Genomic DNA, 223,560 nt, shown 5'->3' with positions numbered 1-223,560 from the left:
TATCAAATGCAACACGTACAACACGCTGGAGGAACTGAGCAGGTCAGGCAGCATCTGTGGAAATAAGCAGTCAACATTTCCATGGATGCTGCCCGACCTGCTGAGTTCCTCCAGTGTGTTGTACACGTTGCTTTGACCCCAACATCTGCAGTGTACTTTGTGTTTACTTGTCAAATGCCTTGCTAAAATCCATATACACTACATCTACTGTTCTACCTTCATCAATGTGTTTAGTCACATCCTCAAAAAATTCAATCAGGCTCGTAAGGCATGTCCTCCCTTTGACAAAGCCATGTTGACTATTCCTAATCATATTATGCCTCTTCAAATGTTCATAAATCCTGCCTCTCAAGATCTTCTCCATCAACTTATTAACCACTGAAGTTAGACTCACTGGCCTATAATTTCCTGGGCTATCTCTACTCCCTTTATTGAATAACGGAACAGCATCCACAATCCTCTGGAGCCCTCCTGTCCTCATTGATAATGCAAAGATCATTGCCAGAGGCTCAGCGATCTCCTCCCTCAGCTCCCACAATAGCTTGGGGTACATCTCATCCGGTCCCAGTGACTTATCGAACTTGATGCTTTCCAAAAGCTCCAGCACATTCTTATTGTACACCTGACTTTACCTTCTCCCTCTCAAACTGCAGGGTGAATTCTATCATATTCTGATCACTGTCTCCTTAAGGATCCTTTATCTTAAGCTGCCGAATCAAATCTGGTTCATTATAAAACACCCAAAACAGAATTGTCTTTCTCCTCATGGGTAAAACCGCAATCTGCTCTAAAAAATCTTCTTGTAGACATCCCACAAATACCTTCTGTAGATCCAGTAGCAACCTGATTATCCCAGTCTACCTGCATATTGAGATCCCACATGAATATCACAACATTGCCCTTTTTAATGTCTTTTTAAAAAATCTCCTGTTGTAATTTGTATTCTACATCCTGGTTATCATTTGGAGATCTGTATAAAAACAATCAGGGTCTTTTTATCCTTGCAGTTTCTTAACTCTACCTGCATGGATTCCACATCTTTTGATCCCATGTTACTTCTTTCTAAAGATTTGATATCATATTTTTACCAACAGAGCCACGCCACCCTCTCTGCCTACCTGCCTCTCCTTTCGATACAATGTGTATCCTTGGATGTTAAGCTCTAAACTATGTTCTTCTTTCAGCCATGACTCAGTGATGCCCACATTGTCATATCTGACGATTTCTAACTGCGCAACAAGATCATCTATCGTATTCTGTATACTGCACACATCTGTTCTACTACTAGCTCTTGCTGCTTTCTATGACATACTTTTTGGTTTATTCCTGAGTTCCTGTGTTAATCATGGGCAATTTGTTTCTCATGGAATCCATTTCTGATGAGTGTTATAGACTACCACTGCTCCAACCTATCTCTCAAATTATTTAACCAGCCACCTTCACACTTTTGCAATTATCTTTACATTGAAGACATTTGTTTTGGACCTAGGATGTTCATCCTCAAACTGGATCTGAAATTCCATTATCTTATGATCATGACTTGCTAAAGCACCCATAACCACAAGATCTTTCTTTTTATCCTTCCTCATTGCATATGATTAAATTTAAAAATGCTTGGCATAGGGTGGGTCTTCCTCTAAGAAGCAATCCCTGATACACTCCAAAAATTCTTCATCAAAAATATGCTTGCTAGTTCAGTTTGTTATATCAGTAATTTAAATTTCTCATGATAATTGCAATTTCCTTTGAAATGTCTCCATTTATACTTCACCCTATTAGCAGTCCTATTAGCAATCTATATTTGGACCTATAGATTATTCCCAGCTGAATTTCTCCATCCTACTGTTGAATATTATCATCTGTAGCTGTTGCAGCCTGCACATTGTGAAGTATTCTGTCTGATTCTGAGAACACACTCTGCTGGCTGGTGAGATATGCTGGGAACCACAGAACAAAAAGGGCACTGGAAATGAAACATCCCATCACTAGAATAAGTTACAGAGACACAGTTAGCTTGTGTTGTACTGTATTGTTTTACTGTCTTCTGGACTTTAGGTCATATTCTGATACTCTGATTATTTTCTACATTAGTCCAAAGATACATAGACTCTTCCCCGCACAAACACTCAAGGATTAAATTGCATAGAAGACAGACTGTAAATACAAGATAAGGAAACTAGAGAAAATTGCTAGGTATGAATTCGTTCCCTGTTTTGTTGTGGCCCAATACAACAAAGGTAATCAGATTGCAGAGAACATCATAATTCTGACTTACCGATGACGGAAGAGCTTCTTTGTGGATTGTCACCTTGTTGTGGTGGAGAAGCTTGTGTGGTCCTGAGATCCTGAGAGCGATGCCGTCTGGAGCTATGCTCCTGGTAGGGGTCACACATGGCGGTAAGGTCAAGGGTGAGGTCCCTGACAAAGAACAATTCAACCAAGACCTCAATGGTGGAACAGGCGGATGAAGTTACTTCAAACTCAACGGCTGTGAAGGCAGATGAAGGCTGCAACAAATCCATCAGCTCCAATCGTCGTGGTTTCCGTGCCATTGGAATCAGTTGGTTGATTTGTGACATATCATGTGCTTCTTGGAGTGCAACATCAAGTACATGTTAAACAAATACACGCACAGGCATCTTCGCTCTGTGATAGATCAACGGAATGAAAACCATCACCCTCAACCTCGAGGGATAGCCACGACGACGATGGAAAAGCAATTCTAAATTTCCAAATGCAAAATGTAAACATTTGTTGGAACAGCTGTTTGTTCCAACAGCTGTTGGAAATTGGAAGTGAACTCAGAAAATAATTGGAATGTTTAGGGAATCATGCAGCATCTGTGGAGAGAAATAATGTTAAAGTTTTCTGTAAGAACTCAGAAAGGCTGTGGATACATTCACTGAGAGAGGAAAGTGGAAGGGAAATAGAAAACTAAAGGATGAGAACAATTGTAGATGAGATAAAATGACAAAAGGTATTAATTGAATGAGATAAAAGGGTAGTGATGAGACAAAATCTCTTACATGGAAATTATAAAAAGAAAGTTCTACAGATTCTAGAAAACAAACAAAAACTTTAAAAAGCTGGAACTCGTAAAGTTGTACTGAATCAGAAGTTGGGATTTATAGGAAAATATAGCAAAGCCAAGAACAGAAAGGTCAGATTGAGAGCTGAACTGGGAATTAAAGTGACAGGAAACCTATAGACTGGGCTTGAATAAAGATGTTCTGCAAAACAACTAATTGATCTTTGGCCTTCCCGTTGTAAAGGAGCCTTCAGATTAAGAAGTGAGTACAGATGACTAAATAGAAGGTACAAGCAAATCTCTCTTTCACCTGGTATTGGATAGTTAGAAGGGAGGGGGCATAACAGTCAGCATGCAGCTGCCTGGGGAAGGGGATATAGGTGGAGATCAAGGAGCTGCCCAGAATATCCTCGAAATTATTCTTTCAGAACACCGAAACTGAGGAACAGCAGATGCTCTTGGTAGCAACATCATATTGGGAGGCTTTCTAAAGAGTAGAGCATTATTTGATCAATGTGGATGGTGTTAAATTGGAAGGCAAGGTCAAGATGCAAAGTGGGAGGAAGTACAATCAAACTTGCTCCTGAAATTAGAGAGAGGAAATGTCAGAGAATGGACACATAAAGATGGGAGGCCCAATTACATCAGTATTTACCAAAGATGTATTATCCTATCCAGTTAAATTCTGCTGTGATATTAAGTGTAGTTAAACTCACCTTATTTCCGTGATTCAGGCCTTATCTAAATTTGGATCAAGCCTCCACTGGCGGACGGAGCAGTGATCCCAACCATATTAAACAAAGGATGAATTACCACACTAATAATCCAACACCTGGTTGTATTGGATGGGCAGATTTTGTTGACTATTGGATAATATTGCTATTGATAATACAAAATTTTTATTAACCTTTTAAAAAGGTGTTGCACAGTATTATAATAAATATTCCAGTAAACCAACTTTAAAGAGGTTACAGAAACTGGGGTCATGTGAATTTCAAGGGAGCTAAATGCCAAAAAAATCAGGATTTCTGTATAGTCCCCCAGCATATCGGACTTTTATTGCTGCTAGACTGTTCTACTTGGATGAAGTGTCATAGGTACATTTCATCTCTTGTTGATAATTTACTATAGATTGATCTACAGCAGTGGTTCCCAAAGTGGGCGATGGGAGTTTCTGATGGAGTGATAAAGGAAGCGATGCTCAGAAGCAAGCTGAGGGCTTAACTAAGAAATAAATTACTTATTATAAGCATTTGATTCTCAGTACCTCATAATTGCTAATCCACTGTTCTCTTAGACTTTGCTGGAAGTAGATAGATAGATAGATACTTTATTCATCCCCATGGGGAAATTCAACTTTTTTCCAATGTCCCATACACTTGTTGTAGCAAAACTAATTACATACAATACTTAACTCAGTAAAAAAAATATGATATGCATCTAAATCACAGTCTCAAAAAGCATTAACAATAGCTTTTAAAAAGTTCTTAAGTCCTGGCGGTAGAATTGTAAAGCCTAATGGCATTGGGGAGTATTGACCTCTTCATCCTGTCTGAGGAGCATTGCATCGATAGTAACCTGTCGCTGAAACTGCTTCTCTGTCTCTGGATGGTGCTATGTAGAGGATGTTCAGAGTTATCCATAATTGACCGTAGCCTACTCAGCGCCCTTCGCTCAGCTACCGATGTTAAACTCTCCAGTACTTTGCCCACGACAGAGCCCGCCTTCCTTACCAGCTTATTAAGACGTGAGGCGTCCCTCTTCTTAATGCTTCCTCCCCAACACGCCACCACAAAGAAGAGGACGCTCTCCACAACTGACCTATAGAACATCTTCAGCATCTCACTACAGACATTATGTATGTTTTTGTTGTTGAAAAGCAAAGTGACACATCTGTATTTAGCATATCATGAAGAAATTGTGTTATTTCCAGGACCACCTGCGTAATATTACTGTGCACCACTGTAGTATAATGATAGCTATCATGATTCCCATAGTCTAATCAGACAGTGACACAATTCCTGTGAATTAGGGTATGGTGTTCAGTAGATTAAAGTTGTGAATCTGCCCTTTCAAATGGTCTTGACCACATTTCTCTAGCCTATGGCCCAACTAAGATAATTGCTGCCCCACTTTACATACCTTCAGTCAGTGAGTCAGGTTTTGCCTGAGCAATGATGATGCCATAACTTCCCTCTTTATGATCAATTTGTTTGTGGTTAGACTTAAACAATAGGTGATTGATAATGGTTGTTAATCCGTAACGAACCAGAAGCAGACCAAATGAAAAAGGAATTTAGATTGTATAGTGTGGAGTATCTGAAATACGGATGGTTACCAGCACCAACCGGTATGCCTATTGTGTGAAAAAAATTTTTTAAATGAAGCAAGGAAACCATCTAGGCCTGAAATTTGAAGAGAATGAACTCTGATAAACCAAGTGAGAACTTGGATTATTTTCACTCATTTCGTGAAAACTTTCAGAAATGGAAAGCACTTCCAAACATATTTGCTTGCACACATTTTGCCAATAGAGATGGTTTGCATGCTTCATACATTTCATTGCTCATTGCTAAATCTGAAATGCTCCATAGAATTGGAAAACTCATTCTGCCAGAAGTGTTACGAACCCCGTAACTGGGTGACTTACCAGCAAAGATGGAGACGTCCGTTGAAGTCTGATGATACAATTTTTAACAGTATTTGTTAGTAAAAATACACAAAAATAATATCAATGCAAATATACAGATAATATACGTCGTCAATACTAAACCTAAAAGTGCAGGTATAATAATAATCAATAAGAAATAAGCTCTATCGTTGTCTAGGGGATAATGAATTGTCCGATGGAAATATAAAGTTCACTGCAGTTCACACAAGCTGCCGTCTTTTGGTTGTCGCTGTGTTGCAATTGTTGGAGAGAGAGAAAGATAGAATGGGAACATTTACTGCTACGGGTTTTGCCAACCTTCCTTTATGATTTCGATCCGTCAGGTGTCTCGTTGTCGTGGCCGTTCAATTGTGACCTCTCCTTTAGCTAAACCGTTTTTCCGTGGTGAGTCCGCCACCCAGGCAAGGGAGGACGCACACGAGCCCCCACTGGCTTTCGCTATAAAACGCTGTCACGAGATTTCTAGCATTTCTCCTGGTGCGTCTAAAGGGGTTGTTCCCCAGACCCCTCTTTTATCTTTACTCACGGGGTCTCAGATGTCAATCAGGTTGGGATGATGCAATCCCTCAACCAGACCACTCTGGTTGTCCCCTGAGGGGTTTCAATGAATAGTACAGTACTCAATACACAATTCCTTCTCCAAGAGACAATAAGCAGTAATCAGTGGTTCTGTTCCGCTTATGTCAGGAGACATTCCAAACCTTGTGTATTCTGCGTCTCTCTCTCTCTCATGATGTGTATCTCTCTCATTTCCTGGGTCTCAGACCTGAAATAATAGCGATCTTGCGATTCTCAAAAAGGAGGGGGCGACTTTGTACCCTTCGGCCCCTCAGAGTTGCTTCACCTTCGTAACAGAAGTAAGGGAGATTCTGAGTACAGTTTTTCACAAGTCACCAGTCCAAACAATTAAAGTGATTCTGCTCAGTGACAACTCTGTTCAAAGATGAATAGATGAAATGTTTGGGAATGAGAAACATTGCATAACATATTTAGGACAACAGAATTTGCTCTGTCGTTGGATAAGTCAACTTTGCCAGGCAATAAATCTTTGCTATGTTCACTTCATAAAATATGAACCATAGTTCAGTAGTTGTTCTTTGCAAGGGGCCTAGAAACAGATTTTGAAGGCCAGTCAATACTTTGGGTTATTGAGTGAATTTTCAAGGACGTTCTGCTCACCAATGTTCTTGCTTGTGCAACAGATGGGGCAGCATCAATGACAGGATACTACTGTGGAGTTATTTTCTTGAGAAAAAAACTACACCTATTACATTTAGACAATAGACAATAGGTGCAGAAGTAGACCATTTGGCCCTTCGAGCCTGCACCGCCATTTTGAGATCATGGCTGATCATCTACTATCAATACCCGGTTCCTGCCTTCTCCCCATATCCCTTGATTCCCCTATCCATAAGATACCTATCTAGCTCCTTCTTGAAAGCATCCAGAGAATTGGCCTCCACTACCTTCCGAGGCAGTGCATTCCAGACCCCCACAACTCTCTGGGAGAAGAAGTTTTTCCTTAACTCTGTCCTAAATGACCTACCCCTTATTCTCAAACCATGCCCTCTGGTACTGGACTCTCCCAGCATCTGGAACATATTTCCTGCCTCTATCTTGTCCAATCCCTTAATAATCTTATATGTTGCAATCAGATCCCCTCTCAATCCCCTTAATTCCAGCGTGTACAAGCCCAGTCTCTCTAACCTCTCTGTGTAAGACAGTCCGAACATCCCAGGAATTAACCTTGTGAATCTACGCTGCACTTCCTCTACAGCCAGGATGTCCTTCCTTAACCCTGGAGACCAAAACTGTACACAATACTCCAGGTGTGGTCTCACCAGGGCCCTGTACAAATGCAAAAGGATTTCCTTGCTCTTGTACTCAATTCCCTTCGTAATAAAGGCCAACATTCCATTAGCCTTCTTCACTGCCTGCTGCACTTGCTCATTCACCTTCAGTAACTGATGAACAAAGACTCCTAGATCTTTGTATTTCTCCCTTACCTAACTCTACACCATTCAGATAATAATCTGCCTTCCTGTTCTTACTCCCAAAGTGGATAACCTCACACTTATTCACATTAAACGTCATCTGCCAAGTATCTGCCCACTCACCCAGCCTATACAAGTCACCCTGAATTCTCCTAACATCCTCATCACATGTCACACTGCCACCCAGCTTAGTATCATCAGCAAATTTGCTAATGTTATTCTCAATCGTTGATGTAAGTTGTAAACAGCTGTGGTCCCAATACCGAGCCCTGTGGCACCCCACTAGTTACCACCTGCCATTCCGAGAAACACCCATTCACTGTTACCCTTTGCTTTCTATCTGCCAACCAGTTTTCTATCCATGTCAATATCTTCCCCCCGATGCCCTGAGCTTTGATTTTACCCACCAATCTCCTATGTGGGACCTTATCAAATGCCTTCTGAAAATTGAGGTACACTACATCCACTGGATCTCCCCCGTCTAACTTCCTGCTTACATCCTCGAAAAACTCCAACAGATTAGTCAAGCATGATTTACCCTTGGTAAATCCATGCTGGCTCGGCCCAATCCTATCACTGCTATCTAGATATGACACTATTTCATCCTCAATAATGGACTCTAGCATCTTCCCCACCACCGATGTCAGGCTGACAGGTTGATAGTTCTCTGTTTTCTCTCTCTCTCCTTTCTTAAAAAGTGGGATAACATTAGCCATTCTCCAATCCTCAGGAACTGATCCTGAATCTAAGGAACATTGGAAAATGATTACCAATGCATCCGCAATTTCCAGGGCCAACTCCTTTAGTACCCTAGGATGCAGACCATCTGGACCTGGGGATTTGTCAGCCTTCAGTCCCATCAGTCTTCTCATCGCCGTTTCCTTCCTAATGTCAATCTGTTTCATTTCCTCTGTTACCCTATGTCCTTGGCCCATCCATACATCTGGGAGATTGCTTGTGTCTTCCTTAGTGAAAACAGATCTAAAGTACTCATTACATTCTTCTGCCATTTCTCTGTTTCCCATAACAATTTCACCCAATTCATTCTTCAAGGGCCCAACATTGTTCTTAACTATCTTCTTTCTCTTCACATACCTAAAAAAGCTTTTGCTATCTTCCTTTATATTCCTGGCTAGCTTGCGTTTGTACCTCATTTTTTCTCCCCGTATTGCCTTTTTAGTTAAGTTCTGTTGTTCCTTAAAAACTTCCCAATCATCTGTCCTCCCACTCATCTTAGCTCTGTCATACTTTTTTTTAATGCTATGCAATCTCTGACTTCCTTTGTCAACCACTGTGGCCCCTTTTCCCCCTTTGAATCCTTCCTTCTCTGGGGGATGAACTGATTTTGCACCTTGTGCATTATTCCCAAGAATACCTGCCATTGCTGTTCCACTGTCTTTTCTGCTAGGCTATCCGTCCAGTCAACTTTGGCCAGCTCCTCCCTCATGGCTCCATAGTTTCCCCTGTTCAACTGCAACACTGACACCTCCAAGCTGCCCTTATCCTTCTCAAATTGCAGATAAAAACTTATATTATGATCACTATCTCCTAATGGCTCCTTTACTGCAAGATCGCTTATCAAATTCTGTTCATTACATAACACTAAATCCAAAATAGTCTTGTCCCTGGTCAGCTCTCGTACAAGCTGTTCCAAGAATGCATCCCGTAGGCACTCTACAAACTCCCTATCCTGTGGACCAGCACCAACCTGATTCTCCCAGTTCACCTGCATGTTGAAATCCCCCATAACTACTGCGACATTACCTTTGCCACATGCCAATGTTAACTCCCTATTCAACTTGCACCCAATATCCATGCTACTGTTTGGTGGCCTGTAGACAACACCCATTTGGGTCCTTTTGCCCTTACTGTTCCTCAGTTCTATCCAGACAGACTCTACTTCTCCTGACCCTATGTCCCCCCTCGCAAAGGACTGAATCTCATTCCTCACCAACAGGGCCACCCCACCCCCTCTGCCCACATTTCTGTCCCTACGATAGCACGTATACCCTTGTACATTCATTTCCCAGGTCTGATCTCCCTGCAGCCATGTCTCCGTTATCCCAACAACATCATAGTTACCCATGCGCACCTGGGCTTCAAGCTCATCCGCCTTATTTCTGACACTTCGTACATTCAGATATAGAATTTTTAGCCCATTTCTCCTCTCTCTGTTTGAATCGCTGCCTATTGTGCTTAACCCAGCTCCCCGAACTCCCATCGGGCTATATGCCCCTAGAAATTTGTTGTCCTTCCTAACTTTACGTATTCTTTCAACACATTTAACTCCATGTTCCGTCAGACCATCCCTCTGTACATGTGTCCTCCTTATCACTTGTTCCGCCTCACCTTTCTCTACTACACACTTAATATTCCGGAACCGTGTAGTCCCCACCTGTCCTTTATTCTTCCTCTCGCTATCCTCTCTCACATTCTGGATCCCCGCCCCCTGCAAATTTAGTTTAAACCCCCCCCCACCCCCCAAGAAGCACTAGCAAACTTCCCTGCAAGAATGTTAGTACCGCTCCAGTTCAGGTGTAAACCGTCCGTTCGGAACAGATCCCACCTTCCCTGGAACAAAGCCCAATTATCTACAGACCTGAAGCCCTCCCTCCTGCACCATCCTCTCAGCCACTTATTAATCTTTATATTCTTTCTGTTCCTTGCCTCACTTGCACGTGGCACAGGTAGCAATCCTGAGATTGTTATCCTGGAGGTCCTGCTCTTCAGCTTCGCACCTAACTCCCTGAACTCCTCACTCATCCTACCCACGTCATTGGTCCCTACATGGACCATAACATCTGGATTCTTGCCCTCCCTCTCGAGAATAACCTGCACCCGATCTGAGATGTCTCGGACCCCGGCACTAGGGAAGCAACATACCATCCGAGACTCCCAATCTTCCCCACTAAATCTCCTATCCGCCCCCCTGACTATAGAATCCCCTATCAATACCGCTCTCTTCTCTTCCCTCCTCCCCTTCCTAGTCGAGGGTCCAACCTCAGTGCCAGAGACAGGACCACTGCAGTTTGTTCCTGGTAGGTCATCCCCACCAACAGTATCCAAAACGGTATACTTATTTTTGATGGGAACGGCCACAGGGGTGCTCTTCTCTCTCTGTCTCCTCCCCCTGCCTCTCTTGACTGTCACCCATTTGCCTACCTCCTGTCTTTTCGGTGTGATTACCTCCCGATAACTCTTATCTATCTCTGCCTCTGCCTCTCGAATGATCCGTAGTTCATCCAGCTCCTGCTCCAATTCCCTAACTCGGTCTGATAGGAGCTGCAGCTGAATGCACCTATTACAGAGGTGTGGTCATCAGGGACAACTGTGTTGACCCTGACCTCCCACATACTGCATACGGAGCACACCAGTGCTCTAACCATCTCCCCCATTACCTGATCCCAGATTAGTCAGAATAAATGAAAAACAGGCTTCTTGCCGAAGTCCTCTTGCGCCGAAGCCCGCTGAGCCAAAGCCCAGCACTCTGCTCCTGCGCACTCCGCTGCCCGCTCCTGAAAGTGGGCCGCTTTTTACCATTCACTTTGTAGTTCACAGACAACAACCTAAGTGATTGGGCTGCACAACTCATTAAATACTGTTATAACAGTGTTAAATTAAAGTAAGTCCCACACCCTCCATTCTCAACTATTTCGAGAGCTTTGTATTGAGAATGATGAACAGTTCGAATGTTTGCTGTTGTACACAGAAGTCAGGTGTCTCTCAAAAGGAAACTGTCTGAGATGCATTCATGCCCTTTTGGGAACTGATAAAAAATCTTTGAAGACTCGAGTGTTTCATTCAGTAATCAACTCAAGAATATTAGGCATGGCATTGCTTATTTGCTTCATTGCATTTCCATTGTCCTACCTTGTTGAAAGAGGCTTCAGTGCACTGAACCACTTATTCACAAAAAAAAACAAAAACTGCTTGGACATTGTTACACAAGAGGCCTTAAATCAGATCAGATAAACTTGATCAGATATTTCAACTCTTGCTAAAAACCACCAAACTTAAGGATCACATTGATATTGAAGCTGCTGGACAGTACACAGGTACTGTGTAAGCTAGGTTTAAAGACAAATAAAAACTTAAAGGAGAATAATTTTTCTCATGTTAGCATATAGTAAACATACATTTTTACAGTTTGGGGCACTGGAAAGTATATTGTGATTAAGAGGAGCATTGGCAAGTATGATGGGCTAAAAAAGGTTGGGAAACTCTGGTCAATAGTAACCTGATTTGCTTTCTTCTGCATTTGGTAGACAAATAGACCAGGACAATTTTCCACTTTGCTGGATATACGTCATTGCCATGCAACAAGCTGGACAAATACTGAAATGCAAGATGCAGGCACCTCAGCTGGAGATCAAGATGGGTTAGATTCTATCTGGCAGAACTGGTCCCAAAGAATTCCCATCCACCACCACCCTCCTGTCTATCAAAACTGGTATTCACCCTTCACATTTTATTTGTGGCTCTTCCTACTTTCACCAAACCAAAAGTGTAGCTATGAGAACTAGCATGCTCCGCAGCTATGCCTTTCTTTTCATTGGATACGGCTACATTTAGAACCCAGACTGGCATCGCAGCCCAACTCTGCCCTCAAGTTCACCAAGTCCACCTTTAACAACTTTCTTGATCTCTCTCCATGGACATCTTTTGCAAACTTACTGACTACTGAAGTTACGGTGACTACACCTCTTCCCACCTTGTCACTTGTAAGGATGCAATTCCCTTCTTTCAGTTCCTCTGGCTCCACTACACCTGCTCTTGTGGTGATACTTCCCACTCCAGGACATCCGAGATGCTCTCTCTCCACCCCCAGAAAGCAGGGCTCCATGCCCAACTACCACCGCTGTTGCTCTCCCCCATATCTTCTCCATCTCTCACAAATCTGCCTTCACCCCATACCCTCAGACGTAACAGGGATAGAGCTCCCCTTATCATCCTGTGACGTCCGCGTCCAACCTATCATTCTCTGCAATATCAAATGGGATCCCACCATCAGGGACAGCTTTCCGCAGAGATCACATGCTACGTGACTCCCTTGTCCACTCATCCCATCCCGATTCCCTGGACCTCCAGGCATTTATCACCTCAATCATGCAAAACGTTACAACTGCCCCTACATCTCATCCCTCACTACCAATCACGGCCCTAAAAGTCCTTCAAAGCTTCACGTGTATCCAACGGTACTATTTATTGAATCCGCTGATCCCAGCGGACTCACAGAGATGGGGGGGGTGGGGGGGGGAGGTGTTAGGGAAATGGCTTTGTTGAACACCTTCATCCGCTGTGTGGAAGCTTTAGAGAGAGTGCCGAGATTTAGCAAGCGATGCTGTCTGGATTAGAGAGAATGTCTTTTGAGGGAAGGTTGAACGAGCCAGGGCTTTTCTCTTTGGAGTGGAAGATGATGAGAGGTGACTTGATAGAGGTGTTTAAGATAATGAGAAGCACAGACAGCCTTTTACTTCAGGACGTCAATGACTAATACAAGAGGGCATAATTTTATGGTGATTGGAGAGAAGTATCGGGATGGGAGGGAGTTATCAGAGGTTTTTTTTAAAACAGTAGAAGTGGTAAGTGCACTGAACACACTGCTGGGGTGAGAGATGCATTCAGGAGATTTAACAGACTTTTAGATACACACATGGGTGAAAAAAATGGATGGCTAAGTGGGTTAGATTGACTTGCAGTACGTTAAAAGGTTGGCACATCACAGTCTGAAGAGTCTATACTATTCTATGTAACAGCCAATGACCAGTGATTTTAATTTCACTATATGTCAGTCCATGGCCTCCTCTACTGCCAAGGTGAGGCTCAATACAGATTAGAAGAACAGTACATCATATTCCATTTGGTAGTCTACAACCTAACTGCTTAAACACCAATTTCTCTGACTTCAGGACACCATTCCTCTCTGCCTAGCCCTTTCTCTCCCACCCCCTTATCCCACATGCCCCATTACCCCTTCTCCTTTTCCCCTGCCCTCTTGATCTGCACATTTCCAATGCATTCCTTCCTCTCGTTCTGCTTCTCACCTTCCCTTTATTCCATAATCCACTGTCCTCTCCTATCAGATTTCATCTTTAGCCATTTGTCACTTCCACCCATCACCTCCCAGCTTCTGACACCATTCCCACGCTCCCTCTCCTGCTAATCATCCCCTGGATTCTCCTATAGCTACCTGCTCTTGTCCCACCCCTTTCCCTCACCTTTTCATACTAGCTCCTCCCCTCTTTTTATCTAGTCCTGATGAAGGGTCCTGACCTGAAACACTGACTGTCCATTTCCCTCCATAAATGCAGCCTGATCCACCGAGTTCCTCCAGCAGTTTGGGTGTTGCTCAGGTTGACAACTTGATCTGAAAGTGGTCACTACGGCTCCAATTTAATTCCTTGTCTTGATATTCTGGGCACCACCAGAACAGAGGATGAGATTTCAGTTCTGTTCACAAGGCCCTGCTGGCTCTGACATGTACATCACACGTGAAACGTTCTAGTTCCTTCACTGGTATCACAAACTAAAATGACAGCAATGAGTTGTCCGTTCAGGTGAAGCTTAGACTTGGCATGCTGAAAAAGATGCAAATGAAAGGTCAGAGTTCTACCAACCAAAAGAGGACTGCACTGATAAAAGAGAGTTCAAAACTTTATTGAGCTATGACCTGATTAGAATACGCCAGATGATAACCAATATTGTACAGAAAGTTGTACATTTTTTTACATAGAAAACTTTACATGTCTGTACCATATATATTTCATCCTTCTCCAAATATTTATTTTCTACATCCACAGTGACGAGGAATGCTTGGAACTCCTGTATCCACTTATTTTTTTTTAATTAAAGCCCCGTTCACAGCCTCTTAATAATTAGATTTCAATATATTTCATCATCCCAAGCCCCAAAACTGACTCATTATTCAATATATTTAATTTAACATCAATTTTATACATAGACAGTAGAACCTACATTAAACATGGACACAGTTTTGTCAGTGCAGATGCACCTCAGATCAACCTGCAATGATTCAAGTTCCAGTTGACAGGATCAATCATTTTGTTTAAATAATAGGCCCCAATCTGTAATATACAGGTAGGGAAAACTCATCTTTATTGACAGGGTAACCATTTCACTAAATGTATTAATGTAATGGCCTTAGTGCCTCCTTTCACTAACAATTAAGCACATAGCTCCCAGGGTCCAATGCATCTGCATGAGCAATATTAAAGAAAATTGTAAAATATTCACAAAAGCCAAAAGCAAAAACAACCCAGTGCATACAGTGAACAACAAAATTGCAGTGACTCCAACAAATTAACAGAAAATAATGAAATAAAAGAAATTCATTCTGGAAGAACTATATAGTGTTAAAATTGTATTTTACAGATTTGTATCTCTGTACAACAGATTTCACAGAAGGATGGTCATTGTAACTAAAGATCTTGAGCTGTGCAAACAAAAAATAGTTACTAAATAATGCTCAAGAGACCTGCTAGTATCTGTAAGAAACTCAAAATTAATTATACTTTCTAACCTGCCTGTAAGATGCAACAAGATTATATTTCCCTTACAGCATATATATTACTCATTGTCAAACCACAGTACTCATTTAAATATTTCTCCATTATAGGACGTTCACTGTATCCTCTTTATGTTCCATCTGAGTCTCAGCGTTCTTCTCGACACAAATAACATTTCAATATGTGACGATTCCATGCTCAGCGCGTGTCAGCATTCAGTCTATATCTTCAGATAATTAATTCAATAAAATAAATCAGTTTGAACTTAGTTCACAGTTCACTTATCCACATCTTTAGGCAGGTTAAATCAACAGATTTAAGCACCATCCTTTACAAAAAGATCAAGGAGGATCGAGGCAGGAGGAGAGAATCAAAGTAGGCAAAATGTCTGGTCCTTTTCAGATTTATAGACAAGAATGCCTCAGCTAAGATCGGTTATCATTCCTTGTTGGTGCATCCATGCTCTTGCTCTGAAGGATGAGATATTTTAAAGACTAAACCAATGCGGAGATAAAACTTCCGTAGAACAGCCCTCAATTCAGGAATCAGATTAAACTGCATAATTTCACACAAAAGGGGGTAGTACCTTGATGCATGGGCCTTGAACTGGAATGGAAACATAGGAAAGATAAATCATTTTAAAATGGACATACAGTATCAACATAAAGTAGCTTGCACATATTTATCCAGGTGTAATCAATATCCCTAATGTTACATTGGTAAATTATCTGTTTTCAAAAGCAACCTATTTCACTAGAAATGAAGCAAAATCAAGAGTTGATTCCATATGTAAATTGTTAACAATCCTTTGACCCCCTTGTGCTCAGTGCTTTATTGGTTCTCAGTCTTAATGCACTGAAAATTTGTACATTCAATCTTCATGACACTGAAAAATATGCTAACTTGGTTGATATAAACACTATTAATGTCACTTGATCTTAATAAAACGGCTTTGCTCAAACGTGTATTCATTTTTATTGGTAAGCAGATGTGTAGGCTATGTTAACAAGGATGACATTGTATATTGCAGGAAAAACAATTAGCACTTGTAATTTAGCGATCAGTTTTACCAGGATATATTAGAAATTTTGGATTAAATGTTCAACAGTGATTATGAACAGTGAACTGCTGCTAGTTGGGATAATTTTCTAAGTGAAAACCACTCAGTCAGCACTTAATTATACGTCTGTAACAATATTGTGAGATGACTGAGACTGGAAAAGGTCACCAACTGTCAGTGCCAAAAGACTATGACACTGAACATTAAATGTTTATCTGCCTGGATGTTGGTGACCTGTGATGATCTGCAGGGATCTGTTCTGGAATCCCTGCTTTTTGTAGGTTTTTTTATTAATGTCTTGGATGAAGAATTGGAATTGGAAGGGTGGGTTAGAAAGATGACACGAAGGTTAGTGTTGTGGAGTGTGTAAAGGTTGTCATAGGTGAGAACAGGACATTGATAGGATACAGATTGAGTTGCTAAGGGGCAGATGGAGTTAATTCCTGAGAAGTATCAATCGATACATTTGGAAGGATGAACTTAAAGCAGAATACAAGGTTAGTGGCAGGATTCTTAGCAGAGTGGAGTAGCTGAAGAATCTTGGGGTCCAACTCCATAAATCCCTCAAAGCTGCCATGCAAAATGATAGAACGACAAATGGTTTGTTGGCTTCATTAAACAGGGAATGAGTTCAAGAGCTGTGAGGTAATGTTGTACTCTATAAAAATCACATTTTGAGTTTTATGTTCAGTTTTTGTCACCTAATTAAAAGAAGAATGTGAAAACATTAGAGAGAGTGCAGAGGAGATTTTCCCTTTGATGCAAAGGAGGATAAGAAGTGATTGATAGAGATGTACAAGATTATGAGGCATTATAAGAGGGATAGGCATAAGGGGTGGCATGGTAGTGTAGCTATTATCACAATTACTTTGCAGCACCATCAATGGATTGATTTCTGCCACTGTCTGCATGGAACTTGTATGTTCTCTCTGTGACCACTAGGTGTCTTCCAGATGCTTCGGTTTCTTCCCACATTCCAAGGACATATGGTTAGGGTTAGGGAGTTGTGGGATGCTATGTTGGTGCCGTAAGTATAGCGACATAGACAGCTCCCTAGATACAGCAACCTGGAGATGATCAGATGATTTGTTGTAATTTGAGGGATAAAATACTGACCAGAACACTGAAATAAGCTAACCCATTTTTAAAAAAACAATGGAATGGAATCTTTTACAGCCATATGCAAGAGAAGACAGGGCCTCATCTGTAAGTCAATACCTTCAACAGTGCACCATTCTTGCACTACTGCAGTGGAGTGCTAGCCTTTAAGCACTTCATTGCTGGAGTGAGACTTAAACCTGTAGTCTTCCAACTCAAAAATATTAATTGCCTAATGAAAGTGCCCAACTTTTCTGCATTAACTAAAGACTCATCATAATTAATAAAATATCTCTATTTTCTAAAATGGTTTGTTTTAATTATGATTCTTACCCTTTCATCATTTATTTTAAGGACTTTAGTTAAAAATAGTAGCAAGAGATTTGTCCAGGCTTCTCGATGACTTTCTGAGGTAAGTGTGAGGAAGTAGCTGAGAGCTTCACTGCAAACACTATTGAAAGATAATAGTTGGAATCAATCAATTAAATACAGTTCACAAACATCACTATATGTGCAGTAGTGTATAAAAATATACAGTATACAGCTTAGTTGCAAACCATCAAATTTTTGAATACAAACAAGAAAATGTGCGAATGCTAGAAATACAAACAACACAAACAAAATGCTGGAGGAACTCAGCAGGCCAAGCAGCATCTATGGAAAAGAGTACGGTCGACGTTTCAGGCCAAAACCCTTCAGCAGGACTGGGGAGAAACAGCCGAGGAATAGATTTAAAATGTGGGCGGAGAGCGAAACACAAGGTGACAGGTGAAACCTGAAGGGGGAGGGATGAAGTAAAGAACTTGGAAGTTGATAGCTGAAAGAGGCAGAAGGCCACGGAAGAAAGAAAAGGGAGGAGCGCTGGGTGGGCCAGGAGACAAGGTGTGAGGGAAAAGGGGATAGGAAATGGTGAAGGAAGGTGGGAGTGGGGGGGGGGTGGTTGGGGGCATTACCAGAATGTTGAGAAATCGATGTTCATGCCATCAGGCTGGAGGCTACCCAAATGGAATATTAGGTATTGTTCCTCTAACCTAAGTGTTACCTCATCACAAAAATGGAGGAGACCATGGTTGGACATACTGGAATGGGAATGGGAAGTGGAATTAAAATGGGTAGCCACCAGGAGATCCCATTTTTTCTGGCGGACGTAGCATAGGTTCTCGGCGAAGCACCATCTCCAACGGGATCCCACCATCAAGCACCTGCCACCTCACCTTTCGCAGGGATCGCTCCCTACGTGACTCCCTTGTCCATTCGTCCCTCCCAGCACTTCTCCTTGCAAGTGGAACAAGTGCAACACCTGCCCCTACACCTTCTCCCTCACTACCATTCAGGGCCCCAAACAGTGCTTCTAGGTGAGACTGTGTCTGTGGGCTCATATACTGTGTCCAGTGCTCCCAATATGGCCTCCTGTATATCGCTGAGACCTGATGTAGACTGGGAGACCACTTCTCCGCAGCGCAACAGCAGGCACATCTCTCAAGTTTGCTTTCGTCTCACTCACTTCTTCAGTGTTCGCGGTGATAGTTTATCACAATTTACTTCAAAAATGTGTTATTAATAATGGTTTCAATTGAATTCCGTTGCTTTCAAACCACAAGTAAGTTGTCGCATGTCTTCAATACGCCATCTTAAGGATCCAATTGATGGCTTTGTTGCAAAGTTTTCAGACATTATGAAGAATACGTGAAGGGGCAGGTAGCTTTGAGGAAGTAAAGATGCCACAGAAGGACAGACGCTTAGGAGAATGGCAAACAAATGGCAAGTGGAATACCTGGAAGTGTTGGGAAGTGTATGGTCATGCACTTTGGCAGAAGAAATGTAAGGGTCGACTATTTTCTAAATGGAGAGAAAATACAAAAAGCTGAGGTGCAAAGGGACTTAGGCAGGATTCCCTAAAGGTCAATTTGCAGGTTGAGACTACAGTGAGGAAGGCAAATATGATGTTAGCATTCGAGGACTAGAATATACAAGCAAGGATGTAATGCTGACACTTGATAAAGCACTGGTGAGGCCGCACTTGGAGTACTGTGAGCAGTTGTCGGCCCTTTATTTTAGAAAGGATATGGTGAAACTAGAGAAGGTTCAAAAGAGGTTCACAAAAATGATCCCAGGATTGAATGGCTTGTCATATAAAGAGCGTCTGATGGTTTTGGGCCTGTATTCACTACAATTCTAATAACTGAGAGGTGACCTCATTGAACTCTATTGAATGGTGAAAAGCCTCGTTAGTGTGGATGTGTCCTATGGTGGGAGAGTCTAAGACCAGAGGACACAGCCTCAGAACAAAGGAGCGTCCTTTTAGAATGGAGATGAAGAAGAATTTCTTTAGCCAGAGAGTGAATCTGTAGAATTCTTTGCCACAGGTGGCTGTATATATTTAAGGCAGAGGTTGATAGATTCTTGATTGGTCAGGGTGTGAAAGGATATGGGGAGAAGGCAGGAGATTGGGGCCAAGAGGAAAATCGGATCAGCCATGATGAAATGGCGGAACAGACTTAATGGTTGAAATGGCCTAATTCTGCTCCTACATCTTATGGTCTTATTCTCTCCTCACCTTAAAGCTATGCTCTCCAGTTTTGAACATTTTCATCCTGTAGATGAAATTGACCACCTAACCTATGCGTCTCATAATTTCATATACCTTAGTAGATTGCTCCTCAGCATCTGAAGCTCCAGAGAAAACAATCCAAGAGCCATATTAGTCATAAAACACTACAGCACAGAAACCAGGTCCTTTGGCCCATCTAATCCATGCTGAATTATTAATATACCCAGTCTGAATTTTGTCCAACCTCGCATTATAGGGAATACATTTTAATCCAAGCAATGTCTGAGTGAACTCCTGCACCGTCGCCAAAGCTTCCACATCCTTTCTGTAATGTGGCAAGCAGAACTGCACACAATATTCCAAATGTGGTTTAACCACAGTTTTAAAGAGTTCTGTCAGAGAGGTAGCTCAAGATGAAGAAATCTTTTGGCTCTATTCTTAACTGTAATGTGGACATGAATGATGGCTCAGAGTAAGTTATAATTCCACAGGAAAGAAATTTGGTTGATCGATGTCACTGGAGTTAATTTAATACATTACTGAGTACTGGGGAGGTGTTGGTGACTCAAGTGTAAATGATATCCTTATATCTTTTAAAATGCAGCAATATAGCACTGTCAATTTGTACAAATTACTGAGTCTGACATCAGTGTGGGAAAGCTATTAGAAGGACCGAATATATGAGTATTTGGGTAAACATTGACTAATCAAGGATAGTCAGCATGGTTTCAGCTTCATGCATGGTAGATCATATCTAACCAATTTTAAGAGTTTTTCGATCAAGTTACCAGGAAAGTGGATGAAGGCAAGGCAGTAGATGGTGTCTACAGGGACTTTAGCAAGGCATTGACAAGGTCTTGCATGGCAGGTTGGTCAAGAAGGTTCAGTTGCTTAGCATTCAAGATGATGTAGTAAACTGGATTAGACATTGGCTTTGGGGGAGAAGCTGGTGAGTTGTAGTAGATGACTGCTTCTCTGATTGGAGGCCTGTGACTAGTGGAGTGCTGCAGGGATCGGTGCTGGGACTGTTGTTTGTCATCTATATCAATCATCTGGATGATAATGTGGTTAAGTGGATCAGCAAATCTGCAGATGACACCAGGATTGGGGGTTTAGTGGACAGCAAGGAAAGCTATCATGGCTTACAGAGGGATCGGCATCAACTGGAAAAATGGACTGAAAAATGACAGTTGGAATTGACAGAAAAATGACAGATGTATTTTGATAGGATCAACCAAGGTAGGACTTACACAGTGAATGGTAGGGCACCGTGAGTGCGGTAGAGCAAAGGGATCTGGGAATACAGGTCATAATTTATTGAAAGTGGCATTACAAGTAGATAGGGTCATAGAGCAAGCTTTTGGCACATTGGCCTTCATAAAGCAAAGTATTGAGTACTGGAGATGGGTGTTATGTTGAAGTTGTGTAAGATGTTGGTGACAACTAATTTAGAGTATTGTGTGCAGTTTTGATCACCTACCTACAGGAAAGATGTAAACAAGGTTGAAAGAGTACAGCGAAAATTTATAAGGATGTTGTTGAGTCCAGAGGATCGGAGTTGTAAGGAAAGATTGAATAAGTCAGGACTTTATTCCTTAGAACATACAAGATTGAGAGGAGATTTGATAGAGGCATACAAAATTATGAGTGGTATAGATAGAGTAAATGCAAGCAGTCTCTTTCCAAAGAGGTTGGCTGGGACTATAAATAGAGGTCAAGTGTTAAGGGTGAAAGGAAAAATGTTTAAGGGGAACATGAGGGTAAACTTCTTCAGTCAGAAGGTCGTGAGAGTGTGGAACAGGCTGCCAGTGCAAGTGGTGAATGCGAGCTCGATTTCAATGTTTAAGCGAAGTTTGGATAGGTACATGAATGGTAGGGGTATGGAGGGCTATGGTCCCAGTGCAGGTAGATGGAAGTAGGCAGTTTAAATGGTTTTGGCACAGATTAGATAGGCCAAAGGGCCTGTCCCTTTTATGACTTTCAGAAATCAAGCACACAGAACAGCTGACATACACTCATGAGCAAAAGCGGCAGGTTTACACAGCAATCCTAAATATTGGCATATACACAAATAAATATCATAATTTTTTTTTTACTAATTATGATGAATGGGTGTGATTTTGTTTCCCCTCTCCCCATTACACAATGTTTGTTAACAAATTGAGAAGCATCAAAAATATTGCTGAGTTTTCCCACTACAGTCAGAAGAATTGTTACTTACTTTAATAATCGATGCTGAACTTCCGCCCATGCATCACTACGATTTTCATCTGTGTACATACGAAACAGGATACGCAAGCCACAAGCAATGCTACTGGTCTCTTGCTTTAAAAGATTGGGCTTTGACTTGCCTTTGAAGCCTATGTCAACAGAAAAGACACAAAATAAAACAAAAATCTGGTCTAGCCAATAAAAGTCTATTTGGTTTTGAACTGGAATTATTTTTCATGTGTACACGTGAAATAACTTGAGCCCCGTAACATTTGCAACAATATACATAGACTGCCTTTCAGCAGAAAAGTTAGGTTCAAAGTTCAAAGTAAACTCATTATCAAAGTACATATGTCACATATACAACCCTAAGATTCATTTTCTTGTGGGCATACTCAATAAATCCATGGTAGAATAATAGCCATTATAGAATCAATGGAAGACCTCACCATTTTAGGTGTTCAATCCGTGTGCACAAGACACAAACTGTGCAAATACGAAAGATACAATAATAATAAATAAGCAATAAATATTGAGAACATAAGATGTAGAGTCCTTGAAAGTGAGTCCATAGATTGTGGGAACATTTTAATGAAGAAGTGAAGTTGAGTGAAATTATCCCTTTTGGTTCAAGAGCCTGATAGTTGAGGAGTAACTATTCCTGAACCTGATGGTGTGAGCCCTGAAACTCCTGTATGTTCTTTCTGATGGCAACAGTGAGAAGAGACCATATCCTGCGTGGCGAATATCCCTGATGAGGATGCTGCTCTCGAGCGACAAAGAGAATGCTTAATGATGAGGAGGGCTTTACCCATGATGGACTGCACCATATCCACTGCTTTTTGTAGGATTTTAGAACTGATCCATTCATATGAGCAATTTAATAACAAAAGTCTAATATGGCACAGCACTACTGTCCCAAGAGAGTGCTGTAATCACTGGAAGTGTACTCTTTCAAATGAGATGTTAAACTGGGGCCCAGTTACTAAGTGTTTTCTGGTCTCTCAATGCCTTCACTTTGAAGAATAATAGGAATATAATTTTCAGTCTATTTTCTGAAGTTCATTCCGCAATAAACTTAATTATTAGACCTTGTCACTATGACAATAATACCTATGGAAGCCTGCTGGGTATACTGTTGTTTAACCTACTTACTTGTGCCACAAAAAAGGGGGGAAAAAATCACCAACATAGGAAACCTGAAATAAAAACTGTAAAGAAAACTGAAAATGCTGGAAATGCTCAGTAATCATGCAGTGTCTTTGGAAATGAAAACACAATTATCTTGTGTCTGAGTGAGTTCTGATGAAAGGACGTTGCAAAGAGACTTTCTTTTTGTAGAAGCTCTGATTTGCTGCAAATCTCTAGCAATTTCTGTTTTTACTTACAACAGCAGCCTCACTTCAAAAATCAAGTCCACTGGCAATAGCAGTTTACTGGCCTGTTCAGTAGTGGACATAAAGAATGCTGCATAAAATATTGTTGGAAAGTACAATAAATATAACTGATTTGGATTATGATTCTAATACGTTTTATTCTGAAATTTACAATTTGTTCAAATAATTTTTAAACCAACTTTGATTACCATATTTATGTCACCTATAAATATAATCCATTGACTAATCACAATGTTCATCAGAAGTACAAAGCAATTGAAAGAATGCAATATGGAGAGAACAAGAGCAACCAAGGAATGGATTTTATATCAGACATCAAAAGTTTAATGATTTTAGAACTCTCAATGATACTTCATCTCAAATATGAGATTTTAAAGGGTAACAATTGGCATTGTGTACTATATGTGGAGCTCAGAATACTGGATGCATGGACTTCCATGAAACACATAATTGGAAAACTGTATTCAACAAGACTGATCGCTACTTTTGAGGGCATATCTAGGTGGGCCAAAAATTGGGTACTAGTGAATGCATGAATGGCACTTCCATAGAAAAGATCCCTATGTTTGGGGATAACACAAACTTGAAAAATGGAATTTGAATGGATCAAAACACAGCAGGAATAAATAGATCTTCAAAATATGTGCTATTATTGTGGCCTTACATGGATTGGTGCTGGGCACTCTGTTCTTTGCAATATATATTAATGACTAGCAAATCAAAATTTATTGTTGATGTAAAGTCAAGAAGGTTTTCAGAAGGATGCAGAATGATATAATGTCATCTGATTCAGAGCCAAAAAGGAAATAATTCACTCCCATCCTTAAAGGTAATTAGGGACAGAGAGTAAATTGTAAACTTTCCAGCAATGCCTGCAACTCAATGTCTGCAATGAATGAAAAAAGTGGCAATGTTTCAAGGACAAGTAGATAGGACAGTGTTTTAGAAAGGGGAACTTGAAGGAAAATACCCCAGTCTTCATCGAGGGATCAAATGAGGAAAGATTGAGCAGTTTCAAGCTCCTGGGTGTCAGCATCTCTGAAGGTCTATCCTTGGCCCAACAGATTGATGCAATCACCAGGAAGGCACAACAGTGGCTATATTTCATCAGGAGTTTGAGGAGACTTGGTACACTATGTCACCAAAGACTCTCGCAAATTTCTACAGATGTACCATGGAGAGCGATCTAACTAGTTGCATTACCTTCTGGTATGGAGTGGCCACTGCACAGGATCGGAAAAACCTGCAGGAAGTTGTAAACTCAGCCAGTTCCATCATGGCACTAGCCCCTCCACCTTGGAGGACACCTTTAAAAGTCAATGCTTCAAAAAGGAGACATCCATCATTAAGGACCCCCTTCATCCAGGACATGCCCTTGTCTCAATGCTCCCATCAGGAAGGTGGTACAGCAGCCTAAAGACACACACTCAATGGTTCACAGTTTCTTCCCCATCTGCCATTAGATGAACCCATGTGTATAATCTCACTATCTTTTTGCTCAGTTTTTGCACGATTTAAATCGATTTTTCTACATTTCTTATTGTAATTTCTAGTTTTAAAATTATGTATTGTATTGCACTCCTGCTGCAAAACAGCAAATTCCATGACATTTGCCCGTTATATTAAAACTGATTCTGAGATTATGTACAATGCATCCCTGCTTTACAACACAAATTATCCTAAGTCATAAAACACTACCAAAAGATTGTTATATGAAATAAACACAAATTGAAAAAGAAACAAAGTATTTTGGAAATTTTTGTTAAGGGTTTGTGTTACATACTGTAAGATTTTGAAATGGACAGTTTTCTAAGAATGCATCTTTTCATAATGACAATGTATTATGTAAGGCAACTTACTTTGGTAGAAAAATAATGAACATGGTGGCAGACAGAGGTTTCTTGGTGATTAGAAGTTGCAATGCACAAGTTAAATATGCAGCTGTAGCAATTTGTTGGGCAAATGTACACAATTTTGTTCAGATCACATGAGGAGTACTGTGTGCAGTATTGGTCACTATATCAAGGAAAAAGTACTTGCCTTGGAAGAACTGCAGTTTAGATCTGTAAGGTAATTTCTTGGGATGAGGATCTTTGATTCAAACTTGGTAAAGTTAGCCTACATGCTTACTGGAGGAGAAGAATATTGGAAGAACTCGATGTGGTATAAAATGAGAGTACTTTTCTCTTTATATTGGAGTTTAAAAGAAGAGGCATAATCACAGCCTTTGACGACTATGAATAGAAATTGTTATACTGAGCAGGTAGTAATGTTTTTCCTTAAATTTTTAAACCTTCTCTGCAGTGGACTTTGGAAACTCAGTCATTAAGTAAATCCAAGACTGAAATTGATCAAGTGCAGAAGAACAAAAATAAAAGGCTTGATCTTTCTGCCTGAAAGGTCCTGCATGGATCAGGATCACAGCATGCAATGACGAAACAAATACAAGTTGAACAAAAACCTTGGGCTTCCTATGTACAGAAATTCTCTTCTAGGAGTGAGCTTTCGAGTGTGGATGTATCATTACTAACATGAGTAAAAATGTTCAGTCATACTATCCATTGTAACTCTTGCTCTGTACAATATGCAACATTTTGACAATGAGGATCAAAATAAGATCAATCTATTGTGGGTCACATCGCTGGCAAAGCTGACCAACGGAACCTGGCTGCAATGGAAGACAACCTTCCTGGATTACATTGAACTCCCATCAGCTTTAACACCAGCCACAAAGCCCACTCACTTAACCTATCTTCACAAGGCTGAACATAGTGGTTTAGGAATGCAAGTACAAAGGTACTGAGCAAATTCAAAGAAGTAATGCCTAACTAAACATCGATTGTTGGAATCTAAGATGGGAGGACTCAGGAAAACCTTCAGTCCGAAAAGTACTGTTTGTCCTGGGACACAGTATACTCCACAGTTCAGCACCAGTAGGCAGTCAAGAGAGGCCCGACACAGATTCAATCACACCCATCACCATTCAGACAGTACTGGAGCAAGAGCCCACTCCCAGTAGACGTTTCCTAGTAGATATCGACTCACAGCCTACAGTCTCCACAGGAATCATAAAAACTTCCACAGAGATGCCATTGCTGTAGTGAAAGCCATGCCCAATGGTCCGAATACAAGCATCAAAAGATAGTCTGCTGGTTCTGTCAGAAGGTAGACCATCTCGAGAAGGTGTGCTTCACTAAGCAATGCGCCATGAGAAAACAGTCAATCACACAAGGAGTCATCCAGAACAAAGAAGTGGAAGAAGAATTTTCCAAACCCATAACATGGGCCACTCAAGCCAACTTCCTCACCTCATTATACTCACAGTGCACAACCAGACATGAAATTTGAGATGGATACTGGGTCAGCCATCACTGGTTAAGCAAATTGTCAGTTTCTGAAATTATGACCGCTGAACTCGGTGTTTTGCAGCTACACTGTAGGTAGTGTGGATATGTGTGGTGTCTTTACGGCAAAAGTGGTTCATCAGGAGGATCTGTTTCACTTACCCATGCACGTGGTCAGGGAAAGCCAACAGCCTAATGTGCTGGGTAAAAATTGTATTAAAAAGATGCATCAGTGTACCTGCATCAACAGAATTGTGGGAAAACCCATACTGAATTCTCTATTGCAAAGAAACCAGTGGATTTTCCAAGCAGATGCTCTGGGTCAGTATCGTAGTCCTGTGGCTGAATTCAAGCTTTAGGAGAACTGTCAGTAAAAGTTTTACAAGGCCAGCCCAGTGCCGTATGCGGTAGGCCCAAAGGTAGAGGAACTTGATCCACTACAGAGAGCAGATGTGATATATCTGGCTGTCAAAAGTGCAGAATTTAACGAGTTTGTCCAGAAGAGTAGTATTAGGCACCTGACAACAACTTGATATCATACCCGATGAAGTGAGCAATGCAAACAGTGAAACGAGGCCTTTGCAAACAAACTCAGGGTGACTTGACAAAACTAACTGTTTCCTTTTCCATTACCCCAGGACATTTACAGCAACAGGTGTGTAAAAAGGGCCTGAAGGATTAATGGGGACCTGAGTCATCCCAACCACAAACCGTTGCAGCTGCTACCATCTGGGAAACTGTACTGCAACATAAAAGCCAGGACCAACAGGCTCTGGAACAGCTTCTTCCACCAGGCCATCAGAATGATCAATTCACGCTGATACAATTGTATTTCTGAGCTATACTGACTGTTCTTTTGTATATTTTACTGTACATACTATTTATTACAAATTACAGATTCTGAATTCAATTCATTTTACCCAAAATGAATTTACAAGAACATCCTCCACCAAATTAGTATTTAAGTGCACCTTACGTACCACATCAGATCACCTACAGCCAGTGGTCCAGGAGCAAATTTGATGCAAGTGAATGCTTGATGCCAGAGGTTAAGTCTACACATGAACCTTGCAGGAAGAAAACTGGCTACCAGCCGACATCTGGCATTGTTGTGATCAAGTAGGAGAGCTTGAGCTGACAGACGTATGAATTGTCAAGCGACATCTGGATCATATAAGCCAGTGAACCGATGGGGGACCTAGGTAAGCTACACAAACGTCCTCTGCTGTTGAAGTCAGCGCCCCAGCAGATGAACCAATTGACACTTCTACAAGAGAAGAGGAGATTCCCAGTGCATTACTCTCGACATCAATTAATCAGGAAGGCAGAGAGAAGCAACCTGGCAGCGGTGGTCCACAAGGGTGTGATGGCCAGTTGACTGCTACCAAGCAGGAAAGACATTTCATAATCTTTCTCAGTTTACCTCACTTATTCATTTCCTCTGTGATTCCCAAGTATATGGGAGTAGGAGAGGGGTGGGTGGGTGGAAGGGATGCACCATATCAGTTCAATTGTGAGGATGTGGCTGATCGTGCGATGGATCGATTGGGCATCCAATGCACAGTGGACTCTCTTTCAGACACGGGGTTTCAGGTATATGCCTTTCATCACAGCAGGTCAGATTCATAGCTTCCACACTATAAATTACTCAGCGTGTACCATTACTAATATGACTCAGTTAAAAACTTTCAATACTACTATATTGTAGTTCTTGCTCCGTGCAATATGTAACACTATCTTCATTTCTACTGACTAGCAGATGGGATTATCACCATCTTCTCTAAGTTTGACACCATCTTGATATGGAAAAAATAGGACTGGGATCAATCCGATTTAACTCAGCTACCCAAACTTGCTGCTCTATACCAACCTTTTCTAAAGATAAGCAGCAGTTTAATTAGTTTCTCATACCAGAGAATTGCTTTGTGAAAAGCAACAGGCTACAATCATGACTAGGCCTTGGGTGTCTGATGTGAGGCTTCCCCCCCACCCCCAGGTCAGCTAAAGGCCTTCAGTAACTCACTATTGTCAGCAGTGGTTTATAGTAAGAGACATTTAAAAATATTTCAAATAGATTAAATATTCTATACCCTACCCCAGTAGTGCACGTCAAGCACATACCACCCTATGTAGAAAAAAATCTAACTCTAACATCTCCCCTAAACTTTCCTCTACTCACCTTAAACACATGTCCTTTGTTATTGGCCACTTCTGCCCTGGGAAAAGGCGGTGGTTGTCCACACTATTTATATCTCTCAAAATCTTATAGACTTCTTTCAATTCATCTTGCACCCTTCATCATTCCAAAAAGCCCTAGCCTTGCTCATTCTTTCCTTGTAAGACACATCCTCTTATTCAGTCAGCACTCAGATAAATCTCCTCTGCACCCCCTCTAAAGCATCCACATCCTTCCTATAATAGGGTGACCAGAACTATACATAATACTCTCAGGTTTTTGTTACCTTCATTAAGCATCAGGTAACTGTTTAATAATAAACACCACATAATTTCTTAAAAACCACAGATCCATCCAAAGACTGCTGGTACAATGTTAGAAAATACAATGGTAGAGATTTATTTTATCCAATGAAATGGACCGAAATCCATCCCATTTCCCATTCATCTTAAATGTGCCAAATATCCACTTCAGTTTGAAATTTTGGTACCAAACCATTTGTAGTCATTGATTCGGAGAGATACAACACGAAAGAATGCCTTCGGCTCGGACCAGCACGCACCATTTTCATGCTAACCATAGCCAATTAATTCTCAGTGAATTTAATATCTTATTTCCTTCTCATCCTTTCATCTTTGATACACTATTTAATGTATTTTATCCTGACAACAGAACGCAACATGTATTCGCTGACATATCATGAATTTTTTTGGTTATCTTCGAATACTGAGATACATTCTATCTTTTCATAAAATTTTCACAACAATTTGGCATATAACATCAACATCAACTCAGATCTACAGTGATTGGAATTAATATTGCAATGAACTACGTACAGAATAAGATGCTTATCACTAACATACTACATCACTAGTAATGAGCATACTATGAAACATTTTGTATTAATGGTCACTTGCAACATAAACTGGTAGTTATAACATGGATGCCAAAGCCATTTCTATCAACAGGGTATGGATAATTTAAACACATTCAAGACTCATCACTAACCTGCTTTCCATAATGCAGTTCTCTGTTCATTATTGGAATTAAAAGACTTGGCAAATCGATGAGATTCCAATAGACAGTCAAGTAGTTTGAAAAGTTGTTTTGAAGTTAAATAATGATACATTCCTTGGTCTTGCTTTTCAACATGCACATCAGCATCTATTGCATCTCTCTGTAAAATGCAAGGAACAGAAACGAATTCATTTACTTTTATTTTTTTTTCACTAGCTCAATGACATAATCATGGCTTTGAACAATGAGACAGTGATATTCCAATGAATGAAGTGCTCATAACTATAATATTCGCTAATAAATCACACCTCAGAACTAAAACTAGAGTCATGCTTTTCAGTGCATTTGTTGAATGAAAACCATTTCAAGCACTCTTCTACTATAATTTGAATTGGATATCAACACACAAGATCCTTGCATAATTCATTTGGCCTTTTGCACACTGTAGGAATTTTAAACAAGATCAAATAACTGGCAGCTTTACCAGCAAGTTTAGCATGCTTTAGGATAATTGTGATAATGGTATAAAAGTTCACTAATCATTAACAATATTGGAAATATTGCTAACCTTGATGCAAAAGTACAGGGGATATACGAAGGTAATAAGCTGTACTGATAAACCATATTTTGTGTCCTCAGGCCATTCCAAAGTACCTCCAATTTTACACACTTGGTGTAGAACACATGCAATTCCTTCTAATTATTTAAATGAACCCACTCCACTGCCTGTTTACATCTCAAATTAACTTCACAAAATGATTTCATTTAAACTGAAATTTAAAGTTGCATTCATGATCTGGCAATCTGCACAAACATCATGCATGATCCATAAATTAGAGCTTTGATATACAATACATTAAGGTAATTTATTTGTTGTTTTGCACAGGCCACATTCAGACAGGTTGTGAAGGATCTACAACTTCTGTGGTTCAGTTCTCTGGCCTGTGATTCCTGTGGGATGGTTTCTTGTTAAATGCACTCATTTATGAAATGGTTGCATTTGCAAAATCTTTTATTTCTATCTCCCTAAAAATTATGTCATAGTAGATCAGGTGTGTAACAAATTAATGATAAATTATAATATAGGAACTGCTTCTCTCATCACAAGTCTGTATTTTTGCATAGTAGGGGCTTTAAGGGTTATGAGGAAAAGGCAGGTAGGTGGAGATGAGTCCATGGCCAGATCAGCCATGATTTTATTGAATGGTGGAGCAGGTTTGACAGGCCAGATGATCTACTCCTGCTCCTATTTCTTATGTTCTTATTTTTGTATGTGTTTTGGCAGCTAGTAGGAAATGAATTGGCTTCTATACCCAACAAGTTAAATTAAGTTAAGCCAGATGATAAGAAAAAGGGGACACAAATTTATAAATGCTATTTTAATTCAGTCTTGTAATTCAAGTTCCTTATCATCAGACACTTGTGGAACCAACCAAAATTAACATCATAATCTAAAATAAGTGGTTTTTCCTAATGTAATACCAAACCCACATCAGTCAGGAATATACATTAAACCACTAGTAAAAACCTATAGGCAGGAATTACTGACATTTCATTTGTGCAGAGCCAGTAAAAGTTTGCCAACAATAACTACTCTTACTGAATGCGGTAAAAAAAAAGTTACAATAATTGAGATATTATTACATTACTTCCCTTTCAGTGATTCCTGTAAGTCCTAATGATTATATATTACCATATAAAAATTTAAATAAAAAATTCATCACTTCTAACTTACCATAGCACTCTTCTATCAGGTGACATCTTTCATTATAATGTTACTGGATAATGTTGAAATACACTGAGTGATTAAGAGCCAGTTATGAAGAGCTTGACAGTTTATAAAATGTGGCATAACCAATCCTTTACAGTTCATGAGCATGCAAGGTTTTCGGTGATCTCATATTGAATGTAAATGATGTGACAATTGAACTAACCTCTTTTTAAAGACAATTTTTCCCTCAACAGTTTAACTTATTTACAGGTTTGTTTTTATGGATTAGTCATAATGTAATTTGCTCTTTCACTCAATTTTTAACCAACAGCAGTTTTTTTCTACCTGAGCTGCTGCCAAGTTCTCAGCATCCTCCTTTTTGCTGGTTGCAGGAAAGAACACAATATTGTCGATTGTCTGAATTAATTCCAGCTGGACGACACATTTGATGAGGAGCGCAGCAAACAATTTTTGCTCTTGTACTTCTATGGGAAGGAAATATTTGATTTAATCCAATCATGATTTGTTATTTTGATCAAATGCAACCAAGAATATAATCAAATATAATTAATTGTTAAATAGTCTATGGATTATTTAACAATCATATATAACAATATACTGTACCACATTTAATTCAGTAACATCTTTGATTCATAAAATTACATAAATGCAGAAAAAACTTTCTCACTTCAATTAATAAATTGGTACAATTATGAAAAATAACTGAAAGCTTGATCTGAATGAAGTAATGTTTTAGGGAAACAACTTGGAGTTTGACTTAACAGCTAAAGTTTCAGTGGTGGGCTGAATAAATTCAACGATAAGCAAGGAATCAAAATTGGAGGGCAGCAAATAACTTTGAAATTTACAAGACTTGACAATATTGCAAAAAATAATGAAGAGCAAGGTTATCTTCAAAAACATAGATGAGAATGTTGAGTGTGAGACGCACATTGACCAAGAGCTGACTATATTTCAACAAGCCCAGCAATGATATTCGAAAGATCCTCTGGCATGAGTGAAACTGTTTAAACTCTGCTATTCAGCACTTTCAGGAGCTGACAAGCCATGTAATCAAGAGTTATATTATCCAATAAATACATTATTTTAAAAAAGCATAATAATGCAAGAACATTAAAATACACAGAAAATAAGTACTGGCAGCTCCACTGAGCTCTTACCAGCAACAACAAGCAGTAACCTTGTCACAGGTTGCAACTACCACATGAGCCAAACAACTCCGGTGCTTGTTCTGACAGCATACCAGATTGCTTAGTGACAGAGAGTCAAACCCTTTCTTGCACGAGTGGCAGGACTTTGAATGACCTTAAATACAAGATAAATTCTGCGATAATGGAACTACCTTTGTTTAAAATAGCTTTCATGCTGATTATCAAGTCGACTTTGGACAAAAAAAGCAGCTCTTACAACTTTATTAACTCTGTACTAATGATTTCATCGTTGCTCCCAAGTTTTCTTTTCAAGACCTTATTCATGCTGTACAGGTCCAAAGGAATCTAGTATTTCTCATTATGCCCAATCCACATGCTGAATTTAAGCAGATGGGTGGAAAGTACAAACAATAAAGTATTACAATAGCCTTAAGATAAAAGTATAAATTGATGGTTGAACAGCATTTGTGAGGAAGAGTTAATATTTCACATTAATCAACTTCCATCACAAACTTGTGGAGCCCTGAATAGTGTGGGCAGGGAAGAGATAATGGGAGAGATGTTGCACCAGAATGGTGAAAACCTCCAACATTCCCTTTGCTCTCTCTGTCCCTTCTCACTTTCTGCAACTTAAAATAAACTTGTTATCTCACTCTTCCACTTTCAATGAAAGGTTATCAATTCATAAACTCTTCTCCCTCCACAGACGTTGCCCAGTACGCTGCCCGTTTTTAGCATTTTTATGTTGACTTTCTTGTAACCACACTGAGGGAAGAGATCCTAGTTACACAAGCCTATAGTATTAATATTTTAAACATCTGTAACATTCAGAGATGGTTTTAGTTATGAGAAGTTGAAATGAGGAAAAAGTTAATTTCAAAATAAAATTACACTAAATTAATTACCCATAGTTTCTGTAACAGAAAACTCTAACACAAATTTGGAAGGTTTCATATTCTAGCAAAGAATTATTAAACTTGGCAGAAAATTCATTACATAAAACTATCATTAGGTAGTAACTTGTAACTGTTTGCCTGTGACTTACTTGATGACGTCTTAGATTTAGCAGCGTCGTCACTGGCATTGGATCCAAGACTAAACTGGCTCTGACGCCAGTCTAAAGGATTCTTCTCTGTGCTGGTCACAGATAGCTGATCTTCACCCTTACTTAGGACATCCACAGACTTTTGAGAAACAGCATCCTAAAAAAAATGGTAAACATAATTGTAGTCAATATTATCTTAAAAGCAGTGTATCAAATAGAAATTTTGTATTTATAATTTATTTAAATTGCTAGATTTATTTAATTTTATACTCAAGTCTCCACACAACTGTTGCTATGTACCTATCAAAATGTACTATTAATCTGGAATATTTGATGATGGTTTTAATGAAAACTGACACTTTAGCATAAGTTATGCACAGATCAATTGTTGAATGCTTCATTTTAATATTATCTATTACATTCAATACATTAGGTGCACATTTCAAAGAAGTCAATGTACTTGAATATGTACATATAGTACCTTATTCCAAGGGCTTAACCCTTTAAAATTTACAGTATTTCAGAACAATAGGAAAGTATCCACTGAATTATGTTAGAGAACTTCAGCTGAAAACCTCAGCTACTCTGAAGTATTGTTTGGGACTGAACTAAAAGTTATGTTTGGATTGCACAGCCTCAGCATCAACAATGAACCCAACTTACTAGAATATCATACTCTCAACCCAACAAAAGACACTTGTCCCCTCAGTTCCTTGATCATTACAATTTGTTTTACAATTGTTTGTTGAAAGGCCAGGACAAGTGTCAAATGTTAACACTAAAAAACCTCATCTTGACGGTAGAGGAGGCCATGGACAGACATGTCGGAGTGGGAGTGTTCATGCCGGCAGGTAGGAGGTATCCGGTAGGCAGGTACTGTATCCGGTGCTCCCGATGTGGCCATTTATACATTGGGGAGACCCACCGCAGACTGGGAGACCGTTTCGCCGAACACCGGCGCTCAGTCCTCCAGCAGTGGCGGGATCTCCCTGTGGCCACATACTTCAATTCCATAGACCACTCCCACTCCAACATGTCTGTCCATGACCTCCTCTACCGTCAAGAAGAGGCCACACGCAGGTCGATGGAGCAATACCTTATCTCCCGCCTTGGTAGCTTCCTACCTGCCGGCATGAACGTCCAACTCACAGACCTCCGTTGATACCCCTGCCCCCTCCTTACCCCCATCCCTATCTATTATTTTAGTCTGGTTCTCTCTCTCTCTCTCTCTTTTTTCCCCCCCTCACTATAATCTCCCCCCAGCCCTACCTTTCTTTCTCTTTTATTACCCATAATTCTCCACCTTCCCCCTAGCCCATTTCCCTCCAGCCTGTCACTTCCTACCTCTCTACTTTATCCCTCCTCCCACTTCTTATCCCCCCTTGACCATTCCATGTTACTTCACTCCTGATAAGGGTTTCGGCCCAAAACGTCGTCACTACCTCCTCCCATAGATGCTGTCTGGCCTGCTGAGTTCTGCCAGCATTTTGTGTTTTTATTTATTTCTTGGTGACCAATCGTTTTAATTTTAATCCACATTTCCATTCTGACATGTCAGTCCATGGCCTCCTCTATTGCCACGATGAGGCCACTCCCCTCTCCTATCAGATTCCTTCCAGTTTCCAGCTTCTTACTTCATTCCCCTCCCCTCCTCCACCCGTCTTGCTTCACCTATCACCTTCTTGTACTCCTTCCCCATCTCCCTTTCCAGTTCTGATTAAGGGTCATAGTCCAAAATGTCGACTGTCTATTCTTTTCCATAGATGTTGCCTTACCAGTGTTTCTCCAACATTTTGTGTATGTTGCTTTAAAATTATCTTGTTTTCAAAAGTGAGGTATTGTTTAACCAGGAGGAATTTAGATTTTAAAAAAAGGGGTGGTAGCTATTGGGAGATAGAAAATTAAGATAGGAATGACCTCAAGTTCATGAAGAATGGAACATGGAAAAACTGGTCAGTCATATTTTGGCCCTAACTGGAAAGGTAACATGAAATCCCCAAGGACACCTGAAGTTCTTGAAGAGGAAGCCAGTGAAGAGGAAGTGGAGGAGTGCCTTTTTAAAAAATATTCAATATGGTTATGAGGAAAAAGAAGGCAACTACCCTGTACAATCTTCATAGGTTAGTTATTTTTGTCAGGTTAACATTGCCATATCTGAAAAATTTGGGAGCAGTAACTGAGGAGAAAGAATTACATATAATACATTAAATATAAAACTAAACTGCCTCAAACTACAAACTGACCTTTTTTTTGACAACTCTGATATCCATGATTCTGTTCAACAGTAAATTCTCATATAAAAATTGAAGCCATTTGTTAATTCAGTAAATAATGTAATTCATACCATTTGCTTTTCGCCAGCTTCATTTTGCATCGGGGAGTCACCTTCAGACTGTGAGGGTCGCCATGTTAATAAACTAAAATATATAAATTACAGCAACATTAATTCAGTCACTTCTGAAGAATTAGTTTTGAAAAATGCTATTTTAAAAACAGATTGACTAAAATAACTCAGTTATTGACTACAGAATGGAAATTTTAACATTCCAATTTAAATTAGTAGCATATAATCTAAAATAAAAATTCAAATGTAGATTAAACTTCAGTTTGAAAGGTGAAATATGTCAGGCTTCTCAATCAAATCATGACACTATTTTTAGCCCCAGATTCAGTAAAAGTCATTTAGTCTTAGTGCCTGTAGATATTATAATTCCTGTCAATTACCATCTTTCAATAAGTTGAAAAGTTTATTTGATATGCCCCCATGTAATGTATCTGCAAATTCAATGAAACCGATCAAAATTGAGACATTATATCTGAAAACTACCGTTGAATGATCTATGATAAATTCTAAAATTAGCAACTCCAAAAATAATCATGAATACATTAACTGTTTAATGAATTGTTAAAAGCAAGAATTGCAGAGTTTAGTTGACCAACCTCTCCTCCTGCATCATACATGCTCCTACTGTATGTCTAAGGAAGTACAATTATCTATTTCGACTAAACCCAGAATTGGCAGCTAACAAGTTTAAAATAAAACTAAGTTGCCACTTTCTTGTACAGTAACACCCAGTAGATGCTCAGTAGGTTTTGGCTGCAATGCCACCCAGATCACTTCAGCAAATATCAACATGACCCAACATGAACTGAATGAACTTGATTGCTTCATACTTTGTGATGCTATTCCTACAACTGACCTTGCTTGCATTATTTCTTCTGCATAATTGGATTAAGTCATTTTCAAACATTGAAAATGTTAATAGAATGATAATATTAACTATAGGACATTTCTAATGGCCACATTGAAAACACAAGCTATCAAGATCAATGAACAAAATTTTTGCCACATTCCAACAAAGCAATCCGTTTCCTACCCACAACAAACTTTTTAAACCTACGTCCATTACTCTACACTACTGGCATGCTTTGAAATAACTCAGCAAACAAAAATCTGGAGGCTGTAACTGCTCTCACAATACCACTTTCACCCCACCGTTGTTTCTGATGTGTCTTCCCTTTTCCTCAGCTGTGGGTTTCCTTCCATAAAAGTTGACTGGGCCCTTAACACTGGCTATTCCACTTCAGCTCTCATCCCCCCTCCACCCACTCAGAACAAGCATAAGGCCCTTTGCTGATTTATTCTTCCATCTGCATGAATAGTTACTGTACACTAGTTCCCATGTACCTCCTCCTGCAGTTACAGGGGATGCAGTATTTGTCCTTTTACCTCAATTGTATTCTCCGTGCTGAATATGATATGCAAGGTATGCTCTCTACACTGGGGAACCAAATGCAGAGAAAAGTACTTTTTCTTGTTTGTGACAGATTTCCAGCATCTGCAAACTTCCACTTGTTTGTGACAGCTACCCGGACTATACCTTGTCTCTCCCTGCTACTTGTGAAACACCATCCCCTTCTCTTAATTACTGTCTCTGCCGCATCTGCTCTCAGGATGAGGTTTTTCATTCCAGAACGAAGATGTCCTCCTTTTTCAAAAGAAGTGGCTTCCCTTCCTCCAACATCAATGCTGTCCTCAACCTCATCTCTTCCATTTCAGGCACGTCTGCTCTTAACCCATCCTTCCGCCATGCTACCAGGGATAAGGTTCCTTTTGTCCTCACCTGCCACTCCACCAGCCTCCGTGTCCAGCACATAGTTCTCCAAAACTTCCGCCACCTCCAACTGGATCACACCACCAAACACATCTTTCCCTCTCCCCCACATTCTGTTTTCCGCAGGGATTGTTCCCTACACGACTTCCTTGTCCATTCGTCCCTCCCCACTGATCTCCATCCTGGCACTTATCCTTGAAAGTGGAACAAGTGCTTCACCTGCCTCTACACCTCCTCCCTTACTACCATTCAGGGCCCTACACAGTCCTTCTAGGAGAGGCGACACTTCACCTGTAAATCTGTTGAGGTCATATACTGTGTTTGGTGCTTCCAGTGTGGCCTCTTGTATATCGGTGAGACCCAACAGAGATTGGGAGACTGCTCCGCTGAGCATCAACGCTCCATCCGCCAAAACAAGCAGGATCTCCTGGTGGCCACCGATTTTAATTCCACTACCCATTCTAATATGTCCATCCATGGCCTCCTCCACTGCCAGGATAAGGCCACACTTAGGAACAACACCTTATATTCCGTTTGGGTAACCTCCAACCTGATGGCATGAACATCGATCTTTCTAACCTCCAGTTATGCCTCCAGCCCCACCCCCTTCACCATTTCCCATTTCCTTGCCCCTCTCTCCTGTTATCTCCTTGCCCGCCCATCACCACCCTCTGGTGCTCCTCTGCAATTTTTTCTTTCTTCCACAGCCTGCTGTCTCTTTCACCAATCAACCTCCTAGCTCTTTGCTTCAGCCCTCCCCCTCCAAGTTTTACCTATCACCTTGTGTATCTCTCTTCCCTCCCCCACCCCCCCCCCCCCCCACCTTTCAAATCTACTCTTCAGTATTTTTTTCTCCGGTTCTGCTGAAGGGTTTCTACCCGAAATGTCGATGGTACTTTTTTGCATTCATGCTGCCTACCCTGCTGAGGTCCTCAAGCATTTTGTGTGTGTTGCTCGGATTTCCAGATCTGCAGACTTTCTCATTTGTGCAGAGAAGGGAATTACTTTGCAGAACACCTTGATTCCATTCATAAGAATGACTCTGAATTTCCAGTTTCCTGTCACTTTACTTCTTTACCCCACTTGGATTTCTGTCTTCAGCCTCCAATACTGTCCAATGAAGCCCAATGCAAAACTGAGAAACTATATTTCATCTTGCTACCAGGAATATTACAATTTAATTTTCAACTGAACATCAGCATCTATTTCAGATTTCCAACATTCAGTTGTTGCCCTTTTCTTCTGGTTATTTTGTATATTTTCAGCTTTCCTTGACATATTAATGTCTAACATTTGCTTTCCACCATTTCTATCACCACTACTGCCATTCACTCTTGCCTTTGCACGCTATCTTTAAATATCTGATGTCTTAACACACTGTTCTAGAGTCTCCAACATAAGAACATATTCTTTTCATATCCACCCTTTCAGCTCCTCTTTTAGGATCTAACTAATTGAAACCTTACTCCTCTAAGCCTCAACAGGTACAAACTTAGTCTGCCTAATCTATCCTCATAAGGCAACCTGCCCATTTTAGATATCGGATTATTCCTAACTGCTTCCAATGCACTTACCTCCTCCTTTAAATGAGGAGACCAAAATTACACAATACTCCAAGATATGGTTTCATTAATACTCTACGTACTTTCCTACATTTGTATTCAATTCTCTTAAAATAAATAAAAATATTCTATTAGCTTTCCTAATTACTTGCTTTACCTGCATAATCTGCCATTATCCCATCAAGGATAACAGCTACTTCAATAATGGACACTTGTGTCCAGGGAAACTCTGCCAACAAGTATATGCATTAAGGAAAGGGGAATAAAACAAATACATACACAAAATAATGCAAAATCAAACATTTGACAGTTTAATTGTACAAGGACCACATCAGTACATTTTCTTTAACAAATATAATGCTGGAAGTTTATAATGTACTGGAATGGCTGAATGGTGGAAATACATTAGATTTTAGTTTAACAAAAAAAAAAGGATCAAGAAAATCCCATTACAACAATAGTATTAGGAAAGTTACAAGTACGTCTTCCATTAAAGAGGTTTCTTACGCATGAGGAATAGTGGTCTTGAAGATGTCCAACATGCAACTGCAAGTTTTGTCCCATGTTTCTGGTAAAAATTTTTCTCCATTCAGAATGACAACATTTTCCAGACAATTAGTTCCAGACCGTGCGAGTTGTTCGTTATCTGAGAAAATCAAGACATTATCAAATTCATCATAAATATTAACTTTTTAAATTATTTTTGTTTGGCTGTATTTGCACCACAGCATGAGGGGAGTTTTACTTTCTCTCAAAGAAAGCACAGCACAATTTGCCAAGAAGTTCAATTTTGTTTCAATTTGGAGTGGGATCAGGTACTTGTTCTAAATTTACAGTATTGATTTTATACTGCAAGTGTAATTTTCAAGAATTAATGTATAGCTTTTACAAACAACGAGTTCCCTAGAAAGGACAAAGACATAACAACAATGTCAAGCTTGGACTAGACTGAAATAACTGGAAGACTAACAGTCGTTCAGTTTTTGCACTTCATTTTTAGAAAGGAGAGCTTTTGTGTTGATCTTTATTGTCAGAACACAGATCAAGTTTGCAGCCGCATTGTCAATTTACTTTCCACTTAAATCTGTTGCACATGTGTATCTGCATGCAAGTGCAATTTATCTTGGAAAACAGGATATAAAGCAAATGAAAGTTAATTTGCACAGGACTCTTTGTAGCAAACTGACATTCACTATTTGGATTTGATACCACATGCTATATAATCAAGACTGATTTAAAAGATGATTAAGTAGCTCATAACACTTAATTTTATGACAATACATATGCTATAATGAATATCTGCATCATATAAAAATAGCTGTTAGTGAAATGCTGCAAGATAGCAAGTTAATGCTAAACTTATAGAAAGTTAACATTCCTGGAAATCTCATCTTTGTGTCAGAGTTGTACAGCACAGGAACTGGCCACTCAGTCAAACTCGACCATGTCAATCACAAAGCCCACAAAGCAAGGTATGGCCCATATATCTTTAAACACCCCCTATCCAGGTACATATTTGAATGTTGTTATTGTACCTGCCTCAATCAGGGAAAGGCCTCTGCAATTTCTTCCCTAGCTCCACACCTGTAGCATCTGTATCTTGGAACATTAAGCTGCCAGCCTGCCCTTCTCTCAGCCATGCTCTCGTGGAACATGACAACATGCCTGTTACTATTTTGGCCATGTAACTGCAATCCAATATATTAAGTATAAATGTACAACACATTTCCTTTATTATTCCATTCTGAAATTGATAAAATACCCATGTATAGTTACAGTAAACCAAATTGATAGCTTTCTTACACAATATGCATAATGAAATTTCAAAATCTTGAAGTTACATATATTGCATATCAAAGTTTATTTTTGTTTAAATAAGACAGCAGCTACTGACCTACTTGCATACTTGTGAATACCTGTATTTGTTTGTTTTACCTTGCTGCACACACCAGTACAACTGTGCAAAAATATCATCCAATAGGACATCATTCAGTACTTCAAAGTACTGAGTAAATACATCACAGATAGCATAAAGTGCATGGTTACAAGTGGTGGTCATCCATTCAGCTTTCTGAAAAATAAAACACGCTTGCATCAATACCACAAAAACTTAATAAGTCTTGCCATCCCACATCTAATATCATGGTCATACAATGAGGAATATGACAATTTCAGCTTATTATAAACCATGGGCAAAAGACAGTGAATATCTTGAAGATTTCCAAGCCAATTAAACATAAAGAATTTAAACTTTGTTTTGAGAAGCTATAGCAAATATATGTAAATGTGTTCCATTGCACATCAAACAGAAATTCTATTAGGAAAAAGGGCTGGGAGTGACCAGAGTTTGCTGCACCATCAAGTGAAGGGTAATATCCCAATGTCACTGGAATAGCCTAAAAGAACAGCAAATTATGCTAACAACAAAATAAACCAAGACCAAAAATTGTTAGTACAGGGAAAAAGCCACAGACGTTCTAGAGAATTGTTATTTCAAGGTGTTAATAGTTCAAGGGAGCTTAATTTTTAAGCATTTGATCATCCCCAAATATGAACGATAAATATCCAGGTGGTACTTCACTGAGAAATAAAACAAAAGAGCTAAAGACTCTTTTGATCTCTCTCTGAGCAGTATTTCTTTTTTTATTTAGATTGTCTGTGCTAAGTAGCTTCATACTGTGCTGTAAACAGTGATTCATACTTATGAATAAAACTGACTGCACTTGAAAAGTAACTATCTACATACCTCAGTCTGTTGTTCTGGAAGTTTCATGTTGTCAAAGATCCTGAAAACAATCCTAAACAGATCTTGCCACCAATGTTTCTCAAAAGTATGACCGTAAGTTTTCATTATTTCAAACATCACAGTTAATCCCCTATATCAGGATTAAAATAAAGGGTTAAGTGATGATGATCATGTGCATTGCTAAATGACACATTTACTTGCATATTGTACAATTGAATTAGAATGACTACTTCACTGAGATAATGGTGAAGGAACTGAATGTTCAGAGAATGGTGAATAAGGGACCAATCAAGCAGGTTGCTTTATACTGGACAGTACTGAGTATCTCAAGTGCTGCTGGAGTTTCATATATCCAGGCAATTTCATAATGCTGTGGACTTATGCCTTGCAAATGGTGTAAAGGCTTTTGAGCTTCCAATCAAAAATAATTCCAGAGGAGGTTAATGGTTAAGAAATTCAAAGATGGTAGTGTCACAAAACAACAAGAAATTAGGCTCTGTTGCACTAGAGATGGCCTTTAGCCAGCACTTATGTGGCATAAATATAACAGTATATGGAGATGTCTATCTGCTAATATTATCCTAATCTAAACTAAATGTGTTTATTATAAATATCTGACTCATTTGAACACAAATGTAAATGTGAAGCCATTATTATTTATTGGCAAACCTTGTACATCACAAGATTTATATCATAAAGCAATATTGAAATAACTTCAGGTGCTATAAATACAAAAGGGACCTTTACACTCAGTAGCCACTTAATTAGATACTTCCTATACCTAATAAAGTGGCCAGTGAGTGCCTGTTTGTGGTCTTCTGTTGCTGTAGCTCATCTACTTCAAAATTCGACATGTTGTGCATTCAAAAATATTCTTCTGTACACCACTGTTGTAACACATGCTTAACTGAATTACTGTTGCCTTCCTGTCAGTTTGAGCCTGTCTGGCAGTTCTCCTCTGACCTCCCTCATTAACAAGGCATTCTTGCCCACAGAACTGCTGCTCACTGGATATTTTTTCTTTTTCCACACCATTGTCTGTAAACTCCTGCGACTGTTGTGCATGAAAATTCAAGATCAGCAGTTTCTGAGATACTCAATCATCCTGCCTGGCAGCAACGATCATTCCACGGTCAAAGTCATTCTGATCACATTTCTTTGCCATTCTGATGTTTGGTCTGAACAACAACTGAACCTCCTCACCATGTCTGCATGTTTTTATGCACTGAGTTGCTGCCACAGGATTGGCACATTAGATATTTGCATTAATGAGGCGGTGTACATGTGTATCTAATAAAGTGGCCAGTGGGTGCATACTAATGTCAGTGGGTGAGAGCAACAATGAAAACAGTTTTGAAAGCCCATTTACTTAAAACAATTCTGTATGGATACTTGTCATTGAAAATTGGGTAGGCTACACAAAATTGACAATAGGAGCATGTATAAACCATTTATTCCAATATCAAAGCAGCTTCCATGACAGCTGCAGACAGGTAAAGTTTCTGTAAACTATAAAAAATATTCTGATAACAATATCCAAGGACATAGAAAAGTAATTTTGACAGGTCATCAAGACTTTGCTGATTGTATTTATGCCTTTTGAAATAAAACATAGTTTTTAGTACAAATCAGTAGAATAGATAATTCTACATCAAATGAAGAATTAAAACAGTTAATACTTTGAATAGCTTAAGCTTACAGCTTACTATAACTGTAAACCAATTACAGTAATACAAGCTTATGAAATATACAGTTACAAGAAAAAGTTTGCGAACCCCCTGAAATTGTATGGTTTCTGCATTAATTACTCATAAAATGTAGTCTGATCTTCATTTAAATCACAATAATAGACAAGCACAATCTGCCTAAACCAATAACACCCAAAGAATTGCACTTATCATATCTTTATTGAACACATTGTTTAATCATTCACAGTCCAAGCTGGAAAGTATGTGAACCCTTGTATTTAATAACTGGTACAACCTCATTTAGCAGCACTGACTCCACCAAACATTTCCTATAGCTATTGATCAGACTTGCACAATGGAGACGAGGAATTTTACACCATTCCTCCATAAAGTTTCAGCTCATCAATATTTTTGGGATACCTTACATTAACAGCCCTCTTCCGGTCATGCCACAGCATCTCAATTGGGTTCAATTCTGGTCTCTGACTTTTCGAAACATAAATTTTCTTGCAGACCAGTTTGTGTGGCTTCAGAGCTGTGCATCAAACATGGCTATAAGCAGCACTGGGATCCCACAGGGGACTGTATTGTCTCCCTTCCTGTTCACTCTGTATACCTTGGATTTCAGACACAACACTAAGTCATGTCATCTGCAGAAATTCTCTGATGAATCAGCAATAGTTGGGTGTATAAAGGGAATGGGAGGATGAATACAGGGCACTGGTGGAGGACTTTGTCAAATGGTGCAAGCTGAATCATGTGCAGCTCAACATCAGTAAGACAATGGAGATGGCGAAGGACTTTAGGGGGAACTAATCCTGCACTGTTCCCTGTTACTACAGATGGTGAGGACGTGGATGTGGTGACAACCTACAAGTACCTGAGGGTGACTGGAGCACCATCACATAGGCTGTGTACAAGGGAGAGAGTCGCCTCTACTCCCTGAGGAGACTGAGGTCCTTTGGAGAATGCAGGCCTCTCCTTCACATTTTCTACCAGTCTGTTATTGCCAGTACAACCATCTGCGTGGTGGTGTGCTGGGGCAATGGCATCAATACGGGTGATGCCAACAGGCTCAATAAACTACTTAGAAAGGCTGGCTCTGTTACAGGAGTAACACTGGGGGCTGTAGTAAAACAAAGGACTCTACAGAAAATCCTGGCAATTCTGGATGATGTTTCTCACCCTCTGCATGCCACCTTAGCTGAACAGAAGATCACATTTAGTTACAGACTAAGACAACTGCGCTGCTCCAAAGAGCACTTTAAGTGGCCGTTCTTACCCTCAGATATGTCAACCTATAGCTGAGAAAGTGATGACCCCACCCCATCCCCGGTTAGACTGTTTGAGGTAACTTATTTTTATTCTTTCTTACTTCTCTTCTAATAACTGTATATCTGTGCACTTGTAATGCTACTGTGACACAGTAATTTGATCTGTTTTCACTTTGACATGAAAAAGACTGTTTATCAGTGCCAGAAAAAGCCAAATTAAATCCACTGTGATTCAATATGTTAAAACAATAAAACATGAAAACTTACAAGAGGGAGAGTGCTTTTTATAGGCACTGTAGCTTTCGTGGAAAACATTATCCCAGAGGTTCACATAATTTTTAGGACCTAGACTGTGATTGTTTAAATGGTGTACTCAGTATTGATGAGAAGAATACAATTGTTTGGGCGTTTTAGTTTAGGCAGATTGTGTTTGTATATTATTGTGACTTAGATGAAGATCAGACCACATTTTATAAGTAATTAATGCAGAAAACCAGGTAACTGCAAAGGGTTCACAAGCTTTTTCTTGTATGTGGTTAAGAAGTCATGAAGCAGCAAACAGAAAAAAATATAGAAAATAATGATGTTTCTTGGTGTTTCTAAAGTAAATCTATTGCCAACATACAAACTTTAAGGATAAAAGTGGTGCCCAGTGATCCTTCAAATAGTAAGGAATATAGAAAAACTACTCCTGTCTGAAATACTATTTTAATTACACAGAGAAATAGAATTCTTACCTAGTTCTTACATCTAATTTGCATCTGTTAATTATGCATGATAACTCGAACAGAATTGGAAACCATCCTCTCACCCATACTCTGTCTTCAGCAGCAACATTCATATCATCACTTGTGTATTCTCTGAATGCCTGTAAATATATTTGATTAGGAATAATTTAAATTTATTCTGCAAATAGTGATCCTGAAGCTGCAGAATACATTTTTTTTCATCCTTTCATCATAGTAGTCCCATCTCTCCTTGTTTGAGAACATCTAAGAACAGGAACAAGCCAATTGCGGTGACTGTTCACCTTGTTCAATATCAAACATTTATCTAAAAGTCACACATTCCATTTCAGAGTCCCAAGGAAGATCAGAAAAATAGAGAGCTATGGGTAACCCTAGGTAATTTCTAAAGTAAGTATGTGTTCGGCACTGCGTTGTGGGCCGAAGGGCCTGCATTGTGCTGTAGATTTTCTATGTTTCTATTACTTTAACATCTATAATAATATGGAGTACTACCAAATTTGCTGTGACCAAATACTCACCTGTGGTCTCTCAGACACATATTTTGCACAGTGACGAATGAGACGAATTGCTTCCATGCTCGTATCTGGAAAAGCAGCATTGCAGGCAAACTCTGACAAACATTTCACTGCATCTTGAAAGGAATCTATTGTTGCTGGAAAGTGCTTTGCAAATACATTCACTGTGAAAATAATTTCAAAATGGTGAATTTTACTTTGCTGCTCTTAAAAGTTCTTTGTTGGTATTTTCAGATTAATAATTGATCTCCTTCATTCAAATGCTTAAATGTTCTAACATATTAAAACAATCAACTTCAACTTAAAACTGGGTTAAGAATTGAACTGAGAAAGATTTTCTAATCCTATATTATCTGTAGTTTTCTTTTTTGCTTTACTTTCACATTGACTTTAATTTTACTTTTTAATCAAATTGAACAATGAAATTAAAAGCCTCAATTACTTGTGCAACAATTAGAGTAAAAATAATTCCACTTCACTATGTCAATTAGATCCTTCAATAGAAGTTACGTTTTTTTAGCCATCACATTTTTAAAGCCCAGTTCAAGATTTTATTTAACAAATATTTGTTATGTAACTAATAAAGTTTCTCACTTCAATACAGACTGCTGCAACCCATGCCTCACAAAATATTAAAAGCTTAGAGTTCAAAGCATTTTAATGGACAAAATCCATCTTAATACACGTAGAAGAATTAGGACTAAACGTAGGTCTGAGATGTAACGTGGGATGTGAAGATGGAATACCAGATTAAATTTTATTTATTCTTCCCTGTATATTTTACATGTTACATGCAGATGCATCGGAGCAAAGTTGGGATTTTATGGCAAGAAAACATAGCAGTATTGGATAATAAATAAGTATTGGCATAGTTATGATTGGTATTGGTTTATTATTATCATATACTCTGAGATTCGGTGAAAGCTATCCATGCAAATCATTTCAAAATGTAAGTACTTTGAGGTAGTTCCTGGGAGAAGCAATAACACAGTGTTACAGTTATAGGGAAAATGCAGTGCAAGTAAAGAGCAAGGGCCATAGCATGATAGTCTATAGGATCAAGAACACATCTTTATCACACAAGAGGCCTGTTCAAGAGTCTTGCAACAGCAAGTTTTCGAGCTCTTATATCTTCTGCCCGAGGGAATAGGGAAGAAAAGTGTATGTCCAAGGTGGGAGGGGTCTCTGATTATGCTGGCTGCTTTTTCAAAACAGTGAGAAGTGAAGACAGAGTTAATGGAGAGCTTTATAATTATACCTCAGCAATTCTGAGGACCTGGAATTTGTGAAGAAATGTAATTTTCCCAAATAGCATAACATTTTTCTAACTAACTATCAGGAACTTTAGAACTTTGATGCACACAAAGGCATGAATTTGGTCATTTCTTTTATTCTTCATTCTTCAAAAATTACTCTCTATCACATAGTGGGAATTCATTGCAACATTCTGTGCCAGATCCAATTTTAATGGATGAGAATAATTACAGAAAACTCAAAAGATACTTTGTTAAATAATGTGGAGTAAATATTTTAAGTTTTAAATTTGAGAAGTGTTTACTTCCATATTAAAGTTTAAAACATATGGAATAGTTCTTAAATAATTTAAACTTTCAGAAACATTTTGCTTTCATAATTTTGACAATTCCAGGAAAACTGGGGATCTAATTCAGATAATCCTGTTACACTGCTAAAGGCTCTATAGATCTACATCCTAAAAGGGATTCAGCTGACTCTTAACTACATTACAGCTATATAGACCATTACAGACAAATTTGTCATTTATTCCAAAGTCATTGGAAAGCACTGGCAGCCAGCTGTTGCCAGAGAACTTTGGCCAGACTTGCCTTATACATAAACATAACAAGCTTTGTATCCAAATAGGAATCTTCATTCAAAAAACATGCCTATATGCCAATGTCAATTATAAGAATATGCTATTAGGACACATTTGCAATGAATAATAATGCCTTCATTGAACAGCAATTATTTAATGTCATGTTACATGAATAGCTTGTGAACAGTACAAATGCTTTAAATATAATAAATGAACTTTATCTTTGCAGACAAATTTTCTTGATAGTAATATCTGTATCACCTCTTTCAAATGTAATGCCACAACTTTAAAGCCTAAACTCTGAAACTATGACAGGTGGCAGCAGTGTTACGAATATCAGTCATGCTAAAATTGTTTATGTTTTAGGAAAATATTAAACTATTAAGATGGACTATAGGTACTAAATCCTCTGAAAGAACTGATATTGTTCATGACAAAATTAACTTTCCATGGTATCAAATTTTCCATAGTTATGATAGGAAAATGGATTATTGAGTGGACAGAACTATGAAGCAGGAACAGTTAACTTGCCAGCAACAATGCCCCATTTTTACGTGTAGTTTAAAATTTACAGTCATAGAGCAATACAAACCTGATGCATGCCTTTTGGCCCATTGAATCCATGCTAATTATGATGCTTTCCTATCTCATCCCAATTTCCTGCATTCCCATATCACTCTAAGACCATCTCATGCATGTACCTATCCAAGCACTTATTGCACCTTTCTCAACCACTTCCATACATTGTATCCACTTCAACCACTTCACAAGCTTATTCCATATATTCATCACCCTCTGTGTGGGAAAAAGTTGCAACCAAGCCCTTTTTAAATAATTCCCCTCTTATCCTAAATCTTTGCCCCCGAGTATTGGACTTCCCTACTCTGGGGAAAAGACTGCTACCATCCACCCTTCATGATTTCACCCCTATTAGGGCACACCTCATTCTCCTATGTTCTAAAAGGATAAAGCCCCAACTTGGCCAATCTGGCCCTCTAACTCAGGCCCTCTAGTCCTGGCACTATCCTCGTAAATCTTTTCTGCACTCCTTCCAGTTTAACCACCTCTTTCCTGTAACTGGCTGACCAAAACTATACACAGTATTCCAAGTGTGGTCTCACCAATTGCTTATACAACTGCAATTTAATATACCAACTCCTATACTTAATGCCCTGACTGAAAAGCCAGCATGCTAATTGCCTTTCTCACCATTCTATCCGTGACACCGCTTTCAACAAAGCTATTCACTTGTACTCCCGAGTCCCCGTTTCATTACGTTCCCTAGTGCCCTACAATTCATTCTAAAGTCATATGTTGGTTTGACATTTCAAAATGCACCAGTTATTTGTATTGAACTTCATTTGCCACTCATTGGCCCACTTCCCTAACTGATGAGATCCCCCTGTAATCTATGATAAACTTATTTATTATCAACAACATCTCAGTTTCATCTCATCCACAAACTTACTGATCAATCCTTCTGTAATCACATTCATATCATTTATATAAATAACAGATAGCAAGGACCGCAACACCAGCAGTCATTAACCTCCATTCCGAGAAATAACCTTAAGCTACCGCCCTCCACTTCCTACCTCTGAGCCAATTTTGAATGCACCGAACTAGCTCTTCCTGGATTCCAATCAGCTAACCTTCCATACAGCCTTTCACATTGCACCCTGCTGAAGGCTCAAATTTAAAGTTTGAACTAAGTGGACCAAAAATTTAATAAAACCTTATTTATTAAAAATATTTTATTCACATCATTGAATATTTTATAAATCTCTAGGTTTTTTTTTCAGGCTAACGTTGATCAGTTTAATTACACAGGAAAAAAGTACTCACTGACAATGTGTCCTGTAGTTTGGAATGCTAGCTCAACTATACTCTCATCTTGATCTGAGGCTGCTAGGTGAAACACAGAGAAAATATTCTTCCATCCAGAACGAATATTACCGGCCTGAGAATTAACCATTTGTGCAATGCAACGGACTACCATATCTCTGATTGTTGGAGATCTTAAAGAAAAAATACAAATTTGTAAAACAAAATGTAATCAAAACAGTTAACAAATGTGACTGGAAAGCAAACAACTGCTATTGTTAGTGCACATGCTTTAAAAATGTACTGTATAAGGTTAAAGATAGGAAAGATAATCCAACCTGACCAGCTAAATTATACAAGCTAATTTTGACATCTTGACTTTCTGCCTGACTCTTGATATCCCAAAATCATTTGCAAAATAACTAGATGGAAAAACACAAATCTACTTTATGCAAAATTTTAAGACAACCACTGCTGTCATCAATTTGTTTTGTCTTTTATTAAAACATTTTTACTAAATATTTTTACCAATCATCTAATACTGCATCCAGTACTTAAATTCATATCATTGTTTTAAAAAGTGATAACTACAACAGCTTCAACAGAACTTTGAAATTTGACCAGAAGAAATAAACAAGTTTTAACTTGCCTGTTCTTTTTCATTATGTGCTCAAAAGGTCTTAAGAAATCTTTCTGAAACCTGAAATTAGCAAGTTCACCTTTCTCCAGGAATTTCATTGATAATTGCCTCAGAGAATCTACAGCAAAAATGGCAACATCTTCATTGGGATTGCAGCCAACCTGGTAATAAATGAGAGTAGTTAAATTGATGAAATTAATACCATTGAAGAATATTCTAAAATCTTAATTTATTGAAATTTCGTTTTATTCCTTGAACTTAACAATTATAAATGAAGTGCAAAATATGCACAATGACTAATTCAGTTTTAATTACAAATTCCTGTAACACAGATATTAAGATTAACTGACATTTCAGGAGAATGAATTGGTCCTGTTTTGAGAGAAGTTTTGCTGGGAAGTACAAGTAGATTTACAGTACTGTACAAAAATCTTAGGCACATATACATTTTACAACTAGGGTGCCGAAGACTTTTGCACAGTACTGTATTTGTCAACATGGAGCAGAGAGCAAGTTTGTAAATCTGGCTGGAGCAAAGAATGTTGAGAATGGTGAGGGTGGAGTGCTGCGGGATGGGTGTGAGACAGGTGGCAAAGGAGTGCCAGGGGCTGTGATTGGTGCGAGTACACACACACCTAGCGCTGAGACACCAGGCAAGGTAATTTGATTCCAAACAATTGGTTTACTGATTATTTCAGAATGTTTCTCTGGTGCTTCGTGCTCTCTCCCCTCTCCTTTTCCCACCATGATTCTCCTCTCCTTGCCCCCTTCCCACACTCAGTTCACAATAGAAACCCATATCAGAATTAGGTTTAGCATTACTCACGTGTCATGAAATGTATTCTTTGTTTTTGCAGCAGTACAGGGCAACACATAAAATTACTACAGTACTGTAGTCATATATGTGCCTTTTGCATGATACTGTAAGACATACTGTATCTAGAGTTGTTGCAGTTAAACAATGTAGAATGAAGTAAATTCACAAGACTATTACATGTGAGATGATAAAATACAACTACAGATAAGAGTAAATCAAGTTAAAAAGTTGAAATTAAACAAAGAACATCACCAGATGGGGGAAGTAACACAGAAGGTGAGGGTTTGGGGCAAATAGAAAACAAAATAACACATTAAAACAAGATGGAAATAGAACTCTATTGGCCAGAGCAAAGCAAGATGGAAGCAGGCAAAGGAACAGCCCATAAGGTGGTAATTAATTAAAAACAAAAATAAAGCATTTTATGTCAGGTTTAAAAAATTATTTTTGTTTTTAAAAAAATTACCACTAAATAAAGATTGGATGAGGTTGTATTAGAAATGGTATGGTATGAACCTCATATACATCATTAACATTCAAGGAGTATAAATTAGGAAGCACTGGGGGGGGGGGGAACAAAGCAGCAGCTGTTTACTGGCTTGAATGATGCCAAGGTAGATCTGGAGATATTGTGGGACATATTGGTTTGTGTTCCTACTGTAGTTCTAACATTTCCCAATGCAGAAAACAGACTTTATTTTTATTTAATGACATAATATTTGAAGCAAAATATTTTTTTAAATCTTTGCCACTGAGAGCAGCAGGCATTAAGGAAACAGAAGAAGAGAACAGAAGCATAGAAGAGTTGCAAAATAGACAATAGTTAAAATAAACTCAAACTTGAGTGACCAAAAGCAAAATTAAGAAATGTATAGAGCACTATTGAAAGACCAAGGAATCCTATACAAAAAAAACACTGATTAAAACATAGTTAAGAAAAACTTCATTTAAAAGTAAACAGTATATTTAAGCATGCAAACATGAGGAAATCTGCAGATGCTGGAAATTCAAGCAACACACACAAAATGCTGGTAGAACACAGCAGGCCAGGCAGCATCTATAGGAAGAAGCGCTGTTGATGTTTCAGGCCGAGACTCTTCGTCAGGATGAAGGGTCTCAGCCCGATACGTCGACAGTACTTCTTCCTATAGATGCTGCCTGGCCTGCTCTGTTCCACCAGCATTTTGTGTGTATTGCCAGCATATTTAAGCATCAGGCACAATTACATCAGATACATAACCAGTCCCTTTAGGAACAAGATTCTGATCGAACAAAATGTATTTAAAATTATCACAACCATTCATAATATGCAAATTGGTACAATAGTAATGGGTGTGAATGATCAACATTACCAAATTATTAAAGCATGAAAAGTAAAAAACAAAAATATTCATTTGCAAAAAAAACCCATTGGTGGACTGCTTTGTCAATCATCTTTGGTCTGTCTACCACTAAAAACAGGATCTCCCAGTGACTACCCATTTCATTTTGACTTCCTATTCACATTCTGACATGTCCCTCCATGCCTTTCTCTACAGCCATGATGAAGAGGAACTCAGATTGCGAGCAACACCTCATATTCTGTCTGCGTAGCTTCCCACCTGATGGCACGAGCATGAATGTCCCTATGTTCTAGTTAGTTTTCCCCCTCCCTCCTCCTCGCACCCCTTTTCCTCTCCTCACGATTCCATCACCTCCCTCAGGTTCCTATTCACTTTCACTTTCATCCATTAGATTCCTTCTTCTTCAGTCCTTTACCTCTTCCATCTATCCCCTTTCAGATTCTTCCTTCATGCCCCTCCCCCACTCAGCTACCCTCCCTCCTCACCCGGTCTAGCTATCATTTGCCAGCTTGTAGTCCTTCCCTTCCCCACCAACTTATTCTGGCTTTGGCTCCTTTCATTTCCAAACCTGATGATGGATCGTGGCCCAAAATGTTGACTATTTATTTCCCTCCATAGATACTGCCTGATTTGTTGAATTCCTCGAGCATTTTATGTGTCTGCTGTTCTACTTATACATGTAAATAAGTGCACTTAAAATGAAATTCAAGTGTATTTTCAATTTCTTTCCTTACCTTATTAAAATGGTCTCCTATAACCTCCCAAATTCTGGACCACTGCAGTCTGATTCGACCCATGTTGTAATATGATATTTCAACTATCTTCTGAAGGCTGAACATTCTTGGATGTGTTGGTGAGGCTAACTCATCCATGGACACAGCACAAAGCCAGCGCACAAAATCAACTGAAAATATTAAATAAATAACTTATTTAATGTGCTAGTAAAAAAATAATTCAATATTATGAGAAATACTCAATAATAACATACCAATAGCATTTCCATCCAATCTTGTTGATCCTGTAAAGATCCTAGAATGCAAAAGAGGCAGGTTTTCCATTTTGAGGATTGTACAGCAAGACAAATGATCTTTTAAAACCAACATCGAATGTCTAAAGACTGGGAAAGAGAACGTGAACATATTTGCAAGCAGATGGTTGATAGATTTATGAATGTTTTGGTACTGATAATAAAATACCTCAATGATTCCTTATATCCTGGGAAAATATAAATGGGCAACATTTTCATGATCAGTGGGCTTGCAATTCATCCTCAATCACATAATATTGTAATGCGTGCCCTCTGCACTTATTTTCTGCAATTATATTCAACTGAACAGCAGTACAACCAAACTATAATTTGTTTAGACCATAAGGACAAACCAAGGTAGAACATACAAGGTAAATGGTAGGACACTGAGGAGTGCAGTAGAACAGAGGGATCTGGACATACAGATACATAATTCCCTAAAAGTGGCGTCACAGATAGATAGGATCGTCGAGAGAGCTTTTGGCACATTGGCCTTTATAAATCAAAGCACTGAGTATAAGAGTTGGAATGTTATGGTGAGGCCAAATTTTGGAGTATTGTGTGCAGTTTTGGTCACCTGAATACAGGAAGGATATTAATAAAGTTGAAAGAGTGCAGAGGAAGTTAACAAGGATGTTGCCAGGACTTGAGAAACTGAGTTACAGAGAAAGGTTGAAAAGGTTAGGAGCAAACACGAAGAAATCTGCAGATACTGGAAATTCAAACAACACACACAAAATGCTGGTGGAACACAGCAGGCCAGGCAGCATCTATAAGGAGAATCACTGTCAATGTTTCGGGCCGAGACCCTTCTCGGCTCGGCCCGAAACGTCGACAGTGCTTCTCCTTATAGATGCTGCCTGGCCTGCTGTGTTCCACCAGCATTTTGTGAAAAGGTTAGGACTTTATTCTCTGGAGCGTAGAAGAATGAGGGGAGATTTGATAGAGGTGTATAGAATTATGATGGGTATAGGTAGAGTGAATGCAAGCAGGGTTTTTCCACTGAGGCTAGGGAAGAAAAAAACCAGAGGACATGGGTTAAGGGTGAAAAGGGAAAAGTTTAAAGGGAACATTTGGGGGAGCTTCTTCACACAGAGAGTAGTGGGAGTGTGGAATGAGCTGCCAGTTGTAGCGGTGAATGCAGGCTCACTTTTAACATTTAAGAAAACCTTTGACAGGTACATGGATGAGAGGGGTATGGAGGGATATGGTCCAGGTGCAGGTCAGTGGGACTAGGCAGAAAAATGGTTCAGCACAGCCAAGAAGAGCCAAAAGGCCTGTTTCTGTGCTGTAATGTTCTATGGTTCTAAGATATAGGAGCAGAATTAGGCCATTTGGCCCAATGAGTGTATTCTGCCATTTCATCATGGGTGATCCAATTTTTTCTCTCAGCCCCAGTCTCCTGTCTTCTTCCCGCATCCCTTCATACCCTGGCCAATTAAGAACCTATCAACCTCTGCCTTAAGCATACATAAAACAGCCTCCATAGCTGTCTGTGGCAAAGAATTCAGCACATTCTTTCTAAGATGAGGGGCCCAAACCTGGCATCACCAGTGCTTTACAAAGTCTCAACATTACAACCTTCTTTTTATATTCTAGCCCTCTTGGAATAGATACTAACATTGTATTTGTCTTCCTCACCACAGACTCAACCTGCTAATTAACCTTCAAGGAATCCTGCACAAGGAATCCCAAGTCCCTTTGCACCTCAGTTTTTTGTATCTCCTCTCCATTTAGAAAATAGTCAACACCTTTCATTTCGACCGAAGTGCATGACCATAGACGTTCTGACACTGTATTCCCATCTGCCACTTATTTGCCCATTTTCCTAATCTAAGTCCTTCTGTAGCCCATCTACTTCCTCAAAACTACCTGCCCCTCCACCTATCTTCATATCATCTGCAAACTTTGCAAAAAAGCCATTAATTCCATCATCCAAATCACTGGCATATAATGTAAAAAGAATCGGTCCCAACACTGACCACTGTGCAACACCACTAGTCAGTCACAGGCAACCCTTTATTCAGAAAAGGCTTTCTTTATTCCCACTCTTTGCCTCCTGCCAATCAGCTAGTGCTTTATCCATGCCAGAATCTTTCCTGTAATACCCTGGGCTTGTTGTTTGTTAAGCAGCCTCATGTTTGGCACCTTGTCAAAGGCCTTCTGATAATCCAAGTATACAACATCAACCAATTCTCCTTTGTCTATCCTGCTTGTTACTACTTCAAAGAATTCCAACAGATTGGTTAGGCAAGATTTTCCTTTGAGGAAAGCATGCTGAATATGGCTTATTTTCTCATGTACCTCCAAGTACCTTGAGACCTCATCCTTAATAATCGACTCCAACATCTTCCCAACCATTGTTGTCAGACTAACTGGTCTTTAGTTTCCTTTATTCTGCCTCTCGTTCCTTCTTGAAGAATCGAATGACTTTTTGCAATTTTCCAGTCTACTGGAACCATTTCAGAATCTAACCACTCTTGAAAGATCATTACTAATGTCTCCACGATCTCTTCATCCACCTCTTTCAGAACTCTATTATGTGGTTTGTTTAGTGCATGAAGCAGAGTATGAATTTCCACCAAAGTGCATTTTCAACCCAATGATAAGCAGAGAAATGCCAACTCTTGCTCTGGGAGCAAATGAACAATGTCTGTGGTAAGACCAGTGATCACAAAGTAATATGGTTTAGAATGGCAATAGAAAGGTACAAAAAAAAATCAAATATGAAAACATTCAGCAGGAGTAGTGAAAAGAATTTTTTGTATGATTGGACTAGTAAAAATATTGACAGATAAATCAAACAAAAGCAACTGAAGGCATTCATAAAGGAGATACTATATGTACAGTCTAGATGTATCATGCAAGTGGATTTGTTTCTGAGCCACAGAGCCATTAAGCATGAGAAATAGTCCCTTAGCCTGCTGAATCCCATTTTCATTCTCCCCACACTCCTTTCAGCTTCTGACTGATTCTATCATCCACCTATACATTTAAAACTTACAGCAGTCAATTAACCTACCAGTCCGCAGGGTGGAAATCAAATCACCCAGAGGAAACCTATGAAATTACAGTGAATATATTTAAACACCATCTAGACAGCAACCAAAGTCAGGACTGAACTGAAATTACTGGAACTGAAGCAGCAACTCTGCCAGCTTTGTCACTGATTTTCCTGGGTGACTGTACAATTTGCTTAGTACATTAACATATTGGACAAGGGTCCTGTAATATCTTGCAAAGGAGCTGAATTATCAGATTTTAAGTGACCGAGAAAGTGAAGCTGAGTAGGTGAAATGTGGCAAATGATCCACAAATCATTTAACTTTCACACTAAAATCAATCTTACCTGTCTACTGCTACAACAACACTCTGAGAGCTTGTCTCACCAATGGATTCCTGGATGCTGGCTATCTGCTTTCGGTCCACAGTCCCACCAACCAATGTGCCTGAGTAGCAAAGAAAGAAACAGCTATGTGCTAATTTTTCACTGCTACCTTTACAAAATAAAACATTTGATACTTGAATACTATTAAACTGCAGGGAACTATAAACATAAGATATGATTAAACATACCTGATATACCTGATATCATGAATAATAACAATGAAAACTGATTTTGTCAGCCTCCACTGAAGCCACTCTGAATTAAAAAATTGGTTGAAATTTGTTAATACTTCAGAAAACAAAGTACTTTGCCACAAGTTGAGAAATTATAGAAACCAAATCACCTGAATGGCAGGTTTCCTCTCTTAATTCAAGATGAAATGTGATATAAAGATTAACTTGAACTCCCTAACTTCTAGCTTGGTTTACTGGTTCTCAGAGACTCCTGTGTGGCAACACAAACTTACCCAATCCAAGGCCCAGAAATTCATCAGCAGCTTGATCTCTGGCTCCAGAAACAGATCCTTCTCTGCCTCGAACTGTTCCAGAAATGTAACGTGCTTTTACTCCTGTACCTATTAACTGAGCCAGTTCCAACTGACTAATACATTTTAAAATCTGTAAAGATGTAAAGATAAAAGAAAACATATAACAATCAAAATGAAAGAAATCATTTAAAATTACAGAAAGTTTGCCAACTATGAAGCACTTCAACCTTAGCCTGTTTTTACTAAAATGTCTTGGAGAGATATAAATGCATATTCGAAGTATAGAATAAGAACTGCGACTTAAGAACATAAATGGAGCTAAAATTTGAAAACATGGCATTGCTTGCAGGTTGTCAAATATCCTTGAACAATTAAACATAGAAACATAGAAAACTTACAGCACAATACAGACCCTTCAGCCCTCAATGCTGTGCTGAACATGTACTTACTTAGAAATTACTTAAGGTTACTGATAGCCCTCTATTTTTCTAAGCTCCACGTACCTATCCAGGAGTCTCTTAAAAGGCCCTATCGTATCTGCCTCCACCACCGTCGCCGGCAGCCCATTCCACGCACTCACCACTCTCTGCATAAGAAAAACTTACCTCTGACATCTCCTGTGTACCTACTTCCAAGCACCTTAAAACTATACCTTCTCATGTTAGTCATTTCAGCCCTGGGAAAAAGCCTCTGACTATCCACATGATCAATGCTTCTCATCATCTTATACACCTCTATCAGGTCACCTCTCATCCTCCGTCGCTCCAAGGAGAAAAGGCCAAGTTCACTCAACCTGTTTTCATAAGGCATGCTCCCCAATCCAGGCAACATCCTTGTAAATCTCCTCTGCACGCTTTCTATGGTTTCCACATCCTTCCTATAGTGAGACAACCAGAACTGAACATACTACTCCAAGTGGGGTCTGACCAGGGTCCTATTTAGCTGCAACATTACATCTCGGCTCCTAAATTCAATTCCACAATTGATAAAGGCCAATACACCATACGCCTTCTTAACCACAGAGTTAACCTGCGCAGCTGCTTTGAGTGTCCTATGGACTCGGGCCTCAAGTTCCCTCAGATCCTCCACACTGACAAGAGTCTTACCATTAATACTATGTTCTGCCATCATATCTGACCTACCAAAACGAATCACCTCACACTTATCTGGGTTAAAGGCAAGTCAATCAATACTTGTCCTATGAAATCATCTTTAATTACCAATCAAGTGAAAAAAACATGACCCCTGTTTCTGAAGATCATGGGTTTGACATGCAATCAACAGCAAAGCACATTTGACATGGCCTCCAAAGAAACCTCCCCCATAGGTCCAGCAATTTTCGTGGCAATAATTTCTTTTTATTTGAAACCTGCTATTATCGAGTTTCTGTTCAACACAACCTTAAATATCTAGCAAATGTAGTATCAGCAAATTGGTTAAATCATGTTTTTTTTATAATATTTTGTTTTAAGATTTACACATGCAATTAAGGTAGAAATTGAAATATCAAGTATACTGCATGAAATTACACTGTATTCCAGTTAATTGGGGCAGCTGCTTATTTGGGACAACTTTTAAAAGAACAAAAATTAATTGAGAAAATTACCGGGGGTCCATTTGTTTATTTGAGCACTATGTCACTTTATTGGGGCAGGAGACAAGGTTGCTGAACAGGTTCTAACAAGTATCAGCTGCTTGCACTTGTGTGGCTGCTAGATGCTACACCATGGTTAGAACAGATGGTTTTAAATAGTATTGGGGGGGTGGTAGTGGGGGGGGGGGTGTGTTTTCGTTTTCAAGAAGTGGTGACTTTTGTCACTGCCAGTTGGATAGAAGTAAGCAGTAGAATTCTGAACTGTTTTTTTCACTGCAAATTCAAGCATTCAGGCTTGGAGGTGCCAGAAACGGCCGGGAGGGAAAATGAAACCATTTCACTACTTCAGTAAGTTAGGAACTGTTATGAACGTACCACAGCTCTGAGGGGCCGAAGGGTGTGGGGGAAGCCCCCTCCTTTGTGAGAATCGCAAGATCACTATTGAGTCAATTCAGGAGACACAGGAAATGAGAGAAAGACATGCAGAATCCACAAAAGGGTTAGAATGTGTCCTGGCCTCCGAAAGGCGGACCCATTGATACCGGCTATTGTCTCTTGGAGACAGATTTGTGTATTGCATCCTGTACGATGCAATCAAAGCCCCAGGCAATGAACCAAGGAGGAGGTTGGTGGAGGGATTGCATCATCCCCAACCTGATTGACACCTGAGACCCTGTGAGTCAGGATAAAAAGAGGGTCTGTGGGAACAGCCCCTCAGACGCACCAGAAGAAACGCTAGCGATCCCGGAATAGCGAAAGCCGGTGGAAGGCCACGTGCGTCCGCTTCCATTTGCCCGGAATTGGTGACCTTTGCCTCGGAAAAACGGTTTTTAGCTACCAACGGGGAACTCAACTCTCAACGACTCTCGAAGGATTGACATCATAAATGGAATGGGCAAGTTTTAACCCGTCTCTCTCTCTCCAACAATTGCCACACAGGGTCCCCAACGGCGGCAGCCTGTATGAACTGAACGAACTATATATTTCCATCGGACAATTCATTATCCCCTAGACAACGACACAGCTTTATTGATTATTATTATTATACCCGCGCTTTTAGGTTTAGTATTGACGATGTATATTATCTGTGTGTTTGCATTGTTATTATTTTTGTGTATTTCTATCAATAAATACTGTTAAAAATAGTACCATCAGACTTCAACGGACCTCTCTATCTTTGCTGCTAAGTGACCCAGTTACGGGGTACGTAACAGAACTAAGAAGAATTTGAAGGTATCAACAATCATTTTGATGTTGCTATGAAAATGAAGATTTGGAGGATGCAATTGTTAATAGCATTTTATGAAGGCAGTCCAATATCTGCACTGATTTAGTTCACAGGTACACCGGATGAATTCTGTCAATAATTATTCATTTTTGTTTTTTTTTGTTTTAGTACTCTTTTAACTATTTCCATGAAATCAGGGCATAATTGGGGAAGCTGCTTAATTGGGCCAAAATGTACAGGTCCCAATGTGTCCCAATTAACCAGAATCCACTGTATATCTGTAGTTCATTGTATTTTAAAATATTTAAATGCGTGACAAGGTCCTGCATGGCTGTCTATTTGAAAGGATGGATTGCATGGAATCCAGGAAGTGATAGCAAATTAAACTCATAATCTACCTTTGTTACCTCAAAGGTAGGAAGCAAAGAGTGATGGCTGAAGGTTGTTTCTAGGAGCAGAGGCCTGTGATTGGTGGCGTGTTACACAAGTCGGTGCCGGGAACGTTGATGTTCATTAATTATATCAATGATTTGCATATACAAGGCATGGTTATTAAGTTTGTGGATGATATTAAAATAAGTGGTATCAGAGGCAAAGATTATCAAAAATTGCAAGGGGATCTTGATCAGCTAGGTAAGTAGGCTGTGAACTGGCAAATAGATTTCAATTTGGAAAAGTGTTGCATTTTGGGAAGTCAAACCAGGATACAACTTGCATACTAAATGGTTGAGCCCTGGGGAATATTGTGGAACAAAGGGACCAAGGAGCAGATGTACAGAGTTCACTGATAGTGGCATCAGAAACAGACAGCATGCATAAGTGTATGACCCACTGGTCATTATCAGTCAGGGCACTGATTACAGGAATTGGTGAGACCACACTTTGTAAAGTCCTATGTAAAGATTTTTTTGCAATACTGTAAGAAAGATATCATTAGACTAGCAAGAGTGCAGTGAAGATTTACAAAGGTACTGTCATGACTTGAGGACCTGAGTTATGGGGAGAGGTTGGTAGGCTAGGATTTAATTCCTAGAACTGTAAGAGACTGAAGGGTGACCATATAGAAGTGTACAGAATTAAAAGGGGCGTAGACAGGGTGAAAGTAATCTTTTTTCCAAAACAGGGAATTGAACTTAAAATTAGAGCGCATAGGCTAATGGTGAAAGATCTAAAAGGGATTTAAAGACCCTCTTCATGCAGAGGGTAGTGCATATACAGAGAAAAAGAAAATATTTAAGGTAGGTACATTAACAACATGGATAAGTACATGGATAGGAAGAGTTCAGAGCGATATGGGCCAAATGCTGACAAATAGGACTAGTTTGGTGAGCACCAAGGTTAGCAAGGATGAGTTGGACAATATGGCTTGTTTCCATAGTATATTACTCAATAAATCTATGACTCAGTGACCAGAACTGAGCACAGTGCTCCAAGTGGAGTCTGACTAGGGTCCTATACAGCTGTAACATTACCTCGCAGCTCTTAAACTCAATCCCACGGTTGATGAAGGCCAATGCACCGTATGCCTTCTTAACCACAGGGTCAACCTGCACAGCAGCTTTGAGTGTCCTATGGGCTCGGACCCCAAGATCCCTCTGATCTTCCACACTGTCTTACCATTAATACTATATTCTGCCATCATAATTGACCTACTAAAATGTACCAGCTCACACTTACCTGGGTTGAATTCCATCTGCCACTGCTCGACCCAGTTTTGCATCCTATCGATGTCCTGCTGTAACCTCTGACAGCCCTCCACACTATCCATAACACCCTCAACTTTGTGTCATCAGCAAACTTACCAACCAATCCCTCCACTTCCTCATCCTGGTCATTTATAAAAATCACGAAGAGAAGGGGTTCCAGAACAGATCCCTGAGGCACACCACTTCCATGCAGAATATGACTTGTCTACAACCACTCTTTGCCTTCTGTGAGCAAGCCAATTCTGGATCCACAAAGCAAGGTCCCCTTGATTCCCATGCCTCCTTACTTTCTCATTTAGCCTTGCATGGGGTACCTTGCTGAAATCCATACACACTACATCTACTGCTCTACCTTCATCAATGTGTTTAGTCACATCCTCAAAAAATTCAATCAGGCTCATAAGGCACAACCTGCCTTTTACAAGGCCATGCTGACTATTCGTAATCATATTATGCCTCTCCAAATGTTCATAAATACTGCCTCTCAGGATCTTTTCCATCAACTTACCAACCACTGAAGTAAGACTCACTTGTCTGTAATTTCTTGGGCAATCTCTACTCCGTTTCTTGAATAAGGGAACAATATCTGCAACCCTCCAATCCTCTGGAACCTCTCCCAACCCCACTGATAATGCAAAGCTCAGCAATCTCCTTCCTCGCCTCCCACAGTAGCCTGGGATACACCTAATCTGGTCCCAGAGACTTATCCAACTTGATGCTTTCCAAAAGCCTCAGCACATCCTCTTTCTTAATGTCTGTATGCTCAAGCTTTTCAATCCGCTGTAAGTCATCTCTACAATCGCCAAGATCCTTTCCATAGGCAATACTGAAGCAAAGTATTCATTAAGTACCTACACAACCTCCTTTGGTTCCATACACGCTTTTCCACTGTCACACTTGACTGGTCCTATTCTCTCACGTCTTACCCTCTTGTCCTTCACGTACCTGTAGAATACCTTGGGGTTTTCCTTAATCCTGCTCGCCAAGGCCTTCTCATGGCCCCTCTGGCTCTCCTAATTTCATTCTTAAGCTCCTTCCTGCCAGTTTTATAATCTTCTAGATCTTTATCACTACCTAGTTGTTTTGAACCTTTCGTAAACTTTTCTTCTTAACTACATTTTCAACAGCCTTTGTACACCATGGTTCGTGTACCCTATCATTCTTTCCCTGTCCCCACACCCATGTACCCATACAAATTTTACTTAAATTTGATATCGAATCTGCATCCACCACTTCCACTGGCAGCTCGTTCCTCACTGTCACCACCTTCTGAGTGAAGAAGTTTCCCCTCATGTTCCCTTAAGCATCTCACCTTTCACCCTTAACCCACGACCTCTTGTAGTCATTTTACCCAGCCTCAGTGGAAAAAGCTGGCATTTACCATATTTATACCCCTCATAATTTTGTATACCTCTACCAAATCTCCCCTCAATCTTCTACATTCCAAGAAATAAAGTCCTAACTTTTCCTTATACCTCAGGTCCTCAAGTCCTGGCAAAATCCTTGTAAATTTCCTCAATACTCCTATTGACAATTTTTCTGTTGATAGGTGACCAAAACTGCACTTAATACTCTGAATTAAGTCTCAGCAATGCCTCGTTCAACTTCAACATAAAATCCCAACTCCTGTGCTCAATACTTCGGTTTCTGAAGGCCAATGTGCCAAAAGCTTTGCATACGAGCTTATCAACCTGCGACGCCACTTTCAAGGAATTAATAGACCTATATTCTATAATTCCTTGTATGAGACAGATCATGCAAGAAAGAATAAAATATAACATGCATTGCACTCAGTGTGCTCTTTAGAAGTTTTAAGCAGCTTAACAAATGAGATGAATCAGAATTTTGGTCTAAGGTACTTGTCATAACTTTAACATAATCAGATAATACACAGTTGGAGGAATGTTAATGGTTAATTACTGGCCCTTAACAATTGAAGGAATACATGATAACAGCTGAATTTATTACTCCTCACAGTAATTAGACAGCAGTAGCACTTCAAGCTTTGGAAACATTGAAGAACCAATTTTTGATACAAAATGTTTTCCATGGTTCATTTAAAATGGCCACATTATTTAGTAAATATGACTAAAGTTTAACAATTCTAAGAAAATTTTACTTCACATCTCAATAAAACTATGCAGTTCTTTGGTTTTTAGGGAAGAACAGTCATTATGCTCATAATGAATAAGATGATCAAAAAGATCCTGTACCTCATGCCAGGAGGTCCCAAGATAGTTGCCATCTGTGTGAGCCACAGTGATGAGAGTTTTGATAGTATCAATGTTTTTTTGTTTCATTTCAGTGATACCAGAACTTGCTGTTAATAAAGTAAATCGTGCAAGGGCCTGCACATAGGCATCTCTTTCAAGCTGTTAACAAAATAATTGTAATCAAAATATTAATTTTAACATAAAATACATAAAACTTGTTTTAAATATTACTATGTGGTGTCAATAACATGACGATGTCTGCAGATTCTAGAAATCCAAAGCAACACACACAAAATGCTGGAGGAGCTCAGCAGGTCAGGCAGCATCTATGGAAAACAGTAAATGGTTGACGTTACGGGCCAAGACCCTTCATCGGTATCAATGCTTATTTTAAGCTAAGGAAGTAAGATCTACATCTAGAGGTAGGTCATTTGGCCCCACATGCCTGCTCCACCTTTCAATAAGACTAAGGCTGATCTCAGTGCTATTTCCTTGCACCAATGCTTAATTTCAGTGTGAATTTTGCTCTGAAATGACAATTTCTTTATGATCTTTCACAATTATATAAGGCCTTGGTGAGACCATATCTGGACTACTAAGTACAATTTTGGTCCCCTTAGCTAAAAAGGGGACCAAAATGATAAAAGGTGTATCAGAAGTTTCTCAGAAGCATAACAGATCTTGTTCTATGAGAAGTGATTGAATAGAGTGGGACAATATTCCTGAGTTTGGAACATGATCTCTTTGAAATTTACAAAATTCTTATGGGATTTAACTGGCTGGATACAGGAAGGATGTTTCCTTGGCTGGGGAATTTAGAGTAACACATGTAAAATTCTGAAGGAATTCAGCAGGTCAGGCAGCATCTATGGAAAGGAATAAACAGTCAATGTTTTGGGCCGAGACCATTCATTACGTTTATTACCCCAGTTACAAAGTTTTTAAGTGTATGGAAATTTTTAAATGTTTAAAAATTCAAAGGATTTTAAAATTAAAAAACATTAAACAAAATCTGTTATAAACACTACTGAAACAGGTAATTTTAAAAAAGCTGCTGCCAACTAGAGGCCTGTGACTAGTGGAGTGCTCCAGGCATCAGAGCTGAGACCTCTGTTATTCATTATTATATAAATGATTTATATAGGGATGTATATGGCATGATCAGCAAGTTTGCTATTTGATACTAAATTAGAGGTCTCACAGATAGTGAAGCAGATTACAATGATTTGCAGAGAGATCTAGATCTGTTGGGGAGATGGGCTGAACAATGGCAAACAGATTTCAACTAAGATAAGTGAGGTACTGCATTTAGACAGTCATGCCATGGTAAAACTTGTACAGAGAATGGCAGTGTATGGAACAGAGTGACCTGAGAGCAAAAGGTCATAGTTTGCTGAAAGCAGCCATGTAAGTAGGTTTCCCCCGCAATCCTAATGCAGAGCATTCCTATGAAACTGTTTGTAATCCGAAATGTCGTAAAACGAAGAAGCAATTACCATTAATTTATATGGTAAAAGTTTTTTGAGCGTTCCCAGACCCAAAAAAATAACCTACCAAATCAAAGCAAATAACACATAAAACCTAAAATAACACTAACATATAGTAAAAGCAGGAATTATATAATAAATTTACACACTATATAAAGTAGAAATATTGTAGGTATGGTGTAGTTTCACTTATCAAACTTGGGAAGGCAGTGAACCAAAATTGATTTGGAGAAAAAAAATCTGCATGTACACGCATACGTACGCACGCGTATACACACATGCGCAAACAACTGCCCGCACAAGGCTTCACGGTCATTGTAGTCTTTCTCGGGGTAAATACACGTCTAAAAGGGCGTCTTTATTTCGTAAAAGCAAAATCCTCTTTGGTTAGTGAAAACAGGTACTAATGTAAGTCTTTCGTAACAGCGAGTTGTCGTAAATCGAATGTTCGAAAAGCGGGGTGCACTTGTATAGTGAAGAATGTTTTTAGCTTCATTTATCAGGGCATCGAGTTTAGGAGTAGGGACATAATGTTGCAATTATGCAAGTCATTCGTGAGGCCACACTTGTTGTATTGTGTATAGTTTTGGGCATCTTGTTATAAGAAAGACAGGGTAGAGCAGAGATTCACGAGGATGCTACCAGAACTAGAGGGCCTGAATTAGAGAGAGGTTGGCCACACTGGATCTTTATTCTCTGGAGTGCAGGTAAATGATGGGTGACTTAATGAAAGTTTACAAAATTATGAGGGCTTTGGATAAGGTGTACAGTCATGGTCTTTTTCCCAGGGTTGGGGAGTCCAAAACTAGAGTGCACAGATACAAGGGATGAGGAGAGAGATTTAAGAGACCCGAGAGATAATTTCTTTATACAGCAGGTGCAGGTGGCGAGTACCCGGAATGAACTGCTAGAGGAAATGATCGAGGTGAGTACGATTCCAACATTTAAGAGGCATTTGGATAGGTACATAGAGGGAATAGGTTTTCAGGGTTATGGGCCAAACCCTTTCGAGGGTCTGTTTCCCTGCTATAATACTCTACAACTCTAAATATGGCCCAATAGCAATATCATAATATATAAAATGCTTTTGCATCCAATTCAATACAAATTCTTCGTGATTTAGAAAGTACCATAAATGTTTTAAAAATATAGACACCACTGGCAAAGCCTATATAATTTGCCCATCCTCACTGCCTTTGTAGCAAGTGGCATGAGGGCCATTTCAGACAGCACTTCAGTAAATGGCAATGCTATGCATTACTATTTCAGGTTTGAAGAGGTTTACCTTCTATAAGACATAAGTGGCTTTCACAGATTTTTGCACAACTCCATTAGTTTTGTGGTCACTTTAATTATTAGCTTCAGTTTTTACTTTTCCAGACTGTTGAGATGGGATTCAATATTGTCTCTACATCATTAGTTCAGGCATCCTGATTACTTGCCCAATGACAAAACTGCCATACTTAAAAATTACATCTAATTTATACAAAGCAGCTTTCATTACCTGAATATTGAAGATACAAGCTGTACGGATGGCACAGCGTATGCCCTCCAGGCAAAGAAAGGCAACCTCGGTATCATCACAGTCTTGTAAACCCACACTGAAAGCTGCCAAAAAGGGTGTCCAAGCCAGCTACAAAACGAAACAAAACCTTTTAAAAATCTTTAACTAAAGAACAGTAGTCTGTAGCCATCAAGCAAATGCACTGAGCTTTTAAGACATAACTATCTCAGCACCCGTTCCATATAATAACAGAATCTTTGAAAAGAGGAACAGTGAACAGTTTCAGATCCAGGATACTTCATCACAATTAGAAAAGGGATAAAATGTTAGCTTTCAGTAGCAGAGAAGGAGATGAATTGAATGATGATCTCAACATGGTGATAATTAGGATGAGATTATGCTTATTTGTCAGTGTAATGCACTAATGGCTGAGTTATACAAATAGAAAATGAAAAGCCAAGACAAAATGATGACAGGCAAAAATGGCCAGTTCTAAAACTCTGGTAAGGAAGGATGGGGGGAAGAAAAAAAATAAGTGAGTGAAAGAGCATTGACTTACAGACAAATGATGGAAGAGAAATAATTTATATAATGTTGAATTTATTACAAATAGCAAAACACATGTGCCAGTAAATAACTTACTTTAAACATTGGCCTAACATGATCCAGATGCGTAGCACTAGTGAAAGGCGCCTGTACATGACTAACAGCCTCCATGAGAGCCTTAGCAGTTTTAGCCATTTGTTCCATCTCCAAATTATATAAAAGTCTTCTTTGCTTTTCACTAGCTACATCTGCAAGCATTAAAAGAAAACATTAATGGAACAAGTACACAACTGGTTTCCTTGAAAAAATACTATTTTTTGTAATGGAAGTATTATTTGAATAATACAAAAAAGAATAAAAACAAAGTATTTTACTCTTTAATAAAACAAAACAAAATAACTTCAATCATAAATACCAACCTGAAGCAGGTTGGAACAGGTAGCTGAATCTTAAGAGCTATTGAACTTTACTAGTCATCATTGTTGTTTTCTAGTTACTTAAATATAGAATATTTGCTTCATCTGTTTGTATTTTAATTCAAAAATAAAAATGTGTGTAACATTCAAATATCTTTCAAATCTATCTTTCAATTTCAGCACTCCAGAAGCAGGAATGTTACCATTTCCATGGCTAAAAATGTTTACTAGAGAAAACACTGAATTAAGGACCTTTCAGTAGAACATTAACTACCTGTCTTTACATAGATGACTCATCTGTTATCATAAAAAAAGTAAAGAAAAATTGAAAACAGGATTATGATGGTATGAAATGTTCCATGCTTGTAGTTTCATGCTTGCTTGTGAAGAATTCCACAAAAAATATAATGCCACGAACATTTAACTGCACGTGTCCATTAAACAGATAACCTAGTGCCTCCAAATTTTACCTTGAACATTAAAAACATTAAATACAGTGTTAAATATCCAGCTTTATTTATGACCCTGCCTACCAGGAATGTCACTTTCAATGAATTATGGGCCTATATTCCCAGATCCCTTTGTTCTTCCACACTCCTCAGTGCCCTACAGCTCTCCGTGTAAGACGGTTGGTTCTGCCAAAGTGTAACATCACACACTTGTCTGCACTAAATACCACCTGCCATTTTGCAGCCCATTTTTCTAGCTGGCCCAGATACTACTGCAAGCTTTGATAATCTTCCTTGCTGTACACTACACCCACAATCTTGCAGCTATCCACAAATATGCTGATTCAGTTTACAACATTATCATCCAGACCGTTGACTATCCTTAAGCAGTCCCTGTCTATCCGAACTCTTATATATTCGGTTGCTTAGAATACCTTCTAATAACTTTCCCATTACTGATATCAGGCTCACCGGCCTACAATTTTCTGGCTTATTCTTAGAGCTTTTCTTGAACATTAGCTATCCTCTGATACCTTACCCATGGTTAAGGATGCTTTAAATATCTCTCCTAGGGCCCCTGCAAGGGAACACCTTGTCAGGCCCTGGGGATTTATACACTGTAATTTGCCTCAAGAGAGCAGACACCTCCTCTGCTGTAATCTGTATAGAGCCCACAAACAAAAATCATCAACAAAATATTTTAACTCACTTGAACTATTGCAAAGCATCAGCAATGTTATGCAAGTAAACACATTACATTCAATAAAAGTTAATTTCTTGTTTCTCCAAATTCCTACATAATACAAGTAGTCTGAAATTATACTTGTGTTCAGCTTCAAGTGGTCTATCTAAAGAAAAACAACATTCTGAAGAAGCAACACTTTGGAAAAAACTGTTATCCAGTGTTACGCTCTGATCTTCCAGAGGACCAGTTTTGTCCCTTGCTATCCTTTTGCTCTTAATATATCTGTAGAAGACCTTAGAATTCTCCTTTACCTTATCTGCTAGAAAAATCTCATGCTTGCTTTTAGCTCTTCTGATTTCCTTAATTGTTCTCCTGCATTTCTTATACTCAAGTATCTCATTTGTTCCTGCCTGCCTCCACCTGCTATGCACCTCCTTCTTTCTCTTAATCAGAGCCTCAATATCTCTTTTAAACCAAGGTTCCCTAGACCAGTTCTCCTTACTTTTTACTCTGATGGGAGCATACAAACTCTGTACTCTCAGAATTTCACTTTTGAAGGCCTCCCACTTATCAAGTACACCATTGCCAGAAAACAAGTCGTCACTTTTTATTGTCATTTCGACCATAACTGCTGGTACAGTACACAGTAAAAACCAGACGACGTTTTTCAGGGCCATGGTGCTACATGAACAATACAGAAACTACACTGAACTACGTAAACCAACACAAGAACTACACTAGACTACAGACCTACCCAGGACTGTATAAAGTACACAGAACAGTGCAGGCATTACAATAAATAATAAACAAGACAATAGGCACAGCAGAGGGCAGTAGGTTGGTAGTCCAATGGCTTAGGGGAAATTCTGTTATGTAAATAAACAGCTGAATGGTGGCATCCAGGATTCTGTCCGTTTCTGTACTCCCTCCGAGTATTTTGTAGTCCAATTTAATGTCCATTGGAGAGCAGAGTGGATGGGAGAGCCGACCAGCTAGGGCTTATTTTTTTCCTGGCACGGACTCCTGCCGGCTCGCCACCCTTCCACTTCCTCGCACACCGCTTACGACGTCCCCAACTCCAGCCACCAGCATCAGGCGACTCCAGAACTGCAGGCCCGATTCCCTCAGCAAGCCGAGGTCGTGCAATCTAACCAGCAGATTTTCATGAAGGTTTGTTTTTGAGCGATCTCTGTACTGTATTGTAGCAGTATCTGGCGATGGTAGATAGTCACTCTGTTATCCATTGCCCTAAACCCTAATCGTGCCTTAAAATTAAATGAAAAAACTAAAGTAGCACCAGATCCGAAAGGCCACTGCTGCCGTGTGCCATGCTGCCTACTGATTACTATCATTCATAACGATGACTATCATTACTAACAACCTGCATCATTCCACATTTGCCTGCTTTCTGATACCATCAAAACTAGCCTTTCTTCAATTTAAAACCTCAATCCATTATCCTTTTCCATAATTACTCTGAAGCTAATGTTATTATGATCACCGGGTGCAAATTGGTTCCCTATATAAAGTTCTGTTACCTGCCCTGTCTCATTCCCTAGGAGTAGATCTAGTATTGTACACATTCTCCCTAGCTGGGGCTTCTATGTATTGATTAAGAAAACTTTCCTCAACACATTTAACAAACTCTTTCTCATCCACCCATTTTACAGTATGGGAATCCCGGTCCATATGTGGAAAGTTAAAATTGCCTACTATCATAACCTTATGCTTCTTGCAACAGACTGTGATCTCTCTACATATTTGCTCCTCTAAATCCCATGAACTGTTGGCTGGTCTATAATAAAATTCCAATAATGTGGTTATACTTTCTTATTCCTCAGTTCTACCCGTAATGCCTCACTCGTCAATTTGTCCCAATTGAGCAGTACCATGACATTTTCCCTGACTAGTAGTGCCACCCACTATCCTACCTTTGATCTCTCCCACTCTATCAATGAAGCCCCAGAACACTGAGCTGCCAGTCCTACCCTGCCTACAACAAAGTCTGACTAATGGACACACTGCCACAATTCCACCCGCTGATCCATGCCCTAAGATCATCTGCCTTTCCTACAATACTCCTTGCATTAAAATATTCACAGCTCAGAACATTAGTCCCACCATACTCAACCTTTAGATTCCTGACTTTATATGTAGGCTTAACAACATTTTCTCCACAACCAATCCACCATCTGTTCTGGCGCTCAGGTTCCCAACCCCCTTCAACCCATTTAACCGCACCCCCCAATTGTGCAACACAAGCAAACCTTCCTGCTAGGATATTAGTCCTCCTCCAATTCAGGTGCAAACTGTCCCTTCTTTCCAGGTCCCACTTTACCTGGAAGGGAGCCCAGTGATCCAAAAATCTTAAGTCCTCCCTCCTGGTCCACCTCCTTAGCTACATGTTAAACTGTATGATCTCTGACCTCACTGGCACATGGCACGGGTAGCAACCCTCAGATCACAACCTGGAGATCCTATCCTTTAACTAAGCATCTAACTCCCTAAATGCACTATGCAGGATCTCGCCACCCCTCCTACCTATGTCACTGGTACTGATGTGGACCATGACCTCTGCTTGCTCATCCTCCCACTTAAGAATGCTGTGGACTTAATCTGAGATGTCCCTGACCCTGACACCCGGGAGGCAATATACCCTCCGGGAATCTCACTCTTGTGCACAGAACCTACTTTCTGTTGCCCTAACCAACATATTGCCTATCACCACAGTTTGCCTCTTCTCCCTCCTCTTTTGAGTCACCGAGCCAGAGATCCTACCACTGTGACTTTCCTCTGCTAGATTATCATTCCCAACAGTATCCAAAGCAGTATACCTTTTGTTAAGGGGAAGGGCCACAGTGGTACTCTGCACCAGCTGCCTTTTTACCTCTTGATGGGTGTTCCCCATAATTTGTAATGACCAGTGGGCGCAAAAATCTTGCGCTGAGCAATTTTTTGCACAGTGACAACAACATGTGCGCACTGGAAGTAAATCTAATTCTAAGGATAATAAATGTTCTTCATTGTTTAAAATAAATAAAATATTACACATCAATGAGTCTTATTTCTCATATGCTATATGACAGCATGTAATAATATCAATCATTTCACATTATTAAAGTAGCTTGAAGTGGTCAAACAAAATTTATAAAATTACAAAGCTTGCTGATAAAATATTCAGATAGGTATTTTATTTGGAAATTGCATACAGTACAGATTTTGTAGCTTAATTACAGAAGGGACATAAAGTTCAAGAAGATAATTAAGTTGCTTAGTCATTTTTTTCTCCTCCTCTCTTTGGCATTTACCCACTCTTTGTAAATTCTGTCAAGACTAATAAATCCTCCTTCCAACAGATAGCTTTGAATTCTCATCAGCACATCCAAATGTCACTCAATGGTTTCTCAGCTTGATTTTGATTTGATTCATTACGCCAAAACCTCCATCACAGGCAGCACTAGATGCAAGAAAGGTTCTGTCAACGTCCATCAACTTTGTAAGGAGACAAAACTCTTCATTTTGAAGTGCAAATGTCACCATTTCAGAAAAACAGTTTGGATTTAAATTTTTCTTGTACAGTAAATTGAATTACTTACATCCTTCATATGCATAAGTAAAAATCTTTACATTACATCTTCATCTAAATCTGCAATGTTCAATTTATAGTAATTTGTAATAAATAGTATGTACAACAGGATAGTCAATATAACATAGAAATACAGTGGTGTCAGCATGAGTTAAGCAGTCTTATAGCCTGGTGGATGAAGCTGTCCCGGAGCCTGTTGGTCCTAGCTTTTTGCTGCGGTACTGTTTCCCGGATGATAGCAGCTGGAACACTTTGTGGTTGGGGTGACTTGGGTCCCCAATGATCCTCTGGGCCCTTTTTACACACCTGTCTTTGTAAATGTCCTAAATAGTGGGAAGTTCACATCTGCAAATGCGCTGGGCTGTCTGCACCACTCTTAGCCGAGTCTTGTGATTGAGGGAAGTACAGTTCCGTTACACCTTGCCTTTTTCACCACACGGCCAGTACGTACAGACCATGTGAGATCCTCAGTGATGTTTATGCCGAGGAACTTAAAGTTGCTCACCCTCTCAACCTCAGATCCACTGATGTCAATAGGGGCTAGCCTGTCTCCATTCTTCCTGGAGTCCACAACCAGCTCCTTTGTTTTTTGCGACGTTGAGGGAGAGGTTGTTTTCTTGACATCACTGTGTCAGGGTCATGACTTCCTCTCTGTAGGCTTCCTCTTTATTATTTGAGATTAGGCCAATGAGTGTAGTGTCGTCAGCAAATTTAATTACCAGATTGGAGCTGTGGGTGATGACACAGTCATGGGTATACAGAGAGTAAAAGAAGAGGCTTAGGGCACATCCCTAAGGGGCACCTGTGTTGAAGGTCAGAGGGGAAGAGGTGAAGGTGTCCACTCTTACCACCTGCTGGCAATCTGACAGGAAGTCCAGGATCCAGCTACACCAGGCAGGGTGAAGGCCAAGATCTCTGAGCTTCTTGTCAAGCCAGGAGGGAATTATGGTGTTGAACGCTGAACTGTAGTCCAAGAACAGCATTCTCACATAAGCATCCTTCTTCTCCAGATGTATAAGGATGGTGTGACTATTGAGTCATCTGCCGATTGGCTGTGTTGGTAGGCGAATTGCAGGGGGTCCAGTGTGGGTGGTAGCATGCTGCAGATGTAGTCCTTGACCAGCCTCTCAAAGTATTTGCTTATTATTGAGGTGAGTGCGACAAGATACCAGTCATTAGGACATGTTACCTTGGTATTTTTGAGTACAGGAACAATGGTGGATGTTTTGAAGCAGGAGGGCACTCTACACTAGGAGAGGGAGAAATTAAAAATGTCTGTAAACACACCTGCCAGATGTGCTGTGCACATCCTGAGTATCCGCCTTGGGATGTCATCTGGTCCCGCAGCCTTGCGACTGTCCACTCGTTGGAAAAACCTGTATACTTCAGCCTCAGAGATGACCAAGCTGCAGGTCGCATCAGCTGTCGGTCTCCCCAGGGGCTCAGTGTAAGCAACATCAAATCGAGTGTAAAAAAGATTTAGCTCAACTGGGAGAGAGGCAGTGAGTGATGTTGGAAACTCCACAAGCTGCTTATGTTGTTGGTGGAGAGTTGTGTATGGATCTTGTCCCTGTATTGTTGTTTCGCAGTCATGATGACTTTGCATAGATCATAGCTGCATTTCTTGAGTTCCTGCTGATTACTGGCAACGTAAGCTCTGCGTCGCACAAAAAGTGCTGCTTGCACAAACTGTTGATCCAGGGTTTCTGGTTTGGACAGTCCCTGACCGATTTCTGGGGGACAACATCTCAAAGCACTTCCAGATAAAACTCGTGACCCAATCTGTGAACCTGAAGACATTCCAGTTGATGTCATCAAAGCAGTCCTGTAGCATGGAAGCCAATTGGTCGACCTACAGTGGACGGTTTCAACTATGGCCGCCTCTTGTTCAGCTTCTGCCTGTACTTTGGCCGCAACAAAATGGAGCAGTGATCTGATTTTCCAAATTGGGGAGGTGGGTGAAGGAGTGCTTTCTAAGCATTGTGGAAGGGATAGTAGCAGTGGTCGAGTATGCTATCTCCCCATGTACTCACCTGGATGTGTTGGCAAAACTTTAGAGAGACTTAGTCAGTGATGCTCTATTAAAGTCACTGGCAATGATGAAGGCAGCCTCTGGGTGTGCAGCTTCCAGAGTGCTGATGGTCTTGTACAGTTCTTTGAGAGCCAGGTCAGTATCAGCCTACAGCAGAATATACACAGCTGTGGTAATAATAGTCGTGAACTCCCTAGGCAGCCAGAAATGTCTACACAGCACCGCATATTAGAGATCCGGGGAACAAACTGATTTGAGGGCAGGCATGTTCTGGGGGGGGGGGAGGTCGCACCAGGCATTATTGACCATGAAGAATATCCCACCTCCTTTACTCTTCCCAGAGAGGTTTTTTGACCTGTCTGCCCAGAACAGGGAGAGCCCAGAGGGCTCGATGGCGTGATCCAGTTATCTCCTTCATTAACCAGGTCTCCACGAAGTTTGAAATGTATGATACATCCCTTTGTTTCCAGCTGGTAGGAAAATCTGGCTCTCAGTTTGCATAACTTATTGTCCAGGGACTGAACGTTAGCCAGGTGTATGCTAGGGAGCGGCGGCCGATTAGCATGCCATCTCAACCTCACCAAGATGTCAGCCCTTCTCCCTCGCCTCTGGCACTGCATCTGCGGTAGCAGCACTGTAGTTGGTGAGCCTTCCATTGTTCGCGAAAGCAGGGGTTCCCAGTGTAGAAAAGGGGGCACGTAGTGGGTAAATGCTGTCTTCTTGATGTTCAGAAGAGTCAGTCTTTCATATCTGATGTGACTATCAGCTACTTGAACAAGAAATGTGAAGGAAATCACAGAAATTAACAGTATACTGTACAGTTGGAACGGAGTTTGCAACATGGCTGCCAGACGTGGCACCATCTCGGTAGCTTACAATGACAGTATTTTCAGCAAGAAAATCTGAATATTTTCCACACAAGACACTGACTTGGTCTTTGCCAAAATCGAAATCAGAATCTGCAAGCAAGGAAAAATCAAAATCATTCTTGTATTTCATCCTTTTCTAAATGAACACAGGGTTTACGAAGGTGTATCTAGAGATACCGGCCACATGACAGACGCACTGCCATCTGGCTGGTCGGAGGATACACTACATGCCAATCAACATTTGGTCCCACCCAACTAATCAATGCACACCTAAATTATTGGTCACCTTAATTGGATTATCTCGCCCAGCCCCATGCTATAAAAGATGAGACATGGGCCTGGCTTGGTCTCTCTTACAGACCACCTCATTGAAGGTAAGTGCATTGATTTATGTTTGGGAAGGTTTATCGTTGTTTCTGGTAAGGGAGCCGCAACTATCCAAGGTCAAGGGGGATAGCTGTCGTAATGTTTTTCCCTTGTTCTTTGTATGTGTAACTGTACCCTGTCCCCACACCTCTTTCTGTGTATTGTACAGCCGACCCGACCTTCCCCACATGTGTTAACCCTAAACATTTCTTTGTTAGAATATTGTAGTTGCTTGTGTTGACCCGACTTCCCCTTGTAAATAAATTCCTTATTATTAAAACTGTGTGTGTCCAGGCCTCTACAGTTGAGACTCAAAGAAGCAGTTATTTTCCATCACAACAGAAGGTCAGCAGCCAATTTGTATCTACTGTCACATTTTTGTCATGACTTTGGTTAGCAAAACTTTTAGATTTCTCACTCCAGGACACACTGTCTCCCAGATCCTGCTTTCTTATCTTGTTAATTTTGCCTTGAGCAAAATTAAGTATATCAACTGACATTAAGACACTCCTTTGCAGAGACTTGCACAGTGCAGCCGGTCCTTCAGACATCATTTAACATCTCTAAAGCTATTCTGTATTCACTGCTTATCAGCTTCTTGTGACAATATTTTGATTATGATTGTGTTCAATCATGAAATATATTTAACATGCCAGTGAGGCAGAGAGTGACAACCTTTTATGTACAGTTCAAATTCCATTTGTGCACTAGTAGCAAAAGATGTGTGCGTGCGCACACCTTAGAGCAGGGATGGCCAATCTATGGCGCATGCGCCCCAGTACTAATAATTAAAAAATTGTCCTGACAAAGGGTCTCGGCCCGAAATGTTGACTGCTCCTTTCAATGGATGCTGCCCGACCTGCTGAGTTCATCCAGCTTGTTTGTACGTGTTGATTTGACCACAGCATCTGCAATGTACTTTGTGTTTAACAATAAAAAAGTAAGCCTACTCATGCAAAAATTACTAACCAAAAACCGATTAGTAGAAAAAAAATCTGTAACAGGAATTCAAGTAGCTTAGAGCTAGAAATGGGTTTTACTGAGAATAAATCTAAAACGTAGCAATTATTTTTAGCAATTTTATTATTTCATGCACGTCTTTCGGCGAATGTTATCTTCTTTCACATTAATCTATTTTCAAGAAAAGTAATGTTCAATGAGTCAAACTAGAGAAGAAGGACTTTTGTTCTGCCATCATTCCATAGCTGTTCAATACACGTTTGATACTTGTTTAATCCAGTGGTGCGTCACAGGTTATTGCCAGTCAATTTACAATTGACACTCATGCGCTACGGAGTTGTGCTTTGTACGTCCTTTGTGATCATTTGCAGTTTTGTACTTTTTCCAAAATTAAGCCTTGTTTTTACATTCACAGTTACCCATCACAGTGCAAAAGAAAATGAGCAGAAGAAAAGCAGAAAGTGATAGTAAGCGTGAATTCAATAAACAGTGGGAATATGAGTTTTTATTTATAGCAGGTCCATCAGGAAAATAGTTGTGCATTGTTTGTAAAAACACTTTCTCTCATCATAGAAGACATGATCTTAATGGACACTATAAAACACAACATCAGACTGAATTAGAAAGAAGACTGAAGCTAGTGCTTGGGTCTGAGTTACAAAAAGAATATGTGATTAAGAAAAAGGAAGAAATCAAAAGAAGGCAAAATATATTTGTTAAAAGTCTCATTAAGGTAAGTAATGTTTATCTTGTTTTTATATTAAATCAATATATCATGTGTTACGAAGGATGAACAGCTCTGATGGGCAGAAGGGTACAGAGTTGCCCATATTCCCCCCCCCCCCACCGGAGAATCACAAACTGTTACTGTTACCATGCTGCTAATGAGAGAGAAAGAGATGGAACAAAAACATACTGGGACTGGAACATCTGCTACTGATAAGAGAGGGGAGAGAGACTTGTTGACCCACCATATTATGACTCCTGAAAGACCTATGGCTCCGGAGAGGGCTGTTTACTTGGTACCATTCTGTTCATTAAAATTCCTCAGTGGACAGCCAGAGTGGGCTGGTTTGATGGACTAAGCCATTCAAAACTGATTGACATCTGAGACCCCGTGAGTAGGGATAAAAGTGAGGTCTGGGGAGACACCCCTCAGACACACCAGGAGACACACTAGTGAGCACTGCTTGAGTGTTGGAACCTACGAGAAGGTGTGGGGCATCGGGGACCGAGCAAAGGATCGGTCAGTTTAACTCAATGTTTATAGCAGGGCCGGTGGGGGCTTGCGTGTGTGTCCGCCCTTGCCTGGGTGACGAGTCCGCGACAGAAGAACGGTCTAGCTGAAGGACAGAGGGGTCATACCTGAATGGCCACAACACATCGACAGATCAAGAACGTAAAGGAAGGTTTGACTGACTGTAGTGTCACTGTTCGCTCGCTCTCTCTCTCTCTCTCTCTCTCCAACGATTAAAACACAAGAACCAACAACTACCTCAGCACGTATGAACTGAACTGAACTTTATATTCACATATGACAATTCATTATCCCCTAGACATCGATAGAGCTTGTTTATTATTGATTATTATTATACCCACACTTTTAGGTTTAGTATTGCTAACGTGTATCATCGATATATTTGCATTGTTGATATTGATTTGTATATTTTACTAATAAACACTGTTTGAAAATAGTACCACCAGACACCTAGTTACGGGGTACGTAACATATGTAAAATGCTAAATATGTCTATATTAACATTTTTTTACAAGAATTGAATGGAGGTATAAGAGTTGTATGGTGCATCTGAACTCGTGCATGAAAAAATTGACACATTAAAAGGTTGACCACCCCACTTTAGAGGGTACATTGGGTGTAAGTACCACCCTGTATGTCCTGTCTATCAACCCCTCAGCCTCCTGAATGTTCATCCAGTTCCAGCTCCAACTCCTAAACATGGCCTGTTAGAAGATGCAGCTTGATGCACTTCTTGCATGTCTAGTCATCAGGGACACCAAAGGTCTCCTCACCTCATATCCTGCAAGACGAGCATTCCACAACCCTGCCTGGCATCCCTACTGTTCTAAATGTGCAATAAGAAAGAAAAAGAAAAAATGAAAAAAAAATTGCCTACGTTCTGCACCTCTCATCGCTGAAGCTTTGATGAGCCAAAGACTGAACTCTGCACTTTAACATTGGCCCACTCACACAATAGTCTCTCTGCTTAAACCTAACTTCTTTTTATTGGATCTTGCCAAGTGTCTAGTTATGCACAATCCAATGTCGTCTTGGGTACGGTGGTGTACAAAATGTGCTGATTGCCACCTCTCTCTTTTAAAATCTCACCCCTCTCCTACGTAATCCAATGTCTCCTTCAAAGCTGTGGGATGCAAAATGTTGAAAATGTTCCAATCAAAGATTTGATTGTTTCCCTCACTTCTGTACTTAAGGAAATACTTTATCAATGCAGTAACACGTCCAAACATCTTGTTGTGCGTAGTCACAACTTCAAAACTAGCAATGTCCATGAGTGAAATTTCAACTTTCTGTACACAATCAAAAGACAAATTCCTGAAATAGACCCCCAATTTATAAATTTTCCTTCCAGACCCTGTTGTGACTACATAGTGGGAATTAGGGCTGAGGTATACCCAGCCTGTACAAAGGTAACTTTTAGATATAAGGCTTAGTGACTTGATCTGTTTTCAAAATTGAGATTAACAACTGCATTCGAATAAATATATATAACAGATGTCGAAACTCATGTGTCCAATAAACAAAAGAGAACATCAAATTTTCAAGAGTTGTCAAGAGTTTTCAAAAGCTGTCTGCCAGGGAAAATCAGTTATGGAAACAAAATAAATGATAATCTTCTTATGGAATATTAGAAAGTGACAAATCAGCCATAAGATTTCCTTTGAAAAATGAATATTTCTGGTAATGCTTGCAGATCTGAGAGCACAATAGATCCATTTACTTTTGACCCCATTAAATGTATAGCTACAAAACCTTTTATGTTGAAATTTGATGTTTTTTAAAATGTGTAAATTTGATTTAAATATGTTTACTTTGGATCAAAAGTTTCTAACATTAACATGCAACTGGACGGCATCTTAGTGTAGTGGTTAGCACAAGGTTACAGTGCCAGCAAATTATCAATTAGGGTTCAATTCAATTTATACTGCTGTCTGTAAGGAGCCTGTGCGTTTAGTCTGTATCCACATGAGTTTTCTCTGGGTCCTCCAGTTCTGCTCACCTTCCGAGGGTTAGGGTTAGTGAATTGTGGTATCTATGTTTGTGCCAGAAGAAAAATCCTTGGACTGTGTTCGTCATTGATGCAAATGATGTATTTTACTGGATGTTTTGATGCACATATAACAAGATAATTTTCTTTTATAAAAAATTGAAATCCAAGTGAAAGTCAACTTCCCAATTGAAAGATTTTGGCTGAGGCATCTAGATTCACAGGATAGCACTTATTTTGTTTATTTTTAAAAATAATTCTCACTATATTCAGCATGTTAAGCTTAACAGTGAGAATAGTACGGTATTCTTTTGAACAAATTGATAATAAGCCATTTTGCCATATTTTTGGTGCAGTTTTGTCTTATCCTGCACCCAGAAGGCTGTAATATCTTATGCTGTTGTCAAAATTAACCGAGATTGTTGACAATTCCCTCAGCAACAGAGCTCACACTTGTTTAATAGCTAGCTCAAAGGCAAATTCATTAAATAGTACATTGAAATATCTGACTGAAAGCATGTTGATTGGCCCTACACCCAGAGTTAATGGACCAAATACACTTATTGCTGCAGGCCTGGACACCTTTTGGAATGGTGAAGACCTAATGAGATTTTTTTTCTTGCTTTTTATAATTCTCTCAAGATTGCAGAGCCTTGACTGTTTGCATTTCCCTGAGACAGACAAACTAAGTGAGAAGTGACTCCATCTAATGTTATAGATGGAGACAGTCTCTGTAACATATAAGAATCTGTTTTACATTTTCACAGTACCCTGATACTGGAAACCAGGTGAGTCTGAGATCTTAGTAAGTAAAACACATTGTCAAACCAACCAAAGATTATTGGAGTATAAAAGTTGCATTGTTTGCTGTGTAACCAAAACTATGTAGTCAGCTTTGAGCTTGCTATTTGCTATGCATGTATCCAATTTAGTAGGAGAATTAAATCTTAAGAATGTAGAAGATAATGGGGTGTTAATGAGAGGTAGCTAAGAGATGTAGATTAGAACATGATTAAGTCAATGGGTAGAAACAATAGTGGCGGATGTACTTGTGATAGGCAACTGAAGACCGATTGGATATGCTAATGCTACTAAACCAGGAGATTGCTATAAAAAATGCTATGTACAAAGATTGGTGGGCAATCAGCGACTAGCTCAATGACTGTCTCAGCTTTGATTTGCAAATTAAAGTTTAACACTTCTTGAAGAATCTTCTGCCTCATTTGCCTCATTTGTGGGGCACGAGAAACCACGACAAAATCTACCTAGGGGCAACTTGATCTATTTATAGGGAACATGAAAATTAGAAAAATATTTACCGGTAGCATAATGAACTAAAAAAAACAATTATTTGGAAAGAAACTTCCTTGAGAAAGCCACATTTATAATAGTTACAGTATATAATTTATAGGAAAATTCATCATTTAACTTACTCTGTTTGGAGGATTTGATTGTTAGCTCCTTCGTTTCTTTCATTGAAATTTTCTTTCCTGCTATTTCATCATAGATGGCTGACAAATATTCTTCTGGCAGATCTTTGCTGTCATTAATTCCTCTATTCATCTTAATATATTGATCTTTTGTCATTTTATTCTTCACCTTTTACAAATCAAATAAATAAAATTACATCTAAGCAGTTGTAGAACTCCTTATCTCTGATATGAAATTTATTAATATACTGCTTCAGTTGCCTTAATTCTGGGCACAGTTCTTGATAGATCAAATGTATAGCATTACGTTATCGTGGACAGGAGTATCCATGGCTTAAGTGTTGTTATCAACTGACCTTACAAGAACATTGCAAAAATATTCAGGGATAGACTATGTGGTGCCCTGATCCTTCTTCCACTGTACTATTAAGGCAGATCTGACTATGATCTCAGTTCCAATTTTCTCCTCGTTCCCAGTAACCCTCAATTCTCTACTGTCCAGAATCTACTTATCCCTACCTTGAAAATATTTGATGATTCAGTCTATGGGGAGAGAATTCAATAATGTCTTCCACATCTCCTTATTTGGAGGCTCTATCTCCAATTCTAGATTTCTTCCATAAGGGAAAGAATGCAAATGATTACCAACCTTTCTTTTAAATTTCATTCATAATAAAGGAGTGGTGAACTTCTTCCAAGTTGGAATGATGTGTGACTTGGAGAGGATTTTAGTGAAGTTGTTTCTTCTACATACCTGCTACCCTCGACTTTTCTCTGGGTATATATTATAGCTTAGCAGATACTGCTTCAGAATACTAGGCAAGTAACAGCCATGTATTTCATCAATGTTACACACTGCAACAACTATGTGCCAATGATGGTGTTAAAGAGGAGTTAAGGTAGTTGATGGTGGGCTGCTTTGTTCTGGACTATGCCTAATTTTTGAGCATTGCTGAGACTGCCTTCACCCATCCAAATGATGAGCATCCCATCCTGCTCCTGAGTTGAACCCTGGGCTGTCAGGAATTGACATCCAGTATAGGCAAGTTCTGCTGCTGCCATACCTGTTCAAATGCTAAGGGGAGTCACTCTCATCTCACCTGATCAATTTACCTCATTGATTTATTTTTTATCCTGAATCTCTCAAAGCTTCCATTAACTGCCCCAGTGCACAAGTTCTCTCCTTAAATATGAGAACTGAGATCCTACAGCTGTAAGACCCAAGGGTTTCTCCATACATAGGACAGACCAGACTACTGATTTGGAGAAGGTAAAAGTTGGGGGTCCGTGTTCCATGATAAACTCTTTGTGGTACTTGGATGCAGTGGTTTTGTAACATTCTTGTTCTCCTGACCTGGAACACTGAATGATTAAGTGTTGACTGTCTACCTACCACAGTTTACATACTGCTAAATGCTGACGTTAAGCAGGCACTCGATGTTTTGAGTGCCACAATCAGCAAACAATAAACACCCTATTTCAAAGCCTCTTAAATGATTGACCGGGACTTCAATCAGGCAGGCTTGTTTGAAGACACTTCTGACCATTTATTATCAACATATCACCTGCAGCACCAGGGGCCTCAACACACTCAATGATTAGGAATGCCTACCGTTCCATGCCTAGACATTATTTCGGTAAATCTGTCCTCCTCTTCCTACCTGCATACAGGCTAAAGAGCAGGGCTCCAGAAATCCATCTCGTGTGAAGTGGCAATTCTGGACCAAACTTGAATCACTGAAGGATGCTTGTCAGCTCTGGCACCGTCACTTCCTACAAGCGGCATAGGTGAGACAACAAGGCTTGGCACCCAGATGAGCTCAATGCACTTTGTGCTCGCTTTGACCATCAAAACATGGAGGTACCTTCACAAACTCTCACAGCCCTGATGACCCTGTGATTTCAGTCTCTAAGGCCAATGTGAGAGCATCTTCAGGAGGGTGAGCTCATGGAAAGCATCCAGCCCAGACTGGGTACCTGCCCAAGTACTAAAGATCTGTGCTGATCAACTGACTGGAGTGTTCACCAATATCTTTAACCTCTCGCCTCAGCTGTCCAAGGTATCCACCTACTCCAAACAGGCTTCAATTACACTGGCACCTAGGAAGAATGTATTAATCTGCCTCAATGATTATCATCCAGTAGCACTTACAACCACTGTGATGAAGTGCTTTGAGAGGTTGGTGATGAAATATATCAATGTCTGCCTGAGAAGTAACTTGGATCCACTCCAATCTGCCCGTTGTTAAAACACATCAACAGCAGATGTAATTTCACAGGCTCTCCAGTGATTACTGGAACATCTAGATAGCAAAGATGCATATGTCAGGATGCTCTTCACTGACTACAGCTCAGCATTCAATACTTCATTCCCATGAAGCTAATCAATGAGCTTCAAGTCTGAGGCTCAATAATTGGATCCTCGGTTTCCTCACTTGCAGATCCCCATCAGTTCAGATTGGCAACATCTCCTCCACAATCTCTATCAGCACAGGTGCACAACAAGGCTGTGTGCTTAGCGCACCCCCCCCCCCCCACTCTACTTATGACTGAGACCAAGCACAATTCCAATGCCATATTTAAGTTTGCTGATGACTCCACTGTCACTGCCCAGATCCAAGGTGGTGATGAATCAGCATATAGAGAGAGATTGAAAATCTGGCCAAGTGATGCCACAACAACTTCAATGTCAGCAAAATTAAGGAGCTGATTATTGACTTCAGGAGGAGGAAACTGGAGGTCCATGAACTAGTCCTCATCAGGGGAATCAGATGGAGTGAGTCAGCAACTTTAAATTCTTTGATTTTTGCATTGTAAGCAAACTTGGTTAACGTACATGCAATTTGCCTAAACTATTAAAACAGTTTGTAAATCGTTGAGGCCCCAGCAGTGACACCAATGGCATTCCACAATATGCAGCTTGTGAATATGAAAATTATCCATTCACCCCGTTTTCTGTGAGTTAGTCAGTCTTCTATCCATGCTAATATACAATCTTCAATACTATGAGGTCAAACTTTATGCAGATATACAGTACATATCTACTGGTTGTCCTAATCTTGCCTTTTCATTATCTGTTTAATAGATTTGTCAAATAAGATTTTTCTTTTATTAAACCACTGTATGCGGATTCTGCCCAACTGCATTTCTTTAAACGTTCTTCCAGCGGCTTTTAAATAATGAACCAGCATTTTTCCAGTTAAGCTGCCAGACTAACTGAGCTAAAGTTTCTTTGGTCATTCTCCTTTCTTGAATAGGGGCTTACACCTGCAATTTTACAATCAATTGAGATCTTCCAGATTAAGGGAATTTTGAAATGCCACAACTAATGCAACCATCTCTGCAGCTACTTCTTTTAAAATCCTAGGATAGCCATCAGATACAAGTGATATGACAGCCTTTAGTCCCCTTAGTTTGTCTAGTATTCTTTCCCTATTGATAACTGTTTTAGTTTTCTCCCCTTACCTTTCATTTTCTGTCGACTTTTAGTATCAACCAATGTGAAAGTAACCCAAATATGTATTCAGTCTTTTCCTGCTTCCCTTTACTAATATCTCAGTTTCATGTTCTAAAAGGGAACAATAATTTTTTGGCTTTAATTATATAATTTTAGTAGTCCTGTAATCCTTACTGTGCTTTTATATACTTGCAAGAAAATAAATAGAACATTTTGTTTTCTTTTTCTCTCCAGATAAGTCATCCCTGGCCAATTGTTTATCTTTTTCTTAACTGCCTGGCCATCACCTTTTAATCTTTATCATTCAATTGGGTAGCATCCTTAAATTCCTCAGATACAGACGGGTTTTCCCCCCTCTGAATTCATATTTCTTAATAGCATGTATTGTTATTAAGAATTCTGGATTATCTCCATGAATGTCAGCCTTTGTTTATTTGCTTTCATTTCTTTTAATCCATTTTCACAGTCCACTTTAAATGACTCTGCAGTCATACCTTTATTTAAACTTGGGATTTTATTTCTGTGTATACATACTTGCACATGTTTTGTTGTGGCACTGAACAATTTATAGAACATAGAATAGTACAGCACATTACAGGCCCTTCGGCCCACAATGTTGTGCCGACCCTCAAACCCTGCCTCCCAAATAACCCCCCACCTTAAATTCCTCCAAATACCTGTCTAGTAGTCTCTTAAACTTCACTAGTGTATCTGCCTCCACCACTGACTCAGGCAGTGCATTCCACGCACCAACCACTCTCTGAGTGAAAAACCTTCCTCTAATATCCCCCTTGAACTTCCCTCCCCTTAACTTAAAGCCATGTCCTCTTGTACTGAGCAGTGGTGCCCCGGGAAAGAGGCGCTGGCTGTCCACTCTGTCTATTCCTCTTAATATCTTGTACACCTCTATCATGTCTCCTCTCATCCTCTCCAAAGAGTAAAGCACTAGCTCCCTTAATCTCTGATCATAATCCATACTCTCTAAACCAGGCAGCATCCTGGTAAATCTCCTCTGTACCCTTTCCAATGCTTCCACATCCTCCTTATACTGAGGCAACCAGAACTGGATGCAGTACTCCAAGTGTGGCCTAACTAGAGTTTTATAGATCTGCATCATTACATCGTGTCTCTTAAACTCTATCCCTCGACTTATGAAAGCTAACACCCCATAAGCTTTCTTAACTACCCTATCTACCTGTGAGGCAACTTTCAGGGATCTGCAGACATGTACCCCCAGATCCCTCTGCTCCTCCACACTACCAAGTATCCTGCCATTTACTTTGTACTCTGCCTTGGAGTTTGTCCTTCCAAAGTGTACCACCTCACACTTCTCTGGGTTGAACTCCATCTGTCACTTCTCAGCCCACTTCTGCATCCTATCAATGTCTCTCTGCAATCTTCGACAATCCTCTACACTATCTACAACAGCACCAACCTTTGTGTCATTTGCAAATTTGCCAACCCACCCTTCTACCCCCACATCCAGGTCATTAATATAAATCACAAAAAAAAGTAGAGGTCCCAGAACGGATCCTTGTGGGACACCACTAGTCACAACCCTCCAATCTGAATGTACTCCCTCCACTACGACCCTCTGCCTTCTGCAGGCAAGCCAATTCTGAATCCACCTGGCCAAACTTCCCTGGATCCCATGCCTTCTGACTTTCTGAATAAGCCTGCCATGTGGAACCTTGTCAAACGCCTTACTAAAATCCATGTAGATCACATCCACTGCACTACCCTCATCTATATGCCTGGTTACCTCCTCAAAGAACTCTTATCAGGCTTGTTAGGCATGATCCGCCCATCACAAAGCCATGCTGACTGTCCCTGATCAGACCATGATTCTCTAAATGCCCATAGATCCTATCTCTAAGAATCTTTTCCAACATCTTTCCCACCACAGACGCAAGGCTCACTGGTCTATAATTACCTGGACTATCCCGACTACCTTTTTTGAACAAGGAGCAAATACTGTTTAAATTCAAGGTGGCCAATTTGGTTGAGGAACCTAAACAGCTGTAAGTGAATTTGGAATAATTGTCACATTAATCTGTGTTGTAAAAAGAGCGGTAGAATAAAGGAAAACACATTAAAACAGCATGATGATCTTGTCAAACATTCTTGAGGTTGCAATACTTAGTTTCATGCTCAATTGCAAATAATTCAATTAAATATATTTTAATTACATGTGATACATGTAATATAGTTATGACTAGGTTGTTAATTTCTTAACAGCCTAGTGATAACCTAGTGATAACCAATGGCCTTTAGCAAGAATGCAACCACTTTTTCTTTGCACTTCATGATATAACCTATAATGTCTTCCACTTTTCAATATCCCTGTACTGAAATGGTACCCATTTGCTTCCAGGCTTTCTTTCTAAACATGGATTACTGTTTTGGTTACAGACATTCTTTGAATGATTTGAAATAATGAATTTCTTAAGCTTGTGATAGTTTTATTGATCATTATTTTCAATTTATATTCTTCTTGCAATTCAGACTAAATTCTATCCAAAACTTCCAGTGAAAACAAGAGTATAAACACAGCATAAAATTCATGAACAAGAATTAAAAGCATCCTAAATATCTGCACTATATATCCACATCTATTTCACAGCCTGAAAAAAGACCATATCTACTAAAAATATTTTAATATACCATATTTTTGAATGATTTCAAAAATGTATTTTCTTCACTTTACCTGTGAGCTGTGAAGATCTGTTGTCAGCATAATGATAGAATATGCTAAGACATATGCAGTGTCTGCACTTGCAAAAAGCGTTTGTCTGAAAGAACAAAGTATTAATTTAAACAAAGTTTTACAACTTCAAGTGCATTACTGCTCAATGCAACCACCATATTACTTGTCAGATTTACAACAGATTACGTCATTCTTACTTCAGAGTTGTAATTTACCCTTGGTTGCACTCCAGATATCTGGCTGCAAATTTTTCCATTAATCGGTCAATTTTCTGAGCTTCTCCCGGCAGACGGAAACCCTCCAAAAACATACGGAGAGCTGACACAAAATCTTTCGAAGAAAAGTCCAACTGATCCACGTATGCGTACATGACTTCTTTATTAAACTTGTCATTATCTCCTACAAATTCACCCACTTGTGTCTAAGTAGAAAAAAGAAAAGAAGAGTTCTGTAGAGACATCCATATTTGCAATAAAATAATTTGCAATTTAAATGACAGTATTTTTTTTAGGAGTATTGCATTTCCTTAATAGATCTTGTTCCCTACATCCCACAAAGATCTGCAAGACAATAGTTATATCATATTGGTGAAAATGTAGATTTAACAATGAGAACTACGTGTTTCTTTAAGGGTTGGGTATTTATGGCCAGCTTCATGTACCATCCATTAACAGAAATGGAAATGAATTATTTCAGGAAAGCATCTAATAGTCAAGTTATGTGGTACTGAGTACAGATTGGCTGGATTGGACAAGAAAAACATGCTTTCATCCTACCAGTAAAACTGATCAGAGAATGCTAGAACAAGCCACCACCCTTAATGCTTACTTATTACTTACAGTAGTTTTTGTTAAAATTGTATTTATCTTACATATACAGAAGAAAGACATGAATCATGAGATGATAACTATAGAGTGTTCACTCCCATGCTGGTGCTTTGAAGAGCTATTCAATTAAACCCTATATCCACACAAAGTTAAAGACACATTCCCATTGTGTCAATTGTACTTTGCAAGCATCTTTTGAAAGTCTGTGTTCACAACATCAGCAGCATTACTCTCATCAACACTCATTAACTCCAAGGATTAAATGTTTTCACTTTTGGACTGGGTTCAATGAAAAGTCCAATGGTGGAAGACAAGTGTCCAAAGTTCAAAATTAATGTATTACCAAAGTATGTTACCATATACTACCTTAAGATTCATTTCCTTACAGACAATACTCAAAATTTTCTTTTTCATTTTCTTGCAAATACACTAATCAATTGCAGGAAAATTAGAGAAATACAACAGAATTTAACAAAAATTACACCTAAACAAGAGGCAAATTGTAAATAAAAAATAATACTGAGTGGTAGAGAGTCATTGAAAGTGAGTCTGTAGATCGTAGATTCAACTTAAAGTTATGGTGAGTGAATTTATGTATGCTTATTCAGCACCTTAATGGTTGTGTATTGTAAGAACTGTTCCTGAATCTGGTGATATCGAACCTAAGGCTTCTGTACCTCCTATCAATGGTAGTAACAAGAAGAGAGCGTGATCTGGATGATGGAGGTCTTTGATGATGGATACATTACAAAGAAGGCATAAGAGTGCCTCTACTTTCTTAGAAGTTTGCGCAGAGTTGATATGTCATCTAAAACTCTGATGAACTTCTGACTGGTTGCATCATGCCTGGCATGGAAATACCAATTCCCCAGAACTGAAAAGCCTACAAAAAGCAGTGGATAAAGCCCTCCCCTTCACTGAGCACATTTGCAAGGAACATTGTCACAAGGAAACAATATCCATCATCAAGGACCCTCACCACCTAGGCCATACTCTATTCTCACTGCTGCCATTAAGGTGGTGGTACAGGAGCCTTGGGTCGCACACAAGGTTCAGGAACAGTTATTACTCCTGAACCATCAGGCTCCTGAAACTGAGTGGATACCTTCACTCACCCCAACACTGACCTGATTTCACAATCTATGGACTCACTTTCAAGGACTCTACCACCCCTGTTCTCAAAATGATTTAGTGCTTATTTTTCTTTTTTTTTTTACTTTTGTACTTGCACATTGGTTGTTTGTAGTTTTTCATTGATTCTATTGTGTTTCTTTGTACTTAATATGATTACCCACAAGAAATGAACTTCAGGGAAGTTATGGTGACATACATGTGCTTTGATAATAAATTTACTTTGAACCATCAGGCTTCTGAACCAGTGTGGATAATTTCATTCACCTCAACAACCTATGAACTCACTTTCAAGGACTCTACAACTCATGTTCTCAGTTATTTACCCATCTATTTAATAATTATTTACTTAGTGTTTGCAGCTTGCCTTCTTTTGCACATTGGTTCGTGTGCAGTTTTTCATTGATTCTACCATATTTCTTTGTTCTACTGTGAATGCCCGCAAGAAATGTACATTAAGAGTACTATATGACATCCAGTAATGTACTTTCATAATAAATTTATTTCAAACTTTTCTTGTCGCAGCACTCTATGTCTGCCATCCAGACCCTTAACAACTTTATTTCTAAAAAAAATATTGTAGCTTAAAATATAAAGAGTTTATTCACTCATTAACTGAAGTTTTAAAAAAATCTATACACATCTCAAATAGCAATTGAAAAGCAAAAGACTGGAGATATTGCAAATCTGAACTAATAACAAAAAATAGAGGTGGAGGAGCCAAACTGTCAAAGCTGAATACAACAGTATTGAATAACTATCAGTTCCAATCCATACCCAATGTTAGACCCTAAGTCAAAAAAATACATGAGCAGAATTAGTCCATTTGACCATTTGAGTCTCCTCCACCATTTCATCATGGCTAATCCAATTTTCCTCTCAGCCCAAATGTCCTGGCTTCTCCCCGTATTCCTTTATGCCCTGACCAATCAAGAATCTATCAACCTCTGCCTTAAATACACACATAAAATTGGCCTCTAAACCTGCCTGTGGCAGATTCCACAGATTTACCACTCTCTGGCTAAAGAAATTCCTCCTCATTTGTGTTCTAAAAGGACACCCCTCTGTTCTGAGGCTGTTTCCTCTGGTCTTGGACTCTCCCACCACAGGAAACACCCTCTCTACATCCACTCTATCAGGCCTTTCACCATTCAATGGGTTTCAATGTCACCCCTCATTTTTCTGAATTCCAGTGAATATAGGCCCAGAGCCATCAAATGGTATTCATACGACAAGCCATTCAATCTTACTATCCTTTTCATGAACCTCCTTGAGCCCTCTCCAGTTTCAGCACATTTTTTCTAAGATAAAGGGCACAAACCTTTGTATAATATTTATACGACATCTGTCATGCTTCAAATTTGGGCACAATACTGTAAAAAGGATGTCAAGGGCTTGAAAAAGATGCAACAATACTAAAATTGTACTCATTAAAAACTTCAACAACACAACAGCAGGAGGTACAAGGGTTATTCCTATTAGAGCAAAAATGATTGGGGAAATATTTGGTAGCAATTCTCAAAATCACTGAGGCTATGGTACTGTAAATAAGAACAGTTTCAATAGATGGAAACAAAACATGGGATGCACATTTAAGGTGACTGCTACTAGATTCCGTTAATTGGGCAATCAGTTAATCAGCGCAACCACTTATTTGGGACAACATGTAATGAAAAAAAAACTAATCAAGAAAACAGCCAGAATTCCCTTCATTTATTTGGGACACTATGCCACTTACCTGGGACATGAGACTGTTGCCAAACAGTTTCTAACTAGTGTCAGTTATCTGCACTTGAGTGGCCTTTTGACACTACATCATGCTTAGAACTTAAGATTTCAAATAGCATCAGTTGCATGAGTTTATGTTCAAAAAGCAGTGATTATTGTCACTAACAGTTGACAAGAAATAAGCAACAAGAGAATTCAGAATTGTTTTCCTCACTGCGGTTTTAAGCATTCAGGCTTCGAGATGCCAGAAGTGGCTGTGAGTGAAAATGAAATGATTTCAACTACTTCAATAATCTATAAACTACAAAGAATTTGAAGGTATCAGTAATCATCTTGAATGTCACAATGAACATGGAAGTTTGGAGGACACAATCATCGAGAGAATTGAATGAAGGCAGTCCGGTATCTGCACTCTGCCTGCGCTGATTTTGTTCATTGTGTGTACTGGAGGAATTCCTCCGTCAATAACTATTAGGAACTAATACACAGTTTTCCTGTAGTAGTACTGGTGATGCTCTAATTTGTTCTATATTTCATTTAAAACATAATTTTTTTACAGTCTGTCTTTTTTTTATATAACTTAACTATTTCCATTAAACTTCAGCTAATTGGGTCAGCAGCTTAATTGGGCCACAGTATACTGGTACAGTAATCGATGGCATTTGCAAACACAGAAAAAACACTGTCTGAAAGGAGAGCAGAAGCAGGTCCAATAACAACTTTTAAAAAAGGACTAAGGATCACAGATGCTGTAATCTGAAGCAAAAAAAAACAAACTGCTGGAGGAACTCAGAGGGTCAATTAACATCTATGGCGGGATGGGGTTAGGAGAGTTTCAGGTCAAGATTAGTAGTTTGAACAGAACTACTAAAAGGAACTGGATAAATAACTGGAAATGAAAAATTTTGACATCTCTACAGAAATCACAAGAGAGTGAGACCAACAAGAAAGCCTTTCCAAAGAACCAAGACAGGCAATTTAGTCTACTGCCTATGATGTATCATTCAATATTTCTACATCATTTTATTAAGTTTCCATATATATTCTCAGCTTTTGACAACAAAAATAGGATTCTTTATTCTACAACCTTTCACATCATGAGAAATATTTCTTATATAAAAATTATTTTATAAATCAACAAATCCACTGAAAAAATAGAAATTTACTGTAAGACCATTGAGGATAAGCACTCCATCGAAAGATGATTCAAGATTTCTTTTTCTGAATTTTTCTTGGGGTTATTTTAGCTGCTTACCGTATCTAATCGTTCTTCTTGATGTAGAAATTGGGCAATATCATCAGGTGTCGTGCCAAGCATTCCTTGCTCTTGGAGATACTGTATTCCTCTTTTTGGTTTCTTATTAAATCTGAATAAATAATAAACAACTATATCAAAACTTATGCCTATATTTGGCTGACACCATGATTACTAAAATGTATTTCAAACTTATGAATTAATCAATTTTTAAAGCATTATCCGAATATGAAATGAAACACAAGAATTTTCTTTGATGAGGAAGCATAATGTCATGTATTAGCAATAGAATACATTCCAAGTAGATGACATGCTGTACAAGTGAGACTGATGTATACCATACAACTTGAAAATATTTGAATAAATCTACAAGAATGAGAATCAAGCTTAATATCACTGTCATAAGTCATGAAATTTGTTGTTTTGTGGCAGCAGAACAGTGCAATACATAAATTAAAAAACTATAACACTATATATACATATACACATACATAATTAATTAGTGCAAAAAGAAAGCAAAAAAATAGTGAGGCACTGTACATGGGTAGAGTGGTGGGGGGGGGGAGGAAGGTTGTGTCCATTCAGAAATCTAATTACGGAGGGGGAAGAAGCTGTTCTTAAAATGTTGAGTGTGTGCTTTCAGGCTTCTGTACCTCCTCCCTGATGGTAGCAATGAAAAAACAGCATGCCCTGGGTGATAAGGTCCTTAATAATGGATGCCACTCTTTGAGGCATCACCTTTTGAAGGTGTCCTGGCTGCTGGGGAGACTAATGTTCATGATGGAGCTGGCAGAGCTTACAGCTTTCCCCATCCATAGCAAACAGTGATGCCACCAGTTAGAATGCTCTCCACAGTGAATCTATTGAAATTTGCAAGTGTCTTTGGTGACATACCAACTCTCCTCACACTCTTAATGAAATATAGCTGCTGTCATGCCTTCTTTGTAATTGTATCAATATGATGGGCCCAGGATAGATCCTCAGAAATGTTGACATGCAATAATTTGAAATTGCTAACACTTTCCATTTCTGATCCAATGAGGACCGGTGTGTGCTCCCTTGACTTCCCCTTCTTGAAGACCACAATCAATTCCTTGGTCTTCCTAATGTTGAGTGCAAGGTTGTCGTTGCAACACCACCCTGAACAACGTGAAGATAGGGACAATGGGAGGCTTCAAAGTGGAAGTTATTCGAGCTCCAATGGTCAGCATCCTGAGAGGCAGCCTAAATGCTATAAATGTATACATCATTCATGACATGGTTGGGAACATTTGGCTGTAATGACAATGCCCACTCTTGTGCCTAGGACCTGTGGCAGTTGAGCTTGCTTCAGTTTACCAGGAGTTGTTATCCTCACTGCTTTTTAGGCTGTTTCTACCCAGTCTGACCTTTTACAAGTCAGTTGCAAAGCATGGTCAACAATTTCCTGTGGCATCAGCACAAGAACAGAGCAAGAACAGTACTTCTGGCCATTCCTGATATTCATCTACATCCCAGAGGCATAGATGATGTCGAACCAAATGACCATTCAAATGGTGCTTTGGTCAAATGAGACCTGACTGTGTGTGGAATCAGGGTCAGATGACCATCTTTTCCCCAGACCAGCCTTCTTGGCATGAGTTTCAGATCCTTATCTATATTCACCTCTGGGATACAACGGCAAGACACTGGAAAACTGAATTCACGGATACAAGCCTATCTAACTACAACACATGGGACAGGTTGATGACAAAATCAACTTTGCAATTTATTTTAAAATTCCTTATTCATTTGGCATTTACTTCCAACTTTATCGGTAACCTTTAAAATTTTATTTTGACCAGACATGAACTGTGAAAATGTCATTCTTCATAGCAAAGCTATTTCAGCTTTTGGATATACCAATTTTAAATCCATTCATAACATCTTTCAAATGTCTCATGTTTTTGTACCTAATTGTGCAAACTGCATAAAATAAAACAGCTCTCACAAGGAATCAACAATGTATTCTGATTTGTAACAGACTTACAGGTCAATCCCTTGTTCTATGATTTCCTTCTGCTGTTTCAAAACTTCATACTGTTCTGGGTTGTCTGCACCAGAAGTCTGGGTACTATAGCTGCCAATGCCTGATGATGCTGTGGAATCCAACGAATTGATACTCCCATATCGATTTATCGTGTCAGGATACTTGCTTTCATTGCTGTCTTGCTCTGAAGATTTTTCTTGGCCTATAGCCAAAAAGGATTGAGAAAAAGGTTGCAAAAGACCCTTAGAATATACGCCCTCCTTAAAATATACATGCATAGTAAAAACACTTTTGATTTATTCCACAAACTAGGCAGATTATTATAGGTGGCTTGATTTTTTTTTTCTGACTTTATCACAATTACCACCTTACTGCAAAGGACACTGCAAAATGGTGCCTTTAAGTAAATCATTCAATTTGGGAAGTGTCTAGATATCTTGAAATTTATAACAGAAAAAAAATTCATCTTTAAAATCAAGCAAGGTTGTTTGTGTTAGTGCTGGAACTTTTAAGTTTTTAGCTAGCAGTCTAACATGAAGAATCTGAGTTTTATGCAACTCAAATTGGCTCCTAACAAGGTTCTTTCACAAGAACAATACAAACTAAGTGATTAGTGTATTAATAGAAAAATAAACCTAACTATTTCACAGTGTGCATCAATCTTTAAAGTAGAAACATGTGGCAATATCTAATAGTAATGTTTATTTCTGTCAGAGTAGGCATGTGAAGAGCAATGAAGAGAAAACTAAGTTCAATATTTAAGTACTGTATTGTAAAAAAAATACTGATATGGTGAAAAATCTATAAATTAGCTTCTTTCTATTTAGTACAATGCATTGGGTTGGTCCTTGAAAACTTCAAGTGCTAGAATACAAAAAAAAAGAGAAAACACTGCAATATATACCCGTGGTTTATCATTTGAATTTCACAAGATGAGCTAATATAAAGCTAGAATCAATAATTGCACAAACTAAAAACCAACTAAAATCTACACCTGAATCTATCATCTTGTAAAATACTAATCCTATTAAAGAAATTTGAACTAATAAATTGCTACAATATTACATACCTGCCCTTCCTGATTAAGATAGCCATTAAGAAATAGCAGAAAGTTTTAACTAAGCATGAATTTGTCTTAACGGCAAATTTTTATTGCAGTTAATTGAAATTGCACAAATTGATTTAGATCTAGAAGAGTCCATAATGAAACCTTAAATATGGGACAAAATACAGAACAAACTATATTGTGAGAAACTATCTTTTGTTTCCATAATGTGTGAGATTAAGCATTCAGGACACTATAGGTTTTACAATCTTAGTGATTAGATTTCCTAAATTTGCTTTTGTTTCCTTCTATGTTGAAATTCATAGTTCTCTATTTCTCTTTTTTCTATCTGGTTAATTTTATTACACTCTGTTGCGCCTTCCATACACAAGATTCCAGATACCATAGGACATGTCATTTGCAATTCCAGGAAAGAGAATATGGAATAAAACCCAACTATTGTAAATCTTACAAGTACTTTGCTTCAGCAAAATCTGGCCTGGTTGCATTGGTCTTCCCAGGTAGGGATGTGATGCAGATGTTCAGGATGCCAAGTAATGTTACTGAGATAAATTGTTGGGATATCAATTGACTGATTAAAGGCAAGCAAGCAGCCTAATGAATTGCATAAAAGAGCAGAAAACTTAGAGGAGCAACACAGAAATAAATGCTGGAGGAATTCAGCAGGACAGGCAGCATCTATGGAAATGAATAAATAGTTGATGTGTCCAGCAGAAACCCTTCTTCAGAACTGGAAAGGAAGGAAGAAAATGCCAGAATAAAAAGGTGGGGGGGGGGGGTGTGGGAAGGGAAGGAGGACCAGCTAGAAGGTGATAGGTGAAGCCAGGTGGGTGGGAAGGTAAAGGGCTGGAGGGAAGGAGAGTAGGCCAATAGAGAAAGGGAAGGAAGAGGGACACCAAGGGTAGGTGATAGGCAGTTGAGAAGTGTAAGAGGCCAGAGTGGGGAATAGTGGAAGAGGTAACGGGGAGGGAACAAAAAAATTACCAGGAGAATATGAGGGTTGTATATGGTGACATATATGTACATTGATATAAATTTACTTCTAACTTTGAAATCATTGTTCAGGCCATCAGGTTGGAGGCTACCTAGACAGAATATGAGGTGTTGCTCCTCCACTCTGAGAGTGGCTTCCAGTCATGGACCAACATGTCAGAACAGGAATGGGGATTGGAATTAGAATGGTTGGCCATTAGGAAATACCACTTTTGGTGGATGGAACAGAGGTTCTTAACAAAGTATTCCCTCAACTTACGTTGGGTTTCACCAATGTAGAGAAGTCTGGATACAGATTACTCCAACAGATTCTGAGTGAAGTGCTGCATCACCTGGAAGAACTGTTTGAGGTGAGGGAGGAGGTGAATGGGCAGGTGTAGAATTTCTATCACTTGCAGGGATATGTACCAGGAGGGAAATTAATGGGGAGGGATGAATGGACAAGGGGATCAGAGGAGCGATCCCTGTGGAAAGCAGAGAGTGGAGGGTAATGACGTGTTTGATGGTAGGATCCCAAAAAAGATGGCAAAAGTTGCAGAGAATGATGTGTTAGATGTGGAGGATCATGGGGTCATAGGAACTCCACCCTTGCTAAGAGTGGCAGGAAATAGAGGAGATGTGAGTATAGGCAGCATCAATAGTGGAGGAAGGGAAACCCTGTTTTTTTTTTGAAGAAGGATACTTCACACTTATCTGGGTTGAACACCATCTGCCACTTTTCAGGCCAGTTCTGCATCCTATAGATGTCCTGCTGCAACCTTTGACAACCCTCCAGACTATGCACAACACCCAAACTTTTGCGTCCTTTTTTTTTGTAACATTGAATTTGTGCTGCAAGTTCATTTAGATTTTAAAATATAATAAATGTTATCTGACAAAAGAGAAATGCAATAAAAATATTTACCAAGACTGGTCTGCGAGTTTGGATTCACATATAGATCTTTACTCCATTCCACCATACACTTCAAAATTGAAACCAAACACTCCAAGCCCTTCTTCCGAAGACTGAGTTCCTTTAAAAGAAATTTGATGGTAATCAGATTTGAATAGCAAGTAAACCACAATTCTACACTTTAAATCTATTTAAATCTATCAGAGTCGACTGTACTTCCTTAGAAGGTTGGCGTCATTCAATGTCTGTAGTGAGATGCTGAAGATGTTCTATAGGTCAGTTGTGGAGAGCGCCCTCTTCTTTGTGGTGGCGTGTTGGGGAGGAAGCATTAAGAAGAGGGACGCCTCACGTCTTAATAAGCTGGTAAGGAAGGCGGGCTCTGTCGTGGGCAAAGTACTGGAGAGTTTAACATCGGTAGCTGAGCGAAGGGCACTGAGTAGGCTACGGTCAATTATGGATAACTCTGAACATCCTCTACATAGCACCATCCAGAGACAGAGAAGCAGTTTCAGCGACAGGTTACTATCGATGCAATGCTCCTCAGACAGGATGAAGAGGTCAATACTCCCCAATGCCATTAGGCTTTACAATTCTACCACCAGGACTTAAGAACTTTTTAAAAGCTATTATTAATGCTTTTTGAGATAGTGATTTAGATGCATATCATATTTTTTACTGAGTTAAGTATTGTATGTAATTAGTTTTGCTACAACAAGTGTATGGGACATTGGAAAAAAGTTGAATTTCCCCATGGGAATGAATAAAGTATCTATCTATCTATCTATCATCTATCTATTATTAGTTTATGAGAAAAGGAAATACCGTGATGTCCCATGCATCTCACTTACAGGGAACATAATTAAAATCACGACATCTATGCCTTTTGCCCATGCCTCAGGGACATAGGATACAGCAAGATAGAGGCCTATTGGCCCACGATGCTGTGTCAACTTTTTAACCTTGTCCAAGATCAATCTATCCCTTCCCTTCTATTTGGCCCTCCATTTTTCCATCATCAATGTGCCTATCTAAGAGTTTCTAGTTCAGGCAGCATCATGGTAAATCTCCTCTGAACTATTTCTAAAGCTTCCACACTATTCCTATATTGAACACAACATTCCAAGTGTGGTGTAACCAGGGTTTTATGGAGCTGCACCATTATCTAGCAGCTCATGAACTCAATCCTCCAACTAATGAAGGCCAACACACCATAAGCATTCTTAATAACCTTATCAACTTTGTGCAGCAACTTTAAATGATCTATGGAGAGTGGACCCAAAGATCCCTGTTCCTCTACACTGCAAAGAATCCTGCCTTTAACCTGTATTCTGCCTTCAAATTTGACCTTCCAAAATGAATCACTTCATTATGAACAACTTTTTCTCAGTCCAGCTCTGTATCCTGTGAATATCCCACTTCAACCTACAACATCCACAACTCCACCAACCTTTGTGTCATCTGCAAACTTATGAACTCACTCTTCCACTTCCTTATCCTAGACATTTATAAAAATAACAAAGGGCAGGGGTCCCAGAACAGATCCCTGCAGAACACCACTGGTCACTGATCTCCAGGCAGAATACGATCTATCTGCTACCATCCTTTGCCTTCTATAGGCAAGTCTGTTCTGAATCCACACACCCATGTTTCCCTGATCCCATGCCTCCTAACTTTCTGAATGAGCCTACCATATCAATCACATTACTAAAATCCTTATACACCACATCCACTGCTCTACCTTCATTAATGTGCTATGCAACATCCAGAAAGAATTCAATCAGGCTCTCACAAAGCCATGTGACTATATCTAATCAGAACTATTCTTCTCCAAATACTTTTAAATACTGCCCTCTTTTTTACCCCACACATCTCAAAGAATTCATTACTTGCAATGATGCCTTGCAATGCCATTTTTACAGTGGGGGGGAAAGAAGATCATTTGTTTGCAAGTGGCATTTAGCTCCAATTCTACAACAGGATGTCACTGATACTATTGCTCGCTCAGCATGAAACAAAGCTTCATTCAACATTTCATTAAAACCATATACCTCATCTGTAACTTCTGCTAAATATCTGCACCCAAGCTTAATTGCATTCACTTTTTCAGTTATCATTAAGGGGTGAACTAAACACAGTGCAATCACAGTAGATAATTAAAGATTAGCTTCATTTGTTTTTACTTCTAAACGCAGTGTCTGGAAGTGTTATCATGCTTCCAGAACCAAGATAACATACCCACAACTTACTACTAACTGTAACCGATACGTCTTTTTTGAATGTTTGAAGAAACCAGACCACCCAGATGAAACCCATGCTGTCACGGAGAAAATGCATAAACTTCCATAAAATGCAGCGGCGTGAATATCTCAACAGTTGGCACTATAAAAGCATTACACTAACCACTATGCTATCATGTCAACCTCAATACTCTACCATGCTACCCTGACCTTAATGTGTACCTCACCTGATCTTGAGATATACATAATTTATACCATCCTTTACATTCTGTACAAATCTCCAACATGCTGAAATCCTCCAAAATTATCAAACTCAGGCTTAACTTTTTAAACATCTCTTTGCTAATCTAGAGCTCCAGCTCAAACTAACTCAACAGTTGCCAAAAATCTCCTAAGCCAATTTATCATGCAAATTTTTGCTTTTTGCTCAAAGTTTTTATATGGTGTCAGTCTTGGTTTATTGGTAGCGTGTTTACCTTTGAAACAGAAGTTCAAGTCTACTTTATACACATAAAAGAGGATGAAGTTTTTCTATGGTAAGGTTTACACAGATCTTAGAGACTGTTAAAAAGCTGGCACAACATCGTGGGTTGAGCAGCATATACTGTACTATAATGTTCTGTGTTCTATGAAAGCGTAGGTGGGATGTCAGACTTGGAATAAAGTGAAAATGACCATAATAATTCTCAGCATTGCTGATTTATGAGATAAGTATTTCCAATAAAGTAAATGATATTATCTCCCACTTTTTTTCTGAATAAACTGCCAAACAATTAAACTGATGGGATCTCACCTCAAAAAATAAAATAAATCGACATCCAAAATATGCTTAGTCTTGAACTGAATGCAAAGTCCAAGATTTCCGAGTCTTTGGAGCAGACATTGAACCCACAACCTTCTGACTTGTTGAAAATTCTATCAACCACTTGATCTAGGAATAATGGTGCATAGTTCCCTGAAGGTGGAACCTCATGTGAATAGGGTGGTGAAGAAAGCTTTTGGTATGCTGGCCTTTATAAATCAGAGCACTGAGTATAGGAGTTGGGATGTAATGTTAAAATTGTACAAGGCATTGGTAAGGCCAAATTTGGAGTATTGTGTACAGTTCCAGTCACCGAAAAGATGTCAACAAAATAGAGAGAGTACAGTGGACATTTACTAGAATGTTACCTGGGTTTCAACACCTAAGTTACAGAGAAAGGTTGAACAAGTTAGGTCTTTATTCTTTGGAGCGAAGAAGGTTGAGGGGGGACTTGATAGAGGTATTTAAAATTATGAGGGGGATAGATAGAGTTGACATGGATAGGCATTTTCCATTGAGAAGTAGGGGAGATTCAAACAAGAGGACATGGGTTGAGAGTTAGGGGGCAAAAGTTTAGGGGTAACACAAGGGGGAATTTCTTTACCCAGACAGTGGTAGCTATGTGGAACGAGCTTCCAGTAGAAGTGGTAGAGGCAGGCTCAATATTGTCATTTAAAGTAAAATTGGATAGGTATATGGACAGGAAGGAAATGGAGGGTTATGGGCTGAGTACAGGTAGGTGGGACTAGGTGAGAGTAAGCGTTCAGCACAGACTAGAAGGGCCGAGATGGCCTGCTTCCGTGCTGTAATTGTTATATGGTTATATTATATGGTTAACCATGTCACAGATGATACTTCCTTCAAAGCAGCAAAAACATCCATTTATATTTCTTATATTACAACACTAACGGTACTTCAAAGTAACTAAACGGTTTTAAAGTTCTCAATGATATTCAAAGGTGCTGAAGGCAGGTATAAATGCCAAGTTTCTCTCTTTTCCTTCAATAATGTTGGAGAGATTAGCAATACAGGTCCAAGCCAGATACATGCTAACTAGAATTATGAAAAAAATCCTTTTACTTGACAGAAAGAACCACATCTTTCAAAGTGACTGTTAAGTTCAGATATGCTTGCATATACATTAGATACCAACTATCCCAAATGAGATATCACAAGAGTGCAGAGTTGAGCAGAGCCAATTCTTGTATCTTACATATTGCCATGCAATTGTAATCAATTTCTTTGTACACTTCTATTACCTGAACAGGGGTCATTCCCAGTTCATGACCAGCTCGTCCTTGGGCTATTTTAGATAAGTCATTAACCAATCTTTCGAAGATGTTTGCAGCATTTAAGTCACAATCATAATTTACATAAATGTCCACCACACTTTGCGCATCTGCAAATTGAAATGATATAAATTTACAAAATTAGAAAGTTCATGTTAAATTTCTTAATATCAAAGACCTGAAAAGTATAATTAAAAATCTTACCTGCACATATTCTGGTCAGAGTTTGAATTACCATCCATTTATGATCAAATGAACTTGTAGAAGTTTCCAATATATAAAGAAATATTTCTCTGAAGAATACCTAAGTCAAAACATATAATAAAAATGTCAATATGCTGCAATTTTGACATCAAATAAAATGCCAGTTAAAATTTTGATGACTTTCATATACTTAGCAATAGTAATATTTAAGCTAAAAATGTGAAAATAACCTCAAAGTATTTACGTAGTACAATGCAAGCCTGGATCCTCTATACATAAACTAGTCTTCGTTTCAAAAGCAGGGAGGGAGAGGGAGGAGGAAGGAAAATTAGTTGGTCTCGGCCATTCTTATTTACATAATGCAAGCCATTTTTGCTGTCATTTGGTTGAGGTCTCTTATGACCATTAAGACATAGGAGCAGAATTGATCCCCTAGTGGGCTCAACCACAAGCTGCTCCATAAAGCTACCTCGGAGGCTCCACAAATTCTTTCTCTTGGAATCCAGCATCAATTTGATTTTTCCAATCTATCTACATATTGAGATTCCCCATGTCTAATGTAACATTGCCTTTTTGACATGCTTTTTCTATGTCCCGTTGTAATTTGTAGTCCACATCCTGGCTACTGTTTGGAAGCCTGCAAATAACTCCCATCAGAGTCTTTTTAACCCTTGTAGTTTTTTCACTCTACCCAAAAGGATTCTCCATCTTCCAATCCTATTTCATCTCTTCTTAAAGATTTGATTTCAATATTTACCAGCAGAGCCACTCCTCCTCTTGTGCTTACCTACCTGTCCTTTCGATAAATTGTGTATTCTTGGACATGAAACTCACAACCACAATCGTCTTTCAGCCATGACTACGTGATACCCACAATGGTATACCTGCTAATCTCTAAAGGCACAAAATCATCTACCTTATTTTGTAGACTGTCTGTATTCAAATACTGTATAACACCTTCAGTCCTATATTTGTCACCCCTTTTAATTTTGCCTGTTTGACACTGCAACCCATCCCACTGACTGCAATTTTGCTCTATCATCTGCTTGTAAACCAACGTCCCTATCCTCAGCTCTATCACTCCATTCCCCATCCAAATTAGTTTAACCCTCCCCAACAGCTCTAGCAAAACTGCTTGCAAGATATTGGTTTCCCTCAGGTTCAGGTGCTGCCTGTCTCTTTTGTACAGGTCATACCTTCCCCAGAAGTGATCTCAATGATCCAGAAATCTAAAACCTTGTCACCTGCTCTAGCTCCTCAACCATGCATTCATCTGTCAAATTATCCTATTCTTGCCCCCTCTGACGCATGGCACATGCAGCAATCCAGAGACTGTTAGCCTGGAGGTCCTGCTTTTCAGCTTGCTACCTAGCTCTCTAAATTTTCTTTTTAGAATCTCCTCTCATCCTTCCTATATCATTGATACCAATATGTACCAAGACATCTGGCTGCTCCACCTTCCCCTTTGGAATTTCGATCTGGGACATTTCTGACCCTAGCACCTCGGAGGCTACATACCATCTGGGTCTCTCTATCGTATCCACAGACTCTCTTATCTACTCCGCCAGCTATAGAATCTCCTATCATGTTTGCATTCCTCCTCTGTTCCTTTCTCTTCTGAGCCACAGTGTCAGAGACACAGTCACTGCAGCTTGCCTTAGTAGAACCCCCCATCTAAAAGTATCCAAAATGAGGGGGAATTTATTGAGAGGATCAGCTACAGGGGTACTCTGTTCTGGCTGCCTATTTCCCTTCCCTCTCCTGACAGTCACTCATTCACTGGTCTCCTGCAACTTAAGGGTAACTATTTCCCTGTAGCTCCAATCTATCATCACCCCAGTTTCCCTTATGGGCTGTGGGTCATCGAGTTGCAGCTCCAGTTCTTTAACATGTTCTCTGAGGACCCAAGCTTGGTGCACCTGGTGCAGATGTGGTTATCCAGGATGCTGGAGGTCTCCCAGGATTTCCACATCCCACACACAGAACAAAACACAACCCATAGAGTCATTCTTACTGCCTTACTTATACTATAACAAATAAAGAATGAGCAATGAAAAAGAAGCTAATATTTGTATTCAATACCCAGACAAAATTCAATGAATCAAACAATTTCAATCTCTTGGTTGTCAAAATAGACCAAAGATTTAATTACATCATATATTCATTCTTCACGGGTTTGCCTTGGTATTTTTTGTTCATAAAGATATTAAACATTATAGAAATCTAAAATTAATATTTTACCTCAATCTGCATTTTCAGGTGAGTCTTGAAGTTTGACAAGAGAGTGAGGAAGATGGAAAGTGACAATTCAAATACTTCTGGTACAGAAGACACACCATTTTTTGACAAGGCTACACAAAGATATTGCTTAATTGCATTGATGAACATCTCATTTGTTCGAAAGATTGGTCCGGCATTTTGTAAAATTGACAGGAGTAACTGTAGTGAAAGGATCTTTGACCTCAATTCATGAGACCTTGAAGGGAAAAAAGTAACATTGAAATTTAGAAAATCTTCTGAAAAGCAAAGAATGAAAACAAAAATCCCTTCAATTTGTATTAATTGGCATAGTTGGTAAATCAAACTTTTCATTATAACTTATTTTTGAAAAAACAATTTGAATGCCATTCATAAATGAGATGAAAGTTGAGGTTTGGAGATATGTTCCAAAATAAATTAACACTGTAAAGGACTTTCTTGTTTACAGTAAATACAATTCAATCCTTTCTTCATAGAAAATCCTGTGGTTACATGCTCAAACTTATGATTGGTACCACTTAAGATTTTATTTACTTATTTTCACATGCTATTTCTCTCTTCAGTTTCGATGTTGATCATAACAAAAGGTGATTTATACCGATTCATGTTTACTGTATCCAGGTGATATGTTGGCAATTGGAGACTCCCCTGGATCCATCCATATGGGATCTACATGCCACCTAAAAGTTTGACGCGCTAAGTGTTTTCAGCATTTTTATTCCATTTATACGGAAACAGTATCAGAAAGAGGAACAGTTTTCTAGGAAATGGTTATGAAAGGGGTGGGTGGAGCTTAAGAGGACAACGGCAGCTAACGGCGACATCCTTGCTTGCATCTTTGGAAACAGCTCTATTTCTATTTTCTATTTTTAATATCTCTATTTTTCTCTTTCTGGGTTCTTTTGAAGATCCTGACCTGGAGTTACATGCTGACTTCAGTTCTTCCTAGGAATGGGACCTGCTCTCAGGGTCTCTCGAATGGCAGCTACTTGATATGCCAAGTACGCAGCCTAGAAGACTTGAGAGCCTTCAGGGTTCTGGGATTTCGTGGCTCTGGAGGTGGGCAGACTCGAGGTCGATTGTTGTGTCATGAGAGACAGAGGATCAAAAGCAGCTAGCTAGCTGCTGGCTATGTGCCCAGACCTCAGAGTAAGTGATGCAACAGACTTTTAACATTGTAAATCAGCGAATTGTTTGGTATGTCTCCCTTCTCGCTGTGAAATGGGGCCACCTCTTTTTCCCTTATTAGGGAGAAAGAGCCTGTGGTATGTTGGAATACCGGATGAATGAGTAGCATTTGGGGTACTGCAAGTCTGTGTCTTTATTGACGCTTTGCTGCACACTTGAGTGCTCAGTGGGGGGGTGCCAATGCTTTCTGCTGAAGGTGGGGGGAATCATTTGGGGTTCTAACATTTAACTATCCTCCGTTCTTTGGGGCACTCCTCCATTTTCATGGATGGTTGCAAAGAAGAATAATTTCAGGATGTATATTATATACATCTCTTTGACATTTTAAATGTACCTTTGAAACCTTTGAAATGTCCATTTCAGTGACTAAAAGCTCAAAATAATGGCTTGGCCCTGACATTCAGTCCTATATTACCAAGCTGAACAACAGTTATTTTTGCCTAAATTTCAGTGTGCCCAGGAAAATGTAAAACAATGCAGCTAATACCAATTGACCTGTCATATTCAAGCAGTTATTTATTAGACCATCTTAGTCCTGTGTCTAAATTTACTTCAAATATTCAAACTTCCATCAACCTCAACTACACTTCTCAATGTAGTACAACATTCCATACTCTTCTTCCCCCACACCCTCCCAACACACACATTCCTAGCAATTAAATGCTATGGAGCAACAACAGTGAGCAAAATTGTTCAATGATGCCATGGAATCTGCATGCATCTAGAAAACATGGCAGGTAGCAATGGAGATACTCAAACCTGGCAAGCTCAACAAAAACTCACAAAGAAGGTCAAGAGGCTATAATCACTCTTGTCCACAAACTATAATCTGTTGGAATATAACACCTTTGGAAAAACTAAGCTTTTTGTTGAGCCATAAATCCTCAAAGTAACAGGATTTTGGGCAAAAACAATGACAATGAACAGACTTTGGGCATGTACATGATACATCAAGCCTGGTTTCCAGAAGCAAGACTACTACAGATCATCACTAGGGTTAAAACCTAGACTGAAGACATTCTGCAGATGCAAGAACTTTTGTGTTGCTGGGTTAAAACTTGATGCTAACACTCAAAGCTCAGGTCTTGCTCCCAAATCACTACAACTTGTATGGATGACACAAAGCAAAAAGAAGTTGTGTCTACTTCAGGATCTCACTAAGCTCAACCTGTTTCCTCAACACTGACTGCCATGAGACTTATCACCTTTACATGGAGAGGAACTTACCTTGGCCACACAAGTAGCCACCTTGGAGTCCAACTGGAACAAGTACCTAGAGATCATGGAAGAATATTTCAGGAAGTAGAAGCTTAAATCAAATACCCAAAAAACAGCTACTGCTTTTCATCTTGAGAACAAAAGGACCAATAACACCCTAAAGGAAATGGTGACCCACTCTGAATGACACTGAAACAACATCAGCCTTCACAAACCAGCAAGTAAAACATAAATATATTGGTTGACTAAACACTGCTTCACCAGTAAGGGCTTCCATAAGTCAGGCAACAGATGCTGGATGATGCTTTTACTATTCGCTAACAAATACTAGATTCTGTATCTCTATCTTTAGGAAACTTTAAATGGCACTACCAAACATGAATGAGGATTTGCACGTTTCTAATTATAAGAGTATAAACATGAAATCAAATTTAGGAGTTTTGAAAGAATTCCAAGAAGAAATTGCCAAGCATAATGAAGATTTATACTATAACTGGCTGCCTATTATCTTAAGGCAAAGAAGAGTTAGACATTTGATTCTATTGAATCTTCTTGTACAATATGTGCAGGTGACTATTTTCTGATCAAAAAATGAGTAACTGACTGAGAAAGTATACTTATGAAGGTCAAACTGATATAAATTCAACTGTTAAAATTAGTTGAAAACATATTTCAAATTTGCTTTTTGTTACAAACACAAATCATTTCCATGCTCTGCACTTACTTTGGATCAGGGGGACCATCAGAAAGTGGTTTCATGGAGAGCTTACATAATGATCTGAAGACCAAAAAAGCATCTTTCTGTAGAATATGAGAGAACTTAGCACTAGAAGGACCTCCTGGGGTGATTCCGCATTCCTAAAAACAAAGCCAAATCATTATAGTATTATACCATTTATTCAGCAAAGCTTTTTTGCTCCAAAACTTCATAAATATATTAGAATATTTGAGAAATTTGGAAATATTGTAATTAACTTTCAAACATTTTATATTTTATTTAAACAAATTACATGACTGACTGTTAGAAATTATCTATGAAATATATAACAAAACTAAAACATTTTTGTATGGATTTAAGCATCACAAGATTATTTCCTTTCATGTGAAATCAGTAACAAATTAAAGAGAAAACTAATCTTCATTTAATATAGTCAAGCAAAGGATAAACAATTCATCTAGCTATTATGAACATTATGGAGCAGTTGCCACTTGTAACATATTATCTGGAGATTAGCAAAGCAATCACCGTACGTTAACATATTTAAGTTAGCGGTGTTTAATTCACCTCTGCCCATTCCAAAGTAGATAAAATATTAACCATCTCTGAATTCTGCAAATAGCTGCCAAAACAAAATGCATTACAATATACTTCATGAAACAGATATATTGATATTTGTACAATTTTTATATTTTAGAGAAGATAAAACTGAGTAAATAACTAATGCTTGTTCAATTGTTAGATATCCAATGTTAAATAGAATGGTGTCTCCTCATTTACAGACTGATGCTTGCTTTGATAAATTGTATATTTATTTGCCAGTGATGAGGATTCCACATAGATGTGATAGATTCAATTTAGTAATAGGACAATTACATGGGTTCTCTGTTCAATTATTGAATTATTACAGTGTTTATCTAACCATTCACTCACAGAGAATTTAAAGTCTGCTTAAAAAGATGAACCAGATTGTGGTCTAAAAATCAGAAACAATCATGCAGGAAACTTGATGTTGATTGATCTAGTCCTACTCCCTATCTTTTATAAATATCATTATGTTTAAAACAAAACCCAGCGAATATTGAAGGACCTGGATAGAGTGGACGTGGAGAGGATGTTTCCTATAGTGGGAGAGTCTCAGAACAAGAGGACAACCTCAGAATATAGGGACATCCATTTAGAACACAGATAAAGAGGAATTTACTTAGCCAGAGGGTAGTGAATTTGTGGAATTCATTGCCAGAAATGGCTGTGGAGGACAAGTCATTGAGTATATTTAAAGCAAAGGTTGATAGGTTCATGGGGTGTCAAAGGTAACGGGGAGAAGGTAGGAAAATGGGGCAGAGAGGGATAATAAAACAGCCATAATGGAATGAAAGAACAGAATTGATGTTCTGCTCCCATGTCTTAATAGTCTTATTTGAAAGTTCTTTATGAGAATTGATAAGTGCAATTTGAGAAACATATATAATGAATTTTACTAGGGCTGATTGATAAGTTTGTGGCCTAATGTAGAAGGAGATGAATTATACAGCTCTCGTTCTACTAGAAATAATAGTTATCCAGACAGATTTTAACCATCAGCTTATTTAGTACCCAATAACCTCTAAAAGTCAACTGTAAAGGTTAATAGCAACAAAACTGAAATAATTATAAGGGGTAACTCATTTTTTAAAATTTGTTATCACCTGAGTATCACTGGATGAAACTGACAATCTGTCATCAGGCAGAGATGGAGCATATGACATGGAGATTGGTGTCCCTGGAATTCCATTGGAATGAACGCTGTCTGCTTCATTGACTACTGGTGTTTCTTCATCTATGATGCCAGAGTTATTTTCAGAACAACTTGGTTTCTCTTCCAAATCTGGAGGATAATGTCTTAATTAAAAACTTTACAAAATTATGCTTTTCAAAATTGTCTCATGTGCATACCACTTTGAAGAAAAGACATGTCAGTAAAAGCAATCAGTAATAGATGTTAATCTACAAATAATAATAAATTATCAACAATGTATACAACTTCAAAAACAGCTCCAATACTAGAGACTTTAAAACAGCATTTAAAATGCTTCACAGAATTATTACCAAAAAAATTTGACACTGAGCCACATAAAGAGACATGAGAGCAGATAGCTAAAAGCATTCATAAAGTAAGAGGAGGTTTTAAGGAGTGCTTTGAAGGAGCAAAGTAGTAGGGGTTAAAAGTATTGAGGTCTTTATAGCTTTTTGTTGCTAAAGGAATGAACACCAAAAACGGAGCAACAGATTACTGGATGATTAAAAGGCTAAAATTGGAGAACTGAGCCATCTCAAAGGGTTACTGAGAAAAGGAGGAGATAATACAGTTGGGGAAGGGTCAAGGCCATGAAAGGTTTTGAAAACAAATCTAACTATTTCAAATGCTAGGCATTATTTAACTGGAATCCCTGATAGTTTAGCATGCCCATGAGTGAACAAGGTTTGGGGGACATTACAACAACATTGGCAGTGGTGTTTTAAATGACTACCAATTTTTGGAGAACATAGTGAGGCAGCCCATCTAGGATTGTTTTGGAATATATTAATTTAGCAGTAATATGGGTATAAACAAACTGAAACCTATTTAGTGAAGTACAACAATTCCAAGTTCATGGTTTGATGGTACTTCGCCTACCACTCAGATCCATGGACGAGTTTCAGGCTCAGATTATTTTTATTGTATTATTTGAAGGAGGGGTAGGAAAAACTGGCACTGCCTCACCCACCTTCAATTGAACTTTTTACTGGCCAATCACAGCAGCACTGAGGATGGTAGTGGGGAGGTCCAAATCCCACATCGTTCCATCCTCCTAGATGCGTAGTAGGGAGAGGTCCTTTAAAAGGGAAGAAGAAAATAGGGAGTAGGGAGTGGGATTGGGGGTGGAAATCAAAAATAAAGTAAACAAAAATTATTTGGCTAATTATGACTGAAATCCTTTTAACTATAATAGAAGATCTTGAAAGAGACAAATTGAAGAAAATCACATTTATAATATAGCTTATATTAACTTCTAAAACAGGTTATAAGAATATAAAGTTTCTGCTCATGATATCCCAAACCTGTCGATATTCCATTCCAGTTAAAATCGACTATGCTCCAAAAAATTTAACAGGAATGACAGGAATTCACAATTAGCAAATAAAAGAAACTGTAAGACTTTAAAAACATATGCCATTGTCTGCTAGGAGGTTTATATTGGGTTTTGATATCTTCATTCTCCAGAATGTACATGGTCCAAAAAAATAACTGACAATGAATGAAACACAATGGTCAGTGGGTTGCTGCTCCATCTCCTACCAAAGTAAACCTGTTGTAGGGTTTTGACCCAAAACTCTCCCACCTCCCCCAACCACAGACGCTGTTCAATACACTGAGAACCCCCAACATATTGCTTCTTGAAGCACAAGTACAGTTAAGACACATTTGATAGTGGCATCTTTAAAGAAATAATGGAAACTACTAGATATTGGCACAAAATTACCTTGCGCAGCCTAAAATGACTAAAAAGATTTTTCATTTGTTAATAAGATCTGAGGTAAGCGAATATCTTCAAATTCATTCCAACAGGCGTAAGGTACTTTCCTTAAAATTAATCACTGCAAATTATGGAGAGTTGATCTGGGCTTTTTAAATTAATCATGTTTAAGGGTGATTCAGATAAACTTGCATAAAAAGAGTACAGTGCTTTCTTATAACATTATTTGATTTTCCTGAAAGCATCTTGATAGTTTGGTCTTCAGGTTAATTTTATTTTTAAGAAATATTGTAAGCTGCACTGTTGCTTCAGTGATGGGTAAGAGAATAAATGATTTTATGATACACCATTTGACCAAACAGACCAGCTTATGACAGGTTTATAGATTTCTTAAGGGTGTTCAATAGTGTCTTTCAAATTATCATTGCATTCACAATGGAAAGAAATATTGTTTTTAAAATCAATAGAAGTAAAACTAACTTAACATACTTGAGTTGTCATAAGCAATAATTACAGTATATTTTTAAATTTAAACTTATTTTTATCAATTTAATCAATTCTATAGAGAATTCTCTACTCTTCAATAAATAAATAATTTATGTCATTCAGAACGAGCATCAGATACACTGTCTTTATTGTAATGTGCCATTCACAACATTAAATAATGGCAATTTCTGAACTTGCAGAATAATCCTTCCCTCAAACATCACCTGATAGTTTTGCAAAACATCAGATCTTTTGCCTTGGATCTTAATGGGCCTATTTTAAACCATATTACAATTATTAAATTGAGTGTATTTTGCCAATTATTGTCACCTGTGAGCTGACATCAATTTGTCTTACCAGAGATCCTAAACATTCAATTAGAATATTTAAGAATTATATAAATATTTGAATTTAGCTTATATAAAACCAATCATGGCCATTAACTTTTTAGTTTTTAATAGCTGAACTGCCAGAAAGGGGGGGGGAGGGGGAATTAAAAGATGAATCCATTAAAGAAATTTAACGAAAATGTCATGTTCATGTGTTACAAAGCATGAGAATAAACTAAGAGATGAAATGAATACACTACCTCCAACTGTGGTCACCAATTCTTGTAGAATGTTCTGTACAATTTCCTGTACATTATCCTCAAATTCAAGACCCTCCCCATGACTGCTGCCTGCAATCCCTTTTTCAAAACCTTGTACAAGGACAGAATATAAAAGATGCTCAGAACAACATGAAATAAATAAAAAAACAAGCATGAATCAAACTAACTTTACTTCAAATAAAGCAAGATGAAACTTTGAAAATAATCCTTCCAATACAAAACCCTTCTTGTACATGCCTTCGGAAGTGTGCTACTATGTCCTCAAAAGGAAACTGAAATATTGGTTTGATTACATGCAATTACAACCAGTTATCATGGTTTGTCAAAGCGTCTAACACCTAGGCAACTGTGGTACCTGCTCTTCTTCAATTTAAAACCAATTGATTTTCAAATGCATTAAGACGTAAATTTGTTTTTTCGCTAGCCACTAAATTAAACATTAAAACTAATGAACACTATTTTTAATTAGCCAACAAAACATTCTGATTTTTGGGCAGCAGTGAACAAGTGGTATAAGCTCAAATGCTCAGAAATTTTTATTGGCCTACTGTGTGGAGCTTAGGACTAGCAAGAAGCCACTTAGCAGACATTCCTCCATGAAGGCACTGAGAACTATGTGAACAGGGTGAGCAAAATATCACTTCAACCAAATTGAAGAATCTTTACACACTAACTGTCTAAGTTGAGTATTTTATCTAAAATCATATACAAAACAGAAAGTGGGAAAGACAGATGGATTAAAAGGCATAATAATGACAGAAAAAAACTTTTAAAAGCATTAATATTTAAAATATGAAGATGTATATGAAGAAATAATTCAATACACAGTTGTTAATTACAGGTTTCATGGATTGTTTGGAAGTAGTTATCACATCAAAAATATTTACACTTTTATTGGACAAGCTCTGTTTTCCTACTGCATTTGGTGGTAAGTGCCACAGTATTAAATACTTTACAAATTCATAAACACATACTGTATAAGAGGAGGAGACAGGTAGGAAAAAAGCTCAGAGACTTACTTATTTCTTGTTTATCAGATACAAGCAATAGGATTTGCAGCAGGATTTATCCCTCAATAACACCATACCAATATGTTTTTCATTATTCCTACTTCATAACTTACGCTAGTGCTTTAAACCAAACTTCGTGTACTCATATAATTTTAATACAATTTCTAACAACCAATGAAGTTATTGTATGAAAATGATTCAAAAATAATTCCAATAATTAGAAAAATAATTTCTAATCTAAGACTTGCTAATTTCTATAAATGTATGGTGGAGAGCATTTTGACTGGCGGCATCACAGCTGGGTATGTAACCTTCAATGCACTGGATTGTAAGAGACTGCAGAGTGTTATAGACTCTGCTATTTCCATCATGGGCATAAACCCTTCCGATCATCGGGGACATCTTCAAGAGGTAGTACCTCAAGGAGGTGACATCCATCATGAAGGACCCACACAACCTGGGACATGCCATCTTCTCATCAGCAAGGAGTTACAAGAGCCTGAAGACTACTCTCAATGTTTCAGGAACAGTTTCTACCCCTCTGCCATTAGATTTCTGAATGGTCCATGAACACTACCTTGCTATTCCTCTTTTGGAACTATTTATTTAGTTATAACTTATAATCTTTTTTATGTCTTGCACTGAATTGCTGCCACAAAACAAGTCAGAGATAATAAATGTGATTCTGATTCTAATGTCAGTGTTCACTTCTATTAAAAATGGACAAGCAATCATCTATGTTTAAGTCAATAACCAGGCCACTCCCATCAATCTGACAAAAGCTATGTTAGAATGATCAAAAGATTACTGCACAGAGTCAAAAGAATAGCATGGATACAGTCTTGAGTCCCTCCATTAGCCATGTCCACTAATTCTACATTGGTGTAATCCTATTATTTACTTTCCCTATATTCTTTGCAACGCCCCCAAATTTAACATTCACCGACACAATTAACCTATCACTAGCTGGAGCCAGAGCTTCTCTGCATCAAGAGGAAGCATTTTTCAATATTGTACTATATAGAATCATATAGTATAACTATATTGAACTGTATAGAATAACAATGAAAAATGAAAAACACATTTGGACATTTCTCTTAATGTGGGCTGCCAGCAATCTGTTACTGACAACAGAAGGAAAAGAACTGTAGATAAATAAGTAATCACATGTTCAATAAAGCTCAATTCCTGAAAGGGAATATTGGGATAGTCTAATACTAAAGTAAATTAATTTAAAAAAACAATATAGTTTAATCTCACAGTATACAACTAAGGTAAAAATAAAATCAATAACTGCTTGATTTTTAAACAAGTACACTTTTAAGCCTCAAAATCTATAAATGAGATTACATGCAAACATATTTACTTTTTGCTGCAGTGGCTTGGTCAACTTCCGTTTGTTCATTTTCTGCATTACAAATGTCAGTTCCATTTTCTGGCTCTGCATCTTCCTGAATAGGTTTATCAACCTCATTGATATGGTCTGATTCTATTTCAGGTATTTGAGCCAGCTCAAGGACTGGCTGCTCCTCAAGTCGACTCAGTTGTGGGGATTCAGGTTCATACTGGTTCACAGGAGCCTGCTGGAGGTGATGCTGTTGCCGAAGTCTCTCCTTTTCCATTTGTTTCACTTCCTGCAGCTGAATGCACAAAGACAGGCTTTAAGATGAAACTGGAACTTATGGTTAAGGAACTTAATCACAAATTAACTTTTTCGAGGTCAAACGAGAATGGGATATTTGGGGAAAAGTTTTGAAGATTTGAAGGGAAGGGATCATTGAGATTGCAGAAGGAACTGTTGAGCATAACACTTCAAACAGTAACCATGGAGTAAAAGAACAGTACACAAGAAGGTGGAATCACTTTCAACATCAACAAGAGAGATTGTGGAACAGCAGTTTAGTTAGTAAAGGATCAAGGAAACAGAAAGTGATATGGTTGTGTTTGGAAAGTGCATCAGTGAGACAGGACAAAAGCACAGAAAAATGCTGGATCATGACAGATATAGAAAGCCTGAAGTGAGATTGCCAGAGCAGGTATAATGAAGAGATAACACTGGTCATCAATGAAGTGGCCACACCTGTCACAGTACCTAAACAATCCCAAGCAAAGTACCAAATGGGACCACATGCCACTCAGTATTCAAACGTAACTACAGCACCTCCAGCAATGACTCCTTTCCCTGTCCCTCACATGATCTCTGTAGTCCTAACAAAATCCGTCCTCCCACACCCTTCAGCAATACATGCACATGGAGTCAACTACTCAAACACAGCCAAGACCCAATTCTGTCCTTCCACAACCCAATGTCAGTTTCTCCACTACTCAAGTATTGTTTTGAAATATGGATCTTATTTTATTCAAGTCACAAATGCTTCACTCAAGTAGTGGAGGAAAATACTGTAGAGTTGTGGAGTTGGAAGAAGTTAGGAATCATCATGGATGAGGCAATGAATGTCTCTGATTAAGGCAATGAGATTTATAAATCTGGGAAGTTGGGTGACTGGATAGCCAATATAAATCAGCACAGAAAGGGATGTTGGATGAGTAAGATCAGGTAAGAAGTTTTGAATGATGCCAAATTACTGGAAGAACAGGAAACTGATAAGTAGCAGTCTTTGAATGAAAAAGATTATTTATTTTTAAGCAGTAATCCTATCCATTCCTGAAAATGAACTTCAGAGTCTATATCTTTGCCCCTTCTTCCTGGTCCAGTTATCATGTACAGATTTAAAAAGATTTTTGGTTAGAAAAAAAATTAACATGGTAAGCAGATTTCTATAATAATAAACCTTTACAGACCAGATCTCCAAGTTCCTAGTTCAGTTTCAAAACTCCAAGCTAAATTCTACTATACAATTTTGCTCTGTAAACATTCTTTAAAACTTTCTAATTTTTTTCTCTACATCTAAAGTTAATGTTCCTGCACTGATTATTTTGCAGTTACTTTAACTTTTCCAGCCTTATCTTTACATAAAGTGAAGATAATCATATTAATACATTGGGACTACATTGCATTACAAATCAGCAGGAAAAATATGGTGCTCTCTGATATGGACTTAGCACTGCATTTGGAAGACTATCTGAGATGTGCATATTTATCATTAAAGGATTTTAGATGTGCTTCACATATATTTAAGCAGGTAATAATAATTACCACTTGTTAAAAATGTTTTCCAATATTTTTCACTAAACTATAATTGTCACTAAAACAGAAGAAAATTGCCAAAGTCTTTATCAAAGTAAATTTCATGGTGCATTTTAGAAGAGGGACAGGTTAAGGCAGGGGAATTTGAACTTTAGGCATAAGCAGTTGAAAATACAGCTGCGAACAGTGAAGAAGGGATATGCAACTACCAGAATTGAAGCAGTGATCAGTGAAATTTACAGCACAGGAACATTTAGCACACTGCATCCATGCTGAAAGAAAGCTATCCAATTTATTTCAACTTTATAAACCAAATAGGGTGATGAGAATCAAAAGATAGCCCACATACTCTTTAAAGCATGGTAAATACTTCTGCCTCCACACTTTCAGGTTAATGAGTTCCAAATCTCCACAGTATCCAAGATTCTTTTTGATTATTTTACCAATTACCTTAAATTAAAAGCACCTTAAGAAAATGAATCATTCATATCCGATCTATTAATGTATCAATGAATTCAGTATAGTTAAATTTTGTTTAGCTTTGGCTCCAAAGAAAGCAACCATCCTAACAAAACTCACTTCAATGTCTTAATATTTTCTTTCCATTTAATTTATTCAATATTTGTACTCATTAATAATAAACTCTGTCTTTACAGATATGATCAGTCACAGTCCACTGACAAAATTATAGGTTCTACATTTTCTTAACTGCCGTTATATATCAAAAATATCCATGGCTTTCTCTCTACATATCAATAACTTTTTAGGAGCTCTCCAATTTTAACTTTAGGTCGGTATTATATGTCTATACTCTTCTGCATTTTTTGCAGTAATGAACTCTCAGAATCCAAGTTTGACTTTTTTTTTGCCTTATGATATTATACATAGTTCTCAATATGCAGGCTACTCTAGATTAGGAAACTCAAATTTTTTTTTGAGATAATGAATTTGTTCTGAACACTCATAATCTTCCCAACTGCTTTTCATTGTTCTTACAGCAATTTACATTCAATTAGTAGCAATTTTCCTAAATTATGTTCCAACCCAGTAAAATTACCTTTATTCTAACTCCCACGATTTATTTCAAATCTGTTTTCTGCCCAAGTAATTACCTAATGACATCCCTGATGAAAGATCTCAGTCAGAAAAACTGTTTATTCCCTCCCACAGATGCTGCCTGACTTGCTGAGTTCCTCTTGCAATTTGTGTGTTGCTCAAGTAGAATCTCGTTTATCCCTTCTAAATGCCCAATTTCTTACCCTAAAGTCATAATTGCTCCCTCTCTTACAGAGTGGCCCTCGCGTCTGCAAGCAGTACTGATAAGTAACTCCAGTGACCCAGATTTGTTTTTGATCTTCACTGCTGAATCTGAATACTGGCTGCTAAGTAAATGGGTGGTTTTTGGATTCCAGACCTAACCAGTTCCCCTCTACCACCACTCTCCTCCATCTAGCAGAATTAGTTCTTACTCTCAATAATTTCTCCTTTGGCTCCTCCCACTTCCTTCAAACCATGGGCACCCGTATGGGTCCCAGCTATGCCTGCCTTTTTGTTGGCTTTGTGGAACAGTCCCTGTTCCAAGCCTATACGGGTATCCATCCCCCACTTTTCCTTCGCTCCATCGACAACTGCATTGGCGCTGCCTTCTGCATGCGTGCTGAGCTCGTTGACTTCATTAACTTTGCCTCCAACTTCCACCCTGCCCTCAAATTAACCTGGTCCATTTCTGACACCTCCCTCCCCTTTCTTGATCTTTCTGTCTCCATCTCTGGAGACAGCTTATCTACTGATATCTACTATAAGCCTACGGACTCTCACAGCTACCTGGACTATTCCTCTTCCCACCGTCTCTTGCAAAAAGGCCATCCCCTTCTTGCAATTCCTCTGTCTCTGCTGCATCTGCTCTCAGGATGAAGCTTTTCATTTCAGGACGAAGGAGATGTCTTCCTTTTTTTTAAAGAAAGGGGTTTCCCTTGCTCCACCATCAAATCTCCTCTCAATCGTATCTCTCCCATTTCACGCACATCTGCTCTCACCCCATCCTCCCGCCACCCCACTCAGGACAGGGTTCCCCTTGTCCTCACCTACCACTCCACCAGCCTCCAGGTCCAACATACAATTCTCCATAATTTCCGCCACCTCCAACGGGATCCCACCACCAAGCACATCTTTCCCTCCCCCCCTTTCTGATTTCCGCAGGGATCGCTCCCTACGCGACTCCCTTGTCCATTCGTTTCCCCCCCCCCCCCCCCAATCCCTTCCCACCAATCTCCCTCCTGGCACTTATCCTTGTAAGCAGAACAAGTGCTATACCTGTCCTTACAGTTCCTCCCTCACCACCATTCAGGGCCCCAGACAGTCCTTCCAGGTGAGGTAACACTTCACCTGTGAGTCAGCTGGTGAGATATACTGCGTCCAGTGCAGCCTTCTATATATTGGTGAGACCCGACACAGACTGGGAGACTGTTTTGCTGAACACCTACGCTTGGTCTGCCAGAGAAAGCAGGATCTCCCAGTGGCCACACATTTTAATTCCACATCCCATTCCCATTCTGATATGTCTATCCATGGCCTCCTGTACTGTCAAGATGAAGCCACACTCAGGTTGGAAGAACAACACCTTATATTCTGTCTGGGTAGCCTCCAACCTCATGGCATGAACACTGATTTTGCTAACTTCCGGTAATGCCCTTCCTCCCCTTCTTACCTCATCCCTTATTTATTTATTAATCCCCCCTCTCTTTTTTTCTCTCTCTGCCCCTCTCACAATCACTCCTAACCCGTTCTCCATCTCCCTCTGGTGCTCCCCTCCCCCTTTCTTTCTCCCTAGGCCTCCCATCCCATGATCCTTTCCCTTCTCCAGCTGTGTATCCCTTTTGCCAACCAACTTTCCAGCTCTTAGCTTCATCTCTCCCCCTCCTGTCTTCTCCTATCATTTCAGACTTTCCACTTTCAAATCTCTTACTACCTTTTCTTTCAGTTAGTCCTGACGAAGGGTCTTGGCCCGAAACATCGACTGTACTTCTTCCTATAGATGCTGCCTGGCTTGCTGTGTTCCACCAGCATTTTGTGTGTGTTGCTTAGGTGGTTTAATGATTGGAGGGTGGAATTGTTAATGGGCACATGAGAGATGACAGGTTATCAGGAAGGAAGAGTAGAAGTTATGATTATGCTTGATGGGCTGAAAAGCCCTTTTCAATGCCATAAGAAAATAGGAAAAATTATCAACAAAAATATTTCTCAATAGTGAAGTTTTAAAAATATTGCTCCTCTGTTTTTTAGATGTTATTCTTCCTCAGATGTAAGGCTGCACTAATTAAAATGCCCTACTGCCTAATCTTTTATCTACTCAAACCTTCTTACACATTTGCTCTTCCATTCCTTCAAGACTGCTTTTAGTTGTATATTAAAAAAATGTAAAATCAAAGACTGCCTTTTTTTAGTTTCTCAATTCAAACAGATCTTCATTTATTGATCTTTCTATAATATCCCTGCTTCTCAAATGTATTTGTATTCCTAATGATTATGTATTTATCCTGTATGTTCTACAGAGCTGCACAATCACTACCACTATCTTCTTTTCGTACTCATTAGCACTTGGTACTTTTTGAAATCTGGATTTCACAACCCACAAAGTCTTGCTCTGTACTTTTCCCAAAATCATCTTCTTGACCCTCTTTCTACATGAATATCAGTGATATGTACTATGACTTCTGGCAATTATTACTCCCTTGCAATAATATCTTGCTGCTGCTCAGTAGCATTCCATCCTTGAATTATGTGCGAAAATCAAAGGATGAGTTTGGACACTGCACTGAACAGCTTTCTGTAACAATATATTTTGGAACTAGGTAAGGAACAGGTTATTTTAAAACTCATCCTAAGTAACTACACAAAGAAAATTTGGAATCTTATATTTAGGGTCCACAATATGATCTAAGAGATACCCAAATCAGACTTAAACATGACCACTGAGCTGAAATAAAACCAACTTTTTAAATGTACATTAGATGCATCTCTAACACAGGGTGGTAAATTATTAAGAATTTTGAAATATTTCTTTAATATAACAAATCCACTGAGAAAATAACTAGATAGAAGTAAATCACCACTGATTCACAAAAATCATATAGCACTGCCAAGAATTGTGAAAATTTCAGGAGGCACAATGAGTGCTCACTAATTGGGTGGGAGAAGAGAATAAAAGCAAATTTACAAGAAATATAAATTTTGGATCACAAGCGTTTCTAAGCCTAAGTAAGTTGTGAAAAGAAATGTGGTGCTACAGAGATAATGAGAATATAAAATGGATGAGACATTGGAAAAAATGTTGCATCTGTCTTCTCTGCAGGAAACAATATAGCACAAAGGGAAGCCAAGGGTCTAACAACAATAATGAATTGAATGTAATGACTACACAAGGTAATTATATCTACTATTGTACTGCAATTGATGTGAACAAGTAAACACATTTTGGTTAGGCTATAAAAGACTTTGGTATAATCATATTTGGAGTAGTGTGTGCAGTTTTAGTTCCTGCACAATATGTATACTTCACATATGGTCACAATCTCTACAGAGTCCTGGGTTAGGGAAGTTGGGTTGTCTACCTGACAGGGTTGCACCAATACTCTTCCACCCCAAGAATAAGGTGAATAAAATCATACAGGAAAATTGATTTGAGACCCAGGATTAGTCATGAGCTTAATGAATGTACACACTAAGTTGAAGAATTCATAGCCTACTTCTGCTTCTATTCCTTGTTTTCTCACCAGAATCACCTTATGTGTTATAAGTAACACTGCTAATATGCACATTAATAAAACATAGGGGAAAGAAACACATGTTGTATCTATTTTAAATCTGTCAATCCATTAATTATACCAGAATAGTACACAGCTCATCATATTTCTGTACCAATACCAATATCAATATCAACTGTACTCTCTACATAAGCCACAATCACAAAAATAAATAAATGTGAAAATAAGCAAGTTACATTCAGAATAAAAGATTTTCATGCACATATTCCCCAAGATGGTCCAAGTAATAACAATTCTGATATTTTCCTATACAGAAAGTATACAATCTTTTAGGTTAACACTACCTTCAAGAATTCAATACTCACTGCTTGGTTTTCCATTCGTGCAAATATAACATTCAACATCTGTGTTAATGTTGCCTTGGCTGTGGTTTGATTTATTAAATTTTTACTGGCCAAGTAGATATTGTAACATGTTCTTACAGCCTGCAACACAGTTCCTTCATGTATTTCTATGTGCTGAGATGTCACAGCAGTTAGCAAAGCCTAAAAAGAGAAGAAGGGGAGATGGGAAATGATAAAGCAGGCATTTATTTTCATAACTGCAATTTAACAACTGCATTAAAATCTTAAGGTAATAAGATTCAAGTAATTTAGATATAAAAACAATAAAAGTTGGCAACTGCCCTTCTTATTGGTGGTGGTGGGGTTGGGGGGGGGGGGTAGCTCCTTACTCTTCCCCTCTCACAACATTACATTGAAATCAAAAGAAATCTACTACAATCATTCAAAATACAAACAATTTTCAGTCATGGCTTTAATTTGCAAAATAGTAGCCACTTTAAAAATTGCAGCAATCAAGGGTAGACACGTAAGTAACACAGTCTTAATAGTGCTAAAATGAAATCAGTAGATCATCCATTTCAAATTGCTCTGCAGAAAAATCCATGCAAAATTGTTCTTTATCTAAGGGGGTAAAATAAATCCACTGGCAACAGACTCTCATATTACAGGAATAGAGATGTGTTCGTAGAAAACAGCCAGTACCTCATTTAACATGGAATAACATCATATGAAATGTGAGTAGAAAATAAAATATTGAGTTTTATTCCCTCCCCCACCCACATAAATTACATGTAAGATTTGTTTTCAGTATTTCATTAAGAATTCTGTAAGGGCAAATATCAATAAGCTGAATAGTTTTAACATGAACATCACCTAAACTTGGTAATATTACAAAAAAAAGACAAAAGCAACACCTAACCACATACTTTACATGAGAGTCAGCCATTTCTGTATATTTAGTTATCAAAAAGTAAAACAAAATCAACAGTTATTTCAATTTTTTTAAAATCTTGACCACAGTCAAGACATAAATTTACTGACTGTTAAGACAATTCTGATGGGCACCAATGCTTCTCACATTTCTCAATGAAGTCCCAAAGACTAGCCCAGGCTCTTAAACAGTATCTGCAACATCTTATGCTGCGTCACTGTAATTAGGATAACACAAACACTGTAGACTTCCCAAGTTAGGGGGTGGGGGTAGGAGAGGGTGGAGAGAGTTAAAATCAGGTGACTGAATCTGGTTGATCCTGACACAAATACAATGGACTCAATAAGATATGGGTGACCCAAGAAAGGTAATTAGATCATTGTATTTAATTTCAGCTAGCAAGTTTAAATGCATTTAATGACCTTGTGTGTATGGATAGATTTTTTAAAAAGTGTTATAACTGTTTATTTTACAGTTTGAGTATTCCTCATTGTTGTTAATGCTGCAGCTGAAGAATCTAGAGTACGCATCATTTTTCTATTAAATTATCTGATTAATTGGACTGGAAGCAGGTTTGACCCACACCAAAGTGCTGGGTGCTGGCTTTCTGGCAGATGAAACAAAGCAGTCCAGGGGTAGATAGCTGATGATCTTTGTTACTTTTATGCATTCTTATTCAATTCTACTAAGGAATTCATACACAGTTACTTTGTATTTCTTGTTCCTTCCCATTGCATTCAACCTGTTTATCCCCAGGATCATTCCTATAAATCTCCTCGGGACTCTCTATAATGCCAACACAACCTTCCTTATACAGCATATGGTTGCAAAACTGCTTCAGCATTACATCATTGTTTTTATAATTATGCCCTCTGAAATGAATGCTAATATTGTATTTGCCTTCTTAAATACTGACTCAGCATTTAAGTTAACCTGTCAGGAGTCCTCCATGAGGACTCCCAAGTCCCTTTGTAGCTATTTTCTTTTGATTAACTTTCTATTAACTTTGTGATATGGTGCAACTCAAACTACCTGCGACTCAATATCACCAAGACCAAGGAGATGGTGGTGGACTTTAGGAGATCTAGGCCTCATATGGAGCCAGTGATCATTAATGGAGAATGTGTGGAGCAGGTTAAGACCTACAAGTATCTGGGAGTACAGTTAGACGAGAAGCTAGACTGGACTGCCAACACAGATGCCTTGTGCAGGAAGGCACAGAGTCGACTGTACTTCCTTAGAAGGTTGGCGTCATTCAATGTCTGTAGTGAGATGCTGAAGATGTTCTATAGGTCAGTTGTGGAGAGCGTGATGGCTCTTTGTGGTGGCGTGATGGGGAGGAAGCATTAAGAAGAGGGACGCCTCACGTCTTAATAAGCTGGTAAAGAAGGCGGGCTCTGTCGTGGGCAAAGTACTGGAGAGTTTAACATCGGTAGCTGAGCGAAGGGCGCTGAGTAGGCTACGGTCAATTATGGAAAACTCTGAACATCCTCTACATAGCACCATCCAGAGACAGAGAAGCAGTTTCAGCGACAGGTTACTATCGATGCAATGCTCCTCAGACAGGATGAAGAGGTCAATACTCCCCAATGCCATTAGGCTTTACAATTCAACCGCCAGGACTTAAGAACTTTTAAAAAGCTATTATTAATGCTTTTTGAGATAGTGATTTAGATGCATATCATATTTTTTACTGAGTTAAGTATTGTATGTTATTAGTTTTGCTACAACAAGTGTATGGGACATTGGAAAAAAAAAGTTGAATTTCCCCATGGGGATGAATAAAGTATCTATCTATCTATCTATCTATTAACCTTGCACAATGTGATGGAGCAAGATTTGGCAATTCCTTCTTGCAAATTTTGTCAAGCTGTGCCAGGTTAGTTAGGGGTGGCGTTGGACGGCAATCTTGAGGACTTGCCAGAGATGTTCATTCGGGCTAAGGTCTGACCCATGTGAGGACATCAATTTTCTTCAGGTGAAGCCATTCTGTGCTTGCTCAGGCAGAGTGCTTTGGTTTGCTGTCCTGCTGAAAGACAAACTTCCTCCTGTTTTAGCTTTCAGGCAAAGGCTAGCGGGTTTGTACCCAAGACCTTTCTGTATTTAGCAGCAATCATCTTTACATCAATTCCGTGCAGATTTCCAATCCCGTAGCATATTGCTACCTCCACAATACTTTACAGTAGGGATGGTGTTACCTGGATGATTATTAGATTTATGCCATATGTATCACTTTGTGTTGAGGCCAACGTTCTGCTTTAGTCTCTTCTGACCAAAAGATCTTCGCCCACATCTTTACAGCTTCTTCTAAGTGATGCTTTGCAAAGTCTTTACAGGCAATTATATACTTTTTTTTTAAGCCAAGACTTCTTCCTTGCCACCCTTTGATTAATACTCTTTGGTGCAAGACCTTGGGAGATTGTAGAGCCATAAACATTAATCTCTAGTTGCAGCTACTGACTTTTGCAGCTCACTCAGAGTAACTGTTGGCATCATATATCCTCTCTTACAAGTACCATTCTTCTCTGGCAACAAAGTTCAGGACAATGGCCTGACCTACGCAGTGTAGCTGTGGTTTCACATGTTTCTTCCTTTCCACAATGGAATGCATTGAGCTCTGAGTTACGTTCAGTGCCTTTGCGATGGTCTTGTACCCCTTCCCCAGGTCTATGCTTCTCTATTATAATTTCCCTACTCTTTTGTCTTCATTTTGGTTTGGTCTGTTGGGAATCTGTCATACTGTTGAATTTGTTGAAAACAGGTGATCCTCTCATTTTCTGTATCAATACATTGTGAGAGTTGGTAAGGTAGTACAGTATGGCACCTGAGGAAAGTTAGCATAGTAATTACAAAATACTTTTCCAGCCTCACGATTTTGGTTTTTAACTTCTAGTAAATTGTCGACAGGATTTGGAATTTTTCTTTTGATCTGACATGATGAACAATGTTTTGTAGATTAGTTAAAAATCTTACTTCAATATATTTTAAGTTTAGAAAATGAGAGAGTAAAATGTGAAAATTGTGGGGGCTGAATATTTCTACTGTATATTTTATTGTCACTGTATATTGATCTTGAATTAAATCATTTTAGGAATCTACATACTACAGTTCATCCTCGTACTGACCAGTTAGCCAATGTCAGTTTTCCTCATGATTCTAAAGTTAGCCAGAGTAGTATTTCAAATCATAGTAAATGTCTTAAATTGTAACATCCAAATTTTAAGCAAAAGGTATGTGCAACTGTACCAATACCTGAAGCATTTCTGGCGTTTACACAAAGAGGAAATTGTTTTGAATTGATGTAAATATTAGCTGAGAAAATATTATCTCTTAAAAGGTAACAAGTCAAGAACCATTAAGAACTATTTATTGTTCAACTGGCAAAGAATAAATGTTTTTATATGCTGTACTTGGGATCATTTATTTTTTGGTGGAAGAGGAAGGGGAGAATACAGTTATTTGAATGTTAAGTTCATGATGTATAGAGCTAGATACAAAAATTTTTGCCCCTTTTCCATTACCAGCAAGATCAAATTTATCAGTTATCAATTTCAACAACTTCAAGTTTCAAGCAAAAATAATTAATGCATTAAAGGTACAAAAGGATTGCAGTAAACAAGAATTTTAACCTTCGTTTTAAACTACTTATATAATCTAGCATTGTTATCAATTAATATTCAAATGAATTAAATTTAACTTCCATTTATTCACCAATTCTAGAAGACACAAAAACATAAATAATCACTGAAAGCAAAAGGAATTGTTAGTATTTTATTAATAACCTGGCGAAAAAGTCCTCCAAAGGCTTGAGACTTTGGTGTCACCCAGACAAGGGATTTTCTGGATTATTAAATGTAATTCTTTATCATTACCACAAAAAGCTTCAATTCACCATTTTTCCTTAAAGATTTTACATTGTGAAATAATACATTATCTAGAGAACTCAGTAAGTTTCAAGGGACACAAGAACCAGGGACTTGGTGAGCCTGATGCCAAACCATATGGTCAGATAGCAGATTATTGGGGTTTTTCCTGCAATTTAAACTTGATGAGACAACATTGTGATGCACTTACTTAATGAGAATAACATTTTACTATATGATATAAAGAATTATAACTGGTTAACAATTAGCCCATCTTGATGATCATCAAGGCACTTGGATATTACCTTAACATTTAATTTGATCATCAAATTTTTAAAAACTTCAAATGGTTCAATGTGTTTACTAAATTGTACAAAGTAATCGCAAAATTTAAGGAGTTGCGCACGTTGTGCCATTACAACAAAAACATGGAGATATTTCCATATATTTTACACAAATAAAAGACTCAAATAGTAAATGTTACCTTAATTATCTGTAGTTGTACACCTTCATCTGTTTGTGGGCCTTGGAAACATCCACATATAGTTTCTATGATTCTATCAATTAATTTCTTGCCAGGTGTTGTACTATCTGGGGCATTACCAGTGAGATGGCCATAAGCAATTAGTTTCTATATGAAAAACAAATTAAAAGTTAGCAACAGAAAACTACAACTCACATCAATCAGACTAACTTTTTTAGTCTAGTCTTTTTTTAAACCATCATATAGATTCAAATAATTAGACACAATTGACATTTGAAGACTCTCTAGCAGCAGCAAACTGGTAAATAACTGCCTAATGACAATAAGGTAGTTGGAAAACTACCTCTGTATTATGTCTGAAATATCACTATCAAATAAGTAAGAGAACTAAAAAGACACATTCACTTAACCTTTCTTTTCCTCCTGATGAAAATAGAAACCTTTAATCTGTGGCTCACCTAGATTTGGAAATCAATGAAGATAAGTGAAATGCATCCTCCCACATTTGGATACTAAGATTAATTCTTAGTTTTTTCATCTGCCTTTTAACTGTTCATTTCAACAGTATTCTTCCAAAAGTCCATTTCTATATTTCTCGGTTATAAAAAAATGACTAGCATTTTTAGAATATTAATTGAATTCATCTTAAATTCAATGCACTTGAAAAAAGAGCACCATTTACATTTTTAATCAACTGAGGGCTAACTGCTTCAGTGATTTATTTTCCTGATCTTATAAAAAATGACTAACATTTTTTAAAATATTAATTGAATTAATCTTAAATTCAATGCGCTTAAAAAAAGAGCAACATTTACATTTTTAATTAACTGAAGGTTAACTGCTTTAGTGATTTATTTTCCTGATCTTATTAAACTATGAGTTCAATAACTTGCAATAGTTTGTGTTAACAAATAGACATTTAAGAAAAGGGAGCAGCTTAGCTACAAGACAAAACTTGCTCTCCCAGTAGTTTCATGAGCAGGGCTTGTTCTGATCCATCTATGCCCACCTTTCTGCCTTGCTCTTTCACCACCAAGAACTCCATCGAGTTCAGCAGAGTTGTTAAGTTCCCTCTTCCCAATTTTGTTTCTGATATACTAGCTTCTTTTTAATCCTTTGTACTTAATTTTGTCAATAAGTCAATTATTTGCGATTCCATCACATCAAATAACTCAGTTAAGTCAAGATCATTTGCCTTATAAATTCCCAACAATTTTCACTTACCAACCTATGGTCTTCCACATTCAAATTACATTTAACTTCAGAATATTGGCTTAAAATAAATCCCACCATCAAAGTTAGGTAGTAATTATGTTTATTACTTTCCACGTTCCTGAAATGAGGTAGAAGATTTGCAATCTTATACTACTCTGACGTGGCAAAGAAATCTTGAAGATATAGAGCCTCTGCAATTGTCATCGTATTTTATTGAAGGAAAGGAGACATTCTACACTAGCTGGTGCTTCTACTTTGAAATCTGGCCATTCTTAAGTACATCTTTATTTTTGTACTAACTTTAAAACTGAAATTTGTACATATTTACGTACATACATACCTGGCTCAGCAAGTGAAGGGTTCTGTAACATCAAGATGTAACACACCTAGGTATGATACTCAGGGAAGGATATTATGACCCAAGATTGTAGAGCATACGTATTAAGATGGTGTCAATAATGCAGTAACTGTTTCCATTTTTAGAAAGATTGGCATCCAGTAGAGTTGAGAAAATTGGAAAAACTAACAGTAGAGATGAGGCACTCTTACAAGAAACACAGCAAGATGGTATAGCTAAGTTACACTTTCAATATAAGTTGTATTAAACTGAGATGTAATATCAAATCTTTCATTATATCTTTATTGTATATGCTTTTTAATTAGGATTGGAAATGAACTGTACTACAGATGATTTGAAAGTAATTTTCAGTAGCAAATTAGATACATTTGTATAAGGACAAGAATGTTGGGTCCAGACAAGGTGAGGGGAGTGTAAATAAAGAAATAGCATTTTCAGAGAGGATTCTGGTGTTTAGAATTAAATGGTGTCCTGACTCATACGATTCTGAATGTTACAAATCTATATATGGAAGACTATTAAGCAGCCAACAGGACATAAAGAGCACCAATGTTGTTGATTGTGAACAGAAACTAAGTCTGGTAGTACTTGTTACATGCCAACATCTTGCCTCACTCTGAAGTACTGCTGTGCACCTTGAAGTTAGTCACTTCTAATGGACAAGAATAAAATAGATTGAACTGAGCTGTACTACTTAAAATATTTACACCAATAAAAATCTGCATTAAAAAATTAAAAACAAAATTAACTATTTATATCCTCCTTCTGCAGTACTTGTTCAAAAATAACTTTTTGCGTGTATACTTGGAATTAAATATTGAAATACAAACCTGTAAACAGTCAAGAGATGTGCTGACTATGCGGGGACACTTCGACTGGCATGCCAACTCAAAAGGGAGAAAATATTTGTCTGCTTCAATGAAATTTGCCTTTGATTTGACTGGGGGTAAAGTCCCAGATAGAGCTTTTGCTTCTGCATGGGGAGGACTAAATGCAACAAAGAAATATTATTAATCTTTAACATTCTTTTATAAAGTACAATAACTCCAATTATACTTTTATATGTGTCTGAATTCAACAAGACAAAAATGCTTTACTAGAAGATAATTAAGAAAAAAAATATAACAGGTTTCACTCCATGTCTCTTCTGATTTACTACTGCTTATTCGTACATTTAAAAAACCAAAAGGACTATCTAACTTACAACATCTAACCTCAATTTTAGTGGCTCCTGTTGAAGTATTTACAATATTCACTACAAAAAGTATTCACCCCCCTTGGAAGTTTTCATGTTTTATCGTTTTACAAATTGAATCACAGTGGATTTAAGCAACACACACAAAATGCTGGTGGAACGCAGCAGGCCAGGCAGCATCTATAGGAAGAGGCACAGTTGATGTTTTGGGCCGAGTCCTGACGAAGGGTCTCAGCCCAAAACGTCGACTGTGCTTCTTCCTATAGATGCTGCCTGACCTGCTCTGTTCCACCAGCATTTTGTGTGTGTTACTTGAATTTCCAGCATCTGCAGATTTCCTTGTGTTTGCATTTTCACAGTGGATTTAATTTGTTTTTTTTGGACACTAATCAACAGAAAAAGATTCTTTCCTGTCAAAGTTAAAACTGGTCTCTACAAAGTGATCTAAATTAATTACAAATATAAAACACAAAATAATTGATTGCATAAGTATTCACCCCTTTGCAGTTAGCAGATGCACCTTTGGCAGCAATTACATATAGCTGAGTCTGAGTGGACAGGAATTTGCGCATCTGGACACTGCCATTTTTCCCGATTCTTTTTTAAAGAACAGCTCAAACTAGGGATCATGAATGAATAGCCCATTACAAGTCCAGCCACAAATTCTCAACTGGATTGAAGTCTGGACTCTGACTTGGCCAGTTCAGGACCTTAACTTTGATTTTTTTTAAAGTCATTCCTATGTAACTTTGGCTTTAAGCTTGGGGTCATTGTCTTGCTGAACAACATATTTTCTCCCAAGTCACAGTTCTCTTGTAGACTGCATCAGGTTTTCCTCCAGGATTGCCTTGTATGTTGCTGTATTTATTTTATCCTTTAACTTCACAAGCTTTCCAGGGCCTGCTGCAGTGAAGCATCCTCACAGCATGATGCAGCCACCACTATGCTTCACAGTAGGACTGGTGTGTTCTTGATGATGTACAGTGTTCGGCTTACGCCAAACATAGTGTGTTTAGTCTGATGGCCATAGAGCTCAATTTTGGCTTCATCAGACCATAGAACCTTCTTCCAGCTGACCTCAGAGTCTCTTGTATGCCATCCAGCAAACTCTACCCAAGATTTCATGTGAGGTTTTCCCCCGAACAGTTGCCACTCTCCAATAAAACTGCGGCTGGTGAAGCACCCGGGCAACAGTTGTGTGTGCAATCTCTCCCAGTTCAGCCACTGAAGATTGTAACTCCTCCAGAGTTGTCATAGGTTTCTTGGTGGCCTCCCTCACTAGTCCCCTTCTTGCACGGTCACTCAGTTTTTGAGGACGGCCTGCTCTAGGCAAATTCACAGCTGTGCCATATTCTTTCCATTTCTTGATGATTGACTTAACTGTACTCCAAGGGATATTCAGTGATTTGGAAATTTTTTTGTATCCATCTCCTGTCATGCTTTTCAACAACCTTTTCATGGAGTTACTTGGAGTGTTTTTTGTCTTCATGGTGTGATTTTTGCTAGGGTACAGACTCACCAGCAGTTGAGACTTTCCAGATACAGGTATTACTATACACATTGACTACACACAGTGATCTCCATTTAAGTGTGTGTGCATGCACCCTTAACTCCTGGTGGAGTCATCGGGGCGCCATCATGACAAGCTTTTTGCAGCGATCTTTTTGGTGATTGCTCATTGTATGGTATGTCTTGGGCATCTGAAACCTGCCGGATGCCCATCCCTCTCCAGGTGTGTGTTTTTTTACATGGTTGGGTTGCTAGCTCGACACTCAACCCAGGCACGGACAGAGATTGTGCAAGGGAGCCGGTTGGATTTGGACTCGGGACCTCTCACCCCGAAGTCCAGCGCTGATGCCACTATGTCACCAGCGGCATATTTAAAATATGTGACTTCGAAAACCAATTGATTTGGTGTGTCATATTAAAGGCGGTGAATAATATGCAATTACTTTGTGTTTTCTATTTGTAATTAATTTAGATCACTTTGCAGAGATCTGTTTTCACTTTGACATAAAAAGAGACTTCTTCTGTTGATCAATGTCAAAAAAGCCAAATTAAATCCACTGTGATTTCAATGTAGTAAAACAGTAAAACATGAAAATTTCCAATGGGGGTGAATACTTTTTATTGGCACTGTATTGCAACAACTCTAATTTAAAGGGAATAGTGATTAGGTTTCCAATTCGACAAAATAATACTTTGCAACAAAATGCTGCACACAAATTTATCAACTATCTGTTTATGGCACATAGAATATTGAGAAGCCTGAAAAGAGTAAACTGTAACAGTAACTGAAGCACTGGCAAAAGAACCAAAAGTGAATGGGAGAAAAAATTATTTTTTTTTTGGAAGACGATCTTTAAAAAGGGTTAGAAAGAAGGTTCAACAAAATCTTTCAAGAAGGAACACAGGTAAGTAATGCTATCCAGCCACTTGGGTCTGCTCCATCATTCAATAAGGCATTCCTCAGCAACATTTTCCTTTGCTAATATGACATCCTTTGATTCAGTTAATATATAAAAATCTACCAATCTTTGTCTTTAATTTCCAGAGCCATCATCCATGGCTAATAACATAACGGCTAAGCACAGTTCCAATGCCACGTACAAATTCAGCAATGGCACCACAGTTGTTGTACAATTCACAGGTGGTGATGAGTCAGCATATAGGACACCTGGTTGAGTAGTGTTGCAAAAACAACCTCTTGCTCATGTTGACTTTATAAAGGGGAAGGAGGGCAAACCAGCACTGATCTACATTGGAGGAATAGGTGGTGGAGAGAAATTCCAGTGCATTAACATATCAGATGATTTGCCTTGGGCCCAGCATATAGATGCATTCAGAAAGGTGGCACATCAACACCTCTACTTTCTTAGGAAGTTTGGTAAGTCATCAAACACTAATAGACCTCTACAGATGTACTGCTGAAAGCATCTTGACTGGTTGTATCATGGTCTGGTATAGTGCAGAAATGCAAGATGCTGCAAAGTAATGAACTAAGCCTTATTATATTATGGGTACATCCTTCCCCACATGAGATCTGGCCTCAAGGTGTCAACATCCATCAAAGATCTCCACCATTCGGACCATGCCATCTTCTCACAGCTACTTTCAGGTACAGAAACCTAAAGGTCCACACCATCAAATTCAAGACAGCTACTTTTCTTCAACCATTTGGTCTCTGAATCAACCTGCACAACCTTAATCACAACTTAATCACTGTGACAACTCAGATCACTGCATTAAAATGGACTTCCTTTTTGTTCTAATTGTATTTATTCATGTAAAAGTTGTATATATTTATTTGTGAATTTTGCTATGTGCCTGTGATGCTGCAGCAATTAAGCTTTTCATTGCACCTGTGTATTCATCAAATCGTGCACATGACAAACTTTGATTTTGATTTCCGTGAATTCCAAAGGATTTTTTTTCTTGCCTGTCCTGAATAAATCGTTACTTGTTTTGAGCCCATAACTGTGGTTCTAGATTACAGCTGGGGGAATCATCAATTCCCATTTACCCTGGTGAATAAAGTAATTTTCAATTCTTCTAAACAAGAGTATAGAGCTAGTTTGCTCCTTGTAACGAATCTGATATCACATGAATCAACTTTTGCTTCACATCTACTGCAAATACATTCATCCTTCAAGTAGAAAAGTACAAAATATTTCAGATGCTGTTTCACCATGGTTCTACTTAATTGGAGAAAGACAGCATTGTACTCAGCCCTCTTGTGACAAAGGCCAACACATTATTTGCCTTTCTAATTCCTTGCTGATAATAATTTTGTCATTTGCATAGAAAAATACCCAGGTTTCGCAAAACACCTTTCTAACTTAGCATTTCAATTTTTCCAACCAAAGTGCATGGCCTGATTATATTCCATTAGCTATGTTATTTCCTAATGAAACAACCTGTCTATATCCTTCCAAAGCCATTCTGCATTCTCCTCAAAAACTTACTACCATCAAGTTTTGCATTATCATTAAACTTCCACATTATATTGGAAAACCACATTCAAATTAAACCTGCACACTTTGTACAGCTATGACCACAGCACTGATGGATCACTTCCCAAAGGAAGAAGCATGTTTTCCAAGGTCTTATCATAAATCTTGATTGTTGGAATCACAGGAGAGAGAATAGTATTGTGACAGAAGCAAGTTGATATAGGATCTTTGTTGCTGGGTGTTTAGATAAGGTCTAACTTGAAGTACACTTTAGTGAAAGAATTAATGCTGACTTGAAAATCACCTGTCCAAATATAAACACACAAGTACTTTCCAAGTAAAATAAATTGATTAATAAGGTTGGGGTGATCTTGGTTATGGAGAGGTAGTGAAAAGGCTTGAACAGCTTCCTGTTTGCCCTGTGGATTCATTTCACGCCAGTGGAAATCTTTTTGGAGATGTGGTGCAGAACCTGAAATCCAACTGGCACTTTTAGCAGATCAGTGACTATGTAGGATAGGGCAATGCTATGGAGGTGGAATACTGCTAAATGAATGATGAAGCAGTTCAGTTGGATAATTTAAGTGAAAATGAAAAATGGACACTCAAACTACATTGGCAAATGAAGAGAGGTACTGAGGGAAAATTATAATGTTAGGCATATCAATGACTGTACAGAATATATAATCACCATGGATGCCATTTCTGCTAATATTATTAATCTTTGTACTGTGATTAAGGCAAATAAAAATCTAAATTCACATGAATGAATTTGGGGCCAAAAATTTATAAGGACAGTGTCTCTAACTATTTTCCTGTCCAATTACCATATCCTTGTATTGCCTTGATGTCTCAAAAATCTAAAAACCTCATTTCTGACTTTTATAATAATCATCTGAGATTGTAAATCTCAGAAATTCACTATTATCTGCATAAAAGAATCTCATCTCTGTCCTAAGTGACTGCCTTGACACTATTTCCTCAAGTTCTGAATTCACTTAGGGATGAAAGCCTCTCAGAATCTGTTGTGCCATTTCCCCTCAGAGGCTTGTCTGTCTAATGACATAGTCATGAACTTTCTAAACTTGAGTGTAGCCCATCTCCATAGAATCTCTCCTCACAGGCTGTAACTTTGTCTTTTGAATCAATCCAGTCAAACCCAATTGCACTGGATTACAATACTGAGATCAAACATATAAAGTGTCAAGGACACAACAACTCAGCCTAACTACATAATTAGAAAAAGGCAACAAAGGTTTGTTTACTAAGTTTGCCGACGACATGAAGATAGGTAGGAAAGTAAATTGTGAAAAGAACATGGGGTTACAAAGGGACATATATAGGAGAATGAGTGGGTAGTAATCTAACAAATAAATAGGAAAATGTGAAATTATTTATTTTGTCATGAAATTTATAGAAGCAGTTTATCTAAACAGTGAGAGGCCACAGAGCTTGAAGCAAAGAGGGAGCTATCTGTTGCATGATTTCCAAAAACCTACAATAGGGTAATTAGGAAAGTTAACTGAATTATTATTGTACATATAACCATAACTATATAACAATTACAGCACAGAAACAGGCCATCTCAGCCCTTCTAGTCCGTGCCGACGCTTACTCTCACCTAGTCCCACTGGCCCACACTCAGCCCATAACCCTCCATTCCCTTCCTGTCCATATACCTATCCAATTTTACTTTAAATGACAATACCGAACCTGCCTCTACCACTTCTACTGGAAGCTCATTCCACACAGCTACCACTCTCTGAGTAAAGAAATTCCCCCTCATGTTACCCTTAAACTTTTGCCCCCTAACTCTCAAATCATGTCTTCTTGTTTGAATCTTGTCAACTCGATCTATCCCCCTCATTATTTTAAATACCTCTATCAAGTTCCCCCTCAACCTTCTACGCTCCAAAGAATAAAGACCTAACTTGTTCAACCTTTCCCTGTAACTTAGGTGCTGAAACCCAGGTAACATTCTAGTAAATCTTCTCTGTACTCTCTCTATTTTGTTGATATCTTTCCTATAATTTGGTGACCAAAACTGTACACAATACTCCAAATTCGGCCTTACCAATGCCTTGTATAATTTTAACATTACATCCCAACTCCTATACCCAATGCTCTGATTTATAAAGGCCAGCATAGCAAAAGCTGTACACTCCCAAAGACGCTGAGCATTTGCCAAAAACTTACTACCCAAACTATTTAAATCATTTCTAGAAAATCTAGGTTCCAGTCTTAACCAACTGCTAATCTGGAATACAGCATGAGGTAATTCTTTACTTAAATAACAATTATAGCAAATCAGGGCAAGTAAAAACATACCATAACCTGCACAATCCTCACTCAATGAACTTAAAGAAAACATCCAATAGTAATAATAAAACTTAAGGTTTTTATATATATATATATATAAAATAATAATCTTCAATTAATTCAATAGATTCTCAAATAGTAAACGGAACAAATGCTTACCTTTGTTTTTCTGTTTCTGATTTTATTTCCTCTGTTAAAGAATAAAAATAAAAATTCAGTAAATATCAATATTTTACAGTGTCAATATATCAAACATCTCAAGCAAATGAGGAAAATTTGGTCAACCCAAGACTATTTTATGTTCTTTTCAATTATCCAATTTAAATATTTTGCAATTTTTGTTTCAAAAATGCAATGGTCTTTCTGCCTCAACCATCTTACTGTTACAAACGAATCAACTGTCCAAACTTATATGTTGATGACACTAAAAATCTGAAATAGAGTGAAGACTATTGCAAATACTCAGCAAAACAGGCACACAGCAATGATCATTTTTTCCCCATCAAAAATCTTCTTTATATGCCACATTTGGGAAATGTATTTTGCTGCCAAAAAACTAGCAAAGTATCAAAGTAAATTTATTATCAATGTACATACATGTCGCCCTGAGATTCAAACACTTACGGGCATTCACAGTACATATACCAATTGTGTAAAAGACAACAAACTGCAAAAACAAAAATAATCCAAAATAATAGTAATAAATAAATATGCAATAAATATTGAGAAGATGAGATGAAGAATCCTTGACAGTGAGTCCATAGGTTGTGGGAACAGTTCAATAATAGGGTGAGTGAAGTTATTCCCGCTGGTTAAAGAGCCTGATGGCTGAGGGGTAATAACTGTTCCTAATCCTGGTAGCATGGGTTCTGAGGATCCTGTACCTCCTTCTTGATGATAGCAGTGAAAAGAGAGCATGGCCTGGATGGTGGGGTTGCTTGATGATGGACGCTGCTTTCCTGCTACACTGTTCTTTGTAAATGTGCTCTATGGTGGAGAGGGCTTTACCTGTGATGGACTGGGCTGTACTCACTACACTTTGTAGGCTTTTCTGTTCAAGGGCACTGGTAGTTAAACACTAGCCGTAATGCAACCAACCAGTATATTCTCCACTGAACATCTATAGAAGTTTGTCAAAGTTTTAGATGATATGCTAAATCTTTGTAAACGTCTAAGAAAGTAGAGGCACTGCTGTGCTTTCTTTGTAATGGCACTTATGTGCAAGGCCCAGGACAGGTCCTCTGTAATGGTAACACCCAGGAATTTAAAGTTGCTATGGTTTAAACATTTTATGATCTAAAGTACGATGTATATTGTATGGATACTTTTGGGGAGTGCAGTAGAATGATGGATAAATAAACAGATAACACTGACACTAGCAACAAACTAACATGAATACCATCCAGGCCAAGCTCTTTTCTCACTACTATCATTGGGCAGAAGGTAAAGAAGCCCTAGGTCTCACACCACCAGGAATAATTATTACCATACAACCATCATGCCCCTGGACCGGCATGGATAACTTCAATCACTTCAGTACTCAGCTGATACTACAACCTAAAGATTCACTTTCCAGCACTCTTTATAACTTGAGCTCAGTATTAGTTTTAATTTGTGCAGTTTCTCTTTTTTTTTCATATTGATTTACGTATCAATGCTGTATTTATGTAAATGCTACTGCATTTTTTCCTGTAAATGCCTACAAAAATGAATCTCAAAGTAGTACAACAAGATAACAGATATGTACTTTGATAATAAATTTACTTTGATCTTTGAATAGACCATGAATAAAATCAGCAAAGCAGTGTAATGGAGTCAAAAAGGCTACTGAAAGGCATTTTGGTGACATTATGAATTATTCATTTTTATACATGACCTGTAACTTATTTTGGAGTTTGTGATCCCAGGTGTAGATTCTTTTTTTTGTAATTTTTTTTATTGAAGTTCATCATCAAACAAACATTTCCATAAGATGTATTTCAGACATTGTACATATATATCACAAATCTCCACAAAGTATTTATCTGAGGTATACACTTATAGAAAAGAGTGGAAAGAAAAACAAGCAAAAGGAAAGAACAATGTACAAGTAGGGAGTGATCTTTTTTTTAACAACAGATTTTGTACAAGGCCTTGGTGAGACCACACCTAGAATATTGTGTGCAGTTTTCCCCTAATGTCTTTCCCCTAATCTGAGGAAAGACATTCTTGCCATAGAGGGAGTACAGAGAAGGTTCACCAGATTGATTCCTGGGATGGCAGGACTTTCATATGAAGAAAGACTGGATTGACTAGGCTTATACTCACTAGAATTTAGAAGATTGAGGGGGGATCTTATTGAAACGTATAAAATTCTAAAGGGATTGGACAGACTACATGCAGGAAGATTGTTTCCGATGTTGGGGAAGTCCAGAACGAGAGGTCACAGTTTAAGGATAAAGGGGAAGCCTTTTAGGACCCAGATGAGGAAAAACTTCTTCACACAGGGAGTGGTGAATCTGTGGAATTCTCTGCCACAGGAAACAGTTGAGGCCAGTTCATTGGCTATATTTAAGAGGAAGTTAGATATGGCCCTTGTGGCTAAAGGGATCAGGGGGTATGGAGAGAAAGCAGGTACAGGGCTCTGAGTTGGATGATCAGCCATGATCATATTGAATGGCGGTGCTGGCTCAAAGGGCCAAATGGCCTACTCCTGCACCTATTTTCTATGTTTCTATTCATTGATTTGTGAGAATAAAATCAGGCCTATGAGGCATTATGTAGTTAAACCATTTTTCCCCAGTATGAATCAAATTGTTCCAGCTTATGGTTAAAATATGCTGTTATCTTCTCCATTTTGTAAATGTCCATTGTAATTTTCATCCATGTATTTAAAGTTGGGCTCTCCTATGATAACCATTTCCTAGTAGGAGTCTTTTTACCAGCCACCAACAGTATATTCATTAAATATTTATCTCTTTTCAACCATTCTTGAGGTATATATCCAAAATATATGGTCCTACTCTCTAAGGGCATTTCACATTTAAAGATGTCTTGTAGGGCATTGTGTATCCCCCTCCAATAGTTTTTGATAACAGGGCAGTCCCAAAAAATATGATAATGATTTGCATTTTGATTTCCACAATTTCTCCAGCAAACAGGGAGATTACTATCATAATGGGATTTCTGAAAGGGTGTAATAAAATATCTTATCAAGTTTTTCCATCCAAACTCCCTCCATTTCTGTGAACTGGTACACTTCCATTGATATCTCCATATTGTTGTCCATTCTTAAGGATTGAGGGCTTAATATTTTCAACAGAAGATGTGAATGTAGATTTAATATCATAATAAGATCAATAATGAGGTCATTGAAATGCAGAACAGGTTCATGAGGCAAGTGACTCACTCCTGCTACTAAATTTATAAGATGTTATCTCTTGGCAATGGGAAAACATCTTCCCCATATCTACTAAATCTGCAGATGCTGGAAATCCAATGAATGCACACAAAAAGCTGGAGGAATTCGCCAGGCCAGGCAGCAACTATGGAAAAGAGTACAGTTGATGTTTTGGGTTGAGACACCTCATCCAGACTTTGATTTTTTTTTAATTTTTTTATTAGTTTTTCAAAACATTTTACAAAATTAAAAACCCCAAATCCCAGTGAGGAGCATTAATACAGAGCAAGGTTAAGCATACAATAACAATATGCTACAAAGGAAGAGAATTTAACAAAAAAGCACCTAAATTAAAGACAAGTGAGCTTAGTGTCCTCCCCAAACCCCACAACACAAGAAAAAAAAACAACAATTCCAGACCAACCACCACACAATATAGAGAGTATAAGTCCGGACAGTCAAACTCCCAGACTGTGAATACACTTAGCAACAGAGGATAATAATGCCTACTACCAGAAAAAAAAAGGGAGCTGAAAGCAAGGGACCGAAAAGAAAAAAAACCCTAGTCAAGAGGAAGGTTATGAAAGTACTCGATAAAAGGCCCCCAGACCTCATGGAACTTTAAATCCGAATTGAGAACTGAATAATGAATTTTTTTGAGGTCCAAGCAGGCCATAATGTCGTTAAGCCATTGCGCATGAGTGGGCGGGGCAACATCTCTCCATCTAAGGAGGATCAAGCGTCTCGCCAGGAGAGAGGCAAAGGATAGTATTCGGCATTTGGTCGGACCCAGACATAAATCTGTCTCGCCCCAAAAACCGAACAGAGCAATTAAGGGGTTAGGTTCTAGGTGCTGATTCAGAATACCCGATAGTGTAGTGAAGACATCTTTCCAGAATTTCTCCAAGCTAGGACAGAGCCAGTACATATGGATGAGAGAGGCCACGCCCCTCTTGCATTTATCACAGAGCGGACTAATGCCAGGGTAGAATCGAGATAGTTTAGATTTAGACATATGGGCTCTATGAACAATTTTAAACTGTAAGAGACAATGGCGAGCACAAAGAGAGGTTGAGTTAACCGACTTGAGAACTGAGTCCCAGCAGACTTTGATTTAATGGCCCAACCCTCTAAAATATCTGTACATTTTAATGAAGTCATCTCCCAGTATTCTAAAATTGGAGGCTTAAACTTTGCACCATTTAATAAACTCACTACCCCAGGAACCAGTTTGGCAAATCTTTGCAGCACTCCCTCGACACCAATGCCCTTTTCAGTAGATTAAGAGGGCAAAAGCATGCGAAGTACTCCAGTCTAATTCAGAAAGTCCAATTCAGAAAGAGCAAGAAGCTAAACAAAATAGAAGGAAAGCTACGCAGTAGGAAGAGATAATAAAAACTAAGTGCTGAAATAAAGAATTCCTAAAATAATGTAGGAAAATTATTCAAAAAAACTGAGGCTGAAATAATTCTATCATCTAAGGTCAGACATTGAACAACTGGAGTGAGAAAATAAATTGAGAGAAGAACAGACCAAATTGGAGAGAAATATATTGTTTATTGAGATGCTTTTCAGCAGTAATTATCACTTATGTAATTTTTATAAACTCACTTTTGCCTGACAGCATTTGTTCTATATTTTCCTAGATCTTCATTTTGTGAGATTAATGGGTTAGCATCTTAAATTCACACCATTATAGTAATTACAGTGTTGACACTGTTGGTAAAATCTTCAAGAATGCATCCTTTTAAAAGAACAAAACTTCTTTTAAAAATATAACTCATTAGAGGAGGAGAGATGTCAGGCAGAATAGTTGAATGCTCTTCTGGGATATTGGAAGGCAGGGAGACCTCCAGTAAGACCTGCAAGAAGTGTATCCACCTACAGCTTTAAACACTCCGTGTTACTAGTTACTAGTCAGGGAAAACATCACAGCAATGCTCAGTCAAGAGAGATTGAAGAACTTGTCCAGTGAGAATTTAGACGTGGAATTAAGAAAGGTATGACCACATTAATGGGGCTATAACATAGGCCACATTAACAGTCGGCATGATTTAGAGGAACAGATTTGTAGAGAGATTGTAGACTTTTGCAAGAAACATAAGGTTGTGATTGTGGGTGATTTCAACTTTTCACATATAGACTGGGACTCCCGTTCTGTAAAAGGAATAGACAGGATGGAGTTTGTTAAATGTGTTCAGGGAAGTTTTCTTAATCAGTACATAGAAGTCCCAATGAGAGATTGCGCAATATTTGATCTGCTATTATTAGGGAATGAGACAGGGCAAGTGACAGAGGTTTGTGTTAAGGGAACACCTTCCATCTTGTGATCATAATGTCATTAATTTCAGTGTAATTATGGAAGAGGATAGGTCTCGTCCTCAGTATGAGATTCTAAATTGGAGAAAAAAACAATTTTGATGGTATCAGATAAAATCTGACAACTGTGGATTAGGACAGGTTGTTTTCTGGCAAAGATGTACTTGGTAAGTGGGAGGCCTTCAAAAGTGAAATTTTGAGAGTACAAAGCTTATATGTGTCTGGCAAGTAAAGGCAAGATTAACAGGTTTAGGAAGCCTTGGTATTCACGAGATACTGAGACGCTGGTTAAGAAAAACAAAAGGAGGTACATAGCAGGTATAGGTCAGTAGGAACAAATGAGGAACTTAAAGAATATAAGAAATGCAAGAGAACACTTAAGAAAGAAACCAGGAGGGCTAAAAGAAGGCATGAGGTTGCTCTAGCAGACAAGGTGAAGGAAAATTCTAAGGGTTTCTACAGATATCATCTCAGTGGCCATTTTCTGAGTGGTAGATAGATAGATAGATAGATAGATAGATAGATACTTTATTCATCCCCATGGGGAAATTCAACTTTTTTCCAATGTCCCATACACTTGTTGTAGCAAAATTACATACTAATTACTAATAAAAACTAATTACATACAATACTTAACTCAGTAAAAAAAATATGATATGCATCTAAATCACCATCTCAAAAAGCATTAATAATAGCTTTAAAAAGTTCTTAAGTCCTGGCGGTAGAATTGTAAAGCCTAATGGCATTGGGGAGTATTGACCTCTTCATCCTGTCTGAGGAGCATTGCATCGATAGTAACCTGTCGCTGAAACTGCTTCTCTGTCTCTGGATGGTGCTATGTAGAGGCTTTAGCTCTTTTGAGGCTTCAGTCAGAGAAAGCAAAGAAAAGCTCTAAGTTTATTATTTTCCCCTTTCCTTCTTTACATCTGCTCAGTCAAGATAATTGAATGCTCTTGCAGGATGTGGGAAACCAGGAAGACCTTAGTTACTTACGACTACAACTACAAGAAGTCCATCCAGTTGCAGCTTCTAAAAATCTGTGTTAAGCATTTAGAGCTGGAACTGGAACTGGAACCAGGTGAACTCCAGATCATTCAGGATGCTGAAGGGGTGATAGTTAGGACATATAGAGAGGTAGTTACACCCAAGGCACAGGAAAACTAGGTGACAGTCAGTAAAGAGATCCATTACCACCTTTAATTCGGCCAACAGAAGTGGTGTCATTAGCAAACTTGAATATGGCATTGGAGCTATACTTAGCCACGCAGTCGAGTAGGGGGCTAAGCACACAACCTTGCTTGCACCTGTGCTGAGGGAGATTGTGGTGGTGGTGTTGTCACTACTTAAAATTACTTTGCAATTTGCTTAATCTAAATGATGCTGTCTCGATAATGATTAAATATGCATACTGTGACAAGTAAAGAACTCTTTTTCCCCAAATACTAATGAGCCTACTAAAACCTTTGCTTCATGCTTGTCTAATTGCATAGAACAGCATCATTTAACAACTTTAGTTATACCAAAAAGCATTCAAATTAAGCTAGCTTTGGCCATCACTGAACTAAGCAAGTTCTAAGTAGGGTTTTAATTGTAATAAGTCTGCAGAAAAAGACATTCTAAATGATTCTCCAAACCAGTGGTTCTCAAAGTGGGTGATTTTGTGCCCGCCCCCTACTTATGGCAGTGGGAATTTCTAAGGGGAGACAAAGATAAAGGTGGCGGTGGGAAGGCTCAGTAGCAGTGGGAGGCAGCTAAGGGATTACAGGCTTATTTTAAGAGATGAATTACTTATTATAAGCATTTGATCCTCAGTGCATCATATTTGATCACATCAATCATGTAATCACCTCTTCTTTTGCTAACCCACCATTCTTTTACACTTTCCTCAAAGTGCGTTATAGTTGTTGAAAGGCAATGTGATACTTCTGCATTTGGTATATCTTGAGAAATCTGGACAGAAGAAACAGTGTTATATCCAGGCCTGGCTTGTGCATTATTGATATTCACTATTGTAGTACAGTGTTAGCTAGTACGGTTCCCATACTCTAATCACAGTGATGTAATTCCTGTGAATTACAGCACAGCATACAAAGGGGTAAAGTACAGAATCTGCCTATTTGAATGGTCTTGACCGCATTTCTCTAACCCACAGCCCAACCAAAACATCCTGCCCTACTTTGTATACCTTTAGGCAGAGAGTCAGGTTTTGCCCAAGCCTCTTTATTGATTGCAGCGCTTGAAGTTGGACTTTTAAAAAAAATGGGCAATTGACTGTGGTCATTAATCCATAACGAAAATGGTTAAAGCAGAACAAATAAGAAAGAATAGACAGTATATGGTAACTAAAATATGGGTTTATACCAGCTCCAAGCAACCAACAACAGCCAATATATCTGTTGTGTGAATAAGTTTTCTCAGATGAGGCAATAAACCTGCCCAGGCTTAAAAACTTAGAAAACCTACAGCACAATACAGGCCCTTCGGCCCACGAAGATTGATGAAGGCCAATACACCATACGCCTTCTTAACCACAGAATCAACCTGCGCGGCTGCTTTGAGCATCCTATGCACTCAGACCCCAAGATCCCTCTGATCCTCCACCACTGTCAAGAGTCTTACCATTAATATATTCTGTCATCATATTTGACCTACCAAAGTGAACCCCTTCACATTTATCTGGGTTGAACTCCATCTGCCACTTCTCAGCCCAGTTTTGCATCCTATTAATGTCCCGCTGTAACCTCTGACAGCCCTCCACACTATCCACAACACCTCAAAGCAATGTCCCCTTGGATCCCATGCCTCCTTACTTTCTCAGTAAGCCTTGCATGGGGTACCTTATCAAATGCCTTGCTGAAATCCAGATACACTACATCTACTACTCTTCCTTCATCCAACTGAAAATAAGCCAAGGTCTTGTTTGTTTTATCTGAGTATCTCTCTTCAAATGTTCAAGAAGCCTTTATTCAAGAAAGGGAGTAGAAATAGCCCAGGAAATTATAGACCAGTGAGTCTTACCTCAAAAGATTCAATCAGACTCATAAGGTACGACCTGCCCTTTACAAAGCCATGCTGACTACTCCTAATCATATTATACCTCTCCAAATGTTCATAAATCCTCTACTCCCTTTCTTGAATAAAGGCTTCTTGAACATTTGAAGAGAATACCCTCAGATAAAGCAAACAAGACCTTGGCTTATTTTCAGTCACTTTGTGAAAGCTTTTAGAAACAGAAAACATTTCAAAACATGTTTATTTGCATTTCACAACAAAACAGTGATGGTTTGTATGTCTCTTACATTTCATTGCTTCTTGTTAAATCAGGAAAACCCCATACAACTGAAGAACTGATTCTGCCAGTAGTAAGGGAAGTTCTGAGTATGGGTTTGATGGGAATAGATGAAATGTCTTAAATATGGCAGTCACATTGTGCAACATTCTCAGAGCAATAGAATTTGCTCTGCAGTTGGATGAGTCAACTTTGCCAGACAATAAATCTTTGCAAGTGAACTAGAAACAGATATGAAGGGAGAGCTTATTTTTCAAGTTGTTGAGCAATTTTTCGAAGGAAAAATTCTGCTCACCAACATTCTTGCCTTTGCAGTAGATGGGCACCATCATAGATAGGACACCACTATTGGGTTATTACTTTCCTGAAAAAAGCTACATTTATGATTCACTGTGTAATTCATAGATAACATTGCATCATTAAAAAAATCTAAGTGATCAGCTGCACAAATCATTAAATATTTCAAGATTTTCAAGATGGCGGCGCGACACAGCTTGCAGCGGCCACTCCGGAGCTGATATGTTATTTGTTAAGCAGGGTGCCGTGCGCAGTCCACTGCAGTCAGGTCGTTTTCAGTGTGTGCTCTGTCTGCGAGGCTGGGTTCGATGGAGCTTTCATTGTGTGCTGCGTCTGCGAGGCTGAGTTGGGCGGCGCCATGGAAGTCCACAGCGGGGGTATTCCCTTCTGCCGCCAGCGTGGGATGACGAGTTTGTTGGGACCCTAAGGACTTGTGGAAACTGTGTGGTGGTTTCTTTCGAACTTATAGTCTTTTAACATCTTTGGACTATTTTTACCGTGCCTATGGTCTGTTTTTTTAAAATCAAATTATGGTATTGTTTGCACTGTTGTAACTATGTGGTTTTGTGCAGGTCTTGTAGCTTTAGTTTTTGGTCTTGTTTTGTCTGGTGGATTTGGAGCTCCTTTCCAGGGAACGCGCTAAGATGGTAGCGCGATATTAATACACAGCAGCCTCTCCGGACTCTGGATTGGGGATTGGCAAACGTTATATGGATTTTCTGGTGTAGTCTATTTTGTCATGTGCTTTGTTGTTTTTTTTTTAATTTATTAGTTTTTTAATACATTTTCTACATAGCTACAGATAAAAAACCCCAAATCAAAATGAAGAACATTAATACAGTGCAAAAATAAACATACAATAATAATATGATACCAAAAAAATTATTGAGAAAGCACCCAAATTGAAGACATGTAAAATTAGTATCCTCCCCAAGCCCCGCAACAAAAAAAACTCCAGACCAACCGCAACACAATATAGAGAATATAAATCAGGACAATCAAACCCCCAAAACTGTACATACACTTAGCAACAGAAGATATTCATGCCTATTACCAAAAAAAGAGGAGCTGAAGGCAAGGGACCGAAAAAAAACCCTTGTCAAGAGGAAGGTTATGAAAGTACTCAATAAAAGGTCCCCATACCTTATGGAACTTTAAATCCGAATTGAGAACTGAATAATGAATTTTTTCAAGGTCTAAGCAGGCCATAATATCGTTAAGCCATTGAGCATGCGTGGGCGGGGCAACATCTCTCCATCTAAGGAGGATTAAACGTCTAGCCAGAAGAGAGGCAAAAGATAATATTCGACACTTAGTCGAACTCAGATGTAAATCTGTCTCACCCCAGAAACTGTACAAAGCAATTAAAGGGTTAGGTTCTAGGTGGTGATTCAGAATATGTGATAATGTTATGAAGACATCTTTCCAAAATTTCTCCAAGCTAGGACAAAACCAGTACATATGAATGAGAGAGGCCTCGCCCCTTTTGCATTTATCACAGAGAGGACTAATGTTAGGGTAAAATCGAGATAGTTTAGATTTAGACATATGGGCTCTATGAACAATCTTAAACTGTAAAAGGCAATGGCGAGCGCAAAGAGAGGTTGAATTAACCGATTTGAGAATCGAGTCCCAAGTCTCATCAGATAAGGAGGTATTTAAATCATGCTCCCATGCCATTTTAATTTTATCCACAGGGGCACGTCGTAAGGCTGCTAATTTATCACGAATAAATGATATTAAACCTTTACCTAGTGGATTAATAGAAAGAAATAAGTCCATAACATTTTTCTCAGGCATTTCAGGGAAGTTAGGAATTAAAGGAGTAATAAAGTGTCTAATTTGAAGATATCTAAAAAAATTAGCATTAGGCAGATTGAACTTAGCAGAGAGCTGTTGAAAAGAAGCGAAGTGATTATCAATAAAAAGATCTTCAAAATGTCTAATGCTCTTCCTATACCAATCATGGAATGCTGAGTCATATGTAGTAGGTAAAAAGAGGTGATTATGTAAGATAGGGCTAGAAAAGGAAAAACCATGGAAACCACAGCATTTCCTAAACTGAGCCCATATACGCAGAGTGTGTCTAACAAGAGGATTAACTATTAATCTGGACAAACTGCTAGGGAGTACAGAGCCAAGAAGTGCAGAGATAGATAATTCTTTAGCGGAGCTCAACTCCATTGCCACCCAATTAGGGCACTCGGGTTGACCATGAAAGAAAGACCAAAAGGTAGCACAACGTATATTGGCTGCCCAATAATATAAACGAAAGTTAGGTAAACCCATGCCCCCCTCTTTTTTAGATTTTTGGAGATAACCTTTATTAATTCTAGAGCGCTTATTCTTCCACAGATATGACAAAATAATAGAGTCTAAGGAATCAAAAAAAGATTTAGGAATAAAAATTGGGATTGATTGAAATAAATATAAAAGTTTAGGGAGAACATACATTTTAACAACATTAATACGACCTACTAAAGACATAGAAAGAGGTGACCATTGTAACAGACTCTGTTTAATAGTATATGAAAGATTGGCAAAATTTTCACGAAAGAGATCTTTAAACTTCCTTGTGACTGTAATCCCAAGATAAGTAAATTGATTATGAACTACTTTAAAAGGGAGATCACGAAATGTTAATTCTTGTGCTTCTTTATTAATTGGGAAAAGTTCGCTCTTATGTAAATTAAGTTTATATCCAGAGAGCTGGCTAAACTGGTCAAGAAGTGAAAACATTGGAGGTAAGGATGTAGACGGATTTGAAAGAAAGAGTAACAAGTCATCGGCATAAAGAGAAACTTTATGCTCAACACCCCCTCTCCAAATCCCGGTCAGTTCAGGACAATTTCGAAATGCTATCGCCAAGGGTTCTATAGCCAAATCAAAGAGAAAGGGACTTAAAGGGCATCCCTGACGGGTGCCACGTTTGAGGTTAAATAACTGGGATTTCTGAAAATTAGTTAAAACAGAGGCAGTAGGACACAAATGCAGCAATTTGATCCAAGAGATAAAACTTTGACCGAAGTCAAATTTTTCTAAAACTGCAAAAAGGTAGTTCCACTCTATACGATCAAATGCTTTCTCCGCATCGAGGGAAATAACACATTCAGGAATCCCAGTTGGAGATGAATATAAAATGTTAAATAAGCGTCGCATGTTAAAAAAAGTGAGACGGTTTTTAATAAAACCAGTTTGATCATCAGAAATAATAGAGGGGATAACAGAGGGGATAATCTATAAGCCAAAACTTTGGCCAAGATTTTAACATCAACATTAAGCAAAGAAATTGGCCTATATGAGGAACACTCTGTTGGGTCTTTACCCTTTTTTAATAAAAGAATAATAGATGCCTCGTTAAAGGAGGGTGGCAATTGGCCATATTTAAACGAGTCAGATAGTACTGAGAGTAACTGAGCAGAGAGAAGTGAAGAGAATGATTTATAAAATTCTACAGGGAACCCATCAGGTCCAGGAGATTTCCCTGAGGACAATGCAGAAATTGCAAAAGATATTTCTTCTGTTGATATAGGCGCATTAAGTTTGGCTTTAAAATCAGATGAAAGCGAAGGAATATTCAGATTATGTGCTTTGTTGATATTCTGGAGGAATGTTGTCTCATTTTTTAACTGCATTGCATTTGTGGTTTTTAAATTACAATAAACTGAATCTGAATATCCTTATCATAGCAGTAAATAAAATCAAGTCTTATGCTCTCTCAATTCTCTACTATTTCGAGAGCTTTATATTGAGAATGATGAACGGTTTGAATGGTTACTGTTGCACATAGAAGTCAGATGGCTTTCAAAAGGAAACTGCCTGAGATGCTTTTATGCACTCTTTGAAACTGTGATAAAAATCTTTGAAGACTCGAATGGTAATCAGTAATCAATCCAAGAATATTAGGCACGGCATTGCTTATTTGTCAGAATTATTTAAAGTTTAATTAAGTCAATCCTCAATTACGAAGAAACGATGTAAATCTTATAAAAATAATTCAATCTGTCGTCTCCACATCTCTGACCAAATTAACCCTATTTAAGTACAACACTGGCCATCGCGACCTTTTCTCATCTCTGAGCTTCTGAGTTGTGTTATGAACCCCATAACTGGGTCACTTACCAGCAAAGATAGAGAGGTCCGCTGAAGTCTGATGGTACCATTTTTAAACGTTTTTATTTATAAAGGGGCACAAAAGTAAGGTTAATACAAACATTCAGATAATATACGTCGTCAATACTCAATCTAAAGCACGGGTATAGTAATAATCAACAATTCGAAGTAGCTCTATCGTTTGTCTAGGGGTAAAACTATTGTCCGATGGAAATATAAAAAGTCTCGCCAGTTCATGAAGGCTTTTAGCCATTTGAGGGACCGCTGGGTGTTCACGGGTTGGAGAGAGAAAATAAACTTGCCAGCCTGTTGGACTCAAATTGTGGAATCGGGAAACGCGAGTTCCCCGTTGTCAGTTCGGAATCCTTTTCGGGGTTATCAGCCACTCAATTCCCTAGCTAGGGGAACCAAATCACACGTGGCTCCCGAGCAGCTTCCCGTCCTTACGGGAGCGATGAGCGATGGTGTCTCCGTCTGGTGCGTTGCTGGAGTACCACCTCCTGCAGTCTCCGTTTTATCATGGCTGGCAGATTTGTAAATGTCAATCAAGGTAGGGTGATACAATCCCCACCCCACATTGCCCGAGGGTGTCCATGTCCCTGATAGCTGGCACGTACTATAGAGTTGCAATTCACACAGGTGCCTCTAAGAACAATGGTCAAATCTGTTGCATTGTCTCTCATTTCCTGGGTCCAAGACCTGAATTAATAACGATCTTGCGATTCTCCGGAAGGAGGGGGCTGGTCCCGCACCCTTCGGCCCCTCAGAGCTGTGGTACATTCATAACAGTTGGAAGAGAAAGAAAAAATACCAGATGAATATCTTCTAGTATACTGTGCCCACCTAGGTGGTCCGCATAAAGTCATATTAAAGAAATTTCAGGATTTTCTCTGATCCAAGTTCCAGATTGAGTAATAAATTAATTCCTGAATACTTGCAATGAGGATGGAAGAAGAACTGATCTTATTACAAAATTACTTTGAGTTGAAGCTGAGGTTAAGAAAAAAATCACATCAAGACTTTTTGTTGCAGAAAGAAGTTTCTGAATGCTATCCTACGCTGTGGAAAAAGGTGAAGATATTCTTTATTGGTTCTCATATTAGAAGTTCTAACTTCCTTATGTTAATCATACTTCTTGAAGATGGTCACTGTACCATCACCATTTGATCATGGCATATTTTCCCTCTCAACTTCATTCTTCTGCCTTCTTCCTGTAACCTTTGATGCCCTGACTAATCAATAATTTATCAATCTCCACTTTCTTATGAAGCTTCATTAACAATTCTTGTCAGTCATTCAGTTGTTGTATATTTTATGTATCTGACACCAGGTGAAGTGGTACGATGGACAATATGCTGAGCACTCAAGTATTCAAAATTGGACTTAATAGTTCAACGGCATCACAAATCCTCAATTCAATGAAAACCAAAAACTTCTGTTGAAAAATAGAATTCTACAATGATATCATCTAATCACATAAAGTACAATTCGTACATCTGCTTGAAATGTGTCTTCACATGCTGCCGTGGTAATATTTGTTGCTATAAATGGGAAATCTTTAATGAGATGTATGTTGAATTCCAAGCTGTAAGCCCATGCCTGATCAGCTGTTGTTTAGAGAATCTACACAATCAACAACAGTTTTGAGCACAGTATTCTGGAAAGTTACTGATGTTGGCACAAAAATTACCAAAGGCAGCTTATGATCCATGATGATGACAAATGGTTTGCCAAGCCACATGCAGTGAAGATTGCAGCCATAGACTTAATGATTGAAGAATTCCTTTTACTTCTATTCAGTTCTCTCAAAGCACAGAGTTATCAGACTTACTACCACATTAATTTTCTAACCATGATGCCAATGCCTTATAATAGAAGCTAACTTCCTTGTTCTGAGGTCATAATGATCAAGCCATGCACCACTGCTGAGGTACTTTATATACAGATTTCCAAGATCGTTTATTGGTGCAGATTCATTTAATATCTTTCAAGAGATAATGAAGGAGCTACAGCTGCATACCTGAAATCAGGCAAGAACTTTCCTGAGTACTTTATTTCACCTAAAACTTAAGAAATCTGAAAACATTGGCAAGTATCTTTGTCTTTATCCAGTCTTGATTTCTGCTTGAGAGGATATAAACATTATCCACCTACTGAGACCCAAGTAGACCACTTATTTTTGAATAAAAAAGCACATACTCTGTTTAAGTATTGTGCTTATTAACTCTGCAGAAAGTGTTGAGTATCATGAGGTTTTCTTACATTGCAGCAGTAACAAATGAAGGACTGCCTCGTTTACTGAAGACGCTGCAAATATCAGATTTACTGTGACCAGAAATATCTTTGCAATCAACTTGACTCCATAAAATAGCTTGTTCTTTTTTTAAACATGTGCTGGATCATGTTGTTTTATTATCAGGAAATGGTGACTTCGTGCAATCAAAATCAATCACATGCAAAAATCTCATTTGGGAAAAGGGTTCGATTATAAATTTATAACCATAACCCCGTCTGTGTGGCCCACTGCTGTGGCCATGTAATAGAGGCACCCATTCACTAGCAGGTCATTTTTTTTCTAGTTTGGTTAGGTTCTTTTCCACTAGCATTTTTGAATACAGAACTGAACATGAATAACAGGGCATGGACTTAGCTGCTAGCTTGATTTCAAACTCTTATTTCCAGACAATATTGAAGAAACTGTTATCATATCTTACCAACCAGTCACCCAGCTGCTAAGTTGCTGTCATGCTGTCTAGCTTGAACAAATTCGCGAAGACTCTAACGCATCTTTAATGACTTTCATCAAAGCCTTGAACAGCAAGCAAGATCAGCTTACAGAACTGGCAATAACTAAAGGGAGTGGGAGTTGAGGGCCGTTTTCTTCACTGTGTCCTCCATTTTACCTGGAACATCAAAGTGCTTACCTGAAGATTGTGTAAATGTGCAATTTTAACTATACATGTTCAAAGCACTGTGATAATGAGTCCTCCACTTTTCTTTTATTATTAAACTGAAAGAACAACTACATACTCTGTCTATTCCATGGGCTCTGCTCTGGAACCTATAAGCCAAAATAAACCTCTCTGTTCTAAGCGGTGAATTAGTTTTTGTTTGAAATCCTCGGCTGTGTATCAAATGCTTGTTTTGGATGCCTCTGTGAACCTAACCCCCAGACTCTCACCAATCCTAACATATCTGTCCTCAATATACAAAAAACAATACTGCCTCTGTGAACTAACACTGAGCATTGCCATGTTTTCTTGTGATCCCCAGGCACATTTTACATTACTGGACAGAAGAAACAATGCTACTAGGTACCAAGCTCAGTATAAGACACAATCAATGATTTTGTTGCTAACAAATGTGTTTTCAGTACATTAGTGGGTGTATAGCTCTAATAAGCGGTGTCTTTGTTTTTGTTTGTATACTGCACAGTAATGCAGTATCTTAACAATTTACTGTAATTAGAACATTATTTATTATGCACAGACTATATTTAGATAAAAATTATTTTAGTAAAGCTTGCTTGACTAAGGCTATACTTGGTTTGCTTGCTAATCAAACAGTATAATGAGTCAAACATATATTATATCACTATACACTATACTTTGTCATACCATTTCTTCAGTATTCTTAGAGATAAAACCATACACAAGACGTGCAAATGTACCCTTGCAATAACAGCTCAGGAAATGGAATTTCCAAACCACCTTCGAATAATAATAAAAATCACTCTTCTGCAATTTGTGTGAAGTACATAAATAAATGCAAAATATATACAGAGAATTCAACAAGTTTCACAAGGACAATAATTGCATGCTGCCAGTTCACAAGTTTGTGATTTAAGGGATTTGCTTTTGAAACTGATAATGCAGCTTCTTCTCCTATACATACAACTTTCTGGTGTTGCTTCACAGAGGAAAGCCAGTTTGCAGATTTGCTTTCGAAAGTGACAAGCTTCTATTGATACTTGTACAATATACTTTATCAAACTATGTAATGTTTATAAGGCACTGGTCAGACCGCACTTAAGATTATTGTGAGCAGTTTCAAGTCCCTTATCTCAGAAAGGATGCACCAGCATTTGAGAGCGTTCACAGAAGATTAATGAGAATGATCCCTGGAATGAGAGGGTTAACGTATGAGGAGCATTTGATGGCTTTGGGCCTGTACTCACTTGCATTTAGAAGAATTTGGTGGGGGGGGGGGGGGGGAGGAAAGAGAAATTGCATTGAAACCTATTGAATATTGAAGGCCATCACTTTAGAACAGAGATGTGGTGGAATTTCTTAAGCTCAAGGGTAGTGTATCTGTGAAATTCACTGCCACAGAAAGATGTGGAAGCCAAGACATTGGGCATATTTAAAGCAAAAGTTGATAGGTTCTTGATTAGTAAGAGCATCAAAGGTACAGGGAGAATGCAGGAGAATATGGTTGAGAGGGATAATAAATCTGCCGTAATGGAACGGCGGAGCAAACTGAGGGGCCAAATGGCCTAATTCTGCTCCAGTCTTACAGTAATATTCAGTTCTAGCAAATTAGAATAACAAACTTCTTCTACTGCCTGTAATACAACCAGAATGCTTTTACCTATAACCTGTGGGGACGCAATTGTTGACAAAAAATACTTCCTGCAGCAACACATCTCATAACATTGGATTTAATGGGAAAAGTGGATTTATGTTATAGAAAATTGTGATACACAGTGTTGAGACTCTTTGGAATAATGCTGGCCCAGGAGTAAGAGTACTCCTGATATGTCTATATAAGCTGAGAAAGCAAAGTCATAAATTTATGTAAACAATAGCTCTTCAATACAATACAGAATTTTTTTTACAATATTTCACCAGTAATTAAAATTATCCACTAAGATGGCTGCAGCTGATAGCTCAGAAGAAACCACAAGGATTCTACCACACTTGGACTTGCGCAAGTCTGCCCAAAGTCCAGAGCGTACTGAGTAAAAAATGAACCCTTTGTGGAGACAGGTGGTAAAGCCCGATTGACAAAAAAAATCTAGCAAAAGAGGTTTGAGATAACAAAGGGCTGCAGCTGATGGAATTTGATGGGAAACAAAGATGTAGCATGGAATCTAATAAAAGAGGTTGGGTGGGCTGATAGGAACAGTAGGGGGAGTGTCCCAGGAAGAGCAGTGTATGGGTGACACACAGGTGGAGTTAGCAGTGGAGGAAAACTATAGAGCGATGGATATGTGGAATTCGGTAGATAAGGAGAAGAAAGAAAGGATCAGATGATCAGTACTCTTTCAAGACAAGCTAATGGCAGTAAAAGACTCAAAAATGCTTCACCCAAACTCTCACTGAGAAGTGGTTGCATGGTGAATAAAGTTGGAAAATATCCTAGGGCATTAGATACTTAGAAAGAAAATAAAATGGAAAAGCAAGCAGGCTACCTGTAAATAAGAGAGAGAATGGTGAAGGATGATCGTGGCCCAAAAGAATAGCAAGGAAATATCTTAAAAGTAATACAATAATTATAAGGATTGTAGACAAATTGCAAATAGCAGCTTTGAAGATCAGTTTATTGTGGATAGTCCCAGTACACCTTAAAAATGAGTAAGTAACAGGTTTAGAGGTCATCTCATCTGATCAAATAGGATTGATTAGTAATCTTATATTTAGGAAGTACTCTCTGGGAAAAACAATCATAACAATAGAATTTTATATGCAAGTCAGAAGTTAGCACCTTGGTCATAAATAAAACCTCAATTATATGAGTAGTGAATGACTATACAGTAATTGAAGAATTAAACTGAAAAGTTTGTTAGTAGATAAACGACGGAAATCCATAAAAGAAGTTTCCAAAGTATCAAATCTATATTCAATGAAGAAATTAAAACTTCGTGTGAAAAGAGACCTGAGTAATGAGTCTTGACATTATGCTAAATGGAAAGCCTAATAATTTTGCCAAACGGAACAGGAAATTCAGAGTGGGAGTGATTATGGAAGCAGCAGCAAATACCGGTAAATAAAAAGGGAAAAGACTAAAATGTGATAATGCATCAGCAAGAAATATACAAAGATTTCTATGACTGGAAATTGAAGACAGGATCAAAATATGAAGTAACCACAGAGACAAAAATGTTTGGCTGGGATGCCAAGTAAATGGAATGCTTTATTCTGGCTAATGTTGTGCTCTATCTTCATTGTGCAAGACAGAAGCAGTGTCAGAGGTGTTGAAGGATGCGAGGGAAAAGAAGTGAGCGCAGTTACCATTACAAGGGAGAAGATACTCAAAAAGCTGAAAGACCTAAAGTTGCACAAGTCACGCGGACCAGATCAACTGCACCCTAAGGTTCTAAAAGAGCTAGCAGTAGAGATTGTGGAGGCATTAGTAATGATCTTTCAAAAATCATTGATTTTCAAAAATCAAGAACTAGAAAATTGCAAATGTCACTTCACTCTTTAAGAAAGGAAATTATAGACCAATTAGCCTGAACTCAGCGGTTGAGAAAATGTTGGAGTCAATTGTTAATGATGAGAATATGGAGTACTTGGTGACACATGATGAGATAGGTCAAAGTCAGCATGGTTTCCTTAAGGGAAGATATTGCCCGAACCTGTTGGAATTCTTTGAGGAAATCACAAGTGGGATAGATAAAGGGGATGCAGTGGACATTGTATATTTGGACTTTCAGAAGGCTGGTGACAAGGTGCCACACTAGGGTCTTACCAAGTTAAGAGCCCATGAATATATATAGGCATTGCTTTGCGGATCCAGAAATGGCTTGCCCACAGAAGGCAAAGAATGGTTGTTGACCAGTCATATTCTGCATGGAGGTCAGTGACCAGTAGTGTGCCTCAGGGATCTGTTCTGGGACCCCAACTCTTCGTGAATTTTATAAATGTCCTGGATGAGGAAGTGGAGGGATGGGTTAGTAAATTTGCTGATGACACAAAGGTTGGGGGTGTTGTGGACAGTGTGAAGGGCTATCAGAGGTTACAATGGGTCATTGATAGGATGCAAAACTGGGCTGAGAATGGCAGTTGGAGTTCAACCCAGATAGTGTGAGCTGATTCATTTTGGTAGGTTAAATATGATGGCAGAATATAGTATTAATGGTAAGACTCTTGGCAGTGTGGAGGATCAGAGGGATCTTGGGGTTCAAGTCCACAGGACACTGAAAGCTGGTGCACAGGCTGACTCTGTGGTTAAGAAGGCATATGGTGCATTGGCCTTCATCAATCATGGGACTGAGTTAAGGAGCCGAGAGGTAATGTTGCAGCTATATAAGACTCTGGACAGACGCCACTTGGAGTACTGTGCTCAGGATGTGGAAACCATAGAAAGGGTGCAGAGGAGATTTACAAGGATGTTGCCTGGATTGGGGAGCATGCCTTATGAAAATAGGTTGAGTGAACTCAGCCTTTTCTTCTTGGAGCAACAGAGGATGAGAGGTGACCTGATAGAGGCGTATGATGAGAGACATTGATTGTGTAGACAGTCAGAGGTTTTTTCTCAGGGCTAAAATGGCTACCACAAGAGGACACAGTTTTAAGGTGCTTGGAAGTAGTTACAGAGGAGATTGAGAGATAAGTTTTTCTTATGCAGAGAGTGATGAGTGTGTGGAACGGGCTGCCAGCGGCAATGGTAGTGGAGGTGGATACGATAGGGTCTTTTAAGAGACTCCTGGACAGGTACATGGAGCTTAGAAAAACTGTGGGCTATGGGTAAACCTAGGTAATTTCTAAGGTAAGGTCACGTTCAGCACAGATTTGTGGGCCGAAGGGCCTGTATTGTACTATAGGTTTTCTATGTTTATATGTACGTATTACAGGAAAGTTACTAGCATGATTAGAGTACTGACTTGGAGGAGGTAGCAAGTGGGAATAAAACGATCCTATTCTGGTTAGCAACCAGTGACTAGTGGTGTTCCATCAGGGGTCGGTGTTGGGACCCCTCTTCCCCTCTTTTTATACTATATATCAATGATTTAGATTTGTTGCCATGTTTGCAGATAATACAAAGATTTACAAAGAGGGGCAGGTAGTGTTGAGGAAACAAGCAGGCTGCAAAAGGCAAACACGAGGAAATCTGCAGATGCTGGAAATTCAAACAACACACACAAAATGCTGGTGGAACACAGCAGGCCAGGCAGCATCTATAAGGAGAAGCTGCAAAAGGACTTAGATAGATTAGAAGAATGGACAAGAAAGTGCCAAATGATATACAATGTTGGAAAATGCATGCTCATGCATTTTGGTAGAAGAAATAAATGTGTAGACTATTTTCTAAACGGGGAGAAAATGGGGAGATGCAAAGGGACTTGGGAGTCCTCATGCGGAACACTCTAAAGGTTAACTTGCAAGTTGAATTAGTGGTGAGGAAGGCAAATGCAATGTTACCGTTCATTTCAAGAAGCCCAGAAAATAAGAGAAGGGATGTGATGCTGAGGCTTTATAAGGCACTGATGAGGCCTCACCTTGAGTATTGTGAAGAGTTTTGGGCTCCACATCTGAAAAAAAGATGTGCTGACCTTGGAGAGGGTTCAGAGGAGGTTCACAAGGATGATTCTGGAAATGAAAGGGTTATCATATGAGAAACGTTTGATGGCTTCAGGCCTGTACTCCCTGGAATTTAGAAGGATGAGGGGGATCTCACTGAAACCTTTTGAGTGTTGAATGGCCTAGACAGAGTAGATGATAAAAGGATGTTTGCCGTGGTGGGGAAGTCTCGGAAAAGAGTGCACATTCTCAGGACAGAGAGGCTCCCATTTAAAACAGAGATGCAGGGAAATTTCTTTAGCCAGAGGGTGGTCATTTTGTGGAATTTGTAACCACAGGCAGTTGTGGATGTCAGGTTGTTGTTGGGTGTATTTAAGGCAAAGATTAATTGGCCATGCAAAGGTTACGGAGAGAAGGGAAAAAAAGGATCAGCCATGATTGAATGGTGTTACAGATTTGATGGGCCAAATGGCCTAATTCCACTCCCATTACTTACAGTAATGCTATACTCAGAGTGTCAGACACTCTGAGCCAATAGGCTGGTCCTGGACTTATTTCCACTTGGCATAATTTACTTATTATCATTTAATTATTTTTGGTTTTATTTTGCTATATTTCTATATTCTTGGTTGGTGCAACTGTAATGAAACCAAATTTCCCTCGGGATCAATAAAGTATATCTGTCTGTCTGTATACGAGAGATGATTGATATGTTCGTGGCCTAAGATAGGAGGAGTCAATTTTAGAAAATCTAGCACATTTATTTTTCAACATAGTCCCCTCCTACATAGTCCAGCGGTTGTGGAGCATATGGATCTTGGACCTCCAGAAAGTGTCCACAGATGGGTGATTGATAAGTTCGTGGCCTAAGGTAGGAGATGAGTTATTCAGATCACACTTCTTGGACAATAAAGTGGCTCTAGAGAGTCAGATGGCAAGTCATTCACCACAGAAAGTTCAGCCTCTTAGCTGCTCTTGTTGCCAGTTTTTGACTAAATCAAATGAGTTTCTGGGCAATGGTGTTCAAATAGAACTGAATGTGAAATTACCGTAGATTTCGCACTACAGAGCACACCTGATTAAAAGCCGCTGGCTCTAATTTTAGAAAGAAAATCAATTTTGTACTTGTACAAGCCGCACCGGATTTTAGGCCGCAGGTGTCCCACGTTGTAATATGAGATATTTACACAGAAAGATATTACACGTGAGGATTTTTTTAACTTTTAATTAAATCCGTATGGTAACATAAACAAATACATATTGCAAATGCTTTTTTTCGAACCGTGCCTGTAACGCGGCTACTTTTAAATATACATACGTATCCGTAACACACAAATTACGTTGCGTATACTTTTTTACTGAACAATGCACGAACAACATTCCAATATCTCCTAACGACTGGTAAAAAATATATATACTGCAGGAAAAGTTATTGATCGCCTTTAACTTAAAAGCAGCGTTTCGCTCGGGTCTAATGCCGCTCGCCCCCCACCTTCCCGTTTATCGCAAACCGGTATTTCCCACAAGACGCGGCAAAACCGGATGTGACGTCATAGTATCCCGGGATGTAGTATAGAAAACAAATATAGTTAAAACACTTCTAACTTTAACTAGAAAATACTAACAAATGAATTACTAAGCGAAAATATTATAAACTAAATAACTGCCATAAAGGCAGCACAATGCTTTTCTTCGAGTGTTTTCCATGTTGATGAGGGTGAGTACAAATGACTGATTTACAATAATTTAATTGTGAAAGTGCGCTCGATTTATCGTACAATTTCATTGGACCTCTGTGAACTACTCATCAATTTTATTGGTCTACTGTTACGAGGCAAAATGTTTTTAGCGGCATGAAAAAAAATCATGCATTAGCCGCACCGTAGTAAAGGCCGCAGTGTTCAAAGCTGTTCAAAATGTGGGAAAAAAGTAGTGGCTTATAATCCGACATCTACGGTATGTAGTTACTCTCTTTTGTTCAAACTTGTCAATGTTTGTGACGTGTCAGAAGAGATTAGTTTTACAAATGCTCAACTCTGCTTAGAATCAATAAGATCAATACGGAGGTAATATGATCTTGTAATATTTGGAACTATTAAAAATAAACAATAATTTTAAAAGGTACAAACTATAAGTGGTGACATCCAGAAAGTTTCCAAATGAAGCGTGAGATTCGCATTTCCCTTGCTTGCATGGATAAGATTTGGAATCTAATATATAAAATTCAAATCTAATATATTAAAGGGAAAAAACTAAGAATGTGATACACAGCAGACTATCTAATTAATATAACCATGAAAGGATCTGAATTTCATACTTCCCACTCAGCCAATTACAAAATGCCAAAGAGCCAAAGGACTTGCAAAGGAAAAATTGCATCAAAAAAAGATTGCTGTACTGTTAATATTCATCATGTACACATAATAAAAGCTGTGAGCAGGTAAAATTGGAGACAGCCTACAGACATTAGGTACAATAGAGAAAGGTTTACATGTTACTTCATTCTCTATTCCACACCTTCCCCCAATCCATAAGCAAAATAATAAAACAAAGGGATGCAATACTGAGGCTTTCTAAGTCATTGGACAGACTGCACTTAGAGACTTTGAGCATTTTGGGCCCCTTATCTCACAAAGGATGTGCTGGCATTGGAGAGGATCCAGAGGAAGTTCACAAGAAAGATCCCAAAAAAATGTATGAGGAGCATTTAACGGTTCTGAGTCTGTTCTCACTAAAGGTTAGAAGAATGAGGGGGGGAGGGGGAGAGACAGGATTTCATCGATCGAATGTTTAAAGGCCTAGAGAGGACATTTCCTATAGTGGGAAAGTCTAGGATCAGAGGGTACAGCCTCAAAATACAAGTACATCCCTTTAGAATAGAGATGAGAAGGAATGTCTTCAACCACTGGGTGTTGAATAGGTGGGATTCATTGCCACATTATGGAGGCCAAGTCGTTAGGTATATTTAAAGCACAGGTTGATAGGTTCTTGACCAGTAAGGGTGCCCAACCGCTACAGGAAGAAGGTCGGATAGCAGGGCTGAGAGGGATATAAATCAGCCATAACGGAATGGCAGAGTAGACTCAATGGACAAATGGCCTAATTCTGCTCCTATGTCTTATGCCCACCACAACTTTGAAAAAGATAGAACCACAGAATATCAGACATTTTATTGGTACAAGTTTACCTAAATTCTCCAGTTCCTGGTCTGGTTTTTCATATCCAAGATTCCATGATACTACTGTTAATGAATAGCAATTCAAAATGCCTGAATAGATTCAGAACCATTTCTGGTAGCAATTCAGAAAATAATTTAAAAACCAGGTTAAATACGCTTCATTCTCAGGCACCGTGAAGATATACTCAGAGCAAACTAATTCATAGTCTTTTTTAAAAATCCCTTAAGATGACTAATTCACAATGGTTACTGACAGCTTTTAATTATTTTCCTCACCTGTAATCAGATTCTGTAAAGTGTTGGGGCAGGTCAACAATAATAATTTTAGCTGCATTTATTTAAACCATCATCTCAAGACAACAAAAGGCGTTTCCAAATGGTGTTCATTGCAAATAACAAGTGTACTTTGACTAAAAGTTTGGTATTCTACATAAATTAGAAGTGGAATACTACTTAAAATACTATTTAAAATAAAATGGCCTCTGGGACTACCTGGTAAAGGAAGCCATTGGAATAAAACTAGAGGTAAGGAATTCTAAAAAAGATGAAGTTCTCGCTCTAAATAAGAAGTGGAATTCAACTGCAAACAAGGTGGGACAGCAGAAATCTATTAGATGATGACTAACCAATCAGGAGGAATGAACTATGGGATATAAATACCAGTGGACTAGAGAATGCTCAGGCATCATCCTTGATGAAGATGGCAGAGTTTGTCAATGAAATGTATACCCGGCTGAAAGCCCAATAAGAGTTTATTCATCATATATGGTGGGAAAGCTCTAGATCCTTTCTTTTTTTTACATCATTAGTGATACCTATATGCATAGTATAAACACTTCGGAGTTAACAGATGAAGCAGAGCTAAGGTTGTCAGTGCTGAGTAAATGACGAACTGCCCAAATACAACGAATTCCTGTTAATTTGGCCAACTGTTCATCGAGGCAGCCACTTATATGGGTTAACTTTTAAAGAACAAGAACTAATCAAGAAAATTGCTGGGATTCCCTTTGTTTATTTTGGGACACTTAGCTACTTAATTGGGGCAGAAGACTGTTGAACAGGTTCTAACTAGCATCATCATGCATACTAATGTAGCCATTAGACACTACACTGTGCATAAAGCATGATGTTGTGTGTGTTTGTGTCATTTTTGTCACTGATAGTTGGTGAGAAATAAGCAGCAAGATGATTCAGAACTGTTTTGTTCACTGTGGTTTCAAGCATTCAGGCTTGGAGATGTCAGTAATGGCCAGGAATGAAAATGAAGTTATTTCACTACTTCAGCAAGTTAGGAACTAAAAAGAATTAAGGTACTGATGATTATCTTGACTTTACAATAAAAATGAAGATGTGGAAGATGGATTAATCATCAATAGCACTGACACCTATATACTCATCTTTTTCTATTCTAAAGGCATTCCATTATCTGCACCTTGCATCTGTGCTAATTTTGTTCCTTTACAGCCAAAAGAATGCAATGCAGATGATTTCCTCTGTTGTTATTAGGAACTAAAACACCGTTTCATAGTCCTTTAGTACTAAAAGTAGTGTTCTAATTTGTTCTGTATTTCTGTTAAATACATAATGTTACTCAGTTTGACTTTGGCAAATGCTTAATTGGCCCAAAACATGCTGGTCCTGATGTGTCCTAATTAAGCAGAATCCACTGTAGCTGTATATAGACTCACTACATTCTGTATCAGTTAGTGAAAAAAGAAATAAGTAACCCTAACTTAACTCTGGACTTGCATCTCCAATTGAGATATTAAAGCAAAACTGACGTAACAAGTCTTTGAAAACATAGCATTTGGTTTAGTAAGTGTTCTTGAATTTGTTAAGTATAATGACTTAGAGCAAAGGAACATTTGGAATTTGTTCTCTACTAAACAAGCTGCTCATAATTTCAAAAGGTATTCTCCTTGTAAATATAACTGGGATCATCTGATTTGGAGATCATCACTAGTAGATGTATGCATTGCCAAATGGAGTTGCCAGTCTGCAAAACCAATTTTAAAAAAACACTGCTTGTAAACTTTACTTTGAAATCTGCACTATAGCATTGGAAATTAACTAACCTTTATTGCCATATTGCCCTTCAAATTTCACTGGCAATTCTGGATCAAGGAACAATGTTCTTTTTATGCACATAAACCAAAGTTATGGCAGCCCAACTGCAGTCAACAGTAGGTTTCACATGTCATTCTGTGTGTAATAGTTAGTTAAATCAAAGTTACCGTAGATGCCGGATTATAAGCCGCTACTTTTTTCCCACGCTTTTACTACGGTGCGGCTAATGCATGGTTTTTTTTCATGCCGCCAAAAACATTTTGCCTCGTAACAGTAGACCAATGAAATTGATGAGTAGTTCACAGAGGTCCAATGAAATTGTATGATAAATCGAGCGCACTTTCACAATTAAATTATTGTAAATCAGTCATTTGTACTCACTCTCATCAACATGGAAAACACTCGAAGAAAAGCATTGTGCTGCCTTTATGGCAGTTATTTAGTTTATAACATTTTCGCTTAGTAATTCATTTGTTAGTATTTTCTAGTTAAAGTTAGAAGTGTTTTAACTATATTTGTTTTCTGTACTACATCCCGGGATACTATGACGTCACATCCGGTTTCGCCGCGTCTTGTGGGAAATACCGGTTTGCGATAAACGGGAAGGTGGGGGCGAGCGGCATTAGACCCGCGCGAGAACGCTGCTTTTAAGTTAAAGGCGATCAATAACTTTTCCTGGTAGGCTGCAATATATATATATATTTTTTACCAGTCGTTAGGAGATATTGGAATGTTGTTCGTGCACTGTTCAGTAAAAAAGTATACGCAACGTAATTTGTGTGTTACCGATACGTATGTATATTTAAAAGTAGCCGTGTTACAGGCACGGTTCGAAAAAAAGCATTTGCAATATGTATTTGTTTATGTTACCATACGGATTTAATTAAAAGTTAAAAAATCCTCACGTGTAATATCTTTCTGTGTAAATATCTCATATTACAACGTGGGACACCTGCGGCCTAAAATCCGGTGCGGCTTGTACAAGTACAAAATTGATTTTCTTTCTAAAATTAGAGCCTGCGGCTTTTAATCAGGTGCGCGCTGTAGTACGGAATCTACGGTAATCTCTTCAATTAATGTTGCTGTTAACCCCTCATGAAACCAAGCACAGGTGAGCACCAAAATACAAACTTTCATTCAAACAGATTACTATTTTAGTAAATAATGTTCCAGAATCACAGAATACCAACAACAATAAAATGAATTAGAATTAGGAAACTAGCTATTAAAAAGGGATATGGTGGCCACTTAAATTAATCAGTACAGTAATTACATATAAAGAGTGTTTTCCCACTGACACAGAAGTTAAAAAAAAAGGACCATCCCATGAGCAAATCAGAATCAAGTTAACAAATGCTATTAAAAAGGTCATGATTGCCGACGTACAAAAAAGCTGGATGAACTCAGCAGGACGGCCAGCATCCGTTGAAAGAAGCAGTGAACGTTTCGGGTCGAGACCCTTCGTCAGGACTAAAGGAGGAGGGGGCAGGGGCGCTATAAAGAAGGTGGGGGAAGGGGGGAAACCAATCAGAGGAAAGATCAAGGGGTGGGGGAGGGGAAACAGGGAAGGGATAGGCAGGAGAGGTGAAGAAGGAATCTAAGGGGAAAGCACTATGTGTAGTAGAAGAAGGCTGAGTCATGAGACGTGATAGGCAGCTAGAAGAGGAGACAGAGTGAAGGTGGGATGGGGGAAGGGAGAGGGAAGGAATTACTGGAATGCAATGTTCATACCAAGGGGCTAGAGACTACCCAGACGGTATATGAGATGTTGTTCCTCCAACCGAAGTTTGGCCTCATCATGGCAGTAGAGGAGGCCATGTATGGACATATCTGAATGGGAATGTGAAGGAGAGTTGAAGTGAGTGGGAACCGGGAGATCCTGTCTGTTGTTGCGGACGGAGCGTAGGTGCTCGACAAAGCATTCCGCCAATCTACGTCAGGTCTCGCCGATGTAGAGGCCGCACCGGGAGCACAGGATGCAACAGATTTCCCCAACAGCCTCACAAGTGAAGTGTTGCCTCACCTGAAAGGACTGTTTGGGGCCCTGAATGGTGGTAAAAGATGAGGTGTAGGGACAGGTGTAGCACTTACGCTTGCAGGGATAAGTGCCAGATAGGAGATCTGTGGGGAGGGATGTGTGAACCAGGCAGTCGTGGAGGGAGCGATCCCTGCGAAAAGCAGAGAGGGGTAGAGAGGGAAAGATGTCCTTAGTGGTGGGGTCCTGTTGAAGGTGGCGGAAGTTGCGGAGGATAATATGCTGGATCCGGAGGCTGGTGGGGTGATAGGTGAGGACAAGGGGGACACGGTCCCTGTTGTGGTGACGGGAGGATGGGGTGAGGGCTGAAGTGCGGGAAATGGAGATGTGGGTGAGGGCATCATTGATGATGGCAGAAGGGAAACCACAATTCTTAAAGAAAGAGGACATCTGAAATGTCCTGGAACGGAAAGCCTCATCCTTGGAGCAGATGCAGCGGAGATGGAGGAACTGGGAATAGGGAATAGAATTTTTGCATTTGGCAGGGTGGGAAGAGGTATAATTAAGGTAGTTATGGGAGTCAGTGGGTTTATTGAAGATGTCAGTGGACAGTCTATCTCCAGAGATGGAAACCGAGAGATCGAGAAAGGGGAGAGAAGTGTCCGAGATGGACCAAGTGAATTTGAGGGCTGGGTGAAAGTTAGAGGCAAAGTCAATGAAATTGACGAGCTCAGCATGGGTGCAGGAAGCAGCACCAATGTAGTCGTCAATGTATTGAAGGAAAAGTTGGGGAGCAGTACCAGTACAGATTTGGAGCATAGACTGTTCCACATAACCCATGAAGAGGCAGGCATAGCTAGGGCCCATGTGAGTGCCATAGCTACACCCTTGATCTGGAGAAAGTGGAAAGAGCCGAAAGAGAAGTTATTAAGTGTGAGTACTGGTTCCGCCAAACTGAGGAGTGTAGTGGTAATGGGGAACTGGTGAGGTCTATTGTCCAGAAAGTAGCGGAGGGCTTTAAGGCCTTCTGGATGGGGGATTGGACATCCATTGTGAAAATGAAGCAGTCAGGACTGGGGAACTGGAAGTTATTGAAGAGGTGGAGGGCATGGGACGTATCCCAGATGAAGGTAGGGAGGGACTGAACTATGGGTGACAAAATGGAGTTGAGGTAGGCAGATACAAATTCGGTGGGACAGGAGCAGGCCGAAACTATAGGCCTACCAGGACAGTCAGGCTTATGGATCTTGGAGAGGAGGTAAAAGCGAGCAGTGCGGGGTGTGGGAATTATGAGCTTTTTGGCTGAGGGTGGAAGGTCTCCGGAGTTGATAAGGGCAGTGATGTTATGGGAGACAATGGTTTGATGATTTTTGGTTGGGTCCTGTTCCAGAGGAGGTGCCAGAGAGCTGCCGTTTGGCCTCACTGAGGTAGAGGTCCCTCCACCAGACCACTACAGCACCACCTTTGTCTGCGGGTTTGATGGTGAGGTTAGGATTAGTGCGGAGAGAGTGGAAGGCAGTGTGTTCAGAGGGAGTGAGGTTGGAACAGGAGAGAGGAGTGGTGAAGTTGAGACAGTTGATGTCTCGGCGACAGTTGGAGATGAAAAGATTGAGTGCAGGTAGAAGGCCCGGTGGGGGTGTCCAGGAGGAAGAAGGGGGTTGAAGACGGGAGAAGGGGTCATCAATAGGGGGAGGGGAATCCTTGCTAAAGTAGTAGGCTCAGAGACGTAAGAAGAGTTCAGCGTCATGCCGGGCACGGAACTCACTGAGGTGTGGACAGAGGGGGACAAAAGTGAGGCCCTTGCTGAGCACAAAACGCTCTGCCTCAGAGAGGGGAAGGTCATAGGGGATGGTGAAGACATGGCAAGGGTTGGGGCTGGGGTCAGAGGAGGGTAAAGAGTGGGAGGTCTCCGGAGGGAGTGGGAGGCTGCGATGTTCAGGGACAGCGGGCTGAGGGGAGGATGAGGGATCATACGAATGGAGGGGAGATGAGGGGTGCAGGGAAGGTTGGGAGTCGCGGGGAGGATAGCTTAGAGCATGATTGATACCTGGAAATATGATGTTGTAGCTATTAGTGAAACATGGTTGCAGGAAGGGTGTGATTGGCAACTAAATATTCCTGGATTTCGTTGCTTCAGGTGTGATAGAATCAAAGGGGCAAGAGGGGGAGGTGTTGCATTGCTTGTCAGAGAAAATATTACAGCAGCGCTTTGGCAGGATAGATTAAAGGGCTCGTCTAGGGAGGCTATCTGGATGGAATTGAGGAATGGGAAAGGTGTGGTAACACTTATAGGGGTGTATTATAGACCACCTAATGGGGAGCGAAAATTGGAGGAGAAAATTTGTAAGCAGATAGCAGATATTTGTAGTAAGCACAAGGTTGTGATTGTGGGAGATTTTAATTTTCCACACATAGACTGGGAAGCCCATTCTGTAAAAGGGCTGGATGGTTTGGAGTTCGTAAAATGTGTGCAGGATAGTTTTTTGCAGCAATACATAGAAGTACCAACTAGAGAAGGGGCAGTGTTGGATCTCCTGTTAGGGAATGAGATAGGTCAGGTGACGGAGGTATGTGTTATGGAGCACTTTGGGTCCAGTAATCACAATGCCATTAGTTTCAATATAATTATGGAGAAGGATAGGTCTGGATTCAGGGTTGAGATTTTTGATTGGAGAAAGGCTAACTTTGAGGAGATGTGAAAGGATTTAGAAGGAGTGGATTGGGACAATTTGTTTTATGGGAAGGATGTAATAGAGAAATGGAGGTCATTGAAAGGTGAAATTTTGAGGGTACAGAATCTTCATGTTCCTGTCAGGTTGAAAGGAAAGGTTAAAAGTTTGAGAAAGCCATGGTTTTCAAGGAATATTGGAAACTTGGTTCAGAAAAAGAAAGAGATCTACAATAAATATAGGCAGCATGGAGTAAACTGCGGTGCTCGAGGAATATAAAGAATGTAAAAAGAAACTTAAGAAAGAAATTAGAAAAACTAAAAGATATGAGGTTGCTTTGGCAAGTAAGGTGAAAATAAAGCTAAAGGGTTTCTACAGTTATATTAATAGCAAAAGGATAGTGAGGGATAAAATTGGTCCCTTAGCGAATCAGAGTGGACAGCTATGTGTGGAGCCGAAAGAGATGGGGGGAGATTTTGAACAATTTCTTTTCTTCGGTATTCACCAAGAAGGATATTGAATTGTGTAAGGTAAAGGAAACAAGTAGGGTAGTTATGGAAACTATGATGATTAAAGAAGAGGAAGTACTGGTGCTTTTAATGAATATAAAAGTGGATAAGTTTCTGGATCCTGACAGGATTTTCCCTAGGACCTTGAGGGAAGCTAGTGTAGAAATAGCAGGGGCTCTGACAGAAATATTTCAAATGTCATTAGAAACTGGGATGGTGCCGGAGGATTGGCGTATTGCTCGTGTAGTTCCATTGTTTAAAAAGGGTTCTAAGAGTAAACCTAGCAATTATCGGCCCGTAAGTTTGACGTCAGTCGTGGGTAAATTAAAGGAAAGTATTCTTAGAGATGGTGTATATAATTATCTGGATAGACAGGGTCTGATTAGGAACAGTCAACATGGATTTGTGCGTGGAAGGTCATGTTTGACAAATCTTATTGAATTTTTTGAAGAGGTTACGAGGAAGGTTGACGAGGGTAAAGCAGTGGATGTTGTCTATATGGACTTCAGTAAGGCCTCTGACAAGGTTCTGCATGGAAGGTTAGTTAGGAAGGTTGAATCGATAGATATTAATATTGAAGTAGTAAAATGGATTCAACAGTGACTGGATGGGAGATGCCAGAGAGTAGTGGTGGATAACTGTCAGGTTGGAGGCCGGTGACTAGAGGTGTGCCTCAGGGATCTGTACTGGGTCCAATGTTGTTTGTCATGTATATTAATGAACTGGATGATAGGGTGGTAAATTGGATTAGTAAGTATGCAGATGATACTAAGGTAGGTGGCGTCATAGATAATGAAGTAGGTTTTCAAAGCTTGCAGAGAGATTTAGGCCAGTTAGAAGAGTGGGCTGAAAGATGACAAATGGAGTTTAATGCTGATAAGTGAGGTACTACATTTTGGTAGGACTAATCAAAATAGGATATACATGGTAAATGGTAGGGCATTGAGGAATGCAGTAGAACAGAGTGATCTAGGAATAATGGTGCATTGTTCCCTGAAGGTGGAATCTCATGTGGATAGGGTGGTGAATAAAGCTTTTGGTATGCTGGCCTTTACAACTCCGAGCATTGAGTATAGGAGTTGGGATGTAATGTTAAAATTGTACAAGGCATTGGTGAGGCCAAATTTGGAGTATTGTGTACAGTTCTGGTCATCGAATTATAGGAAAGGTGTCAACAAAATAGAGAGAGTACAGAGAAGATTTACTAGAATGTTACCTGGGTTTCAGCACCTAAGTTACAGAGAAAGGTTGAACAAGTTAGGTATTTATTCTTTGGAGCGTAGAAGGTTGAGGGGGGACCTGATAGAGGTATTTAAAATTAGGAGGGGGATAGATAAGAGTTTTTTTTACTAATTTTTTATTGAAACATCAACAAATTACATTCAATACAACCAATTGCCAATTACATTTTGACTGTTTAACCCAGCCATCCCCCAATCTTCTTCACCATCGCCCCTCTGCCCCTCTCCCCGCCACCCACCAACTGAATAATAGTGCATACACAAAGCATTTCTATTTTAACAACAGATCTTTTAAGTTAGATATCAAATTTGTCCACATTAAGACTGAGTTTGGTCGTGCATCATTTACTCTTGCTGATGAAAGTTCCAAGTAAGAAATGTCCAAAAAGCTCCGAAGCCAGTGAGTATATGAAATATCATGGGGAAGTTTCCAACGCTGGACTACAATCTTCTTAGCTGCAGTTAGGCCTGCCAGCCAGACATTGCATGTTTTTTTTCCGTAAGGAAAAGGTGTGAGTCATCATTTAGAAGATGTACGGCGGGGTCCATTGGTAATCGTACCCCCATTAGTTCTGTAAGAGTACTGATAACCTTCCCCCACAAACCAAAAACCCCAGGACATTCCCATACAACATGTATAAAAGAGCCAATGGTTCCGTGGGGGCAAAATGAGCAATATGGGTCAGGAACCAGTCCCATTTGATGTCTAATTCTTGGTGTTAAATATGCTCTATGACAAAATTTCAAGAGTATATACCAATGATTTGGGTTTTTCGAAGCACTGGCAGCATTATCCCAAATTGTATCCCAGTCTAAGTCTTGTCCCAATTCAGATATGTCCCTATCCCAGGCTTTCATTCCTGATGTGGGAATATAATTCTGGGAGTTTAATTTATCATAGATATATGACACTATCTGCCCTGGAGCACCCTGTATCCAACTTAAAATGGGATGGTCCCTTAAATCTGACCCCCAGGGAATGCCATAGGCTTTACAAGCTGATCTTACTCTAAAGTAGAAGAAAAGAGAGTGTTTATCAATATTATATCGAGATATCAGTTCTTGAAAGCTAAGGATAGTACTTGCCCCATTAATATCTTGAAGAGTAGCAATACCTTTATCCTCCCAAGTTCTGTTAGTGAATGGTTTCCCCCCAGATAGAAAATTATTATTGTTCCATAATGGAGATGATTTGCACCATACGCTTTTAAATTTTAGGAATTTTTCTGCTGCTCTAAACACTTGTAGCATATGGGTTAAAATTGGACCGTAATACAAATCACATTTTTTGGTAGACAAACCTATAAGGAGAAAGTCCTTCAACCTTATTGGTGCTATTAGCTCTTGTTCTATATTTTTCCATAATGAAACTTTATCCTCCTCCATCCAATAGCTAAGACTTTTTAATACAAATGCCCAGTGATACAATTTAAAATTTGGACATGCCAATCCCCCATTCGACTTTTTGAATTGTAGAGTTGACCACCTTATATTGGGTCGTTTACCGTTCCAAACATAGTATCGTAGTAAGGAGTCCAGTTTTTGCCAATATCCTGCTGGAGGTGCAAGTGCAATCATTGAGCTGATAAAATTAATGCGGGGTGAGATGTTCATTTTAATTACCAATATACGGGCTGGGACTGATCCGTAGATAGAGTTGACGTGGATAGGCTTTTTCCTTTGAGAGTAAGGGAGATTCAAACAGGAGGACATGAGTTGAGAGGTAGGGGACAAAAGTTTAGGGGTAAGTTTAGAGGGTGAACTTCTTTACTCAGAGAGTGGTAGCTGTGTGGAACGAGCTTCCAGTAGGAGTGGTGGAGGCAGGTTTGATATTGTCATTTTTTTTAAAAAATTGGATAGGTATTTGGACAGGAAAGGAATGGAGGGTTATGGGCTGAGTGCAGGTCGGTGGGACTAGGTGAGAGTAAGCGTTCGGCACGGACTAGAAGGGCCGAGATGGCCTGTTTCCGTGCTGTAATTGTTATATGGTTCTATGGTTATAACTTACTGAATAAATAAGTATACTCACTTTGCCTTGTTTTCTGTCCTTGCTCGTATGAAGGTGGTTTACCTATTTATGCAAGTACTTTTCTGACAATAGACATGTAACAGCCTACTGTAACATTGTATGGAAATACAAAATAACACTGATGCAGACACGTTTTATACATTTAACAAGGTGCTTTATTAATGCAACAGAGTTCGTCAGTTTTTCAATGTTAGTCGTCAGCCGGGTCATACTGTCCGTGAACTCCCTGTGCTCCAGTATTTGTTTTTTTTTAGTTTTAAGTCCTCCTGCCTGAGAGCCAACAGCTGTCCGTCTTTTTAAGTTTTTCTAGCCTGTAACTGAGCAAACGTGCACCAAGTCTTTCACAGCGAGATTCAACACCAAACATGTCGCTTGTTTTTGGTAGATGTGTCCTGCGCATGTGCAGTAGGAGGAGATTTGCCGAAATATTCATTTTAATGTGAACAGAAGTATTTTCAAAAATGCTTTGTGTGGACGCTATCGTTTTTACGCGAAACCAGCGTTTTCAAAATTATCCAGTCTAGTGTAGACATAGCCTATGTCTGTGTATTTTGTGAGTGACTGCAGTGTGTTTGAATAATGTCTCACAGCTGCTTCTTTGAAGTAAGATAAGTGTTAAAGTTCACACAGATCCACATAAGATGTCTCTTGGCTTTTCACACCTTTTGGTTTTGACAAAAGACAGTACCTGATGGAAATTAGACAGGACATCCCTTTCTTAATTAAAGCATAAATTTGATGGATGTTCTTATCTTTGTAGTTAAATTGTGGCTCCAACAAACCAAGTAGGAGCAACACACACAAAATGCTGCCTGGCCTGCTGTGTTCCACCAGCATTTTGTGTGTGTTGCTTGAATTTCCAGCATCTGCAGATTTCCTCGTGTTTGCTTTTTAAAACCAAGTAGGACATTCCTTTCTTTAATTAAGGTGGCTGGAGTGTCTATCAAACTGGTTGTTCTTTTGTATCAATAGTCCATTGACTTGGCTGGAATGCTTATCAAACTGATCTTTCTTTTGTATTGGTGACCTTCTAAATTCTAACAATTCTGACATCAGGCAGTGAACTTGCTGAACCGCCGGAGGAATGAGAACGCTTCTCCCCTGATGTCCGGACCAAGTTCACTCACCAGCTGAGCTCGAAGAAAAAAAGGTGAAAAAGATAAGTAACGATCTTTTTGTACTGTCGTTATTTGATCCGGCAAATTTATGTTTACAAGGTAACCCTTTCATTCCTGGAATCATTCTTGTGATTCTTCTCTGAACCCTCTCTAATGTCAGTATATAATTTCCAAAATAAGGCCCAAAACTGCACACAATACTCCAAGTGTGGTGTCACGAGTGCCTTATAGAGCCTCAACATCACATCCCTGCTCTTATATTCTATACCTCTAGAAATGAATGCCAACATTGCATTCACCATCTTCACAACTGTTTATTCTTCCACCAAAGTGCATGACCATACACTTTCCAACATAGTATTTCATTTGTCACTTCTTTGCCCATTCCCCTAAACTATCTACCGTAGATTCCGGATTTTAAGCCGCTACTTTTTTCCCACATTTTGAACAGCTTTGAACTCTGCGGCCTTTAATACGGTGCGGCTAATGCATTATTTTTTTTCATGCCGCCAAAAACATTTTGCCTCGTAACAGTAGACCAATAAAATTGATGAGTAGTTCACAGAGGTCCAATGAAATTGTACGATAAATCAAGCGCACTTTCACAATTAAATTATTGTAAATCAGTCATTTGTACTCACCCTCATCAACATGGAAAACACTCGAAGAAAAGCATTGTGCTGCCTTTATGGCAGTTATTTAGTTTATAATATTTTCGCTTAGTAATTCATTTGTTAGTTAAAGTTAGAACTGTTTTAACTATATTTGTTTTCTGTACTACATCGCGGGATGCTATGACGTCACATCCGGTTTCGCCGCGTCTTGTGGGATACCGGTTTGCGATAAACGGGAAGGAGGGGGGCGAGCGGCGGAGCGAAAACGCTGCTTTTAAGTTAAAGGCGATCAATAACTTTTCCTGGTAGGCTGCAGTATATATATTTTTTACCAGTCGTTAGGAGATATTGGAATGTTGTTCAGTAAAGAAGTATACGCAACGTATATTTAAAAGTAGCCGCGTTACAGGCACGGTTCGAAAAAAAGCATTTGCAATATGTATTTGTTTATGTTACCATATGGATTTAATTAAAAGTTAAAAAATCCTCACGTGTAATATCTTTCTGTGTAAATATCTCATATTACAACGTGAGACACCTGCGGCCGAAAATCCGGTGCGGCCTGTACAAGTAAAAAATTGATTTTATTTCTAAAATTAGAGCCAGCGGCTTTTAATCAGGTGCGCTCTGTAGTCCGAAATCTACGGTAAGTCTTTCTGTTTCCTCAACACTACCTGCTCCTTCACCTATCTTTGTATCATCTGCAAATTTAGCCACAAATCCATTAATACCGTAGTCCAAATCATTGACATACATCGTAAAAAGCAGTGGTCCCAACACCGACCCCTGAGCCTTTATAAGACATTAGTCAGGCAGCTCTTAGAGTATTGTAAACAGTTTTGGGCTCCATATCTCAGAAAGGATGTATCGTCATTGGAAAATTCAGAGGAGGTTCACGAGGATGATTTTGGGAATGAAGGGGTTAACATATGAGGAGCATTTGGCAGCTTTGGGCCTGTACTCACTGGAATTTAGAAGAATGTAGGGGGATCTCACTGAAACTTACCAACTGTTGAAAGGACTAGATAGGGTCAACGTGGAGAGTATGTTTCCTATTGTGGGGGGTATCCAGAACTAGAGGGCACAGCCTCAAAATTGAGGGGCGATCTTTTAGAACAGAGATAAGGAAGATTTTTTTTGTTGGCTAGATAGTAGTGAATCTGTGGAATACTCTGCCACAGACTGCAGTGGAGGCCAGTCTGTGAGTATGTTTAAGGCAGAAGTTGATAGCTTCCTGATCGGTCCGGGCATCAAAAGATATGGCGAGAAGGCAGGTGAATGCGGAATCAGTGGGATCCTGAATCAGCCATGACGGAATGGTGGAATAGACTCAATGGGCTGAATAACCTATTTCTGGTCCTATGTCTTATGGTCTTAAACTTCTTTCTCAGATCTGATGAAGGATTCTTCCTCTGAAATATTAACTGTCTCTCCTTCTACAGATGCTGCCTGACCTGCTTAGCATTTTCCCCCCAGAATTTTCTCTTTTGTAGAAAAATTCTGAGTGCTCTGCTTTACTAGCCTGTCAGAAAAGTCCCAATATCTTGTGTTAACAACTTATTAAGAAGAATAATGGGCTTGAAATTACTGCCATTAAGCTATTTTGTCTCATCCTATTAGTTCTTACAAATCCCTCCACCATTTCTTGCCTAATGAAACATGCATCTTCCCAGTTCTGACAGAGAATTACAAAACCTAAAGATCAGTCATTGCTCTTTCAACAGAACTGTCTGATCTGCTGAGCTTTTGCACAGCATTTTCTGTCTTTCACATTTCTGGCAACTGCAATTAATCTGACACTGATGGAAACTGATCTCTTTGCAGGAAAAAAGCCTAAGAAGCAGAGCCAGTACAGGGCAGAATACTTGTCGTAAAAGCTGCAGAATTATATGGGAGACTTGGATTCACAAATGGAAGCTAAGTAAACAAAAGCAAGCATGCAGATCATTGCTCTATTACAGGATTAAATTCTTTCTCAATTACAAGCACCTTATAATAAATTTTAAAATAATGGAATTAGACAAGTTATTTTAAAAAATCCATCAACATCCCCAATGAGACCAACAAGTATTGGAGTATAAAAGTTGCATTGTTTGCTGTGTAACCAAAACTATGTAGTCAGCTTTGAGCTTGCTATTTGCTCTGCATGTATCCAATTTAGTAGGAGAATTAAATCTTAAGAATGTAGAAGATAATGGGGTGTTAATGAGAGGTAGCTAAGAGATGTAGATTAGAACATGATTAAGTCAATGGGTAGAAACAATAGTGGCGGATGTACTTGTGATACGCAACTGTAGACCGATTGGATATGCTAATGCTATTAAACCAGGAGATTGCTATAAAAAATGATATGTACAAGGATTGGTGGGCAATCAGCGACTAGCTCAATGACTGTCTCAGCTTTGATTTGCAAATTAAAGTTTAATACTTCTTGAAGAATCTTCTGCGTCTCCTGGTCGTTTGTGGAGCATGAGAAACCACGACACAAGCAGACCATATCTGCATTCACCTTCAGCTAAACATTATAACTGAACTATTACACTTAAAAGGATCTACTATCTTTTTATTCCACCAACACAGTTGCTGGTGACTGCCAACTCAAACTTTATTATCCTTGGGTACCATACAAGTGCAGAGGTACTAAATGTATTGACCATGAAGATGTACATTTTGCACAAGTTCTTTTGTTATTATTATGAATGGTTTATTTTTGAAACTGAACATCAGCATAAGTCCTGGATCTATACTTCGATAATCTGTTGCAGTGCAACTATGCTGCTTGTATTTATTAGACAAGGTGGAAAACTGCCAAAGGAAGCACCACAGATTCAAGACAGCCACCTACATACAGCCCTATTAACTTCCTTCCACTAAATAATTACATTTTAATAATTTGTGGTGTCATCAATGCTTTGAGAATCTATGGTATGATAGGATTTCAGCAAACCTGGGCTTTATGACTTATTTTAATAATACAAATGGTGATTTACAGATTAATTTACAAGGCAAAACTTAACAGCATTTTAACCACTCCAGCACCTATACCCTCACCCCCTCTCAAACCAATGCTCAACACAGTGTTTAAACTTCCCTTAGCAATAAGATTAACATCCAAACAATGAGGATGAAGCAGTGTCTATTTCAAAATAAAAAAATATATTTTGTAAGAGCTTGCTTTTTTCCCCCTCAGCATTCAAATACAAAACTGAGTTATCCAAGGTTTGCAACTCTAAATTCAATGCAAATTAATTCAAGAGTGGGGGAAAAACATCTAATATTACACACCAAACACGAGGAAATCTGCAGATGCTGGAAATTCAAACAACACACACAAAATGCTGGTAGAACACAGCAGGCTAGGCAGCATCTATAGGGAGAAGCGATGTCAACGTTTCGGGCCGAGACCCTTCGTCACACACATTTTGTGTGTGTTGTTGTTAATATTAAACACCATGCTTTATGACTAGCCAAAGGAATCTGGTGCAATTGCAGTTTTCTTGATGCAATGCCAGTTCAAACTGTGACAATGCAATATTATTTTTTTTGTTCATTCTGCATTTACAATATTCCTTTTTTTAATAAAGGATCTGGCCACTGCAGGCAAGGTCAGTATTGCTAATTCACCTAGTGAAAGTAGTGATCCTTTTGGTGAAAGTATGTGCATATTGCTGCTGGGTCGACAGTTCCAGGATTTTGACTCAGCAGTGATGATGCAATGATAACACATTTCCAAAGCAATCACTATTCAAGTCCTTTTTAAATGGTAGAGGTTGCAAGTTTGAATAGTTATCAGATTTTGAATTTATTTAAATCTTACATCTGTCCCACAACTTGAGGGAGTAAAAATCTATGACTTTCGCAATGTACAGACATGTGAATTTATAAGTCTAATGACTTGTAGAAAGAAGCTGTCCTGGCTTTAATGTTGCGGTATCATTTGTCAGACGGAAGCAGCTGAAAGTTTACGGTTGGGGTGACTGGTATCCCTGATGATCTTCCAGGCCTTCTTTATGTATCTGCTGCAGCAAATGTCCTCATGGAGAGAAGTTCACATCCACAGATGCGCTGGGCTGTCTGTACCACTCTCTGCAGTGCCCACCGATCAAGGTTGGTGCAGTTCCCATACCCGGCAGTGATACAGCCACCACCGATTAAGGTTGGTGCAGTTCCCATACACGGCAGTGATACAGCCAGTCAGGATGCTCTCAATGGTATCCCTGTAGAAGGTCTTGAGGATTTGGGGACCTATGCTGAACTTCTTCAGTCATTTGAGGTGGAAGATACACTCTGCTTTTTCTTTGCCACACAGCCGGTGTGAATAGCCCAGGTGAGATTTTAGGTGATGTGTATACCAAGGAGCTTGAAACTAATCACCCTCTCAACTGCAGTCCCATTGTTGATCAGGGCGAGCCTGTCTTTGTTCCTCCTGCAATCCACAATCAGCTCTTTTGTTATTTTGACATTGTGGGAGAGGTTGCTGTCTTGGCACCACAGTGTCAGGGTGTTAACCTCTCCTCTGTAGGCTGTCTTGTCACCACTATTGTCACCACTAGAAACAAGGCCAATCAATTACCGTAGATTCCTGATTTTAAGCCGCTACTTTTTTCCCACATTTTGAACAGCTTTGAACTTTGCGGCCTTTAAAACGGAGCGGCTAATACATGATTTTTTTCATGCCGCCTCGTAAACATTTTGCCTCATAACAGTAGACCAATAAAATTGATGAGTAGTTCACAGAGGTCCAATGAAATTGTACGATAAATCAAGCGCACTTTCACAATTAAATTATTGTAAATCAGTCATTTGTACTCACCCTCATCAACATGGAAAACACTCGAAGAAAAGCATTGTGCTGCCTTTATGGCAGTTACTTAGTTTATAATATTTTCGCTTAGTAATTCATTTTCTAGTTAAAGTTAGAAGAGTTTTAACTATATTTGTTTTCTGTACTACATCGCGGGATGCTATGACGTCACACCCGGTTTCGCCGCGTCTTGTGGGAAAAATGCCAGTTTGTGATAAAACGGGACGGAGGGAGGGAGCGCATTACGCGAGCGGCTTTGGATCTGAGCGAACGCTGCTTTTAAGTTAAAGGCGATCAATAACTTTTCCTGGTAGGCTGCAGTATATATATTTTTTACCAGTCGTTAGGAGATATTGGAATGTTGTTCAGTAAAGAAGTATACACAACGTATATTTAAAAGTAGCCGCGTTACGGGCACAGTTCGAAAAAAAGCATTTGCAATATGTATTTGTTTTTGTTACCATATGGATTTAATTAAAAGTTAAAAAATCCTCACGTGTAATATCTTTCTGTGTAAATATCTCATATTACAACGTGGGACACCTGCGGCCTAAAATCCGGTGCCTGAACTCTTGCCTGAATTAAAAAATTGATTTTATTTCTAAAATTAGAGCCAGCGGCTTTTAATCAGGTGCGCTCTGTAGTCCGGAATCTACGGTAAGTAAATGTACTTTGTTGTTATCCATACCACTGCTGCGGTGTTCAAATATTTGAAATGGTGCATGTACAGGATTTACGGGATGAAAATTAAGTGGGCTGTCTTGTTTAGAATGGTGTTTAGCCTTGTATATGCATACAAACTGCTACCCCATCTCCCTATAAGAGGGTGAAGTATAAAAAGACAACTTATTTTAAACAAAATTATTACTGAAATGCTTACAAGTATTCTTCAAGTTTTCAAACTCATTACATAATTATACATGGCACTTCACATTGATATAGAAATTTTTTAAAGTTTATTTAAATTGCAATAGCAATCTATTCTTAATGAGTGGTAACTATTGACAGTTCAATAAAAAAGTAAAACAGGCACTTAATCACAAAAGGTAGCAATAGAAAATAATTAGCAAAATTATTTGTTTCAAAATGGTTTGTTTCAAAATCCAGCGGAGAAAGCAAACTGAACCTCAAATACTCCAAAACACATTTTTTCCATCCTCCAACTAGTGCCGCTGCTCAGGAACTCATTGAAAAGATCTACAAATTATACATGATCTGAATGCAGAGCCTTGACCGAAATCTCAGTGTAACAGACAGATAAAATACAGGTGAGTCAAAAGATTTAAGATAAGCCAATAATTTTCAGCAGAAACATTAAATTATGTATTCATGAATTTTATTTCTTAACAAAGTAACTGACGAAGAATGCATCCATGAAACAGAGTATGCAATTGCAAAACTTTATACAATAGTCCTAGTCAGAACATTTGTCATTAAAACACTAGATCCTTTTTCATTAGTCATTTTACGTACCTAACAGTAAAAACCAAGATAACTTCCATCAAATTTATGACTTGCTTTTGTGAAAATACTAACACTCCCTTAGGCATTATACAACAGCTCTCAGAGGTACAGCTGCAAGAAAAAGTTTGTGAACTCTTGGCAAGTGCCTGGTTTTCTGCATCAAACTACTCAAAATGTGGTCTGATCTTCATCCAAGTCACAATTATAGACAAATACAATCAGCCTACTGAATAACACAAATGTGTACTTTTCATGTCTTTATTGAATCATTCACTGTCCAGGCTGGAAAAAGTATGTGAACCATTGTATTTATAAACTGGTAGAACATCCTTTAGCAGCAATAACTCCACAAAATGCTTCCTGTAGCTGCTGATCAGATTAGCACAACAGCAAGGAGAAACTTTACACCATTCCTCCGTACAAAACTGTTTCAGTTTATCAATATTTCTGGCATGAATAACCCTTTTCAGGTCACACCACAGCACCGCAATTGGGTGAAGGTCTGGATTCTGACAGCCATTGCAAAACACAAATTTTCTTCTTTTTAAACCATTCTGTTGTTGATTTATTCTTTTGTGTTTTCGATGATTGTCTTCTTGTGTCATCCAACTTCTATTAAGCCTCAGGTGACGAACCACTACTCTGACAGTCACTTGTAAAATATCTTAATACAATTTTGAATTCATTGTTCCCACAATGATTGCAAACCATCCAGGTCCTGAGGCAGCAAAGCAGCCCCAAACCATGATGCTCCTTCTACAATGCTTCACAGTTGGGATGAGTTTTGGTGCTGGTGTGCATTTCTACCAAAAAGTTCAACTTTTGTCTCATCTGTCCACAGAAAATTGTCCCAGAAGAGCTGTGAAACATCCGGGTGTTCTTCTGTAAACTTGAGACATGCAGCCATGTTATTTTTGTAGAGCAGTGGTTTCCTCCATGGTATCCTTCCATGAATACTATTCTTGTTCAGTGTTTTTCTTATAGTGGGCACATAAACAGAGACTTCAACAAGTTCTAGAGATTTTTGCAGGTCTTTTGCTGTTACCCATGGGTTCTTTCTCACCTTCTTCAGCATTGCACTTTGTGTTCTTGGTGTGATCTTTGCAGGACACCCATTCCTCGGGATAGGAGCAACAGTACTGGATTTCCTCCATTTGGACACATTTCTCTTACTGTGGACTGATAAACACTCAGGTCTTTAGAAATATTTTTGCAGCCTTTTCCAGCTTGCATCTCTACAATTCTTCTTCTAAGGTCCTCTGAAAGTTGTTTTGATTGAGGCATGATGCACATAAACAGATCATTCTTGACAAGAGCAGGCTCTGTCAGTAAGCTGACTTTGTGTGTCTTTTTTTATAAAGCCGGGAGCCTCCACAACCCACACTTATAATCTCATCTCATTGACTGGAACACCTGACTCCAAATAGCAATCCCTCAGTTTATCCATTTTTAACCTCATTCCTGATCTACCATTTATTATTTTAATGATGGGTTTGTTATTTCATGATACTGTGTACAATTCATGTAAATGATTCAAAACAAGAAATCTTAATATGATTTGGACAGTACAAGGCCAAAGGGCGATAGTCACCCTTGGCAATACTGGATGAGCCGTGCAAAGACAGATGAGAGGCAACTTAAATGCAGGAGACCAGCTGCTTTTCAAAATGATTACCAACCAAACTATACAAAATTTAGCACTTTGGAGATCCCTTCTGTTGATCATAGTCAGGACTCATCGACAAGCAGATATCAGGGATTTTATGGGCTGTAAGTAGTGAATACACTGTAAACATTCAAAGTCCAGTAAGTACTTCCACTGCATTCTGAGTATACTTAGCATTCTTCTGTTCAAAATTACTACAATCTAGTCCCTTGTGATGAGCACCATAATTCAGAAACCATAAGGTTTTTTTTAAATATCAAAAATAGTTTGACATTTGTATGAATGAGAGCAAATTTCAAGTGAAAGTTATTTTGGTTCTTAGACAAATCTCTTTTTTCATTGTTACACTGCTGTAAGCAAACATCTATCATTAGTTAAACATGCATTTGATGATTAATTAATTCAAAACAACACTGACATCCTGTAAAGACCATGGTGGATACTTTCTGAGAAGAAACACCAGCCAGAATTCAAGGGCAAGGAACAGACCAGGTTTTTAAATTTACGTCAAGATGTCTTAGTAGTTTATTACTTTGATTAACCAGAAATAAACTTGTTAGGATGTGGGAAGTTGATGCTGGCTGATTCAAGCTACGAATGACAAAATAACAAGTTTTTATTCAGGTTGGTAACTGGGACAAAGATGAGATGGGTCATATCTGTTTGATATGAACAGCAAGATGGTGCAGGTGAATCACAACACCATATTACAGGCAGCTCTTTTGCTCATTGATTGTTTGTCCACCTTGTTGGGTATGGTCCTTCAATGATTTAATTTGTGTTTCTTGGATTTATTGTGTATGCCTACTAAAAAGTGAATATTGTGACATATTATGTACTCTGATTATACATTTACTTTGAGCTCTTGAAATTTGATTAAGAATGAACATATTTTGCTCACTGCACTGAAGACATCACAAACATTTAGCTTGGGGTTGTACCACATGACTCAATAACCGAGTCAGTGGAACCAGACAAGCTTTCTTCAATAAACTCAGCAGGTCAGGTCACATCTATGAAAATAAATAAGCAGTCGATGTTTCTGGCTGACACCCTTATTCGGAACTGGAAAGGAAGGGGGAAGATGCCAGAATAAAAAGGTGGGGGGGGGGGGAAATAGTGAGAAGGTGAAGCCAAGTGAGAAGGAAAGTTAAAGGGCTGGAGAAGGAGGAATGACAGGAGAGGAGAGTGGACCACAAGAGAAATAGGAGGAGGAGGGGCATCAGAGGGAGGTGATAAGCAGATGAGAAGAGGCAAGATGCTAGAGTATGAAATGGAAGAGGGGAGGGGGAGGGAATTTTTTTTAAACCAGGAGTGATCGATATTCATGCCATCAAGTTGAAGGCTATCCAGATGTAATACAAGGTGTTGCTCCTCCACCCTGAGGGTGGCCTCATTGTGGCACAAGAGGACCCTCTGGACCGACATGGAGTGGCAGATGGAATATAGCATTGGGAAATTATGATTATGTGTTTTGGTAAAAGGAACAATAGTGAGGACAAAATCTAAATAGAGAAAAGGTTCAAACATCAGAGGTGCAACGGGACTTAGGAGATCTTGTGCAAGACTCCCCGGTTAACTTACAGGTTGAGTCAGTGGTAAAGAAGGCAAATGCAATGTTGACATTTATTTCAAGGGGAAATAGAATATAAAAGCAAGTAGACATTGCTGAGCCGTTATAAATCACTAGTCAGGCCGCATGTGGAGCATTGTCAACAGTTTTGGGCCCCATATCTCCGAAAGGATGTATTGTCATTGGAAAGAGTCCAGAGGAGGTTCACGAGGATAATTCTGGGAATGAAGGGGTTAATATATGAGGAACGTTTGGTAGCTTTGGGCCTGTACTCGCTGGAATTTAGAAGAATATATAGGGGGATCGCATTGAAACTTACCAAATGTTGAAAGGACAAGATAGGGTGGATGTGGAGAGTATGTTTCCTATGGTGGGGGTGTCCAGAACAAGAGGGCACAAAATTGAGGGGCGCTCTTTTAGAACAGAGGTAAGGACGATTTTTTTGTTAGCTAGTGAGTAGTGAATCGGTGGAATGCTCTGCCACAGAGACCAAGTTCGTGAGTATATTTAAGGCAGAAATTGATAGTTTACTGATATGTCAGGACATCAAAGCTTATGGCGAGAAGGCAGGTATATGGAGTTCAGTGGGATCTGGGATCAGCCATGATGGAATGGCGGAGAAGACTCAATGGGCTGAATGGCCTATGGTATTTATACTCTGATGTATTATGGTCTTATGGAATGTCAGAATTAAAATGTTTTGCCATGGGAAAATTCCGCTTTTGGCAAATGGACGAGAGGTGCTTGACTAAGTGGTTTCCCAAATTTACGACCAGTCTCACCAATGTAGAGGAGACCGCATTGGGATATTGGACACAATAGATTACCCCAGCAGATTCGCAGGTGAAGCGCTGCCTCACGTAGAAGGACTGCTTGGTGTCCTGAGTGGAGGTAAGGGAGGAAGCAAATGGTCAGCTGTAGGACTTTGGTGCTTACACGGTTAAGTACCAGGAGGGAGATTAGTGGGGAAGGATGAATGGACAAAGGAATCACGGTGGAACCATGATCCCTGCGGAAAGTGGGATGGGGGAGGAGGGGGTAAAGATATGTTTAGTGGCAGTATTCCTTTGGAGAAGGCAGAAGTTGTGGAGAAGGAAGTGTTGGATGAAGAGGCTCATGGGGAGGTAGGCAACAGTATACGAGTTACTCTTGTCCTTAAGGCAGTGGGAAGCTGTGGTGAGTGCAGCATCAATGATGGAGGAGGGGAAACCCCGTTCTTTGAAGGAGGACATCTCCAATATCCTAGAATGGAAAGCTGATTACTGGGAACAGATGCAGTGGAGAATTTCGACAAGCGATACCCACAATGCCAAATGCTTGTTCACTCTGATATTTTTAAGTTCATTCCAACCTCCCAGTTTTCTGCCCTTTCTTCTCCACAACAGACTGCTATAGTGCTCTTAGAATAATCACCCTGTACTAACATACTGTTTTAACTGTATCCATACTTTGCAATTTCACTGCCAAGTAACTTCTCCATCCTCATCATGGTGTGGTTCTCATATTATTTCAAATTTGTACCTCACCAAAGCTATCAGCAAATCCAAGGAACATGGGTGCAAGTAAAGCAGTTCAATCTATCATAAATTGGCTATAAGCCATTACATTAAATCAACATAAGAAAATGTGAACTTCATATATACAGACTGACAAACAGAACAGAAAGAGCAACATGAGGGGCATATTTTAGCAAATGCTATCAAAGAGACACGGATAAGGAATTAGACAATGCAAATAGTAAAAAGTGATATTCCTTTCTTACTCAAGCAACTGGTAACAAGAACATTATGTCACATTGCTCATTTCAGTGGCTTGATTTCAATTAGAAAAATAAACTAGTTTAGAGACACAAAAGATTGGAATCTGGACAAAAATAAACTAATGGTAGAAATCAGTGGAATGAAAGCCGACCAGCATCTGTGCAAGCAAAGTAAAGCAATGATTGAACAAGACAAAATCCAGAAGGAAGACAGCCAGTTTATTGGTGAGAGGGAAAGGACAGACAGAAGCTGACAGGTAAAAAGTGGAAGCAGATTATGGGGTGGGTGTGGAAATAATGGGCAGATGGATCCAGATGGAAGAAGAGGAGGAAAATATATTGAGATATATGTTGACAGGTAATAAGAGAGAACAGATAATAAGAGAACGAGTAAGAAAGGTGAGCCAACAGAAAAATAAAATCCAGGTAAACAGGGAGAAGTGGAAGTGGCATTTGTGAAGGGGGGTGTACTAATGGAAAAGGTGAATAATGGGAGAGAGACTTCGGGTGGGCAAGCAGGTTTAGGAAACAAACACAGGAGTTAGTTGACAGAAATTTGGAAAAATTGATATTCATATCATTAGGCTCTTGGCTACCAAATGGACTATGAGGTGCAGTCCTTCTGGTTTGCATTTGACCTTACTGTGGCAGTGGAGAGGGCAGAGGGACAAGTCTGTGTAAGAGTGGAAAGGGAAGCTGAAACGATATGCAACTGCAGGCTTTAGATGGTGTTGCAAACAGAGTACAGGTGCGCTACGAAAGTCACCAATGTAGAAAAGGCCACTTTGTGAGCACTGAATGCAACAGAATATGCTGAAAGAAGTGCACATGAATCTCTCATTTGGAAGGACTGTTTCAGCACCCACATGGTGGTAAGGAAAAATAAGGACACCGACTTACCTCATCAAAATTTTGAATTTGCTGTATATGAAGTAAATTAAAATGAACAATATGACAATGTAAGGTTTTTTCCCCAAATACTTCTCAAGTGTTTAATCGTTCAGATGATTAAAAATAAAGGCAGAAAAAAAACACAAGTTCTAACCTAGACTACATTTTGAAAACTACCAGTAGTCATAATTTTCACTGTCTTCCTGCTAATTTTAACTATCATAACACAAATAATAAAGCTAATGAAAATTATACAACTTTCTCTTGTGCTTTTCACTATCTGTGGATTTGAAATGATTCCAACATAGCACAAATCTATTAGGGCAAATTTAACAAATAATAATATTTGGGGCAAAAATTATATCTGATAGTAATGCAAAAATTTTAGAAATACTTTGCATCCACCAACCCTGGAAGAGAAAAATAAATACTGATGATCATTTGCTGTGAAATCGCACATTTAATGTGGTCATTATCCAGTATGTTCTGTATCATGGACAGATGATGAATTTTGTTGTTTCCAATTAGCTCAATTGTTATAAAACGTAAGCCAGAAATTTACTCACAGCTGCTCTACTCTGCTGCTACACCTTTGGTAGTTGTGTAGAAATTTTGTTCCAACATACTTTTTTTTAAAAGACACCTAGAGAGTTCATGCCAAAAGAGCAAGCACACATTGTTCGCAGCATAATATATACTATTTAAGAAATTAAATATTTCATGCAAACTATTGTACAAGCAAAATTAACTTGCTAAAAACTGCAAATATGTATAAACAAAAACAATATACGAGTAAAGCAGAAAAACTTCCAATCTTTTCAATCAAGTTAGTCAGAGCCATTTTATTTGCTGACCAGGATGCTCATCTAAGCTAATTACATTTGTCTGTGTTTGACCAATATCCCTCTAAAACTTTCCTTTTTATAGAACTTCCACCTGTCTTTTAAATGTTGCTGTACATACCTTAAATACTTCCTCAGGGAGCATCCTCCATGAGGGTGAACCAGTGGAAAGCATCTGGCCCAGATGGGGTACTGGCCAAATACTAATGACCTAAATTGATCAACTGGTTTCAATTATACTGGTGCCCAAGAAGAATGTGCTAACCTGCCTCAATGGCTATCATTCAGTAATACTTAGTTCCACTGTGATGAAGTGTTGTGAGATATTGCTGAAGAAATATTAACTGCTGTCCGAGAAGCAAATTGGATCCGCTCGAAGTTATCTACTGTCATTAGTCAATAGCAGATACCATTTTAAAGGCTCTTCACTAAACCCTGGAGCATCTGGACAGCAAGGATCCATACATCAGGATGCTTTTTAATGACTATAGCTCTGCATTCAATATTATCATCCCCTCAAAACTAATCAATAAGCTTCAAGACCTTGGCCTCAATACCACCTTGTGTAATTGGATTCTCAATTTCCTCACTTGCAAACCCCAATTAGTTTGGTTTGGCATCAACTTTTCCTCCACAATCTTCATCAGCTCACAGGTGTACCACAAGGCTCTCTGCTTAACCCCCCCCCCCTCCCCCCCCCCGGCTCCACTCTATTTATATTTTATGACTGTGTGGCTAAACACAGATCCAAAGCCACAGTTAAATTTGCTGATGACATCACTGGATCAAAGGTGGTAAGGAATCAACGTATAGGAAGGAGATTGAAATTCTGGCTGAGGGGTGCCACAACAGCAATCTCTTACTCAATGTTAACAAGACTAAGAAGCTGATTATTGATTTCAGGAGGAGAAAACCTGGGTCCATGAGCCAGTTCTCAATGAGAGATCAGAAGTGGAAATGGTCAGCAACTTTAAATTCCTTGGTATTATCATTTCAGATGAACTGTCCTGGGTCCAGCACGTAATGCCATTATGAAGAAAGCACAGCAGCGCTTCTATTTTCTCAGAAGTTTGCGAAGATTCAGCATGCCATCTAAAACTCTGGCAAACTTCTATACATGTGTGGTGGAGGATATATTGACTGGTTGCATCACAGAAGCACCAATGCTCTTGAATAGAAAAGCCTACAAAAAGTGGTGCATATGGCACAGTCCATCATGGGTAAACACTCCCCACCACTGAGCACAACTACACAGAGGGCCATCGTAGGAAAGCAGCATCCATCATCCAGGTACTATTTTTGCCTGCATGAAAGTGCATCTCAGGGTTGTATATGGCGACAAATATGTACTCTGACAATAAATTTATCTTGAACTTTGTTCCATATATGCACCACCATATATGCATGCAAAAGATGTTCTGAGATCCCTTTAAAAGCTTTACCTTTTCACCTTCAATCAATGCCCTCTAGTTTTTCAAGCTGTTTCCCTGGGTAATCGACTGTGCATTCACCTAATATATGCCCTCAATCATTTTATACACATCTATAAGGTCATCCATCAGTCGAATGAATAAATTCCTAGCCTGCCCAACCACCTTCTGAATTTCTCATCTGTATTCAGTCCTGGATATATTTTCATTGATCTTCTTTGCACCCTCTCCTGCATATGTTGGAATTAAAAAGCTTTGCTGTAAAGAATTCAATCAAGGGCACAGGCTCTTTTTGTAGATTCTGTTTGGTTTGCTGAGAGTTCTCAGTATTCTCTATTTTTGTGTCAGATTTTCTGGCCAATGTCTTGCATCTCTACCATTTTTTTTCCGTCCCCCTCGCTCCTCTTCTATTTTCGTCATTTGTGCTTGTGTCTTCTCCTGACAAATCATCTGAGTAACAAGTACAGTCGGCCCTCCTTACCCGCGGATTCAACCAATGTGGATCGGGAAAACCCAGAAGTTCTCTCTCCAGCGCTCTTTGCTTGAGCATGTACAGACTATTTTTTCTTGTCATTATTCCCTAAACAATACAGTATAACTATTTACATAGCATTTACATTGTATTAGGTATTATAAGTAATCTAGAAATGACTTAAAAGTACAGGCAGTCCCCGGGTTATGAATGAGTTCCATTCCTGAGTCCGTCTTTAAGTCAGATTTGAAGTCGGAACAGGTACTTCTGGTATTATTTAGCGTCAGTTAGTCAAACGTTTTTCTTAGTATATAGTACATATTTTACCTTTCTATACATATAAAACACTTAAGAAACATATATATTTCAATAATTTAACCTCTGTGTTGCTTAGTAATAATTGTAGCTTTCATCAGGGCAGGGCCTTTCACATTCTCCATTAAAATTGTTCCAATCGTTGACCGACTGTAGCCTAACGCTTTTCCAATGACCGATGGCGTTTCACCTCTTTCCGATCGCTTTATTACTTCCACCTTATTTTCAATCGTGATCGTGATTATTTTTATGAACAGAAACACGGTGGATTCAGAGCTGCACCGCCAGGTCCTAATGTCCACTGCAAGGAGACATGTTAAATAAAGTCCGGGGTTCCGCTGGGTCCTAAAGACCATTGCACTGATAAGGACTTGAGCATCCGCAAATTTTGGTATCCACGGGGGGTCCCGGAACCAATCTCCCGCGGATAAGGAGGGCAGACTGTAGATGCCATCAATGTCTTCGGGATTCCCAATCATAGACAGTCCCTTATTCTCTCTGTTTTTTTTACCTCTCTAAAATTTAAAATACATTTGATTTCCAAATCTGATACCAGTCATCAGCCTGATATATTGATTTGGCCTTTTCCCTCCAAAGCTCCTGCCAGGCCTATCTCTAACATTTTGTTTTTATTATAACATTGTTCCTGACAATACTACCATTTTCAGTTGGATCCAACATTGGCTGACAGATTGATTCACATCTGTAAACATTTTGAGCTAGCTTTGAAGGCTAAAATCAACTGTAGGAAGAGCAAGGCCATACTCTTTGGCAATTGGCCCCACCGATCCAATGTTCACTTCACTGTCATCTGGCATCTGGCTATCTGAAGCTACTGGGAATCTGATTTGGAGGAGCCAAGGTACGTAACAAAAATTGTTTGGAGTGATTAAGTTCCAGAAAAATTGGAGATACAGAAGTGATAGTCTCTCGATAGCAGGCAAAAAGCAAGGCCATCAGGTGCAAAGTGCCCTCAGTATTTCTGTTCCTGGTGCAATGTGGCTCATACTCTGTTCCTCTGTCCTGGCAATCACCTGAGCCAGCTTCCATTTCATCTTGAGACCTAACGGTTTAGCGTTCAATTTCCTAGAGAGAGGCCCATTATCTTATGGCTTGTCCAATAATTATCTTTAAATGATAATTATTTATTAATAAACTTATTTAAATAAGTTTAAATGATTATTAATGAGTTTGCATAATCACATTGTGAAATTAGTAGCCAAGTTTCCATGTGTCATATTAATGAGTACATTTCAAAATATTTCATTGATTGTTGAAATCGTATGATAGCACTCTTAGGCTATCAGAATGCTAATGATTCTACCACAGGGACCCAAGTATAAACTGTTGAGTAATTCTAGTTCAGTGGTGATGGAAAACTGAACTGAGGTTGATAACATTGTGAATTTCAGATAAAAAATTCACCCTTGCAGAAACCACAAATCAATACTCAAATATCTGAGAAATTGAATATAATTCACTCAGAATTTATATGGAAAGAAAATTTCTTTTCCACTAACATTTCTTGAAACATTCACAAAATACATAGCTGTTTCAGAAAAACTGTGGTATGGACCATATTTCTAGGAATGCAAACCTCTCCCCTACCTTATGCAGAGGTCACTTTATCTCAATAAAGGATAGCTTGTGGCTTGGATTTGACGCAACTGTATCACTATTCCCATAAATTTATGCCCACACAATTTCTTCAACTAACCTACACCATCCCAGATTGGAATAATTAAAAAAGAGATTTTATGCTTTAGGACATGGAATGAAATCGATTTGCACCCAAGTTGTATGGAGCAATGGCAGATGAAAATTGATCCCAACAAGTGCAAGGTGATGGCTTTTAGGAGGTTTAATAAGGATGGGATATACGGTACATCATGAATGACAGAGAACTGAAAACAAAATGATGGACATCCCACTGATCCCAAAAGGTAGGGCAAGGTTTGGGAAGAGATATTGAATGCTGGCCTTGATTAGTTGGATATAGAAGAGCATGAGTGTTTAGAAAACTTTGGTTAGGTCACAGCTGTTGTGGTACAAGTATGTGATCGCAACAGAGAAGACGCACAAGAGATTTAGCATGATGTTGCCTAGGACGGAATGTTTCACTTATAGGGACAAACTGGACAGGCTAGATTTATTTTCCTTTGAGTGGAGGAAGCTAAGAGAAAAATTAATAGAGGTATACAAAATGATGAGATAGATATCAGAAACTTTTCATAGAGCAGACTTCTGAAAACTGATAAACAGGATTATTGTAAATGGGTACATGGTCAGTTGGAATACATAGGAGGAAGAACCTGTTTCTATGCTGTACAACTTAAGAGTATGCATACAAGTATGCCACCTTCTAAACTAACTCTCAAGCATTCTCACTCTCATTCCTTTCTACTCCAGATTCATCTTCCTTTCAGAGGTGCAAGAGGCAGCAGTATTCAAGGCTTCTGGACTGCAATCTTGAACCATTATGGGATCTGTGAAGGGCACATTGAAGCAACAGGCAGGATCTGAACACATACTGTGAATGTTAACAAAGCACCAATAACTGGACTCCACCACCTCACAAGTCTGATGATGCATAAAGACTTGCCACTCCTGGTGAAGTTACCCCATAACTGGAGGAGACTGAATAAAGTAAGCCAAGCCAACGGTATCAGCACAAGTTAAAGTACAGGTGCATCAGATATGTAATGAAGGAAGCATTCTGTAATAAGAACAACATTCATTAAGAAATCGAAGTTCTTCCAAATTTGGTTTGCAGCTATACAAGGTCCCCTACCCAACTCCATCTCCCATGCAGAAGCAGCAGCAAGGCAACGACCCCCCCCCCCCCCTCCATTCCCACCAGCAAAATAGTGGTTACATCATGGAATGCTTCTTTTATGGTGCTTGGCCTAGCCTGATGATTTCTGGTCTGCCATCTGTCCGATTATCCTCTATACTCCACATATTTAGAAAACTGATGTCATATCTACAGCCAAATTTTCTTTTAGATACAGGAAATGCCAAACAATACTGGACTGATAGCAGCCCTAGCTGAACTGTAAGAGAGGGTTGTTAAATTAAAATCCTATCTGCTTAGGTGGATGCACAAGATCTTATTGTACAACTTCAAGAAGGAACAAGGGTTTTACCCTTTACATTATTCTTTCTTCAGCTTCAAAGAAACAGACTGGTAATTATTGCATTGCTTTGATAGAGCTTGTAAACTGGCTACAGAAAGTTACTACATGACTGCAACTGCACTTTCCCCATTCAGTGTTTTAGGATAACCTAAGGAAAATGTCTCTTATTCCACTCCTCCACCCCCCCAGTGACTTTCTGAAAATTCCAAGCTTTCTTTCTTTACTGTTGCTTCAATCAGATTCCTACAGCTTTTCATAGAATTACAAGCTTCCTTTACATTACAATCTACATATACAGTGGACATATAATACTGTATATGCAATTGGGCCATCAGTTAATCAGGATGCAGCTGCTTTTTTGGACAATTCTTAAAGCACAAAAATTAATTAGGAAAATTGCCAAGTTTTCCTTTGTTTATTTGGGACACTATGCCACTTAAGTGGGACAGAAGACTATGCCAAACAGTTATAGCTAGTGATAGTCACATGCATCTGCACGGTTGTTAGACACTACACTGCTTCGAGTAAACAGTTTTAAATAGTATCAGTTGCATGTGTTGGTGTTCAAAAAGCAGTGATTTTTGTCACTGACAGTGCTGAGAAACAAGCCACAAGATAATTCGGAACTGTCTTGCTCACCGTGGTTTCTAGCAATCAGGCTTGGAGAGGCCAGAAAAAACTGGAAGTGAAAATGAAACAATCTCACAATTTCAACAAGTTAGGAACTATGAAGAATTCGAAGATATTGATAATAAACTTGAATGCTACAATGAAAATGAATATTGAGGATGCAATTATCAACAGCTTTGTATGAAGATAGTCCATTATCTGTGCTGATTCTGTTCATGTACAGTCAAAAGAACATGACATGGATGAATTCCTCTGTCAATAGGTATTAGGAACTAAAACAGCTTCATAGTACTGCTGTAGTATTGGTAGTGTTCTAATTTCATTTAAATAAACAATCTATTACTCAGTTTGTCTTTTTCTTTTATACCATTTTAACTATTTCCATGACCTTGGCTAATTGTAGTAGCTGCTTAATTGGTCCAAAATGTATGTGTCCCAATGAATCAGAATCCTATGGTGCTCCAATCTGGGGGTTTTATTATCCACAGTATAGACCAGATGGCAGCATTGGGTAAGGGAAAAGGCTACAACGTCTGCTTTTTGATAAATGTGCCGTGATATATTGACACAGCGGTCTTGTCCTGCTCCTGCAACCTGGAACATCTGACAGATCTGACAGTGAAATGCAAACCATTGATCTTACTGCAAAAGTCCTTCACTGTCATCCTGACTGAAGTTTAAGACATCAAGCTAGCACACAAGAAACTAAATGGCATAAAAACAAGAGCAAAGCAGTGCACCCCAATAACTGTCACATCACAGTGGGAGACTTTAATTGGGATAGTTAAGTGGACTGACCATGCTCAAGGATTATTCAGCAGACCTAACTAAATATTCAAGATTCTTCACCAATCCATCAGCATACATATTGACAAGAACATACCCACAAAACTAAAACACTGAATCTTCCAAAATCAGAAGCCATGGATGAACCAGGAGATTCATAATATGCTGAAAGCTAGATTTGTAATGTTTAGGACTGATGACCCAGAGTCATAATAAATCCAGGTATGACTTCTGGAAGGCAATTAAGAGTACAAAGAAGTAACTCTGGACTAAACAAAAGTCACAGATGTATGTTCAACAGCTGTGGTAGGGCTTGTATAATACTACTTTCTACATGGTGGATCGGTTTGCATAATTATCAGGAAGGAGTCACACCACCATGACCAGGAATAGTTATTGCCCTTCAACCATCAGGCTTACAGACCAAAAGGGGATAACTTCACTCGAATTCACTTGCCCCAGCACTGAAATGTTCCCACAATCTATTGACTCACTTTCAAGGATTATTCATATTATATTCTCGATATTATTGCTTATTTACACACTCCCCTGCCTTCATCCCATACCCTTTGAAAATTTCTTCTTATTTGGAATATATCTGTCTTGCACTTCCCTCATTTTTCACAGAAACTCCAGCCATTGCTGTTCTACTGTCCTTCCTGCAAATGCCCTTTCCAGCCAACTTCAGCCAGTTCCCCTCTCATGTCATTGTGATTTTCTTTATTCCACTGAAATACCGACACATTGGATTTTATTTTTTCCCTCTCAAATTTCAATGTGAACTCGGTCATATTGTGTTCACTGTTCCCTAAGGGTTCTATTATGATTGTTACTCTATTATGGATTTAATGAGTAGGCACTGAAGAGAGTGAATCTCAGGATTGTATCTGGTGACATACGTGTACTTTGACAATAAATTTACTTTGAACTTTGATCCATCACTGTTGGACAAGATCAATGCCTTTTATGCACACTTAAACCAAGAGGACACACCCACATGAGCCCCCCTCCCCTCCCCCCAAGGATCTCAGGATGAGTCTGCAACTCTGTCTGAGTTCAACATCATGCCTCAATGATAACTGATGGAGGCACATAAATTAATCAAAATGAAATGCTTCAGAAACACATATGTCAACTTGCTGTTTACCAGCTACAGCTTGATGTTCAACAACTGCGCCCTCCAAATACATCAACTTCAAGATCTGGCTCTGTGAAATCCCTCCACAACTGGATCTGCAACTTCTTTATTAAAACATAAGAACTAGGAGCAGAATTAGGCCATTTGTCTCATAGAGTCTGCTCTGTCATTCCATCATGGTCGATTTATTATCCCTATCAATCCAATTCTCATGTCTTCTCCCTGTAGCTTTTGACACCTTGATTAACCAAGAAACTATTAACCTCCACTTTAAATATACTCAATAACTTAGCCTCCACAGCTGTCTGCGACAACAAATTCCACAGATTCAGCACCCTCTGGCTAAAGAAATTCTTTCTCATCTTTGTTCTAAATGGGCATCCCTCTATTGAGGCTATACACTCTGGTCATAGCCTCCCCCACCACAGAAAACATCCTCTCCACATCCACTGTTTTGAGGCCATTCAGCATTATATAGGTTTCAATGAGGTCACCCCTCATTTTTCTGAATTCCAGTGAGTATAGACCCAGAGTCAAAAGCTCCTCATACACTAACATTTTCATTCCTGGATTCCTTCTCATGAACCTGCACTGGACACTCTCCAATGCCAGCACATCGTTTCTTAGATAAGGGGCCCAAAACTGCTCACAATACTCCAAATGAAGTCTGACAAATGCCTTATAAAGTCTCAGCATCAAATCTTTGCTCTTACAATCTAATCCTTTCAAAATAAGTGATCACATTGCACCAACTCAACCTGCAAGTCAACTTTAGGGAATCTTGCAAAACAATTCCCAAGCCCTTTTGTACGTCTGATTTTTGAATTTTCTCTCCATTTAGAAAATAGTCTACACCTTTATTCCTTCTTCCAAAGTGCATGGCCATACATGTCCCTACACTATTTTCCATCTACCACTCTTTGCCCATTCTCCCAATCTGTCTACATCCTTCTGCATACTCCCTGCTTCCTCAATGTTACTTGCCCCTCCACCTATCTTTGTATTGTTTGCAAACTTGTTACAAAACCACCAAATCCGCCATCCAAATTGTTGACATAACATGAAAAGAAGCGGTTCCAATGACAACCCTTGTGAACCACTAGTAACCAGCAGCCAACTAGAATAGGCTCCCATTTTTCCAAGTCTTTGGCTCCTGTAGTCAGCCAAACTCTATCCATCCTATTTTCTTTCCTGTAAAACCATGGGCTCTTATCTTGTTAAGCAGCCTCATGTGCAGCACCTTGTCAAAGGCCTTGTGAAAATTAAAGTAAACAGCATCAACTGAATCTGCTTTGTCTATTCTGCTTGTTATTTCCTCAAAGAAGTCCAACAGATCTGTCAAGCAAGATTTCCCCTTATGGAAACCATGCTGACTTTAGCCTAGTTTATCATATGCCTCCAAGTACCCAGAAACCTCATCCTTAATAACGTACTTCAACATCTTCCCAACCACTGAGATCAGGCTAACTGGTCTATAATTTCCTTTCTTCTACCTCCCTTCCTTCTTAAAGAATGGAGTAACATTTGCTATTTTCCAATCCTCTGGAAACATACCATAATCTGTTGATTCCTTAAAGATCATTACTAATGCCTCCATAATCTCTTCACCTTCTTCTTTCAAAACCCTGGGGTGTTGTCCATTTGGTCTTCCTTCATAGATTTCAGCTTTCCAAACATCTTTTCCTTAGTAAAGCAGCAACACACACTTCTGAACAACTTCCCACTCAATTTCTGGCATATTGCTAGTGTCTTTCACAGTGAAGACTGACACAAAATACTTACTAAGTTCATCCACCAATTCTTTATCCCCCATTACTACCTCTCTAGTGTAACTTTCCTCCAGTTTAATATCCATGCTCACCTCCTTTACTCTTTATATATCTGATAAAAGACACATATGGGGCTGAGCGGTAGCATAATGGTTAGCAAAATGCTTTATAGTACCAGTGACCTGGATCACACCACTACCTCCAAGCAGTTTACATATTCTTTCCGTGACTGTGCGGTTTTCCTTGGGGTACTCTTGTTTCCTTCCACATTCCAAAGACGTACCGGTTGGTAGATTAATTGGTCATTGTAAATTGTCCTGTAATTAGGCTAGGATTAAACTGAGGGTGGTAGATGATGGGATAGATATATTAATATTCTGTGATATTATTGGCTAGCTTACCTTCATACTTAATATTTTTTCTCATGTTTTTTCAGTTGTCTTCTGTTGGATTTTGAAAGCTTCCCGATCCTCAAACTTCCCACTAATTTTTGCTCTATTATATGCCCTCTCCATTGCTTTTATGCTGTCCGACTTCCCTTGCCAGCCACGGTTGCTTCATTCTTCCTTTAGCATACTTCTTCATCTTTGGGATGTATCTATCCTGCACCTTCTGAATTGCCCTCTGAATTGCCCTCAGAAACGCCAACCATTGCTGTTCCACCAAATATCCTGCTAATGTCCCCTTCCAATCAACTTTGACCATCTCCTTTCTCATGCCTCTGTAATTCCCTTTACTCCACTCAATACTGATACATATCTAACTTTAGCCTTTCCCTCTCAAACTGCAGAGTGAAATCTATCATATTATGATAACTCTATCCTAAGGGTTCCTTTACCTTAAGCTCCCAAATCAAATCTGGTTCATTACACAACACCCAATCAGAATTGCCTTTCCCCTAGTGAGCTCAACCACAAGTAGCTCTAAAAAGCCATCTCATGGGCATTTTACAAATTCCCTCTTTTGGCACAAGCACTAACCTAGTTTTCCTAATCTACTTGCATATTGGAATCTCTCTTGATTGTTGTAATATTGCCCTCATTACATGCCTTTTCTATTTCCAGTTGAAATTTATATCTCACATTCTGGCTACCGTTTGGGGGCCTGTATATATAACCCCTTTAAGGGCCTTTTTGCCCTTGCAGTTTCTAAACTCTACCCACATGGATTCGACATCTTCCAATACTATATCACCTCTTTCTAAGGTTTTGATTTCATTTTTTAGCAACAGAGTCACCCCACCCCCTCTCTCTACCTGCCTATCCTTTCGATACAAGGTTTGTCCCTGGCTTGGATATTCACCTTTCAACCACATCTCAGTGATGTCCATATATCATTCCTGCCAACCTCTAACTGCAGTCATCAACCTCATTCTGTATACTCTGTACATTCAAATATACCACCTTCAGTCCAGTGTTCATCTCCATTTTCGATTTTGCCCCCATGTTATACTTCAACTCACCTCACTGACTGCAATTTTTCCCTATCCTGTCCTTCCTCCTTGTTCTCAATACAGACTGTATTGAGAATGTGGAGAGGGTAAGGGGTACGTGTAGCAGGGGGGACAAGGGGTAAGTGTAGCAAAGTATGTGGACAGGACTAGGGACAGAGAACGTCATTGGGGACAGGGAACAGGTAACTAAAATAGAGTACCAGACGGACATGGCAACCACAAAGAAAGGGAACCTTGCGACCACAAGGCAATGTGTTTGGCAAAGTATCTGAGCTATATACCTATTTTGAGTGTTTTGCTTGTGTCTATACTTATTCCAAGTACTTCGCTTGAGTCTATGCTCATTCCGAGTATTTTGTGTGCTTAACTATGCGATAGCCAATCAATCGATGAATTTGAATCGGTAACCATATTTGCGAATGTAGTGCCTCACTTTTGGGTATAAGTATGACCTCTGTGAACCGTCAAATTGGGAGTTGGCTACCTTACGCCCGAAGTGCGTGTGGCTGCGAACTCCTCTCTGAATAAAAACCGCTTCAGAGGTAATTTCGTGTCTCTGGTGTTTTTCCTCAACTGAGCAGGTTAATAATTTCAGGCTGACAGTAACAACTTGTATATCAACTACCCAATCCTCAGCGTGGTCACTCTGGTTCCCATCGCCTTGCAACTTACAAACCCCATTTCCAGAAAAGTTGGGATATTTTCCAAAATGCAATAAAAACAAAAATCTGTGATATGTTAATTCATGTGAACCTTTATTTAACTGACAAAAGTACAAAGAAAAGATTTTCAATAGTTTTACTGGCCAACTTAATTGTAATTTGTAAATATACACAAATTTAGAATTTGATGGCTGCAACACACTCAAAAGTTGGGACAGAGTTAAAAAAAGATTGAAAAGTGCACAGAATATTCAAGTAAAACTGCTTTGGAAGACTCCACATTAAGCAGGCTAATTGGTAGCAGGTGAGGTATCATGACTGGGTATAAAAGTAGCGTCCATCAAAGGCTCAGTCTTTGCAAGCAAGGATGGGTCGTGGCTCACCCCTTTGTGCCAAAATTCATGAGAGAATTGTTAGTCAGTTCAAAAGGAACATTTCCCAATGCAAGATTGCAGAGAATTTAGGTCTTGCAACATCTACAGTACATAATATTGTGAAAAGATTCAGAGAGTTCAGAGACATCTCAGTGCGTAAAGGGCAAGGTCAGAAACCACTATTGAATGCGCATGATCTTCGAGCCCTCAGGTAGCACTGCCTAAGAAACCGTCATGCTACTGTGACAATTATAGCCACCTGGGCTTGGGAGTACTTCGGAAAACCATTGTCACTTAACACAGTCCATCGCTGCATCCAGAAATGCAACTTGAAACTGTATTACGCAAGGAGGAAGCCATACATCAACTCTATGCAGAAACGCCAGCCAGTTCTCTGGGCCCGAGCTCATCTCAGATGGACAGAAAGACTGTGGAACCGTGTGCTGTGGTCAGATGAGTCCACATTTCAGCTAGTTTTCGGAAAAAACAGGCGTCGAGCTCTCCGTGCCAAAGATGAAAATGACCATCCTGATTGTTATCAGCGATAGGTGCAAAAGCCAGCATCTGTGATGGTATGGGGGTGCATCAATGCCACGGCATGGGTGAGTTGCATGTATGTGAAGGTACCACTGACTCTGAGACGCATATTAGAACTTTAGAGAGACATATGTTGCCATCAAGGCGACGTCTCTTCCCGGGACGTCCATGCTTATTTCAGCAGGACAATGCCAGACCACATTCTGCACAGGCTACAACTGCGTGGCTTTGTAGACACAGAGTGCGTGTGCTTGACTGGCCTGCTGCTAGTCTAGGTCTATCTCCTATTGAAAATCTATGGCGCATCATGAAGAGGAGAATCAGACAACGGAGACCACAGACTGTTGAGCAGCTGAAGTCTTATATCAAGCAAGAATGGACAAAATTTCCAATTGCAAATCTACTACAATTAGTATCCTCAGTTCCAAAGCGATTAAAAAGTGTTATTAAAAGGAAAGGTGATGTAACACAATGGTAAACATGCCTCTGTCCCAACTTTTGTTGAGTGTGTTGCAGCCATCAAATTCTAAATTTGTGTATATTTACAAAATAGAATTAAGTTGGTCAGTAAAACTATTGAAAATCTTTTCTTTGTACTTTTGTCAGTTAAATAAAGGTTCACGTGAATTAACATATCACAGATTTTTGTTTTTATTGCATTTTGGAAAATATCTCAACTTTTCTGGAAATGGGGTTTGTAGTTTAAATCCTCCCCAGAAGCTCTAGCAAACCTGTCTGCAAGGATATTGGTCCCCCTTGACAGATCATACCTGCCCCAGAAAAGATCCCAATGATTCAGAAATCTGAAACCCTGCCCTCTGCACCACTTCCTCAGCCACTCATTCATATGTATTATCATCCTATTGCTATACTATTAGCCTGTGCTGTATCTCTAAATAAAAAATATAAATATTGTTCCAAATTGCTTTGGTGCATGCCTTTATTTTTCCTGTACATGAATATAGTTTGTTCATTTACTGAAGTCACTAATATCCATTGTTTATCGATAAACTGCCACACCTAAATAGTCAGTAATGCCGCAATACACAGATTAATGGATCAAGATTTTGTTTTCAGTTCTCATCATGGTTATATTTTTAAGACAAAATACTTTGTGGAAAATAAAGAAAACCCAATTTAAGATGAATCCTGATTATGCTATATTTCTATCGCTATGTTCCATTAAATTATTGTAATTGACATAAATTAATCTGATACAATGTGTTAGTAAACACAATCTCAAACTATAATAATCACATTCTGAGTTTCCTCTCTCCTCATCTTTCCCCCATGAGGCCAGAGATTGTTTACTTGTGACTATTAGCTTCATAGAGCTACATCCTTCTTAAAGGTCACTTCAACTCTGAGCTGATCTGTACATAGCAATACAAAAGCAGTGCATGCCAGAGACCCAAATAGAGCTGACCAGTTCGGTCACTTCACACCAACCCTTCCAGCTTTACAACAAGGTTGACATAAATAGCAGGGTTACCAACATTGAATTAAACAAGGTAAGTGCCATTTGGTAATTACTTTTAAAAAATCATTAATTCACTGATAAAGTAGTTACAAATCAAGGTTAACATTCATCACTGATGAAGTGATATAACAAAGACAAAATGTGGCTTAGACTATACAGAATCTTGTATACTGCAATATAAAACAAATGGACTTAGCAAACAATTTTAATTTAAAAATTCATATATACTCATATTTACTTCCATTGAAAAAGTATATTTACTTTCATATATTTCATATTTACTTCCAATTGAACAGAAATGCTGCACAGACATCTTGAAAATTACCGTAGATTTCGCACTACAGAGCGCACCTGATTAAAAGCCACTGGCTCTAATTTTAGAAAGAAAATCAATTTTGTACTTGTACAAGCCGCACCGGATTTTAGGCCGCAGGTGTCCCACGTTGTAATATGAGATATTTACACAGAAAGATATTACACGTGAGGATTTTTTAAGTTTTAATTAAATCCATATGGTAACATAAACAAATACATATTGCAAATGCTTTTTTCGAACCGTGCCTGTAACGCGGCTACTTTTAAATATACATACGTATCGGTAACACACAAATTACGTTGCGTATACTTTTTTACTGAACAACATTCCAATATCTCCTAACGACTGGTAAAAAATATATATACTGCAGCCTACCAGGAAAAGTTATTGATCGCCTTTAACTTAAAAGCTACGTTTCGCTCGGGTCTAATGCCGCTCGCCCCCCACCTTCCCGTTTATCGCAAACCAGTATTTCCCACAAGACGCGGCGAAACCGGATGTGACGTCATAGCATCCCGGGATGTAGTACAGAAAACAAATATAGTTAAAACACTTCTAACTTTAACTAGAAAATACTAACAAATGAATTACTAAGCGAAAATATTATAAACTAAATAACTGCCATAAAGGCAGCACAATGCTTTTCTTTGAGTGTTTTCCATGTTGATGAGGGTGAGTACAAATGACTGATTTACAATAATTTAATTGTGAAAGTGCGCTTGATTTATCGTACAATTTCATTGGACCTCTGTGAACTACTCATCAATTTTATTGGTCTACTGTTACGAGGCAAAATGTTTTTGGCGGCATGAAAAAAAATCATGCATTAGCCGCACCGTAGTAAAGGCCGCAGTGTTCAAAGCTGTTCAAAATGTGGGAAAAAAGTAGCGGCTTATAATCCGACATCTACGGTACTTTCTATTCTGTATTTCTGGCTTTTGCATGGATATTTTAATCTGGCACCCCCTCTAAAATCAGAGAAAAAGAAAGTAACTATCCTGCTTCCCATCTGTAACAGATTCCGTCCTTTGCAACATGGATTACAACAAAGTCCAATCAATACCTAATAAGAATAAGCAAAACAATTGATGACTGATCGATACCCTCAAGTCACAACTGAAGATGGTGATTTTCCTAATGGGGGGGGAGGGGGGGAAATCACAAAACAGCGGGCCAAATTAAGCTAGTTGATAATCAGCAACTCTGGCCCTCAGCCATTCGGTTCAGAGCATCCATAGAACCATAGAACATTACAGCACAGTACAGGCCCTTCAGCCCTCCATGTTGTGCCAACCCATATAATCCTTAAGTCACTTAATTGTGTGCATCCTGCACTCAATCAAATAAACAGGCCCAAGATGAACTGAAAGTCAGGTGCCATGATATTTGATGCCCTGCTCCTGCTCCACCATTAAGCCCACTACTACATGCAGCAGTGGTGGATTTGGACCTTCAGATTTATGATTACACATGTATCCCTTTTCATTTGAATGGAGTCAATCAGTGGGGGGGAAAAAACTAAAGCAAGTGTTGGACTTATTTTGTTTTACTTTGGTTTTGATCATTAAATTCAATTTAATTTTGCTTTTTAAACTTAGATGCTTTTAAAAATTGATTTGAATAAGTTTTACACATCTCAGCAATGAGCTATCAAAGACTGAGGGATTCTGGGAGTGGAACCTCAATGGTGTGCCACCCGAGGGCAACGTGGCTTACGGAGCCTGCTCCACTTCTTAACTGTAGAGAGCTAGCTCAGCTTGCTCTCCACAACCAGAAACACTCACTTAAGCTGGGTAGCCACCAGACTGTCCAAGGCACATTCAGTGTAATCCCACCAAATGTCACTTGTTCACAATTAAGTCAACACTTCCTCCTAGTGCTCGGTACTTTTAAGATATAAATGCTGTTCTGTATTGCACAAGAAATCAGGTTACACTGGTGTTGGCTTACACTATTGTCATTACTATCTTCACGATGAAATTGAAATGATTTTGTTACCAATCTAGTAATGCATAAGAGATCCTAGTAGTACTGTTTATCAAGTAGGATAAACGGAGTATTAAGAAATAAATATAATTTTCATTTTGCTTTTCTCATGCTCCTATATGTAAAATAACAAGCCCATTCATAACCCAAATATCCAGGAGTAATGCTGTTAACCTTTAAGGTGTAACAAAATGGGAAACATTCATCTAGGAAATCTGAATAGCCACATCTAAGAAAGTAAACATCTAGCAAAGAAAACCATCATGTGCTGGTATTGTACCATTTGGACATCTCAATACATGATTCACCATCACCAGTTACAGAAAACACCACCACAAAAAAAAGCTACATAATCTCCACAATTTTAAAATAACTTATTTACTTGCTAAAAGTCTAACCAAAATAAAAGTAAAATAAATTTAAAATCTATACAGGAGGTTGAGCATAAACAGACCATGGATTGAATTTAATTTGAAAATGCATTCAATACTACAAGATGCAATCATTAAAATACAAGCAAAATGTAAGAAATGGAATTTTGGTGCAGTAAATAGATAAATTTAGTGCAGAGTTGCGAATTACTCAAAACATATTGACAATTTCTTTTGCTATTGGAAACACATCAACTTCTTTTGTTATTGGAAACATGATACTACTATTTTATCTGCTTAGCTGGTGTAATCAATTGTAAACCTTCCCTGCAAAATAAACCCTCAACTCCACGCTCCTTCAACAAAAATCGCTATGCACTTTTTAAAGCAGGTGGGAGTGAGAGGGAATATTGGTACCAAATAAACTGTTCACTCAACAATTAATTCCATTTTTATTTCTAACCAGTTTATAGCAAACGAATGGGCCAAAACTATGTTTTTGAATTTGATGAGGCGAGGTTGCAGCACTGTAAAATTGAAAGTATATGGCTAAACAAGCAATAGATGTTAAACAGATTATACCAAGCTTTAAAAAATGTGCTTTGGTATTAGACCGAAAGGTTGATTAAATGAATTATTAATTTTGCTAAGCAACAACGTCTACAATTTCCATACACTGCAGACCCAGTCAGCAGTTTGTTCAACTAACATGTACATTCAATTTCACTTGTTTTTCAAAAATCAAACAATAAACCATCCTTCTGATAAATCAAGGCCAGGCTACACCAGCTGTATTATTATGCTTGTTATTTGACTTACTTACTATACCTGTAAACAAAAGAATCTAAAGCAAGACCTTCCTAATCAGGTGCCAACCAACGATAATTCACAATCACTCCAAGGCCTATTCCTGGGGATAATCATCTGACATATAACTGTATACCACACTGCCCAAACTCTTTGTTAATGATCTCAGAGTTTGCATTGTTTAATAAAATTTTACCCAACTGCTAATCTGGTAAGTATTTCAGCAATGCCAACCTGAATAAATGAACAAACTCAGAAGGAGATGATCCACACTAAGCCAACATGTGCTAAAGTACAGACAGCTGCAAATATCATAGAAGGATTTTTATATTTTTCAAATATGAATTCACATCGGTTTACATCTCTCGACTTTATGAATGACATGGGCTAAAGTAGTAGTTCATTTATCATGAATGGCAGTATAAAATTCTAAAAAGTCAACACAAGCAATTTGCATTTATGCAAAACATCAATACGGAGAAGAGATTTGCTAAGCAATGTTCTGTATAATTTATCATATTCCAGTAAATATATTTTCTCATTGGTAATTACCAACCCTGCTATTTTCCCACCTTGAAAATTTTACCATAATTCAGGCATTCAGCTGTTAATATTTACATTAACCATTGTTAAAATTAACATGCAATACAATCTTAAAAGCAATTACTAAAACATTGATAGTTTCACCTACGGGCTTGATATCCTTTGACAGTAAGCCTTCTATTTTTCTACATTTTGAATACTGCAAAATATTCAATCCCTATCTCAACATAGCCTGTGCACACTTTTTTGTCACATCTGCATCAAAATGTTGATCACGCTAGATATCAACTTGCCCTGCATTTCACAGAACTTAATATCAAAATATTTCAGTTCACTACGTGTAAGTGATAATAGCTTGCTCATATGTTCGGATAAATTTCCTTCCTGGCAAATTTGAATAACTGAAAAAGCTGGCGTCATCTTGCATCATTAAGCTGTACAAGGTTTCAACTTCCTTGTCCATTCTCATCCAGTAGCCTTCATCTTCACATTTCAAAGTTATAAAGATCTGCTGACATTTCTGAGCAATTAATACAAGCCATTATAGATTAGATTGTAGAGGCCACAAAAGTAAACTTCTTATTCATCGACTTGTCACTCCTTACAGGCCTTATCCACGTATCAATTGACTGCAACTGTCTTCTTACTTACTTTTGCTTCCTTCCCTTCCTATAGCACCTGTGTAGAGTTGGGAAGATTATCCAGTATTTTCTGATCATCATGACGTTGCAGATATGTAAAAAAAACTATCAACCCTATTCCAGATTCTAAACACTTCCCCCTTGTAACCTAATTTTAAGAGAATAGCCTTATTTACTTTGTAGTGTCATGTGGCTTGAACCTTGCCAATATCCTTTTTTTCCTAATTCTATTATTCTAAAAGGGAAACAATGGCCTTTTCCACTTAAAATAAATATATATACTAGGAAGTACAATGCTACAATATTACACTATGTCAGATGACTTGGGCCCTGCACTTGTTTGACACAAGCCTCTGTTTATGTTATATTCATGCATAAAGACATTACTTACATTTAGAAACTACAGTTAAGCGCCACCGTGTTTGCAAATTTTACCCTCAGTATTGTTTATAATAAATATGTGCAATCGTCTTTTCTTACCCAGTGCCACCTCGCAGGCTTTGCGCAACTGAGAGTGATGCGCCTTCTTCACCTCCTTATCCGCCAGAATCTTCTCAAGCGCCCTGGTGAGAAACATGTTTTTCGTCTTTTTCCCTTCATACATGACGCGCTGGCCCCTCAAAAGCGGCCCGGGGCTCTCCCCCCACTCTCTCTCCTGCTGGATTTTCCGATTATTATTAATTTATTCGCTGTTCTTTCTTTTTCTTTGCCACCCCACCTTGAGACCTGCCCGATCGAGCAAAAAGCAGAGAGGGGCAGCACAGGGTGCCGCCGATGCAGGCGGAACGGTGAGCAGCTCGGTGTAACCGGAGCTGGAGTGTTCCTGTGCCGAGCACCAAGCTCCCCCATTACCGGCCTTCCATCGCCATGTTGGAAGGAAGCAGCGTCACGAGCGTGTCACGCCCGGGCTGCAGCAGAGGAGCGCGCGGTGCGCGGCGCCAGCTGCCCGTTCCCTGCACACGTTCACTTCCTGGTCCCGGAGAGCAGTGAAGCTAGTCACGGGAGGTGCAACATATTTTTTAAAAAATGGCCTTGTTGTCGACTTTATCAACCCGTAACACAATTTAATCCATCATGCCCATCATCTACAAGGTGCTTCTCAAATCCAAACTGAATTCTGTCATCGAACTAATTTGCAACGAATGCCTCGAATTATCAGATTGTTTGGAAGGTTGTCATGTCAGAAAGATCAGGAATACCATCGGCTAAGGCTATCATTTATTGACATCTTGCGGCATAAATTAGTAATCGTATTAAAAGAATTGAAATAAATGGCCCCTTTAGACATAATTTCCTTTAAAGAGTCGAGCACGATATTTTAGAAGGAGAACACAGCGGAGAATCCGTGGAGATTTTGGGGGAAAAAGGGTGCGGTGTTTAGGAATCGATTTTGAAAAGTAAATGTATTTCAGTGATTCCCTCGGTTACGTTGTGCTCTTACACAATTCTGTTTATTGCAATATCTATTGCTATAAGCACACCCCAATAAGTTCACTTCTTGATGGGCATATACTATAATCAACATAACATTATATAGATATAAATAAATACCTAAATATATAATGAGTCCAGTCCATTAGAGCCAATCGGCGAACAAATAATTAGAGGGTATGTGGTGCGAGTAGATATGACGTTACACTAATAAATATGGGGGAGGGACAAGGTTGTCAGAGCTGGAGACTTGGTGGCAAGAGGGTGGGAAGGAAATTGAAAGTGGGAAAGAAACGTCACGTCTGTAAAGCAAATTATCATTTTGAATATAAATAAGTGTGCCCATTGAAAACACGTTTATTGAGAGAAAAATACATTTTGTATTTAATGACGAGGTCGCCCGTGACGTCGGAATTAAGAGTTTGGATCTTGTTAATCGCAGAAATAATAGACTTCGCCACACGTAAGGAATGTTTGAACCCTTCGCAGCTATCATTAATTGCCTCTTACCATATATAGTATGTCAGGAATGTAGAAGAGGGGCACAAATCTAGGACTGAATCTTCCTTGAAACTTTTAAAAGGAGAAAACAAAACCAATGAGTATTGAAAGTGGAGGATTTCAACTATCAAAATATGATTGGAATAATATTATTGTAAGGGGAAAAATAAGGAGGAATTTCTCAAGGCTGTTTAGTGGAAATTACTTGCCCCAAAAAAATGCCATTGCTGATTTGCTTCTCAAAAATCATCTACAGCAAATATCAATGGGAAAAGATCTGCAAAATAGCGATCGAAGTAAGATCTCGAGAAGCTAAGGAAAAGGATTTAGACCCCTCCAAGGTACAAATTGTCAGTTGCAGAAGAGCCAATTACAATGGGACGTGAACAGAAGCTGGGGACAAATCTTGGTGGGCAAAACAGAAATCAAATAGTGGGAAGATTTTATGTCAAAATATTTCACCTGCCGTCTGGACTTTCTTGAATGTGGGAGAAGGACGGGGAAATTCGGGTCAGCGTTGTACAAAGAACAAAATATACTGAGTAAAGTACAGCAAAATAAAACATAAGACAGTTGCAAGAAGGTTAAGTGAGAATCATACAGATAGCACAGGAGAGGTAAGTAAAAATGAAATAAGAGAAGAAAATTTGGAGCGTAAGAAAAGACAAACCTAAAGTGGAATTAAAAATCAGTTTTATAAGAGGGGTAGTATGACTGACCAGAAACCCAAAAAGAAAACTTACTAAAGACAGCAGTTACTAAATTAATACTTGACATCAATTTTCAAAAAGTAAAAGAAAGCATTGCTAGAATCTCAGCAAAGGAAGTTGTAATTAAGTTTCTGGATGGGTGAGAAGTGGGGATACTGGAATAGCTAATTTAATTTCCATATGAAGCCATTCAGTCCATTAGGTTTCTGCAATTCCCGCTATGATCTGACTAATTCCTCATATAAACTCTTCTCCCCATATTCCTATTAACTATGCCCAGATTCTACCACTAATTTACATGCTGGGGTTAATATACAGCGGTCAATTAATCTACCAATTCAAAAATCTTAGGAATGTGAAAGTAAAGCAGGACACACAGAAAGAACCCAAGTAATCTTGGAAAGATTGCACAAACTCCAACAGACAATCTGAGAGGGCAAGATTAAACTCAAGTCGTTGGTGCAATGTGGCAGTAGAACTCCAAGCTAGCTACATTATTGTGTTGCCTAGAGCAGACCAACCACCTGATTCAAACAGAAGTGAAGGAGGAAATTATAGAGGCCCTGGGCATAAGTAAAATTGCTTTTTGGATTGGAAGAAAGTGTGCAGTGGAGTTTCCCACAGATTGGAATGAGTACCACAACATTTCATGATATAGATTAATGAGTTGGATGGGTGCAAAAGGCACAATTTCCTAATTTGCAGATGAAACAAAATTGAGAAATGTGGAAATTTAGTGAAATCCACTTCTGTAAGATTTTGACAAACTGACGGAATGGGTGAATAGAGTGGATTTAATGTGAGAAATCTGACTGACAAATCAAGTCTTCATTATCAGTCAGGGATATGGATACAGGCTTCCTATGCATAATCAAAATATGGACATCTTGAAGGTCACTGGCAATGACACTAGGGTTTCAAAGGCAACACCCCAGGAAATACATGATCAAACTTGCAGATCGTATGTCATTGGTGTATAAGGACTTGGTGTTCATTTTGGTAGGAAGGACATAAACATAAACTGGAAGACACAATTCCCAAAATGGACAACTGTATAAAAAGATCTACACTTCTTTTGAACGGTTCACTGAAAATGGCAGGACAATTTGAGAGAGGTTAGAAAAGTATCTGGGATCCTGGGTTTTATAAACAAAGGCATGGAGCACATGATGTTCTTTATAAACCATAAATGAACCTTGCTGACAATATTCTATAAAACACAATCAGAATCAGAATAATGTGCCTGTCTGGGTAAGATGTGAAATCTTTGGAAAGATTCCAGGAAAGAATTACCTAAATGATTTCAGAGCAATTATAGTTATATGGAAGGACCAGAGAAGCTGGGATTATTCTTGGAACATACAAGATTGCAAAGAAATCTAAGAGCTGTATTTAAAATTGAGAAAGTTGAAGACAGGGTAAATAGAAATCAAATATTCAGAGAATGAAGATGATTAGTGAAAGAACCAAAAGGAATATGAGGAAGCATCTTTTTTTTAAAGCAAGTGGTTATTTTTGGGAATACAATTTCGGCGATGGTGATAAATGTAGATTGAATTGCAGCATTCTAAAGGAACTGTATATGAAAGGAAGGAAAGAACTTTTAGGAAAGCACAGAGGTGTAGAACTACAGTATTAGTAGTCTTGCATAGCACCTATGTGGCCAAATGGCCTCCTTGCATTCTGTGAGTCCGTGAAAAAAATATTTAGCTACATTACAGGCTGAATCAGTTTTGACAGGTTTTCCACCAAGTTCAGATAAAATGCAATGTAACACCAATTATGATCAAAAGATTAGTAAGTCCTGAACACATATCTTTATACATTTCCAATGGAAACTTTAAAACAAATCACCTGATACAAGAAAATGGAAAAAAAACAGGTGGAATCTGAACAAACATATGGATGAACATATATGGCAAAAAGAGGAGATTTGGAAGTTTATCAGGAAAATGAGATACCAACACTCGAAAAGAATTGGTGACAAGAAATGATTTAAAGAATTGTTGGGTCAATTGAATAGAAAGCACATCAACAAAGAGTAGCATATAGCTCCCAAGTACAAAGAACATTACTACAAAGACTAACACAACCCTGTAACTTAGTTACCTTCATGTAATCACTTCAGTGGATTGTTTGCTTACAACTATTTGTTTTACCCAGCCAGAAAACCATGCAAGCAAAGAAATAGCAAACAGAATTAAATCTGGAGAAAGATGCTTCTGTTTATATCAAATACACAAAAAATAGCAATCAGAAGCACTAGCAAAATAGCAATCAGAAGCATTAAGTTCATTCGATATAATATGGTGATATAGGATCAGAGGCACAGATTGGGCAGGAAAGAAACAATAATATGCTCATATTTTTTGGAGGAATCATATCACTGTTTTCTAACTTTCAAAGGTTAGATGAAAGCTTTGTAGTTCTGTCAATTTCAGTAATAAATCATGCTAGAAATTAAAACAGGGAGGAGGTTCCAAGAACATCCTTGACCTCAACAATTATAGAAATCTGATGTGAGAATTAAACAGGGTCTGATGACGCATTAGTAACCTTAGTCAGCTAGAACTGTCAAGTCAATGATTTATCTTGGAATCCTCTTAAGATCCCCAAATTACAGAAGCCAGTTTTTTAGCCTATTTGATTCACTGCTCATAACGTCAAAAAATTGCTGAGAGGGCTGAAAACAGGAAAGCCTATGAGACTAGATGGCATCTCAATTGTAATCCTGCAGATCTGTGCTGTGATCCTCCAGTAAGTTATTCCAGTACAATAGCAACATTGACCTATTACTTGATAATGTGGAAAATTGCTCAGATACTGACTGTATGTCTTGTTCAGGAAAAAATATATAGAACAAATCCAAGGTGGCTGTTCACCTTTCAGTCAGTCCAGTTCACTGTGCTGTTTGACTTACTATTTTAGTAACATCTCCCAATTGCAAATGGGCATTATTATAAAGACTTCTACAACTCTGTAACTTTGTTATCTTCTGAAGAATACTTCAGTAGATTGTTTGCTTATTTGTTTTATTCAGCCAGAACAAAATGTAGATAAAGAAATAGCAAATGGAATTCAATCTGGAGAAACATAGATAAACATGAGAAATTCTGCGGTTGCTGGAAATCCAGAGTAACATACGCAAAATGCTGGAGGAACTCATTAGGGAGCATCTATGGAAATTAATAAACAGTCGATGTTTTGAACTGAGACACTTCTTCAGAACTGAAAAGGAAGGGGGAAGACACCAGAATGGAGAAACATGCTCCTGTTTACATCAAAAGTGCTGAGGTCAAGAGGGTAGAGAGTGAACATCACCAACATGTACCTTTTAAGACACTTTTGGATAGGTACATGGAGCTTAGAAAAATGGAGGGCTATGGGTAAGCCTAGTAATTTCTAAGGTAGGGTCATGTTCGGCACAACTTTGTGGGCCGAAGGGCCTGTATTGTGCTGTAGGTTTTCTAATATCCTATCCTAATCATCATCAATATCCTATCCTTCATTAAAACCTGAGTGGATGAGTGTGTGCCTACAAAGACTTACTGTACATTTCCAAACCAAAAGCCGTGGATGAACCAGAAGGTACGTTGTCTGCTGAAGGCTGGATCTGTGGTATTCAAGTCTGGCAACCCAGGCCTGTACCAGAAAAGCAGGTATGATTTGCGGAGGGCTATTTCAAGGGCAAAGAGACAATTTTGAAGGAGGTTGGAGCTGATATCAGATGCATGGCAACTCTGGCAGGGTCTGAAAGACATTACTTCCTACAAAGCGAAACCCAATAGTATGAATGGCAGCGATGCTTCACTACCAGATGAACTCAACCCCTTCTATGCACGCTTTGAAAGGGAGAACACAACTACAGCTGTGAAGACCCCTGCTGCACCTGATGATCCTGTGAACTCTGTCTCAGAGGCGGATGTTAAACTGTCTTTAAAGAGAGCGAACCCTTGCAAGCAGAAGGTCCCGATGGAGTACCAGGTAAGGCTCTGAACCTGTGCTGATGTCAGGGTCCGGTCCGGAACCGCGTTCTGGGTTTTGATCCGGTCCGGGGGCTCCGGACTCCAGGTCCTGCAGTTGTCCCTCTCGTCACCCGTGATCTAGTTAGGACCCTCCTGGTTCAAGGAGGCACACCTGTAACTCATTGAGCTGCAGGTGTTTATAAGGGGCTTTGGGACTGGGACCAGGCGGGTGGTTGTTTTGTTCTGTTTCCTGTTTCTCTGCCGGCTCCGAACTCTGCTTTGCATTCTGTGATTCCGCCCGGGCTCAGATCTTCTCTTCATCATGCTTCTCTGCCCTGTACCAGTAATGCCAGGTTGGTCTGCTCCCCCACCTTTCGTCCCATGCACTGGTCCCGCTTCTCTGCTCGCTTGTTTTTCGCGCGGTCGCGCTGTCAGCCGGCCGTTTCCGAATTTCCCGTTGTCATGACTGTTGTGTTGGTCATCCTGGACCTATGCCCGTTCCTATCCCCTGCCTCCGTCAGGCAGTTCCAGCCGACCTGCCGCTGCCCAGCAGTGGTTCTGCCTGTTCCTATCCCTTGCCTCTGTCGGGCAGGTCCGGCCAACCTGCCGCTGCCCGGCAGTGGTTCTGCCCCGTCCTGCTCTTCTGCCCGAACCCTGGGATAGTGCCCCGCACCCGCTTAGGGGTCTACGTCGTGCCCAGGCCTCCGGTGTTTCCGCCTGGGAGGCGTCCCTACCTGGGATATATATGGCCCGCCCAGGGAGGGCTCTCCGCCAGCTTATCTAGCCTGCCTGCCTGAACCTTGAGGACCTGTCTGCCTGCCTGAACCTCGAGGACCTGTCTGCCTGCCTGTCTGAACCCCGAGGACCTGCCTGCCTGAACCCGGGGACCTGTCTACCTGCCTGCCTGAACCCTGAATCCCGGGGACCTGTCTGCCTGTCTGCCTGAACCCCGGGGACCTGTCTACCTGCCTGCCTGAACCCTGAATCCCGGGGACCTGCCTGCCTGAACCCCGAGGACCTGCCTGCCTGAACCCGGGGACCTGTCTACCTGCCTGCCTGAACCCTGAATCCCGGGGACCTGTCTGCCTGTCTGCCTGAACCCCGGGGACCTGTCTACCTGCCTGCCTGAACCCTGAATCCCGGGGACCTGCCTGCCTGAACCCCGAGGACCTGCCTGCCTGAATCCCGGGGACCTGCCTACCTGAACTCAAACTTTGGGAGCCCGCTCCGCTCTGCCTGCCTGAACTTCGGGAGCCCGCTCCACTCTGCCTGCCTGAACTCTATCTACCTGAACCCCAGCTCTACCCTTTAGTGCCATGGCATCCTCATCCTGTCCTCCCCCTAGTACTTCAGTGTCTGCATCCTGCGTTTGAGTCTATCCGGCCTCTCCTGACAGCTGACCAACTTGCGGGAGTATTCAAGGACATTTTCAACCTCTCACTGCTACGGGCAGAAGTTCCCACTTGCTTCAAAAAGGCAACAATCCTACCAGTGCCTAAGAAGAATAATGTGGGCTGCCTTAATGACTATCGCCTGGTAGCACTCACATCGACAGTGATGAAATGCTTTGAGAGGTTGGTTATGATTAGACTAAACTCCTGCCTCAGCAAGGACCTGGACCCATTGCAATTTGCCTATCACCACAATAGGTCAACAGCAGACGCAATGTCAATGGCTCTCCACACGGCCTTGGACCACCTAGACAACACGAACACCAACGTCAGGATGCTGTTCATCAATAACATATCCTCCTCACTGACAATCAACACTGGCGGACCTCAGGAGTGTGTGCTTAGCCCACTGCTTTACTCTCTGTATACACATGACTGTGTGGCTGGGCATTGCTCAAATTTGCTGATGATGCAACTGCTGTTGGTAGAATCTCATGTGGTGACGAGAGGACGTAGGAGTGAGATATACCAACTAGTGGAGTGGTGCCGCAGCAACAACCTGGCACTCAATGTCAGTAAGATGGAAGAGCTGATTGTGGACTTCAGGAAGGGTAAGATGAAGGGACACATACCAATCCTCATAGAAGTGGAGAGAGTGAGCAGCTTCAAGTTCCTGTGTGTCAAGATCTCTGAGAATCTAACCTGGTCCCAACACATTGATGTAGTCATAAAGAAGGCAAGACAGTGCTATACTTTATTAGGAGTTTGAAGAGATTTGGCATGTCAATAAATACACTCAGGAACTTCTATTGTTGTACCGTGGAGAGCATTCTGACAGGCTGCATCACTGTCTGATGCAGCCAGGGACATCACTGTCAGGGGCTACTGAGCAGGACCGAAAGAAGCCACAGAAGGTTGTAAATCTAGTCAGCTCAATCTTGGGCAGTAGCCTACAATGTACACAGGACATCTTTAGGGAGCGGTGTCTCAGAAAGGCAGTGTCCATTATTAAGGACCTCTAACACCCAGGGCATGCCCTTTTCTCACTGTTACCATCAGGTAGGAGATACAGAAGCCTGAAGGCACACACTCAGCGATTCAGGAACAGCTTCTTTCCCTTTGCCATCCGATTCCTAAATGGACCTTGAAGCTTTTGACACTACCTCACTTTTTTAATATATAGTATTTCCATTTTTTCACATTAAAAAATATATATTTGATATATGTAATTGATTTACTTGTTTATTTATTGTTTTATTTTATTTATTTTTTCTCTCTCTCTGCTAGATTATGTATTGCATTGAACTGCTGCTGCTAAGTTAACAAATTTCACGTCACATGCCAGTGATAATAAACCTGATTCTGATTCAATCATGTTCATGTCATGGCAAAGGAAACTCACCAGCACCTCTTTCTCTATAGGCATATCCCCTCAAACCCTCACAAAGTTTTGTTGATGCACCATAGAAAGAATCTATTGAATGCTTCACGGTTTGGTATGGATTCTGCTTTGCCTGGGACAGTAAGAAACTTCAGAGAATTGTGATTACACCCCCTACATCATGGAATCCAACCACCCCTCTATGTACTCTGTTTACACTTCTTACTGCCTCAGTAAAGCTGCCAGCATAATCAAAAAACCCCACCCTCTCCAGATATTTTCTCTATTCCCTTCTCCCCTTGGGGAGAGGATAAAAATGGCAAAAAGCATGCATCACCAGGTACAAGAACAACTTCTATCCTGCTGATATAAAACTACTGAACAGGTCCTCATTATGTTAAGAATGGACTTGACCTCACAATCTACCTTGTTATGACCTTGCACCTCACCTTATTGTCTATCTGCACTGACTTTTTCTTCAACACTGTGTTGCACTCTTATTGCTTTAACTTTTACAACCTCAACACACAGTTGTAAATGAATTGACCTGTATGAACACTATGCATGGAAAATTTTCCACTGTAGATGATAAGATCATAAGATATAGGAGTAGACTTAGGCCATTTGGCCCATTGATTCTGCTCTGCCATTCTATCACTGCTGCTTTATTATCCCTCCCAACCCCTTTCTCCTGCCTTCTCCCTGTAACATTGACACCCATGCTAATCAAGAACCTATCAACCCCCACTTTAAATATTCCCAATGCTTTGCCTCCACAGCTATCAGTGGCAATGAATGCCACTGATTCACCACCTTCTTGATAAAGAAATTCCTTTGCATCTTTGTTCTACATAGATGCCCCTCTTATTCTAAGGCTGTGGTCTCTGGTTCTAGACTCCCCCCATTATAGGAAACATCCTCTCCACATCCAGTCTATCCAGGCCTTTATATATTCAATGGGTTTCAATGAGATTCTCCCTCATTTTTCTAACCTCCAGCAAGTGTAGTCCCAGAGCTATCAAATGCTCCTCATACTTTAACCCTTATATTTCTAGGATCATTCTCGTGAACCTCCTCTGGACTCACTTCAATGCCAACATGCCCTTTCTTAGATAAGGGGCCTAAAACTGCTCACGATGCTCCAAGTTTAGTCTGACAAATGCCTTATACAGCCTCAGCATTACAGTTTTGCTTTGTATTCTGGTCCTCTCAAAATAAATGCCAACATTGCATTTGCCTTCCTTATCACTGACTCAATCTGAATATTAACCTTCAGGGAATCCTCCATGAGTACTCCCAAGTCCCTTTGCACCTCTGATTTCTGAATGTTTTCCCCACTTAGAAAACACTATACGTCTTTATTCCTTCTACCAAAGTGCTTGACCATACACTCCCTGCACTATATCCATGTGCTACTTCTTTGCCCATTCTCCTAATCAGTTTAAGTCCTTCTGCAGCCTCCCTGCTTCCTCAACACTACCTGCCCCTCCACTTATCCTCATATTGTCTGCAAACTTGGCCACAAAGCCATCAATTCATTGACATATAATGTGAAAAGAAGCTGTTCCAACATTGACCCCTGTGGAAAACCACTAATCACCAGCATCCATCTAGAGAAGCCCCCCTTTATTCCCACTCTTTACTTCCTTCCAGTCATCCAATCTTCTATCCATGATAATATCTTTACTGTTATTCCACGGTCTTTTATCCTATTTAACCACCTTCATGTGCAGCACCTTGTCAAGGGCCTTCTGAAAATCCAAGTACACGACATCCACTTTGTCTACCCTGCCTGTCACTTCCTCAAATCATGTACCTTGGTACATCTGGCAATTATAAACCAACGACCAATGTAAGTACTTAATTTGTGAAAGAAAAATCAGGAAAAGAAATTCACAATAAAAGGTGGGCAACTGAGAAAGTTAGTTTACCAGAGGGACATTTGAGCACATGTTATAGAACCCCAAAGGCAACAGGGCAGATAAAGGTGAGCACTCCTTGACCACATTTCTATCACCTTATATTTTGCACTTCAGAACAGGGAGATCATGCTATGCTGTATAATACACTGGGGTAGAAAGGAGAGGAGTATTGTTTTCACTTTTTATAGAGTCACAGAGCTGTCCAGCACAGAATTAGGTCCTTCAGCCCACTGCATCTATGCCAACAATTTTGTACATCTATACTAATCCCACCTGTCTATGCCCTGCCTGTTCAAGTACCTGCCTGGCTGCCTTTTAAATATTGATCTCCATCTCTTCTTGCATATTATCCCAGATACCAACTACTCCATGTAAGAAAAGATCATCATTCCCATTTCCTTTAAACCTCCCCCCCCCCCTCTAATCTTCAGGCACCCACTACAATGGCAAAGAGATGCTGGCTGTAACTACGAAACTAAGATGCTTGGTTGTGAATAAATAAAAATCTTTTCATTCAAAGAGTCTGAGGTAAAGAACTCATTCTCAAAAAAAAAATCATAGAGCTAGAAACTCTGATAGCAAGTACAATGTCCAATCCCCATTCTATACCTTAAAATTTGATCACACTATGACAGAACACAGCTCTCTCCTGTATTTGCTCTGTGAAAACATTCCTCAGAATCACTTTCATTAACTGCAACTGTTGAGGCTGAAAGGATGTAATGTGTCTAACTGAAAGATGAGGTACTGATTTCCATCCAAGGGGTCAGTGTGGACATGGTGGAGGATTACAAATACCTGGGGATACGAATTGACAATAAACTGGACTGGTCAAAGAACACTGAGGCTGTCTACAAGAAGGGTCAAAGCCGTCTCTACTTCCTGAGGAGACTGAAGTCCTTTTACATCTGCCGGACGATGCTGAGGATGTTCTACGAGTCTGTGGTGGCCAGTGCTATCATGTTTGCTGTTGTGTGCTGGGGCAGCAGGCTGAGGGTAGCAGACACCAATAGAATCAACAAACTCATTCATAAGGCTAGCGATGTTGTGGGTGGAACTGGACTGTCTGACGGTGGTGTCTGAAAAGAGGATGCTGTCCAAGTTGCATGCCATCTTGGACAATGTCTCCTATCCACTCCATAATGTACTGGTTAGGCACAGGAGGACGTTCAGCCAGAGACTCATTCCACCAAGATGCAACACTGAGCATCATAGGAAGTCATTCCTGCCTGTGGCCATCAAACTTTACAACTCCTCCCTCGGAGTGTCAGACACCCTGAGCCAATAGGCTGGTCCTGGACTTAATTTCACTTGGAATAATTTACATATTATTATTTATGGTTTTATATTGCTATATTTCTACACTATTCTTGGTTGGTGCGACTGTAATGAAACCCAACTTCCCTCGGGATCAATCAGGTATGTCTGTCTGTCTGTCTTACAACTGAGTTTCAATCCAGCAGCCTTGGAGGTCAAGGACAGATACGTTAGAATGGAGAAAAGTACTAGGTGAGTGCAGGCCCATACTTCAAACTGAATAGGGTGAACTGCAAATCAACCATCCAGTGTCTTGGTTTCCCTGATGTAGAGAACATTGCATGGTGAACAGCACATATAGTATAATATTGAAAGTAATGCTGTTTCACTGGAAGGAACATATGGAGCAATGGAAAATGAAGGGAAAGAGTTGTAAGGTGTTTCATCTTCAGTGCTTGCAAGGGAAGGTGTTATTGAAAGCAGAGTGGGAATAAACTGAAGATTATATCTGAGTATCCAGGTGGGATTGTTCACCCAGGCGAGGAAAATACGTTCAGTAATGCGAATCATACTGAGGTGGTGGGATTTCTGGAGATTCATCCCTCAAATAATTGAATGTGAGAGCTTCTAGGGTACAAGGTTATGAAATAGACCCAGAGTGTTCGAGGAGAGTGGGGAACACATTTACAAGCGGTGCTGCCACAAGAAAGCTGAATCCATCATTAATGGTTTCCACCATCCAGGCCATATTCTCATCTACCACCTTTGGGTAGAAGGTACAGGAGTCTTAGGTCTCACACCACCAGGTTCGGGAAGTTATTACCCTACAACCAAGAGGCTCCTGAACCAATGTGGGTAACTTCACTCACCTCAACTCTGAACTGATTCCACATACTCACTTTCAAGGACTGTACAACTTATGTTTCAGTATTATTTATACTTGCACAATTTGTCTTCTTTCGCACATTGTTTTTTTAAAAAATTTATGTTTAGTTTTTCACAAATTCTATTTTATTCCTTTATTTTTCTGTAAACGCTTGCAAGAAATGAATCTTAAGATATTGTATGGTGACATATATGTACCTTGACAATAAATTTACTTTAACTTTGGAATGAATGGAGAGGGGAGTAAAGAAATGCAATAGAATAAAGTCACAGGAAGGGAGGTGACAGGAAGCATGATCAAATTGTGAATGCCTGTGGATTATAGCAGATATTGATTATTAACATTTCCAACAAAAGGTCAAAGGAAGGAAAGGGGATGGGAAAAAGAGGTAGCTATTGAAGACAAAGGTTGATATTATTCAACTGGTTTAGTTTCAAATTTTCAGTCTTTGTCATTTTTTTGTCTTTACTACATAAACATAGATAGATAGATAGATAGATACTTTATTCATCCCCATGGGGAAATTCAACATTTTTTCCAATGTCCCATACACTTATTGTAGCAAAACTAATTACATACAATACTTAACTCAGTAAAAATATGATATGCATCTAAAATCACCCTCTCAAAAAGCATTAATAATAGCTTTTAAAACGTTCTTAAGTAGTTTACTTAAATACATTGAGTCCTAACCCCGGCACTTTAACATATCTTACTCCTGGCGGTTGAATTGTAAAGCCGAATGGCATTGGGGAGTATTGATCTCTTCATCCTGTCTGAGGAGCATTGCATCGATAGCAACCTGTCGCTGAAACTGCTTCTTTGTCTCTGGATGGTGCTATGTAGAGGATGTTCAGGGTTTTCCATAATTGACCGTAGCCTACTCAGCGCCCTTCGCTCTGCTACCGATGTTATACTTCTCCAGTACTTTGCCCACGACAGAGCCCGCCTTCCTTACCAGCTTATTAAGACGTGAGGCGTCCCTCTTCTTAATGCTGCCTCCCCAACACGCCACCACAAAGAAGAGGGCGCTCTTCACAACTGACCTATAGAACATCTTCAGCATCTCACTACAAACATTGAATGACGCCAACCTTCTAAGGAAGTACAGTCGACTCTGTGCCTTCCTGCACAAGGCATCTGTGTTGGCAGTCCAGTCTAGCTTCTCATCTAACTGTACTCCCAGATACTTGTAGGTCTTAACCTGCTCCACACATTCTCCATTAATGATCACTGGCTCCATATGAGGCCTAGATCTCCTAAAGTCCACCACCATCTCCTTGATGGAGATAACTCTATTAATGCAATTTTATGTAACAGAACTGTACCAGTATGCAAAATGCACAGAGCAGAATTTTGAAGACACTACGGTTTCTTACTGAGCGCTCCCAGCAGATGTCACACTATCTGCTGCAAGCACTGGACCATTAACCAGACACTTACATCCAATCAGCAAATGTGACCCAAATGAGTCAAAAGGGGGAATAGCAAATGCTACCTAGAGAGCCAGAAGGTAAACTTTCAAGATTTACCAATACTCAAGTAATAGACTATCAGAATTATATATTATGTTTCAAAGACAATCAAAAGTCCCCTTTAAAAGAGAACAGTATAGATTTTCAACCTGGATCTTTAGAAAATGAAGAAAATTAATTTGAAACCCTGTCGTGGTGAAGCTAATACTGATTTCTCTTCATATAGGCTATGTCTAAGTCAGTAATTAAAATCTATTATTAGAAGACCGCAGGATCTTAATGGAAGGTGATAAACCAAACAGTAAAAAATTACCAATAAAATAGTCTTAGATCTTCCGCTAATACTTATAAAAATCTGGAGCATTACAGTTAAATAGGTATATTTGCATACAATACGTCACGATCAGAAAACAGAGTCAATATGGAAAACATATTAGGATTGCTCATTATTTGTGGGGTAGAGAAGGGGAACACTTTACATCTAGTGATCATAATGCCATCAGTTTCAAGGCAATTATGGAAAAGAATAGGTCTGGTCAGGTTGAAATTATAAATGGGAGAAAGATTCTGGCAAGAGTGAATTGAGATATGATGCTTTCTGGCAAAGAGGTACTTGGTAAATGGGAGGCCATCAAAAGTGAAATTTCCTGGCAGAATAAAAGGCAAGGACACAATTTTATGAAACCTTGGTTTTCAAGAGATATTGTGGCGCTGGTTATGGAAAAGGAGGAGGTGCACAGCAGGTATAGGCAGGCAGGAATAAATGGGGTATTGAAGAGTACAAGAAATGCAAGAGAACATTGAAGGAGGAGATCAGGAAGACTAAAAGAAGACATGAATGAGGTTGCTCTAGCAGACAAGGTGAAGGAGAATCCTAAGGGTTTCTACAGATATATTAAGAGCAAAAGGATAGCAAAGGATACAATTAGTCCTCTGGAAGATCAGAGTGGTAATCTATGGAAAGAGATGGGGGGGAGGGGGAGCATCTTAAATTATTTTTTCCATCTGTACTTTATTTTACTGGGAAGACGGACACAATCTATGAACACAAAGTACTCTGCAGATGCTGTGGGCAAATAAACATGTACAAACAAGCAGGATGAACTCAGCAGGTCAGGCAGCACAGTCTATGGATGCAAGGCATTACAGCAGTGAAGTCATGGACTCTATACAGATTACAGAGAAGGCGGTGTTTGCTGTCTGGAGGTAGATTAGGGTGGATGATAGCCAACGTTCTTCAATTGTTTAAGAAAGGCTTTAAGAATAAGCCAGGAAAGCTATTGGGAGGTATTCTAAGGGACTGGGTATGAAAGGATTTGGATAGATAGGGACTGGTTGGGGATAGTTAACATGGCTTTGTGTGTCATAAGTCATGACTAACCATCTTAGAGTTCTTCAAGGAAGTTACCAGGAACGCTATAGACAAGGCAGTGGATGTTGTCTACGTGGACTTTAGCAAGGCCCTTTACAAGGTCGCACACGGGAGGTTGATCAAGAAGGTTCAATTGTTTGGCATTCAAGGTGAGGTAATAAATTGGATTAGACACTGGCTTCAAAGAAGAAGCCAGAAAGAGGTGGTAGATAGTTGCCTCTCTGACTGGAGGCCTGTGCCTAGTGGTATGCCACAGGGATCGGTGTTGGGTCCATTGTTGTTTGACATCTGTATCAACGAGCAGGATGATATACAACCCTGAGATTCATTTTCTTGTCAGCGTACTCAGTCAATCTATAGCATAATAATCATAACAGATGGGACAAGTGAAGTTATCTGCTTTTGTTCAATAGCCTTATGGTTGGGGGGTAGTAACTGTTCCTCAAACTGGTGGTGAGTCTTCAGGCTCCTGAAGCTTCTTTCTGGTGGCAGCAGTGAGAAGAGAGCATGGCCTGGAAGGTGGGGGTCCCTGATGATGGATGCTGCTTTCCTGTGACAGTGTTTCACATAAATGTGCTCATTGTTGGGAAGGGCTTTACATGTAACTGCTACTTTCTGTAGGAGTTTCCATTCAAGGGCATTAGTGTTTCCATACCAGGCTGTGATGCAGCCATTCAATATACTCCCCACCACACATCTACAGAAATCTGTCAAAAGGTTTAGATGCCATGCTGAATCTCCACAAACTCCTGAGGAACTAGTGATGCTGCTGTGGTTTCTTCATAATTGAACTTGTGTGCTGGGCTCAGGACAGGTCCTCGATATAATAACACTGAGGAATTTAAAGCCACTATTCTCCAATAAACCAGTAAACTGGGCATGCAGCATTCCACACCACCAACAGGGTCCTGCAGTCACAAGAAAAGTGACTAAGACAATCACTCGCTGCTAGAATGCACACCGCCTTTGTGCACCAATGCCTCTAAGTCACAAGCAACATCACGGTCTGCACCAGCTCCAGCTCCTTCCGCTTCTCTGTTTCTCTGCCAACGAGCAACTCGCTGATGGGATAGTCTGCAGTACTTCAAGTTCTTAATGTCCAGCAGGGTCTTGTAGTTATAAAAAAAACATGTTTAAAAACAGACTATTACACCTTTCATCGACCCCATAGAAGCCAATGCATCTGAGTGCCCTGCCATCTTACTGGAAGTTTGAAAGTCACCAATTCGTTTTGCAATTGGTTGGTGGCTTCTTGGTTTGCTGCAATTTTACAGCCATTTGTTTCCTTACACAAAAACCCCCAGCCATTTTTCTTGGTGTAACACAGCTGAAAAGAGGAACTCATTGCTTTGCAGGAGAATTGAGTGATTGTCAGGCACTGGGTTAGATCAGAGATATTAGCAGAGCATTTAATCCAAATTATGGATAATTTACCAACCACCTGAAAATAGAACTTAGAATCCTTTATTCTTTTAAATCTGATCTCTGGATCTTTTACTTTTCCATAAATGCAATAGTAAAATATTGTTTACTTGTAGGCTTCTATAATGACATGTCAATGTTTATACTTCTTGTACACTGGGGTTTTCTGGGGTTTAATCTCTCATCTAGGAAGCATATTAACTTCTTTTCAAAAAGGTCTGAATCTATATTACAGACTTAATTAAAGCTAGAAAGCAA

At 39.1% G+C, this 223,560-nt stretch overlaps 1 protein-coding gene across 5 annotated transcripts; it reads right to left on the bottom strand.

Annotated features, from left to right (window-relative positions):
• Positions 1–14,329: 14,329 nt before the first annotated feature.
• Positions 14,330–207,186, bottom strand: arfgef1 (ADP-ribosylation factor guanine nucleotide-exchange factor 1 (brefeldin A-inhibited)). 5 transcript variants are annotated; one of them, XM_073041032.1, is made up of 41 exons: positions 207,141–207,186; positions 206,070–206,152; positions 136,641–136,671; positions 129,845–130,001; positions 127,442–127,588; positions 122,185–122,364; positions 115,275–115,548; positions 112,878–112,988; positions 111,053–111,160; positions 109,994–110,172; positions 108,312–108,445; positions 105,164–105,398; positions 102,923–103,022; positions 102,689–102,828; positions 98,403–98,511; positions 95,440–95,641; positions 93,432–93,543; positions 88,706–88,911; positions 88,491–88,575; positions 82,330–82,495; positions 68,385–68,536; positions 67,743–67,871; positions 64,752–64,910; positions 57,990–58,140; positions 57,485–57,584; positions 54,097–54,137; positions 53,843–54,012; positions 50,958–51,109; positions 50,330–50,502; positions 46,654–46,814; positions 46,124–46,254; positions 42,425–42,554; positions 41,614–41,749; positions 40,186–40,324; positions 36,346–36,418; positions 34,002–34,158; positions 32,130–32,269; positions 30,065–30,233; positions 22,150–22,288; positions 17,711–17,828; positions 14,330–15,825 (listed from the first exon to the last, which is right to left on the bottom strand). In XM_073041032.1, the coding sequence occupies exons 1-41, from the start codon at positions 207,164–207,166 to the stop codon at positions 15,658–15,660; spliced, it is 5,673 nt and encodes a 1,890-aa protein (XP_072897133.1). In that variant the 5' UTR covers positions 207,167–207,186; the 3' UTR covers positions 14,330–15,657. The 5 variants fall into 5 exon arrangements, with proteins under 5 accessions (XP_072897133.1, XP_072897124.1, XP_072897142.1 ...); XM_073041023.1 differs by lacking the exon at positions 207,141–207,186 and having other exon boundaries at positions 206,070–206,468; XM_073041041.1 differs by lacking the exons at positions 111,053–111,160; positions 207,141–207,186 and having other exon boundaries at positions 206,070–206,468.
• Between the last annotated feature and the right edge of the window lie 16,374 nt (positions 207,187–223,560).

This window comes from Hemitrygon akajei, chromosome 1 (assembly GCF_048418815.1).
Source record: "Hemitrygon akajei chromosome 1, sHemAka1.3, whole genome shotgun sequence".
Lineage (NCBI taxonomy): Eukaryota > Metazoa > Chordata > Chondrichthyes > Myliobatiformes > Dasyatidae > Hemitrygon > Hemitrygon akajei.
This window is presented reverse-complemented; position numbering and strand designations above follow the sequence as displayed.

Coding starts and splice junctions, on each gene's coding strand:
- arfgef1 (XM_073041023.1), bottom strand. CDS start 206,193: ATGTATGAAGGGAAAAAGACGAAAAACATGTTTCTCACCAGGGCGCTT. Junction 127,589..129,844: donor CATCTCTTGACTGTTTACAG/GTTTGTATTTCA, acceptor TTTTTCATATAG/AAACTAATTGCTTATGGCCA. Junction 98,512..102,688: donor TGGGAATGACCCCTGTTCAG/GTAATAGAAGTG, acceptor TTTCTTTTAAAG/GAACTCAGTCTTCGGAAGAA.